This window comes from Malaclemys terrapin, chromosome 12, assembly GCF_027887155.1.
Source record: "Malaclemys terrapin pileata isolate rMalTer1 chromosome 12, rMalTer1.hap1, whole genome shotgun sequence".
NCBI classification, from domain to species: domain Eukaryota; kingdom Metazoa; phylum Chordata; order Testudines; family Emydidae; genus Malaclemys; species Malaclemys terrapin.
In genome coordinates this window covers 25,594,477-25,881,951 of record NC_071516.1, presented here as the reverse complement: position 1 = coordinate 25,881,951, position 287,475 = coordinate 25,594,477, and the positions used below count along the sequence as shown (strand labels likewise).

The 287,475-nt window shown below is 51.0% G+C and overlaps 2 protein-coding genes across 13 annotated transcripts; both read right to left on the bottom strand.

The window, feature by feature from the left end:
• Positions 1–88,241: 88,241 nt before the first annotated feature.
• Positions 88,242–99,284, bottom strand: AAR2 (AAR2 splicing factor). The gene is made up of 3 exons (XM_054046409.1): positions 98,462–99,284; positions 94,840–95,069; positions 88,242–89,569 (listed from the first exon to the last, which is right to left on the bottom strand). Exons 1-3 carry the CDS (start codon positions 99,282–99,284, stop codon positions 89,402–89,404), a joined length of 1,221 nt encoding a protein of 406 aa, XP_053902384.1. The 3' UTR covers positions 88,242–89,401.
• On the bottom strand, positions 99,192–256,277 carry EPB41L1 (erythrocyte membrane protein band 4.1 like 1). 12 transcript variants are annotated; one of them, XR_008446834.1, is made up of 26 exons: positions 256,067–256,277; positions 242,782–242,838; positions 164,530–164,738; positions 159,506–159,670; positions 150,295–150,399; positions 150,130–150,172; positions 148,405–148,480; positions 147,574–147,792; positions 147,238–147,325; positions 144,681–144,833; positions 143,952–144,049; positions 140,700–140,875; positions 138,380–138,534; positions 136,640–136,675; positions 134,276–134,467; positions 131,791–131,889; positions 119,945–120,052; positions 118,218–118,616; positions 116,244–116,354; positions 115,124–115,204; positions 114,744–114,806; positions 114,001–114,096; positions 112,950–113,030; positions 109,773–109,889; positions 107,633–107,825; positions 103,279–106,944 (listed from the first exon to the last, which is right to left on the bottom strand). XR_008446834.1 is itself a non-coding variant. In XM_054046406.1 (25 exons), the coding sequence occupies exons 3-25, from the start codon at positions 164,716–164,718 to the stop codon at positions 99,244–99,246; spliced, it is 2,871 nt and encodes a 956-aa protein (XP_053902381.1). In that variant the 5' UTR covers positions 164,719–164,738; positions 242,782–242,838; positions 256,067–256,277; the 3' UTR covers positions 99,192–99,243. The 12 variants fall into 12 exon arrangements, 3 of the variants coding, with proteins under 3 accessions (XP_053902381.1, XP_053902382.1, XP_053902380.1); XM_054046406.1 differs by lacking the exons at positions 103,279–106,944; positions 107,633–107,825 and adding an exon at positions 99,192–99,264; XR_008446835.1 differs by lacking the exon at positions 119,945–120,052 and having other exon boundaries at positions 256,067–256,276.
• Positions 256,278–287,475: the final 31,198 nt, after the last annotated feature.

The following is a 287,475-nucleotide window of genomic DNA, read 5'->3' as shown; positions in this document are numbered from 1 at the left end:
GGATCAGCAGTAAGAGTTTAGTCATGCTAATTTCTCCAGATTCGAGGTGGAGGGGTGGGGGGGGATGTGGAAAGAAGGATGGTCCAGTGGTTAGGACACTAGCCTAGAACTTGGGAGACCTGGGTCAAGTTCTGCTCTACCACAGACATCCTCTGTGACCTTGTACAAGTCCTTTAGCCTCTCTGTGCTTCCGTTCACCTCATGGGGTGTTGCACGAATAAATACATCGGTGATTGTGAGGTGCTCAGATGCTATAGTCATGGGGGCAAGGTAAGTACCTAAGACACATAGATCCCCAATGTATCCCAGAGCATTTATGGAAAATGGTAATTTAACTTAATTTAATATAATTTAAACAAACAACAAGGAGGAAATAGAGGCCTCCTCTATTTGTATAGAGGCCTCCTCCCTAAAGTTATTATAACCATATCCTAGTTTATGTTGGAGTTTAGTACCAGACATTCATTTGCCTTTTAAAAATAAACACACCACTAGCACATGGAAGTTTCTAGTATATTTAGTGGGTGGCGCTGGAGCGTGTGTGTGGGGGAAGAGGGGATGTTTCTGGCTGAGGAATGCAGTGTACATCTGGCTGGGGCCTGTGTGCGCTAATTACTAGATTCATAGCGTGGTCCTGTACAGCACATCAGTATTTTCCCAACTCCACGAACAGCCTAGACTTCTGGCATAATCCCTTGAAAACAACAGAGGGAAATGGATTGCTATCCAGCCGAGGTAAGATGAATGGGTTACGTATCCCAGCCAGAGACTACCTGCTTAGCATATATATGAAAAAAAGCCAGCTGCATAGAAAATGGCCTGCTGCCCTCTGCCCGTCTCCGCTGTGCAGTTGGGCTCCTGTGCTGAGAGTGCTGCTCTCTGTGGGGAGTCCAACACAAAGCCCCACAGCAACACCTTTGTCTCGGTGGCGCTGCAGGTCTTTGGACGGCACCTGGTCACCCTAGCATCACTTGGAGTGTAGAGAACAATAGACTAGCTGTTCTGAGACAGAAGGAAATAATTGCATTGGGGGTTCTGTGACATCATAAACAGTTTTTTATGATACCACCAGAGCACTTGAGATTCAATTAATGCCACGTGTCTCATTCTGGCTCATTTGTTGTTTCTTCACGCAGTGTGCGGGCTGAAGAATGTTTATTTTAATTAATGCAATAACTATGCTAGCAATGATTGAATGCTGGGTCCGATTCTACTCTCATTCAGATTGGTGTAGACCCAGATTAATTCCCTGACTGCAATGGAGCTATCCCTGCATAGAAGACAGCAGAAGCTGGCCCACTTACTGTAAGATAGAAGGTTTAAGGATTTTAGTTACTTTCAAAGGTGGACAAAACTATAACAATACCCTACATTTGTAGAGGATCCCAAAGCACTTTACAAATGATACATAAATCACTGCACCTACCTCTGGGGTGGGAGACAGCCGCTGTTGGACTGCAAACAGTTTAAGATAGAAAATGGAGAAGATAGTTCCAGACAGCAATGCAGCAAGAACTCGAGAAGGCAGAACGCAGATACTCAAGTTGACATTTGATCAGGACACTGGGACCAGGGTTAGTGCTCCCAATTCTTGCACAAAGTGCCATTCAGTCTCAAGTGGGCAAAGCCTCCAGTTCCCACCTGCTCTTTAAGTGTGCAAGAAGTGACAAGTGAGATGTCTTCGGGTCTGGCTGAAGTGACGTGTGCTTATGTAACTGACAGGCCTGAACTCTGTTCAGGAGAAATCTCAATTCTTTGAGCTGGTGTCTGAGCAGGGAGCTTCTCAGTCAGACAGACTCATGAAAGGAGCAATAGCACAGAACGAGGTTCCTGAGGTAACTGCCTCTCTTCAGGGCCCATGGCAGGTGCATTCAGCCATCAGTCTAGGGCCAATTTCCTGTAACAAATATTTTCTGACTAGCCACTTGAGACAAAAATATAATGGTTTCAATGGAGCAGTCTGTCTAAAATGGCAGCATTTACCTCAGGATTTGAGCCACACTGTTTATCACTCAAGGCTCAGTCCACTGCCCAGGCATCTCCCATCAGCAATGGTGCCACCCTGGTTGCCCAAGTCAACTCCTCCCAGCTGGCAGCAGTGGTCATGCTTTCAAAGTTTGGAGGAAGGCCTCAGGGTCATCTGGGCCCAGCTTCACCAACCCAGTAGCCGGCCTGAGCTCCCCTCCTCAGGACCAGCAGGAACCGCTCCTGCTGTTGAGCGCCAAACTGCCTCCTGCTTCTGTCGGCTCTCCAGGAGTGGCAGGAGAGTTGCCTGGGTCTGCTTCTGTCTGCTCCCATTGCTGCTGTGCCACCGCCATCGGGTGTAGCATGTCCTCCGCTTTTCCCATTTGTACAAAACGCCCCATGGGGTGGCCCACCAGACAATCCCTACCTGCTATCACTTTGGCCCCTGCTGCCTCAATTTCCCCTCAGCTCTAGGGGACAATCACTGCTACATTCTCCACCATGTGGAGGCCTGCTGGCCTCTCTCCCTGCAGTCCAGGAAGGTCTAAAACCACAGCCAAGTCTCTTTCAGGCCCTTCCCTCAGGGCCTGAGTTATTAATTCAAACAAACACAGAACAAAGCTATTCCCTGACCCACATAGGCTGCAGGGGTCAGAGGCCTTTGACTCCGCACCCAGGCCAGTCCCAGGAGCCAACCCTCCTCTTGTAGCTCTCCTCCAACTGAGCAATCTCTGCCCTTTATAGGGATCACCTGACACCTTCCCAGCTGGGTCTGACGATGGGCCTAGGCCCAAACACCCTGTTAGCATCCGGCTGTAAAAATCACCGTCCTTTTTGGCTCCTAACAAGCTACTGCTGTGGCATCTGCTAGCCTGCAGGCATTCACGGGCAGCAGAAGGTACAGCGGGTTGAATGGTCTGGTGCCTGTGCTCGTAACACTATGGAAACAATACAATTGTGCAGCACTGCATGCCAAATGCTGCCTGGCAGTGCGACAAGACCTTGAGCAAACACTGTGTGCTGCTACCCGCACCAACAGGGGCACTAGGACCTAATGGGCTGGATAAGCTGCTAAGCGTGCTATAATGCCACCCTACTGCTGGCCGCACTGCACTGCACCAGTGGATACGACTCCACTGGTGGCCATTACTGTGGCCCAGGGCACAGCACTGAGAACAGAGCTTACCAGGAGCCCCTCTTACCTATGAGATCAGAGCAGCACTAAGACGGTTAGGAGAAAAGCCATGGTGGAAAATCAGCACTTCGGTTACAAGTGCCATGTACACTTAGACTGGAAGAGGCCTCCTGGGTCATCAAGTCCAGGCTCCTGCTACTGCAGGACACCCAGTCATATAATCCTGTTAATAAATTTATCAAGCTCCATCCTAAAACGAGTCAGGTTGTTTGCCCCCGCTCCTGCTATCCGGAGTCTGTGCCCGAGCCTCCCTCCTCGATGATTAGAAACCTGCTTCACATTCCCAACCTATTATTCCTGGCCAGTTTATCCCCATTTGTTCTTCTGCCAACATCATGCTTCAGCTTCAATAGCTCTTCTCCCTCCCTGAGGTGTACCCCGAGTGAGAGGCTGCATTTTGCTGTGCCTTGTCTCCTCTCATAAGCTAGGCTGTTAGGATGGGCAGGGGAACTCAGAGCCTTCCCCTGCACCTGTTCCGGTTGGAATTAGTCGTTCTCGAACATAGGTGACTAGAATTGTCCACAGAAATAGAACATTGCAGAAGAGTGACTCTGCAGCCAGCGTGCCCCTTTGTGGCTGGGCATGGCGGAGCAGGCTGTCCTCTGGCTCCTCGCTGCCAAGAGCAGCTCCAACTCTGCGTTGGGCCACTGCTTCTCCTGATTCAGGCCTCCAGCCAGGTCATGATCTTCTATCGTAAAAGAGAGTCCCACAAAACAATAGTACAATGACCTTACACCAGCTCTTACTCTGGACTCAGCAGTCCTTACACCCCTTATATCAGGGGCTTTCACGCCCCCTTCTTTGGTGGGTGTTAAGGGAACCCAGGCCCTCTTTCTACTCTGGGATCCACCCAGGGACCCTATAACAAGCAGCTAAGGTCTGCTCCCTCACACTCCTTGCTTGCTGTTCTCCTGGGGTATTTTGTACCTCAGCCTGTCTCTAGGGCCTTTTCACCAGGGATCACTGTCCCCCTCACCCCCCAGCCTCTTCACCCCTTCCCTGGCTCTACAGTGTTGGTCCTGCTCTGGCACAGAGCACCACCTCCCAAAGGCCTGGCTTCTTGTCTGCCTCCCACAGATTCGCGCTCTCCTGAAACCCTGCCCTCCTGGTGTCTAGCCCCCTTACCAAGGCTCACAACAGGAACTTGCTGTACTCCTGTCCTTTCCCAGTCTCTCTCCTGGCCCTTTGCCGGAGCTCCCTTCTCAGGAGAGGATTAGGGTTTCCAGCATCCGGTTTTCGACCGGAACGCCTGGTCGAAAAGGGTTCCTGATGACTCCGGTCAGCACTGTTGACCGGGCCGTTAAAAGTCAGGTCAGCAGTGCAGCAGGGCTACGGCAGGTTCCCTACCTGCCCTGGCTCTATGCAGCTCCTGGAACAGTCCGGCATGTCCCCGCGGCCTCTAGGCATGCTCCCTACCTGCCCGTCCACATGCTACCACGGCCAATGGGAGCTGCAGGGGCGGAGCCTGTGGGCAGCGCACACCACACAGAGCCGCCTGGCTGCGCCTCCTCCTAAGGGCCAGATGTGCCAGCTGCTTCTGGGAGCTGTGTGGAGCCAGGGCAGGCAGGGACCCCCGCTGTGTCACTGACCAGGAGCCACGTGAGGTAAGCGCCGCCCGGCCGGAGCGCACACCCCAACCCCCCTGCCCCAGGTCGGAACCCCCTCCCACACCCTAACTCCCTCCCAGACCCCGCACCTCCACCCGCACCCCAACCACCTCCCACACTCTAAATCCCTCAGCCCCAGTCCAGAGCCGCCACCTGCACCCCAAACCCCTCATCCCCGGCCCCACCCCAGAGCCTGCACCCCCAGCCGGAGCTCTCACCCCCTCCTGCACCTCAGCCCCCTGCCTGGAGCCCCCTCCCACACCTTGAACCCCTCATCCCCAGCCCCACCCCAGAGCCTGCACCCCCAGCCGGAGCTCTCACCCACTCCCGCACCCCAACCCCCTGCCCAGTGAAAGTGAGCGAGGGTGGGGGAAAGCAAGCGACAGAGAGGGGGGGATGGAGTGAGTGGGGGCCGGGCCTCTGAGAAGGGGCAGGGCAAGGGTGTTCAGTTTTGTGCGATTAGAAAGTTGGCAACCCTAGAGAGGATCCTGAGGCGTACTCTCCCCATGGCCTTCTATTTCCCTTCTACTGCCCTGACGTCCTTCCTTTATTAGTCCCCTGCTCCTCCCTAACTCAGACACCCAGCTCTTCCATAGCTGGGCCTAATCCTGAATTGGGCCTGGCCCACCCTCCAAGGGCAACCAGTTGCACTATCTGCCCTTGGGTTCCAGTTAACTCTCTCTCTGCCAGCGTGAGGTACGCACCCCATCACAAGCACTATCCTGGCTGCTCAGCGACAACTGGCCCAAATAGGGCAAGTTGTCCATTACAGCCTCAGATTGCAAGACACACTAAGTATGGGCCTCTGCCCCACTTGTTTGCCATGGTGATGTGACTTCAGAGGGCATGTGTGCAGCAAATTACAGCCTGGCCACACCTCTTTTCTTTCAGACCACACCCCCTTTCTGTTGTCTCTGTGCATCACGTGTGTGCTGCGTTCCATATAGTGCCAGGCACACGGGAAGGATTACAAAGCTCGGTGCTCTCCAGGCTACCTTTTGCTAGCACCGATGCCTGTGACTATTTTTCCTCCACTGCTTGGTGCACCTGAAATGGAATGAACAGACCACTTTCCAAACAAATCCATTAGCAACCCTACCCTACAGGAGGGCAAACGCAGCCTTTCCGTTGTGTACTGGCACGTAGCACACTATGGTTAAGCCAAAAGAGGGTGGGTGGCATCAAACCTAGTCCACTGTCAGTCCCAAGACTGGCCCAATGTTCCTCCATGGAGATTTGTCATTTTGCAGAATCTAAAGCAATTTCAATCAGGGTTTGATGATTCTGGCTAGAAATGCCAGCTTTGAGGAACATGGTATCACCCTGTCTCCCACTCTCAGAAACAAGGCCTCTTTCTCTTGCTGTGGGGCAGTCAAGGGACATTACGTGATATGGAGCCAGGTTTTCAAAAGAGCTTGGGTCAGATTGTCAAGTGCTCCGCACCCACAGTAGGGGCAGATTTTCAAAAGGGCTCCGCACCTGGCACCTCCCACTGTGACACTTCTGGGGTGTAAGTCGGAGCTGAGACCCTTCCACAATGACAATGCCCCAGCATTTTTCTTGTTTACATATCTCCTTAAAACCCATCTATGCCGGGAGCCCTACACATCATCAGCCTGACAGCGGCCAGGCAGCCAGCGTGTTGTGATTGCTGCTTATTCCGCTGGTCGTAACTGTCTCACTGTTTCTTTGTACCCAACACCTATTTGTCATATCAGGGCAGGTCTACACTACCACTTAAATCGATGTGACTTATGTCACTCGAGGGTGTGAAAAAGCCACCCCCTGAGCAACGCAAGTTACAGGGACCTAAGCACTGTCCACACTGGCGCTATGTCAGTGGGAAACACTCACCTGCCAACATAGCTTCCGCCTCTCACGGAGGTGGAGTAATTACGCCGATGGGAGAGAGCTCTCCCGTTGACACAGAGCGTCTTCACCAGATGTGCTCCAGCGGCACAGCTGTGCCAATTAGTGCTTCTCATGTAGACTAGTCCTCAAACTTCAATTGTAAGGTCTTTTGAGCAGGGACCATCTCTTTGTTAGGTGTTTGCACAATGCCTAGCATGATGGGGCTGAGTCCTCCAGGCATGTGTGCAATACAAATATTAATAAAATAATACCAAAATTCTGGCCCCTAGACACCTCTATGGCCTTTGACCCCAGCATCCCTGACTTCTAATTCTGTGCAAAATCCAGGCAGGCAGTGTGATGTAGGAGCCTGAAAACAAGGCTGGAGTTCTAACTCCAGATTCGCCACTGACCTGTGGTGTAACTTTGGGCAAGTCATTTAAATTCTCTTGGCCAAATTCTACTATGTGGCTTAATCTATGGATTGTATATTAATTATATTGATTACTTAAAAATTCCCAATTATGACTTTGAGGTTTGACAGGGTCTTGTCCTATATCAGGCCCAGTATTATTAAAATGACTGTTTGATTGGGAATCCCAATGTGCATGGTTGCAGCATTCACACTTTAGGAACTTTTCTGTATTTGTAATAGTTTTATTCATACATTTAGCAAAGTCACAAATACTCTAACCCAGCAAGGTAGAGAGAGATAATACTGAATGTGCATCTATGTGATGGGGTGTTCACCCCACACTGGCAAGGAAGGGGTTAAAAGCAGCCTAGGGAGGTTGCACAGGGGGTAGCCAATCAGAGAGAGGCTGCATGGAGCAACCAATCAGGGCCCAGTGGGCTCACATAAAAGGGATCTGCAGGGCAGAGAAGGGTCAATGGCTGCCGGGTACTCAGGGAGTGAGGACTGTGGCCTTGGCTACACTTGGGACTTCCAAGCGCTGCGGTCTCGCAGCACTGTATGTACTCCACCTCGCCGAGGGGAATAGCTTGCAGTGCTGTGAGCGAGTGTGCAGTGCTGCAGGCTCTGATTACACTGGCGCTTTACTGCGCTGCACTCACTGCACTCACGGGGGGGCGTTTTCACACCCCTGAGCACAGCAAGTTGCAGAGCTGTACAGCGCCAGTGTAGCCAAGGCCTGAGTCCCTGAAAAGCTGAGAGAATAGGAGTACCTTGTCAGGGCAGCTGCCACCAGGGAACAGATGAGCAGGAGGGAGCTCCTGGTTGGCTGCTGGACTTGCAGGCTCAAGGCCCTGAGAAGATGGAGAAGATGGTACTGGGGCCACAGGGAAGTGGCCCAAGGAACTTAAGCAGCAGCGAAGGAAGTCTGAGAGTTGCAGCAAGAGGCTGTTATCCACAGGGTCTCTGGGCTAGGACCTGCAGTAGTGGGCAGGCCCGGGTTCCCTCCACTCGTCACCGGGGAAGTGGCTAGACTATAGAACTGAGATACTCCCACCAGAAGGGGGAAAACACGGCTCAAGGGCTGAGTGATGAAGAGGACACTGCAGGATTTGGACTTAGGCAGGTCTGCAGGTGGAGATGACGACAGGAGAGGCACCACCAGGAGAGGTTGCACCAGCTGAGAGAGCTAATCTCCATAATGGCCAGCCAGAGACACCACCCTGGTGAGTGAACTCCATGACAATCTGAACATCCACGTACTCACACCATCCCCAGCAGAACAACCTAACAGGTTGTTATCTTCCTCATCACCTTCTTCACCATCACCAGTGGTCATCATCCTGGTGCCTCCCAAGGGTGACACCTCTCTCTCCTCCAATACACAGGCTGGGATACAACTCTTATGATATGTTTTGCTGACGACACTATGCCTAATGCATATTCAGTAGGGATTTTTCCCCCTTTCCTTATTTGTATTTCCTCCCCATACTAATGTTTGGGTGCCCTTCTCCTATAAGTTAGTATATTAATTATCTCAACTTATTATCATGTGTATCAATTCGTTGCCATGGCAGTCTTGTGGGCAGACATCTGCAGATGTTCCTATCCTAAAATATCCAAAAACTGGTGTTAGTTCATATTCCTGTGGCTGCCTGGTGTCATTATGTATAAACTTCCCCCTCAAACATTCTATTCCTAGTTTCCCCAAGACTCAGGGGTGACTGTTGGGCCATTTATCTGTGCCAAAGTTCAAAGGCCTTGCGCCTTATGCTAACTGCTGAAGCCAACGTTTTACAGGATACCGGCCTGTAGGTTCCTTGTGATACTGCTAAGTAAAATAAATGACAAACCTAGCTCTATAGGCTACAGCTATAAGTTTCATCAGTTGGGATGTTAATCCCAAGAAACTCGTCATGTCCACGGAGCCAACTGCAGTTTAATTGTGTAACTAGGGTTGCCAATTTTGTAATGTATAAAAACCGGACACTCTAGCTGGAGTGCCGGAACCTCCCATGCCTTGTCCTTTCCCCCAGGCCTCACCCCTGTCCTCCCTCTTCCCCTAAGGCCCTGCCCCTACCCCACCCCTTCCTCCGGAGGCCCCACCCCCCCGTTCACTCCTCTTCCCCTCTCTCCCTCTCCGGGTCAGGAGGGACTCGCATGCAGAGCTGGGGCTGGGAGCTGCAGCTGCCAGATGCAGGGCGGAGGTGGCCCTGGCTAAGTAGGGGCTGGCAAGGGTGATGACTCGGTGCCTCCCCGCCTCCTCCACCTGCAGTAACTGGACTTTGGGTGTCCAGTAACTAGATCTGACTGGACACCGTCATGTCCCCTTTTCAACCAGACTTTCTGGTTGAAAACCAGACACCTGGTCACCTTATGTGTAACAGAGCAGAATGTGTCCATCTGGGTGTCAGTTCCCCCATCTGGAAAATGAGGTCATGTCCAAGGTTGTGGGTGCAGCCCACTTTCGCCAAACTGTCTCTCCTCCATTCAACTCACATTAAGCCAGTCCATCAACTTAACATAAAACGAATCAATCAGTCCTTAAGCTCCAGGCATTGTAGTGTTCCTACCATTCCCTGGAGGCAGGCTGGCAGGGGGCTGTTGCTCCTCTATAGCCCCAGGCCCTTCTGCCTCCCCTTCTCTCTTAGGAACCTAATTCTGCTGACCTGCTGTACCTGGATCAGACTATGCAGAACTACAATGGCTCTGCTCATTCACTTCAGTAGGGACCCATAGAGTGGTGAGGCACGATGTTCTTCTTTCTCAAAGACCCTGTAGAGTCCCACAATGCTCCCCCATCCCCGCTCTTCCACATACATATGAGAGCACAGAGAGATGGGGAGATGCCAACAATACACTGACTCTGAGCCATATATCCTATTAAAAGAGCATCTCAAGGACATTGCAGTGCCTAGGTACCGATTAACACCTGCAGTAAGAGCGACTGGATCAAACCTTGTAATGAACCGATTCAAAAGCTGCTGAGAGATTGAAGATGGCCGAGATGTTCACTGATATGTTGCAGGCCTTACAGTAACAATAGCACGTTACAAGAAAAAGCAGCAAATTATAAGACAAATACAATATACAGAGACAAGACAAATCAAAGAAGAAAAGAAATCGCAATCAACCTGGGCCATCAGACCACTTCCCCCTCGGTCCCAAGCATGAGAATTGCAGAACGCCCTCCCAAGGTACTTTCCTTAGGGTAATGAATGAATCCAGCCGTATGATCTTCCGCCCCATCAGTTATAAATGAGATGTTCTGCATCTGAGGCAATCTCAACTCCTCTCCACTTTACCAAGCCTTCCTTACAGGAGTTCAAAGAGTCCCCCTTCCCCTCCCCCCCTCGCGCACACACCTTTCTCCTAATTAGCTTTTTGGCAGCAGAATGAGCTCTAGAAAGCCATTTCTTGAACATATCGGCTCCTGTGCGTCATGGGGAAATCATTCAGTAAACAGGAGTGCAGCAGAAGTTGCTTTTTTCCTGCCATTTGTTATTTGTGGCTGGAAGCGTCTTTGATGAAGGGATTTGTCATTCATGAAATGCGGCGATTGCACTTAGAGTATACAGACCTTCACTGAAACTCCCAGACCAGTTTTCATTTCCACTGCTCTCCCTTGACTCCTTCTGCCAGGGAATGGTCTTTAAACTGTGCAGGAAATTAAAGCCCTGATTCCTGACCTGATCCAATCAGATGGTACTGGTGATGTGGATCCCATACAATCAGTATCTAGAAGAACAGACAGGATGGAAGGGGAAATCTATACCCTATGCTTGACAAAAAAGTCTTAGTTCATCATCCCTCATATTCCTCTGTCCCTGCTCACCATCTCTACTCTACACCCTGTCTCTATCTCTCAGACTACCCTGTAGCATGCGCTTTCCTATGTCTACCCATCCACGTTTTTCTACAGATCACTGTCCATCTCTTCTTCTCTCCTCTCCTCCTCTCCCCTGTATTTCTGTAGATCTCTCCTTTCCACTTGAAAAGTGAGAAATGTTTAGAATGAAATGGAAAAATGCTCTCGATCTGAGTTTTTTCCAGTCTTCATTATGAATGCAAGTATCGTCCTGTTTTCATGATAGAGTTGCCAAATGTTGCAAATATTTGTGCTCAGAAATGGCCCTGTTTTCCCATTTACCAGAAAAAGGTAAAAATGTATGTTTTCAGAGGTTCTCAGTGTGGAAATATCCATTTTGCAGAACTTTGTGGAACAGCCCAAATTTAAAGAATGAAAATCCCTGAAATGGCAAAAATGTTTGCATGAAATTTCACAATTAAAAATTATTCCACTTCTGCAGATCCCAATACCCACCTCTTTGGATCTTCTCTCTCCCTTTACTACGGTCAGGTTCAGGCATTCAGGAGAGAAAAGACATTGACTTTATTAATCTGGGACCTCACCAGCCCTCCAAACCGATCCTACCAAAGATGTATCACTCACATTCCGGCTGCCCACAGAGAGATGCGCTCTTCCCCCTCCTGGTGAGATTCTTATTTATTGCACCACAAATGAACCATGAAAGCATCTTTAATATGTTTCCACCTACTGAGCAATGACTGTACCTATTAATTCTCTGTCTAGCTAACCTTGTACCTGCCTAGCTGTTGTCTGTCTGTATCAGTATTGTATCTGCCTAGCTAATGATTCACCGTCCTGTCAGTGTAGCCAGAAATTTGTCAGCGTTACTGCCATTTAACTTGAGTTGTTGGGGGAGGGGGAGTGAGAGAGACTAATCTAATGGAGAAAAACAGCTTATTCTGTTATTCATCATTTCCTTGGCTGCTATGTTCCTGGACAAAAGGACACTATACAAAGACTTGTATTGACATTTCTGACAATCTAGGAATTAACCATTGGGGAGGGGTAGAGCAATTTCAGGATCAGTCCACGTTTGTTGTCTCAGATCTGGTTTGTTTAATTTGTGTCAATTGAGGGGTTTAGTCTAGACAGCTGCTTTACAATCCAGGGCTGGATTGCATGCATCAGAAGTGAATGCAAGTCAGAAGAAAAGCAATCAAACAACATGGACGGTAGACAGCGGACTCTCACGCATGTTACAGCTGACATGAGAACGAGCATGGCGGGGAGAAGGTCAGTTAGCTTGTGAAGAACAATACCAAGGAATGTCTGAGAAACACCCATCGAAATCCAACATGCCACAGAAACGGTCTTGCATCAGCTAAGCAAATGAACCATCCGGCCCCTATCGCCACAAATAGAAAGAGCTTTGTCCCAGAAAGCTGTGAAAGGAACCAACCTCTCTAAAGAATCGACTACCAATATGAAGCCAAATCCTGAGCCCCTTGCTCACGGGCACGCAGCGAGTTCAGGCCGAGTACGTCATGCTGGATTGGAGAGGAGCAGTAACTGGGCAGCTAGGTGCTAACCTGCAATGCTGGAACTGTGGGTTCAATTCCCGAGTGCTGCCACAGGCGGTCTCTGCATCCCTGGGAAATCTTAACTTCTCTGTGCCTCCAGCTGGTCTATTTACACCACAAGCTCTCTGCAATAGTGACCATCTCTTCCCATGGGTATGTACAGTGCCTTGTACAACGGAGCTCTGAGCTCAGCTGAGCCTGCCACTGAGTTCAAAACAATGCCCCTTGGAAATGACCCGGAGATTTCCCACATCAGCTATTCCTGGGAAAGCTGTTCAAATCCAGGCAAGGCTCTCCCCTGTAGCTCAGCCCGATCTGACCAGCAGAGCATGTCCCCTCTGCTTCAAACAGCATCACCTGCTCCAAAGTTCTTGGGAACTCTGGAGCGGAGGCAGGAGGCAGGGCAGAACTCAGTGCAGCTCTCCACCCGTCCGGCTGGCCCAGCAGTAATGCAGGATGCTGGAGCAAAGGGGACATGCAGGAAAGGGGTACGTGTAGCACCAAGGGGCTGATCTCACAGGGTCCTTTTTCTGGAGTCTCACCAAGACTCGATATAAAGCAGAGCTCAGGCCGTTTCTCTGAAAGCGTAGGGCAATTCCCTGCAGGAGACAGGAGAGCCCACATGGCTGAATTTCTCCATGCAGCTGCTGAAGCGGGGAGCTCACCTCCGCCCTTTATCACAGATTTCTCATTGGCTGGGCAAAGCAGGGTCTAATGCACAACTCTGTGAACCGAGGCTCTCAAAGCACTTTGTGAATAGTAAGAGGCAGAGGAAGCAGATAGGGATGCATGCGGGACTCAGGAAACCTAGGATCCATTCCCGGCTCTGCCACTGCTCTGCTGCACGGCCTTGGGCAGGTCACTGCCCCCCTTTGTGCCTCTGTTTCCCTTCCCACACTCTACCTATATTAGCTATTACGATTGGAAGCCCTCCAGGGCAGGGACTATCTTTCACTGTGAATTTGCACAACCCCCAGCGCAATGGACTCGGGCACTGCTGTGGTACAGTTAACCCTAATGTGTGTGCATGAGCCGCGCAGATAGGACCCTTCTCCATCTTATAGACAGGCACAATCGTAATCCCCGCATGACTATGGAGACTGCTTCATGCCAGCGGCTTGAAGGTACAAGCCTCCCTAGCACAGGTGGGCACATGCCTGTGCCTGCCCTCTGCCATCCTGCCGAGTTTATCATAGAATCATAGAAGATTAGGGCTGGAAGAGACCTCAGGAGGTCCTCTAGTCCAACCTCCTGCTCAAAGCAGGACCAACCCCAAGTAAATCATCCCAGCCAGGGCTTTGTCAAGCCTGACCTTAAAAACCTCTAAGGATGGAGATTCCACCACCTCCCTAGGTAACCCATTCCAGTGCTTCACCACCCTCCTAGTGAAATAGTTTTTCCTAATATCCAACCTAGATCTCCCCCACTGCAACTTGAGACCATTGCTCCTTGTTCTGTCATCTGCCACCACCGAGAACAGCCGAGCTCCATCCTCTTTGGAACCCCCCTTCAGGTAGTTGAAAGCAGCTATCAAATCCCCCCTCACTCTTCTCTTCTGCAGACTAAATAATCCCAGTTCCTGCAGCCTCGCCTCATAAGTCATGTGCCCCAGCCCCCTAACTCATTTTCGTTGCCCTCCGCTGGACTGTCTCCAATTTGTCCACGCCCTTTTTGTAGTGGGGGGCCCAAAACTGGATGCAATACGCCTGATGTGGCCTCACAAGTGCTGAATAGAGGGGAATAATCACTTCCCTCGATCTGTCCTCCTAGAGGGTGGGGCAGCATTTCAAGGGGACCGGTGTCACAGCAGTTTGATAGCCTTAATTGGCCCTGGAGAGCAGGGCTCAGATCTGAACAATTGTAGGCCACAAATGATCAGAGTTTGAGGCAGTGAAGCTATTCTGTAGAAAGCATATGTCTGTGTCCAGTAGAGCATCCCCCAGCCAGTGTGTATGAAAATAGCTGCTCAGGAGAGAGCTATCCTGTTCCACAGAGCTGTGCCTTGCCCCCCCCCCCCCCCAGGCCCTTCACTGGCGAAGATGAGGCAATTGTTTCATTCTGCTCTGGGGCATGTTACCAAGGCCCTAGGGAGGGATCCTGATGAGTCCCAGCTGCCGGACGAGGCCCCTCTAGTGCCAGTGGAGAGGGGGCACGTCAGGCTTTGTACTGAGCAGCTTTTAGTATTTAAAGTCTGCAGGAAGGGGTTGGCAGCAGAGGCCAAGGTAGATGGATGCTTCATCCGGGGCCTGTCAATCTCCCTCTGTCGAATGGCCCTAAGGCATTTCACAAGAGGCAAACAGGCATTTACTCCATTTCCAGCCTGTCTTCATCCCCCGGTCTGCATTTAACAGAGGAAGGGAAGCTGGACTCCCCGACTCACATTCCCCCTCGGCTGGAGGAGGATGTAGGCCCAAGTCTCCCCATGGATTGCTGTGCAGTTAAGGGAGCAATGCCCCACAAACAGCTGGCTCCCTCAGACGCGAGCTAGGGCAGATCCACAGGGAGGGGGTGCTCTCCAAGCGAGGATGGAGAGGCCACAGCTCAGCCTATGGCCCATCAGGCCAATGAAACCCAAGATTTGACATAAGGAGAAGCAGCAACTTCCTTTATACTGGGGCAGGGAGTTCCGGAGAGAAGACGCCGTTTTGCAGGCTCACAGTCACAGGGCTCATCCTCGGACTCTCTGCTCCTCACTTCAGCTCTGAACGTGTCAGTGGTCCTGTGCTCTTCTGGACCAGGACTTGGGTGGACAGACCTAGAAATGCTGCCCTTGCAGAGTCCAAGCCAGGTTTTACACAGCGCCCTGTGCATGCTCAGGCAGGAGGAGTGTTGGAGAGAGGGCTGTGCTGGGTCAGACCTCCAGCCCGGTTGGCCTCCTTCAATAAACCTTGTAGTTTTTTTATCTTAATACCAGGGTTTAGTGCATTAACTATGGGCTCCCACTCACCTCGGACACACAGTACACACCAGAGCATGCGCTGTTTGGAGGGAAGTGGGACTGCTCAGGAGAATGAGATTTGGAGACTTTTGCCTGCTTGGTTCAAATGCAGCCAAACTTTGCAGTGGCCCAAAGCTGTCCCTGTGGTGTAAGAGGAGTTGGGAATCTCAGCCCAGTAGGCAGGTGAACACATTGCGTTTAGCACTGATTGGCAGCCTGGTGAGCAACCTCAGCAGAGAGACCAAAGATTGAATGGACCGTGGAGACTCAGCTGCATTAGTATCCTTAGAGCAGGGCCTCCAGTTCCGGGGTAGGACCAGCTGGCAGGACACTCCGCTGCCCTGTCGATCAATAGAGAAGTCCTAGGAGCTGACGGCATGCCCGACACTATCCACTTGTCTAGCACTATCCACTTGTCACGACTCACGAGCATGGAATCCAGTGAAACCAGAAGGCAGAGTGGGTAGGTACTGAGTCCTGAACTGGCTCTGGGGTGGTCATGAGCCTTCTGGTGGTAGGGGGTGTTTACGGCAGATCTCTGAAACCCTCTGGCCCAGATTTACTAGACTAGGATCCTTACCTTTTAACTCACAGGCTAGAGAGAAGCCCCTGCTGGCTCATTTCAAGCCATTGGTGTCAGGACTTAGTGGCTTAGTACTGTTAAAACTCTACTCATATTGAGCCTTCTTTCTTACCACTAGCTGATAGAAGATATGGCATTCTCATCAGCCCACCGCATGCTACCCTCCTAAGATGTGCTCTACACCCATAAGTCCAGGTGACATCACAGTGTCAAGCTTCTACCTCTGAATCCTCTTATGGGAGAAGATGTGGGCATGAAGGAGGGAGGGAGGGGGGGAAAGGGGTGAGGAGGGTGCTGAATTGCCCAGCTCAAAGCTTGCTATTAAAAATCAATGAGAGAGTGGGATCCAACCATTAACTGGTTATTGCAGTAGCTCTTAGAAGCCCCAAGTAAGATCAGGGCCTCCATTGCGCTAGGTGCTGTACATGCACACAGTGTAATTTCCAGCTCAGGGAGATGGACACGCACGAGCTTCTATTGAACTGGTGTGCTAAAAATAGCAGTGTGGCTGCGACGGAACAGGCAGCTGCTGTCCAAGTACAATCCCATCCTCAGTCTGTACTCGGGGGTTAGCCTGAGCCACCGCTGTGGCTACACCACTGTTTTTAGTGCGTGAGCTCCAGCTGCAGTGTAGATATACCACAGTGACCGTGGGACAAGAGAAAGGCACTGAAACCTGGAACGAGTGAAAGGGTCTTGGCTGGTCACATGGCTGTTCCCAACAGAGTATACCAGAAAGGGAAGGGGGCACTTTTCCCCCCTCCTGGCTGGCTAAAGAGGAGGGATCCTCTGGGATGCAGTGTTGTCAATTGATTTGCTTTTTGTGTTTGTGACTCTTTAAGAAACCCGCAGGATAGGGCCTTAAAAGGAGTGAGGCTTGGAGCTGTATTTCCATTCCCTGGCTGGCAAGCCCACCCACCAGTTGACCTGAAGGGCTTACAATCCAAACAAGCAAGATGGACAAAAGATTCAGATTCCAAAGCCAGAAGGGACCATTGTGATCATCTACTCTGACCTCCTGTATAAACACAGCCCGGAGACCTGCCCGCCCCCAAATAATTCCCAGAGCAGCTGTTAGAAAAACAACCGGTCTTGATTTAAAAGTGCCCAGTGTTGGAGAATCCACCCCGAGCCTGGGTAAATTGTTCCAGTGGTTTATCACTCTCACTATTAAAAATTAACACCTGAATTTGTCTAGCTTCAACTTCCAGCCATTGGATCGCGTTACACCTTTCTCTGCTAGAGTGAAGAGCCCATTATTAAATATTTGTTCCCCGCATAGATAATTACAGGCTGTAATCAAGTCATCCCTTTATCTTCTTTTTGATAAGCTAAAGAGATTGAGCTCCTTGAGTCTATCACTAGAAGGCAGGTTTTCCAATCCTTGAATCATTCGTGTGGTTCTTTGCCAAACCCTCTTATTTATCAACTTCCTTCTTGCATAAAGGCATGTCTCCCTTTTACAGAAGGGGAGCGGAGGTCCAGAGGGAGATTAAGTGTCTTGCCCAAGGTCACACAAGGAATTGGGAGCACAGCTAGAAACTGAACCCCAATCTTGTGAGCCCCAGTCTACTGCCTTAACCACCAGACCAGCCTTCCTCTTTCTGCTTTAGCGTTGCCTGGGTGGGAACCGAGTGTTACCTCACCCCACGTTCCTGTACATTACTGATCTCGAGCTCAATCTTCAAGTGGGAGCTCTGGGACTGCCAGCTGGAGCTGGCTGAATGGCTCTGTGTTGTATCTCTCTTTAAAGAGGCATGTCTCACATGTGAGTCTTGGTAAGAGGAGAGTTCTGGGTGGTAGGGAAGGGTGAAGGGTCACCGCTGACCTCCCCAGCATCCTCCCAATCAGAATAAACTGATGCTGATCCAAACTGAAGCCAGGATGAGTAGAACAGCCTTTAACGTGTCTCTAAAATCTGTATTAAAAGCTGGATTTCTAGAGCACATCTCTGACCTCATTTAGTTGTGAAAGGCAGTTTGCTCTTGCTTAGCATAGCATCTTGGGAAATGAAAAAGCCCGTGACAGCCACAGACAAGAATTGATAGGAACAAGCCCTGTCGTAATCAGAGTCCAGGAAGCCAGGAACCTCTCAGCCTGGACCCTTGGGGCCAGGTGCAACTCTGCTGTAATGGTGTTCCAGCAGGGATGTGTCTGTCCTAATAGCCAGTTCTCTAAAGAAGTGCTGTGTGGGACGCAAGGCAGTCTAGGGGTGGGGGGAGCTGGCAGGGGGAAGAATGATCAGTTCTCATATTCACTATCAAATCCTCTCCCCCACCCCACTATGAGATTAGCAGAGGGGGGAGGATGCCTCCTATTCCCATTTTGCCCGGGAACCCTACTCCCCCAGACCTGGCAGAAAGGTGAGATGAGATACTGTGGGCCATGTTTGCTTCTTAAAATACAGGTGAGTTTTATGTCACAAGAAGCCAAATAATTTGTTGCCTTTCCCTGTGGCTCTCTCACAATTTCTAAGCTTCCCAACGTCCTTCTGAGGAAGGTAGAAGTATTATTATCCCTGAATACAGATGGAGAAACTGAGACACATGAGTAGGCGTGGGGGGATGACTCACCCATGGTCATGAAGCAAGGCAGTGACAGAGGCAAGAATTAGAACCCAGATCTCCTCCTTCTGGGCATTAATAACTCCAGGCTGCCTGGCTCTCCTGTGTACATAATATGGTATTGCTTATATGAGCGGAGCATGAAGGCTAGCAGCAGTAAAGTGGAACAGGAAAAGAGGCCCTCACTGATTGCCCCTGGCAAGGGAAGCAGAAACAGGACAAAAACATCACCCAGAAAAAACCATGCAATTAGCAGCTGCAGCAGCTTGTGGAGAGAGGGATGGTAGAGTAACGTGCACTTCCAGCACTGGGAGCTGCTCTGTGAACACCAGCAACGGAAGGTAATGAACAAATACAGACGCAGGGCACCAGGGCTGTGCGTGTCCAGGATTAGGGCTGTGTGGGATTACAGCACCTCCTTTCAATCAGCACCCCCTTTCCATAGCCATGCACATGGTGTCATCACTGGGCTTGTAGTGATGCTCCCGACTGGGTCCAATCCCGGGGTCACAATGGCCTGAGCTAATAGGCCAGCTGTCACAGTGCTAGAGATGGTCCCGCCACTAGAGGGGGACACAGAGCAGACGGTGTTAGTGCCAATTCCATACCGTTGGACCAAGCTGAGAAATGTTTGTAAGTACGTAGAGAGCTGGGGTTTGGTAGCATGCAAGCGCTCACTGTGCCTGGATGGGATTGGCTCCCCAAGGGACAGGGGCAGGGGAATGTCAAGCCCAGGCCATCTCAGTAAAGGATCAGAGACTGTAATGCTGGTAAAAGGGGCCAGACTGACAACCCGCTAGACCTACGTTCCTTGATTAATCTCAGAAGAGGCAGCAGTCATGCCACCCCCCTACCAACATGCCTCTCTCTTGCACTGCAAGGCCTGTGCCTAGGGATGGGAGAGTTCAGCTCCTGCACACATTGAGTCCTGGGCCTCACTCCTGAGCCTGCCCACAAGGGAGCCAATCAGTGCCAACAACGGTGGTGGGGCTGTTTGTGGACATGGCCACTGGGGATTGGTCCAAGAGTCCCGAATCCTTTCTCACCCCCCTGAAGGCCACTGACCCCAGTCCTGAGCTGGATGAGGCTCAGTGACCACAAGCTCCATAAGCTGCAGTTTTTAGCCTCTTCCCACAGGGATGAATCCCCACAGCACAGCTGGAAAGGAGCCCAGAGGGTGGAGTGACCTTGGCCCAGCCACATGCAAGGAGCCAGGCTCCAAATGCCAAACACCTTCCTAACACCTTCCTACTTCCATAACGTGCAAGGGCCACATGTTGTGCTCCTGTTCTTCATGCAAGGGGAAAAAGTGGTGAGGGAATATGGCTGTGAAGGCAGGAATCCCAAACTAGCCTGAGGAGGGAGGGATGCAGGGAAGGCAGGCTGGACCCTGGGAGTCATTTTGACTTCACTGGCTGCTCATCAGCCTTGTCCTTCCCTGGCAGCCACAAGGTACACAAGCGGCACTGGCCCCAGGACTACCCCGTCCTTGCACAGATCGAGGCTGGAGCCTGGGACCACGGAGTTCCGCTCTGGAAAGAGCGTGGCCCGTCATTTAGCATCAGGGCCTATGGAGAGACTAGGTGAGAGATCATGTGTGCAGCTCACCCTGAACCGTGGCAACCTATGATCATTTTATTCACGTCAATGAGCAATCACCGGATGATAGTAACTTTTTGTCACTGCTGGATTCACACAGCATCCCAGAGGTGAAAGAGTCAATTGCCCACCGTTATATCCCCCAAACTATCCAGCCTTTTAAAGCACAAATATTCATCTAGGATCTTGGGTTTGTTACACCCACAGACACACAAAAACCAATGACAATGTTTTCTATTTAAAGGCCATGTCTCTTTGTTCCTTACAAGAGGATTCTCACATCATCAAATTGCACCAGAAGCAAGAAAGGATCCGAGTCACTTGAAAATTGAATGTGGATTTCAAACATTACACTCTTCTGGGGTATTTTGTTTCACTGCATTGCAGAGTAAGCAGTCATGGGATAAGAGGGAAGGGCCTCTCCTGGATCAGTAACTGGTTAAATGATAGGATAAAAAGGGTTTTCAGAATGGAGAGAGGTAAATAATGGTGTCCCTAAGGGGGCTGTAACGGGAACCTGTGCTGTTCAACATACTCATAAATGATCTCGAAAAAGGGTAAACAGTGAGGTGGCAAAGTCTGCAGACAATACAAAATTACTCAAGATAGTTAGGTCCAAAGCAGACAAGTGAGGAGTTACAAAGGGATCTCACATAACAGGGTATCAAAATGGCAGATGGAATTCAATGTTGATAAGTGCAAAGTAATATATATTGAAAAACGTAATCCCAACTATACATACAAAACGATGAGGTCTAAATTAGCTGTTACCACTCAAGAAAGATCTTGGAGTCACGGTGGATAGTTCTCTGAAAAATCCACTCAATGTGCAGTGGCAGTCAAAAAAGCTAACAATATTAGGAACCATTAGGAAAGGCATAGGTAAGACAGAAAAAATCACAATGTCTCTATGTAAATCCATGGTACGCCCACACCTTGAATACTGTGTGCAGTTCTGGTCTCCCCAACTCAAAAATATATATATTAGAATTGGAAAAGCTAAAGCAAAGGGCAACAAAAATGATTAGGGGAATGGAACAGCTCCCATATGAGGAGAGATTAAAAAGACTGGGAACTTTCACCTTGTAAAAGAAACAACTAAGGGGGAGATGTGGAGAAAGTTAATAAGGAAGTGTTATTTACTCCTTCTCATAACACAAGAACTAGGGTCACCCAATGAAATTAATAGGCAGCAGGTTTAAAACAAACAAAAGGAAGTATTTTTTCACATAATGTCAATCTGTGGAACAAATTGTCAGGGGATGTTGTGAAGGCCAAAACTATAACAGAGTTCAAAAAAGAACTAGACAAGTTGATGGAGGATAGGCCCATCAATGGCTATTAGCCAGAATGGGCAGGGATGCATCCCATGCTCTGGCTATCCCCAAACCTCCGACTGCCAGAAGCTAGGAGTGGATGGCAGGGAATGGATCACTCAATGATTACCTGTTCTGTTCACTCCCTCTGAAGCACCAGGCATTGGCCACTGTCAGAAGACAGGATACTGGGCTAGATGGACCATTGGTCTGACCCAGTATGGGCGTTCTTATGTTCTTAGATAAGGGATGGCTGCAATAGCTCAGATGCAGGTTTTGATTTTATCCCCAGAGTGATCAGCTATGGGGTTTGCAGTGGCAGAGTTGAGAACAGAACCCAGGAGTCCTGACTCCCATTACTGGAAGGGGAAGGGCTGGGAGGGAGTCTCTTCCCAGAAAACCTGCAGCCCAATCAATGGTGCAACCCAAGAAGTTTGATGCCTCTGAAGAAGCTTCAGAGAAGCTTCCACATTTGCAGGTGTTTGAGCCTGCACTTAACCATGAGCGATCCCCTCATCGCTCAGTTCCAGCTTCACTGACTGATGGAAGAGGGGACAGAATGCCCTTTGGGGAAGCTCCTTGGAATCAGAGATGGGCTCAAGTTGCAAAAATTCAGATCCATGGTCTTGATTTCAACTCCTCCCGCCCCCCCACTCACAAAAAAAACCCTCCAGGCTGCTTGGGTCTGGGGTTTGCTCCAACCCCATCTCTGCTCACAATAAGGTTCCCTCCAAGGTTCTCTGTTTGCTTCCTTAGCCCCACCCCAAGGGGCAAAGGGGAGATTATTGCATTTCCAGCCTCATTTCATCCCACTCAAGTGTACCGGCTGCTACTCCCATGACAAACCCTGTGGAAAGGCTTTGCTGCTGGGGCTTCCCCTCCTGTGCCCTGAACCACGTTATCCATTTACTCCCCCCTCCACTCCTTGTACTTTTATCTGATAGGAGCCCAGCCTAGCAACAAAGCAGCTGGAGGAGCTCCTGGAATGTTTAGAGACAGAAAACTGTCCCCGTGCCTCCTCCCAGCCACTTCCATCTTTGTTCTGTTGCAGGAAAGACATGCCCACTAGGTGCTCATGTTGCTGCTGAAGATCACAGAGACCTACACCCCTGTGCAACTCTGTGGGCTGAAGCGGCAGTGCCTAGGCCTTATGCTGGTCCTCTGCACAGGGTCAATTTCACCCATGGAGAAGCAACCGGAAAGGCAGGTGCAGGAAGATTTACAACTCTGTAAAGGCCGCTGGGTTTATGCACTCCCACAGCTTACCAGGTGAATACCAGGTTACTTACTTGCCTCATGGATCACCCAGTCAATTTCCAATGCACTGTGCAGGAGCTGGCTAGCCCTGGGGTGGCTACAACCCTATCATCTTTGCCCAGCACTCAGATGGGCTCCAGGATGGACTCTGGCACAGTGCAACGGAGAAAGCCTAGGCAAGGGTTAGATCTAGGTCAGATGTTTGACAATGCAGCGGGGGGCAGGAAAGTCCACTGGGTGGTTTTGTTTAGCTGCATTGTGTGCATTTGCAGGCAACCATGAATTTCTGCTTCATCTGACTATAGGCACTTGGCACTGATGCGAAGGCCACATTTGAAATCGCTTAGTCCCTTGTGTAAATGCAACAGTGGAATTCCTGACAACTGCAGAGCCATCTTCATTGTGCATTTCTGGATAGATCAGCTGGTGCACTTGGGCAGGTGGATGGAGTAACTGAGCACCCACTTACCCAATCCACAGACACGATCGGGGGTTTTGTGCGCACAATCGGATCTTTGATACTAAGGAGACCTGTTGAAAATTTGGCCTCTAATTTTTTCCCAGTCTACCCATTTCTGCAGCAGTCTAGTAGATGAAATGTCACCACAGTTTTTTGTGGGACCTAAAACCCAACTTTGATTGTATGCCCTGCTGGCTCTTCAACTCCCAGGTTATGGCCTCACTCATGGAACTCTTTCCAAACCTCATTCTTTACAGACTAGGTGGCTCTCTTTACTGCAGGTGAGGAAACTGTTGTACGCAGCAGTGCAGGGACTTGCTCAAGGTCACACAGCAGGTCAGCATCAAGACTGAGATGCTGGTCTCCCAGTAGGCAGCCCAATGCCTAACCCATCCTCTCTGGGTATTCATCCGTAAAATGGGGATAACGCTGACTGTGGATGTCTTCAATACAGTATATCTTCAGATTTTGCCTGTGGTAAATACCATTCCTGCCTCTTACAAATGAGAAAATTGAAATGTCTGGCTTTTAAAGTAATTTACCTGGGATGCACGGACATCTAGTGGATTACCCATCATGCCAGGAGCCATCAGACCTGGATTCTGCTCCTGGATCTAAGTAGGACTGGTTGTGTGCCCCTGGTTAAGTCACATCCCCACTCTGAGTTTCATTTCTAGTACGTAGGGGAGCAATATGCTGTATGGATGGGCTCACATTGGTGGCACGGCAGTGGGAATGTAACTGTGTAATGTAGGATCTCCTGCCTCTGAGCCTTACACTGCAGTCACTAGACCTGGCGGGTTTTGTGCATCTTGGTTGTTTTCAAAAGTTGGCTGTGACATTTGCTTTTTGTGGTTTTATGCAAATATCCAGCAAGTATTTTGCACCTTTTTTTCTGGAACAGGAAATTTTAAATTTGTGTAAAATTGCTCCTGATTCAAAAAGGCCAAAAGGAGGCAGATTCGGCATGGGGAAAAAGAAATCCCTTTTGTTGCACATATTTCACTGTGACCAAATGCACCCTGTGTTCACGCCCAATGCACTACTGTAATAATCTTCGTATAAACTATGCCTTGTGAGGTATCATTTGAAAACTAATGCCTCACTGGTCAATACTATCATGGTGAAATGAATTTAGCAGCATTATAAAGTTATGAACATAAGCTGAAATTATGACAAATGTGGCTACTAGACAAGTCTGGGGAGTGGTTAGTCCTTTATCTTTGAGAAACAGGTTAAGCTGAAGCCTCTAGCAAGGTGTCATCAAAATTGAAGAGCAATTACCTCTTAAGTGGCGATTCTTTGGCAAGGAAGGGAGTAAAAACAGAATGCATTTTAGCAAACATCAGCATGGAACCGCTTTCGCCACGAGACTCCATGAGTCCAACCTCACAGCAGGAATGAACTTTATCTAGGGGTGACTTTGGGAAATGCATTTCAAGGGGGACTGGGCCAGAGGTGAAAGTAACTTACAGGATTTACCGGTACTGCCGGAGTCCTGAGGGGGCGTGGCCTCATCTGGAAGAGGCGTGGCCTCAACCAGAAGAGGCGGGGCCTCTCAAGATTTAAAGGCCCTGGGGCACCGGCTGTGGCTGGGAGCCCCAGGGCCTTTAAATCAACCTGGGGCTCCCAGCTGCAGAGGCGGCTGGGAGCCCCCGGGGCGCAGGGCCAAATTAAAGGGCCCGGGGCTCTGGCCACCGCGGAGCTCCGGGCCCTTTAAATCCCCACCGCAGCTCCGGCTGCTGGGCTGGGGCCGGGATTTAAAGGACTTGGAGCTCCCGTGGCTGCAGTAAGCCCCAAGCCTTGCCAGGCTGGGGCCAGGATTTAAAGGGCCTTGAGCTCCCGTCACTGCGGGGAGCTCCAAGCCCTTTAAATCCCGGTCCCAGCCTGGCTGCCAGAGCTGCGGGCGGGATTTAAAGGGCTCTGGGCTCTGTGGCGGGGAGCCCAGAGCCCTTTAAATCCCCGCCGTGGAAGCCGATGTGGTCCAGCATGGCGTACTGGCTCTTGCCGGTATGCCGGACCGGACCGGCTTACTTTCACCTCTGGACTGGGCTATAAGTGAGGGGCAAAACCACCCAAGTTCTCTCTCCTGATCTCTCTCTCTTTCACCTAAGACAACAAAAGAAGCAACCATGGGACTTTGGAATAGATCCTGACCTGAAATTTGGTTACTGGGAGTTTGTGGTAACAATTTTACCTTGAACCAAGTTTAGTTTGTTAAGTTTTATTTATTAGAAAGCATTTTAACTTGATTTCTCTTGTAACCATTTCTGACTTGAATGGTTTATACTTGTACTCACTTAAAACTTCTCTTTTTGTAATTAAACTTGATTTATTCTTTAGTCAAAACTAATCCAGTGTTGTCTTACAGGGGCAATATCTGGACTGTCCAGGAGAGGGCTGGGCAGTGCATAACCCATGTTTTGGGGAGGAAATCCAGGACTGGGGGTGTGTAGGGGTTACCCTGCAAGTGGTAACCCAGGCTGGTGGAAGGCAGAGTGACTGGAGTGTGCTGGCAGGCTGCAGCTACATACAGACACTCAGGGTAGAACCTGTAAGCGGCCCAGGTGGGAGCTACAGCAGCAAAGCATTGTGATGCATCCCCAGCTACAGGGCAGAAAGTGACACAGCCCCTCACCGGTCTGGATTGCACCTCGGAATGTGACATTCACCCAACGCAAATAAAACCTTTTCTGAAACCTTGAAAAAGTCACTTTCAAGGTCGTGCATCTTTTCATTGCACTTCATTGTTTGCAACACCTTATTTGTAGCCTAAAAACAAAAAATATTTCTGTTTTCAGACCAGATTTGCCCTTATCCTTTGATACCGCTTCCCACCCCCCATCCCAGCATAGTCAGAAGAGAATAACAGCAACAGTGTTAAGTGCAAGTGCAAATCTTATGTTTTCTATACACAAACAGCAACCATTTACTTTCAATCTGAATGACCAATCCTAAATTAAGGAAAATAGCAATAAAGAACAACCGAGAGCATGGTGTGTGGTCTTCCTCTCTAACAGCCGGTGACAACTCTGAGAACAAAATGGCTGCTGTCCCAGCCCCCAGGCAGAGTTCTTAGAAATGGAAAGGGACAGCATGCACCAAGCAAGGGTACTACAGCTTCATAGCTGTCTGCACCAAGTACATGCAAAAAAGGGTTTTGGATGCTTCCCTAACAAGGATCTATTGTGTTTCAAAATGTGTGTGTGTGTGTAAGACCTCACACAACCAAAACTTGCATTAATTGTTAACTATTATTATTATTAACAAACAACAACAACAACAACAACTTGTATTGCAGCAGCACCTAGAGATGCCAGCTGAGATCAGGGCCCCATTGGGCTGGGCACTGAATGGGCACAGACTAAGAGCTGGTCCCTGCCCCAAAGTGGTTGCAGTCTAAACAGACCAGGCAGACAGAGAGTGGGAGAAAGGAATACAGCCTTCTTTAGATTGTCAGCTTCACAGCAGGGGTTGTGTCTTACCTGTGTTTGCACAATGGGGTAACAGTACCGATTGGGAACTACTATAATAGTAATTAAGAGCATACAATGAATTTTAGCAAGAAAATGGTCACAAATTTCTCCCAGTTCTGGGTTGCAGGCATTTCTCTTGCATTTACTCTTGTTGCAGTGGCGCATGTGCAGTGGGATGGGGATAGACACATGGCGGGTGGGAGCAAATAAGGAGCCGTTTGGGGAGTGAATAAATCGGGTGTGTGCACACACGCATTTTGTGCACAAGGCTGGGGATGTGCAAATCAACACCCGGAAATGTCCGTGCTTAGCTTTAATTCCCTGGCCCTAGAGTTTGTTCCAGCCAACCTCTAAAGCCCCTGCGGTTGCAGCTGGATAGAGTATCCTTCGCTCTTTAACTGGAGCCTGAGCCAAAGCCCACTGAAGCCAAAACTTCTGTTGACTTCAGCGAGCTTTGGCTCAGGCCCCTATTGTGTGGCATTGGTTGTGTGTGATTAGAAAGATGTGACATTTCACCCCAGAGATGGCTGCATTTCACCCATTGGTCAGACAATCCCTGTATACAGGACAATGCTTGCAAAGACTGCCAGACAGGCGGGTAGCACAACTTGATCCTTGGCAGAGGCTGTGCACAGAACACAGGTGGATTCTGGGAGTAGTATTTTCCACTTTTGCAGGTTACGATATGACGCACGGTAACACCTCCCTGAGCACTGAATGTACAGTCTCCACACGCCCCCTTCCCTCGTGGAGGGTTGAGCTGACAGTGATGAGTTTGAAGCAGGAGATGCTTCCAATGAATGAATGAGACAGCTAATGAATATTCAAAATTGGCAAAGCAGATCGCTTTCAGCTAAATTTGATCACAATACAGGGTAAATTAAGCCGCAGGAGGAGCGCGTTAGAAATAAAGATGAAAAGAACACACTGTACAGAGTCAGAAAAGTAGGATTAGCCAAAATCTGACAATGTACACAAACAGACTAAAATAAAGTTCCTTTCACCCAGGAAATAATGCGGAGAATTGGATCGACGATCACAGCGGGTTCCTATGGAAACATGATCTTTTTTATTTAAAAAAGGGAAGGATGGGGAGAGAGTACCCGGGAGAGATGAGATACGCAGACGGTCTAAACATAGAGGGCATGCGCTCAGAAAGGGTTATATTTAACAAGACACCCTCATGTGGAGGGAAGGACCAAGAGGGAAAGGAGGGATCCACTGAGAGTTTCTCAGGCAAAAGCCGCTCCGTGATGGAAATGTGATGGACCTGGGAGCTGCTGGGGTTCTCCAGCACCAAGGCTGACTGAACGGCCGTGCAAGGATCCCAGCCCGGGGCCTGGTGGGTGGAGGGGTAAGCAACGTCTCGGACCTCGACAGCGAAGGCACTGGACCCTGCTGCATGCATCAGCTGCTGCTAGGATGACAATGCTTCCCCCTCGCTAGAGCCTTTAGGTGAAGATCTCAAAACACTTTGCAAATATTAGGGCTTAAAGGGGGCCTAAGCCCCATGCTGGTCCTCTGCACAAGGGTGAATTTCACCCATTATGCTGCACACCTGAGAGGAAGGTAAGTGTTCATTAGACCTATTTAAGAGGTCAGGTTAAGAGGTCAGGTTAAGTTACAAGTCATCCAGTTATCAAGAATCAAATTATGACAACAAAACAATGGCAGAACCCAGGAGTGCTGGCTCCTAGACATCTGCTAACCGCTGGGCAACATGCAGGCCATCTCTAGCTTAGGTTTGGAGAATCAGGCTCTTGCAACCTAAGGGACTAGGAGATTTGGGTGTTTTCTAGAGCACTCGTGTAGCTCTTATCTGGGAGTGGGTGACAGGAGAGCTGGGTTCTTGTGCCAACTCCACCATGGACTCACTGTGGGCACTCAGGCAAATCACTCATCTATCTCAGGGTCCCAGTCTGTGAAATGGGTATGAGGCGTTGTCAGGGAAATGTGTTGTTGGTAGGCTGTGAAGCATGATGCGAGTATATAGGATGTTGTTGGGCTTGTCGTGGGAGCAATGGGCTCGTCCATTGCAAAGAGGGGAGGTTGGGAAGTTCAAACCGTGTAAGATCCCAAATGTTTGCTCCTTCCTCTGAATTATCCAGACCCTTTGGGTCTGCAAAATCAGGCTGGTGATCTCATCAGAAAAGGGTTCCTCAGGGGACGATAGTAGATCTGCCTCTGGTCTGGGCAGATCCAGAGAAGCCAGATGCAAGGCAAACTTGAAAGAATGTCTTCAGAACTGTGAGCAGGAACTTCTCCCTGAGTCAGAGAGATCTCAGTGGAGACGTGGAGAAGGTTCAGGTCAGTTCTAATTGTGTCCTGCAGAGGTTGCCACTGAGGAGGAGGAGGTTGATCTTGCAGTAGCACCAAGAGGCCCCAACCAGGATCAGGGACCTTTATGCTAGATGCTGTTCAGAGAGGGTCAGAGATAGCTCCTTTTCCAAACAGCTTCCAGTCTAACTAAGCGAGCCAGGCAAGGGAGGGGAGAGAAGTATTCTTCCCCCCAGTTTACAGATGGCAAGCTCAGACCCAGAAAAATTAAAGGCCAGATTTTTAAAAGAGCCCCAGGCCCACAACTGGGGCCATGAGTTCCCAAAAAGCTCAGGGCACATAGAGGAGCAAGGGAAAACCTGCCCCTAAGTGACTTAGAATCATAGAATATCAGGGATGGAAGGGACCTCATCTAGTCTAGTCCAACCCCCTGCTTAAAGCAGGACCAATCCCCAGACAGATTTTTGCCCCAGACCCCTAAATGGCCCCCTCAAGGATTGAACTCACAACCCTGGGTTTAGCAGGCCAATGCTCAAACCACTGAGCTATCCCTTGTCCCTTGCCCAAGGTTGCCCAGACAATCTGGGGCAGACCCCAATCCTCCTGAGGCCCAGTCCGGTGCCTTTACTGCAAGACTTTCCTTGCTCAACTTCTGCTCAGAGAAAGGGGTGGCCACCTCCCATGGAGAATGTAAAGGTATTTGGACAGATGTGGGCTGACAGCTGGATGCCTGTGTGCCCTGGATCCGCTCCGAGCACCGAGGTCTGACTGCAGCACGTGCAGACCTGCCTGCCCTAGCCTGGAGCAAGTTCACTCCAATAACAAGAGCGGTGAAGCTGCAGCAGCATGGGCTAGCAGCTCGAGGGAATACCCAGGGTCCTAGGCAAGGCCCCTGTGTGGCTGTGACTATGGTCACTCAAGCTAATTAGATCAAAGCTAGCTTGGGCTCATCTACACTGCTGCAGTCACACCTCTGAATTCAGCATAGACAGAGCCAGAGACCTGCTGGGGACAGAGGGGAAGCCAGGAGCCAAGGCAGCACTTACACCTGGGCAGAGCGGGACACATGGCGCTGCTGGAAAGAGATGGCCCTTTATTCCCTTGCCTCCATTACCGAACGTGCAACAGGGGAACAAAAGATTAATACCCCAAGGCCATGGTAGGGCTCATGAGCTCCTGTTTACAGCTCTTCTAGCTGGACTTGTCTGGGTGGCAAGGAGGCACTCGCCCAGGAGGCGTTCAGTGCCACACAGAACTGCCAGCCGCATGGGGAAAGGAGAGTGAGCCTGAGTGCGGGCAGCAGCGGGATGTGGGCAAGCATGCCCGTGCTCAGGAAGCCCATCCGAGTTAGAGATGGGCCCACTCCTCCCAGAATTTAACTTAGTGCTTCTCTGAATCCCTCCTTGCACTTTCAAATGGAGGTGGGATCCTTCTTTGGTTCCTGTCCTAAACTGTTGCATAGTGTAAGCAGCTGCCATGATCTACCTCAGAGGTGGCTGCATGTCAGTGGTGGGTGAAGCGACCCTTCTAGACTCTATCGCCTCCCTACCCCTCACATGGGGTGCCATGAGACTTAATTAGCGACTGCCTCTGTGCTGAGTCATTCAAAGTATTGTTAGCACTACATTGATCTCATTATGAAAGCACTAGAATCCCAGGATCCTTCCATAAAGCCAGGAACTCGACTGAGGAGGTGGGAGTGAGATTCCTTTCATGACAGGGGTGGATCTGAAAAGCTTTAGGGGAACAGGTCTCTTGAGCTGACCCACTTTCCCCTTGGTTTATAGAGAAACCTTCAGGTCACTGGAAAAATCTTTTCCAATCGGGGCCATCTTCCCACCTAAGGAAGTGGAGTGAACAGGGGAGGACAGTAAGACTGGGAGGTGGGGAGCTACCTTCACTCCCCTATGTGACAGAGCTAGAGTGACACTGAATGGGTCTTGGGGCATCTCGGCCGGGCCCTGCCTCCCCCTCTGCTTTGGAACCATGGGACTCACCCAAAGCCACAACTCCCGCTTGCCACCTCCTCCTCATCTGTGCGGATTCCAAGGGCCCTGAGCCCTGGGGTGGCTAATGCTGGGAGCAGCGAGGAGAAGAGAAAGCTACATGCAACTTACTGCTCCAAGTCCCAACAGCAGCAACAGCGCTGGGCCACTGATTTCCATTGTAGCCACTTACAGTAGTGCCCAGTGAGCATGAGGCATTACTAGGCTGCTTGGGGCGCGTTTCACCCCCACTTGGCACTGGTGTGCCCAGCTAAATGAGGCACAGGCTGGTGGGGAATCAGGTGCACAGCAGCTACAGAATACAGTGCCACAAAGCGCCTCCCAAACACGGCCTAGCGCCTCCCCCGAGCCAGGCCCAGCACTGCCACTGTGAAGAGGGGAACCCGAGGCATGGCAAGGTGAAGCAAGTCACCTAGCGCGGCCGTAGAGAGGGAGTCAGCATCTGTCAGGAGTCCTAGCTCCCAGGCTTGTGTTTAGGCCGCTGCCTGTACCTTCCTGGAATAGGAAGGTGGCTGGTAATGCTGGCCCCCATTTCTCCACTGTTCCTTCAGCATCCTGCCCCAAAGGGCAAACTTCTCCCCACCCACCTCTCCGTCACCTCACAAGGCATGTCATTTCCACAGGGGACTTTGCCCCCTAACCTGTAGGTCTGCGGGGAAGGCCAGCTGCAGGTTGGGAGGGGAGACAAGTGCTCAAGGAGAATGGAAAAGAAACCAGACTGTGGGGAGAGAAGGGGACCCCCCCCCCCCAAAAAAAGGGAGTCGGGGGAGGGAGGCTTCTTGGGCCACTGGGTGGGAGAGGAAATAGCCCAGTCCAGTCCCAGCTGATCCATCCTTCGGGCTTGAATGGCACGGGGAGCAGGGGAGTGAGCCAGGCAACCCCCTGGAGACAGCATGAGGGAGGCGTGCCACTGGCCCTCCTGAGCTGAGCAGTGTGCTCATGACTCAGCTCCTGGTGGGGGTGGGAGGTGTCCCAGCACAGGGACATGGGGCTGGATTCCCAGGCGCTGGGCCCAAGGCAGCAGACTCTCTTCCAATGCCTAGCCAGAGCAGGATTCTCAGAGTAGTGCAGGGTGATGGGGCAAGCTCCGTGGAGCCCAGTGTCTCGCTCCAGGACCACCGATTCTAACACCTCTGTTCCAGAAATGCATACATTTCCTTACACACCGACCTTACGTACATCTCACAATACTTACAATGATCAGTGCAATACAAGCGTCCGTTTGATACCTCACTTGGCAGTCTTTATAGCTAAATAAATACAGCAGCAATGTGTTAGGAGTTGCTGACAGAGCAGTGAATCCTTGGCTAGCTGGCACCAAGGGGCCTCTGTGTCACACCCATCAGCCCAGACCTCCTCACTGCTTCAGGGAGGGGAGAGGAGGGGTTAACTAGATCAGATCTGTGCAGCATTTTGGAGAGAGAACCTGTGACATCATTGCCAAGTGTCACTTACTCCCTAGGAAGGTTAACATTGCCCCTGCACTCAGTTACTATCACCTGTATTCCAGTTTCATCTGCAGGCTGGACACAAACACTGTACCAGGCCCTGCCTGCGCACAGAAGTTGTACTGCTTTAACTATACCGCAACAGTTAAAACTTGTACAACCCACCTAGGAAAGGGAATAAGCTGCACTGATACAAGGCAGCTTTATACTGGTATAACTGTGTCTGCACTAGGGGTTGTACTAGCATCACTAGATAAGACCGTGATGGTTTTACCAAAGCCACGTGGTTAAACTGATACAAAGGTGTGTGTAGACCAGACATAACCAGATAAAGTTTGGGAGGGGAAACTGAGGCATAGAGCCATCAGGTCACCCAGCAGACTAGAGGCAGAACTGGGATTAGAATCCAAGTTTCCTGAGCCGCAGGCCAGTTCACTAGCCACTGCACCACGCTGCCTCTTTTGGCAGACTGCCTCAGTCTCCCAGCGTGTTTGCAGGAAGAGGAAAATTAGAGGCCAGGCCATCAGCCTGACATGAACAAGTCTAGGAGCAGCCTCTGCCAGGTGAGAAGTTTCAGCTGATGGAACTGGAGGAGGTTGGCTGGGACTCCATTGTGACTGTGCAGAGAGGTGAAACCAAAGAGATTACAAATAAATCCCACACCCACTTTATTTTTTCTATCTAACAGTTCTGCAAAGCTTTGACAGGTTCAGGAATTCTGAGTGGGTTCATAGCAGCTGCAGCCAGGCTGGGAAGGCCGTTGAGATGACAGAAGAACAGAAAGGGTGAGGGAGCGGGGACAGGACTACAGGGAAGGGGAACATCTTGTGGAAAGAGAGAAAATGCAATAAAACGGCAAGCTCTGACTGAAGGGGAAATGACCAGGACTCTGGCATGCTTTAAATTAGCCTGCGTCAGGAGAGAGGGGGAGTCCCATCCCGTCTCGTGCCTCTGGGCAGGGGGCTGTTTTCAGGCACGACAGGCTTTGATCAGTTACTAGAAAGAGGACAAATTAATAGCTTTGTATAGCATGGTCAGTGACAGAGCACTGACCTGGGAGTCAGGACAGCTGGGCTTTGACTGGGCCCTGGGGTAAGTTACTTCCCCTCTCACCCTTTCTCTTGCCTGCTTGGACCGTAAGCTCTTCAGGCACGTGTAGAGCGCCTAGCACAATGGGGGCCTGGCCTCAGCTGTGGCCTCCTGGGGCTGCTGTTATACGAAAAGCAATCAACATGTAAACCATTTCCATGTTTGTTAAACTATGGAGCCGAAAATGGTGACCCCCTCCACCCTGCCCTGGGGAAACATTTTCTTGCCCAGCTTCTCTAAGAGCTGCTTGAAAGATGTGGCAAACACACAGCCTGTGGCCGAGAAGAACCAGAATCTGGTGTAAGAATCACAGCTGCCATGAGACTGGAATCGGGGACAGCTGCTCCATTCACCCTGCTAAAACTGGGGTCATGGCTGACGCAGAGGGGCTGTGAGGGAACTTGATGCCCCTTCACCTGTGCTTTCCCAACCAGGAACGGGTTCCAATAGCAATGGAAAAAAGGTAAGAAAAGTCACTGAATAGGATGATGCTTCAGCCTTCCACCTCCACCCCCCCACACCCGACCCCACTACAGCATCTCACCATTGGTACCCTTAACCAACATGCACTGGTCCCACCTGACGCAGCCGGCTCCAGTCCATCAGAGCGCTCAGGCACGCAGGGGGCTGGCAGCCCGCGTGACGCCCCCTTGGTGTCAATGGGACTATTCGTGTGTTTCAGGCTGTGCACATGAGCAGTGAGTGGTTGAGCTGGGGCCCCAGTGCAAACGTAAAGGTGCAAAAAGGTGCAACAGCCCCCCCCAGGTCAGTTCTCAGAGGGAGTTTGTGTGGGATGCAATGAGGCTGAGTGCGTCTAACAGGACAGGGGAGTCCCAGGTACAGTGGTAGATGGGCAAGCCAGGATCTAAGGACTGGATTATCCTCCTATTTACTCTGGTTTTACACCAGCATAACTCACTGAATTCACTGCCGTTACTCCTGACTGACACCAAGATCAAAGAGATCAGCCCCTCAAAGCTTTGCACAACCTGGCTTGCCGAGAAGGGGAAAGCTGCTCCATGGTACAGACTCCACTAAAGCCATTCTCACAGCTGCTCTGGCCCCTGCACAGAGGAAGCCCATAGGAGTCGCCATATTGGAGCCGCACTGCAGGACCCAGGTGCGAGAGAGCCAAAGGGGCAGCACCTGTTTTCACCAATGGTGAATTTGGCCTTCCTCCACCTAACCACCACCGAACCTATCCCCCATCCCATATCCGAGGGTATGTACTGCTGCTACAATGCCCTGCAGATACCTTCCTTCACTGGGCTGGTGCAGTGGGCTGTCAGTCAAATGGAGTGATAGCCTTTTAGATCAGGTGTGGGCTGTCCTTTACTGGCCTGCACTCATTGATCTAGGGCAGTTAGGGATTTGAGAAAACAAGGCTCCTGGTTTGCTAGAACAAATGCAGCTCTGTCCATCTCACGGTGGCTATTCACCAACTGGACCTTCTTGCCCAGAGCAAGTGCGAATGTAGTTGCATGGATTTGACTGCTCTGGGTGTACTGTGTATCAGCCTTTCCCGTGGGTGTGGATTTATTTTAAACTCACTGCCTGCGTTAACGTTTTTGGTGATCAGAGTTGTTAAATGAATCTTTTGAAAAAAGCCGTGGCTCTGTAGCCAATGCGAGCCGCACTGTATAATTAGCACCAAGCCAGCCCTGTGGAGCTACAGCAATCAACTGCAGGAGGGGGTGGGTTTGTTGTTTTAGAGTCAGACGCCGGCATTCCAGTTAGATTATGCGCGCCACAGTATGAAGCAGTGACCAGGTAACTAACGCAAGCATCCACATGCAGTGCAGCTGGGATTTAGGCACCTAAAGGAGTTCAGTGTCTGAATCTGGAGTCTAGCTCCTTAAAAAAATTCCAGCCTAAAATACTGATCAGCAATAGACACTGCTCAGCCCTACAGTTATATCACAGCAGACGCCTGCAACACCCAGATGAAAACTGTATGCGTAGTGTTATATACGCACGCGGGCACTGTTCCCAGCACAGAACATATTTCCCCAGCCATACAAACACAAGTAATTGTGTATGCACGTGCGCTTGGATGAACACACTAGTGTGTGCATACAGTGCACACCTGTATGGCTGTCTATGACCTTCAGGAGAGCATGCCTAGGAATGTTTGCAGTACATGTGAGAGATGGGTTGCATGAGTAGGCGTGTGTTTGTGGTCATGCTCCGAGGGTGTGCTGACATCCCTGGGTATTAGTTTGCAGCAGATGGGTGTAGCATAGATGTGTGGATTTGCTGGTGGTGGTGGTTGTATTTGTAGGGTGATCTTGCCGAGGATGGGGGGTAGTTTTTCACTTCACTTATAAGCCAGATGCTGGTGTGAATCAGAGTAGCTCTGTTCAAGTCAATGGAGCTATGCCAATTTGCACTAGTTGAAGATCTGGCTCATACAGCATAATTCCAGAGTAATTCAACCAACTCCAACACAGTTACTCCTGATTTATTACATCAGTGTAACAGAGAGCAGAACCTGGCTCAGTGTGTCTGAACTGGTGTTGGCGGAGAGTTCTCTGCATAAGTGAATATACAGTATAGGCCAAATACTGCTCTCAATTACACTGGTGTAAATTCAGTGTAAGGGCCAAATCCTCATCCCACTGAAGATGCTCGTATAAACTCCCATTGATTTCAATGGAAGGAGGATATGGAACCTGACCTCATTAGAATAGTCCAGGTTTATTCTGATGTAACTGAGCAGTGTTTAGCCCTGTATGATTGGTAAGTATGCAAGTTTGCTGCACCAATTCTAGGTACATACGTACATGCATGAGTATCTTTGTGCAAGTGCGTTAATGGCTATCTACATATGCATGTGATCATTATAGTGTGTTTTGGTGGGTTTTTGCATGAGGGGACATGCAGGATTGTGCACAAACAGTTACAGCAGAGCTAGCCATGTTTCCCAACACTGGTGCCTAAGCTGCACTGCCCAATATGCATGTGGATATATACAGCCATGGCAGGTCTGCATATGGAGTTACTTGTATGTGCAGGAGTGCAAATAGATTTGTGAGTACATTCAGCTGCCAGTGTCAAGATATTTGTCCTGTATATTCATTGGTTGAACCCCAGGTGGCACTCAGATGCCCGGCCCAGATTCCAGGTTAGTCCCAGAGACAGTCACACGACACAAATGGTCTCCATTCATCTCCCCCCGCCCCTTCCCCTGGCTCAACTCCACTCTCAGTTACACTGCCATCAATCTGGAGTGACTCCAGCACTGACTTCAACAGCTCAGAATCTGTTCTTGTAGAAGAACTCCACAAGGTCCTTTCTTCCTTCTGTACATTTCCTCGAGAGACACCTGGGACCTTCTCTGAAAAGCACCACTGCACCATAAATATTTATCAATCTATTCTTTATTTTAAGTAGAGGTTGGAAAAACAAAAGGTGCTAATTATGCCTTTTCAGGAGCTCTCTGCAGTCAGGGGAAGGAAAGAAGTTCAAAGCAATTTAATGGAAGAATTGGCTGCAAGAGACACTCCTTTTCTAACTCAGCCTCATTTCCATTTATCTCTGCTTAGCAGCTCCTTGCTCAATCAACACCTCTGAACGCAAGAAATGCTCAGAGGGTCTCATCTCTCAGCTTCCTCGATATGCTTTCCTTCCCTTCGTCCTCCTGGGTTTGTGCGCCATTCTAATCTAAGACCGACTTTCTCTCCTCTCCTCTCCCTGGGATTTAGCATTTCACCACCGCTGAGCCAGGGTGATAAAGTGCAGAGATTAAAAATGACGACAGATTATATCTGTTTGAGTCGAACAAGGAGTTTATGGGCCGCTACCGCGCTTCACACCCCAAGAGAGTCCTTGAGATCTCAGCCTGTGTACGGCTTGTATTTATTAGCCTGTTCCCGGAAGTGCTCACTGAGGCAAAGCTGCCCCTGGAGTCACTGGGAGTTCGCCTGAGTAAGTACGGAGTAAACACTAAGGATCTCACACTGCTCCCCTTACTGAGGCTGGGTAGCACTTCCTGCCGTGAATAGGGCCAGCACTTGAACCTCCCACCCCAGGGCCGCTTTGTGTGGGGAGGATTTCAATGGGCTAGCTCACAGAGCTAGGTGTTACTCCACGTCAGTAAGGGTGGCAGAGTCAGGATCCAAACAAGGAAGTCAGGATCTGGCCTATTCGTTGTTCACAGACAGTTTAGACTTTGGATTCTCAGGTTGGTAAAATATCAAGCGGTTACTCTGGGGCTGCTGTGGCTCCAACCGCAGCAGAGTTTTTAAGGCCAGAAAAAATCATATTATGGATGAGCCTGGCCACAGGCCACATTGTAGAGCGAGGAGCAGAAACCAGGAGTCCTGACTCCCCCGCCCTCAGGCCTAGGGTTACCATACGTCCGGATTTTCCCGGACATGTCCGGCTTTTGGGGGCTCAAATCCCCGTCCGGGGGGAAATCCCCAAAAGCCGGGCATGTCCGGGAAAATCAGGAGGGAGGGAGGGCTCGGCCGGGGCCTCTTTGGCCGGGCTGGTGCGGGGCCGGGCCGGGGTCGCGGGGCCGGGCGGGGAGCAGGGGGCGCGGTGCCGGGGGCCGGGCCGCCGGGGGGTGCGCTGGGCCGCGGAGCTGGTCCGGGGTCGCGCCGGGCCGCGGAGCCGGGCCGCTGGGGGGTGCGCCGGGCCGGGCCGCGGGGGTGCGCCGGGCCGCGGAGCCGGTCCAGGGTCGCGCCGGGCCGCGGAGCTGGGCCGCTGGGGGGTGCGCCGGGCCGGGCCGCTGGGGGGTGCGCCGGGCCGGGCCGCTGGGGGGTGCGCCGGGCCGGGCCGCGGGGGGGTGCGCCGGGCCGGGAGCCGCGGGGTGCGCCGGGCCGGGGGGCCGGTCCGGGAGCCGGTCCGGGGTCGCGGGGCCTGGGGGTGCGCCGGGCCGCGGAGCCGCGGGGTGCGCTGAGCCGGGGGGCCGGTCCGGGGCCGCGGGGGTGCGCCGAGCCGCGGGGTGCGCTGAGCTGGGGGGCCGGTCCGGGAGCCGGTCCGGGGTCGCCGGGCTGCGGGGGTGCGCCGAGCCGCGGAGCTGCGGGGGTGCGCCGAGCCGCAGGGGTGCGCTGAGCCTGGGGGCCGGTTCGGGAGCCGGTCCGGGGTTGCGGGGCCGGGGGGTGCGCCGGGCTGCAGGGGTGCGCCGAGCCGCGGAGCCGCGGGGGTGCGCCGAGCCGGGGGGCCGGTTCGGGAGCCGGTCCGGGGTCGCGGGGCCGGGGGGTGCGCCGGGCCGCCAGGGGCCGGCCGGCAGTGCTGGGCGGGCCGGGTGTGGTCGGCCGGGGCCGGCCGGCACCCCAGGGCCCGAGCCGACCCAGGCTGGAGCCGCGGGGGGGCCAGCCTAGGCCACACCTCCTCCCCCCCCCTTTACCTGCTTCAGGCTTCCCGCGAATTAAATGTTCGCGGGAAGCAAGGGAGGGGGCGGAGACTTTGGGGAGGGGGCGGAGTTGGGGCGGGGGCATGGGCGGGGCTGGGGGCGGGGCCGGGGTCCCCTGGAGTGTCCTCCATTTGGAGGCACAAAATATGGTAACCCTACTCAGGCCCATCACTAAACCTCATTCCCTATTCATCCAAAAAGTCACAGACTCATCCTCAGCTGGAGAGTCAGAGTGACCTGCAACTGCTGATTTCTCTGTTTCCCGGTTAGTGACAGCCATTGAAGTGCTACATTAATTATTGCAGGGCTGCTATTTGCCCTTCAGGTTCGTCGTGTCAGAACGCTGACTTGAGCTGACATCTGCTTCTTGGACCTCTTCTGAACGCCCCCATTTCATTTTGAAACCCACGGAGGCAACTGGTGCACGCCCTAGCCACTCTGCTCTCTCAGGAGCCAGAGGGAGTGGGAGAAAGGGAGGTATGTTTCACACTGCAGCACAAAGGTACTTAGACCCAGATCCTCAAAGGGATTCAGGCACCAATCAGACACAGATTTCCCTGGAAGTTCAAAGAATAAATGACTCGCAGGGTCTGGGCCTGAGTGGCTAGAGACCGCGGCTATCCAACGCCGGGGAAACGGCTGATGTCAACACCATCCTCTCTAGTCTGGCCATTCGAGGAGGTGGCATTCGGGTGGTTTCTGCTTCTCCTCCAGCAGATGGGTGGCTGTCCCATCCTGCCCCTGCTTGGTGCGGTACTGGAGGAGGTGCTGAGATGTGCTGAGCTCTCTCCACTAGGATACAAGCACTTGGACTCCGCTGCCGGTCAAATAAACCCACCCTTCCAGGACAGATAGGAACTTCAAGTCCGATAGACTCAAATTTCCAGAGGGAACCCCAGCTATAGGCTCTTCAGCCCTGCCCCCTCTTCTAGAGCCAGCCCTATGCCTGTACCCACTAGGAGAGAGGGCTCCCAGTCAGTGGAGAAGAGGGGACTGGTGGGAGAAGCGTTCACCCCAGCTTTCAGGCCCCTTGATGCTGCCAGAATGAAGAAGATATAGCTGCCCTGCTTTCTAACTGGAACAACAGTGTCTCAGTTGGCATTAAATTGATATACTTTCCATATCCGGTAACATAGCCCGCCCATTGCTATCCCACGCTATCTGCATTCTGCTGCTGGGGGTCAGCATGCCATGAAGTCACCACAGGTATCAAGAGCTCTTGTAAACCAAGGCAGGCCCCCTTCACAAGCCATCAGCGTGAAGAAAAAACAGCTGCTAATGCTTGCTCTACACTAAAGACATACAGCCGTGCACTGTATGTTAGTATAGGGTGTGAAAAACGTCATGCTCCTGCCCAGCATAGCTGTGCCAAACTAACCCCTGTTGAGCTAATTCCCCAGTCAGGCACTTTGACTACAGAAGGTGGGGGCCCGCAAGGATTCTAAAAATTAATACTGGCCACTCCAAGCTTGTATTAAACTCCCATGGTTACAGCTTCTCTCTGACCTCGGATGGGTAACTGCTGCCACCACCCAAGTGCAAAAAAACCCTTTTAACCCAGGAAGGCACACTTGGGAATTCCTCCCTGTGGGGTACCCTCAAGCCCTTTTGTCCCCCCCCCACCCGCCAGGGAAGAGCGGAGAAAGAAAACAAAGGAAATCAGCTGTTGCCACTAGCTAATTAAACAACATATGCACAAACCTCTTAGGACACAAAAACCCAATCTTGTTCTTTAAAAGGATAACTTTTATTTTAAAAAATACATCTGGAATGTAGGCTATTGCTAGATTTAAAAAAGAGCAAATATAATAATTAAAGCATCAAGAATGGTTAACATCCAGCTTAAAGGTTACAAGCAGAACAAAAACACCTGGGGTTAGTACAGAGGAGTCCACAAGCCATAAAGAAATAAAAGAGATAAACCTAATCACATCTTCCTAGACATTCCCTGCTCTACTTACATATCTGGGGTTTTAGATAAGTAGTTTCAATGTATGATTTGATGATTTTTCATACCTGATTTAAAGCTTCTGACAGCATTGCTGCTCTGTGTCTCCTCTCTCCAGAGAACAACAGACAGACTGACCAAGGGAAAGTCAATTTAAAAAAGTTCTAGCCTTCCCATTGGCTCTTTTGGTCAGATGCCCACTCCCTTCCTTTTACCTATGGGCTTTTTTAACCCTTTACAGGTAAAGCAAGTAGAGAACAGCTACTAACAGGGATTTTGTAGCTAACAGGCTGGCTGGGTGTCCATTAAAGGGAGCTACCTCCCTCTTCATTTCTCACACCCCCAGTGTAGATGCAGCTATGGTGAAGGAAGAGGGCCCTCAGCAATGTAGCTAATTTCATATGGCGAGGTGATGTTCTCACACCAATGGGAAATACCGTTCTGGCTGCGTCTGCACTACCACACTATGCCTCTATGGTCTCTACACTGTCACTTATGCTGGCAAAACATCTGTCGCTCAGGGGTGTGAATAGCACACACACACACACACACACACACACCGAGCAATATAAATTTTGCTGGCCTAAGCCCTCGTGTGAACAGTGCCATGCTGGCGGGAGAGCTTCACCTGCCGCTACCACTACTGCCGCGCATTTAGGTAGTTTTATGTCGTCAATGGTAGAGCTCTCTCTCAGTCTCTCATCGGTATGGAGCAGCTACACGAGCGATCTTACAGTGGCACAGCTGTGCTGCTGTAAGTTTGCCAGTGTAGACATGGCCATTGTGTAGACATACCCTAAATGTCAATAAGAATTAGCGCTGGAGCGTTTGCAGGCTCAGGCCCTCACAGAATTAGGGCTAGATTGCCATTCCCTTACTCTCACTACTCAGCAGCAAAATCCTGGGACCACACACACAAGTGATGGCTCCTGAATGGGGTTCACCATACGTCCTGTAGGGTTTGTCTACACGTGAAAGTCCCACTGGAATGAGGTGCAGACCACAGTTTGTGAGCTGCATGTAGCTTTTTTACAGTTCAAGTGTGGCTCGCAGAGCTCCCCATGGCCCCCCCCTTCTCTATCTACCAGACTGGGGGCGGGGGCCACGCTCAGGGCTTCTGCCCTGCTGTGGGGTGCTGGGGGATAGGGACTTCTGCCCTGCAAGGAGGGGGGTCTCAGGGCTTCAGCCCCACACCCAGGCAGGCGCCGCCCTGTGGGGCAGGTTGTGTTTGTCTTGTGGCTCTGGCACTTCTGAAGATTATTGTATGCGGCTGGGAAGATCAGTAAATTTGGCCACTAATCTAGTGTAGTAGTTAGGCCACTAATGTAGCACCCAGAGACCTAGATTCACTACCCTGCTTTGCCACAGATTCCGGTGCGACCTTGGGCAAGTCACTTAGCCTTGCAGTGCTTTAGCTCCCTGTCCGTAGGATGGGGACAGTAGCGCTTCCTCAACGCTCCAGGGTGTTGTGAGAATAAATACATTAGCGATTGTGAGGTGCTCAGGTACTGTAGTGATGGGGTCAGATAAGTAGTGTACACAGTGGTGAGCGGGAACCGGTTGTTAAATTTAGAAGCCCTTTTCGAACCGGTCATCCCGGTTCTAAAAGGGCTTTTAAATTTAACAAAAGCTCCAGCAGCTCCCTGCCCTGCCCCCGGCCCCAGCTCACCTGGCTCCGCCTCCGCCTCCTCCTGGCTTCCCGCGAATCAGCTGTTAGCGCGGGAAGCCTGGGAGGGCTCAGAAGGAAGCAGTAGCTTCCTGCAGGTGAGCTGGGCCAGGGGGCGCGAGGAGGGCTCTAGGCGCTGCGCAGCTCTGGGCGGCCCCGGCCCTGACTCTGACTGGCGCAGCTCCGGGCTGGCCCCCGGCCCCAATTTCAGGCCGGCCAGCGGCTCCGGACTGGGCGGCACAGCCCCCATCTCCAGGCAGTGCGGTAAGGGGAGCAGGGAGGGGGGTGGATTAGGGTTGGGACTCGGGGCGGTCAGAGGGCAGGGAACAGGGGGATTGAATGGGGGCAAGGGTCCTGGGGGGGCAGTCAGGAAGGAGCAGGGGTGTTGGATGAGGCGGTGGGGGGAAGTCAGGGGCAGGGGTTCCAGGGGCAGTCAGGACAGAGAGAAGGGGTGGTTGGATGGGGCAGGGGTCCCGGGGGGCCATCAGGAATGAGAGGAGTGGTTGGATGGGGTGGCAGGGGGCAGTTAGGGGACAAGGAAGGGGGGTGGATGGGGCAGGGGTTCTGGGGGTGGGGTGTTAAGGAACGTGGGGGGTTGGATGGGGCTGGGGTCCCGGGAGGTGGGGGAGGAGCACGACTCCCTCATGGGGTGAGGAGGAGGGAACCAGTTGTTAATATTTTGGCAGCTCATCACTGAGTTTACAGGGGGGGGGGGAGGGAGAAAAAGCACAGCCCTGAGAGCTAGGATACATGATAAATCTGTCACTCAGCAATTGGAAAGGGAAGGGAGAAAACGCCAGCGAAGCTTTCATGAAATCCACTTAGCGAGTGTCCAGTCTGAAAAGAAATGACAAGGAAGCACCAAGGTCAGTGCAGGCAGATTAAAGCAAGAAGTTCAAGTGCTGTCATTGCTGAAAGGTGTGAAATCCCACTGGGATTTCCATTCAGGGCAAGGCCAGAGGAAGAAAGCTCCAGCGGCTGCCAGTTTGGTAGGGCTGGTTTTTCTTCTGTGTCTGAGAGATTGTGCACCACCACAATAGGACCTTCCAGACCAGTGCTCCATCTAATCCACCCCCAGCCAGGGCCAGCTGCTTCACAAGAAGGTGCAGAAGCCTTGTAGTGGATACTTTGTCAAATAACCTGCCAAGAGGGAAATTTCCCTACAGCCCTTGGCTTCTGCCCCGAGGCATAGCCTTTTTCACCAACACGTGGGCTTGTCTCCCATTGAAATGCTACAAACGGCCATTGTAGTGCTTCAGCGTAGACCAGGGGTCGGCAACCTTTCAGAAGTGGTGTGCTGAGTCTTCATTTATTCACTCTAATTTAAGGTTTTGCGTGCCAGTCATACATTTTAACATTTTTAGAAGGTCTCTTTCTATAAGTCTATAATATATAACTAAAACTATTGTTGTATGTAAAGTAAATAAGGTTTTTAAAATGTTTAAGAAGCTTCATTTAAAATTAAATTAAAATGCAGAGCCCCCCGGACCGGTGGACAGGACCAGGGCAGTGTGAATGTCACTGAAAATCAGCTTGCGTGCCGCCTTTGGCACGCGTGCCATAGGTTGCCTACCCCTGGCGTAGACACTACCTTCGCTGATGGGAGGGGTTCTTCTGTCGGTGTGGGTAATCTGCCTTCCCGAGAGGTAGGGTGATGGAAGAATTCTTCCATCGATTTAGTGCTGCCTACGGTGGGGGTTAGATTGACTTAACTACATTGACCTAACTTTTTAGTGTAGCCCTGGTCACAACATTATCCATGTGTTTGCCCTAGGGCTAGCAGGCTTGTACGACTGGAAGCTCTTTGGCTCCCTCTATAGGTACATAGGGAGATTTAAGAGTGTGTTCCAACCCGGGTTAATTTGCATACACAACTCTCTGGCTCCCCCCACCATAGGTAAAAGGGAAAAACTAAGAGGCTTCCTACTTACTCACAGCTGTACTTTGCACGTGTTCTAGGAAGTGCCCAAAACTTTACCAGTTGGAGTTTCCCCACCTTCCACACTCATTAACTGTGTTCTATGGACTATGGGCAAGACTTTCAAACACCTAGGCCTAACACCCATTGGAAGCACAGGTGGTAGGCACTTAAACACCTTTGAAAATCTCATTAGGTACCTTTAGAAATCTGGCCCTGCCGCTGTATGAAAGGGGGTGCAAGTGTGAGAATTCCTGGGGGTTACTTACTGGGGAAAGTGGGTCACCTTGATCTGAAAGTCTAGATTGGGTAGTCAGGCCCAGACGGACAGGAAGGCAGGAGAGAACACAAGCAGGGATTCATATCTTACCTTAGGGGAGGGAGAAGCTAGTTAAGTGCCTTGGACTCAGTGGGGGAAGCAGATACAAGGTGGCCTGGTGGAGGGGTAGAAGCCAACCAGATGGGCATTAATAGCCCTGTATCCAGGCTGACTCGGTACAGTGATGGTAGTGAAGTAGATAGGAGCTAACAAGTGAGGATAAGAGACAACCACACTGGCTCCACCCACTCTACCCCTGCCAATGTCAGGAGGCTGGGGCACATCCTATGCCCAGGTGAGTGAGGAGGGGTTGGACTTTGGCTGGGAGCCAGGTATTCTAGTGTGTATGGGGGGGGGGGTTAATTAGTTTGTGTTCTCAAGGCTTCTGCCTGCACTCACATGAGGGGAAGAAAAACAGCAACAGGGAGCAGTGTGTTTAGATTTTAGTTCCTAGAACTGAAAATATGAGTAGGGGGCAAGGTAACCATTGTGTTCCTTACAGAAAGGGACCTCTAGACCCGACCGAGAGCCTGGCCCTTGTTACTGTGATTGACACCTGGCAGAAGCACATACATGTTTAACCCTTTTTTGAACCCTACTAACTTTTGTCCTCTTGCGGTAATGAGTTCCACAGATTAATTGTGTGCTGCATTAAAAAGCATTTCCTTTGTATTAGTTGTAACGTTTCTGCCAGTCAGTTTCATTGAACTGATGCCTATGGAGATGGATCAGGATGGAAGGGTGTCCAGGGACAGATTGGTGTTCTAGTTGTTGCCCATAGCAACCAAGCTGTAGACAGTCAGGTATTGTTTATGGTGGTCTTTTCTCTCCCTAATTCCCCACCATTGCCAGCAGCAGCTCAGCTCAGCTAGTCCCGTTGTGGCAGTGCTTTTGTGAACAGAGCAGTGGCATATTCAGCACTGTGCCACAGGACCCTGCTTTAAGTGCAGTTCCCAGCAGGCCTTCCAGATTCTGTGATGGATCCTCTGAGCCTGGGACAGCATCAGTCTGGCTTCAAAACACTTTTGCTTCCTGATCGCTCAGTGGGGCATGGACCAGATTTCTCTCTCCCCCGCTCCTGGGAAATAAACCTTTTGAAGAGATTCTCCCAGCCTCACTAAAAGACAATAGGCACATGCAATTTTCATATTCCCAGCATGCTTGGGCTAGCCTCAGCGATTTAGTAAAAGCTGATTGCTTCTTCCAGCAGCAAGTTTAGGGGCAGAGTCATTGGGAACATTCTCTACTGGAAATGCAGCAAACCCATCCCCACAGGGACTTCTTCATGTGCCTCTTCAAAACCAGACACGCCATTGTTAGCCCTGTAACACTCTTGATTACATCAATCGGCAGGGACACACTGCAGGCTTGGATTCATCCATGTTTTACTTTATGCTAGTACAGACGGGCCCCAAGATAGATATTCCTCTAGGGAGGAGATTGCAGCGATGCAAAAGTGGCCTCATGCTCACTTGTGCAAGAGAAGCCAGGAAGGATGGACTAGGACAACTCCAGAGTGGGCGAGGCCAGCCAGAAAGCAGGTGTGGGCAAGACAGTCAGGTGAGGTATTGGATTCAACACATCTCAGCCGCCTCCTATGGAAACCTAGGCATAAACTAGAGCTGCCGGTCCCAGAGACTCCAGAGGGACGGTGGCAAGCACCAATACCTGCCAGCCCTCCTGGAGCATGGGGAAGTGTAATCTGTCTCACTCTCACAGACTTTGATCTTGCAACTCTAGTTAAAACAAGCTCAGCTTGGGAGCTTCTGTCACTGAACGAAAAGGACCCTGGCTTGAACCGCCTCTGGGGTTACATGCAAGAATCGCACGCCGTGAGTCCATGCTAGAGCCAGAGAACTCTGCTAGCTGGTTAAACCCCATGGAAACAGTACCCCTTAGACCCAGCTTTAAATTAGGTACCAATTAAATGTAAGTCACAGACCTCCGTGGACACGCACCCCTCCTGCTTTCTACGAAGCACGTGGACGCTGTTACATTACAGAAATAAACAGACTCGTAGCCAGAGGTGAAAGTAAGCTGGTTTGGTCCAGCCGCTGTGGGGAGCCCCAGGCCCTTTAAAGCGCCGCCCGAGCCCCGCTGCCAGAGCTCCAGCAGTGCTTTAAAGGGCCCAGGTCTCCCCTCAGCGGCCGGAGCCCTAGGCCCTTTAAATCACTGCCGGAGCCCTGCCGCCCCAGGATAGCGGCAGCCAGGCTCCCGCGGTGATTTAAAGGGCCCGGAGCTCCACGGCAGCCAGATCCCCAGGCCCTTTAAATTCACCCCTAAGCCCTGGGGCTCCCAACCACCTCTGCAGCTGGGAGCTCCAGGGTGATTTAAAGGCCCTGGGGCTTCCAGCCACAGCCGGAGCCCCAGAGCCTTTAAATCATGAAAGGCCCCACCTCTTCCAGTTGAGGCCACACCCCCGCTCAGGACTCCGGCATACCAGTAAATCCTTTAAGTTACTTTCACCCCTGCTTGTAGCTCAACTCAAACATCCCATTTAAAAGGGCAGACAGGAACTTGGGCAGGCTCCCCATGGAATATGCGCTAATGAAACAGTCCTTCAAGGAACGTGCACCAATCCATTGGCAACACTCTTTAGAGGCCGAGAACCATGTGGGACCTGACACCTTAGTAATGCAGGGGCTGTGAAGGGTTTTCACTTGTTTTAAGCTCTGAATGCCTTGCTTTCCTAACTCGGGTCAGCCTGCCGGCACCAGCGCAGAGTGCGGATGTGAGGTGGTCTCGGTGACACTTCCTAGGGGTGCCTCTCCACCACCTGCCCTTAGTACGAGGAAGTCTCGTCTGTACCTGCTGCAGATCAGCTCCCTGAAGCCACCAGCCTCTGGCACTGCCTTCCAGAACTCTCTGTAGGCCTTGCTCTCTCTCTACAGGTTAGTGACAGGCACATACCAACCCCTGAGTCCTCCAGGTGTTCTCTGTAGCATCCAGCCCTTTATCCACTGGACCATCACTGAATTACCAGGTCTGCCACTCCCAAAGGAACAGCACACGCCGGTTTAGCATTTATCCCTTAAAACACAGCTTTGCCAAACACACAGCACTGTGATCTATTTATAGTGAAAACAAGAATAAGTTGATCATCAAAGAACAGAAATTCAAGTGACAGTGAGTAAGGATATGGGAAACAAATGGTTACCTATAAAACAAAATCATAACGTGCTTTCTAGAGACTAAGCTTAACTAACAAGGTATTCCCCTACCCCTCAGTTCTTTCCCCAACATTTGGCTGAGACCCCTTCTCCTAAGATCAAGCCCACTGACAGCTTGTCCTCCCAGGCTGAAGGAATAACTCTGTGTTCATCTGCACCTCCTAGAAATATTCCCCCAAACCAGTTTTAGTTTGCAAACTGCATAACCCCCCTGTTGTCTTGTTTATTCTGGTGTGCTGCTTTCATATTGATTTCACATCCCTGCATTAGCATTTGACTTAGTATGGAAATGGGCCTGCATTGGAAAGTGTACAGTACTTCATTTGCATGTAGCCAGAGAGAAATATTTTGTACTTCCTGTCTGGTGGAACTCTAAGGCATGTCATCTTACATGCTTTAAGAACATAGTTAAGGATTTATGCATCTGTGCAAAAATCACCACCCATACATACATCTTGCAATGATTCAGAGGACCAACATGTAACAAGCTTTTATTAGAGACCTCACATGACCCCTTTTGATGAACCCATGGGATCCCTGTACTCTCTGCCAGTTAGCATCAAGAGGTCTTCAGGTAACACACTCCAACCAACTCACCCCATTCAGAAAGTTGGTAGCTTCATTCTGCACAAGCTGGGGCTTCACAGTGGCTTTCATCATCAATCCCAGGTAGACCTAATTGCTATAGTCAAGACAAAGGTAATGAAGGTGTGACTGGACGAAGTGAGGAAGGGGGCATGAATTTGGTGCAGGAACACTGATAAAGTGGACTGCTGGCTACCTAGGCCATTTGGGAGTCAATGCTAGAGTCTAGCGAGAACCTGGACTTGTCTACTTTTAAATCCAGACACATCAAGCAAGAGAAAACAGGAAGATAGTAAAGGCTCCAGCCCAACGATTTCCCATTCTCTCACCACTGGACTCACAGCCCACACTGGGACAAACCCAAGCCCACGAACGGTGTTTAGCGTGTCAATGCTTATGGAGTCGGGAATTAATGAGGTCTGTCTCTATGCATTGTCAAGGGAGCTAATGGGTCCATTAATTCCGGGAACACGCTTTAACAAGTTTCTCTCTCCAGAGGGAAAAGGTGCGCGGCTTGTCACAGCTGGGTATAATTTGGTAAGCAAAAAACCCCCACACATGCAACAAATGGAGCTATAAATCTCAGAGCCAGAGCCACTGGCTCTGAAACAGAATAATATAGAGCAACTCTAGGCTGTGAGAATAAAAGCATCAAGTTCGCTCATGAAAATGCATGGAGCTAGAGAACAGCTGGAAGGGCAGCATGTCCTGGAAAGCTCTCCTCCATGTTCCGGACCTGGACTTTGCCATAACAACTGCAGTAGAGACTTCACTGGAGGGATCTATCCCAGTTCAATTCAAACTCCACCTGCAAAAGGACTATTGACCCATTGAAAGTTTAGTCGGGCGGATGCTCAGCTGACCTAGCCCCAGAAGTGGGAATGCACCTGATTGGTATGTGCAAAGCCAGTGCTTTGGGGTCCAATGACCAATTTTGCACGTGCAAATGAGTTTGTCCACCCAATATGGGTGTGCACTGTACTCCACCCAGCCCACTGCTGTAGATGGAATTAGTACTGTGTGCAAGAGTGAGAGAATCTCTAGCCCTCAGGGGTCTGGTATAAAAGGACTGTCCTGGGAAGGCCTGGAGGCTGCGTTCAGCTCTGTAGACATGGTTTTATTTTCCCCAAGTCAATTATGAAATTACCTGAGTGAATCTCTGAAGTCTGGCCTGAAATAAGCATCATCATTAGCCTGGTTGTGCAACTCTGAGTCACTGAGCCAAACTCATCCCTTCTGGACCTCCACTCAATTCCAAGGTGTTACACCCTCCACCCTCCGCAAATTTCAGTCCATTAGGTTTTCAGAGAATCATGTGAGACTCATCAACTGTAGTGGATTAACAACCCCTTGGAGTAAGACTTCTTAGCACGAATCCGAATCCGGCAGTTGTATTCTGGCACTTGAGCCCTTTGGGGGCTCTACATTCTCCCAGCCCTACCTTTTAGGGCACCATCAGCTGCTGACTTCCTGCAGTGGTCTGCTTTGCTAGCAGCCCATAGGAAGCCTGCTGTGAGTAGAAGGCATCAGTCAACAGCAGCTTTGATGAAAGCGCTGAGAGCCTGACTAGTTACTTCCTTCCCTTGTTCTTTGGGTTGATCAGCTCTGCCTGCCTGCTGCAGTTCTTCAGCATTTCTCCACAAGCAGCACTTTTGCTGCGTTGTACACAGAGCTAAGCAGCTTTTGAGGGTGATGTGGCACCGCTCACCCCCCAGGTGTATCCGAGCACTTCAAAACAATGGATATTGGCAATGCAGCAAGACTGTAAGCAAGAGGAAAAGACATTATGTGCCCACCAGCAGCTTGGACAGCCCTGCGCACCATTGAGAGACAGGCGAGGTTGGCCAGGATATAAAGGATTACCTTCTACCATTAACCAAAAGCACCATGGGATCTTTAACATCCATCTGGAAAGCCATCGGGGTAGGCATAAAGGCCCTTCTCATCAAGATGGACTGTTGTTCCTCATCTCTCTCCTCTATAAGGCTTTGCTTTAGACCCTTCATCCTGCATCCTCCTGGGATGACAATCCCATTTATGTTAAATACCTTTATTCTTTCAGGAGGAGGATGACATTCAAACCTGGACTTCTCCCAAGGAAATTCATTTGCACGTTCCAGCCTGGCTCCGAGATGCTGGAGTGCTGACAAGTCACAGGACAAGGAAGGCTTTGAACATGAAAGGCAATATTTAATAGATCTGGAACGAGAGGGAAGGTGTCAGAGGTGAGGCAAAGCACCCTCAGGCCGGTTTGAGGCTGATGAGCCCTTAAAAAATTGCTTCATCTGAGCCGATTCTTCCCAGTTACAAGCACGGCTGTAAAGCTTGGAGTCAGCCATTCATTACATTTCAGCACCCATAAGCCAATGGCTATCTGCAAATACCTGACTGTTGATGTCTGAATGAACCGATCGATATATGGAACCTATTTCCCCACTGATGCAAGAAGAATCCAATTCCCACTCGCAGCACTGGGAGTCAGATGCAGTGGCACTGTGAGTGAGCAATGTCCAATTTCACTTTGGGCTTTCACCTGTGGAGACCCAAGTTCAAATCTTATCCTAGGCTGTGAGTGAAAATGGGTTTGATGATTGTTTTGTCCCAGTCCCCATTTCTCCATCATTACAGAGATATCACCCCAGTTTGGTACAATTCAGCAGGGCAGTTCTTTTTCAGAGGCCCATAGGTTAGAAGTGGGGGGGGGGGGGAAGAAATTGGGGACAGGGGATGTCTGTGGTATGTAACCTATCATTTAAATCAGCTTCTCTACCAGCTGACTGGTGGATAGCTAATGTGATGCCAAAATTTTAAAAGGGTTCCAGAGGTGATCCCAGCAATTACAGGCTGGTAAACCTAACTTCAGTACTGGGCAAATTGGTTGAAACTATAGAAAAGAACAGAATTATCAGAATCATTAGGAAAGGGATAGATAAGAAGACAGAAAATAGCATATTGCCTCTATATAAATCCATGGTATGCCCATATCTTGAACACTGCGCGCAGATCTGGTCACCTCATCTCAAAAAATATATTGGAATTGGAAAAGCTACAGAGAAGGGCAACAAAAATGATTAGGGGTATGGAACAGCTTCCATCTGAGGAGAAATTAAAAAGACTGTTTTTTTCAGCTTGGAAAAGAGACGACTACGAGGGGATATGATAGAGGTCTATAAAATCATGACTGGTGTGGAGAAAGTAAATAAGGAAGTGTTATTTACTCCTTCACATAACACAAGAATTAGGGGTCACGCAATGAAATGAATAGGCAGCAGGTTTAACACAAACAAAAGGAAATATTTCTTCACACAACGCACAGTCAACCTGTGGAACTCTTTGCCAGAGGATGTTGTGAAGGCCAAAACTATAACAGGGTTCAAAAAAGAACTAGATAAATTCATGGAGGACAGGTGCATCAATGGCTATTAGCCAAGATGGGCAGGGATGGGGTCTCTAGCCTCTGTTTGCCAGAGGCTAGGAATGGAGATATCCCATCTCCTAGAACTGGAAGGGACCTTGAAAGGTCATCGAGTCCAGCCCCCTGCCTTCACTAGCAGGACCAAGTACTGATTTTGCCCCAGATCCCCAAGTGGCCCCCTCAAGGATTGAACTCACAACCCTGGGTTTAGCAGGCCAATGCTCAAACCACTGAGCTATCCCTCCCCCCCTATGAGCGACAGGACATGATCACTTGATTACCCATTCTGTTCATTCCCTCTGGGGCACCTGGCATTGGCTACTGTCAGAAGACAGGATACTGGGTTAGATGGACTTTTGGTAAGATGGACTTTTGGCGGGGCTTGGCTGATCAAGGGGCCCATAAAAGCGGCCGCCCAGCCAGGCAGCGGTACAGCTGCGAGCAGCGGCAGCCAACAGGGCGGCTAACAGGGGAGTTTGAGAGGGAGTTCTCATTGGAGGAGAAGGTACCTGTATTTGCATCTGTCCTGTGTGTTCTTGGGTGCTCTTGTGTGTTTGTTTGTAGGGGCCGGCAGGGGCTGGGTGCTGGGACGGACGCCGAGCCCTGAGCAGGGGGCGGGGCTTGGCTGATCAAGGGGCCCATAAAAGCGGCCGCCCAGCCAGGCAGCGGTACAGCTGCGAGCAGCGGCAGCCAACAGGGCGGCTGACAGGGGAGTTTGAGAGGGAGTTTGCAGGAGGGCGGGGCGTGTCGTGTGCCCTGTGTCCCCAGGTGCTGTGGGCAGAGACTGCAGCAGCCATGAGCCAGGCAGCAGCAGCAGACAGAATGCAGATGGCTGCATGTGGAAGCTGTGGTATGTATATAGTCCTAGCAGGAGACCCGGAACAAAGGTATGTGTGTATGAAGTGTCGCCTTATAGTGTTACTGGAGGAAAAGATTAAGGGGCTGGAGATGCAGGTAGAGACCCTGGTGGAGTTTAGGCGGGGGTTTGAGCAGCTGATGGAGGATGGGCAAGGCGGGGCTGAAGGGGAAGGCTCTAGGGTGCAGGAGGAGGCAGTAGTAGATGACAGCGAGAGGGGAATGGAAGGAGGAGATCCAGGGAAGTGGAAGCATGTGACTGTGAGAAGTAGGCCAAGGAAAAGGAGGGCCAGTGAGGGGGGAATAGAACTCAGGAATAGGTTTGAGTGTTTGGATAACGAGGTAGAGGGGCAGCAGGTGGTGACTGAAGGTGGGAGGGTGAGGAAGAAGAGAAGAGCTGCTAGTCCGAGAGAGAGGGGGGAGGAGTTGATGGAGACAGCACCAATTATGGGCCACCAGAGGATACAGGAAGGCATAAGGGGGAGCATAAGGGAAGATAGGAGCAGACACAGGTCAGGACTAGAGGGATCGGAGACTAGATTACTAGATCGCACTGTTGCCAGGCGACGGCAGGTGTATGTAATTGGAGACTCTTTACTGAGGAGATTGGACAGGCCTGTGACCAGGGCGGACCCGGAGAACAGAAGGGTGTGCTGTCTACCGGGTGCAAAGATACGCGATGTGGACCTGCGGTTGAAAAGGATCCTAAAAGGAGCAGGTAAGAACCCCTTGATAATCCTTCATGTAGGAACGAATGACACGGCTAGGTTCTCGTTAGAGAGAATCAAGGGAGATTATGCCAGGCTGGGGAAGACTCTCAAGGAGATAGAGGCTCAGGTTATCTTTAGTGGGATTCTGCCTGTTCCGAGGGAAGGGCAGCAAAGGGCTGATAGGATTGTGAGGATAAATAGTTGGCTAAGGGAGTGGTGCTATAAGGAGGGCTTTGGGATGTATGGCCACTGGGAGGCTTTCGGGGACAGACACCTGTTCTCGCGGGATGGGCTTCACCTGAGTAGGGAAGGAAATAGACTTCTGGGAGGGAGGCTGGCTCATCTTATCAAAAGAGCTTTAAACTAGGAAGTTTGGGGAGATGGTTGGGAGATGCACAGTTAATCTCCACGCCAGTTTCCGGTATTGAAAAGCTGAGTGTAATAAGAGGAGACATAGCCGGGGAGATGAGATTGGACATAGGAGGGACAGGGGGGACGAACACAGAGGCCCGCAACATACAGTGCTAGTAATGGGAGACAGGCTAAACGACATACATTAGGCTGTTTGTACACCAATGCGAGAAGCCTAGGTAATAAAATGGAGGAATTGGAGCTCTTGGTCCAAGAATTGAAACCGGATATCGTAGGAATAACTGAAACGTGGTGGAATGGCGGTCACGACTGGAACGCAGGTATGGAGGGGTATGCGCTGTTTAGGAAAGACCGGGATAAAGGTAAAGGTGGGGGGGTGGCATTGTATGTCAATAGTGAAATAAGCTGTAAAGAAATAATAGTGGATGGAATAGATAACACAGAGTCCGTCTGGGCGATACTCAAGCTGGGTAAAAGTACTACTAGAGCCTCTCCGGGGATAGTGCTTGGGGTGTGCTATAGACCGCCGGGATCGACCCAGGATATGGATAAGGAATTGTTTAATGTATTAAGGGAGGTAAATACTAATAGAAACTGTGTAATTATGGGGGACTTTAACTTCCCGGATATAGATTGGGGAACAAACGCTAGTAGCAATAATAGGGCTCAGATGTTCCTAGATGTGCTTGCGGATCAATTCCTTTATCAAGTGGTAGCTGAGCCGACGAGGGGGGAGGCCATTTTAGATTTGATTCTGGTAAGTAGTGAGGACCTTGTTGAGGAAGTGGTAGTGGGGGACAACTTGGGCTCCAGTGATCATGAGCTAATTCGTTTTAAACTAAATGGAAAGAGTACCAGAATTAAGTCAAAGACTAGGGTTTATAATTTTGAAAAGGCCAATTTTAACAAATTAAGGGGACTGGTAAGGGAAGTGGATTGGGCAAACGTATTAAGGGACCTAAAGGCAGAAGAAGCCTGGGATTACTTTAAGTTAAAGATGCAAGAGCTGTCAGAGGCCTGTATCCCCAAAAAGGGAAAAAGATTACTAAGCAAGAGACTTAGACCGAGCTGGATGAGCGACCGGCTGAAAGGGGCGATTAGGAAAAAACAGAAAGCGTACAAAGAGTGGAAGAGGGGAGGGATCAGTAAGGAAACTTACCTTAGTGAAGTCAGAGAATGTAGAGATAGAGTGAGAAAGGCCAAAGGCCGGGAAGAGTTGGACTTAGCGAGGGGAATTAAAAGTAATAGTAAGAGGTTTTACAGCCATATAAATAGGAAGAAAGCAAAGAAAGAAGAAGTGGGACCGCTGAAGACTATAGCCGGAGAGGAGATTAAAGATAATCTAGGCATGGCGCAATATCTCAATGAATATTTTGCATCGGTGTTTAATGAGGCCAATGAAGGTATTAGGGATACTAGCACCGTTACAGAGGGGCATACGGGATGGGGGATTACCGCATCCGAGGTAGAAACAAAACTAGAACGCCTTAATGGGACTAAGTCGGGTGGACCGGACGATCTTCATCCGAGAATATTGAAGGAATTGGCGCGGGAAATAGCAGGCCCATTAGCGACTATATTTAATGAATCTGTAAACTCGGGGGTAGTCCCGTTAGACTGGAGAATAGCCAATGTGGTTCCTATTTTCAAGAAAGGGAAAAAAAGTGACCCGGGTAACTATAGGCCTGTTAGTTTAACATCAGTAGTGTGCAAGGTGCTGGAGAAGATTCTGAAAGAGAAACTAGTTGAGGACCTTGAAGTTAATGGCAAATGCGATAAATTACAGCATGGTTTTACGAAGGGCAGATCGTGCCAAACGAATCTGATCTTCTTTGAGAAAGTAACGGACTTATTAGATAAGGGAAATGCGGTGGACCTAATATACCTGGATTTCAGTAAAGCGTTTGATACAGTACCCCATGAGGAACTATTGGTTAAAATGAAAAACATGGGGATCGATATGAAAATCCAGAGGTGGATAGGGAATTGGTTAATGGGGAGAATGCAGCGGGTCGTATTAAAGGGTGAATTGTCGGGTTGGAGGGAGGTTACTAGTGGAGTGCCTCAAGGTTCGGTTTTGGGACCCATCTTATTTAATCTATTTATAACTGACCTCGGGACCGATTGCAAGAGTGGGCTGATAAAGTTTGCGGATGATACGAAGGTGGGAGGAGTTGCAAACTCGGAGGAGGATAGGGATACTCTGCAGGGAGACTTGAATGAGCTTGTGAATTGGAGTATCAGAAATAGGATGAAATTTAATAGTAAAAAGTGTAAGGTGATGCACTTGGGGACGAATAATAACAATTTTAGTTACAAGATGGGGACGCATTGGTTAGAAGTAACGGAAGAGGAGAAGGACCTAGGGGTCCTTGTGGACCGCAGGATGACTATGAGTCAGCAATGTGACGTGGCGGTGAAAAAAGCCAATGCGGTCTTGGGATGTATTAGGCGAGGTATATCTAGTAGAGATAGGGAGGTCCTGCTTCCGTTGTATAAGGCGCTGGTGAGACCTCATTTGGAGTACTGTGTGCAGTTCTGGTCTCCAATGTTTAAAAAAGACGAACTCAAACTGGAACGGGTGCAGAGAAGGGCGACTAAGATGATCAGAGGAATGGAAAACCTGTCGTATGAAAAGAGATTAGAGGAGCTTGGGTTGTTTAGTCTGACAAAGCGAAGGCTGAGGGGGGATATGATTGCTATCGTTAAATATATCAGAGGGGTTAATACAAGGGAGGGAGAGGAATTATTCCAGTTTAGTACTAATGTGGACACGAGAACGAATGGATACAAACTGGCCGGGGGGAAGTTTAGGCTTGAAATTAGACGAAGGTTTCTGACCATCAGAGGGGTGAAATATTGGAACGGCCTTCCGAGGGAAACGGTGGGGGCGACGGACCTGTCTGGTTTTAAGATTAAGTTGGATAAGTTTATGGAGGGAATGGTTTAATGATAAAACATAGTAGCCAAGGAAAACCAAGCAATGGTACATGAACAGCATAATGGCCAACAAGGGTCAGCCTAGAGACTCTTGCCTATATGCTCGGGGTATTACTGATCGCCATATTTGGGGTCGGGAAGGAATTTTCCTCCAGGGTAGATTGGCTGAGCCTCTGGAGGTTTTTCGCCTTCCTCCGCAGCATGGGGCAGGGATCACTAGCAGGAGGGTCTCAGCCGATTGAAGTCACTAAAACACAGGATTGGGGACTTCAACGGTAGAGTCCAGGGAAGGGTCTTGTGGCCTGCAGCATGCAGGGGGTCAGACCAGATGATCATAATGGTCCCTTCTGACCTTAATGTCTGAGTCTATGAGTCTATGAGCCATACTGGTTCAGATGTTCTTAGGGTACAATCCACATCAATGAGTAGCTGTGTCAACCCCTGTCCTTTCAGCCGGGGAGCCTTTTACAATGCCTTGCTGCTGTAGCCTCCAACTTGGACTGCTCACCAACAGCCTCCAGCATGTCAGTCACACCCAGCCATGTCGATGTGTACTGCACCCAGGCAGCCAGCCACACCCTGGCTCCTACCAGCCTTAAAGATTACCCCAGCACACCCCCAGCCCCAGATTTTCCCTCAGACACATACGTCCTGTACTGCCCAGCACTGGCCTGGACAGTACTAATATACTGAGTCTGTTATTCCTTTAAGGGAATAACACGTACACAACCCTTGTTACCCCAAATGGAGTTACACAGACACTCCAACTTGAACACACTGGATTAGATAAAACAGGTCTACTAACTACATACAGATTTTGAGTACAAGTCATGAGGCATAAAAGTCAGAAATGGCTGCAAGAAAGATAAAACTATATCATATTCAAAGCAAAATTCTCTCACCACATGCTTTCAGCAGTCTTACTGACTAACCTCTTTAGCTTAGGACCCCTCCTCGAGAGACCAACAACTGCTTCCTCTGTCTCTTCAGGTGCAGTAAATGTGATGGGCGGGGCAGCGGGGTGCCCCTCTTTTTTATAGTCCTGTCCCCCGTTTGAGAAGCATTTCCAGCTGGGAGCAAGGTGACAGGTAGTCTCCATGGAAGGAAACTTGATGCTGTTTCTTTGCTAAAAGGTAGATTTTTGCCCCTGCCCCTTTTCTTGCCAAAGAATGGCCACTTAGCAGGTCCATGAGTCTTGTTTACCCTGACTGAGGCATCATCTTGCCCTTTGTCTCTGAGGAACTGGTTTAGCCACTCCCCAGACTGATCTGGAAAACATACTTTTGGTCAGGATTTCAGTATATGTTTAGAATTTCACTTATAATGCTGCTACCTGCATTTTGCCATGATATTACTGATCAGCAAAATGATGATTTTTAAGTGATACCTCACATGACATATCTTGTACAAACATTATTACAATCGTGTGTAGGGTGTGAACACAGGGGTATATTCTATCCTAATGTCATAGGATAGGCCAGTCATGCATTGGCAGAGCAGCGTGAGGCCCAAGATTACACCAGCAGGGAGCACTGCAGTTGGGATTATTATTAGGTAACATTGCTATTATGGTAGGACCTAGATATCGCAACTGAGATTAGGGCCCTATTGTGTTAGGTGCTGTACACACACGACTGCTCCTGCCCTGAAGAGCGAGAGGGGAAACAGGCACAGAAAGGTGAAGTGAGCCACCCAGGGTGCCGCAGCAAGTCAGTGGCAGACAACCTGCCTCAGAGACCCAATCTGATGCTGCAGCCATTGCACCATGCTGCCTTCCTTTGGAAGTGTGGCAAAAGGGAAGAGTTGTGGGGGGGAAGGCTGATCAGTGCCGGAGGCACTGCTCCCTCTCCTTCCCTGGTACGACCAGCCCCAGACAGCATGCTCCCTGGGTCACTATCTCCCCAGCAGGACGGGCCCCATGGTGCCTGCGTGAACAGCCTCTGGAAGGCCGTTATTATGTGCTGCGGCACAACCGTGGTGCTGCAATTGCTTTGGAGAGTGAAATATAGGACAAGGTCACATTTCTCTGAGGCTACTTTCATCTACAAGAGCATCCCAATGAGGACGGCGGCAGCAGGGAGAAGGGGAAAGAATTAATTGAGTAAGGAACAACACTAACACTTGGCAGGTAGGCTGCTGCGCCTTTCGGCTCAGAACCAGCCACCAGCGGGCCCCCACAGCTGTGGGTGTGCACAGCTGCACCCCCTGCTGGCTGGCACTGTGCACTGCCCTGCAATGGAGTTCCTCCATCAGCTGGTGTCTGCCTCTGGCCAGGTCAAGGGGGCTCTGGACTCCCCTTTTATCTGTGGCTGCAGGAAGGGGAAAGGGAGAGAACAGAGGGGCTACCCTTCCCCCGTCTCACCTTCCCCCATAGGAGGAGAGAAAGTGCAGGGCCAGAGCAATAGTGAAGAGGCAGTGCTAATGAACAAGGAGAGAGAGTTGATGGAGACGGAGTGATGAGGTAGAAGGGATGCTCGAGGCATCAGGAAAAGCTACACTCAGAGGGGTTACGCTTGAACGTGGGCAGCCATTTCTTCTCTCTTCATCCCCCTGAAGAGGAATGTAGCCCACTTCAAAGACTGTCTGAGTGGGGAACAGAACCCAGAACACGTAGCTCCCCACCTCTTGCTGTAGACACTAGACCCCACTTCCTTCCTTAGAGGAAGAGTCCCAGTATCTCAGCTGGGGGACCCTCCCCAGCTAATTCAGAGCTCTGGACCAGTGGGAACACAAAACACATGATCTTCTTCCCGTCTTACTGTGGCTATTGTGTCCCAGGTTTTTGGGAATCTTACATAAATCAGCTGTGCACGCTCATTGCAGGATATTCAGTGCTGCCAACACCCACCAGATTTAGTGCGTTTCTGAAAGCCCCAGCTCCTGGAGTCATGTGATGAATATCTCATTTTTTGTTTGAATTAGAGTTAAGTTTCTAGCCCTCAGAATTGCCAAGAAAAGCCTGCAAAGGAAACCCAAGACCATCCTGAAGGCTCAAAAATCAGAATGCAAAGAACCAAACATATGCAATTAAAATAAACAAACAAACAAATAAATAAATAAAATCTCAGGGTTGTTAAGCCAGTCTCAGGATTTTTTAAAACACCTGGCATTGTTATACCAAGAGCAAGCAGATTTACCAACTGCATCGTTTTATATGAGTTTTGCCCAGACGATGCTCCCAGACTGTCCCTTCCCAGTGTGCACTTATGCAAGTCCTGGGGTGGCTCCTTTGGGACAGGACTTTATTGGGTTGCTCTGAAATGCTGGTCAGGGACTCCAAAACATCCGCTTGCTCACGAGAACAGAGCCAGCAGGGAGAGTCTCTAAGATATTTGTCAATGCTCCACATGATACAGTTGGGGATTTAACTCCAGATTCAGGAAAGCACTTAAGCACGTGCTTAAACTTTAAATGCATATTGAAGTGCTTTCCTATATTGGGGGCTTAATGATGCTGCATCCCTTGTATAGTTGATCTGAGAGGATTTTTCTCTACCACTGTCAACTAAACATTTAAGAAGAAAGAAAATTAAGTCCCTGGAGGGAGGCGGTGCTCTGGAGTGGATATGTTTGATTGTCTCTGACTTTCTAGCAGGTCAGGTTTAAGTGCAGGTCATTTAAGGGCAGAAGGAAAAGCGTCTCTTCTCTTTTTCCCCTAGGGAAACAGAAAACTCAGCATCTCTGCAGATTTGTATAATTCAAAGTTTCTTGAGAACCAAGGACAAGCCGCACTCATCTCTCAGCTGCTTGCCAAGGAGAACAAAGATGGAAGACAAGAGCAGAAGGGAATTAAAGGGAGTTGAAGCATCAAGGTCTTCTGAATGATTCTGAAAGACCTTTATAACTCACCCTGGAGATGGAGGCAGCCTGTGGGGCAGATTGTCCCAACCACATTGTGGGTCAAGAAAACTACAGGCAAAGATAGTTCGGCAAACCCAGACTGGTTTTGGATTTATAAACGCAAAGCCAGGGCTGGATCAGATCTGGGTTCCCCTTCATTGGAACCATCCTAAGGTTACAGTTTTAGCCCTTCTCTAGTCTCGGTGGCCTAGCTTCATCCCTGCCAGAACTTCAGTGAAAACTGGAAAGACAGTTACACTGGAGACAGCAGGGAGATTACACCAGGGATGAATTGAACTCAACATGTGCAAACCTGAGTACTAGATCAAAGAGGCACAAAGCAGCTTTTCCAAGCAACTGCCCCTGAGAAAGACGGTGTCAGCCATGAAAGGGTTGTGGGATAGACGGGTCCGTGCAAAGATGAGTGAGGCACTGCTGGCCACAGCAGAGAAGCACCACCACACATGGTGATGTAAGACACTGGGGAAGCACGTCACAGTTGTTCCAGCCCCCAGAAACAGACCCTTAGCTCAAGCTGTAGCAGCTCACGCTTTTAACGCTGGTCCCCCCCAGTTCAATCCCCCATGTATCAAGATGGCAGCCACCACAGCAGCAGACAAATCTCTCCCCCCATGGCCAAAACCAGTCTGCTTCTTCCCCAGGGGGCTCAGTCATGCCAGGGAGAGCCAGTGGGCAGGAAGATCACTGCCCTACCAACAGCAGGCAGGGGAGAGTCACGGCCAGAGAATTGGGATGGGCTTGCAGCACCAGCAGCCTACGTCGGTGCAGCCTGTGGCTCACTGCAACACAGCAGCAGAACAGTTGCCGTGCAGAACTCCATTGTTGCTAGTATCCACTGACCCAGCACCCCTGGCAAGAGCCAATGACACTCAGGTCCTCCAAAGCAATGCACACAGATACCCTAGGCCTGATTCCCCACTGCCCTGCACCCAGGGCTGCAAAGGGGGAGTACCAAGTACCCCGCTCAGTCCAAGAGTGCCTGGCACCCACTGTGCACAGGTGTGATTGGCCACATTAGGGGTAAGGCAGGCCCCATGGGTTTGGGGAACAGGGCCACAGACTCAGCAAGACGGTGCCACAATAAGAGCCAGGCCCCTAGCAGCTTTCCCAAGGGTGGTTTTTCTGCTGCTCAGATCTCGAGGGACATCCTTGGTCCTGCTCCAGCAACCAGGGTGGGCAGGACTCAGTAAGATCACGCCCAGGGGTCCCTAGACATGCGGATTCCCGGTTTGGACAGGACTTGCTAGCCATGCTGTGCATGGGCACAAACTATGTTTGGAGCCAAGTGGGCCAAAATCAGGGGACAACTGCAGGTGAAGTGACACAGCCCAATTCTCCACTGCATCAAGGCCTCTGTAAACTGCCCAGGTGGCACAAACATCTTGAGAATACTCCCTGAGCTCCCAGACCTACTGTAAAATCTCTATCTCAACACCACTGCCAGCCCCGCAGCACAGGGCTATGTTGGAGCATGGCTGGTACAAGGTGTCCCAGCTGGACTCTGCTTTGCAGGGCCCATGGGAAACAGAGCGCAAACTAAAGCAGCCCTGAAAGTCTGTCCTCCCCAGCTCACTTCAATTATCAAATCCCACTCCCTTTGCAGAGCCAGGAATAGAACCCAGGAGTCCTGATTTTCAGCCCTCTTGCTCTAGCCACTAGACCCATTCTCCCTTGCAGGGCTGGAAAGATCGGGAGTCCTGATTCCCAGGGGGCTGTACAGCCCCCATATACAGAGAGCAGAATGGGGTCTTAGATATGTACCTTCCCTTGTCTATGCCCCAAATGTAGGACGAGAGGGACTGAAAATCAGGGCTACAGCACCGAGACAGGGAGCGGAGAGAGCTCCAATATTTCCCTGGGAACAAAGAGAGGCGTCTAAGTGGATCCAGAAGCAGTTTTGTTGCTAATTATTTTACAAGGGGTTAGGCTAGGTTCGTCATTAATATTGATGCTTTGTAAATTATGCATGTGGGTGTGTAAGCATCCCCCAGCGCTGCGCGTCTGAGGCCGCAGCTCCCTGTATTGTTATCCTCGTTCCCTTCTTGTTGTTCTCTATTCTCCTCATCAGCCTCCTTCCTTTCTCACAAAATCAATGGCCATATGTCTAAACGCTCCATCCTGTTAAGAAAACAAACCCAAAGCAAAAATAAAACCATATTGCGGGCAGGGGAAGATCCTCTCCTGTTCGCGGAAAGTGGAGTGGAAAGAGTGGGAAGGAAATTAACCTTTCACCTCTCAACTCAGCTCTGGGATTTTGGGAGCTGGCCTCAGAAGCAGACTGCTGGGTGGATAGAGCCGAGCCACTGCACAAGATGAGGGGACGTGACATTACAGGTCTGAGTGGGCTCCTGCATTAGGACACAGTATTCTATGAGCTCTGGGCCCTGCTGCCCCACACAGGGACGGGCTGTCTCTGCACCTCTCCCCTCCCGCAGCGGGGGTCTGCCTGTTAAGTGGAAAAATCCCAGGGGCCACACCTTCCCCCTCTGATGCTTCGCTCCTTGGATTCTGCTCCCATCTCTCCTTACCAAAGCCATAACCTCCCATCACTATCAAGCCCTGCCCCTGACTGGCTGGTACACTGGGCCCTCATCAAGAAGCAGCAACTCTGAGCTTAGCACTTGATTTGTTACAACTTAAGACACCTTTTTGGGCCCTGTCTGTAGTCCGAGCGCTGCTTGCAGACATGCTCCATGTTGGTGCATTCACAGGTGCCTGGCCTCAGAGCCACTGCCCGGGACCTGTGTGCCCAGTTCAGGGAATTGTGGGTTGGGTCCTGCTCAGGATGGCTGAGTGCCGGGAAGTGCTTGTGCCACGTTCACAGAGTTCTCATCCGAGGCCCATTGCAGGGGGGGGCAGCTGGGTGCCACGACAGATCACTCTGTGTGGAGCGCAGACGTGGTGAAACCCCACATAGTCCAACTGGGAAGTGCTAAGTGCTGACGGGATGGGCTTGGAGAACAACCCCTTGCTTTCCACCAGGCCATGGCAAGCAGGTGGAGAGAAGAAAACAGACCATGCCAGAGAGTCCAATCCTGATCTTGGCTGCGTATGCAGAGACACAGGCGATCAAAAGGAAGGGACGGCTGGGTGAGAAGCCACCTAACCACAGGCTGCCTAGGGGAGGACAAGCACGTGCCTGGGGCTAGCTAGCTGGATCAAATGGATTACCCACAATTCCTTGCTTCCAACAGTCATCTGAATTAAAAAGCATCAACATTTTCACTTCTGCAACCTGCATTCGATGCATCTCACAGGCAATGTGAGCAACAGTCCCTGCTGTAGGGAGACCCCGGACTGCAAGAGCAGGGGGTACTGCAGGGCCACGCTGAGCTGCACTGACACAGCCATGTGAGGTGCCTAGCGCTGGAACAAAAGGGGGCCCGGCAACGAGGATGAAGGTGCACTGGCAAAGCTGTGCGGGTGAAGCCCCTTCTCATGTGATCCCTCAGCTCTGGGCAGCATGATCCCTTTCTCACATCCCTAAGCACTGAAGTCACTCGAAGGAAAATAAAACCCCTTTAAAAAAAAAAAAAGGGGGGGGGGGCACAGATACTGGAGCAAGATGCGTTCTCTGCAAGCCAGCTGCTGCTCCCAGACTTCAGTGGGAGGTGCAACCGGGTAACACAGGACACAGTTTGGCCCAATAGAGAAAAAACAATTTTTGTCACAGCTATGGAGCAGATCCACCCGTGGATGGATTATGCTGCCCAGGCACTAAGTGGGAATCAGGGAGGTACATGAAGTGGAGAGCTGGGCTGGGGAGGTCACAGGCACTGTGAAATGAAAGAGGCGAGGGAGATGGGAGACTGATGAGCGAGCCAATTGCAGTCACCCAGAAAGGTGCATGCCCTGCCCTGGGGCATTGCCGTAGGTGAAAGGCTGTCAGAGGGAAGCCATTGTTTGCTTTAGCTTGTTCATCCGCTGAATCCCTCAGATCCACTTGTAGGGCTGCACGTCCATCCGTTTATATAGACAGTCCTTGCTGACGGCCAGTGGAAGGAGGGGGATTAGTCAGCGCTCCAAGAAGGCTATTTCTGTAAGACGTAGGTGGAACAGCGTAGCAATTTTTTCCCAGGAGATTGTGTTCTTTGCAGAAGTATTTATTTTGTTAAATAAAAAAATTAACATCCTAGCAATCCCTCCACATCCGCTGTTTTGTGGAAGGGGTGGTCCCACTCAGATGAGCCCTCAGCATACTTATCCACCAGCACAGGTGAGCTGGGTGTGGCTGCTACCCCTGGACCTCAGGACAACTTTGTCTGGCTAGGGCCACCACACTCAGGCCCTGAGAGCTGCCACTCCCACCCCAATTTTGTCCCAGCGTTGACAGGGTCAACGACCCAACACATGCAAATGTCTTGGCCAGATTCAGTGGTTATGCAAACAGCGGTGCGAGTGGCAAATCCAGATAACTGGTACTGAAGATGGTAACAGGAGGATCTCAGAGAACCCAATGGGGAGGGAGCCTTCTCTGTCTCATACCCTCCTGGACAGTGCTGTCCCTTGTGCCTCCTCAACATGGAAGTTACACTCATTTGCACGTGCCCCAGTGCCAAGTCATTGATGGTTACAGTTCTCCACCATTCATACCCACTTCCAGAGCCAAGCACACCCACTGGGTGCACCCCTGTGCAGCTTAGCCCAGGGGTTTCCACAGGAGTTGCACCTATTTACACCAGGTCTGAATCCGACCCAGCGTTATGCTGCCTTACAGCTGGGAGAGTCTTGGCATCAGTCCTTGAAGGGGGCACGTCCCAGGAAGAGCTTTCTTCTAGCACTGAACGAGGAACTTTGTTAGAATCAAGCCAAGTGGTAGGAGCCCTGGGGCTGCTTTATCTCATCCTAAAGCTTCTGCCTAGGCCCTTCTGCAGCCTCTGGGCTTCCTGCTCTGGAGTTAAAGAAACAGTCCACACGTCCTCACGGAGGACAATCCCTAAGCCAGGGACTGTCATTTTTTGTCAAAGTCCAAATTTCTTGATCGAAGGTGTAGTCAAGGTCCAGCCTCCAGAGAAAATAATAAAAAAAAAACCCTCAAAGATGACGATGGTAAGTAAATGAAGAGATTTTGGGGTCCATTCCAAAGTGGATTCTGGTGGTCTGGATTTGGCCCACAGTCCGGATATTGACTACCCCTGCTTAAGCTCAGCACTAGAGGAGATGGACAAGGACAGGGCGAAGGGGTACGTCTCCCACTGCACCCCCTGGAACTAGCCTGAGAAGCACATGAGGAAGCTGCTCCTTGCGGGAGCTGTACCTTAGCACTCTGTGTGGCAGCTTGATTCACACTCTGCATTTGCCTCTCAGCTACATGAGCCCAGGACTTCCTTGCTGAGCATCCCTCCTCCTGTACCATTAACCCCTTCTGTGCACATGTAGCCGATTCACAGCATGGGGCATTAGTGGGACTTGTCCATAGGCCCTTCAGCCCCAAAAGCACAGACTTCTCGAGCCCATGGAGTTACTCCCTGAGCCAGTAGCAGTAGTAGACTGTTCTCTGTTATATGGATTAGCCATTAAGAGGAGACAACACACACTGTGCAAATGTGTTACTCTGGCACGTAGTGACCACCCTGCAGCCACAATAGTGTCAGGCAGCCTAATACATTTCAAACACCCGGTGCTCATGGACCTTGCAGGCAAGCCAGGGAACGGGAGTAGGCAAATGAATGCTGTGTATGGGGCTAAAATGGAAATGCGCAGGGAGGGTCAGACCTTCAGCTGGTGCCAGTCTGATCTGGCCTCTGCTCTTGGTACTTTGTCTCTGTAGAGTTTGTGTGTTTTATTTTTTCACCAGACTTATTAAAGATACTGCTCGAACTCTCTAGCCACACGCACCTGCTACGGCAGTACCCAGAGATAGGAGGACACTTCTTCCTTGGGAGATCATGGACAACACAGGCAGAGGGAAGGCAATGGATCGTTCGGCACATACTCCCCTTGCAAACCACAATCGTGTACATCCATAGGACCAGCCACACTCAGTACCGAAGGGGTGCGAGACAGAACTTCCTCCGTGACGCACAGCTCAGATCTAGATTTGAATAGCTTGGAACGGCAGTGGTGCCTGTGGGAGTAAAGTACAGGCTTCATGCTGCTGCAAGCCCCAGCAGACTGCTCCTCCCTTGCGGAGCTCCAGCACCAGACTGCCTTCCAGCAATGCAGGGAGGAGGGGATTCACATCCCATAAACTCCTCTGTGTTGTAGCCCAAGAGCAAAAGGCGGAAAGGTGCACACTCCACATTCAGAACTGGGCGAGATCAGGCCACCCCGAGCAGGCGCTGCTAGCGTGTGGTCCTGCTGTCATCAATGCTGACTTCAGTAGGAGCAGCCCAGCCCTGTCCAGTCAGCCTGGACCTCACCCCAGAGCTACCTCCCCGCTAGCCAATCATTGGTTTGAGATCTCACTTCCATGCCACTGAACATGCTCGTCCCTTCCCAGGAGGAAGGGCTGCCCTTTTACCCCAAAGGAAGGCTACCACTTCACAGAGAGAGCATGGAAGGGTAGGATGGACCAGATCAGATTCACACCAGCTGAGGACCTGTCCCCCTCAGTGCATTTCCATTTTGCCTCCCACCTAAAGCCCTGAACTGATCCATGTGGTGTTTGTTGCTAATTCTGCCTGTACATTGCAGGACAATAATGTTACCTGGTTTTGCACAGGCTCCCAGATCACTTGGCCCACCACTTCTGGGATGGAAGTGCTGCTGCATTCCACCCCAGAGATGGCTGCATCTCAGTCCTGGGATGTCAATCAGTAGTGAATGACACATCCATTCACTCAGCCATCATTTGTCAAGTCACAGTGAAGGGTAACAGAGAAGCTTGGAAAGGTCCCTATCATGGTATCAAGGTCCCTAGCCTCCTAGTTGCAGATAGATGCCGGGCAGATTTGTACCCCCAATGATACATCTTTTCCTCTTGCCGACAGAGCCCCCGGTCTAGCCTCCCTTGTAAAAGTCAAACCAGCAGGAAAATGTCATGCGTGTCTTTTTTGCAGAAAACTGTCTGAAATTAAGTTGCAGAACATATTTTAACTGCAAGGTGGGAGTGGGCAGCTCAGAAGCCTTTACCAGAGAAAAACAGGAGACTTACAGTGATGGGAGAAACTATTTTGAAAACCGAGACTCCCATCCACGCCCTGACACACACTTCCCGCAGAACATGAATGGTGTCTCATACAGTTTGGAGCCAGAGTCCTTCAACAGCAAGCCAAACCAAGCTCCCAAATCATGCGCTATGCAAACACAGCAGGGCACCCGCTACTTCTCCAGTTCTTTTACTCTTGATTTAACAGACAACAACAGCTAAGAGCGGCAGGAGAGCCACATGGACACTTCCCTTTCCTACCACGGAAACAGCCAATCTCCTTTAAAGAGAGGACCTGCTGGCAAGCAGCCCTGCTTAAGATCCTATGGTAAGTAAGTAGCTAAATGGGCCTATTAGATGGTTTGGTGGCTAGGGCTCCAGACTGGGACCCAGGAGAACTTGGGTCTGCTTTCAGCTGTGCCATCTACTCACAGCTCAGTTTTGTCCAGTTTGTCGTGCCTCAGTTTCCCAATCTGTACAATGCAGAGGGTGACGCTTAGCCCACCTTTGCACGGGGCTTTGCGATCCACAGGTGAAGACCGTGACGCAAACATAGCTATTCACAGCAAACCCATCTCCCCAGAAACCAGGCAGAATCCCAAGAACAAAACAGATCGAAGTTGACGATGCGGTTTGCTAATCTGCCAAGTACCACGCTCAGGATTCCCCTGTCAGAGCCGACAATGAAGCAGATACACCAAAACCAGAAGAAAAAAGTTCCTTCCTCTGCTTTAGGCTTTGGAGTTCTCATCAGTGACAGGGAGAGATCCACAGGATGTTAGTCCTAGCAAGTTCTCCTCTCTGGGAAGCTCTGACTAGGGTTAGAAATGACCATCATAGGTCATGGGTGCCCCAAGAGCAGCCAAACCTTCCATCTCTTCCCCTGGTGACAAAGTCTGTCGGCTCACAGAGAGCACGCGTTAGACCTCACGTGCTCATGTGCTTGCACAACATGTTGCCAACTGAGTTTCCTCAACTGATCACAGCGGGTTCTGAGCATCCACTCCCCCCTCCACTCCCACAGCCAGCATGGACTCAATGCAAGCTGCAGGCACTCAGCAACATCCGGACCAGGCCCCTAATCAGCCCAGTACCCATGCAACGCACATGCAGCGATGGTGCTTGGACACTAGCTGCCATGAAGGTAAAATGAAGATGTTCGCCTAGGCCCTGCAAAGCAATAAACCTCCCCCACAGCACAAAGCGAACGGCAGAGCGATTGGCCCCGGGAGCGTGCAGGCAGCACCATCCGCTGGCCCGAAACAGCCAGCTCATTACAGGGGTGCGATGACACCTTTACAGACTCAGTCCATGGCTAAAAACACACACATCCTGTCTTTTCACAGTTCCCTAGGTGGACCTGGGGAAAGGCCCAGCCATGCTGTCCGAAGCAGGCACAGCTCCCACTGAAGTCAGGGGGCATTCGCCTGCGTGTAGAATGCATGGTAAGGGCCTAGCATGGGCCTGTATGTAGCAATCTAGGAGGATCCTCAGGTTTACTCAGACTGTAAAACGAGCAGGGAGCATGAGGGCCATTTAGTCTGATGACCTGTGTAACACAGGCCAGAGAACCCCCCTGTAGAGATTTGAGGTCCTTCAGCTGTGAGCTCTTTGGGGCAGGGACCCTCTGTGTTTGTGCAGCACCTAGCACAGTGGGGCCTTGATCCAGGACTGGGGCTCTTAGGCTCTTGGTAATGTTACTACTACGAATAGGGATTGAACTGAAGGGTTGGGGTGGCGGGGGGAAAAGAGGACTCCATGTATGACTATCATCACTGCCCCCTACCAAGGCAATGCTGGACACAAGCAAATGAAGGAACTGCCCTGAGCTGCAGCAGGGACTGGGTGGGTGATGTCTACGTGGTGGAGTTAAGCTCTGCCATCACTCAAATGAGATGGATGCAATCTCTCCTAGGCCTGACCTTGCTAGGAGCAGCCCATCACTTGCCGTCTGTCTGTCCAGTAAAGGGGGAAAAAAAATCTGCTGAAATAGAAACAGGGGAGAGGAGGGAAGAGCTGGGGTGTGAGAGCAGCTTGGGATGCATCAGCCCCTGTTCCAGGTACTCGCCTGGTTCAGCTGCTGAGAAGGAAGGCAGGATTGGTCCATGCTACCAACTCAGTGGGATTGGAGAGTGAGACGGGGGAGCGGGATATGTGTGCGCGCGAGAGAAAGATCACGATAACTAGAGCAGGTTACATCTCATGCCGCTTTTTGCATTCCTTCCTTCCTGCCATCTCTGCTAAATCCCTGCACTCAGTATGCCATCTAAGGCCTGCTGTGCCTTCCTCAGGAAACGGAGATCATTAAATTCCAATACTAGGAAAGCCGACACTCAGCAGACCTGACAAGCCCCAGCCATGCGAGCAGAGAGCACCTTCTCCAGAAGGAGTCATTCATCATTTGCAGAAGAGTGTGAATTTAACCCCCTCTCTGCTGTGGCATCAGCTGGCTGGGAGGCTGTTATCAAGGCAGGTGCTTGCCCTGGCACTTCTCGTGGGAGAGGCTGAATCTAATAACAGCGCTGTAAAAATGCCCAGCCATCTGTGAGCATCACCATTTGCATGTGCAAAGCCCCAGTCTGAAAAGGAGAGTGATGATTTGCTTTTATAGAGCACCTTCCATCCAAGGGTCCTAAAGCACTGGGAGAGGTGGGGTCCTTGGAAGCGAACAGTGGGGCACGCAGGTGCAGAGCGCTTAGGAGGCTGGCCCAAGGTCACACAGTGAGTCCCTGGCACAGAGCTGAGGTTTCCCAACTTGCAGACCACGGCCCTTTCTATCAGTCCTCACCCAACTTTGCAAGAGGGCGTTAAGGTCTACAATGGTAAGTGCTACTGTCTGTTACTCAGGCTGTTCCAAAGTGCTTTACAGACAGATTGTGGTTGCGATCATGCTGTCAAACACAGCAGCTATAGGACCCCGGGATTCTATTTCTGGCCTTTAAGGGGCACCAATCCATATTGAGCTTACTCCCCACTGCTCGGGACCTTGGCTAGGCAGGTGAGAGCCTGAGGGCGTGTGTCTACACTGCAGTAAAAGCCCCAGGGCTGGCCTACTCAGTCTTGTGGGACTGCAGGGCTACAAAATTGCAGTGTAGACATTCCAGCTCGGGAGGAGGGGGAAGAGTTGTTTTCTTCCTTTCTCCACACAGGACTGTGCACGCTCCCAGCTGATGATGTCCGGGGACTCTGCACTACAAGGTGCTTATTTATCCAGTGTTCAAACAGTTTAAAGACGGGACAAATTAACCCGGTGTGATGTCCTGGCAAAGGCAGAAGGAAAAACAGCCAAGTGCAGGAGAATAGATCAGGCACAGTACCCAAGTTGGACATGGGCCCAAAGGCTGCTCTAAAATTAGATCCAACTCTGATCTGCCCTAAAATACAGGGAAGTTTGGACCTTGTGTTCCAGTTTGGGTGCCATCTTGAGTCTGAGAGAGAAGAGAAGCAGCTAGCAGGTCCTCAGACACTTGAGCCAAGTCTAATCAACACGAAAGCAGAACAGTTCTTGGGAAAGCCATCTCTCTCTCTCTCCCCTTTTCCTCTCTCTTTCAAGTGCTAGATCTCATTGCTGGATCCCATGCTTGCCTGGGCCGAGACTCAGTACCTCACCACTGCTCAGTGACACGCTAACTGGCTGTGGAACAACAGTCCAGAGGCTAGGGTTACCATATTTTAAGTGTCCAAAAAGAGGACACGCCACGGGGCCCCGGCCCCACCCCAACTCCGCCCCCTCCCCTGAACGCTTCGGCCCCCTGCTCCTCCCCCTCCCCTGCTTCCCGCGAACATTTGATTCGCGGGAAGGCTGAAGCAGGCAGGCAGCAGGTAAGCTGGGGCTGGGGTGAGGAGGGGGCGCGAGGAGGTACGGCCCAGTCCGGCCCCCCCAGCCGAGTGGCTCCCTCTGGCGGCCGGCCCCGGCCAAGAGGCTCTGGCCCCAGCGTCTCCGGCCCGGCCTGGCTCGGCTTGGGCCCTGGAGTCCCGGCCGGAGGCCAAGCAGCCCCAGTCCCAGCAGCTCCGGACGGCTCGGCTCGGGCCCCGGTTCTGGCCGAGCGGCTCCGGCCCGGCCCATGCCCTGGCAGAGCGAGCGGCGCCGGCCGGCAGCCGAGCACCTGGCGGCCCCTCCGGGGCCGGCCCCAGCCTCGGCGGCTCTGGGGCCGGACCCAAGCCCCATGACCCCTCCCTCCCTATTTTCCCTGGACATGTCCGACTTTTTGGCAATTCCCCCCGGATGGAGATTTGAGGACCAAAAAGCCGGACATGTCTGGGAAAATCCAGACGTATGGTAACCCTACCAGAGGCCAGTGAGAAAAAGCCACCACAAGTTACATTTACTGAAGGGAAAGTTTTTGGAGCTTCTACAGAAATTCCACTCACAGCACTCTCACCCAGCAAAACACCATGTTAGAGCATTGCCACCATCTGAACAAGCTGCCATGGACATTTCCAGTGCCTTTGGAAAGCTGCCCTGGATAGCTCTGGCACGGGCATTGCATGTTCCAGTCTGCAGGGAGGAGGCTATTTTGCTGCCCCGCCTATGGTGGTGATGCTATGAGACCTTACGAGTGCCGCCAGGCTTCCAGGAAGGCAGTTAGAGGTGGATTGCAGTTACTTGAACATGTACGAATGTACAGGTCCTTTTACAGGGATGGCTGCTCCTGGGCATAGTGGCTACATATTGGGCAGATACAGCTAGTGAAGCAGGTTAATGCACTGGTGTGAGTTTGCTGAGCTCTAGCGCTCAAATGAGCTCACAAGTGCAAGTGAGTAAATTGGATTTCAGTCCATTTATCCATGAAAAATGACTCTCATGCAATTAGTCACCCTCTGCTCAGTGTGCGATTGCTGATCTTTGCCCAGTGCTGCAGCGTCATGGCACCGCGAGGTCCCAGTAGACCACCATCCCCTTCCCGTTCTTCTGTGTATTTATTATGAGAAGCTATTTCCCCTCCAGTGCGTTCACAGCCCATCCCAGCTGGGAAAGGCCAGAAGCTAGTTGGGACACGCAGCGTGAAAATGGAACCTGACAGAAGTCAAATCACTTCCAACAAGCTCTTTGGTATTTATTTCTCACAGCTGAATTTCAGACACACTGTTACCCTCCTCCTCAGCCCCCCTCCAGGGGGTTATAACAAGGCCCCATTGTTAGTTAGGGTAAATAACAAGGTGTTGTGTAGCCGGGATACAGGATGCAACAACTTTCTACCAAAGAGAACAGAGCCTTACAGAGATGGGAAGCGGGGTTTTCAAAAGCACGCTAACGGGCGCCCAGATTACAGGCTTCCAGGAACACGTGTAGTAGATCAAGTTCCACAATCAGAGGGATCTGCTGCCACCTGGCTATCCTTCCTGGTCACTTCATGGGGCTTGGGCATGCAGACAGAACTTTGCGCTGTCCTCTCCTGCATGGGGAGCGCAGGGTTGAAGGACTCAGTGGGCTGCAGGCGAAGAACCCAGACCCTGCCGCATAACCCACAAGAGCAGGGAGAAGCTATTAGTATCCCAGGCTCTATTAACCCTGGGAAAGGCCAATACGGTGCCACGGAGAGACACAAGGACCATGCCTTGTCCTCCCAGCAAAACAAAGACCAACATGGAGGTGGACAGCACAGCTCTTAGCTGGGTTGGCTTACAACGTAGCTGCTGCATGCACTGTTTGGGTTAGGCACCCCCTCCTGCACCCCACATACTGGGGCAGTGGTTTGTGGGACAGGGACTGCAGGTTGGATAGAAGGAGACTCTTCAGCTTCAAACTCCCTTCCCACAACCATGGCACAGACCTGCTTCCCTTTCACGTGCCACTAGTGATACCCACCTTTACACCTCACATCTCACATGAACACCCCCACGTTCATGGGAAGCACTGTGGCCTACTGAATAGTGCTGGACTGGGACTCAGGAGAACGGGATTCTATTCCTGGCTCAGCCACTGGCCTGCTAGTGTCCTTGGGCAAGTCCCTGCCCTCTCAATGCCTCAGTTTCCCTATCTGTAAAATGGGGATAATGCCACTCACCTCCTTTGTAGCATGCTTTGCGATCTACCGCTGCAGAGTGCTAGATGAGCACTAGGTATTGTTATTCTGTGCTGCCCGTATGCATGGGATGACCTTCCAACTTCTCAGTGCTCCTCCACTCTCACCTCATTCCATTTACTTCTAAAACCACCATCCCACAGCACCCCCTCCCAAACAGCGTACTTTTGGCTGTACAGAAGCATCAGCCTACATAGACGTCCCTTAACAGGACATACACACAGACTCAGCTATTAGAAGAAAAGAGCCATTTTCAAAACTCTCTGCTGACCTAACGTTGCCCCTTACAAAGGTCAATGGGAGTTTGGGAGCTATGACACTGCAGTAGCTTTCGAAAACCCCACCCTAGGTTTGTTTCAAACCATCAAGACTATCATACGGCTCTGAGGAACCACATAATCCTGTAATAAGCGTCCTTCCTTGTCCATCCTCCTTGTTGTAATGTACATCCTCCCCTACCACTCACCCCCTTTACTTCGCTTGTCAGCTCGTCTTCTTCTTTGTATTACTGTAGCAATAATTGGTTCTGGCCATGACCAGGACCCTGTTGTGTTCAGCGGTGGGTAGACACCTAGTGAGAGAGCCCCTGCCCTGAAGAGCTTATACTGCAGTTCTGCCAGATACACAAAGAGTAGCGGGGGTGGGGTGGGGTGGGGGCACACATCTGTGAAGTAACTTATCTAGGGTCACCCAGCAGGTGACTGGCAGAGCCAGGAATAGAAACCAGATGTCCAGAGTCCCAGTCCATTGGACCATGCCACCTCTCGTATGCATTAGCCTGAAGCGCCTAGTACACTTACGGACATGATAAAATAATAAGAGTTTATCAGTTCCCTCTGAGGTTGGAAGGGTATGTCGCTAAGCTGCAAGACAGCATCCAAACCAAGACAGTGTCCAAAAATCTGCCTTGATGTTCACTTAACAGAACGTGTATTGGCTGGTCAGAATGTAGCAGTCAAAGCACGGTCCTTAAACGGAGGGTGAGGAGGGACAGCTGCTCATGAAAGCCTAATGCTTTGATAACTGAGCCACTGGCCAGGGGACTCCTGACTGCCTGGGAAAGCAGAGTGATAAATGGAAGGAGCCCCAGGCACTCATCCATCCATTCTCAGTCATTGATTAGGGGGACAGATTGGTGCAGGGGAAGGGGGAATAAACCATGAAGACCCATCATTTCCTTGGGGCTGGAGACCAGTCAATAGGAGTCAGACAGCTCCACACAAACAATGGAGGAGGAAAAACTCAACGGGTTAGGGCTTGCACAGCCGGGGCTAGGCATGGCCAAACGGTGCCTTGAGCATAATACTTGGATGCTAATATCTAACCTGTAGTCACCTAAATTTGGGTTATTGCTGGTTCTGTACTATATGACTTTTAAAAACAAACTTTGTATTTGTGGATAATCCAAGCACTATACCCAGATGTAGTACAGACACTTTCCCTCAACCTGTGTATTATATAAATGTTAACATTAGACTCCTGGGTTCTGTTCCCAGTTGGTCCATTAACTCACTGGGCGATCTAAGGACTGATCTACATGTGCTGTGTTTTGCACCAGTGTAACTCAGCAGATTTAGTTTCACTGATGCAACCCCCTGACACAGATGTGCATAAATCAGTTTAACAGTCACACTGAAGCTGGTGATTTACCACGTTAGCTACACCAGGAGAGGAGCAGGTCTGTGTTAGGGGTCCCTGTGTGACTAACTAGATCAAATTCAAATCACTTGAGGTCTGGTGCAAGTTTTCTAATATAGACAAAGCTTGGGCATGCTGGGCCTGAGTCACTATTGCCCTTGACCTCGTGCAGCATTAAACACCAGTGCAAAGAGCGTATAAACCACTGCTAAGCACAGGGTGCAGCCCGACATCTCTACAACATCTGCAAACTGGCAGGATTGGTTTCCCACCCCACAGCCCTTTTCTCTAAGTGCTCACCCTGCAGCTCCTTGAGAATCTCTTCTCTCTACACTGGGCTGCCCTTGAAATGAATTAAAACCACTGGGATTATTAGCCCCCCTCTCAACATTGCTTCTCCTCCCTAGCCAGTTGCCTCACAATCAGTCCAGCTGTGTTAGGACTGTGGGACCACAAGCATCACACCACTTGGAAATGTCAGAATGTCTCCCTTAGTCCACGCATTTGGCCACCTGCCTCACACCTGGCAACGTACCCTCTCGGGGTACATATGTGGGCACTGCTGTGGTCTGTGGGATGGAACGTCAGATCCGCTCCAGTGTTTGAGACCGACTTGAGCTCTAGAGTGGGATTTTCACAAATGTTCAGTGTTGGTTCAACTTTGCTTTCATTGAAGAACACTTCAAAATCCTGCCTCTAGTGGCTGGAGAGAGTAAATGCTCTAATATGTAATTACATGGAAATTCTCCAGTACGTCAAAGAGTAAATGACCTGACTATCTAAAGCTGAAAGTCATAAATCTCTACTCCATAAGTTGTCAATTTAACACCCCTCACCCCCCAGTATCTGGGCATGTAGGTGACTGCAGAGCATTACAACTTCACTCTACACATAAAGGTGGCCAATTACCACACAGGAAACATGTCCTGACGCACGTTCAAGTCCCCGTTAAAACCAGGTGAAAGGATGTTGTTTACTGTGTGGCAACCAGAGCAGTGTATGAAAAGAAACTATTAAAAATTTACAAGGGAAAACATTGGTGTGAAAATACCAATGTCAAATCTTTGATGACTCATAAGGGGATAAACATTAAAGGACATTTGGAGGATGCCCAAGGTTTGACCTGTTTTGAGACTCATGTCACTTTGGTGGGGAAGATCCTCCAGATTTTAAAGTATTTTTAATTCCATTCAAAGAACCCACAACACTATTGAAGTAGGACCTACAAGGCCCAGTACTTTGTTATTGTGCCAAGTCAGCTGAGGGGATGCAAGTTCCCTAAAAAACCTCGTTCCTCAACTTGTGTTGGCAGATAATGCTGGTGCATATACAGGGCCAGATACTCCGCTGGTGAAATGTCATGCCTATTTATCCCAGATGATCAATCATCTGGCCCATCATTTCTTACTTCTTGTAAGGATCTCTGGGTTATCAACTGCACAGAGAATGTACAGGAATACTTCCACCACCACGGATGCGCATCAATTGTTAAACAGAGTGCTGCAACACACAACAATTTAGAGCTAAAAGTGAAGAAGAATTCAACAGGCAAGGGAAATAGTAGCACTAGGGAGACAGGATGTAACTAGCCACATTAAGATTTGGGTATGGGACAGACACACAAAAAGCAGGTCAGTTTCATCTCTGTTGAAAGTCACACAGAGAAGGAAGCAATATTTTGCCAAATGAAAAGAACTGACAAAGATCAATAAAGAAAGGCAATTATTTTAAGTTTAGAAGGATGTCTTGCAAAGAACAGCAGAGAATAAGGAAGGCAGAACATGTAATACAGGAGCTATTGACCTGCCTACTTCTGTCAAGGAGTAAAGTGAATAAAACCCCCCTAAGGAACATTACATCATAATGGTTATTAGCCTTGTTAAGAGAATAAGCCTGTTAAACGAACACATCTAGTCAGCGTGAACGTCTATCAATATGATGTATGCTGAGCGCCTCTCCCAAGAAGATGCCCGCTAATGAAAGAAACCTATTAAAGGCCCCAAATGAGCCTGCACCACGGCTGGGTAATATGTTTAACAGATCCCTGCTGGATTGCAAATTGAAAGTCTTTTAAAGGTTTGTAAGGCTCACACTGATGCTCCACAGCAGAGTTAAAAAAAATCATAACTTCAGATAGAATGTCAAGTCAATACATCTGTTAGTGTTAAAGGTGCCACAGGACTCTCCGTTGCTTTTTTCAGATAGAATGGCTGTTCAAAAAATACCACAGAAACAGATTTTGCTTAGTCCACAAGCAGGAGAAGTTGCACAGAGACACCTTTTCCTCCTGAAGCAGTCATCCTTGTTGGCTGGCAACCCTGTCAAATCCTACCCAGAGACCAAAGCCACCTGAGAAGTCGCACCTTTGGGGATACGTACAGAACACTTGAATGCCCTGAACTTGCAAAGACTTATTATGTGCCTGAGTAGTCCCTGGGCCACACACTCTATTACTGAGAGTTGGTGCTGAAGTCATCACCAGGTAAGGATCTGGCCCGTTGACTTCAAAGATTGTGATCTGGTGCTTAACTTTATGCCCTATGAGTAGTATCTTTTAAGAATTAGGGCCTGAGGCTGCTTCTAGGCTAACCTACTAGAGAATGACTGGATGGCATGGTACGGCCACACTGTCTCCCAGGTCCACTCCCCTCTGGAATCTCACAGAACATATCTTGGTCCATAGCCATGAGGAGTACTTTGCCAGCCATGCATGCACATCTCTAAGTGCAATCTCAGCTGTCCTTGCACCTTTAGGCATCAATCAGTTTAATAATAATAAAAAAAGGATGTCTTACAATTCTGGCCTGTCCTTTCACTAAGGCCTGGTCTACACTGGGGGAGCGGGGGAAAATCGATCTAAGTTACGCAACTTCAGCTATGTGAATAATGTAGCTGAAGTCGATGTACTTAGATTGACTTACCGTGGTGTCTTCACCGCGGTGAGTCGACTGCTGCCGGTCCCCCGTCGACTCCGCCTGCACCTCTCACGGTGGTGGAGTACAGGAGAATGTTCGGGGGTTGATTTATCGCGACTAGACTAGACATGATAAATTGACCCCCACTGGATTGATCGCTGCCCACCGGTCCGGCGGGTAGTGTAGACATACCCTAAGATAAAGCTTGCCACTAAACCCATAAATAAGCAGTTCACATTAAGTATGTTATTAATGGAATTAATTGCACACAGTGCAAGGTTACACAAATAAATTTAACTATTTGATTGCTTAACTGTGCAACCTGCTCTTGACGTTTTTAAAATGGCATTTCCTAGGGTTAATAAAAGAATTCTTATCTGGACCTACAAGGCTAGACAAGAGTAGGGTTACCATACGTCCTCTTTTTCCCGGACATGTCCGGCTTTTCGGCAGTCAAACCCCCGTCCGGGGGGAATTGCCAAAAAGCGGAACATGTCCGGGAAAATGGCGGCTCTGTTTAAGAGCCCGGCTGCCTGAACGCTACCGGCTTCGGGCAGCCCCGTACCTGGAGACCCTGCGCCGCCGGAGCCCGGGAGGGGAAGTGCCCGGCTGGGGGCGCAGGGTCTGGAGGCACGGGGCTGCCCGAAGCCGGTAGCGCTCCGGCAGCCCGGCTCTTAAATAGAGTCAGTTACACAGAGCCCCAGCCGCTGGAGGCTCCAGTCCCCGCGTCTCTATTTAAGAGCCGGGCTGCCCGAGCGCTACCGGCTTCGGGCAGCCCCGTGCCTGGAGACCCTGCGCCGCCGGAGCCCGGGAGGGGAAGTGCCCGGCTGGGGGCGCAGGGTCTGGAGGCACGGGGCTGCCCGAAGCCGGTAGCGCTTGGGCAGCCCAGCTCTTAAACAGAGCGGGGGCGGCTGGAGCCTCCAGCCCCCGGGGCTCTGTGTAACTGACCCAGTGTCAGTTACACAGAGCCAAAGAGGAGAAAAGCCTCCAGCCCCCCGGGCTGTGTGTAACTGACACAGGGTCAGTTACACAGAGCCCCAGCTGCTGGAGGCTCTGTTTAAGAACCGGGCTGCCCGAGAGCTACCGGCTTCGGGCAGCCCCCTTGCCTCCGGACCCTGCGCCCCCAGCCGGGCACTTCCCCTCCCGGGCACCAGCTGCGCTGGGGAAGCGCTGGCTGGGGGCGCAGGGTCTGGGGGCTGCCCGGGAAACCGTGATGCTGGTAGCACTGGGGCAGCCCTTTCCCCCTGGCTGGGAGTGGGAGGGAGGAGGGGGCGGAGTTAGGGTGGGGGAAGGGGCGGAGTTGGGGCAGGGCTAGGGGTGGGGAAATGGGCGGGGCCATGGCCCGTGGAGGGTCCTCTTTTTTTATTTATGAGATATGGTAACCCTAGACAAGAGCAAGACGTCTAAGGGCTCTGCCTCATTCATTGTGCACAGAAAAACTCTTATAAATACAGGTTTATACTAGTGTAGATGGTGGATTCTCTGTAACTTGACATCTTTAAATCATGATTTGAGGACTTCAGTTACTCAGCCAGAGGTTATGGGTCTATTACTGCGGTGGGTAGGTGAGGTTCTGTGGCTTGCAATGCACAGGAAGATAGACTAGATGATCATGATGGTCCCTTCTGGCTTTAAAGTCTAGGAGATTGAAAAGCATGGGATTGTTTCCCTTACAGGGCCATGATTCAAGTGTTCAAAATAACAAACAGTGCAGAGAAGGCAGATCAGGCTCTTCTATTGATCCTCTCCCAGAACACCAGAGTAACAGCCAATGGAATAGAAAGAGAGCAAATTCCTAACTGATAAAAATACACACAACACACCGTGGAACACACTGCCACAAGACATCACTGAGGCCAAGAACCAAGCAGGATTCAAGCCTGTATTTATGTAGCACATGCACATGAATTGCAATATTCAAATCAAAGCCAGTTTTCATCAGAGCACTCAACGGCATTTCTCCCTCAGTGAGAGCTACTTTCTAGCCCCAAACATTTTGGTGCAAGGCTGGTTATCATTAAATAAAATTTGATTAAACAGAAATTGGAAGTTTGTAAAGTTCTGAGTGACTGAAAAAACCCAAGAGGGTTTTAATAGAAACACTCAGGCAACCCTTGCTGTTCCTAGCCCTCCAACTATAGTGTTAGCTTTGTATACCCAGCAAACATTCCTACAAAATAATAAAGAACAATGCCTAGCAGAGCCCCACAGAGCCCATCAGAAGAAGTACATGCTCTTTCAAGGATGAAAACCTGCAACCAGCTCACTTACCGGTTCCCAGAGGAGCTCTGTGCTACTGGGAGATCAGTTCCAACCCAGACACAGCTTCTTTCTTCTGGTCAGGAGCTTATTAAATCATTACTGAAGAACTCATCCCTATTTCCAATCAGAAGAAATGACTGTTTTACAGGATTTCACACTGCAGCTGACACATGCATACAAGAGCAGGAGGGCTCTTCCCTTCTAACTGACACGGGATCTCTGTTCCAGACCAAGTTTTCCATTAATAATGTATTTATTTTCTTAGTAAGACCCACCTGCTCCCAGTCAATACACATAGAACCCTCCCACCAGCTGGGGCCATGTCTAATCAGTGAACTAAATATGCAAGGGTTTTCCCATACAACTTACTTACACTGCTAAGTAGGTCTAGAGTGATTAAAACTGATTTTAAAAATAAATAAATTGGTTTTCCTTAAATTTAAAGCAGCTTTTTATTTAAATACATTTTATTTTTTAAAATTAAATTTTAAACTAACAATGTATGTTAAGGCCTAAACCTCCTGTACTCTATTGAAATAAAAAAATATGGTGCACCAACAAGCTCTCCTCAAATTTTAATTATATATAGAATCAGGGGAAAGCATTCAACTTCTGAGGTCAACTCAAGATTTATAAATATGTCCCAATGTTACTGCATTAAGTATATTACTTTGGAGCAAATACTGGTATTTACATGTTTCCAAATGGAAGTTATTTCAGTGTTTGCTGCTCCTGCAGAAAAGTTTTTGCCTTTAATTATTTTGGGTTTCAGTTTAGCTACTAGGTGCAAAAATAGCATTAGCTTCATTTGGATTCGTTCATTCAAAGTTAAACTGACTGGGAATTGAAAAAGCAGGAAAGCTCATTTTCCTCTCAGCTGGTTGCCATTCATAGATTGAAAGAGAAGATCTGATCTACCAATTCTAAAAACTTAAAGGACATGAGGCCAGATTTGCAAAGGTATTTAGGCTCCTAAAGATGCGGATAGGTGCCTAGTCGGGTTTTCAAAAGTGCCTAACTCCCATAGGTTTCAATAGGAGTGAGGCACCTAGCCTGCTCAAGCACTTTTGAAAATTCCACCAGGTGCCTAACTGCATCTAAGTTCCTTTGACATTCTGGCCTAGGCTGACCAGAAACAATCCATCCATTTACTAGCTACAGTTAATACTTCCTTTGTTTAATAAATCAGTTTTAAATGCAAAACATGTTTTTTAAACTTAACTTTCTTATGTATCCAGCACATTTACTGTAGTTTTATCTAATAAAATTTAAAATGCTGGTTTTGCACATTTGGAGTTCTAATTTCCATCTAAAGGCAGCTTGACATAAATCCTGAGTAAAAAAAATCATCTAGTAAATGAAGATTGAGTTTTTCACCATTTTCTAACATAACAAAAAATGTCAACTTTAAGAATCTCAGTAAGGAATGTGAACCTATAAAATTGGTTAAATAGACAGGGTATCCTCCTGGTTAGCAAAAAGAATTACCAGATATACTGTAAAGGCTATATTTAGCTGCAAATCAAATGGTTATATCAACCATTGAGAATGAACATTTCTTTAGGAAAACAACTAAAAAGTACAAATGCAAAACAAAATTAAAATCAATTATTTAACTCAAAGTTTCCTACTTACTGACTGAAATCAAATCATCTTAACTCGTTCTAATTCAAAACTGGCCCACCCATTCCCCTACTCAAGTAATCTCCCTTCACATCATGCTGTTTTAGAGAAAGCTGGTCATCAGACTCCCTGTTTGGGAATTGGAAGGAGTTGTGGACAGTAATATTCCCTAATTTCTTTCTTTAACCCCTACCTTTTCTTGTATGGGAATGTAAGGGGCATTACCCAGAGGCAGCAAACTTCACGAGGTGCAAAGGGCGGGGGGGGACAATGTGAGTCCCTAATAGAGCTCCCCCCCCCAATTCCACCAATTAGCATATTGCATGGTTCTTAGACCAGCAAAGAGCCTTCACGGGTGAGGGGGAAGGAGAGGTCCAGGGAGACAGTGTTGTGGAGATAACTGCTGCCCCCCATTCTATACAAGACTGGGGAGAGCCACACATGGAGCACCCTCTCCATATGAAGATCCGTGGGCCCAGTACTGATCTCCACCTCCTACAAAACTCAAGCATTTAAAAACAAGATGACTTCACCACTCTCAGTGACACATTTTAATCAAGCTGAAAGATTGTCTAGTGGTTAGGGCTCTGACCTTAGACATGGAAGACCCAAGTTCAATTCTTGGGTTGGTTTTTCTGACCTTGGGCAAGTCACTTAGCATCTAGTACTTTAGTTTCCTAACTGTACAACGGAGACACCACCACTGCCCTGCTTCTGAGGATAAGTATATTAAAGGTTGTGAAGCGCTTTGAGATCTACTGTTGAAAGGTGCTGTATAAGAAATAAGCATTATTATTAACTGGTTTTTTAAATTACTCTTTTGTGGGCCAATTTATTCAGGATGGGCACACCATGGCCCAGAGGCCCAGCTCCTCAAAGATATTTAGGCACATAACTCCATTAAAATCAATGGGCGTTAGACACCTAAATTCCTTTAAAAACCTAGCCCTCAGAGACTAAGTTACTATCCAAGTCAGAGGCAGAGCTGCAAATGGAACTTAGGAGTCCTGGCCTAAACCTATGCTCCTACCACCAAACAATCATTCCACGTCACCGTTCAATGGAGCAAAGCCCTGACTCCCCATCACTGGGTTGAAATACCAACCCCACAGCCATGCAAGCATGTGGCGTACAAAAACCCTCCAGCCGTTCCAGCTTTGGATTTGCAATCTTGGAAACTTTTAAGTATTTGAGAAAAATGTAACTCTGAACTCAGTTTGTATGTGAGGGGTTGTTTATAGACCCCGGCACGGGAATTACTATCTTTAAATAGGGCTATTGAAAAGGCTGCCAGGATTGCAGAGAGAGGTTTTCTTGGATGTTACCCCTCTGTCAGACTCGCCTTCCCCCCCAACCTGCTTCCTGGCTCCACAAATTTGAGAGCTGTCAGCAGCCAATTCAACTTGCAAAGATGCTGTGACAAATGCGAGCCCAGCTCTTTGTTTCAAATCCCTGGAGGATCACAAAGCCCTTCAAGCTGAAGTTGATGAACACCACTGCAAACCGGAGATAAGCTCCGCTGGGAAGCAAGCAATGCTCAGCCCTGGCACCTGATTGGCAAAGCTTCAGCAGCGTGACCTATTTCTGCAACTGCAGAGCTTTGGTGGCGGCTTTTTTTCCCCTCACGTAAATGCAAAACCCTCCAAGCAAGTTACCATAGAGGTAGGTGACAGCAAGCTAAATTGATGGATTCAAAGCATCAGCTTGGGATTGATTATCGATAGATAGATAGGTCATATTGATTACTTTAACCCATTTGGATCGTTTGGTAAGGTTGCCTTGCGGCTTAGTTACTGTCTTTTAATGAGGCCCCTAAGGTGACAGGAGTCAATGTGACTCATACATTAATTACATGCTACAGAATGATCATGCTGTATTTAACCTTCCCCCAAACATGCTCCACTTCCACTGTATCGTCTTTTACAATACATACCTCAGCGGGCCAGAGCAGTGACGGCCAGGCTACTGCACAGAGTCAAAGGCCAGTATTGTAATGTCAGAGGCAGAATGCAGTGAGAGAGCCTTGTAGGGAGGGGATATGTATAGGGCACCAAGCATTGCTCAAGAGGGAGGAAAACTAGCTTTGAAATTCCAGCAGTTCACCTCACATTGGAACATCCCTCCACAGCACATATGCTTTAAAGCAAGTCAAGGGGGTAGCTTCCACAGTGTAGGGGGCAGTTGAATAAGTTGGTCCATGACAAAACTTGGAAAGTTTCTTTTCTTTCCTCCTTTGGAGGAAGGGACAAGACACGGATCTCCACTTTCCTAAGACTCTATGCTAGCCATCCCTCAAAAGAATCAGATGCGGGCTTTGTTCAGTGCTACTCCAAGTATTAGCCATAACAGGAGAAAGAATTTACTCTAGAAAGGTATGTGGATATAAATATGTTATTTTTTCTTGCCATCAGCTAAGCCATTGAGAAAGACTAAGGAGGGGATTGTCAAAGGCACAAATGGTAGTGAGGTGCTTAACTGCCATGTGTGCTTCTGAAAACTTCTCCCTAAGACTAAATATTTTTTAAAATTACGTAAAAGAGACAAAGCTTAAAAATATTTAAGGAAATAGAAAAGACTAATTGGCAAACATAACAAAAAACTGCAGGACAGGCTAAGGTTATATTTAATAACCAAAGAGAATATGGTTAAACTGAAAAGGCTAAAGTTAATTATTAAGAAAATAGAAAGGCTACCATTAAATAAGCAGGCAAAAGACAAGGATTAAAAGATTTCTGAAGTTTAAAGAGAGAGGTTAAGTATTCATACAGAATTGTAAAAATATGGATCTTCCCTCTGACTTCTTTGCTTGTGTTTTACAACTAGTCCCCCTCCCCTCATCCCAGTTTAGATTACAAACGCTTTTGGACAGGAGCAGTCTCTTTTTGTGTGTTTGTACAGTACCCAGCGCAATGGGATCACAATGGTGTTCAGCTCTTTGGGCACTGCTGTAGTACAAATACTAATGCTGCTCAGAAAGGAAGCTGCCTTATAAAACAGCTTGGACAGGCTAAATGGATGGATCACTGGCATAAATCTACCTGAAAACACAGAGACAAATGGACTTTGCTTTTCCGGCAGATGGAGAGGAGATGGAAATCACAAAGGAAGCCTCATGCACGCAGATAGGATGAGATGTGCAATTTTTGTCACTGTTCAATTACACCTGTCTAAGGAAACCAATTGACTTGAAGAGTGACAGGCAAAATGAAAATTAAGTGTTTTTCTCCTTTCTCCCATCGACAAGATGCCACATCATCATGACAAAGCGGCTCTCACATTGTTTTCCCCAACCCAAATGAGTTTGACTTTTTCTTTAAATTTGCAGGGTCAGGGGGCAGAAAGATGCTTTTTATGATTTCAGATGCAGGAGTATGGATGGGGTTTTAGCATCAAGGGGGAAACACAGAGTATAAATGCTTTTGGTTCGGCAAACTACAATAGAAATAGAGTGAAATGGAAGCTGGGGCAGCACCTGTCACCACGGGCAGTAGGGGGCTTGTGGAATCCTCCAGGACGCTGACAGGTCAGCAGGAGTCACTGCAGAGGATGAGGTGGCTCACCTTTCATTCAGGAATGAGTGCAACCCCAACTGCCCTGATTAGCAGCAGTCACAATACCACTCAAGGGACACGAGTGCCATCACCTCTTCTCACTCAATCACCTTTGGCAGAACGGTATTCCACGAAGCAGGAACCCAGCACACCCGCTGCTGCACTGATAGTTCATGACACATGAAAAGCTGCTGTCCGGATCCTAATTGGTTACTGTATCACGGTTGCAAACTCATCATCTACTATGCTTCATTAGTTTCCCATAATGTACATACATAATGATCATCTAAGAGAGCAAGACTGCTACCAATCAAGTTTAGCTGTAGCAGAAAAGACTACAAAAAAGTGGGTGGCAGTTACAGTTTCTTTTCTCAATTACGGGCAGAAAAATTATGTTAATCTGATTTCTAAGATGTAAAAAAAATCGTTTTTAAAGTTATTACCAGCCTGTAGAATAAAATAACATTAAAACTAACACATCAAGCATAGAAAGTATAAGTTTTGACAGGATCCACAGAAACAGAATATTGTGCAGCCTTAGATTGTTCTGTATCCCTCGGGAAGGAGTCCCTCCAGAGAACTCTCCTTCCCCACCCCGCAAACGGCACCATATTGGGCCTGCCTTCCAGATGAGAAGGAACTGGAGCTCAATGCTGCGCTGGATGAGGCATAGCAGTCACTGCAGAGCAATGGAAGATGGCTCTTTAGCACTGAGCCAAGCAGGCTGTTTCTGCAGCACTCCCAGGTCAGTGCGGATGGAGAAATCAGCTATGGTTCTTTTGCTTGGTACTGCAGAGCGCTATCGGATCAGCGAAAACGAAAATAAAGTTATCTATGATGAAAGCATTGAAACACCAATTATGGGTAATTTGATGGAACAACAGCTGCCAGGAGAGTATCCCTTGCAAATACAAGTACCTGAAGGGTATAAATATGCAAAAGGGGGGGCGGAGGGGAAGGCGCACTACTGTGTGGTATAAGACATTGCACTTGCATTAACTAGATGAAATTGAGCAAAGGAAAATCTAGGCAGTAAAACTTTGCTAATGATGTTACCTGTTAGACTGAAATGGTCTCCCGAGGACCCTTATTACTCAATTCATTTAAACTAGACAGAACAAAAACACTAGATAAATACACACTAGAGAACAATCCTACAATGGCGGAGGATAGTGGATGAGACTGCACGTAACCAGGGTGGATTGATTTAAATCACCCAGTGGAAAGCCTCGATTTAAATCTGTTTTAATCAACTTTTCCATTTGTACTTCCACTATTTTCTAAAGAAAGGTGCATTCTCATTGGTGATATAACCTATAGTTATATAGGAGGGTGCACTATTACTATATACATTTATTTAAGCAATTATATAGCTTAATATTTTCAGATTCTTAACTGTACATTCTTAGTATATTAGAAAATGCTTATTTACTAGGTAATAACTTTTTTGCATGATTTGTGTCAAGCTGCATTAGGATAATAACTGGAATTTAATTAAACTCACAAAATAGCATATAATTTAAAAAAAACAAATGCTTTAGATGCATAACTTCTCTTATCAAAACATGATTCACATTTATAACTAAATGATTTATTAAACAGAGGGATTAACTGTAGTCAGTGAATTAAACTGATTATTTCAGGTCAGCCTGGGAAAATTTTCAAATATGTCTAAGTGAAAGTAACTGCAGCTTAAGTTCCTACTCGCCTAAGTCTCTTGAAAATGACAGTGTCTCATAAGGGTACGTCTATACTACCCGCCGGATCAGCGGGTAGCGTTCAATGCATCGGGGACAGATTTATCGCGTCTCGTCTAGACACGATAAATCGATCCCCGAATCGACGCCCGTACTACACCTTGGCAGAAGTAAGCGGAGTCAACGGGGGAGCCGCGGCGGTCGACTTGCCGCTGTGAGGACAGCCAGGTAAGTCGAACTAAGATACTTGGACTTCAGTTACGCGAATAGTGTAGCTGAAGTTGCGTATCTTAGGTCGAACCCCCCCACCCGCTAGTGTAGCCCAGGCCTAAGTTACTTAGGCTACTTTGCCATATTTATAAAACTTGACTTCAAAAGTTAGAATCAGGGGGAAAACATCTTTCTTTATGCAGAAAAGCAGCCTTTAAATCAAAGGCTTTGATAGAGGCTCATGGATTCAGCATATTTATTTATTATTTAAATTACTTAAGAAATTATAATAAGTTTACTCCTTAACATATTTTGTATTACATTGATTTCATTTTAAACAAGTTTATTTTAAAAAAAGAAAAATTATAAACAAAAAAGCCATTGATTTTTATTCACCCTGCACTTAACAGATCTTTTCCTATCTTATTTCTGTGACTGGTACGTGGTTATTCAAAGGCACAGTATCACGTCTCCTCTCACAGACGAGCACAGTATCTTGCATTAGACTATGCTAGTTTACCTCCTCAGTCTGAGCGGTCCTTGGATGAGAGAAAAATCATTGATACCTGACTTCAAGGTGACGAGTACAATAACATTGACGCTGCGGTGGTAAGGCTGAAACAGTAACAGACTAACTTATAACTTGGCTAAAATAATTCACACACAAAAGACTGGAGGGATATTTCTGTAGGAAAGTAACATAGGAAGATTTATTTTGAACTACTGTTGTGAAAGACTAATAAGTAGGTTACCATGTTGGGCACGTATACAATACATTCCTTAAGGAGTCAATCTAGAAAGAAAGAAGCAAGTTGAACACAGCCTAATCCCTACACCAGTAGGGATTCTTGTTTAAAAAACAAACAAACAAAAACCCCCTCTGTCTTACACAGAGTGAGAATTACAGGATAACTACTACAGGAATTCAGCTCTGAATGAACACCAGTCTCCTCACATGATTATTAATGAGAGATGATCAGTGAGAAGCAAAAAATAATTACAGGAAGAGTTCCAGAGATCTCAAACAACAAGGACAGTCTGTGAAAAATCTGACCTTGTATCTCATGGCTGGCTTTTTGTTTCGAATACCAGGTGACTACTTCCCAAAAATTCAATTTCTGGTTACCAAACTGTTCAGATTCTCTTACACCAGGCTAAGCAGATTCAGTCTCTCTGCCACTGCAATTATAGCGTTGTCAGTGCTTATGTAAAGGTGTTACTCCTCAGATCTGGTTATTTTAGTGTCAGAGCTATGGAATAGGAGGATTTAGTAAAGGATATTTTTTTCCATCGCAGCATGCTATTGCAGAAGTACAGTCAACATGGGTTGGGGCTGGAGAAGGATGTAGTGATCACAAGGTAGTTCAACCTACCTCCTAATTCTAAAGGCATCAAGCTAGAGTACAGGCTCCAGACTCTAGAAGGCAAATGGCTTCACGTAGGGCTTCTTCAATAGAAGATGGCTACGGCCATCCAACAGGTGGTTATGTCCATGAACTAGCACTTGCAGAAGAGCTAAGGAAATACAAATTGCCCGAGTACTCAGTGACCCTGGATGCATTGCATCATGTGGGTATACTCTGTCCCAATGGCTTGTAGAACAATGCCCGAGCCCACAACGAAAGAGCTCTGGCTTGGAGACCGAATATGCAATGTTTCTGGGCTTCCCAGATCTGCTTCTATAGTAGGAGCAGGAATCGTCTCAGGATCACCAAGTTCATTTCACAGGATGTGATACAGAATTAAGAAAGCTGGCGAATTCGGGAAGAGGGGAAGAAAAATAAGCTAAAAAAACAACCCCCCCCCCCCCCGTGTTTGGTTCCAAAACAGCATTTCATTTAGTCCAATAGCACTCCTTCTGGCAGCTCCACTACCACAGGTGCACAGTCATCTGGCTCAGCTTCAAAGTCCCATTTGAATTTCTTAGTTAGGTGGGCTTTAAATTTTTCTGCCTTTTTCCTCAGCGTCCTGTCAACGGTGGTGCTGCAGGTGTAGGAAAAAAACACCTAAAAGAATACATTAGAAGTCAGTAAGATAATCACAGAGGTGGCATAAATGCACGTTTTCCCTGACTTGACGGGGGCCAAAGAGCCTTTCTATGGGGTGGGCAGATTTCAGTTTCAGGTTAGTCTGGCTTGAGAGGAACTTTAGTTGCAGGGTTTCAGAAGTGGCCATGGGGATATAAGCAGCTCCTTAACAAGGCACTGCAGTCTCTATCTTCACTCAGTAGCCAAGATAAACACGGCCTTCATTCCACAAATTCAGCAAGGGTCAGGGTTATTTTAATCTTTGAAAACAGAGGAATGAGGGGAGTCTTGTTTCAAGTAGGGATATGCATAGAGTTAAACATATATGGTGGGGCTTCCAAAAGAGTGCAAGTGATGCCATTGAAAGTGAATTAAACTTTTGCTCTTAAGTCACTTATTTCGGGGCTTCTGTCCCACCCCCAAAAGAGAACAGCAGTGGAAGAAAAGGCCAGCTCAATGACTAGAGGTTGAAACCCAGTCTCTGAAGCCAAAGGGCAGCCACAAGACATTTTGTTTGAATGCACTTGGTGCAGCTTTAAACAGCAATGATACAGGCACTACTGCAGAGTTCTAGGTAGGCATTAGAAGTTGGGACTGTGAACCTTGGAGACTTGAAACTTTGTTTTGTTTTAATTTTAAGGGCAAAAACAAGACCAAGTCTTTGACTATTCTCTTGAGACCAAGTTTCCCACATGTAATGGTTTATAACTGCTAAACAGATGGAGGCGGACAGCGAAGAGGCTTAAAAGTACCCATCTCCTTCCCTCTAGAGAATGGGATTCAAAGAAGATGGCCACCTATGAAAACAACATGCCCATCGCAGCAGTTGCCCATACCATACAATCTCTGAGCAGCTGACAGTGCCAGCTGAGGGGAGACCTAGGCCCAGACTGAGGTGCATTGATGAGGCTTTTTTCTGAGGGGAGGAAGGCGTGTGCCGCAGTAATGTCCCCTTTGGACCAGCAGTTTTAGTTTCTGACCGTAACAAATGCTTAAAAACAAAGCTCAAATATTTTAGGCAGATTAAACCAAATCCAAATTAGAACTAGCTATTGCATGACTGAGATCTCATAGCATGAATCAGAAGCAGGCGTCCTGACCTGGGGGCAGAACCAGGGGGGTCTGACCACCCTCCCTTTCTTTATGGCTAGATATGGAGCTGATCCCCACAGTTTTGTCTGCTGTAACATGTGACCACAATATGGGTCTCCACCATTTCCAATGTCTTAGAGGCAGAAGAAACTGCCTTGGAGACTGGAGAAATGGAGGAGGTCCCCTACAATTCAAATTTCTAATCTCATGCACATTACAGACATCCCTGAAGATCCTTGAACACAGGTAGCTGCAACCTGAACAGACCCTAAAGGCGGGATTTTCTAATGTCTCACTTACACATAAATCCATTAACTTTTCACACATTCACAGTTTTTCTGTGGCACTTCAGACAGTTATTGCAGATGTGTCTGACTAAACAGGATTTTCAGCCTCAGAGCCCATCTCGCCTCCTGCTTGAATTTGTGACACAGAACTCATTTCCACAGCAAATTGATGCTCTAAGCTAAAGAATTTCATTGCAGGATCAAGCTGAAGGTAAAGCCCCTTTGGGAAGAATGCTGTTATTCAAAAGAGATCTATAGACAACAGGAGAAAACACCGAAAATGAATGGCAAAGTTCATTGCTTTGTGTATAACTGTTTGCTTTTTCCTTGTTCATCCTACTGTGAAACTGCCTCTTCACACAGAAACATTAACAAAACTCTCCTATGAAATGAGGCCAGTGTTAAAAAAGGGACTAACAGTGAGATCATGGAGTTCTACATTTATCCCGCTCAATAAGTTACACATCAAATTTATTCTTATAGAAGCCAAAAAAATATATTTTTTTAAAACTTCAAGTGCTGCAAAACCTCACTCTAGGCCTAGGGTATGAAAATCAAGCTGTGTTCTTTCTGCCTCTTCAACTACCACCAGGAATAAGGATTCTGCAATTGAAGCTTAGGGGAAGGTTCCATGCAAGAGGTGGAATAGAATCCAGCTCCCATTCCCATGGATTCAATGATTCTAAAGTGCTAGCAGGAATAAAATTGATCAGTGAAATGAGCAGACAGGTTCGGTAAGAAGCAGACAATTTTACCATGTCACTTTTCTGATTACAATTACACTTTAAGATTGTTCTCTGCTGCCAGCGGTACTGTGCGTTTTACCCAGGTACGTGTGGTAAGAGGTGAGTTCACTATGTATTATTTCCTTCTGTTCCCCAGTCTGTCTGTTGTATATTCATCTTATTCTTAGAATGTAAGCTCTTTTTGTTCTGTCTTTGTACAGCACCTAGCGCAATGGGGTCCTGATCCATGACTGGGGCACCTAGGCACTCCCAGAATACAAATAATTAATCATAGTACTCCCACCGGCGCCAAGAGCCAGAGAGCAGTAATGTCAGTAGAGAACCTTTAGTGACAAAAAGCTGGCTTTCACCCAAAGCATTTTTCTTTTGTGCAGTTATGAGTGCAATGACCACCATCAGACATCAGTGAGCACTGCACCCTAGACTTCTCACAGAATAGCATCAGTTCTTTAGCTTCAGCAGTATAGGCTAAAGCTGGGCTTTCAAAAAGGCCTAAAGGAGGTACATCTCTACCTCGATATAACGCTGTCCTCGGGAGCCAAAAAAATCTTACCGCGTTATAGGTTAAACCGCGTTATATCAAACTTGCTTTGATCCACCAGAGTGTGCTGCCTGGACCCCCCGGAGCGCTGCTTTACTGTGTTATATCGGGTCGCGTTATATCGGGGTAGAGGTGTAGGTACCCAAATCTCATTGACAGTCAACAGGATTTGGCTTCAAGCCACTCCTCTGAAAATCCCACTCCAAGTCCACTAGCTGAAAGCAGTAGCAAGCTGATATTTTCTTACATGGTCCACCACTAGTGGGGAAAAAAACATACTTTGCCAATGGGTTACATGAAGAGCTGGGCAGGAAAACGGTTTTCCTGTCACAAAAGAATGTGAGATTTCAGAAAGTTTTCCCTCACAAATTGGAACAAAAAGCTGAAATCTAAAATTTTTTTGTGAACTGAAAATCCAAAAAAAGTTTCAGATCAGATCAGCAGAAATGTTTTGTTTCGATAATTTCAAAATGTTTCATTTGTTTTGACCCTTTAAGATTTTAATTTTTTTCACATTTTTGCTGTATATTAACTTTCATTTCTAAATGAAAACAGTTCTGAAATGGAAAAATTGAACTTTTCATTTCAAAAATGTCAAAACGGAATGTTTCAATTTCAAAACAAAATTTAATTTTTTTTTTCAAAAACAAAAAATTTATCAAAACTTTCCTACTAAGTTTCAGTTCTGATGAATCAGCATTTTCTGATAAACAACACTTCATAAAACAATTCCCAGCCAGCTCTAGTTACATGAACATTTCTTACAGTTGGCAAATGTTGAAGACTTATCCTTAAATCAAAGCTTTTGCTCATTAAAAGTACATCCACATTGCAAAGAACCCAGAGGCAGCGAGTCTGAAAGCCCAGGTCAAACAAAATAGGAGTGTAGATGTTCCGCGTGGGCTGGAGCCCAGGTTCTGATGCCCAGTGAAGGAATGTCTACACTGATATTTTTAGCCCCATAGCAAGAGCCTGAGTCAGCTGACCTCTGAGACTTGCTGCCACAGGATTTTTGTTTTTTTAAAGCAACGTAGACATGCCTCAACAGTCTAAAACAGCTAAGCAATGCTCAGCCCATCAGACCACAGAGTTAATTCCATACGTTGAACTTGAGAAGCTGGCATGGAAGGACATGTTGCAGTTTGGCTAATTTTCATTTTATTGCTTTATGGAGTGTAAAAATGTTCATTTTAATAAACCTGATTATGTTAATTACCGGCTTCGTAACGTTTTTATAGCAGTGGAAGGAAGCTTTTAGGAAGTCTCGCTTTCGGTTTGTGGGGAACGGGCCTATCCTGCATTGTGACACTGTTCACAAGTGAGAGTCATTAGGGGCCGATGGAGGAACTCTCTACACTGAAAACAGCACCGCTTAGTTTCTAGCCAATTAAGATATTGAAATATTCTATAGCAGCAGCAAATAGTCACAAATACAGAAATGTGACCGATCTATCTGACGAGGGAGGAGGTGGTACTCAAGGCCTACAAATCATCTACAGCACATTTGGAACAATTACTGCCAAGAATAAAAATCTTCCCTGCTAAACACGCATGTATGTGTCTTTGGGTTGTTGTTTTTTTAAAGAGGAAAACTTAAAGAGGCAGAAAATTGAATTTCGTTTAGCTATTAAATCTTTATGAATATTTAAAAAGCTGTTAGAGTGATTAAATAAAGGGGAGGTATTTTATAAGCACATCCTTCAGATCTTGCTGTGCGGGATTATAAAGCTTTGCTGTGGCTGCCTTAGCATCAGTACAGACTTTTCTGCACTCTGGGCAATCATCTCTAAATTCCCACTGGATAACAGCCTGATTCAAGGCAAACAAGTGAGCATGATACAAAGCCCAAGACAAGGGGGATGGGGAAGGGTCCTCTTTGATACTGCCAGTGCTCTAAGTTCATAACGGGCTTCACTCCAGAACAGAATCCTGACAATTTAAACTGATCTAAATCAGTATCAGTGGACTTTTAATCTGCTACAAAGGAAAGTTTCCATTACGATGTGTCAAATTCAGAAAATCAGATCCCCTTGCACTCACTCAAACCCCCTTACTAATGTTTTAGTGTAAGGGAGTCTAAGGCCTTGTCTACATTAAGAAAATGCGTATTGCTGCAACTAAATTGATTCACTCACACAGGCAGATACCCCTAATATAGATAAACTCCAGTCCATTCTGATGCAGTATAACTCTCACTTAAGATACATAAGGCCAGTGTTAATTGCCTAGAAGGCACAAAAGATTTAGTCTCTCCCCCCCACCCTTACCTCCTCCTGTTAGCTGCTTTTCTTGTTACACTGCTCTACTGGAGCTGCTGCTATATGTCGGTTAACTCCATTTACACTGTCTAAGACTCCCATACACAGTCTCAATGGGTCAAATTCAGAGGTGAGGTGTAAGTGGGTTGTGTGTGTAAGCAACGTACAACATACACATGGGGGAGGGGGGTGTATCTTACACAAGGTTATGTTCCCCTAGACTCCCCTCTGAATTTGGTTGAGTCTGGCTTTGTATGCCCACTCATTTCTCATGAGAATCCCCCTATGTCTGTTTCCCAAACCACCTGCACAGCTGGTAACTTACCTGTAAGGTGCTGGTTAAAAAGTTGTCCTGGGAGACTATGTCCACAAAGAAGTCAGCTGGAATTTCACTGAGCTGGTGGTACAAGACAGAAATGAGGTTGGTGTAGAGGGCCTGATGCTTTCCTATGGCATCCTCTGATCTGCACAAAACATTCAGAAGTTTTTTCCAGTGCTCAAATGCATCATAGACATTCCCAATCAGGAAGCAGATGAAAGCAAACTGCAGCTCGGCTGGAAACACCCAGTCAAGGGAGGGCATGGAAAAAAGACAGGGAAGAACTTTAGTCATTCAACCATAAGTGGAACCGAGGATTATATTACTTTTGTGGACAATGCCAATTTTTGCATACATTCGCTGAGTTTGTCTTGCTGACACACAAACAGCACCCTGTACTCCTGATGACTATATTAATAGTTGTCAGTCCTCCAAGCACTGACCACTCTCCACCCCCTTGACTATATGACTGAGAAGCAAGCCTAGCACAATCAAAGAGGACATGTTATAGCAATGACCATTAACCTTCTCATCATGAGCATTCATAAGCGAAGTCTAGGGTGACCAGATGTCCCGATTTTATAGGGACAGTCCTGATTTTGGGATCTTTTTCCTATATAGGCGCCTATTACCCCCTACCGTCTGTCCTGATTTTTCACATTTGCTGTCTGGTCACCCTAGCGGAGTCTGAGAACAACGTCACTACCAAGTGATTTCCAGAGATTGTGCTGTGGTGCTTGGGTTGTCACAAAACATTATTTCTACCTATTACTGAAATACTACAACACAAAGCCAAGACATTACATCAAGATTGTGTGGTCTCCTGTGACCCCATTTAACACAATCTTGCCTCATAGCTGCTAGGAGGGAATAGTGATCTCTCTATGTCTCTTCTTGCCTTTCCTGAGCCTACATGTCCAAAAAAGGGGAGCTAGGAAATTGCTGCTGCCACCATAACTAGACAGTGACATGGGTACCACAGCATGGACACATGCAGGCGGACAACAAGAGCAATCTATGATATTATGTGTGCAAAAGACAATGTGCTATTGCTGTTACAGCAGCTTTGCTCACCTAGGCCTGGTCCATGCTTAAAAGTTAGGTTGACATAGCTATGGTGCACAATCCACACCCCGAGACTGTAAATATGCCATCCTAACCCCAGATTAGGCTAAACTGATGGAAGAATTCCACTATTGATGCTCAAAGAGGTGGATTACCAACAGCAATGGAAAAAAACCTTCCAACACTGTAGGTAGCATCTACACTACGGCACTACAGTGCCCTAGTCCTTAGTATAGATGTGGCCTTATTTTGCCACGCAGGGCTCAGAATTACCAGATGTTTAGACACTCACTTTGCCACTAGTGTCCCCTCATGCTTCTCACAGAGCACTGGGAAATGGTAGCTAGCTGGGAAGGACATTCGCTGTTTTTACCTCCTAGAACATTTCACAATACAGTTCTGCTGTTTTAGAAGCTAGAGAGTTAACAGATAAAACAACGAGGACATGAGAAGAATTTCTAGTAAATACCAAGCATCCAGAGTTTATCTTGAGGGTAACAGTGTCATCTCAGCTTGGTTTCAGAGTCCTCAATAGAGCTGGCATTAACTTGTAGCAGACGTTGCCATTGTTTCCAATGGAGTTAGCAGCTAATTACAGCAATTCTATTGAGGGCCACCAGCTGGTAATTTCTGATATGTTAGTAAATAATGCATGTCACATTCTTCCGTACAATGCATACAGTCTTTGTTCAAAGCTTTTCCTCACAACGATCCCCAAATCCTACCAGAAGGCGTCACCAGTGGTGCACAAGAGAAGGTTTCAACTTCCTAAACTTGCTTCTTCCCCGTCTTTCAGCCATGGCTACTCTAACATGGGAGGAGTGGGGGAGAGAAAAGCTTACCATGTTCACCATTCCCTGCTGTTTAGTTATTTTAATGAAAACTGGAAGTTAACAATAAATGGCTATAGGTAAAGTGCTGTAGCAGTCAAAACCAACTGACCAATTTCGGCATGTCACAGTGATGTCCCATTTGTAGCACTTTCCTACTTCTAGGATAACCCATTTTCTCTATTCCTAAATTGAATAATTATGTTGACAGCCATCATGTTGCAATTAAGGATTTCAATGCACTGTAACTGCACCATCCAGCCTGCTCCCAGTGATCACCTTTTTCAATGAAAATATGTATAGATAAACATAAGGGTGGAGGTTTAAAAAGTGGCTTTTTTTTTTTTTTTTTTTTTTTTTAGTTAATTGACAGGTTGCCAGGAGAGGCAGAACCAAACAACGTACTATGGAGGAGAAGACCCCAGAGACCGATGTGAAAGGAACATTAGGGGAAAGAGAGACTCCCGTAGCAATACGGAGAGAGTTCCATAGCTAACATTCCACACACTGCTCTGAAAATTCATGCATAGTAAGTTGCAGTGAAAACAGGGCCGGCTCTAACTTTTTTGCTGCCCCAAGCAGCAAAAAAAAGTGCCGCGCCGCCGGAGCCCGCCCCCCGCCGAGCACTGTGCCACCGGAGCCCGCCCTCTGCTGAGCGCCGCCGGAACCCGCCCCCTGCCGAGCGCTGTGCCGCCCCAAGATTGGCCGCCCCTTACCAGGTGCCGCCCCAAGCATGTACTTGGTTGCCTGGTGCCTGGAGCCGGCCCCGACTGAAAAGCACTTTTCATTTAAGGATCTCAAAATGCTTTACAAACATTAAGCCCCAAAACACCCTGTGAGATAGGGAATGTATTATCCTTGTTAACTGGAGGCACAGAGAGACTAAGAGACTTGCCAAAAATCCAAATGCTAATTTACTGGCAAGAGTGGAACTAGAACAGGGGTGGGTAAACTACGGCCCATGGGCTGGATCTGGCCCATCAGGGCTTTGGATTTGGCCCATGGGATTGCCATTCCTATGGTGCCGTGGGCCCCGCACCACTGCTGGAAGCAGCCGGCACCACATCTGTGTCCCTGGGGGCTCCGTTCGCTGCCCTCACCTCCAGGTACTGTCCTCCGCAGCTCCCATTGGCTGGGAACAGGGAACCGCAGTGAATGGGAGCTTCGGGGGAGGTACCCGCATGTGAAGGAAGCACGCAACGGAGCCCTCTCTCCCCCATCCCCCCACCCGGGGCCGCAGGGACATGGTCCCGGCCACTTCTGGGAGCGGCGCGGGGCCAGGGCAGGCAGGGAGCCTGCCTTAGCCCCGCTGACACCCCGGAGCAGCTCCATGTAAGCAGCGTCGGGCCGGAGCCTGTACTCCAAAACCCTCCTGCACCCCAAACCTCTCCCGCACCCTGTCTGCATCCCAACCCCCTGCTCTGAGCCCCCTTGTACACTCCACACCGCTCTTGTGCCACAACCCCCTGCCCTGAGCCCCTTCCTGCACACCACACCCCCTCCCACATCCCTCACCCCAACCCCCAGCCCTACATTCATGGCCCTGCATGCAATTTCCCCACCCAGATGTGGCCCTCAGGCCAAAAAGTGTGCCCACCCCTGAACTAGAACCTAAGTGTTCCGATTCTCAGTTTCATACTATAGACTATAATGATTGCTGGACACCATTCTTGCTGTTAAGCATTCAAGGCTGTTTGCCATGACTCTGTTTCTGGGGCAGCCTTTATACTCACCGAGCACATCCTGAGGCTGGCTGGAGTACTGCTTGTTAATCACTGTTTCCAGAGCATAGCTAAGGTCCATGCTGTGCCTGGTTATTTCCTCAGGAGTGGCACCATCAGGGTACATCTGCTTTGGCATCTCTGTGAACCGGATCTCAGTGCCAGCTTTCAGCTTCATTTTGGGCAGTCGGGCCAGGCCTTCTGCGTAGCTCTTACATTCTGTGTCATATCGGGGCAGGTTCTGTTCAGCTCTGTCTTTGGTGTGCTTCCCAGCCAGAACTGGAAGAACCTCTGAAAAGGCACAGATCTGTCCACTCTCTGGCTGCAGCTTCTTCATCACTGGTTCACTGATGAAGTTAGTGAGGGAGATCCATTTCTTGAGGGTCTCATATGGGTATGGCCCAAGAAACTTGTCCATCTCCTGGAGGTTTGACCTCATTATTTCAATCTCTTCTTCAGATGCTGGGGTGAGGTCCACTTCCTCATTCAATGAGTTCCAGTGCAGAATCTGCAAGTCTCGCTGCTGCAGGCTTAAGAAGAAGCCAGTACGGGGACCTGTCTCTTTGGTATTACACCTGTTGACAGAGCTATAGTGGAAGAAATGGATGCCTGGAGGGATCATCTTGACTCCCCGGAATCTGGGGCCCACATGCCAAGTGTTGTAATCAATGCCAAACTCTGTCCCCTCAGGCATGTTCAAAATGACAACTGTAGCACCCTCAAAAAAGAGTCTCTTGGCCAGGTCTGGATCTATCTGCATCTCTGCCATCTTGTCTGCTGGTCCTTCTGTTATGTCAGGCCTCTCCACCAGGAATCTAGGATAGGGCAAGCACATTGAACTTGTATTACATAAATACACAGATGCTTCCATCCAGCATATTTTATTAAAACCATGGCAAGTTAACATAGCCTGATGTTGTACTTCTGGTCTGCACACTCCCTGAGACAGGGCTGTTTTGATATCTCTGCCTTACACAGTAAAGAGAACAGTTAGTGCTTAATAAATAATACATAGGTGCCTAGGCATCCAGACATGCAGCCTTCTGACCCCAGCCCCTGAGCTCAGAGCAGCAATTCACTGCACTAGCCAAGGGAGAGGAGGGAAAGCTATAGCAATACAATGATATTTAGCAGCTAGACAAAGTCAGTCCTAAAAACATACCAACGAAAGCACAATATCTACTCACAGCCCTTCCAGTGAGGATCATGAGAAACATCACAGATTATAGCCCCGCAATACACACCTCACAGTAGTATGTCAGTAAATGAGAGAAGATTTTACAAGGTGTATTTATAAAAATAGTCAGCAGATAACCCCCCTCAGGCTTCCACCTCCCCGTCTAATCTCCCAGACCCCGGTCTGCCCCCTGGCCCCTGTGAACCCTCCTTTCCCAGGTACAACCCCGCGGCACCCGTAACCCCTCCCCCCTCGGGTACAAGCTCCCCCCCCCAGAACCCCTCCCGGGTACAATCCTCCCCCCCCCCGCACACCTAGAGCCCCTCCCGGGTACAACCCTCCCCCTCCAGCACCCAGAAACCTTTCCCCTCCGGGTACAAGCCCCCCCCTTCCCGGAACCCCTCCGGGGACAAGCTCCTCCCCCGGCACCCGGAACCCCCCCGCTCCCGGGTACAACCCCCCCCCGGCACCCCTTCTCCTCCCGGGTACAACCCCCCCCCCCCGGCACCCCTTCCCCTCCCGGGTACAACCCCCCCCCCCGGGTACAACCCCCCCCCCCGGCACCCCTTCCCCTCCCGGGTACAACCCCCCCCCCCGGCACCCCTTCCCCTCCCGGGTACAACCCCCTCCCCCGGCACCCCTTCCCCTCCCGGCACCCCTTCCCCTCCCGGGTACAACCCCCCCCCCGGCACCCCTTCCCCTCCCGGGTACAACCCCCCCCCCCGGCACCCCTTCCCCTCCCGGGTACAACCCCCCCCCCCCGGCACCCCTTCCCCTCCCGGGTACAACCCCCCCCCCCGGCACCCCTTCCCCTCCCGGGTATAACCCCCCCCCCCCGGCACCCCTTCCCCTCCCGGGTACAACCCCCCCCCCGGCACCCCTTCCCCTCCCGGGTATAACCCCCCCCCCCGGCACCCCTTCCCCTCCCGGGTATAACCCCCCCCCCGGCACCCCTTCCCCTCCCGGGTACAACCCCCCCCCCCGGCACCCCTTCCCCTCCCGGGTACAACCCCCCCCCCCGGCACCCCTTCCCCTCCCGGGTACAACCCCCCCCCCCGGCACCCCTTCCCCTCCCGGGTACAACCCCCCCCCCCGGCACCCCTTCCCCTCCCGGGTACAACCCCCCCCCCCGGCACCCCTTCCCCTCCCGGGTACAACCCCCCCCCCCGGCACCCCTTCCCCTCCCGGGTACAACCCCCCCCCCCGGCACCCCTTCCCCTCCCGGGTATAACCCCCCCCCCCCGGCACCCCTTCCCCTCCCGGGTACAACCCCCCCCCCGGCACCCCTTCCCCTCCCGGGTATAACCCCCCCCCCCGGCACCCCTTCCCCTCCCGGGTACAACCCCCCCCCGGCACCCCTTCCCCTCCCGGGTACAACCCCCCCCCGGCACCCAGAAACCTTTCCCCTCCGGGTACAAGCCCCCCCCTTCCCGGAACCCCTCCGGGGACAAGCTCCTCCCCCGGCACCCGTTCCCCTCCCGGCACCACTCCCAGGTACAACCCTCCGTTGCTCAGTCAGGGGGTTAAATCCCCCACCCCGGGCGCTGGGGGCGTTTCAGCTCCGCTGCTCACCTGGGCCCCGCTCCCCGCCTCAGTCAGTGCGCGAGCGCCGGGACCGGAAGCGCAGCTACTTCCGCCAGCCCAGCGGGTCCCACCGGGAAAGCGGCCCGGGCAGCCCCATTGCCCCCGCAGAAAGGGCCCCACCCCGCTGCGCAGAAAGGGCCCTGGCCCCCTCCAGCCCCGAGAGCCAGGGAACACCCCCAGGAGGGCATTAGCAAAGTGACAGAGATCCTGACTCCATCAGCCATGTTCTTAGCTCAGGTGGAGGGTAACTAGCTCATGACCTGGCCACTGGCCTCATATGTTTCCACAGCAATGAAATCCACATCTGGTCCAGGGCCACTGACCTGGGCTGTAGCTGGAGCCTGGGCCCCTCCCCGCTCTCAGAGACTTCTACCTGAAGGAGAGAATGAACCCCTGGCGGCCGTGCTCCTTGTGAGAGTGGTCCCTGGGGAGGGATGGGGGAAATACATTTCCACAGCGCTTAGTACCCAGTGGTCTGAGGAGATCCGGGCCAAGCTCTGAGGAAGTGGGAAAGGTGGTTTGCAAATATGGGGAAAGTGGAATCTGGCATCCCGGGAACCCATCAAAAGGCCTGGTTAGCAGCCCTAGGTGTCTAGATGGAGCAGGCATTGATACAGAGGCAGGAGAAGGAGAAGCTCTCTGTAATCCCTACTCCTCTTTCTCTGCAGGTTCTGCTAAGGAGCCAGGGCAGAGTAACAGTGGGTCTGCTGTGGGCAGAAGTGCTTTCTGGATAGGGCTGGAGTGTACAACCCAGAGGACTTTAGAGTTGTCCTAGAGATCTTCAAAGCAATAGAGCTTGGAGTCAATTTGCTCCAAAACTAGCAAAGACCCTTCAAAGAGCTGGTCTTGTAAAGTCTATTGTAGCCACCCCAACAGGTACCACTGAGGGAAAAATTTCCAACTGTGCACGGGGTGCATCCCATGCACACCAAGGGTGGAATCAACATGTACACTCACTTGAAGAACTACCTTGAACAAAGACCGTAGCTTGTAAAGTTAGATCTGAGCCATTAAAAAGAAAATTTTAACTTTGGTTTGCTTGTTAGCCTTGTACTGGTCTGGGTTGGACTCCAAAACCTCACATCCCCACAGCAGTAAAAATACAACCTGACCATGGAACAACTCCAAAATAATGTTTAAACATAAATAGTGTTAATAATTGCATATCATTGATTTGACTAGTAGAAATCCGATTGTGGCTTTCCATCATGCCCTCCATCTTGTCCAGGGAAGAAATGAAGACAAAATTTGCCCTTCTCTTACAAAGAAACCCTTCAGGGACAGGATTTGCCTTCCAGCCCACTCCTAATTCCCAAATGGATGGCAAGTTTACCCACCTTGCTCTAAGTTTCAATCTACCTACTACACCCATCCAACCTCTTGGTCCCAGCTTGTCCCCATCTCCAGGCTTGGATTCAGTTGGTACACAATGGTTCGGTGTACTGGCATCTCTCTCAAACTGCTACCTCATTCTCCAGAATCTCAGCTTTCAGAAAACTGTTTTATTCCTCATGTAAGAAAGGAGGTTCACAGATCTACACAATTTACTGTATTCTCTCATTTTGGTGCCACAAATGGCTGGTATTTGTTATTATAACCCCCATAGGCCCCTCTTCCTACCCAATCAAGTAGGAGCCTGACCCAAGAAGCCAACAAACCCCATGGACATATTCAAGCCCCACCAAGGGGGAACCATCAGCCCAATGGAGCTCAGAGAGCACGCACCTTCATATTTTGAACATCATAGAATGTAGTGAGCAGGATCTCATTCTGGTGACTTGTGTGGATGGAGCTTATTTTGTGGGTGAAACTTGGAAGAAAATTAGGAAACCCATTCCCCCCCCCCCCCCCCCGCATTTAACCTCTGCATTAAATAGACCCCTGAATTGTCCCCATTCTGCCCAGTCCTGTATCAAGGCTAACTAGGGAAGGTCCAATCTCTTTCCTGCTCTCACTCAATGCTGCCTCCAGGCATACTTTCAACCTGTAAAGCACCTGGGTCTAAAGCTCCTCCTCTAATTCTCTACTGTCCAGATCAGAGAAAAGTCAGTTTCAGGCCACAAGCTGGTTGAGCATCAAACACATTTATTTCACTTTTATTGAATACAAGAACAGTGAGCACACACGCATACACCACCAAGCACTGAAAAAGAATATGATTGAAAGGGGCGAGGGGGAGAAGAGGAACAGGGGAAGAGGAAAGGGGAGTTAGTGAAGGAACGACAGAGCATTGCAGTTGGTTGGTAAGGTGCTTTTCAAATAAAAATCCTGTTTATTATTATTATCACTCATGCAATTGCAGGCCAGTTTTGAAATGAACTTGCAGATTTAGGGACAAACAGGCACTCGTGTCTCCCACCCACTTCAACGGAAAGGCCCCCAGAAAAAAGAAAAATAGTGAAAAGAAAAATCTGAAATGTCAGCGACAGTGACGAAGAAGGTGGGAGGAAGCCAAGGCCTTAGAGTGATGCACGGCTTCAACACCATCACAAACAATATATATAAAAAATATATAAAGAAAAAGCTTGTGTCTATTGCTCACCTGGCAAGGCGTGGATTATATCTATTTCTATATCTATAAAACCCACATCTTGCCAGGTGAGCAAAAGACTCATGCTCCCTCCCCACCCCCCCATTGTCACTCACTGTGAGGAATCCAGAGAAATAGGTCCACTGTTTTTTAGCTCTGAACATACAAGATCTGTTTCTAATCTCACTTCCACCGATTTTGCAGCAGTGCAACTCCACTGTTTTTAATGGAGTGACTCCAGATTTTACACTAGCATGAGCGAGATCAGAATCAGGCTCCTGGAGTTTCAAAGTAGCCTCTAATTCAATTTCAATAGCATCAAGTTTCTACCAGCTTTTTTTTTTGGTTTGTTTGAAATTCAAAATGTGTCAAACAGCCAGTGTGATGCATGGGGGAATGTACCCCCTCTGATAGCAGAACAGACAGGCTTAATGCCTTGCACAGCTCTTGGGAACAGGTCCTCTGAGTTGGGCTTCTCTTCCTGAAAGCACGTGTTTTTACAGCTGACTTGGGTGTTTTTAAAAAAAAGTCTTTGTGTAATTGCTGTCACTCCTTTTGGTTCTGGTGAGTGTTGTCCCTAAAGCAGCAGCAGGTTATTGGTGGCTGTGAACTTTCAGGGAGAATCTAGGGAGAACACCACACATTTGGATTCATCAGAAGCCTGAAATGACCCTCACTGACACTAGCACATGAATCAGTGCTATTGTGAGGGAGCCAGTGCTCATCCCTTTAATGCTTACAGGAGAAACCCATGTGCCAAAAGGAGAACAGACTTCATGGAGACACAGTCTCATAGAATATCAGGGTTGGAAGGGACCTCAGGAGGTCATCTAGTCCAACCCCCTGCTCAAAGCAGGATCAATCCCCAGACAGATTTTTGCCCCAGATCCCTAAATGGCCCCCTAAAGGATTGAACTTACAACCCTGGGTTTAGCAGGCCAATGCTCAAACCACTGAGCTATCCCTCCCCCCCAGAAGCCAACTGGAAAGACCGAGGCCCACCAGAGACTCAGGAATCCCTGCTATGGTAGGAAATTGATCATATGAGGTATGCCCACCTGATTCTAAATATTCAAGTTGTCCATTTTCAATAGGATTCCCAGATCCTATCATGGGGACTAGCTAGATGTGCTTCCTCTCCAGGCATTAAGTGTGGGGTGGGGAAATAAAGACAAAGATAGTGCAATGTTTGTGGACCCTTCTGTAGTTTCAGGAGCTTGTGACAATTCCATTTGGAAATCAGTTCATTTCCTTTTCTTTTTTTGGTTCTAAGTCTGCCCTAACTGCCTGTCTCACACAGTGCCTCAGGTCCTAGACTGGGCCCAAAATCTCCACTCCATAGGTAGCAGCAGAGGAAAACTTTATCTAAGTGCCAAGTTCTGACCAGTCGTGGGGAAAGCAGCCTCTCTGCCTTCCCACTGCCTCATCAGCATCTGCCCTCTAAGTTCTGGATGACTGGGCAATTCTATCCAGCCCTGTAAACCTGCTATTCCCTGCACGTTTGTCACATGGTATCTTCCTCATCCACTGTCGATGAACAGGAGTCAACCCTAAGCCAGAGTATCGGTAGACAGTACCATGCGGGAGCTGCCATTCGCCTGTTCCTGCCAGGGCAGCTGTCGCACAGCCTACAGCCACCCTGGCAAAATGCAAACATACAGCTTGCTATGGAGAGGTACTTGCTCTCAAGCTGTGGCTGAGGTCAGAAATGAAGCTAGAAACAAGTGTCTAGACCAGTGGGTTACGGGGGGATCACTGTATGCATCCCTAACTCAGCCCAGGTGCCTGGTTTTCAAGAACCTGCTGACAAGTATGATATGATACCTCTACTGCTGCTAGGGCTCCAGACCTGAGGAGTCAAAGACTCCTAGAGGCGGGAAGCATGGGAATCAAACAGTCTAACCTCGAGTCTCCAAACAACCTCAACATCTTTGGATTGGGGGCATGGGGAGACATTTCTGTCTGGCACATTTTGGTAATGGTAAATGGATGCAGTCCATTCCTTCTTTCCCAGTCCCCCACCCCTCCATGTTGCTGAGCCCTCCCTTATCACCAACCAACCAATTACAAACACCATACACTGTGTCACTACACCAACCCCTCCTGCCACAGTGCATCAACTCAGTGGCAAACGTCCCATCCCACCCCCCCAAAGAGCAGCAGCTAATGAAATGTTCCCTGTTCTCTTCTTGTGGGATATCAGTGTGAGCTAAGATTCTCATAGTATATCAACCACAGTCAACCAAACAATTATAATTTAAAAATGTCATCAGCAAACTTACCAGCACTGTTTAATTATTTTAATATTGTTTCCCACCCCCCACTCCACACCCCCAGTTATATATAATATACATAACTTAAAAGCACATTCATATGAAACCCCTACAGACTGCATTTTTATAAATGAGAAACCATATACATATAGGTTTTGTTTTGTTTTAAATGAGATCTGTTCTTATTACCTTCAGCAGAACAAGAGACCGGACAAGGGGACAGAGGAAAGAGAAGGAAGGACAAGTGTGGGGAGTAAGAACAGAACCAAAAAATGATGAAACAGAACTAGCATGGAATGGGAAGAGGGATGATCACCACACATCCTGAAGCAGAAAATAATTGCAAAGTAATCAAACAATTCAATGGTTCTCTCTCTTCTTTCCTTAGGTGGGGAATAGTTTTGCATCTGCTTGTGGGTTGTTGGAGTTTTTTTGTTTGCTGCTTTGTTGCAAAGCACGTTTCCTTTCCATTCAGTGTGCAACAAATGAACCCATGAGTTGTGTGTCCTTTAAATGTAACATGCAAAATGGCGGTTTATTGTATGTTAATAATATTATTGTTATTATCATGATTTTTTGTTTGTTTTTCTGATGAATCCAGTCAATTCTTCAATTTGTTTGCAAAGGCTAAAGTAGGTGGTTGGTTTTGTGTGTTATTGTTGATGTTGCTGTTTGCAATTCACCTCCAGCATATAGCAGCAGTGCAAGGATGCATTTTGTTTCCTGTGTATATATATATATAATATATATATATATATATATATTATATTTGCTATTCCTTTTTTAAAAAATTTTGTCTCTCGCCATTAACGTTGCAGCCAGGACGTCTAGGTCTCATTGAGGAATCCAGCAGGAAGGCCCCTTCTTCATTGTTCTCCGAGTTGGGTTTGAATAGAGATGCCAACTTCTGTGAACACGGCGGTCAAGATTCCTGCACAGGGCAGACGGAAATGATTGATCATGGAGCATTTCCTTTCTCATTTGGTTATTATTATTTATTGGTTTATAAAGAGCTTTTTTCTTGTATTAAGGCACCAGACAATCAAGCTGCAATCACAAGGGGATATATTCTACTCTCATGACGCTGGTGCAGTGCAACTGATTTAAATGTGGTTGCTCTATTGTAAGGGTCCAATCCTGCGAGGTCTCATTGAAGTCATTGGTAGAGTCCCCATTACTTGAAGTCATTACATAAAGACTGGATATCTTTCTAAAAGATGTACAAATTACCAGGTGATTCTCTGGTATTGTCTGTTATGCAGGATCAAATAATCACAGTCTCCTAGTTTTCAGCCTTATAATCTATGAAAGTAATTGGAATTGATGGCAAACAGTACCTTGCAGGATTGGGCCATGACTAAGGCTACGTTTTAGTCACGGGTATTTTTAGTAAAAGTCATGGAGAGGACATGGGCAGTAAACAAAAATTCATGGCCCGTGACCTATCCATGAGTTGTACTATATACCCCTGACTAAATCGGGGGGGGGCGGGAGCATGACCTGGGGGCACCGCAGGTGCTCAAGGGGGAAAGGGCACCCCAGGGGGCACCGCCAGTGCAGCCCGGGACCCTCGCTGGTGCTGGGGGAGGGGAGGTTGGGGGGGCTGGCAGGCTCCCTACCTGGCTCTGCGCCTCCCTGGAAGTGGCAACATCCCTCAGCTCCTGGGCAGAGGTGTGGCCAGACATCTCTGCATGCTGCCTCCACCCCAAGCGCCGGCTCCGCAGCCAGGAACCGTGGCCAATGGAGGCTGCGAGGGTTGTGCCTGCAGGCGGAGGCAGGGCTTAGAGTCCCCTAGCCATGCCACGCTTCCACCTAGGAGCAGAGGGATGTCGCCGTTTCCAGGGTACCCCCGAGGTAAATGCCGCCCAGATCCTTCACCCCCTCCCGCGCCCCAACCCCCTCCCACACCCAAACTCCTGCTGCTGCTGGGGAAGGGAGGCGCAGTGGCCTGAGACTGCCTCAGCAGCAGGCAGTGCAACTGGCCCAGGGGCTGCTTGAGCTGCTCAGGTGGCCCCCAGGCCAGGCGCATCGGCCGCTGCAGAAGTCACGGAGGTCATGGAAAGTCACTGCGACTCCCATGCCCTCCATGACAAACTCGTAGCCTTAGCCATGACTGAGATTTTAGCCCCATATTTTACTGCAGTGACCAAGCTTTCACAGTCTTCCTTTATTTTAGACTCCCTTTTGCCTTGCTTTGTTGTCGATATAATGGTGATGCAGCCCCTTGCTCTTTTTTCCCCTTGTTTGAGGTCCTTGTGCTGCCTTATTAGCTCATTGTTGCCTTTTCCTTACTATTTCTATTGTGATGAAAGCTTACGAGCTGCTTAGGTGCAAAAACAAACAAAACCCAAACATTTTAAACTTGACAGCTCTTGGTTCCAGCTATCTCTGGTATCTGTGCCAATGTCTCTGGACATCTGGCCAAAGTCAACTCAGATACATGTCCTCTGAAGCTGACAGGGTCACATCAGGGTTGCATTTGGCCCATTGCGTCTATACACGATAGCGTCTGTCTGTTTCATTTATGAGCTCAGGATGCCTGTTTAACGGATGACTAACACGTGAAATGGGATACTACGAACATCCATTTTTCAAAATTCCAACCTCCAGCCCTGAAATTTAAAGCAAGATTATTTAGATCAATCAGAAATAGAAAAACAAAAAACAGAGCCATGTTTTCAAGAGGGCTCCGGAAATGCCTGGAGTTTGTGAAAGTGCACCGGCCTGTGCATGCAAAATACATGCTTTAACACTGGCATATGGACATTTAGAAGGAGGCAACTTGGGGAACTGGGCAGGTTTTAAAAAAAGCAATTAAAAACAATTATTCCTGATGAACGTAGTGCTGGTGAGTGGTAGCTGGCTGGCAGAACCTGAAGACTAAAGTCCTCACTTTACCCACAGAACGGGCACTTGCAATACCGCGCTCAGTCAGTCCATGCTGAGCCCGATAACAAGGAGGACAATGGTAGTGGTGGGTTTGGTGATGTGGTCACGGGTCTTCTCACAGCAATCAGATGGTAAAAGCTCTCTGGGCCATTCCCAGGCCTCTGGATAGGACAGTCCAGTCTCCTGGAGCATACACAGATATCCCTCTCCAGTTGCAAATGTGGGTTCTTAGAATATGCAAATGGGCTGGGTCACAAACATGGCCATTTTTGGAAGCCCTTTGCAAACCTATCCCATAGTGTCTAAGACAGAAGATGAGTGAAACACCACACACTGGGGAAACGATTAAGAGAACTGACAGAAGGTTCCTAGGAAGGAAATCTGAGGGTATTTGGAAGTAAGGAGGGGCTGTGCAAGAAGAAATGGGATAAACACTGGGCCCCAAGATAAGGCCTTTGGAACAGTCATTGTGACAACCCTAGATAAAGAACACTGAACACATGGTGCTGCTCACAGAACTGCTTTGCAAGTAGCCAGGATAATTGGACAGCAAAGCAGTCCCCGTAGCCTGTCTCAGAGGCTGCTCTAGGAGCAGCCTTTTAAAAAGTTGTTCATGGCTCTGATCTGCACTATTTCCTACTGTAACTACAATATGAGAGAGGCTCTGCCTGTATCATCACTTACGCATCATAGCTGTGAGGGGTTCCCTGCCTGTATTGTTGTCAATGAATTACATCTGTGAAGGACTTCCTGCTTGTACCATTTATCAATTCTAGCATATTGCACCTATGGAGGATGCCCTGCCTGCACAGTAACCTATATATATATTGTACCCGTGAGAGAGGCTCTATTTGTAACTTCTATACATACCTGAGGTTTCTTGTCCCTTTCCTCTGGAGATGGTTCTGTTTCTCTATATACCACAGCTTTGGTTACCAGCATGTCAGGGTGCTGTAGTTTTGCCTCTTTGATTGCCAAAGCTAATGCCTGTAAACCAGAACAATGTCAGAGTATTTACCACGTCAGTTACATCTTTTGTTAATAGCCAAGATTAGCATTACTTCTGGAGCAAGCCACAAGCATGTCAGAAAATGGGCCCAGGGCATGTGAAACTACTCATGGCTAAGGTTGGGCACGTAAGGAACTGGGTTTGGATTGAATTCTCGAGAAGCTTAACCATCCCTGCGAACCCAAAGACAGAGATTCAAAGCTGAATCTGTGGGTAATGACCTGCTAGCACAACTTGCCTACTAGCTGACCAAGGATTTGTAAAACCCTAGGATGTCCTATTCATCATTCTTTGCTGGACTTATTTTCTGTAGAATCATAGTGATAGAAGGGACCAAGGGTCATCTAGTCTAACTCTCTGCCAAGATGCAGGATTTGTTGTGTCTAAATCATCCAAGACAGATGGCTCTCCAGCCTCCTTTTGAAAACCTCCAGTGAAAGAGTTTCCACAACCTCCCTAGACAGTCTGTTCCACTGTCCCACTGTTCTTACGGTTAGGAAGGTTTTCCTGAAATTTAATCTAAGTCTACTACGCTGTTGCGTCTTGTCCTGCTCTCTGTGGTAAGAAAAAACAACTTTTCTCCATCTTTTTTATGGCAGCCTTTCAAGTATTTGAAGACCGATACCATGTCCCCCCTTAATCTCCTCTTTTCCAAACTAAACATACCCAGTTCCTTCAGCCTTTGCTCATATAGTAGGCATTCCATCCCTTTGATCATCTTTGTTGCTCACCTCTGGATCCTTCCCAGTTTCTCTACATCCTTTTTATACATTGATGAACAAAACTGAACACAGTACTCCAGCTGAGGCCTAATCAGCACTGAGCAAAGTGGTACCATCACCTCCCCTGACTTGCATGCTATGCCTCAGTTAATACAACCTACAACAGCATCACATTGCTGACTCACGTTGAGGTTGTGATCCACCACAACTCCCAGATCCTTCTCAGCAGTGCTGCTGCCCAGCCAGTTATCCCCTATTCTGTATTTGTGCATTTGGTTTTTCTTCCCTAAGTGTAGCACCTTACATTTGTCTTTGTTGGATCATTTTGTTGTCTATAGCTCAGTTCTCCAATTTATCAAGATCACTCTGAATTTTAGCCCAATCCTCTAAAGTGCTGACAACCCCTCTAGCTTTGTGTAATCTGCAAATTTCATCAGGATGTTCTCTAGTCCTACATCCAGGTCATTAATAAAGATGTTAAACCAAACCAGACCCAGAAGAGATACCTGTGGAACTCCACTTGAGATTTCCCTTCAATCTGACATGTTTCCATTAATAGTTACTCTTTGCTTGCAGTTGTTTAACTAATTATGTATCCGTTTAATGTTAGTTCTGCCAAGCCTGCATTTCTCCAGAATGTCATGTGGGACTGTGTCAAAAGCCTTGCTGAAGTCCAGGTATATTATGTCCACCGCATTCCCCTTATCCACCAAACCAGTTACCCTGTTAAAGAAGGCAATCAAACTGGTTTGGCATGATTTGTTCTTGGTAAATCCATGCCGGCTGCTAGTAATCACCACTTCATCCTCCAGGTATTCACAAATTGAATGTTTTATACATTACTCTAGTAGCTTCCAAGGTATTGAGGTCAGGCTGACTGGTCTATAAGTTTCCCAGCTCCTCTTTTCCCTTTCCATGGGCACTATGTTAGCCATTCTCCAGTCTTCCAGGACCTCTTCTATCATCCATGAGTTTGCAAATATTATTGCCAGATTTCTTCAGCTAGAGATGCAGAACATCTGAGTCTTCATCACTGAACTCCTAGCAGAGGACCTTCGGCAATTCTTTGTGTTAAGCTAATATTTTAGATTCTGTTCCTTTTAAGAGAACTTTGTTTTTACGTTTAGTTTTTTGTGTACTTTGTATTGTTGAGATTTTCTTAACGGTATTATAAAATAAAGTAAGGAAGCGTGTCCTGGACCAGTGCCTGGAACCCGGCTCTTCTGTCCAAGAGACTTGTGTCACCCTCTGCTACTCATTCACAAAGAGAGCGCTTCAACACTATGAATACATTCACTGGAAGCACTTGGAGTGTGATGGGCTACAGCGAAACTCCATAGAGAAGGAGATGGAAGGTCCAGTTTGCTCTAGAGAGTGTTGCAATACGCAAATGACAACTCCAGCTATAAGAACGCTCTGCTTGTAAAAAAAAAAAAAAAAAAAAGAAATCAAACCTATTTGACTCTAAGAGTGTCTACAGTGCAGCCGCAGGTATGCTTTATAGCTTGTGTAGACATACCCCTGCTAGCTGTACTATAGCTAGCTTGCTAAACATAGCAGTGAGGATGCTGAGACGCGGGCTTCAGACTGGGCTGCACAAGCCCAACTGATCCCCCTGGGTACGCACTGAAGCCCATGCAGTCACATCCTCACTGCTATATTCAGTGAGCTAGCTAGAGTACAGCTAGGGCACGTACCATTCGCACCCGCGGCTGCAGTGTGGACGTACCCTTCGAGAATTCCACAGTCTGGTTCCTTGTTTGAATTTAATCCTTGTTTTGGATTTCTTTTTTATTGTGCTTGGCTTATGTGTTCAATCCACTCCCTCCTTTGGTGGTTAGAGTATAATCTCAATTACAGCTATGCCACCCCAGCGGCCAGCCTGTGTTCACTGTCCAAACAGTTTGCTACACCCGAGAAGAGCAAGCATGTGCTGTTTCCTCGTTACTTAAAGCAACACTGGTGGGAGACTCTACACTGGAAGATGCTACTGGCCAGCATAAATCAAACGACCATGTTGTTTTGACTGTAGGCCCAAATGGGGTAGCACCTTTCACGTCACTTGCTCAGGGCACAGATAGGCTTTGCTGTGAGTGCAGAGCTTGCTGTACCCCCTATATCACCTCCACCCCAGTTGATCCCCTCCTCCACACCCTGGTGCGAATGATCCATTCAGGGAAGCAAGCACTTCCCAGTGATAGCTGGGCTGTGGACGGACTTTGCTTTCCCAGCAGAGTAGGAAACGAGTGCAGGAAAGAGTCACCATTGAAGGTCCCCTAACAGTACTGAATGGCCTCCCACAGGTTTCCCTCCTACCTGGTCTTGATCCACATCTTCATCTCCCGTAATAATGATCCGCTTCTCTATTCTGGTCTCTGCAAACCCTCCTTTCACAGTCTGAAATGGAAAAGGGGGCAGGATGAGTCCACAGACTGGATGATTCTCACGCACTAGACAGGTGGCTGCCTTGGAGGCTGCTCAAGCTTCAGCTAGTGGAGAACAGAGCAGTCTGATTGCTTGGTGGGTAGGGCCAAAGGGAACATATTGCGCCAGTGCTCCACAGACTGCACTGGCCTCCGGTTCACTTGGGGATGCAGTTCAAGGCATTGAAGTTGATCCTTAAAGCCTTCCATGGTTTGCGTCCTACGTTAGCTGCTGAATTTGAGATCCCACGTTCCCTGTGTGATCTCAGCTCTTGGGGTGACAGTGTTTTTGCCCCAGTATCGGGCACCTGTGTGGGTGGTTTTCCCTGGAGGGCTCTTGGGTTTGGAAATGGCTCTCTTCATTGGTTTGGCGTTAGGTGTGGTAGGTGAGATTTTCAAAAGTGCTCAGCACCAACCTAACTCTACTCCCAATTAAATCAGGGGGAGCTGGGGCAATGCCGAGCAATTTAGAAATCCAACCCAACTCAGAACATTTCTCTCTGCCTCACTGGTAAAATCCCCCACTTTCCTAGTAGATCGGATTTTTCCCTGGTGTGTATAAATATATGACATGCACACTGCGAACTGCCTTCCTTCCTGAAATGTAGGACACAGCCACAAATGGCAGAAACACATTGGCCCAAATTCACCCCGATGCTACTGGCCCCAATGAAGTGGAACCCACTTATACCAATGCTGAAAGTGCCCCATTTACTTTAAATGGTAAAGGACTCTTGCACGTTCAGTTGCTATGTAAATGGCATCAGTCATGGGCCACTATGGGATGATGCGTTTGCTGTTTCCAATTGGTGTACATTACAATCTGGTGTACAAGTCCTTCCTCTCCCAACAGAAGCTGTTTCTTAAGGAACCCACAGCCTGCCCACAAGGTATTATGTTTTGGTGATGTCCCACTCCTGACTTTGTGCCTTCATCATTCTTACCTTGGTAACGTGGGTAGTGGTGGAGGTGGAGAGGGTTTCTGCAGTGGCACCAAATATGCTGGTGAGAACTTCCTTCCCAGCAGAGCTGCTGGTGATCTACAGAACACGCAAGGAACATCCGTCAACAGGACCAAGGGCAATGGAGCCCTTGTCAGTAATGCCACTTCCCCTAATGCTATCAGTGTGGGGCTTGGGAGGATGCCAGAAAGCTTACAACTTCACGGTTCTCAGGACAGATCATTCAAACTCCCTTTCTTCATTCCTTTTCTCTCTTTCACTGTCTTCCAGGCCTGCTCCTAGGTTGGCTCTGTGCTGTGCTGTGGAGGTTGGGAGTTAGGGCTTGGATCACCCACCACCATGGCCTTTGTGCTTCTCATAGTCCTTCCACAAGGAGAGAGTGCAACCAGAGGACAATAGAGAGTCACCAGGTGGAAGATTCCAGGCCCTCCTTGCCCTGCATTCCTTAGGCAAGTGGGATGGCCAGCCTGTCCTCCCCTCCTGCTCCACAGAAATCTCTCAGCAAGGAGATGGTGCACTCCGGCCCCATGCTGGAGGAAGGTGTCTGCGCCCAGGAAAAGATAATGCAGCAGGTGCGTGAGCTACCAACTGAGGACAGCCTAAACCCTGAGCCAAGGGCCAGCTCCAAGGGGTGGCATTTCACAGCCAGACAGCATCCCTGCAGCACCCCCAGGGCCTCTGTCCAGCACAGAAACCTGGGAAGTGGAAGCACCTTCTCAACTCACCGGAGATATGGAGCGAAGTTCGGTAGCGGGGCTCATTCCCTTCCCAGGCTTGGTACTGTGATCCTGGAGGAACAACATTACATTGGAGCTTTGGCATGGACACAAGCAGGACAAAGAGCTGGGAGGGGAACATCAGAAACACGGGAGGTCTGTAGGCCTCTCCCTTCGTTTGCTGGCATCTTCAAATGGCCAGGGACAGAGCGCCCTTCCGTCCCTGTCCCCAGTGGAACAGCGCCCTCTGCCAAGCCCCCCACCCAGCTCAGGGCCACTCCCTCTCACTCAGCACCCAGGAATCAATCAATGAGGGAGGACGCAATTAGACACCGCCACCTGGAGACCCCAGGAGAAGATGGCCTGGCTCCGCAGAGGCACATGCTTACTGAGGTCACTGATATGCTTTCTGTGGTGACGATGTGGGACGTGGCTGTTGTCTCTTTTCCGCCCATGGTGCCTCTGTCGACCTGCCAAGGGAAGGGGAGACGTGGTGAGTCCGCGCGGATACAGCCGGGGAGTTAGCCAGCTGGAAAGGAGCGCTTGGTCTGCTTTGTCTGCACTTGCTGACAAAACGTTAGTGCCCTGGAGCAGTGACGCACTGGGGGTAGGGAAGCCGTAGACAGGTCTTGAAGCTGCAGATGGGCAGTAACTAGCCTGGTGCGATGTGTTTAATGAACAGGAATGCAAACACAGGTCTCTGTTATTTGCCCCCCACCAAGGTAGCCTCCTGTGGGAGGGGCACAACAGCCAGAGAGCAATGCACAGCAATGCTGCACACCAATCCCGTATTCAAGTGACGCGTGCGGAGGGGGGCGGTATGTGAGAGAGAAGTGCTGTGAGAAAAGTGTGAGAGAAAAGTTCTTTAAGAGCCAGGAGTGGGATGGGGCCTTGATTTGACGTCTCTAGATAAGAAGAGGGCTCGTCAGTCTTTGCTCCGTCTAGTCTGTGGTCTCTGCTGAGGAAGGCCTACCATTTTAAAGGATTAAAAAGAAACCCCACAAAACTGACCAGCACATTTTAAAAACCTCCTGATCTAATGGTATGTCTACACTACCATGGCTAAGCTATGGCGCTGTAGCTGGGCCTGTAGCATTGTAGTGTAGATGCTACATCACCAGAAGAGGTTTTTCCATTAATGTAGTGAATCCACCTCTCTGAAAGGTGGTAGCAAGGTCTAGCCATGTCTGTACCAGTGGTTAGGTTGAACTACGTCCCACAGGGCATGACATTTTTCACAGCCCTGAGCAATGTCTCTAGGGTTTTAGGTGTAGACCAGGCCCCAGAAATGAATCCTATGTGTGTGGCCAGGGGTCTCCAACCCCCGAGGGGTGAGAGGAAGAACCTGTTTGGTTTGCTTTTATTTCCCCTGCAGTCTGGGGATTTTGTTAACTCCAGAATGAGGCTCCATAGAAAGCATGGCGGTGCAAAGCTGCTGGCTCTCGCACTTTTTGAATGGCAGTGCCATGCTGCGGAGTAAAACTCAGCAAGTGCAAAGGAGCAAGTCACCTGTGTTGTTTCCGCCGTGGTGACTCTGTGGTGCACGGAGACCTCTGGTTCTGCCTTCTTTGTGCCAGTCACCGAGCTGACAGTCACAGCCTCTGTTTTCAGAACGGATGACTGCAGAGGGAACACAGCAAGTCAGCAACAGATTGCGCGAAACTGCGTTGGTTCCTGGGCTTCGGTTAAAAATGCAACAGCATCTTAGTGTGTACTGAATTGCACCTCTTTCCCTAAGCTGCACATGTTAGTACCCGCCTCCTGCAGTCCATGGACCAAGTAACACTGCTGGGAAGAGCTGTGGGTGCTAGGAGGCCCGGGCTGCATTTGCAAGGTCACTGTCTTGAGTAACTGTAGGCCTCTTTACACTGAGAAAAAAACAGCACAGACCAGCGTCGCCCATAATACACACAGGCACTGTGCAGGCTTCCCCAGACAATTAGCCAGTGCACCCCAATCCCGAGCTGACGCTCCTTCAGCAGGCCTTCTCCTGAGCATGCTGCAAAGCGTCTCCTGGTTTGTGACAAACAGCCACTCGAGATTGGAATGAGACCCACCAAACTCATTGCACTGGTGGCCTAGGGAAGCTTTGTAATGATGGATTAGGTTCACCCATGTTGGTGCGTGGAGCCAGCCTGACCCTCAGGGATGCAGGGCAGAGGAGGACTAACTATGAGGGGCAGAAACATGTGACCAGCACCTGTCCATCCAGTTGGAACCCAGCTGGTGAAGGTTGCTCAGGGGATGTGCTGATCCAGCACTCACCCAGTTGCCCTGGCCATGCCCATGCCTTCATTTTATGGGCTGTGCTGGTCTCTGCAGGCCATCCTGGCAGAGGGGAGGATGCAGTCACTTCCCCACCTCTGCCAGGCTGTATCCCGGTGCGGTCCTGGGGTGAATTTGAGGCCCAGGTCTCTGGGATGTATTCTCTGAGCACAGGCTTCAACTCAAACACCCTGAGGATGCCTGTGGGGATGTTGGTTTAATTTCTTGGCCTTGACCCTGCTTGAGTTTGGTCCTAACATTTGGCTCTGCAGGGACCTGGTGTGAATTTCCTCATGGGGAAGGGCTTGAGGGGGGCGCCACATGTCAGTTACACCAAATTGGAGCCTGGGCCCAGGGGGTGAAAAACAGCAACTCTATCAGGGTGCTATTCTAGGGGGACAGGGGCATTGGCCGAGGGGGCAGATCTCCCCTGATTTGAAAGGCAGGGAGTTTGGTTCTCTGGATAGCAGTGCCAATCTGCACAGAGTAAAATGTCCAACCTGCGGAAGACAGGAGGGACTTGGGAACACTGAAGGCTGGAAGACACAATCCATGGTAAGGAATTGAGGACTTGGACCCAGTTTCAGAATTGCAGAGAGCACAATGCTTCATTCACAGGGGTTCTGGCTCTGCCCTGTTCTCTTTGGAATTTGGACACCTTTAGTTTCTCCAGCAACTCCATGTGCAATTTGTTTAGCCTGATCATATTATAACTACTCCCCTCACAGGAATCATCACAGACCTTTTTGCCATGTCCCACCAGCCCTTATGTAAGGTGCTTATCCCCCTTTATGACCACAGTACACGTTACTTCAACACACATGCTATTTGTTAAATTCATGCAACACACAGGAACAGAGATTTGGGTTAAGAGAAACACACCACTCACCCGTGCATGCTGCTACAGTACAGGCATGGGGTAGCCAGCCAAACACAATGAGTTAAGATGACGACGGCTTTTTCAGCTAGATGCATGGACACACTTACACAATATAATCATGCACCTGGAGGAGTCGAAAACAGCATGCAAAACAGAGACAACATTCATTTGGGGAAAACAAACACTCCAGAGGATCTCTGGATTGTCTGAAAGCTGGCATGCTCTTCCAAACAGATGCAAGGGACATGCTGGTCAAGCAATGCCAGATGCCAAGACAGATAACACTGTGCGATGACGACACTGAAACACAAGTCTTGTGGCATGGCTCCCCATAGTACCTCAAAGTGGGACACTTCTGGGATATGGTGGGAGCCCTGCTCCCCTTCCTTGGCATCTTCTTCTTGGCCAGGAGTTGCTTTGTCAGTATCCTGGGAGGAAATCGCACCTTCAGCTTCCCTCTCACTCATGTCTTTATCGAGCTCAGGCAGACTTCTGGAGAAGTCTTCAAAGGCTGTGCTGTGGAAGTCGCCGATCATAGTGAAGTCTACCTCGGCTTCCAGGCTGGAGGTCGAGCTGACCGTGATGCTCGAGCACTTTCGCTCGATGGCCAGATGGTTGTCCTTCAGAAAGACCGAATCCCTCTCCTGGTCTTGCTCCTCATCCCCAGTGTCGCTCTCAGGAGCCCTGTGCCGAGGTGGCTTCGCTTTCTCCTCTGCGCCCTCCCTCGCTCCCGCTCTCTGAATGAGACACAATGGCGAAGAGAGGCTAAGACTGTAAATTCCAAAGGGCAGGCTAGGGCCAGCTAAGCCAACAGGAGAGAGGGAGGAGGCGGCTGGGAAAATGTCACAGAGGGCGATTCAAACACAACTCAAGCATGAAAACTGAAACTTTTGACAGCAGCAACTTTGCAGGGGAAATTTATTTGGTCTGATTTGCAGAGAGGAATTAGAAAAGAAATAATAATAATAATAATAAAGAAAAACAGTTCCAAAGAAATTCTCAGGCATGTCGTTGAACCTGATGGAAGCAGACGTTTGCAAAACAACAGGTATGTTAAGAGACATTTATAAACAGCTCAGACTGCAATTATGTGTCAGTAAGTTTGGCACCAAAACAAACAAGGAAGGGAAAGGGGGAGAGGATAGGATTTTGAATGAAAGAAAAGAAAAAAGCTCCATCAGCTGCATGTATTCAAGGAGAAGTGAAGGAGCTTGTCAATTTCACTGAGATCACCCTATAAGAGTTTTACACTCACTGTGTTGGGGCATCACTCTAGGTTTTTATGTGTTCATTTTAATCAGATGTACGGGAGGAATGGTCAATGTTCACCCATGGAGGCCCCGTGAATGGGACAGGGCAGGGCATCACCCTGCAGGGGATCCTGCTGGAAGCTGAACAGAGCGCTTGTGTGAGAACGAGCCCGGACTCTGTAATGCTTCCCAAAAGCTTGCTGAACAACCGGAGCGGACCCAGTCAAGTTTAAACAGCTGCGTTTTTAATCAGTGTAATTGACAACAGGATCAGAGCAAAGAGATAGCCTTCCTCTGCTGGCTCCTCTCGAACGACGTACATACCTCTCAACTGTCCCAGCACGGGGTAAATTTCACCCCACCTTGCTTGCCACCTGGTTGCTGCTCAGGAATCAGAAATCGGGAATTATTCATTATTTTTGTTTTAAGATTTGATTTTTGTTCAAGGAACGGTTTCACTCCTCTCTAAAGGCTGAACCAAAGCCCACTGATGTCAATGGAAAGCCTTCCAGTGACCTTGACGTGCTCAGGATCAGGCCGTCACGAAGTCAGAGATATCCCCCACTTTGGTTGGACCGTTCCAACTCGGCTGCCTTTTGTTCAGATGACTGGTGGGTTGAGAGGTATGAGACATAGGGGTCTCCAACAAACTCGAGAGGAGCATATACATATACACACACACACACACACGTATGTGTATATATATATATAGCAGCTCTGCAATAGGGGAAGGAGTCAAAAGCATACAGTCCTCAGCTGGTTAAGGGGAGCTTTCATACTACAGTAAGAAGCAGTTAGTAAAACAGCACTGAGACCTGGGAGACCACTGGAATAGCAGTCCTTAAACCCTCTTCTTTCGGGGCGGCTTTTATTGATGGGTCAGGTAAATCCTTTTCTTCCCAAATTGGTTCCTGAGATTTGCTCTGGATTAGAGAAACGGGTTAGTCTTTAGCAATGAACTCCAAAAGGAACTGAGCCAGTGCCTTACAAGAGCAGCAGAAAGCTATTTCACCCTCCAGGCACCAGCTTGCCAAAGGGGGTGGGGAGGAGGTGAGAGGGACTCACAAGCCAAGCAAGAGGGGACAACAAATTAAGAAGTGCAAGGAACAAGCTGGAAGCGTGGGAATTTTGCTGCTAGATGTGCATGTGTGTGTGGGAATATAAAAGCTCTCTGATCCGCACCCCCACGCCCCCTTCTTGCTCCTGGGATTGAAGCTCGTGTGCCCAGTTGACATTCTCCAGGTAGCCAAACCGTCAGGAGTTCACAAAACAAAAGCTGATGGACCGACTGGCCAGCGGGTCTGCATTCAGCTTAGGAGCCAGGCCACATACACATACATAAAGGACAGGGAATGCAAAGCGGCCGTTCTCAGTCAATGGATGTGTGAGGTGCCATTGAACATGATCATAAATAAAAGAGCCACGCAACATGCTTATGAACTTTCCATTGGGACAGTTCATGGGAGGAGTTACCACAGCTTCTGTCACGGTGATTTCACAGCCGGAATCAGGGGAAGCAAGCCCGGTGCCTTCTCCTCTGTGCTCTGAATCGGTGGAAACACCTTCCTTCAAAGACGGAGGCTGGGAAGACTCTCTTGTGGCTGCCCGTTGCACAGTGGTTAGGCATCCAACACCAGACACTTCCCCAACATGCCTTGCTCTGTCATCTGAGGTGACCGAGGGTGTGGGAGACATGGCTAGACCCGCGGCCCGTGGCGGCTCTATCTGCACCTCTGTTGGTTTAGATGGTCTCTTGGTTTCACTCTCTCGGGGCCGCTCTTGGGCTGCTCTTTTTCGCTCATCAGAGACTGGGCCACAAGCACCACCTTGTTCAAACAGCTTAATTTTAGAAGCCACAGAGGTTTTTTCATACATCTCGCAGTCATGCCCCAGTGAGCCCTGCCAGCCAGTGGTGAGGGAGGGTGAAGCCAGCTCCACAGGTGCCTCCTCAGGCTCCTGAGACGTGACTTCCACCCCACCTGCAATGGACTTCAAAGGCCCAGACTGTGGCTTTTGTTTCCTATTGGTAGGTTTCCTGCCTTCAGCCGTGGCAACAACAGGCCGAGACAATTCCTTGTCCCCATGAGGTGATCCTCTTACAGGAGAGCCTGTAGAGATGGCTTCAGTTTCTTCTCCTGGAGAAGGTTTATCCTGCAGTTGCTTGCCCGTGGCAGGGCCTTTGTCCTGGGGCAGCTCATCTGCCTTGAAGCTTATGTCCTGGGAAGGCTCGCCCAAGGTGGGGCCGGTGCTCTGGAGCGGCTCGCCCGCCTTGGGGCCTGTGTCCTGGGGCGGCTCGCCCGCCTTGGGGCCTGTGTCCTGGGGCGGCTCGCCCTTGGCGGGGCCTGTGTTCCGGGGCGGTTCGTCTGCCTTGGGGCCTGTGTCCTGGGGCGGCTCGCCCGCCTTGGGGCCTGTGTCATGGGGCGGCTCGCCCTTGGCGGGGCCTGTGTTCCGGGGCGGTTCGTCTGCCTTGGGGCCTGTGTCCTGGGGCGGCTCGCCCGCCTTGGGGCCTGTGTCCTGGGGCGGCTCGTCCTCGGCGGGGCATGTGTCCTGGGGCGGCTCGCCCTCGGCGGGGCCTGTGTCCTGGGGCGGCTCGCCCTTGGCGGGGCCTGTGTCCTGGGGCGGCTCGCCTTTGGCGGGGCCTATGTTCCGGGGCGGCTCGCCTGCCTTGAGGCCTGTGTCCTGGGGCGGCTCGCCCTTGGCGGGGCCTGTGTCCTGGGGCGGCTCGCCTGCCTTGGGGCCTGTGTCCTGGGGCGGCTCGCCCTTGGCGGGGCCTGTGTCCTGGGGCGGCTCGCCCTTGGCGGGGCCTGTGTCCTGGGGCGGCTCGCCCTTGGCGGGGCCTGTGTCCTGGGGCGGCTCGCCTTTGGCGGGGCCTATGTTCCGGGGCGGCTCGCCTGCCTTGAGGCCTGTGTCCTGGGGCGGCTCGCCCTTGGCGGGGCCTGTGTCCTGGGGCGGCTCGCCTGCCTTGGGGCCTGTGTCCTGGGGCGGCTCGCCCTTGGCGGGGCCTGTGTCCTGGGGCGGCTCGCCTTTGGCGGGGCCTGTGTTCCGGGGCGGCTCGCCTGCCTTGAGGCCTGTGTCCTGGGGCGGCTCGCCTGCCTTGAGGCCTGTGTCCTGGGGCGGCTCGCCCTTGGCGGGGCCTGTGTCCTGGGGCGGCTCGCCCGCCTTGGGGCCTGTGTCCTGGGGCGGCTCGCCCGCCTTGGGGCCTGTGTCCTGGGGCGGCTCGCCCGCCTTGGGGCCTGTGTCCTGGGGCGAGACACCCTCAGCGGGGCCTGTGTCCTGGGGCGAGACACCCTCAGCGGGGCCTGTGTCCTGGGGCGAGACACCCTCAGCGGGGCCTGTGTCCTGGGGCGAGACACCCACGGTGGGGCCTGTGTCCTGGGGCGGCTGGCCCATGGCGGGGCCTGTGTCCTGGGGCGGCTGGCCCATGGCGGGGCCTGTGTCCTGGGGTGGCTCGCCCATGGTGGGCTGGCTTAGTTTCTCTTCCTCTGGACTTTCTGTTGTGCTGGGAGGATGCTGCCATGGGTGGCTCATGGGGGTTGATTTAATCTCTATGGCTTCCATCTGAAGAACCATTTTTGACATTTCTCTTTCTCCCAGGTCAGTTGTTTTTCTTCCAGTCCCTGACACGTTGGAAGTTGCTTCCCCTTTCCACATGTCCTGTTTTTCTGACCCTTTCAGGCCTTCTGCCAGGATGGAGCTTTGTGCTGCATTGTACCTCTTGCCCCCCTGTTGAGAGAGCTCAGTCTCTCCACCTTCACTGGGGAGGGGACCAAGCTTCAATTCTGCCATCGGTTCTTGTGGGTCCTTGTCCCTCGATTCCTTTGTTGCAGAGCGTGACTCGGATTCAGTTCCACCTTTCGATTCACTGCCTATTGACTCAGCAGATTCCTCTTCCTCTGGTGCATATGCCCCCTTCTCTGCAGTACAATGTCCTAGGGGACGTGTCTTTTTGCTAAGCTCTAGAACCTTCTCAGCTTGGTCTGATTCTATAACTGGTTCATCCAGCTCTGACTTTCCTTGGCCACCTGCTGAGGAAGTGGGTTGGAACTTGTCCTTTCCCTTTATAGCTGTTGGGTCAGATGCTGGTTCAAGCTCAGGGCTCTTCCCTTTTTCATCTGAAAGGTCTGTTTTGGGCTCCAGGCCCTCTTTTTCAGCAGAACAAGGCTTTTCTTCCTCTTCGAGTCTGAGATGGATTTTACTCTCCTTTTTGTCTCCTTCTGTAGCTCCTAAGTAGAAGATCCTCTCTGCAGCAGAAGACATTGTCTCGTCATCACTAGACTCCACATTAGCTTTAACACCCTCAGAGGTTGGGCTAGGTATTATGGACTCTTCCTTATCTGAAGCTGGTGAGACAGACCCAGGCTCTTGCACGATAGCCTTTCTTTCTTTCTTTGGAGGTTCTGGCCCAGAAGGCTCAGACGTTGGTCTTTCATCTGCTTGGGAATCTTCAGGTTGTTGATTTTGCTCGGCTTGGCCTTCCAAAGAGCCAGCTGGTTGCTCAAGTTCATTAGTTATCACCTCTTCTTTTCCCTCCTTGGACTTCTGCTCTTTGCCATTCTCAGATGGCTGGCTTTCTGCCTCCAAAAGGGGGTCTTCTCTGATTTCGCTCTCAGACACTTCATCCTCCCACACAGACTCAAAATCCTCTGGACTAGCAATCATTTTGTCTCTTGCATGGGTATCCAATTTCACACTTGCTGGTTCCTCTTGTGCTACTGCTTTTTTGGCTTTCCCTACTGCAATGTCCACTTTTGATAAGCTCACACTTATTTGCTCCTCTGAAGTACCTGCCCATACGTCTTCTTTCTTGGTTCCAATAGCTTTCTCTAGAGCAAGCTCTTCCAGCCTAGAAGTTTCTCGCTCTACAAATACCCAATGCTCTGAACCCTGTATTGCAATTTGAGCAAGAAGAGTTAGCATCAAACATACTTTACCTAAATAGCTGATCACTGTTTAGTTAAGTAACAGAAGGCTGTATTGACTAAACCATTATTACTCATGCAACAACTGATTCAGATGTGTGTATAAAGGAGCTGGCAAGTAACCAACTAATAGCAGGTATTGAAATCTAGGGGCCTGATCCTGTGTAATTGGTGCTGTAGTCAATGGAAGAGAAGGTGCTTAGCTTTTCACTGAGTTGGACCCCTAGCCCTTTTCGAATGCTCGGGACCAAATTCTACTCTCAGCTACAGCCGATCAATTTTTTTTTTTTTTTCCAAAATTCGCAATTTCACTGGGGGGAGGGGAGAAAATGGGTCTAACTTATCCGCTAATATATTAGTGAAACTATCAGCATGTTTTTCAAACATGTTTTTGTAGAACAGAACTGGTTGAAAGATGCTGAAATTTAGAATTTTTCACTGACATTTTGAATGAAAAACAGGATTAAATTTTCTAGAAAATGTCCATGAAAATTTGGCCCCATTTTTCAAGCAGCTGACCTACGCCCACGCACTCTGACTGCAACGAAGCCATGTCATATTGACACAGGGGTAAGCAAGGAGAGAATCTGACCCATACTCAACTCTATCAGCAATCTACAGCTCAGACTGGTTCCAAAGTCAATCAAAGCTTCGTAGAACCTCACAGGAGATTTTCAAAGGAGAATTAGGTACAGTTCTTTATGTATAGTGAGAATGTTTTTAACAATTCTAGAAATCTCTGATTTTGCCACAGCTGTTTGCTAGAAAGCATCACATCTATTCAAGAGCATTTGTGTCTCTGCTAATTAATCTGTCTATAGAGCCCCTTCTCCTTTGAGATAGAGCCCACCACCCAGTTAGCACAGGTCTGCGACCCCGAGTCAGTTCCCAAATGGGTGGTCCCATGATATCACCACTTCCTAGACATCTTTGACGCCCGTGGAGAGTTTGGCATTGGCACACCAAGTCACATGAGCATGGACTGCAGTTAGATGTTCCCCTAATTTCCCAGCTCTCCAGACAAACCTGATCAGAGGCAACAATCTGAGTTTCCAGCAATTCAGAACGGGGCCCATCACAAAATACAATCTAGAAAAACAAGGATTCAGGTCACAACGGCTGTTATAGCCACAAACACTGTAGTAAGGACCAAGAAAAGCAGTACAACAAGCTACAGTATACTGCAAAAAGGCAGCATCCTGCAGCCGGAACGTGGAAAGATATTTGCTATTCAACACCGAGCATCTAGGCTGCAGAGATCTGTTGCTACACAGTGGAGTGGGCTGCCAGATCATTATTAATTATTAATATCATTAGCATACAGGCACCACGTTTTACACTTTTCATGTCACAGGACAGCTAAAAACTTTACAAGCTGTATACACACAGCATTGTTGGAGTTTAGCCATTGCTGGGGTGGAAGATGGGAAATCATAGGATCATAGAATCGTAGAACTGGAAGTAGGGTGACCAGATGTCCCGATTTTATAGGGACAGTCCCGATTTTTGGAGCTTTTTCTTACATAGGCACCTATTACCTCCCACTCCCTGTGCAGATTTTTCACACTTGCTGTCTGGTCACCCTAACTGGAAGGGACCTTGAGAGGTCATCTAGTACAGTGCCCTGCACTCATGGCAGGACTAAGTATTATCTAGACCATCCCTGACAGGTGTTTGTCTAACCTGCTCTTAAAAATAACCCACTGGAATGCAACAGCAAGAGGATGGGAATTTTCTTCAACAGGAAAGTCAAGCTAACGGTCTATTCCAGGGGTAGGCAACCTATGGCACGCGTTCCAAAGGCGGCACACGAACTGATTTTCAGTGGCACTCACACTGCCCGGGTCCTGGCCACCGGTCCGGGGGGCTCTGCATTTTAACTTAATTTTAAATGAAGCTTCTTAAATATTTTAACAACCTTATTTACTTTACATACAACAATAGTTTAATGATATATTATAGAATTCTAGAAAGAGACCTTCTAAAAACACTCAAATGTATGACTGGCACGCGAAACCTTAAATCAGAGTGAATAAATGAAGACTGGTCACATCACTTCTGAAAGGTTGCCGACCCCTGGTCTACTCCAACGTCATGGGATTTGTACCATTCACACAGAGCAGCCAGGACTTCAGGGTTTTAAAGCTCTCACTTGGTATGTAGTCTCTAATGACACTGCTTTGCTGGAGCACATCAGAACAGAGAGTGGATTGAGTTGCAACTGAATCAAAACTGCAGCATCTTCATGCAGCAACAGGTTTGTTATGCTCAGCGTAGTATGCTGCAGGGAGCCCGTGCTGGGATATGGATTGTACTGCAGTAGATTCCCAGCACAGTGTCGCATGGGGCAGAGAGACGGCATACCCTAGTGTGGCCTGCTGTAGAAGACGGTGTCTCCTGAAGCGGACCATGCTGATTTTCTGCAGCGCAAAACAGCAGATTTCAGCACCAAAGGATTTGCAGTTGGCTGCACTGCTCCTCTTCCAATAGAGAAAAGAGTGAGTTGGAAAGAGACCTGAGCTAAAATGAGCAGGAACTTCTGTATCCACCAAGGGCCTGGGTACCGGCGGGCACGGATGGAGGCGGGGGAATTAGCACTGTGTGTTCGTGTTGAACTGTGTACAGCTTAGTCACGTTGTGTCATTCAGAGCAGAAGGTGGAAACCTAAGTCCCAAATACTAACTGCAGAGAGAGTGAAAGAGAGAGTGGAAGAAAGAGAGAAGAAAACTGGCAAAGGGGAGAGAAAACGAAAAAGGGGAGAGAAAAAAAAAGGCAGGAGAAAGGAAGAAAATGCTATAGAATGAAAAAGCTGCCATGGGGTGGGGCGTGAGGGAGGAAAGATAAGAGAGGACTTTTTAAATCAGGGATAATTGAAATGACCAGTGAAAACCCTCAATCCAATGTCCCAGCCCTCTCCCCCAACCTATAAATATAAATGGCAGCACCCCCGCAAAAAAAGGCCATGGGGATTTGGGCAGACAGAGAGAGCTCATTTCTCCCCCTTCATTTGCAACAGCTGGGGCAGTTACACCCTTAGAGAGCTGCCCCCGGAAGTGGGGAATGGTTTGTGCACTAGCACTCTCCCTCGGGTGTTCTGTCAGAGGCCAGCTTTAAACAGTGGCCGGCCCTCGCTAGGAGAACTGCCTACCTGGAGGATGCCCTGACTCAGCGTGTCTCCTGGGCACACCCTCCTCTGCCCTGGCTGGTGTTGGGACTTTCAGAAAGCTCCTCCTGCTGGCAGTTCACGGCAGAGAAGTCAGGCTCGATTGGGCCACGTAGCAGGAGGCAGCTGGGGCCAGACGTGGACTAGCTAGAAGGTCACTCAACTGGCGCATTAGGAGAGAAGTGCATGATGTTAGAGGAGACACTAGCAGCCAGGGGAGAGAGAACTGGAGCTGGCAAGTCCAAAGTGGCTTTAACAATGGATCTTCTTTCAGTGGCAGGTGCTGACACTCTTGGCATGAGTGGTGGAAGGATTTTGCAGCTGTGCTTTGGTCACCATGAATTTCTCAATGAAGACAGATCTGGCCAGAAAGGAGGTAAAACAACAACCCCAGGGGAGAGCCCTGGGTCCCATGAGCCAACCTGTGTGAAGACGATCAATGACTCCTCTCTGGCTACAGATAAGGGTGTCAGATACCTCCGTGCCCCCCTTGTGTGGTGACTGGGAGGGTGGCATGAGAAGTGGAGGGATCTGGTCAGACCAGGTTGCACGACCTCACCAACTCAGTGCACAAAAGGACCCGCTTGTTCTTTTCCCCTCAGTCCTCTCGAGTGTGTCTGCCATCTGCCTAGGCCCAACTGGACTGAGAAAAAAAAACTAGGCTGCCTGGAGCTCTGGAAAACTGAGGGGAGAACAAGTCGCTCGTTCTCATTCCTGAGACAACCTGCAGTGTTGCTCTGCTGGCCCACTGGCATCCCCATTTAGCTGGAGATGGAGCCTTGCCAGTCAGACCATGTTTAGTTGCCTGGCTGTTGCCTCAGACCCCAGCACCACAGAGGAAGTGGCATCTGGGCCCCGAAGTGTTCCTTACAAACAGCATGAACCCCAAGAATCACATCCTGTAAAAGGGAACTGGGGAATGGGGGAGGGGGGGAATTGTGGGAGGAAGAGAATCTAGTTTCAACTGGCCTTAAAAACGAAGGCTCCAAATGATTTCCCTGCATACAAGGTGGACTTGGACATTTGACTCCATGGAGGGAAGGAGAGGGGGGCAGTATGCAGCGCCATGCAGGGGCAAGCGGGGGCCTCCATCCATTTCTTAAACACACTCCAAACTAAAGAACTCGGTGTTATCCATTAAGAGCCCGGGTTGCACAAGGACAAAGCTACAGCAGCCATACATCAAACCCTCAACTCACAGCCATAAACACTTGGAATTAAATAGAAAACAAAACCTGAAATCAATCCAGCTCTGCACTGGAGTGTTTTGAATCACCAAATGCCTCCAACAATCAGAGGGAAAGATGCCAGTGCTAAATGCACTCCATGCTTCTATGGCCCTCCAGTGGTGTTGGGTTTTTTATTTTTTTCAAAATAAACTCTATGACGGAGGGTTTTTGTCCAAGCTCCATTTTCTAGGAGTGCACAGAGCTAGCAAGAGCAGACACATTTAATAAAAAATCATCCCACAACATCGGGATGCAGAGGGTCACACCACAGATGGGGGAAAGCTCTGCGCAGCCTGTATCATACCGATCGTACCAGCCTCTCCTGGGGTGATCAGACCATTTCACTGCAAACCTGCTTGAACGATAACGATTCTGGGCCTGATTCCCCGTGGTGCAACTCCACTGTTATGCTGGTAACGCCGCTGAAATCAAAGGTGCCAAACTGGAGTAAGGCAGTGGCGGATCAGGTCCTTTTGCTAATAAAAGCCACTGGCCCACTGCATTCCAACAGCAATCTATTAGCTAGCTATTGTTCGAACAGCCACCAAATCCAGACGTGAGGCCCACGTTTTCAAAGGACTGTGCTTGCCTCTTTGCCAGTGCATCCTTTTGGCAGATGCAAGCCCTTGCATTTGCATGGATGGAGCTACCTGCTTTGCACCAATTCAGCATGTACAGTTAGCAGAGTCTTTGGAAGGCATTGCCCCTGTCGTTTACTGGACAGCTATTGCCAGGATTTTAAGGAGCTGTTTCCACTGGGCAGTTGTGATGAGTCCTATACACAGACCTCTGCCTTGGTGTGCTGTTCTGAGTGAGCAGGGATGGGGGAAACTCTTGGCTTAAATGCTTTTGCTGGATACAGACACAATTATGTGCACGTTTGGGGAGCAGGGTGGGGGAAAATCCAGAGCATTGTTCGGATAATCAGATGCAGAACTAACTGGAGTGAGGCATCCGACTGTCCTATCAAAGAGCTCCCAGGGCTCCTGAGAGCACCAGAAACTCAGCCCCTTTCCTCTCCAAAACAGGACGGTTTAATTGCAGCATCTTCCATACTGCCCTTCTGGGCACCTCTGCAACTGCACTTTGTTACATCAGACTCTGCTTTAGGCTCTGTGCTCGCTATGGCTCGAACTGCGCTAGAAACAATCCAATTTAGAAAGAGCTGGCAAGCACTGGGCTCCCAACATATTCTTCCAACACAGTTGTTCGCAGAGGATAGGGCGTTTTACCAGCCGTGCTGCCCACGAGGGGGCTAACCTAGGGTGCACTTTCTCAGCAGGGCGATTGGTAACCACGTTGGGGGTGGATGCAAAGCAGGCTGCAACTGTGCTAGGTTGTAGTAGGGTTTGGAAACAATCCCCAAAGCGGGTACAAGCTACCAGGTCCGCCAGGAGATAACTGAGTTGAGGGATAGCGTCCCAAGGCTCACCATCGCACAGCCATATCTTAACAGGGTGCAAAGGCCCCATACGCCCCTCTCCCTCTCCTGGCTCCAAACTCTGACAGCCTCACATCTTCCCCCCTCATTGAGGTAGGTTAATCAGAACATGTCTCTCAGGTCCCCTTGGGACCTGTCTAGGTGGCAGAAATCACCACGTTCAAGCACGGATCTGTCCCGACCAAGCTAGAATCTGATTCACTCTCCCCTGTGTGGGCAGAGCAAACTCACATTAGAGGAACCATGTTGTAGCCTAGTTTTCTTCTGCCTAGTGGAAAGTTCCATGGTAATATTCCCCTCACGCACACCCCACCTCACCATACCAAGAAATCGATACCACATGAGAAACAAAGAGCAATGACACCGACAGTCTCATTTCCCTTCCAGAAGGGCAAACAACAGAGAGTGAGGGCATACTGGATTCCACAGGAGCGCTCACTCCACTGCGTGTGTGTGTGTGTGTGGGGGGGCTCTTTTATGAGGGTTTAATATGGGTATAAACCAAATTTTCAGAAGCATCCACTGATTTGGGGGTGCCTGACTTGAAAGGCCAATGGCTTGATTGTGCGCCGGGCTGAGAGGCAGCAGCTCCATTTAAGGTGAAGAGGCAGGAGCTCTGCTCTTCTGGAAATCAGGCCCCAACATGGGGTAGTAGCAGTGCTCTACCTCGCAAGGGTGTTGTGAGGGTAACTACGTTAAAGATGGTGAGGTGCTCACGCACTGTGCTGATGGGGGCCATCTAACTACCTAAGACAGATAGTAATTGCTCCGAGTTGTACTCTGTTCTATACCACGCCCATCACCATGGTATCTGAGTTTCTAAAATGTGAGACACTCCAAATTAATGGACTCTTGGAGAATGATGGGCATGGCCCCATATGTTTCTATAGCGCCCTTCATCCAGAAGGGTCCCACTGTGCTTCACAAATGGTGGGCCAAACCCTAGGGTCCTTGCTCATATTTTACTCAGGCAAACCCCCTTTTCTGGAACAGAAGCTTTGCTTGAGTGAGGACTGCGAAAAAACAGAGTCTGCAGGTGTCAGCCCAATATACATCACTTCCCTCATCAGCCAACTGGACCCATCTCCAGGGAGCAGGGCAGCAGCTGGTTAAAAACAATAACACTACCCAACCATTTAGGATAGGAGGTGAAGAAAGTCACCACAACCAAATGCAGGGGAGCTTTAAGTGGGTAGAATGTCCCATAATTACCCAAAATGGACTTTGGCCAGCACACCAGGGTTAGCACCTCCTCTACTGAGAAAAACACTCAGGGATCATCAGGGAATAGTGGGCTGCACCTCAGATTTCCATCTCTGAGGAGACAGAGCAGCTCCAGCACAGCACCTAGCTCTATTCTGAGTCACTGACTTAAAGAGAACCATCTCCTGACTGAATTACAAGCACTACCTCCTGCTGCACCTTGGTTTTCCTTGGAGGGCTCGGCTCCCATCCAAGAACTGACTAGACCCAACCCTGCTTAGATTACCAGCTTCAACACCATAGCTCTAGGTGGTATGATGGAAGAAGTGCTCAGCCTCGATGCTTGGTTTCTCTCACCAACACTGCAGCCAAGCCAGTATTCTCTAAGACAACGTAAAGAGGCTGCCAGGTCAGTATTGATTACTAACCCTGCTCCAGAGATCAGTGCAGGACTTGTCTATGCCTCCACACACACACCCTTATCACTGGGTTATGATGGGACAACCAGCTCAGAATATGCCTCGTTAGCAGCTGACTGGCTGCCCACGCGTGGCTGGTGCATTGGCAGGAAATCTTCCCAGGGGCTCTGAGGTGGATTACACAAGGGGCTACAAACAGAGACAGCCTGGCAATGGCTGTCCAGTAAACAAACGGAGACAAAGAGGGGGTGGGGGAAAGAGAGAGAAATGGAAAGGCTGATGATAACCTCAGGAGAAGAGGCAAGGCTTTTCTGGGTGAAAGACTCCATGGATAAGGCAGCTCCGTGCTCGGCTGAAAACTCCTCTAGGGAATCCTCTTCAATCCTCTGTTTCAGCAAGGGAAGCCCGAGCACCCACAGCCGGAGGAGGGGGGGGAAGAGAGAGAGAGAGAGAGAACGAGAACGAATGAATAAATGAACGAATGAATGAATGAATGAGGGTCATGAATATTCCAGCTCCCCAGCTGGGGCTTCGTGCTTTATCCATTTGTTTAAAAATCCCATCCCCGCCCACTGTCAGTGACTGCAGACCAATGGCCCACTGCCAGTGACTGCAGACCTGCTGAGCTGTGCACTCCTTTCTGCTGACCTCAGCTGCCCCGCGGCCTGCTCGCCAGCATGAGCCCGGGCACAGAGCCATCTAGCCCAGCACCCACCGGGCAGTGTCAAGGCTGAGCGCCAGAGGGGCCGATCTGCAGGTAGTTACTCGCCCACCAGTCACAAGCACCCCCACCCAGAACCCTTTCCCCAACAGGTACAATGGGCCAGGGTGCCTGCCCCTCTGAGGGCCAGAAGCCTGAGGCTAGGCAGTCCTCCTCACTCCTCCGATCCAGCTGAGAAGGGGATGGGGTTTCCCTTAAAGAGCTGCAGGAAACTGCTGGGAGAAGGGGGCTGTAGGAGAAGCCAGGCTTCTGCGGTACCCCCAAGGAAGGGAGATACCAGGTAGAAGCTGTGGGTAGAAGGCCCCACTTGGAAGTTTTGCTTTCTGTTAGTGGTGATTTGGAGGCAAGGGCTAACGACTGGGTATGGCTGATAGTTCCCCAGGCTATTGCCCCCATCCTCTCAGCCACCCTCATTGCTGAGCCACCCCCACTAGGTACCAAAACCTGCCCCCACACACCCCAGTGCCAGGATCAGCCAGAGATCAGCACTCGGTACGAGGAGCCCACGTCAGAGGGATCTCAGGCCATAAAACCTCCTTAGCCTCGGTTAAACGCCTGTGTCCCTTACCCCACTGCTGCTCTACAACCTCAAATCAGCTGAGAGACAGCAATGGGCCTGCCTCATGGTCCTGGCAACTGCAGTATGAGGCTTGCCCAGGCTACTTGCTCAGAGAACCCTTCCCCGTCTCCAGGTCAAAGGGCTGGGGACCACCAGCCCCATTATGGCTACGAGCAGTACTGATACAGCTCCACAGGTGTGCACGGCACTGTACAGACAAAGCACAAAGCTGGCAGCCAATCCAAGATAAAGCTGGCCCTGCAGCTGGGGCAGGGAGGGGGGACAGAGAGAGGGCCTTGTCATTTAGATGCTGCTCAGGTCTTCTGTCCTCAGCCAGGAATTGAGGGAGTCAATGCTCGAAGCTAACAGCAGGTGGCGCCCTTTACCAGCAAAGCCCAGACGCCTGCTGCGGCTTGAAGAAGTGAGGTTTATACTCACGAAAGCTTATGCCCAAATAAATCTGTTAGTCTTTAAGGTGCCACCAGACTCTTTGTTGTTTTAATTGAAACAGCCAGTCTCCCGCTCTCAAACCACCTCAAGCTGCTTCTCCACAGGTCAATGTCGAAGCCATTGCCTAGCAGAGCACAGTGCTTGCTGATTTCACCTGCCCTTCCTCATTTCTGGGTCACAGCCCCAGTGAGGGTTAGCTCAACATGCCGCGGTATCTGCTGCCCCGTTCCCCTTACGCCGCAAAGGGCTGCGTACAAGATCCCAGCACTACAGAGCCATCTGCCGAGCTACCCTGCAGACAGAACGGAGCATCAGCTGCAAGCACAGCACCTGTGTGGCCTACCACACCCTTCTCCCAGCACTTCTGGGGCAGTGAGGGCTGGAAACCCTCAACATCAGCCAGAAACAGGCAGCCTCTCCCCCGCCTACCCCAGCGAGCCCAGTGGACCCGCTTCTCAGCTCCATGTCATGCATGGAGGACATATGCAGAATCTAGCACAGAGCTGCGCGCTGGCACCAGAGACAGCTCAGCCGGGATTATGCGCTCACTTCCCTCCATACTGCAAGCACGGGGAGATCGGCCATGGAGAGTCCTCAGGCCTGACTCCTCCGTAGGCATCCCCGAAGCAAGCAGAGAAGCCATCACGATAGGAAAGAAGAGGCAAGACACCCAATGGGGGTTCCAGATAGGAGCACTGGCTCCAGCCACAGGGTGGGCTACACAACCTGCTCCCCTGGCTAGAGCAATGGAGCCATGTTGGCTAATCCCTGCATGAGCTGGAGGTTGGGCTTAGTCCTCACTCAGATGCCTGGGTGTGGCACTTCCTGTGGTGTCTGGGGGTAAGCAATGCCAAAGGCTAGGGAAGAGGTCAAATCAGGAGGCCAACCCCGGACTGCTGCCATATGCACACCCTTTACTCAAGTTCCACTCAACTCTTTCCTGGGTAGCGCAGAGCACAGGGCACCAACTATACTCGCCTCCCACCAAACCACAGACACAAATCAACAGAAAACCCCCTTCACAAGACAGGACAAAACGAACCTCACTGGCCTTCTCCGGGGTCCCCTTTGGCGTCTCATCCTCATTCTTGGGTGAGGAAGAGGCTGGTGATGAAGGCAGCCTCCTGTCCCGGTCCCTGTGAACCAGCTTGCTGTTGGGCTCCTTCAGCGTCCTCTTCAGCTCATTGATGCTGGCCTGGTGCTTTAGCAAAACGTCTTCTGGTTTGTCTAAAAACTTTGGGAGGGAGACGGGAAGGTAACTAGCGAGGCAGAGATCGGATCGCTGCGGGGAAGGGAGGGCCTGCTTCATGCTGAGCCTGAATTTGGGATCTCAAGAGCCAAATGTGCCAGGAATCACTCTGCAGACTAGGACAGCTCCAGGGAACAGCTGAAAGTGACCAGCATAACTTACATGTACTTCCTGGTACTGATCAATGTGCCCCTTTCCCATCCTAAAGCCCAGCTCCCTGGGATCCAAATGTCAGTCCAGGGTGAGGCCGATCCTAGCCGATTCTCAGTAATAGTAGAACGGTGGGACTCAAAGGGGAGTCACCTCCATTCCACTCATCACTAGTCTCTACTAGGTTCCACTGGCCTCTGTTAATTTCTGCTGGAGGGTCATCATGCCCCAACACCCCTGAAGCCAGTAGGCCAGATCTGTTCCAATCGATTGTTCGGAGTTGCCAGCTGGAACCAGTTGAAAATGTTCTACTGGACTTTCCATAAGGATTCCCTGGAACTGGATTCTGGCGATTGGTCCAAACTTGGATATGGGCCTCCCCCGAGTGCTACGGTGTCTAGAGGTTTGGGTTTGGCCCGTTATAAAGATAACGATTCAGGGGTGTTCAGGTCCATGCACTGATTCAGGCCCTATCTCTATAGCAGACCCAATCCTTTCCATAACATTGTGAGGGTTGTGAGACCCCCTATTTCTGCACTAGGGATGAGCAAACCCATTCAAAAAGAAGCGCCAACCCCAATTTTTGCCCCGAATCAAACCTGTTTGGAGGTTCAAAAAGGTTCAGATAAACTTCTTCCCTGCCCTTATTTTGAGTTCCTGTAGCAGCCTGTCCATTTCTGGGTCCTGTGCAGGACTGTAGGAGCCAAGAGGCCTGAGAAAGGCCCTTCTCATGAGAAGTCCAGCCAACTTTGCAGACCCAAGAGGCTCAGAGAAGTTTAGGATAAGAATCCAAAATGTTATCTGCATCCTAGAACCGGCCGTTCGGAGGTTCGCCGATCACTAGCACAAGGTGTTACTAGGGTGCACATGACAAGCGATGGAGAATGGCACATGCAGAAAGGAATGAGGGATGAGACACACTATGGAGGGAACAGGACCGGGCCCCTACAGGAGCTGCGAAAATAACCCAACCAGCTGGGGCTGAACAGCAGATCGCTCACTGAAGGCGCTTGCCCTTGTGCTGGATGCAACGGCAGGGATTTTAGCTAGAGCATCTCTTTGGGAAAGACTCCCCATCTTGATTTAAAGACCGCCAAATCCCCATGTAAATTGTGCCAAGGGTTAATTACCCTCACAGACCTCTAGCGAAGACTAGGCAATAGCAGCCTGGTTCTGAGCTGAAACTGAACCATGCAATAACCCTCCCTAACAAGACCCATCTTCCAAGAGCATTATGCACTAGCTCTCATGCTCCCTATTAACCGATAGGTGAAACAGACAAAGGAAGAGCTTAAGTGACTTCCCCAAGGCCAGTGCTGGAGCTGGTCCTGGAACTCAGCAGGCCAGGCCACCTGGCCAAAGCTCTCGCTAGGAGAGGAACCCTAGGAACGGTTCAGTTGGCACGAGGGTTTGTATCTGAAATAACACCTAACTGTGGGGCAGCATCTCTCCATGCCGCCCCACGCCTCGCCAACGGAATTACCGAGCCTAGGTAGGAGCCGCCATGTGGAGTTCTGAGCCAGGCTGGCATGGAGATAACGCTGCGAACTGGAAGACATGGGGCTGGGGGATGCGAGTCTTGTTCTGCTCCGTTAGAGGGAGCCGGAGCCCGCAGGAGAGGGTTGGACACAGAAGAGACAAGAGGAGAAGACGTAGAGGAGTCAGTAAAGAGCGCAGTAGCCAGGACATCCCAATGGCACGGTGACCCGGCTGTAGCGCCATGGGAGGGCTCTTGCTCACACACATGAGGCGAGGAGAGCTGCCTTACTTAGTGGGATAGAAGATGCTGCTTGTGCTTCGGGGAAAGCGTCCGTGTGCTTGGCTACTACGTTTATCTGACAGTTCTCCAGAGCGGGAGGCTCCCCCGAGACGCTTGGGTGCATCTTGTATTCCAGTAAATAGGGTGACACATAGTATGGGGGGGAAGGGATGGGGTGTTTGTTGTTTTAAAGGAGATGGACAATACAATGCACCAATGGGCAGTAAGATGCTCCAGCGACAGAATACCTCCTGCTTGTGCCTGGGGGTGGTTTCCTGCTCCGGCTGGCAGCAAAGAGAGGGTGAAAGGAACCGACACAGTCAGTCAAGGGAAGTTATCACATACATCACAGTTCAGTTTAACACAGGACCCTGGGCAATGCCAGGGGCAAAATCAGCAACATGAGCTTCCCCACAGCAGTGCCCTAGCACTTCCAGTCGGGACTCCTGCAGTGTGAGCTTCCCCACAGCGGTGCCCTAGCAGTGCCAGCTGGGACTCCTGCAGTGTGAGCTTCCCCACAGCGGTGCCCTAGCAGTGCCAGCCGGGACTCCTGCAGTGTGAGCTTCCCCACAGCAGTGCCCTAGCAGTGCCAGCCGGGACTCCTGCAGTGTGAGCTTCCCCACAGCGGTGCCCTAGCAGTGCCAGTCGGGACTCCTGCAGCGTGAGCTTCCCCACAGCAGTGCCCTTCTGATGCCACTAGATTTCTAGTCACAAACTGATGCGAAACTTCAGAAAACCCACCTCCCTCTTCGGGACCCTGAGGGCCTGGCCCCTGAGAAGTGGAGATAGAAAGGAGAGGCCACAGGCCTGGATGCCTCCCCTAAGTTTCAACTGACATCACTAGGATAGCGTATTCCAGTGTGTGTGTGTGTCTGTGACAGCAGGTGTATTTGTAGGTGAGTATCTGGTGTCAATAGCCATCTGTGAGGATGTCTGTGTGTGCAGTGTGAGTGTCTGCATGTGCCTGTGTGTGCAGAGCGAGTGCCGGCGTGTGCAGTGAGCATGCCTGGGTATGCAGTGTGAGTGTCTGCGTGTGTGGTGAGAGTGCCTGCGTGTACAGTGAGAGTATTTGTGTGTGCCGGCATGTGCGGTGAGAGTGCCGGCGTGTGCAGTGAGTGTGCCTGCATGTGCCGGCATCTGCAGTGAGAGTGCCTGCGTGTGCAGTGCGTGTGGCTGCGTATGCAGCATGAGTGCCTGTGTGTCCAGTGCGAGTGTCTGTGTGGGGAGGGGAGGAGGACTGGGAGAGCGGACAGTGCTCTGTTCCTTGGTCAGGGCTACATGCCGCTCCCGCATGGGCCAGGCGGGGAGCTCAGAGTGTAGCTGCCGTTCCCTGACCCAGACAGTCCTCTGCTCAGACAGTGGCCAACTCCGAAATGCTCTGCCTCTCCCCAAAGGCAGCTGCAAGGTGCGCCGCGCTCTCCAGCTACATCCGAATAGGAGCTGCTCCCTGGCCCAGCCATGAGGCCAGCAGAACTGCTATGGAGATACCTAGGGATGGGTCTCCTTCCCTGCTGCCACCAAGGACTCAAGCAGTGCTGGCCCTGGCAGATTCCCTGCAAGACCCCCTGGGAATCCCGCTGGGAAAGCCCTCCCTGGCCAGCTGTATGGGAAACATCTCAGGGGTGAGCCCAAGGTGGATTAACAAAGGCATGAGGCTCCCCGTGCCACTGGGCAAGGAAAGGAGGAGAGTCTCCCTCTCTGACAAAGACGGGCAAGCCCGTACCTTGGAGTGCAGAGGATCGGGAGCAGGTATCTCAGGCCAGTGCCAGCACCAGAGCCTTGCAGGGAGGTCTTGGCATCTCCCAGCAGGGAAGGGCACCGCTGTGTGGCAGACACAGATTGTGGGAGGCAGCCCCTCCCCTCTAGCATCCTGGGCTCCTTCTCTCTCCAGGTGCAGGCTGGGGGTTGCCCTGGCCAATCCATATAGAGGGCACCTCTCCAAGCCAGCTCCCGACACCCTCATGGTCTCCGCCCAGCGGGTCCTGTACCTTCAGCTCCTTGATTTTCGTCGGGGTCGTCACTTCCTCAACCTCATCCTCCGCCTCGGAGCGTCGCCACCCGCCGTACTCGCTGTCCTCGTCCCGCCTCTCGGACTCCACCCCTCCGTCGTGGTTCTCGCTGACGGAGGCTGGGCGTGAGAACTCTACAGGGTGTAGAGGGGAATACACCGATCCCAGGGGTTAGAGGTGGAAGAGGATGAGACGGGCCCAGCTAGCCCCACTCCTCCCTCAGTCACAGCCAGTGCAGGCCTGGTCCTTACAGATTTTCTCCTAGGGTTACGACCAGTCTCGCCTTAAACGTCCCAGGCAAGGCTTCCACCCTTCCCTTGGGAGACAATTCCACAGCCCTCCATGGCAGGGATACTGCCCTGATGTCCAGCTTACATTTCCCCTCCCATTCCTCTCCCTCCTTGAGATACAGACTCTTCACTGGTGCCCATTCTCACACCTCTCCGCAGGCCTTGCCTAGACTGTAATGGGGCTAGCTTAACTCATCAAGTGAGGTGTGCAAGTGAGGGGAGCACGCTCAGCTGAAAAAAACACCTTTCCCCCGTGTCGAGGCAAGGCTGTAGGGCCCGCTTTGGAAAGCTACTTTGGCACTGCTCCGCTCGATGCCGCCACGCCTAGCTGACTTCGCCTAGGGCTCACTGAAAGTCAGCCGAATGAGGCACCTGAATGAGTTCGGCGTAGCAACACTGAGCAGAGCAATGCCTAAATACTATTCAAAATCTGAGCCCGAGCAGAGTCAGGCAAATTGGACGTGGGTCTGCTACACTTGCACCTCATGTCGTCACTTACACCCCTGTGAAATGAGTACAAGGTGCGTGCTCCCAAATCAGAGCAGGAGGGTTTTACATCCACCCTGCACTGGAGTAACTGACCAAGGGGCAGGACAGAGGTTAATCCGGCCCATTTATCTCATTTATTCTTCCCTCTGAGTCCAGTCCCTCCAGCTCCCCGATCATCCTGCTTGTTCTTCCCTGATCTCTTTCCAGTGTGTCAGTATCTCGCCGGGAGCAGCGTGCCCGGCCTGGATGCAATCACTCAGGTGTGGTCAACCCAGAGCCTGCTCCATGTTACGACGCCTCTCCACACGCTGCCTAAAAGCGCATCAGCTTTTGCAAGCTCAGGTCTGTGCCTATCATCCCTGGAAGAAGCGATGTCCACTGGAAACAGCTCCGTGGATAAATCCCTGGTCAGCAGGTTCCCCTGCAAAGAGGGCTTTCCCCACTGCTTGTTGGCAGGTCACCTTCTGCAGGCTGGGAGGGGAACCTTTCCAAGACCCACAGGGGCCATTCCCCAAGCATGCAATACCCCCCGCCAGCTGAACACTGGCAGGGGTGCTAAGGAATCAGACTAGTCTGAGGAGGAAAAGGCCTTTTTCAGACCTGGAGTCCATTCTCCAGCCATGAGCTTTAGCTAAGGAATTCCTGGTGCCCTCTGTTGACAGGCACTAAACAGCCTCTGGGACTTGCCTGGCTGGGGACATGGGCTGGAATAATAGGGGGGGGGGGGGGTTGGCGTGCACAGGCAGAGCTGGGGGAGGGGCAGCGGCTCAGAATTGGAGAGAACTGGCAGAGCTGGGGGAGGGGCCATGGGTCAGGACTGGGAAGAACTGGCAGAGCTGGGGGAGGGTGTGTATGTGAGTCAGGACTGGGAGAACTGGCAGAGAAGGGGGAGGGAGCGTGGGGCAGGACTGGGAGAACTGGCAGAGCTGGGGTCAGGACTGGGAGAACTGGCAGAGCTGGGGGAGGGCATATGTGTGTCAGGACTGGGAGAACTGGCAGAGAAGGGGGAGGGAGCGTGGGGCAGGACTGGGAGAACTGGCAGAGCTGGGGTAGGGGCCATAGGTCAGGACTGGGAGAACTGGCAGAGCTGGGGGAGGGGCCGTGGGTCAGGACTGGGAGAACTGGCAGAGCTGGGGGAGGGGCCGTGGGTCAGGACTGGGAGAACTGGCAGAGCTGGGGGAGGGGCTGTGGGTCAGGACTGGGAGAACTGGCAGAGCTGGGGTCAGGACTGGGAGAACCGGCAGAGCTGGGGCAGGGGCCGTGGGTCAGGACTGGGAGAACTGGCAGATCGGTGGGGGTTACATTTGCATGCTGTGCCTGGCCAGTACCAATCTCCCAGCTTCCTGAGAGTTAACCCCCCCGACGCCCAAGAGTCGAGGACAGCAGCGGTAAGAAGCTGTGAGCTTGCCGTGCCAGAGCCCAACCGCCCCTTGCCCACACGGCTCCTTAGTGTCTAATCCTGTCCTCCCGGCTCCCACCAGTGAACCAATCTCCCTCCCCCTCCCCAATTTGGGGCGTACCTCCATCGAGGCTGCGAGACATGGTGTACCGTTTGCTGGAGGAGCGCTCGAAGAAGGGCGCAGGCCGGTCGATCAGGGCACTGGCCTGGCGGGTCTGGGCCTGTGTCCGCCCGCTGTAGCGGAACTTAGAGCCCATCACCAGGAAGCCCTTTGGGGGCGGCTCTGGGGACACCAGCCTGCAGGTGGAGGGGGGAGGAAAGCAGAGTGTCACTGGCAGGCCAGCTCCATTCACACACGGGGCAGGGACCGATCAACATAGAGACTGGCGGTCAGTGGGGGGCACAACCAGGAAAAGGCCAAGAGGCATCACCAAACATTGTCATTGTGGGGAGGTTGTTCACTCTGAATACTAACGATGGTAATTTCATTGTTCCACTGCAGATCATTTCAGCAGAAACATCCAGCTACCCTGGAGGCATGGATGGAAACTAAGGTTGTGGGTGGAGCTCAAATAAAGAGCCACTTTTCCCCCAACACCTGGGCTCTTAACCCTGGTTCCAGGAACAGCGCTATCCTGTTAGCAGAACTCTCCAGCCCTCTCCCTCCTCGCTGGTCTCTTTGCCTCCATCTCATTGGCTGTTCCCGTCCACTCTACGTCTCCTGAATGGTGAAGGTGCGAATTGCCTCACCCCACATCTCAGTGACTTCAGGATCACAGACTCATAGACTCATAGACATTAAAGGTCAGAAGGGACCATTATGATCTTCTAGTCTGACCTCCTGCACAACTCAGGCCACAGAATCTCACCCACCCACTCCTGTAACAAACCCCTGACCTATGTCTGAGCTATTGAAGTCCTCAACTTGTGGTTTAAAGACTTCAAGGTGCAGAGAATCCTCCAGATGTAGAAGGTGAGGGATTGGATGGCGCGGGGAGTGAGAGCCAAAAAGGCATGTGCCTAAATCAGATGACAACGCGGGAGGCAGGTGCGTATAAATGAGGGATACTACTCTGTGTATGGGTGGGGGCAGCAGTGTGTAGGGGAGATACAGGGACTACAGTCAGGGGACATCTTTTCGGTGACACAAACATTTTGCGAATTGGTGTCGCTTTCGTTAGGTCCTTCACGTCGAAACAAAAACAAAGAAAAATTCTGGAAAAAAAAAAATCAAAACATTTCCATAATTTTCTTGCAAGCAACTTTTTGTTTAGAAATTTCCTTTCATATTATTTAGGAATTTTTTTTTTAAATGTTAAAAAATGCTCAAAACTGAACCAAACATTTCACTGCAGGGGGAGCAGAATGGTTCCTTCGCCTCAAACTGATTTTTTTTTTTCCAATTAGCCAAAAATTTTGGAAAAATTCATTTTCAGTTTGACCCCAAACTAATCTTTTTCCTCCCAGAACTGCCAGTGAACAGAACTGTTTCTACTAGAAGCAATCCAGAGCAGTGCAGAGACCATGTGCTGTGTGTGGGCATTTTTTTTGGTCCATCTAAATAAGCAAAGCTCTAAAGCTGCTGTGCTGGCCTCTTGAGGGCTGGCACGGGGAATGTAGCAGGGCGAAGGATGGTGCCGTGTGTCTTGATGTATTAAACGCTGGCTTGTCAGCTCTCAAAGCGTGTCAGATGGAGATAAAAGCAGAGATCTGTGCAGCATGAGACCTGAGAAATCCAGCACTGGGATCTCAAGACGGGGGCTCTCTTCCCCAATCCACGAGCCATCCTGCAAGCGAACTCCTCCCTGCACTGTCTGTGCAAGTATCAGAGGTCAAAAGTGGCCATGAATTCTGGGAGCCCAACTTGAGACCTCTGGGGCCAGGTTTGCGCTTTCTCTGCCAACACCTGATTTGCAAGCACAATCAGGCACGGGCATGCCCAAGTGACATTGATTGGGGTCCACAGTTTTTGTACTCACAACCTCAGGCGCAAACGCAGTGAAGAGCTGTAAATCTGGCCCCTGGAGCCTGGTTATTAGAGGTGCCGAGAGTCACTGACCCCAGCTTGATCTGTAGCTGCTCTGAAAATCAGGCCCCAAGGGTCTCAAGTTGGGCCTTCAAAATTGGTGTCCTGTTGAAAATCAAGACCTCAGTCTTCAGTGCAGCCACCTGCAGGGATCCTGCAGTTACTAGTCTGGAGCTAGAAGGCTTGTGGGGGGCAGAGGGTGAGGAATCCTGGCCCCATTGAAGCCAATGGCAACACTCCTGCAATGAGGCCTGGACCTTACGCGCGATGGTTGCAAAGAACAGTCTGTAGGATGCGTTGTCTCTGTTTAGAATTCGAGCTCTGGAAACCATGCGGAGCACCAGCCAGGCACAGGCTGGCATGTACAAAATCAGAAGACTCCAGAGTGAGCGAAAGCATTGCCATGGCAGAGCAGAGCAAACAGCAAATACCTGGCCTGGAGGCAGCCGTCCCAACCAGCACAGGATCCAACTTACTGCCACGGAGAAACTGAGCCCATTGGCAGATTCTTTTATATATTAGACCCGGGAAAACTCTCCATTAACGCAAGGGAAAGATGGCCTTGTGGGCGGGGCACCAGACTGCAATTCAGGACATCAGGGTTCTATTCCTGCCGCTATTACAGACTCAGTGCGTGACCTTGGTCAAGTCACTTAACCTCCGTGTGTGCCCTGGTTTCCCCATCTATGAACTAGAGATGCTGATGCTTCCCAACTGCATAGAGTTTCTGTGGTGATAGAATATAGGTAGCTAAACAAGACCACCACACATCAGGCAATGCAGAAGGTCAGGTCCCCACAGAGTTGGAATGGAGATACTCATCTCCAGGCGGCTTTTCTCTCTCCAAAACCCTTAGTGATGGCAGCGTTACGGTCACAGTGTGGTCCTCATGAGAGTCTGTTTGGATTCCCCTTGTACGAAGCAGGGCAATTGGGACCCTGCTCTGCAGGGCACAGGGCTCTCCCTGATTGGGTTCAGCTGGAATATGCCACGGTTTGGTTGGGCAAAGCCCAGCCAGAGTGCAGTTTGTGGGGCAGCTCCCAGGGATATCAGGTAGGGAAGGCCATGGAAGCAGGCCAGGGAGAGAGTGTTGGGAGGCCCAGAGACAACCCCTCCCCACATGGGGCAGAGAGGAGAGAGGTATCAATAGGGCAAAGGCAGCTGAGGGGGAGCACTAAGGAGACAGACCCCTGCCCTCCCTCCATGTGGATCCCCCGGGGGCATTAATGAAGAACGTCTCCCCCAGTGAAAAGCACAAGGAGGGCAGGGACAAGCAGCACACCCAGCCTCCTCTCTGCGAGCCCTGCCCTGTCCTTGGCGGTTCTTTACAGGGACCTTCCTCCTCACCTGAAGAAGGTGTGATGCTCAATGCAGACCTTCCAGAGCCTCTTGGCAGAGCGGTGGTTGGGCAGCTTGAAGCCAATGGTGCTCTCGAACTGCTCGTACTGGAAGTACAGGAGACAGACTCATGTTATAGCCGGGATTCTTGCTTGGGAGCCGCCTCAGCCCGCGGCCCTGTGGGATGGCTTGGGATGGCAACAGCCTCCTAGCCAAGGTCCCAACAGGAGAATGACAGAGCAGGTGTCTCTATAAACCCTTCCCAGCATGCTCTGGGGCCCAGGCTACAATGGCTATTCTGTCAGGACTCGTCTGGCAGCAGGGCAGGGTCAGGGCTCACATGGCAGCAGGATGGCCTTGGTGGGTGATCACATTTTCGTTGACACTAACCGGCTTTTGGGTGGGAGGAGAATTCTCTCGCGTAAGGAAAAGAAATTTCAAAATGTTCCATTTCCTTTGGAGGGGGGGGAATAATCCCACTTTTGCTCCCTTTTTCGGACCCTTTCCGCCTCACTGGAAATAACAGATGAGACAGTGGGTTTGGTTTGTTCCCCGCTGAAATGAATTTGGGGGCCTCCCGGTCCTGGTGCAATGCAACAACGATGGACCTTTCCAGCACACAAGCACCCTTGGGAGAGAACAGACTTCCTGACATCTGCCCGGGAGGTAAGAATGGACTCTCCCCCATGCCCCCCCCACCCCACTCCCAAGGGACGGGCTCTCGTAAGAGACACCCACCTCGCCGGGGCGGATTTTGATGTAGAAGTTGCTCCTCTTGTAGGAAATCTTGAGGATCTTGGGCCAGGCAAAGCGGTTTATCCTCAGCCTGTCCCTGTAGATCAGCAGGCCGTTGGCACAGACACCCAGCATGATGTCGATACCTTCTGAGTCCTGATGGAAGCCAGAGGAGAGGGTTAAGGACAAGGTAGGAGGGTTAGTGTTTGGCCAGCAAATAGCCCTCCAGCTACTGCCTGGCAGTGGGGTCTAGCAGGGTGTTCAGAGCCAGCACCATGCCAGGGGCCATAGCCTGGCTGGTAATTTGTATCTGCAGCCAACTGTAAAATGCTGCAACTGCATTCCCTCCAGAGCAGACAGTGCCACTGGGCTGCTCCCACACATCCCGTGGTACCCAGGTCCCCTGCTGGAGATGCCAATGGGGAGAGGCTGGTGGGAGGGGGACATTCCCACACAGGATGGGGCAGGAGGTTTGGAGAAACACTGTGGCTGCCGTTCACAGCTGCGAGACACCAGTGCTCTTTTGTGGGGGGTTCCTGCCCTTAAAAGGGCAATTCCATCTTCTCGTGGCTTTGAGCTCCGGGGCAGCCTCTGGGGTGGAGAGACAGGACCACGCCCCTAGCAGCTCAGCCAGCACAATGGGGCCCTATCTACAACATACTGACCGGGTGAGGTTTTCAGAAGCACCTAAATCACTAAGGAGCCCAAGGCCTTATCTATGTGAGGTGTTCACTGTCACTCTCAGGGTGGAGGTGGGATCCTGGCTCAGATGGCATCAAGCGGCCACAATAGGCGCAGGTCTTAGGGGCAGCTCTAGGCTGGAGGTTGCGCTCCTTCGTCTTCTGGTATGCCTGCCACAGCTCCTTCCCCTTTGCCTGGCATCGGCCCTTGACCCTGCTGAGCCTTAGGTTCTCCATGGCCTTTGCAAGGGCAGAGTACGTATCTGTAATCCTGTGGGAAAGCCACAGCTGTGCTCTGCATTCCTCCCCCCACAGGCCAAGGAAACCTTTGGACCTGGCTCCTGGACCATACAGCAACTGGAGCTGGAGCCAGGCTTGTCCAGGTGAGCTTGCAGAGATGGCAGGGAAAGAGGCCTTTCTAAAACACGCTGGGGATTTTAAATGGGGGTCAGGCTTCCCTGCATTGTGAGCCTCTCCCAGTGCAGAGCGGTCACTGCTGCAGCACCAGGTACATTGTAGGCTTGTTGCTGGAGGACTGTTTATACCGGCTCAGGCACTTCGGTGTCCACACACGCCTTGCGCCGGTAGAACCGTACTTGGTGGCGGGAGCGAACGTTGCCCGGGGAGCTGGTTTCATTTTGCCGGCAGGAGCAGAGAGTGTGGTCAGCAGGACTTGCGGCTGAGTGCGCACGGAGGCAAGGCCGTGCCCACAGAGGGACAGTGGTAACGCTGGCCAGCGGCTGTCTGTCTAGTCAGACAGCACAGGGTGAGCTCCCCACGCCGCTCTGCCTTGGACCTCCCACCTGCTCTGCAGGGGTCCAAGAGGAGCTAGTTCAGTCAGCGAGGCCTTATCAGCCCTTGGCACCTCTGCTGAGGTACCTAACGAGAGGGTGTAATTAGCCCCAGTTGTGATGTGGGCACTTGTCAACTGTGAACTGGGCTGAGACCCACCCACTCCATTTATAGGCTGGTAACCACTATCAGCCATTACCAGCCTGGGCTGGATACAAACACGTTACCCTGGGTGAAAACGACCATGCTGCTCCTTGTCTGGTGTGTTCTTGTGAGCAAGGCAGACGCTTCCCTGCCTCGCTCTCGGACAGGCCTAGCAGCTTGACGTGGGGCTGGCCTGCCAGCTGCTGCCTGTAGCATACGCTGCAATAAACAGCTAAGGGCATCCCCAAACTGGCCAGCTTGCTCTGCACAGAGCTGTGCTGCTGGCTCAGAGGATCAGGGCGGGCAGGGAATGAGCGCAGGCCCTGGCGGATGGGTCACATTTCGGGACTGACAGTGTCTCCTAGATGCGCTCCAGTCCCGGATGACAGGGCAGAGAGGCCCCACGCGAGTGCACCAGGGACTTGGATGTCCCGGCTTGGATGAGATGAACGGCAAACTTCTCAGTGCCGTCACCGCCTGAGAATGGAAAGCCACTGGGATTCTTGGTACTGGGGGCACAGGGACATCATGTTGTCCAGAGACATCCGCAAGGGACAGTGGGGGAGAGACGGAGAGAGGAAATGAGGGACAGAGGGATGTTCCCATTGCAATCAGGAGTGGGACTGCCACACATCTAGGCATACCCCACGCTAGCGCTGATCTAGCTAGATCAAAGCTAGCTCCAGTAACAACAGCAGTGAAGTCCTGGCAGCACGGGGTAGCTGCTCAGGTGTGTATGGAGATTCCTGGGCGGGCGGGGCTAACTAGACCAGAGCTAGCTTGGGTCTGTCTGCATGTGCAGCAATCGCATCTCCTGACTGCAGCATAGATACACCCAGAGAGTGTGCGTGAGACGGGGGAGAAAAGGAGCGAGGCAGAGGCGTGAGGAGCTCTGAGGAGAAGCTCAGAGAGGGCTCCTGTGCTTTGATTCCGGGGTTCAGTACCTTGGCGTGGTGCAGGTCGACTCCATACATGGAGAGCTTCTTGGCATTCTCCAGGAAGTGGATCTCCGCTTCGCCCGGCGTCATGCCCCTGGGAAGGAGACGGGGAGCAAAGAGAGGCTGATTAGAACCACCCCACTGCTGGCAGCTGCACCCTGCGGGCGTGGGGAGGTTCGGGGGTCTTGTGAGGGGGAATTGCTCAGGAGATGAGCACCGGGATGCTATTAGCAGGGAACCCAGGCCAGCACCAGGGCTCCCTCGCAGCACCTGGCGGGGCACAGCCGTTTGGATCCCTGCCCACAAGAAGGGAGGAATGGCCGATCTGGAGGGGAGCCTAACCTGTAGGTCTTGTGCAGCTCCATGATGCGCTCCTCCAGCTCTCTGGTCTGGTTGGGTGCAAAGTGCAGCTCGCTGACGTAGTTGCCGACGTGCTCCTCAGCATCGTAGTCTCCCAGCTCGGCCTGCACGGCGTAGGAGCCCAGCAGGGCGTGCGTGACGAAGGAGCACGGCAAGCGGCCCGTGATGATGTCAGCCCGCAGCTGCAGACACAGGTAGTATCTGGGGGGGAAAGGAGGGGCCGCTGGTGAGATGGGGGTGAGGACAAAGGGAAACGCCTTGGTGAGCTCTCCGGGGGGCCAGGCAGATTCTAAATGGCCCAGGGGTCCGCCCATCGCAGGGAGATGGTCACTGGGGTGGGGTACACGGACATGGGGTGCACAGCCAACAACAGTTAAAGCCGTCACTGTGCCCCCGTGACCAGGAGCAACCCTCCCCCCCCATCTAGTGCCCCTGCACTCAGGACGGATTCCCTCGCCCTCTGCCAGGGATGGACCCTCCGCCCCATGCCCAGGATGGACCCCATTGCCCATGGCCCCAGACCTGGGTCAGACCCTCCCACCCAGTCCCCCCCACAACACACCCAGCGGAACACAGTCACACCCTGCGCACGCACGCACACCTCCTGCACTCTGCCACACTACACACTGGGCCAGTCCCCTCCCTGACCCACCCAACACACACAGGTGGCCACGTCCTACACATAGGTGGCCGTTAACGCACACACGGTCCCACCCATCGTGCCGCTGGCTCTCTGGACAGATGCTGTCTGTCAGGGAGGGGAGGAAGAGCCCTGGGGCGTGGCAGCGTACCGAGTGCCCCATGGCCCCTCACCTTGTGATGTCCTCTGTGAGCTGGGCAGGGTCGGGTGGGTAGAATTTAACAGTGAAGGCAAAGTTCCAGGGGCCACCTAGGGAGAGGAAGAGCGAGAGAATAAGGGGGAGCATGTTCCCCATGTGCCTAGGACATGTCCTCCCCGAGGGAACCCACCCCCCAGCCTGGGCTCAGTGTAGGGAGCCCATGCCTGTGTCCCACCCCTTCCCAACGCCCAGGGCCCCTGGGGCAGGCAGAAGGATGAGGCAATTCCCCTGGGGTTGCTACCAGAGTGCCCAGAGAGATTAACCCGCTGACCATGGGTTGCTCAGGGGATCTGCAGACTGTGCTTCCTGCAGACCTTACCACCGTCTGTCCAGCCGAGAGCATCACTGGCTCAGCCGAGATCTGCCCAGCCTCCGCCATGCAGGGGCGCTACCTCTTCCTGTCGCCACAGCAACAAGCCCTGCATTTCCCAGCAAGGTTCCCTGAGGTCCACCATTGGTGAGGGCCCCCCACACCCCACAACGTCTCTGCAAGCCACTGCCCGGCCCAGCTAACCAGCCTGCTGGCCTGCTTTGCCCCCCCTCAGCCAGTCCAGGATCTCCTGCTCCTCCTACAGCTGGCCAGCCCCAACCCTGCTCCGTCAGCCCAGGAACCCACTCCCGGCCAGCCCGGGTTCTCCTGATTGCCCAGTGGGGCAGAACCGGAGCTCCCTCTGGGCGTCACGTCAATCCAGCCCCTCCCCACCCATTTTCCGAGGGAGCAGGGACTGTCACAAGGACGTCTGTTAGCAGCTGGGTGGATCCTAAGGCACCTGCGTTGGATGCTGGGCAGGGTCACTGCTGTGGATAAGGATGGGGATCCCCACCAGCTACAGAGGCTCTGCAGCCCCCAACTGTGGGTAAATCTAATGACTCGTGGGCATTTGATGGTAGCTGGGAATCCCGCCGCCAAGGAGCCCCAGGGCCTGCACACCTCAGCAGCAGAAGGCAGCCACACGCCCTCAGCAGAGGGAGCAGACATCACCCCCTTCATTCACTGCACCCTCTCCCAAGCCAAGGGGCATCGCCCCGACACAGCCGCAAGAGACGCAGACACGAGGTCTGATTCCCCATTTCACTACAGCTTCACGCCAGGACCACTCAGTGACTTCAGGGGAGTGGCTCCTGATGGACAACAGTGTGAGTGAGAGGAGAACGCGGCCTGCCGAGCTCCACAGAGATGCCCAGCTGTGTGTTCACTGCAGGGAGAAGGAGCAGCAAAGCCATCCAGCCAGTTGCCATAAGAAAGGTCCTTCACAGGAAAGGTGGCACGTGTGGTCCATCGGCTACCGGAGCCCTGCTCTGGATGCCAGCCTGCCCCTTCTGCCAATGGTGCACACAGCACCAGCCATGCATTCCCCAGCTGTCCCTGACCGGATGCCAGTGGCCCGGTTTTCAGAGGAGCTGAGCAGCATCTGCAGCTCGCGTCCGCCTCCAGGGGAACTCCAGGCGCTTGGCATCTCTGCGAATCAGGCTCTTATTCCACCTTTCCCCTTGCTTCTCTTGCCCCCCTTGGGCTGCACCAAGGGGACGGAGTTCCCACCGGGGCAAGCAGAATGGGGAGGTAACAACTCAGAGCAGTGGCAGCTGCTGAATTCCTTTGAACGCCTGGCCAGCACTGGGGGCAGCTCTGAGGAGGGCACTGCCCAGGCCTACCACATGGTGGGGATGGCACCCCCAGCACACATACTGGGCGACTTACTGCGGATCTGCTTTTTGATTTCCTTGGAAGGGTCCAGCCAGTTCTGAAACAACAAGAAATAGCACAACCAGGGGTCACGGCTGTGGTCTGGCAGGCAGGATGGGGTGGGGCTGGGGAGGGGGGCATCAAACAGGCCCAGCAAAGGGCTGGGTGCCCCAGCCTTACCTTCTGGCTGTCGGAGTCGCAGAACGTCAGGCCGAAGTAATCCTTCTCCAGGAGGTTGAGGTGCTCACACACCATGTCGAAGAGCACCTGGCCCCGGGCGTGTTTCTGCAGGAGACACAGCCGGGCAGGGGAGTTGGAGCCAGGATCCCCCTCCCCCTTTCCAAGGCCAGTCATGCTGCAGCTGCCCATCAGAACACAGGCAAAAGCAGGACCCGGGGGACGCAGGAAGTCTCTGCCCCTTGCTTCCCGCTCCCAGAGACCAAGCGTAATCACAGCCAGTGCTCGCCTGGGCTCGGCACTCTGGGTGTGCCCCTGTGGGCACAAGTGTCACCCCAAAGGGGACAGGGAGGGCTGGGGAGAAGGAGAAGGCAATGGCTCCATCGAGGGTGTGGCTCCCCCTGGCCCAGAAGGACAATGTGCCTTCCAGACTGTCCCCTGGGATACCCCGAGTCAGTGTCCAATTCCCAATTCTCCACTCTTCCTGGGCTTTGGCTTTACTGGGGACTCTGAAACAATAACACAGCACAAAACTCAGCCTGAGCTCCCTCCCTGCGCTCGGCTGCCCCTAGGGTTTCCCTCCGGGACATTCCTGTCCCAGCTCCCTAATCCCCTATTCCCAGAGAGCCAACACCACCTCCTATAGATTCATGGGACAGATTCATTCAATGAACTGATCCTGCAACAACCAGTTTCGGCAGCTTGGTGCAGAGTTTTAACACCGGCAAATAGAGCGGGTGCACAGAAGAGCCCTAGCACCACATTATAGGGCAGTGTACGTGTTTACCGCTCTAATGTGGGATGTAGCCAGGATCTGGGTGATGGAGACCTACCCAGCTGCTGGCACACCTCCCACTTTAAAGCAACACAGGTGCAGAGTAGCTGCTATACTAGATCTGAGCAGTGATCCAGCCAGCCCAGGAGCCTGTCTTTGCCCAATACCAGATACCTGAGAGGAATGTGCAGGAAACATCACAGTGGGCAATTCTGCAATAGCCTGCTTGCAAGGGTAGTTCCTTCCTGACCCAGACAGTTAGTGGCTGGTTAATGCCCTGAAGCAGGAAGGTTTATACCATTTCTATTCCTATATTTATCCTGTCTAATTAATAGTGGGTGTTCTCATTATCCAGTTAAATGTTCCATCCTCATCTGAATCCTACCAAGCATTTGGCCTCTGGCTATCTTGTGGCAGTGAGTTCCACAGGCTAATTATGTGGCTAGAAGAATAATTTCTGTTGATCAGCTTTACATGAGTCACCCTCCAATTTCACTGAGTGGTTCTTTGTCCCTGTAATATGAGACTGGATAATTGGGGCACCTGATCTCTCTTCTCTAGACCGTCCATTCTTTTATATACCTTTATCATATCCCCTCTTTTTTACCTTGATTCTAAATTAAAGTTCCAATCTTTTCAATCTCTCCTGATAAAGAAATCTTTTTATGCCTCTAATAGGTTTAGTCTCCCATCTCTGGACCCCTTCTGTTTCTTCCTATATCTTTTTTGATATAGGAGTACTGCAGAGCAGAATTTGTTTAGGAAAGGGTATTGGATTTATGTGTTTGATCCCTGCTTGTTTTTAAGGGATATAAGTATTGTCTAGAATGCTCAACTAAGGCAAAAATATACATACGGGGGGAGAGGGGGAAGGGAGGGAGGGATGAAAACGGGAGAGAAAGAAACCATAAATACAGCACAAGCCCCCTTTTAATAAAGCAATTTCTTTTTTCCCCAAAGGACTTTTCTCTGAGCAGAGGTTCCTCACTAGCCAAAATTACCATTTGCACAGCACAAAAGATTGCAACAATCTAGGACTTTAACTTGACTCCACTGTAAATGGAATCTCATAAGATCAGAGTTCACCACCGACAGCTTCTACTACAAACAAAACAGTAGCGGAAACAAAGGGCAATAAGATACCAGGAGATTACTGTTTCCTAAGCTACATACAGGAGTAGTATTCTGATAAGGAAACAGCAAGATATGGCTTATGTATCCGGTATGATGCAGATATTTATGGGCGCAAGCTTGCGTCTGTTGTTGGGTAAATATTAATCAGAGTCACCCGGGAAGGGTGACGAAATCCATGTGCTGTGTCAGGGCTTGGAAAAGCTCCTCTCTCCTGCTTTAAGAGATCATTTCAGTTGCTATAATGATCCAGTTTATTTATTGCTTTGTGACAATCAGTGTTTCTGCAGTAAATAAAAATGCAGTTATTAAAAATGACAGTTAAAGCATGGGGCTGCTGGAGGGTTGAGATCAATGGAGCAAAGCTGACTCGGATTCCTTCACCCAGTCAGTCTCAGCCACAGGCTTTAATATTCCCATTCATCTATGGAAAACTCAAGGCCGCCGTTCTGACATTGACCTAAACACAGACTGATGTCTTCTCTGTCTGCTGAGCTTCTAGACCACCAGCACCAGGGCTCAAAATATTCAGTCACAGCCTTCCAGATGAGCGTGGGGCACTGAGGATACAATTTCTGCAGAACCTCAGTTTTTCTATTGTTAAAAATACATTTCCAGCCCTCATGGCTCTTAGACAGTGTTTCTCAAACTGGGGTCACCGCTTGTGTAGGGAAAGCCCCTGGCGGCCCGGGCCAGTTTGTTTATCTGCCCCGTCTGCAGGTCTGGCCAATTGCGGCTCCCACTGGCCGCGGTTCGCCGCTGCAGGCCAATGGGAGCTGCTGGAAGCGGCGGCCAGTAAGTCCCTCGACCCGCGCTGCTTCCAGCAGCTCTCATTGGCCTGGAGCAGCAAACTGCGACCAGTGGGAGCCACGATTGGCCGGACCTGCGGATGGGGCAGGTAAACAAACCGGCCCGGCCCGCCAGGGGCTTTCCCTACACAAGCGGCAACCCCAGTTTGAGAAACACTGCTCTTAGACAACCTTCCAGACACAAACCGAGTGTAACTCAATTAAGTGCCATCTTCCTGAGTTTGCAGACAGGCAGCTCAAGTGCCTCTGCTGCTGCTCAGAACCTTGCGGAGCAGCAGCTGAATGACATTAACAAGAAGGGTCAATTTCATGACTGCTGTCCCAAACAGGTGAGGAGCAAGGAGGGCAGCAAAAAAACACTCAGTTTTATGCCACAATTTATGTTGCTTGGGACAGCTCCCAACAGCAGTAGACGCTGTTTTGATTTGATATAAAATGAAAAAAAAAAAAAATCACTGTACAGATTTGGCGATTTTCCCCCTCTCCTTTTTTTCTTATTATCCCCTTTTTCCACAGGATGGGGGAAATGCAGAGGGTGGGGGACAAAAATAAAAAATTTGAAAATTTGTCATTTCAATTCAAATCAAAATGATGATTTTTTTTCCTAACTGACATTTTTCGTTTTGTTTCATAAACTTCAGTGACAAATTTTCATTTCTTTCAAAAGGGCCCGGAGCAGAGTAGGGGTTGACCACCCTCCAGCATCTAAGAAAGATGGCACTTACGGCTTTGTCCCAGGGGTGAAAGTAACTTAAAGAACTTACCGGTACGCTGGAGTCCTGAGCAGGGGCGTGGCCTCAACCGGAAGAGGCGTGGCCTCAACCGGAAGAGGTGGGGCCTTTCATGGTTTAAAGGCCCTGGGGCTCCAGCTGTGACTGGGAGCCCCAGGGCCTTTAAATCACCCCGGAGCTACCAGTTGCAGAGGTGGCTGGGAGCCCCGGGGCTCAGGGGCAAATTAAAGGGCCCGGGGCTCCGGTCGCTGCGGAGCTCTGGGCCCCCCCAGGGGAGCCCTGCTGCCATCCCACAGCGGCTGGAGCCCTGGGCCCTTTAAATCACTGCCGGGGAAGCCAGTCCAGTATGGCACGGCGTATCGGCTCTTGCTGGTACGCCGTACCAGACCGTACCGGCTTACTTTCACCTCTGCTTTGTCACACCTTCTTCCCTCCCATCGGCTAATCCCACTCTGCAGCAGTTATACTCAGCCCTCAATGGTTCAGGAGCCAAATCAGTGGCCAACATTACCCAAAAGAGCCACAGTAGTGAGAATTCATTGCTTCATTTACTATTTTGACGTATCTATCTACGGTATTATCCTCACAGCAAAATTACTGACCAGGTATTCTCCAATTGGTTAATAACAGAGTAAACGCATCCTGACTGGTTAATAACTTAGACTGGCTAATAATGAAATCACACTGTTTTAATTTCATGTGCTGCAAAGAGCTGCAGGGGACACGTTAAAGAGCCACTTGCAGCTCGCAAGTCTCAGTCTGATCATCACTGCTCTGCCTGCTGCAAGAACTCCCTCACTCTCTAGCGAGGCCAGTCGCTATCCCAGTGACACAGGCTCACTCTCTCACTCATTCTCTCTCTCTCTCACACACACACACACACCCCTACGCTTCATTTTTGCCACGCTACACAAATAGCAGGCAGCCCCCGTGCAGAAATGCATGAGTCAGACTTGCATTCTCGCTCCATTCTTGTGCGTGCGTATGTGTGGACGTGCGCACTTGGGGATTCGTCTGTGTCTACATGAATGTGTATTTCTGTTATTGACCCAGACAGCTCACAGCGCCCTCGGTGCCTTACTGAGCTAAAAAGCAGAAATGGCTTCCGGCAAGGGAGAGCTCTGTTCTGAAGGTGGGAACTCAGAGGATGGGGGATGAGACATGGAGCTACGCCGCTGGCTTGTTCCCAAACCCGTGTGCTCATATCTGTGCATGCAGGTGTGCAAATATGTCCCTTGGCATGCCTGTCTGTGCACTCATGTCTCTGAAAGTGTGGGTCTGTGTGTGTCTATCTGTGCCTACGTACACACATCTCTCTGGTTACACATGCACATGTGTCTGCCCGTCTCTGGGTGTAGGAGTGTGAACGTGCACATGTGAAAACGTGTGTCTCTATGTGTGTCTGTAAATGGGGGTGGAGGGAACACTGTGATTAGACAAGGAGCTTGGGGAGGGAGGCTGGGACTAGGAGTCAGTGAGGATGGGAAATGTGGGCGGGGAGGGTGTGTGACTGGAGGCAAGGAGGAAGGATAGAGACATATCCCATGAGGCACTGGGAAGAGGGAAACTGGAGCTGGCTGGGCAAGGAGATTGGGGCTGGAATGAGAAACCTGAGGTGTGGGGAATAAGAGTGGCTAGGTGAGGAGAATGTGACCAGGACGAGGAGCCAGGGGTAGAGAAGAGACAAGACTGAGACAGGGACAGGGACAGGTTGGAGGGGATGGGGCGGATGGGTCAAGCTTAGAGGGGTAGGGGAATGGGCAAAAGAGTATGTGCCCACCAGAGCACGTTTCCCACCAGAGCCTGGAATGGAACCCAAGATTCCTGAGTCTCACCATTCCTCTGCTCTTAGCAAATACGAGAGAAACCCACTGGCAAAGTGTGTGTCTCATTCCCCTCTAATGCTGGCCCACGTACAGGATAACAACCTACCACTGCTATCACTTACTCAAGTGGCTGAGGTCTCTGAGATGGATCTAAAGGTTCTATCCCTGCTGATGGACCCATGTGGGAGTCAATTCGATACCACATGAAGGAATTTCTGTTTTTTCCAATTTGCCTTTTGTAAAACCTAGGAAATCTACATCCAAAAGAACTATGTTCAAGGAACATTCTTAAGGTTGCAAAGTCAAGTGCTCAGAAGTTAGGAAATGGCAGAATTAAGGTGTCCTGTGACATTGTGAGCATGCACTGTGATAGTCCTCAGTTACACAATCATATATTTTGGCCCAGCATCCCTGCTCCATTCCATGGACCTGAATCAAGGTTATTAGTGAAGGCGATTGTCTGTAGGATCCATTTCGTTTGCTGCAGAAGTTGGAAGGTATGTAGTGAACAAGATAGGAGATTGTAGGAAGTGAAAGGATGGTCTCATAATTAAGGCAGTTGAATGCTTCCCTGGAGAACTGGATTCTATTACTGCCTCTGCCACAGAGTTCCCGGGTGATGCTGGCCAAGTCACTTAAACCAAACTTTTCACGGGTGAGCACTAATTGCATGTTCTTCATTTTCTGGATGCCTGATTGAGAGCCTGCAGTCTGATCTGCAGCAGTGTTGAGCATTCACAACTGTCACGAGTTGATGGGAGCTGTGCTCTGAACACATGAAGTGCTTTATAAGCGAAAGTTCCTTATCTTACAATAACCGGCTACTACGACAGAGAACACCTTAGTGAAGGCCCTGCGGGTGGGAGCAATGCTGAAAGGGAACACTCTGTACTGAAAGTGGATGGAGCGGACTAGGAATCTGAGAAAGTGTTGATGAGCAGGGTGAATGTCTGCGTGAAAGTAGACGTCCTTCATGTCAAGAGCTGTAAACCACAGGCCTTTTTCCAGGGGTAGAATTACCGATGCCAACGTGACTTTACAAAACTTGGAGTTTGTGCACAAAGCGGTTGAGGTGGCGGAGGGCGAGAATGGGTCTCCAACCGCCTTTCTTTTTGGGGACTAGGAAATAGGTTGAGTAAACACCCCTCCGTTGGCACTGAAGAGAACCCGCTCTCTCGCTCCTCGCTGTAAGAGAGATTCTGCTTCTTGTTTGCGAATGTTCTCATGAGAGCGGCCCCCAAGGGAGGGTGGGCGAGGGGGTTTTGGAGAGGGTAGGGATGCAAACTCTATCATACAGCCGGAATGGATAATGCAGAGCACCCATCCGTCCATTGTTATTGTACTCCAGGTGTTGATAAAGAGTGCTAGACAACCACCACAGGGTGCGTAGTAGTCAGGAGGTGTTGGACTCAGTGGTTTGCAGTTCTCAAGCTCCTATCAAAAATGACATTTAGCCAAGGGCTGGGAACATACTGCAGAGGTGTGAGGAAGGGGATCTTTTCAGCTCTCTGCCTCTTGTGGGATGGCTTATAAGGTCTCTGGTGGAAGAACTGTTGAGCCACCCATCTAGGCTTGTATTATCGCTGGTGGAATTTTCTCTTTGGGGCAGGTGTATATTCCCAGGGAGCGGATGGTGGCCCTGGAGTCCTTTAAAGTGCGTAAGGACTCATCCATCTTTGGACTGAACAGATGAATTTCATCAAAGGGCAGGTCCACACTGGGGTTGTGAATCTCCCAGGGAAACCCCAAAGCATGGAGCCACGAGTCCCTGCAGATCATGATGACAGTAGCCGTTGCCCTGCAAGTTGTATCAGCTGTTGTTAGGGCAGATATGTGGACCAACGGACTCTGCTTTCAAAACACTCCATCTCCAGGGGCACGAAGCGCATGCATCCCCACAGAGAAATACAGCTAGGGACCAGCTCTAGAAGAAGAATGCTAAATACTCTGAAAAATCAGGTCCCAGGTGTCTCAAATTGGACACCCAAATTGAGTGGATACCTTTGACTTTAATCTCTTCATGCCTCCGTTTCCCATCCATAAAACGGGGATAATCCCCCCCCCCCCCCATCTTAAAGGGGAGTTGTGAAGATACATTCATTAATGTTTGTGAAGCACTCAGATACTGTAGTAATGAGCAGCATAAAAAAGCCCATGTGCAAACTTAATTCTGGCTTCCGAGCAGGGTTGGAACAGCAGCAGTCAGTGAGGTGTGTGGCCCCACACTGAAGAATGAGGAGAAAACAAAACATGAAAGAGCTGCTCACTAAGGCTACGTCTACCCTTTGGGCTCATCAAACTAGCATGAGCCTAAACAGCAGTGTAGCCGCAGTAGCACAGGTAACAGCAGTGGAGGCATGGCTGCCGTGCTGTGTACATACCCACCAGTTTTAGGCAGGTTTATATGTGGCTAAGCCATGCCTTGACTGCTGCTACCGATGCTACTGCAGGTACTGTTATTTATTCTCCCGCTAGCTTGATGAGAGGTAGCGCAACTCCGTGTACATGTGCAGGGAATCACACCCCTGGCTTGTAGTGCAGATGGTACCTAAGTGAGCATCATCCATTCTGTGCACTGGATGAGGCAGGGGTCCTGTGGATGTGATCACGTCATTAAAGACTGTATCAGAATTCATCTGCGTGAAGGAGACAAATTAAGGCTGCACAGGTAACCTTAATTCTGGCATTTCCTAACTTCTGAATGTTTGACTCTGTAGGGTGTGTGTGTGTGTGTGTGTGTACACATATAGGCATGTCCGTCTACCAATGTGAGTGACTGTGAGCATGTGTCTGCGTTCACCTGCCTGTCACACGTTTCTCTTTCCCTCTCTCCCTCCTTAGTCCAGTCCGTTTCTATTTTATACCAATCCTGACAGCCACATGAGCGCCATTAATTTGTGCATCTGACATTGCAGTGTTGTGAGAGGAAGGAGGCCCCTTTACTGTGCTGCAGCTCAGCAGTCACCTTCTTCCCAGACCACGAAGGCTACCATGCTGCAGTGCAAGGCCTGGCCCTGTTACACAGCCTGAGGAGTGGCTCCAAGCCAGGGCCTGTCTAGACCTCTCGCCCTGAGAACTGCTGCCATGTCGGAGATGCAGGGCCCTGCATTCAGCCAGCTGCTGGCCGAAAGCGGGGAGCAGCCTCCCCGTCCCGCGCAGCCTCTGGTCTCCTCTCACACAGCTATGGGGCAGGGATGTCCACACCTGATTCCCGCTGGGCTGCCAGACCCACTTCTCCAAAGCAGGTTGGCCTCCCGCTATAAAACCAAGGGAGTCACAGATTACAAAGCCAAGAAGACCTGCTGGGATCGGCTAGCCCAGGGGTGGCCAAACTTACTGATCCACCGAGGTGCATCCAACGATCTTCAGACGTTTGAGAGACGAGGAGCACCTGTCGGGATTCAGCCCCTTGGGAGGCACCTGCCAGGGCTTGGGATTTCAGCCCTGCTCCTGCTGAAGCCCTGAGCCCCAGCAGGCACACCCTGTAGGGCTGAAGCCCTGAGACCCACCTCCCCACTGGGTAGAAGCCCCTACCTCACCACCCTACTGCAAGGCAGAGGTCCTGAGCTGCCTCCCACCCAGTCTGGTAGGTGGAGAATGGAGGAGGGGCGTGGGGGCATCCAAGAGCCGCACTTTAACTGTAAAAGAGCCGCATGTGGCTCCCGAGGTTTAGCCTGAGCTCCTGTGTGACGCAGGCCCTAGGACTTCCCTGAATTCAATCCTGTGTGAACTAGTGCATCTCTTTGAGAAAAATGTCCAATCTTTGTTTAAAACTTGCCAGAGACAGAGAATCCCCCAGAGCCCCAGGTAAGCTGGTCCAGTGGTTGGTTACCTCACTGTTAAGAGTGTGAAAGGGCACCATGGCCAAGCAGAGCCAGGCAGGCGAGATGGGGTGACACAGACAGACACATGGGGTTAAGGTGACACACCCCAGTCACTCACCTCCACTTCACACTCATACTCAGAGGCGTCGAGTAGGGTCACCCTGCAGATGGCGCTCTTGAGCTTCTTGGCAATTTTCTGGGGGGATTTCTGGGTCTTGCTGGGTGTGGTTTTCTCAGACAGCCCGTCTGTTTCACTGTAGTCCTTCTCCTCCAAATCCATGCCCTGGAGGATGAGAAACATGTGTTACCTTCCTGCACCCACGTGGGGGTCCAGCCGGTGTACCCTGCACTGCCACAAGGGGTTTGGGCCCCGGCAGGGATGACTAAAAAAAAAACCACGTAAAAAAACCCCTTTCATTTCTTCCATGTATTATTTACTTTCCATAACTATATAAATAATAACAAAATTATATATTACGTACATTGCTGGCTGGAGGCAGGGCAGAGGCAGGGGCTGACTGGAGGTAGGGTCTGGCTGGAGGCAGGGCGGCGGGTGCAGGTCTGGCTGGAGACAGGCTGGCTGCAGGCAGGGGGTGTGGGGCTCGCTGCAGACAGGGGCTGGTGCAGGCAGGGCAGGGTGTGCGGGGCTGGAGGCAGGGCAGGGGGTGCAGCAGGGGCTGGCTGCGGGCAGGGCAGGGGCTCCCCTGCTTCTACCGCCCCGGTCCTTTAAATAGCTGCCGGAGCGCTGGGGAAGCAGCGGGGTTTCCGCGGCTATTTAAAGGGCCCGGGGCTCCCCTGCTTCTACCACCCCGGCCCTTTAAATAGCCGAGGGAGCCCTGGGGAAGTGGCGGGGCTCCGGCGCCTATTTAAAGGACCGGGGCAGCAGTGGCAGCTGGATCCCCAGCCCTTTAAATAGCCGCCGGAGCCACCCACTTTCCCAGGGCTCCTTCAGCTATTTAAAGGGCCGGGGCGGTAGAAGTCGGGGAGTCCCGGGCCCTTTAAATAGCCGAGGGAGCCCTGGGGAAGCGGCGGGGCTCCAGCGGCTATTTAAAGGGCAGGGGCGGTAGAAGCAACGGGAGCCCCGGACTTTTTAAATAGCCTGGGCGGCAAGGGCGCGGGGCCCGATTCAGGGGAATCGGCTGAATCGGCCTAAAGCCGGCCCTGCCTCACGGTGCTGGGCTGCGGCTCTCATTGGCACATTCCAGAGAAGAGGCATTTTCAAAGCCCAACCTATTCACCACCACAGCATGTGCATCTCCCACCCCCGTGCACGGCCCGGCCCTCTTTCACCAGACTGCCAGTCGCTGAACTCTCTGCAGTATAGCACCACCTAGCTCCAGACCCGGGCCCTGTGCTGACTGGAGGGCTGTAAAGAGGCAGGCGCTGAGTGCCATCCAGATCTGCAGACCACCTGCCCTCACAGGAGATCAGGATCGCCCAGAGGATTCAGGGGGCCTGGGGCAAAGCGGGTCAGCAGGGTCACTGTGCATTGACACGGGTGTAGCTCAGATCAGAATGCAGCCCTCAGCCCACTGGCACTCGATACACAATCATGCCTGCCAGCAAATCAGTGCTTCCTGGGGCTTGGGCCACAGCTGCTGGATACTCCCCCAAAGTGATGCACAGAGAGACCCACAGACCCCTCTGCTGAGAGGATAGGATCTGTCTGCCCCACAGCAGCTGAAAAGACACAACCCTCATGCTGCTGGGACTCTGGGTACCAAGCTCAGGCTCCACGGCCCGGCACACCCAGAACTCCCTATAAGGGCAGCATGCAGGAACGGGTTCTCCAAGCAGCTGCACAGCAGGTGACCCTGGGAGGTGAATGGTGCAGTGGCATCGCGAGCTCCCATTTCTCCTCCCAAGATGGGGATTCAGGCCCCAATCAAGTCCTTGCTGCCCACGTCACGAGACATGGGAGGGAGCTGACCGGAATTCAAGCCCTGATCTAGGGCAGGTTTCAAATGGAAGCAAGCCTGGTGGGTTTCTCAGCCTACTCTCTCCTTGTCCACGTGGGCCTGGGAGCTTTCCTCTCACCGCCCAGTCTGGGCAAGGCAGACTGATAGGGCAGGGGTGGGGGCGCTTTTATTACCACTGCCCATGCTGTGCCCGTGTTGCTAAGGGGGTCAGGCACCCTTCTCAGGCACAACTCTCACAACACCCCTTCCTCCCCTGTGTTTTCCTCCCTTGTGTTTTCCTCCCCTTCTTGGCCTTAAGCAGCTTCCAAGGCCTGGCCAACCAACCCAGGGTAAGCAGTGAGGGCCTCGCCATGTGGCCGCAGAAAGTGAGGACTCTCATGGAGATGGTAAGGGACCACCTAAGCTCTGACTGCCCTTGCACCAGCTGCCTCTGCTCACCAGCGACCAACGGCTCTTCGCAATCACTGGCATTAGATGTTTTCTGAGCCGACAGTCAAACCCTTTTGCTGTTTATCTCTGTCATTCTAGCACAGAGAGGCTCTTGGTCACAAGTCTGGGATAGGCTGGGGTGGGCCCAGGATGACACCAGTGTGACTGAGAGCAGAATGTGGCCTGTGGCCAATCACAGGAGATAAGATTGTGGGGACTGATTCTCCTATGGGGTTAAATGGCTTTTTCTTGGCAGCTGGTGCCTAGCATGCACTGTGCATCCCCTCCACCTGCTGCAATTAGCAGCTATCCTGGATTTGCTTCAATTATTTATCAGCTTGGAAATACTGTTGGCAATTTTCCCCTGGGCAGGATATGGACTGTCCCTTTCCACTGCAGCAGGAAAGGCCCTACCTCCTCTGGCGACACAACTGCCCTGGCCAGGATAACTCTGATTCATCGGCCTGGTTTGATGTTGCCTTTGAGAAGCCAAGACTCCCCATCCTAGGTCATAGATTCCAAGTCTCCTTATCAGGTCATCACAGCTCCCCCTGGTCCTTTCCCCCAAGAAGCGACCCAGGGTATGTCTATACTGCAATGCAAAGTGGGACTGCAGCTTGGCAGAGATACCCCCACTAGCTTTACCCACACTAGCACAGCTCAGCCTAGCAGGGCAGATGCTGTGGCACAGGCTTCAGCAACACAAATAGGTCCCTAGGGTTCCGGGAGGGCTTGTATAGCGTTTCTGGGCACCGGTGGTGTGAAATCTCACTCCTATCTCTTTGTGCATTGGCTGAGGCATGGGGCTTTGGGAGTTATTTTCCAGAGGCAATGGAAAGGTGCACGGTCTGGGGACTAGAGAAGGGATGGCAGCTCAACCTGCTGAGTTACAGTCAGCGGAGCTCTCTGTTGGCAGGTTAACGCGCGCGGAAGGATGCTATACAGCACTTTTGGGCGCGAGGCAAAGATGAATCCTGCAGCCAAATGAAACTGCAAGATTATTTCAGTCTCTGACGAGCCAGGCTCAATTCTTCCATCCTGTGTCTTTGTCTGGCAGACAAACAGGGTCAGAAAAGTGACCCTGGGAAATGACACCTGTGAGCTCCACGTTGATTCTCCATCACAGGCTTCCTCACTGAGTTGTCTCGCTCTGCGTGCAGGGACATGATGGTATTGCCGGCAGTTCAGCCATGTGTGATAGAAACAGAGCTCTGCCCCGCCTGCTTCAGTCACCAGCCTGGCACTGCTGATCCTGGCTTAGGGAGTTGGCTGGGAGCAGGGCTGGTGGTAGGAGAGGTGGGATCGCATGGAACTCCCTCCTCCACAGCTGAACAGGCTTCACCAAGGGGTCTGAGAAATTGTTCTCAGTAAACCTCTCCCAGAGAAGAATGGGCTTGTGTGAGGAGACACAGGGTCAGCTCCCATTTCTGGCGCCGCTCCGCTCCGGCAGCTCAGAGCAGCAAGAGGGAATCCCCCAAGGACAGGCAGTGAAATAGCTGCTCCACCCCACTCCCTCCTTTCCACGCTAGTAGAGAGGTGTCTGGGGCGGGGCTGGAGAACACAGGACTTCTACAGCAGCACAGGTTACAGCAGCCCTTCGGCAGTTTGAGCTCTGCCAGGGATTGCATCAGTTCATCGAGGCACGTGCCTACTTGCCTCCCTCAATCCCTGACCCTTCGGTTGGGTACGGGGACCTTGGCAGCTGCTCAGCAGCACTCTGTTTCCTGCATTGTCATGTTCCTTTCGGCTCCCAGCACTGCTCCTCACTCTCTGCCTGGGGCTCCCAAAGCCACGACCCAGCGCTGGGCAAGACCGGGCCCTGGGGGGGGTCCCTCCTGTTCTGCCCAGGGGGTAGATAGCGATAGCTCTGCTACTCTAATGGGGAAGAGCAAGCTGAGTTTGTAAAGTGATGCTGATCGTGCAGAGCCCTGTAGCGCTAGCCCCTTGTGGGGTGGGCTGGGTGGGCCTAGGGTGGGTCCCCCACCCACTCAACAGGCCCCAGCCACTCCAGCCTGGATCTACCCCGTTATAGAGCTTGGAGAGCCAAAGCAAAGGCAGCTGCTGTGGGCAGGGGCACAGACCGACTTGGCACACATCAGCTTCTGCACCACTCTCCAAACCCCTGTGCAGGGCAGATGAGCAAGAGGGTGTATGGGCCATACACGCAGGGGGACCCAGCGCCATCAGCCTGCCCTGATGTGTGGGTGTCTCCTAGACTTGCACTTCCTGGGGTGGGTCTGAGCCCCAGAACAATATGGCAGACAGCAGGCAGAGGCTGCTGAGTGGAGATCCTGGGGGCCAGCTCCAGGCAGCGTGGTATCTGTGTGTGCAATGGCTGGATGGATCCACTGGGCACTGCCCAATGGCAAATGGAGCAGCTGGCTTGTGTGAAGTTAATAATACCGCTGCTCACATCCTCAGTGTCATCCTGGTGGCTCAGGTGCGGAGGGGCTTGGGGAGACCGAAAGCCCATCCATGCCCAGTGGGTCTATCGCACTCTGCAAGGGAACTGCCTTTATTGGCAAGAGGGAAGGGACCAGATGATGCCAGCCGTGGAGACCAAAGGCCTCCACAGAACAGGTGCAGTGTGGGCAGGCTTTTCCCTGCCTGCCCTGAGAGCTCCCTCTATTGGAGAGCTCAGACTCCATCTCCATCCTCTCCCTCTGCTGAGAGTGGCCACCGACAGAGTGGCCACCTGCCCGCTGGGACCAGGCAGCGTCCCACCCAATACCGAGCGCTCAGGCCCACGGGTCCGAGCACCTCACTGGCACTCCTCAGCCCGCCACCCACTCACCGGCTCCGCACTTCTGGAGTCGGCCTGGGCTCTCGGCTTCTCGTTGGCCTCAGCTTCCCGGTTGTTGGCCGTCGGGCCAGGGCCGGTGGTCACCGTGGTTGGACTGGTTGCCGCTGCCTCCAGCTGCTGCTGTGGGGGCTCCTCCTGGGCATTCTTCACCTCTGAGTCTGGGCCTGTCTCTGTCGTCATGGTGACTAATTATTCTGCAGCTGCATAGGTAAGGAGGAGGAGGAGAGAGAGAGAGGGAATTAAATGCCATCCTGGCCTTTGAAGCAATCTCCCCAGAGTCTGTGGGGAGGCACACGCCCGGCAGTGTTCCAGGCACTAATGATCGCTTGGTAACAGCCACACCAAGGGCTTCCAGACTCGATGACACTTTGCATGCTGACTGAGCCTGCTGTCCGGGCACCCCAACAGCAGCCCCACAAGCCCCCATCCCAATGGGCCCTGCCAGGCTCAGCCTCTCCATGGAGCTGCATCCCATGGTTGGGCAATCACAGCCATGCCCTTGATCGGTTACCAGCCCGCGGTGCGGCCAGACGATCACACTCACCAGCGCACTCCCTCCTTCCTTTAGCAGCTGATTCTGGAGGTCAGTTCTGCAAGGAAGGACGGGGACAGGGGGGAGACCCTCAGCCAGCATGCAAAGTGCAAGGGTGGGGTACATCTGACCAGTGCAGGGCCCTGCTGACTTGTTAGTCACTTGGAACAGGAAGAAGAACCTGAGCTGGAAGGGACTCTGGGTGCAGCCCCTGGGCACGGGGACAACCTGCGCTGGGTTCCTGTGCCCTCCCACAATGGGCTCTGGGACCAGCCCCTGGGCTCGGGGAGAACCTGCGCTGGATTCCTGTGCCCTCTCGCAATGGGCACTGGGACCAGCCCCTGGCTCAGGGAGAACCCCTGTGCTGGGTTCCTGTGCCCTCCCACAATGGGCTCTGGGTGCAGCCCCTGGGCACGGGGAGAACCTGCGCTGGATTCCTGTGCCCTCCCGCAATGGGCTCTGGGTGCAGCCCCTGGGCACGGGGAGAACCTGTGCCGGGTTCCTGTGCCCTCCCGCAATGGGCTCTGGGTGCAGCCCCTGGGCACGGGGAGAACCTGTGCTGGGTTCCTGTGCCCTCCTGCAATGGACACTCCCTGGCCCGTCCACAATCAGGTTTCCATGACATTTTCCCGCGTTGCTGTAGCGCCGGTGCAGCCAGTGGCGAGCCCCTGGGGGAAGCACTAGCAGAGGCTGCTGTCAGCAGGGTCATTGCTGGGTGTCCTGTCCAGGTGCTAGAGCAGTGGTGGGAGAATGTCACAGAGCCCTTGGAGCAGACGCAGCCAGCGGGCCCTCAGGCGGCTGAGGGAGGGGCATGAGGCACAGCCTGTATGGGACCCCCACCTGGCCAGGAATAGGAGGACTTGGCCATGTGACACACAAGTTTTCCGCTCCCCTGAGCTGGAGACAGAGAAGCCACGTGGCAATTAGCTTTCAAAAGCAGGCACTGCCTGTCCCTGAGCCCCGAATTTACAGCGTCAGGTCTAATGCAGCCTGTCCATTGTCAGGCAGGCTTAGCGAGATGGCAAACGCAGCTGCACACAGTGATGGGGATTAACATCCTGGAGCGTAACGCCAGCAGCAGCCACCCAAATGACCAGCTTCGCTAACAAGTCCTCCACACTAGGGCCCTCGTCTCCAATACAGCCAGCACTGCGGGGGTCACCGCTCCCGGGGCCATTAGATCCAGCTGCTCTGCTGAGAGATGCTCCCACTCGCAGTGCCTCAGATGGATCCACCACAATACAAGGCCCTCCCAAATGGAACCACTTCCCCAGCCCACCCCAACGTATTCTTCTCTCCCTCCATCCCAAGCAACGCAGCTCATCCCAGCAGGCGGGAGATGGGCAGAAATCTGCCTATGCCCTGCCACAGATTCACCCTCACGTTCTCTTCTACCCCCAGACATGGATCCCAAGGATCAAAGGATCCAGTGTTAATCTGCCCTGGGGCAACACGGGCCTTTTCATTTAGTGAAATCAGGGGACCAGCTGCAGGCATTTCCTGAGAACGATCCCTGCAAACGGAGCCAAACCAAGGCCAGTGGGCATTGGGCCCAAATCCTGGATCACCCCAGGTGGCAGGCTGCCGGTGACGGGGAGCATTTTAACTAGTGGGATTGCCTAAAAACGCCCAGAACGCCTGGACCACATTTCTAAATGGGGGTGGCTGCAGCCCCTTCCCAAAGGGGGATCTGACACCCTGGGAACTAAAAGGGGAAGTCACCAGCCTGGAAGGATCAGAGGGGAGGGTGGGAATTCAAACTCAAAGCTAATAATCCAACAGCTTCAGTAGAAAGCAACTTCAGCCCCACGGCTATTCGGGGCACTGACCTGGTATAGGGCCCGGGCAGCACCCTGGCCCAGGCGGTGCTGTCTTCCAACTGAGCCAACACAGGGTATCTTCCATAGCAAATTCATGTTCCCCCCAACATGCAGTAAAGAAAAGCCCCCAGGGCTGCAGTCAGCCCGACCCTGATGCATAACCACAGCGCACCTTGCGCTCCCTGCTGTCTGACCCCCACCGCGGGATAGTCCCCTTGAAGCACCGGGCTCTGTGAGATGACGTGAATGGGGGCACAGGGCCAGTCTATACAAGAGGCAGCTGTGTGTGCCCGTGGTCCCTCCTACCCTGGCAACAATATAAATCTCTCTGGGAGGAGGGAGAAGGCAGACACCCAGGAATGGGGCGCCTACGCTGACCATGCTTTGGCTTTGTGTTCAGGCCTCTAATCCCAGTGACAGGGAGCAGCAAGTCTCCCAGCCCCTTGGCTTTCGTTTCGCTGGTCTCCCTAAGGCACTCCTAGCTCCGCAGCGGAGCTGAGCAGCAAAGTGCTCTACAGGAGTCTCCCTAAGGCAGCAGCGAGAGGGCCCATCCGGGCTGGCCCCTATCCAGCCTAAGGCCAGCGCTCCTCAGTGCAGCTGAGGGAGACAGAAGCGGAGCGCTCCCATACCTCACCCAAGAGGCTGTGCAATGAAGCAATGCGCTAGCAAGCCCCACCTAAGCAATCAGCTCATGCCCTAAAGCACGAGATTTGAATAACCAAATCGGTATCTTCGTGCAATTACTTACAGGGATCAGGAAACCATCCAGCTTTGCTCTGAAATCCAGCCCCCGCCCTACTCCTTAACAAGCTCCTGCAGGGCTGACTTCCACAGGCTGGCTACACCCTGCAGGGAAACCTGCTGCTTTTTAGCCGGCTGCCCTTTAAAGGGGACCGGAAGAGGGTGGAAAAACGAGGCCTGACCCGTTTTCATGAAGAGGTTTTTGATTTGGGTTGGCTTTTAATTTTGGAAAGCTCAGCTCTTGTCTTGCTCCTTTTCGCTGGAGGTCTCCTTGGAAAACCGGAGAACGAGTGGGATTCTGACTTGGCCAGAGAGTGACCTTATGAGCCAATGGGAGGGAAGGGGGGGAATTTTTAGTCAGACTGTTTAAAACTCACTTTGCTGACACCTATTTAATTCAAACCCCTGACACACAGCTGGGAAAAGGCTCTTTGGGAGAGAATCGCCAGCCCCCAGCTCCTTCATCAGAGCCCGAGGAACCTGCCACTGCTCCAGCAACAGAGAAGGAAGGCAGCACCAGGTAGTTTGATCTTTCCAAGTAAAACGGGGGCAGGGGAAAGAATCTTTAAAAGCCTCTTTCCATGGCATGAAGAAGTGAAACACAAAACCAGCATGTGCATTTGAAACAGTTGTTCCCCTTTTTCTGCAATCCTCTTATGTGCTGGAGCAATGTGCCCTTTGCGACATTATCCCACGCAGCCCCTCCCCTGCCCTGGCTGGCGAAGCGGCTCAGCGATGGGCAGTGCTAATCGCTTACATCACGCCTTCCTAAGCGTGCATTTTAGGCCCAAGACTCAGGTCCAGATTTGGTGCTGCCCCAGCTCCGTTCAGCCCATCGGGGAACTGGGAGATGCTCTAACCTACGGTGGAGGGCAACAGCCCCCAAGGGACCATCTGCCAACTGGGGATCGCAGGAGCTCAGTTGGCCCTAGCCATGCCTCTGCCACATCTCTCCTTGCCCCAGCACACCCTGCGCTAGGAGCTGGCGAGACCGGCCCCGCTCCGCTTCAGGCTTCCAGGTCTTCTCCCTCCTGGACGCTGTGCTGCTCCACCTCCTCCCCAGTGTGACATGTCCCTGTGCTAGCTCCCCAGCAAGTCCACAGAGTCCCACCACAGCCAACCCTCCCTGCCCACCGCCATGCCTGGGCAACCACCCAGGCTCAGAGGCACATGTTAACTGGACGTATTCGGACTGAAACCCTGTCCCCAGGCCCAAGCGTAGGCTCTGGGCTTCCACACTGAGCTTCCAAAAAAGGAGCCCAGTCTACAGCAAGCAGGAGCCTTTCTGTGCTCCGTTCCAGGGGGCTTTTCAAAGGTACAGGCCACGCCCTTCCGAGCAGCACCTAGCAGGCGTGAGGGGAGGCAGGGGGGTGGGGAAGGGGTCATGACCGTGGTCAACTACATGTTGCGTTCAGCAGCCCGAGAGGCCAGAAATTCTTTCTGCTGTATGCCAGGTTGCACTGAGTGAAGGCAACTGCCCTGCCCAGGCTGGGAAGCTACAAATAGGGACAGAGGAAAAGCCAGGGACCTATCTTCAAATGCACTGCGGCCAAGGAGGGGAAAGGGCAACCATGCTGCTAAAAACATGAGGCCAGAGCCAGGGCCGGCTTTGGGTTTTTGACCGCCCCAAGCAAACAAAAAACAAAAAAACGAGGCGGCCAGAATGGCAAAGCAAAAAAACAAAAACAAAAAGGGTGCAGGGGGACCCCCTGCACTGCAGATGTGTCCCGGCTAGCGGGGGGAGAGAGAGGGAGAAAGAGAGAAGGGGGGCGGCTCTGCGGCCCCGCCGCCTGCCGGGAGGGCTCTGCGCTGTTCCGGTCAGCTGGGAGGGAAGGACATGGACTGCCCTGCCGGGCTTGCTGCAGGGCGCTCCCGTCCTCCGCGCCGCTGCCCCCTAGAGGGCAGCCGGAGCAGACCACCACAAAAAAAAAAAAAAAAAAAGCGGCCGTGCCGCCCTAGGATTGGGCGGAATGCCGCCTCCTACAAGTTGCCGCCCCAAGCACCAGCTTGCTTGGCAGGTGCCTGGAGCCGGCCCTGGCCAGAGCTCAGCTCCTGTAGGCTGGTCGTTAGGATTGGCAACTTTCTAATCACACAGCGACAAAACAGAACGCCCCTGCCCCGCCCCAGCTCGCTTTCTCCCTCCCTCCTTAACTCTTCCCCACCCTCACTCACTTTCACCGGGCTGGGGCAGGGGGTTGGGGTGCAGGAGGGGGTATGGGCTCTGGGCTTCCAGGAGCCACGCGGAGCTAGGGCAGGCAGGGAGCCTGCCTTATCCCCGGGCCTCCCGCTGCGCCGCTGTCCTGGGGTTTTACTGGAAAGTGCCAAAGGCAGCCATATGTAGGGGGCACTGCCTCACCGTCCAGCACCATTCCGAACTCCTCATCTGTCACTCTGAAGCAATTGCCAGTGTCTCCCAGGCTGAAGATAGGAAGATGCCACGGTTACGGCAGGGACAAGGGAAGGGAAGGTTGCATTTTAACAGTGCCTGAACCTGGAAACATTCCTTCTAGATTCCAGCTCTTCTGCAGGTTCCTAAACCCTTGCTCAGCTCGGGTGCAGGAAGCAGCGTTAGATTCAAATAGAGGCTAAGTGCATGGCAAGGCAGAGCAGTATGACCTGCTGCAGACAGCGTGAGCCAAGGGGAATGGAGGGCCCTCGGAGAGGATATGGGATTTATCACTAGGGCACATGGTGGGAGATCTCCCTTAGCTCGAGTGAGAGGCTTATGTTTTTTGAGCTGAAGGCCCAGACTGCTAGTCCGAGCTCCATGTGTGTATTATCTGCATGCAGGGGTGCATATCCCTATTCCCTTAAAGGGGGCTCTCTGAGCCAGTCCGTGGCTCACCCTGGACTGCTTTGCACTGCCATAGCAGTAGCTTCTGCAGACATACTGGGGCTCTAACGGACCATTCCCATGGGGGAGCTGAGTCAAAAGCCCTCAATAATTAAAAACCAAAGCAGTGCTCTGAGAGCATCAGGCCAGGCCTGTGATGTAAGTGGCAGAGACCAAGCCATGGAACACTGATGAAACATCTGCAGGCACCACAGGTGAAATGCACTCAGCTCCACCAGCAATGGTACATGGATTTCTAAGCACCCATTAGCCTCCCGCCAGGGGGCTGGGGGTATCCAGAGCAGTGCCCTGATCCTCATTCTCTGAGGGGGAGCGGGACACCTTGAAGCAGCTACCATGGTAAATCAGAGATACATTCCCCCTCCTCCCCCAGCTGTTTGGGCAAGAAACCTCCTTACATATTCCCCACTTTGACCCGGTCTCCCCACCCCCTTCTCAGGGATGGGCGGTTAACTGGCACGGTGACATGGGCCATCTGCCAGCAAACCCAGCTTCTTAGCCCCAGCCAGTCCTGGACACATCCCTGCACTGTATCAGGGCCAGGGGGTAGCCGACTCAGGCTGAGCCCCATTGGGCCGTGCCCTAAGGGACAAGCAGTGCCTCACACCTTTTGGAATACACCTTCCCAACACCACTCAGACCTTGTCTACAGTGGAGCTTTGGTCCCTGGCGTAGCGGCAGTGGAGAAATCATGTCCACACTAGGTGCTAGCAATGGTGCACCTAAGCCAGCGGCTGCTGCCATGGCCTACAGCAGAGGCAGCAAGAGGGTCAGGTTAAGGCAAGGACTCAACTCCCAAGAAGTTCAGGCAGCAGCAGAATTGCTTCTTATCCACCATGGCTCCATTTCTACTCAAGCCTCAAATACGGCCCAACCCATGAAAGCAGATCAACACCACACCCGTTCCTTTCACCATCGGAGATTGGTGACATGAGTAAAATGAACTGTGTGGTCTGGACCCTCCTTCCAACCCATCAGTGGGTGCCACCACGGGCCATGATTAGCTGTTTCTGCTCAGGAGAGATCCAGGACTGGAACAGCAGGGGGCTGAATGGGCAGAGTTGGGTGCATCAGCAGAGCTGAGTAGAGGCCCAGCTCTGGGGATGGTTAGTAATGACATGCATCAGCAGAGCTCCATGTGTGCTTGAGGGGTACCCAGGGCTAGAAGAGCAGGGGAGGTGGACGGAGGGCTGGCCGAGCTGAGTGGGAAGGATTTGGTCCCCACAGCATGATAGCCGGCACAGGCCTGAGCGTGCTGTGCTGCCACCCCATCTTCAAACCACCTTTCGCCCAAAGGCAAGATCTGTGAGACTTTAAACCACCCTCTCCCATTAGGGAGGGAACCGGAGAGAGAGAAAGGCCAGGACAAAAAGACAGAGTGACTTGATCAACGCCTTCTGGCTGCCACCCCAACCAGCTGAGCTAAACTAGCCAACAACTTCTCCCTGCCACACTGAAGCCCCACTCCAGCACCCCCAGCTCTGTGTGCTTTGGCTGTCTCTGCCCAGGGAGATGACATTGCTGCTGCTGGCAAGCTCCCTGCTGTGTAAAGGGGGTTCTGGAACGTAGTGCGCCGCGCCCCCCACTCCCTCCATGCTCTCTCACCTTCTCCCTCGATCCCTCCTTCCAGCCCTTCACTCTCGCTCCCTCGCTCTCCCTGGCTTTTCTTCTCCTCGCTCCCTGGGCTTCTGCCTTTCCCTGGCTCTCCTCTCCCCCCTGTCCTTCCGCCCTCCCCCTTCCCACTGTCTCTTCCCCTGCCCACAGTCCGTGTGGCTCACAGGCAAGCAGGGCTGTGTGGAGCTTTAATCACCAAAGTTCAAATGAAAGAAAATCCTTTTAACAGCGTTGTCACAGCTCATCTTCCGGGCAGCCCACGGGGCAGGCCCTGCCAGCAGGAGACACCGACCATTTTCTGTCTGCTGCAAAGCTGAGTCACTGGGTTTCACCCCCTCACCGTCCAGCACATACACACACACACACACACACACACTCATAACAACCCTCACTGGGTAGGAAAGACTGTTTATTTTTACTAAAACATTTACCATGCTCCCATCTCTGCCTCTCCAAGCTCTCCCCCGCCCCAAGGATTTCTCATGCGCTCCAAGGCCTGTCCCGATTTCCCTCTCTAAAATGTCCCTATGCATCCATGTCAAATGCTGACAGGCGTGAGAACATGTCTGGCCTCTAAGGGTATGTCTGCACTGCAATGAAACACCCAGGGCAGGCCCATAGCAGCTGGCTCAGGCTGTGGGGCTGTAAAATTGTGGTGCAGCCCAAGCCTGAGCTCTGGGACCCCAGAAGCGGGGAGGGTCTCAGAGCCCAGACTCCAGCGCAAGCCCGAACGTCTACACTGCAATTGTACAGCCCCGCGGCCCAAGTCAGCTTACATGGGCTGACCCAGGGTGTTTAATTGCAGTGTGGACATACCCGAAGAGTACAGCCTTGAAAACGGTGACCCTTTTATGTCCAGGAAAGCTATTTTGGGTTGGGGTTGTTCTTTTGAAAACAATGATTAGTTCTATTTCATGGTGTCCCTTGCCTGTCTGGGCAGTCGATAACATTGCCCCTGGGCCTTATCTCTGGAGCGATATGAAATACAGTCCCAAACTCCCCAAGCCCTTTCTGAAATTGCTGTTCTGTAATGTATGCGGCACCCAGAGGACACAGGACAGGGGACATCATAGGTTAGTATCAGTAATTGTTCGTATTCTGGTAGCACCTAGAGAACACAGGATGGGGCAAGGGGCGTGTGAAGGAGAGCTTGGAGAGAAATGGTTTTCCTGTTGCAGGGAAATTTTCAAGGTTTCGAACATTTTTCCCATCCCAAAGCAGGACAAAACAATCGAAATCTCAAACATTTTTGCAAACCGAAAATCTGAAAAAAAAATTCTGTTCAAGTCAATGGAAACTTAGTTAATTTCAAAATGTTTCTGTCAAAGATTTTAAATAATAAATTAACAAATTCCAAAACAAAGTCATTTCAAACCAAAAAAACCTTAACTTTCGGTTTCAAAACAATGTCACAATGTCCTATTTTAACAATTTCCAACCTTTTTTTGGAGACAGGAAAAATGGCCCTATGCATCTGCATTGTTCGATAAAACAGCCTTTTGTCAAAACATTTTTGACCGGCTGGGGAATGAAGGGTTAACTTGGACTTGCGTAGGAAACCTGGCATAAGTCACTTGCCTCTTCACTACTCCTGACCCAGGCAACCATCCCAAACAAGTGCTAACAAACCTTTTAGATCACACTACAGCTGTCCACCTCTACAGTATTCCCTACTGTCCTCCTCCTACCCCCGCTGAGTCTGGAGCAGGTGTGACCACCTCTGTGGCTGGTGTTCCTGCCTCATGCCCCATGCACACCACTACGCCATTCCCGCTAAGGCTGGCACATGCCGCGAGAGAGCTGAATTCTTACTCTACATTGAGCCACGTCCTGTGTGCTGTTCATGCTATGGATTCGAATTCCGCACTGACAGCTGACAGACAGCAGAGTTTATTTCTGGCCGTCAGAACTCCTGAAGCCGAGCTGCAGAACAGAGTGTGCACCTGGCCTGCTCCCCACCTGGCTGCAGGGCTGTGAGCACATTCACGTGTTTCCCACCTCCAAAGGGAACTCATTTCCTTTAGAGGCCAGTGCTGCTGCAGAGGGGATCTTCGCAGGGCACAAAAGCCTGCCAAGAGAGAATCGCCCAGGGCTGGCGCGTCAGACCTTCAGATATGGCAAACATCACAGCTATTCCTGCAAAGTAAACTCTGAGCGCTCCTCTGCCTGCATTCCCCCCTCCCTCCTCCTCTCCCCCCCCAACCCTGCCTCCTCTCCATCCTGCCTAACCGCTCCCCTCACAACCTCCAAAAAATAAAGGCCGGCTGGATTGTCTGATGAGTTTCTCTCTGTCAACGTCTGGGGCAGAGAAGCTGTGAGACAAAGCACAGTTATACAGGGAGTCAGTTGACAGCTCCCCGAAACCTGGCACCTCCTGGCTTGTGGCTCTGGTGGGGGGCGTCACGAAGGAACAATAGCTATGGGGCAGCCCCCAGCTACTCCAGTCCCTGCCTCTCACAGCAGGAGTCACTGAAGCAAGCTCAAGGTAGAATCCTCCGAAAGGGCTACTGTGGAAACCAGCTCCACAAGCTACATGGATGTGTTGCTAATAATCTAACAAGGAGCTCCCACTAAGAATCTGTCTGCTATGGTCTATGGAATGGGGAGCACATGCCTACAGAGAAGAGAGATACTGAATCTGTTTATTTGTTTTCCCATTTAAGTAAATGCACTCTCTCATACCCACAAATCAAAGAAAGACCCAACACTCAGAGACTTAACACAAAGGTTTTCGTGGAAATCACTATACTTTGAACTTGCACATATACTCAGGGTTAGATAAATGTCTATCAGGGATGGTCTAGACAGTATTTGGTCCTGCCATGAGGGCAGGGGACTGGACTCGATGACCTCTCAAGGTCCCTTCCAGTCCTAGAGTCTATGAATATATGAAAATATCAAAGCACCTATTCAAGGCAAAATCCTCTCCTGCTACCTCCATTCTGCAGCCCAGGCTGCCTGCCCCCTAGAGTCCCCCTTGGCACCTGCTCCCAGCCTCGCCCCCTTGCCTCGATCTGTCTGACCAGACCAGTTAAATATTGATGTGACAAGGGGGGTGGCAGAGGATGTAGTGGTCTGTGCCACGCAGGCTGGGCACCATTGGCAAACATGCCGCAAAGAGCAGGGCTGCCCCTCCCAGCCAGCACACAACCAACCGGGGTGCCCAGAGCCAGGCTCCCAGCATGGGAAGGCAGGAGTGGAAAGAAAAAGAGTGCTCATCTCCTTGCAAGGGGGGAATCTCCTCCCTACAGTCCACACAGTGACTCTGAGCCCCCTCCCTCCTTCCACACATGTCCCACAAGACAGCCCCTCCTTTCCCCCCACTTTTCCCTGCCAGAGCCATGCCCCTCCCTTTCAGCGCTACCCATCCTGTGCCCCCAGCACTGTGCCCAGCCTCCTTTGCGGGCTGCAAACACTGGCGCTGCCTCCCCACCTCACAGCCATGTTGTTCATAAATAATGAGTGTCTGGCTTTTATCAGCTCCCTTCGCTCCAGGCTCAGCCATAAAACACCGAGAGCCCCTGTGATGGAGACGCCAATGGCTGGCAGAATCCGGCAAGCTACAACCCTGGGCTCAGGCGCACCCCACCCAGCACAGCTCAGCACGCTCAGGTGGCGGGGTGTCGCAGATAACAGGGGGACGAATCTGCACAGAGCTAGCATTATCATCTGTATTCCAGCCATGGCATGTTGCCCCGACTGCAATCACGGTCCCGGGGTTCTAGGCCCTCTGTGCACACATGGTAAAGAGACAACTCCGGCCCCAGAGAGCTTGCAACTAAATAGATAAGACAGAGAGGGGAGGTGACTTACCCAAGATCATACAGCAAATCTGGGAACAGAATCCAGCTTTTCTGCCTCTCAGGCCTGTGCCCTGCCCACTGGACCCCACTGCCACTCAGAATAGATGGCCCCCTGCATGTTGTGCATGAGGCTGGACAGAGCCAGACTTACCACATCTTAATGGGTACAGTAATGCCAGGCAATAATCCCCACCACAGTTCCAAGCACTGAACAGCATTAGGATAAGGGCTGAGGTTAGGATTAGACTGTTTCCTGGGTCCCTTCCTATGGCACCTCATGGCTTAGGGTTACCATACATCCGGATTTTCCCGGACATGTCCGGCTTTTTGGGCCTCAAATCCCTGTCCGGGGGGAAATCCCAAAAAGCTGGACATGTCTGGGAAAATAGGGAGGGAAGGCCTGGCAGTGTTTGGCCGGGGCCGCTGGGGCTGGGGCCGGCGGTGCGGGGCCGGGCCGGGGCCAGCGGTGCTCGGCAGGGGCCGGGGCCGGGGGTGCGGGGCCGGCGCGGTGCTCAGCTGGGGCCGGGCCCGGGGCCGGCGTGGGCACTTGGCCGGGGGCTGGAGCCGCGGGCACTTGGCCGGGGGCGCAGGCACTTGGCCGGGGGCGCGGTGCTCGGCCGGAGCCAGGGCTGTGGGCACTTGGCCGGGGGCCGGCGCGGTGCTCAGCCAGGGGCCGGGAGCCGGGGCGGTGCTCAGCCGGGGGCGCGGGCACTTGGCCGGGGCCGGCGCAGTGCTCGGCCGGGGGCCAGCGCCCCAGGGCCCGAGCCGAGCCGGAGACGCCGGGGCCAGAGCCTCTTGGCCTGGGCTGGCCGGCCGCCAGAGGGAGCCGCTCGGCCAGGGGGGCCAGACTGGGCCGCGTCGCACCCCGCCCCAACCCCAGCTTACCTGCTGCCTCCCTGTTTCAGGCTTCCCGCGAACATTTGATTCGCGGGAAGCAAGGGAGGGGGAGGAGCAGGGGGTGGAGCGTTCAGGGGAGGGAGCAGAGTTGGGGCGGGGCTGGGGACGGGGCGGAGTTGGGGCAGGGCTGGAGCCCCATGGAGTGTCCTCCTTTTTAAAAATTAAAATATGGTAACCCTATCATGGCTACGTAGTTGCATCCTCTCCTCCACTGCTCTGCAAAGCTCTGCTAGCATCAGGCACCACATGGCAGGGACACGGTGCGGCATTCAACATGAGGGCTTCTCTAGTCATAGCTGTATCGACACACAAACAAGACCCAATCCTGACCTAGGGTTGCATGGCAGGTGCCACTGCTTGGCAGCTGAGCGAGGTTATTGTGGGGTTTGGCAACATGCTCCCCATGGGCATCCTCAGTAACATGTCACACTGGCATGACCCTTGTGTCCTCTAAATACTGACATGGCCCCACCACCGTCGGATCAGAGCACCAGGGCAGCACATTCGGTTGGTGAGGAGAGGTCATGGTTGGGATCCCCCTGCCGGTGCAAACACTGCACAGGTATAAGCCAAAGCAGCCAGAGGCATCTTTAAAGTACACGCTCAGTGGTAGTGCAAATCAATAGGCAAGCATGGGTTACATGGACCCTCTGTACCCGACCCAGCTGTTTCAGGCCTCCCGCCTTGCTCTTTGGCTCAATTCGTGTTTTTAGCTTTGGAGGTGCCCGGTTCACTCCCTGGCAGGGGCTGATATGGCAACAGCCAGCAACTCGCCTTCTGCTGCACGTGACACTCATATGCCATCCAGATGCTGGGAAGGGGGGAATGCCTTCGCTGGGGTTCTTGTCCTTATCAGCTCTCACTCTGGATCGTCAGAGCCCAGCTTGAACAGTCGCATTTCTCTCACGACAGCATTGTGTGTCTGCCAGGTAGCCAGGGTACATGTGCAGGGGCCGTTACTCCATGGCTGGTGTCATCTGTGCTAACTCAGCTACAGCGGAGCGGGCTGGGTTCCAGTCTAGCGTGGGAGTCACGAACAGACATCTTGGCTAATTTCGCAGGGCAGAGTCCTTGGTGGTGGTGATGCATGAGCCAGAGGGAATCCTGCTTGACTCTCAGACGCCAGGCTCGGTTTGCAGAGCTTGGAAGCTTAGGGGAAAGCCCCAACCTTTCACTTGTGAAAATCAAGCAGATGTGATGTGGAGTCCCTGGGAGAGGATACAGATGAAAGCCATGCTGCCATTTTACAGAGCAGGGCAGTGCTGTGCAGCGTTTGGCTGGTCGCATGAGCTTATTCACAGAGTTCACCTTCCTGCTTCTCCCCCCCCTCCCCCTCCCGGATCATCCTCCTACTCCAGCTAGAGCTTTCTTCCTCCCCCTGCCCCCCCAGCTCCCTCTGCCCGACTTCCTGCATTGTCCTCTCCCCACAGAGGGCCCCTTGGGTGATGCTCAGTGTTGACGTCACACAGCGTGTTTCCAAACAATCCAATAGGCAGGAATGTCCCAGTTGGAAACGATCCCAGCTTGGGTTTGGCATGTCCAAGCAATCCTACTAATATTGACACATCCTGGCCTAACAGCAGCGACACGGTGCGCCATGGCATGCCACCCTCAATGGTGCCTGCTGGGCTGCGGGAATCCTCAGAAACATAAATGCCCTCGGCGTGTTGTTCCCAAAGGGGAGGAGCTGCAGCCACCTACCTGCAAGGCCCTGAACTGAACGTGTCTATCTCTGGGGTGAGCCTTCACTGTACCCCTCTAGCACCCTCGTCCTTGAGTGATAGTGGAGCCCCCATGCGCTGGAGTGACAGCTGAGCCCTCCTTCTTCTCCCACTCACTCCCTGCCCTGGCAGAGTTACCCCCACCATCTCGCCTGTCCCTTTTGGGCCCTGCTATTCCTTTTCCTTGTCAACTTTTTTCTTTCCTGGATGGTTTGGGGATCTTTTTAATCCTGGTTTCTTTCCCGTCTGCTGGCTCCTTCGCCCCCAGACCCGGGCACAGATCTGCAGTGTAGGCAAACTAGATCCTGGCTCATGGAGCTTCCTTCATCTTCAGGCCCTTCTCCTCTGCCAGGACCCCTCAGCTCTGCTATGCCCCAGGCAGGGTAGCACAGCTCTAGTACAATGCACACCTTGCTGTAGGTGGCCGCGCCTGGCCACGGTTCCCCTGAGCAGCCAGTGTGGAGGTTGCACCATCTACGTACATTTCTAGCTTAGCCAAACGCTTATATGAGGCCCATCAGGATGACTCTCGGCACCCCCAGCTGGCCCCAGTTTGACCTGTCAGAGCAGGAAGAAGGCGGGAGCCAGGCCGACTTCCCACAGCTGTGGACCCGGCCCCAGGTACGTGTCTGAAAGCTCTCGGCACAGGGCGGGCAGAGACAGGGCAGCACAAGTAAAGACACTCCTTCTCTAACCATATTGAATCCTCCTGGACCACCCTTCCACTAGATCCGACACTGCTCCCCTCTCCCGGCATGGGTGCAGGGCCCCCTGACTGCAGCGCTGCTCCCCCGTCCTGCAGGGGCAGGGTGCCGGGAGGCCATGCTGATGGGCAAACACTTCTCTGTCTGCCGTAAAGCAGAGATCCAGGAGGGTGCTGTTGTGAGTGAGTCAAAGTGGGGTGTGGGAGACACAGGCAGATTGATCAGACCCCCTCTCCTCTAGTCGCTTCCCCCCAGAGTGGGGGGGCGGGCACCCCAGGGTCTGTCCTGCAGAGGAAAGAATTTCTTTCCCTCAGATGCCCGAATCCTGACCTTACTTCACCCTGCTTTACTACCCTTAGGATCAGACACTGACCCTGCCCAAAAGACCCAGCACCCTAGCAGACCTGAGCTGGCAGGAGCCAGTGAGGGTGTGGAGAGATGGCTAGAGGTGGGGGACGCCAGTGTGGGAGGGCTACATGGGAGGCCCACCTCTGTTCTCAGTTACATCACTGTTTGGGGGTCAGAGTGAATAATCAGGTGAATATGAGGCTCCCATTGTGATGCTGTCGTCAAAAGAGCTATAGCATCCTTGGATGCATAAATGGGAATCTCGAGTAGAAGCAGAGGGGTTATTTGACCTCTGTATTTGGCCTCTGGTGCGACCGCTGCTGGCATACTGTGTCCAGTTCTGCAGTCCACAAGTCAAGAAGGATGTTGATAAATTGGAGAGGATTCCGAGAAGAGCCACGAGAATGCTTAAAGGATTGGAAAACCTGCCTTCTAGTGGTAAACTCAAGGAGTTCAATCTATTTAGTTTAACAAAGAGAAGATTAACGGGCGACGTGATTAGTTTTCAAGTACCTACATGGGGGACAAATATTTAATAAAGGGCTCTTCAGTCTAGCAGAAGACACATAGCATGAGCCAGTGGATGGAAGTTGAAGCTGGACAAATTCAGATTGGAAAGGAGATGTACATTTTTAATGGTGAGAGTAATTAACCATTGAACACTTTACCAAGGGTCGTGGTGGATTCTCCAGCCCTGAAAATGTTTCAATCACGATTTGCTGTTTTGTGAAAAGATTTGCTGTAGGAATTACTTTGGGGCAGGTCTCTGGCCTGTGTCATACAGGTGGTCAGACTAGACGATCCAGGTCCCTTCTGGCCTTGGAATCTATGAAAATCTGCAGTAATGAGAGGAAGGATGCTCCAGTGATCGGCACAATGGTCTAAGAATGGGGAAACCTGGGTTCAATTCCCTCCTCTGCCACAGACATCTGGTGTGACCTTGGCTTAGCCACTTAGCCTCCCTAGGCCCCAGTTCCCCATCGTACAATGGGGTAATAGCACTGCCCTGCTTCTCAGGGGTGCTGGGAGAAGAGAGACATTACAAATTGCGAGATGCTCAGCTAGGACAGTGACGGGGTTGCAGAAATACCACAGATTCACACCACATTGAGGTAACCCTCATGACTTCAGTGGAGTTAATGAGACAGATTCCAGCCCCAGGGAAGCAGTGGGTTTGAAGGAGAAGGGAATGCGCCCTCAGCAAACAGAAAGAGGAAGCCTGCTATGAACACTAGGGCAGAGCAGTATATGCATCCCCATACATCGCACCAGTGATCGAGCTGGGATAGTCCCAGCCAAGGGCCCACGGAACAAAGCTCTTGGAGCTGCGTATAGCGGAAAAATGATCACGGAGACCACAGAGCAGAAGGCACCAGGACATCCTCATCGTGTGCTTAGAACCAGGCAAGAGAGTTTGGGGAAGGGGACCATCTCTCTGGCTCCCACCAAAGAACAAACATGGCTATATCCTCCCAGGAGCTTTGTTACCATAGGCACCAATTCCCCAGGTGGCACACGTACACGGCCTGCACACACGATCCCGTTATGCCAAGAGGAAATCACTCCATGACCAGCTCTACCAGCCTCCCATCCCCGCTCCCTGAGGGCCACCTGTGCTGTTGAAGGCATGTCACAGGGACAAGAGGAGATGCAAAGTAGAGACACAGTGTTGGACTCTGAAAGCCTCTACAGCCACTAGCCCACACAGGAGGAATCTAACCAATGTCCCACTCAGGTTACTGGGTTTGGTTTGGTTTTTCCTTTGCAAAAAGCCATGAACAAGGGCAGCCGCTGTGCTGGAGGGTAAGGCCCTGCTCCCCACCTGAGTGCCCCACATGCTGCCTAGGGTGACCAGATGTCCCGATTTTATAGGGACAGTCCCAATATTTGGGGATTTTTCTTATATAGGTGCCTATTACCTTCCCCCCCCCCATCCCAATTTTTCATACTTGCTATCTGGTCACCCTAATGCTGCCACTCCTCCTCTTATCGGTGCCATAGCTGCCCTATATGCATGTCAGAAGTTGGGCATCTACCCATCTCACTTGGTAATACCCCACCATGAACAGATACTGCCCCAGCTCATCCATTCTCTGCTGGGTCTGTCAGAACCAGGCCCCACTTCTTTCCTCATCTGAAGCCTTGGGTTTCTCTCGCTCCAGTTTGGCCACACTTCCACTCCCCTGGCTGTGCTGAAGTGTCTCCTGATTTACAGCGGAGAGAGTGAGAGGGGAATCGTGCAGCGACTCGAGCCGGCCCCCCTCCTTGTTCCCATGCAATAAGTTACATCTGGCTGTAAACGTTGTGAAAGCCACAGTCTCCCGGGATGGGATGAGACTCGCCGGATATAGGCTGGGGAGACAGCAAGGCTGTGGCAGGCTGGGAGTGAGACGTGTCCCAGGGAAAGGGTCACCACTGGTAAGTCTGTAACCGTGACTCTTAGCTAATGATTTCCCAAGCCTCCAGGGGCATCTCCAGCAGCTGTTGCATGCCCAGTCCCACCTCCTGTCCCTCGCTCCGGCCCCTGTGCCCAGCCCCGGGAAGGCCTGACTCTGCCCTGCACTGCACCAGTGTGCAGCAGGAAGTGAGTTAGAGGTGGGTCATCCCTGCCTGGTCACTGAGCCTAACACCTCCCTGGATCCTTGTGCTGCTAGTTGAGCCCCAGCACGTCTGAGCAGCCCTGAGGCTGCCCTAACTTGCCCTGGCAGGGGCATTGCGCTGTGGGAATGCTCCATCATGCCCCTAACACAAGGCCACATAGAGGGCTCCTGCGAGGCACAGAGCCAGCTCCTAACTGACTGAAGTGGAAGGATTCAGTTAGAGGCAAAAGCATCAGGTTAGACCCCCTGGAACCTCAGGGTCCTTCCCAGGCAGCTAGGACGAGGGGCAGCGAGCTGTCAGGACTGATAAAGTGCTAACAGCACACCAGGGGCCTATACTCAGGTGCATGGTGAGGGCAGCTCACTCAGAGGGGGCGCTAAGCCCCATCCTGCCTGCTTGGCCAGGTCATTAAAGATCCCAAGGAGTCTGCTGGGAAGCGCAGGGCTTTGTCCCACAATCCTTAGCCAGCCCGTCCCTGCGCCCTGTGCAAACGGGGCGGGACTGCCACAAATGCCTGAGGGAGCTAGTGCCCAGAGCCCATTGGCTTTTGAGAGAGCTGGGTGCCCAACTCCCATTGGCTTTTCAACTGCCCCTTGTGCCTTGGCAAGTCTGCCCCAGAGGAGGCTGCATTGCAGAGGTGGCAGGTGCACAGGGAGAGAGTTGGAAGAGAGCCTCTCTCACTCAGCGCAAAGGCTGGGCAGCCAGTGCTGGCTGCCACACCAAGAACAGCAGCCATTTGCCACCTGTGGCAGCCTCCCACCTCCCTCTCCCACACTGCACACGCATTGGGCATGGCAGCCATCGGCCCCACTCCCCCCCCTCCCCCCGCAGCCTGAGCGCTGTGCCAGACAGCACCAGGGAACCCCCACCACTGTGCTGGCCAGCCCCAGGGCACCTCCTGCAGCCTCTGTCTCAGGAGTGGGTGCTGGAAAGGGACCTGCACGACTTCCCAGCCCCCAGCAGTACCAAAGGGTGATATTGTGAGACAGGCCAGAAACCTACAGCAGGAAAGGTGAAGCCAGGGCGCAGTTGCTGGACTATCTGAGAGTCACTCACCCCAGTGCTAGCAGAGGGACCCGCAGCCACCGTCAGCCCCTGCTGTGCAGAGCATCTTCCAGCTGAGCCCTGCAGATGCGTGCAGGGCTATTAGCTGACCCTGCAATGAAACAGCGCATCGTGGCAAGCACTGTCTGGGACCCACGTTGGCACATCCACATTCCAGGGCCCAGCGACAAGGGCTGCATTCAGGCCTAAGCATACTGCTGGCTGCCAGCCCCAGGCAGCCAGCGATCCTGCTGCAGGCAATCAAGGGCTCACTGTCCCTCCTCCTCCTCCTGCTCCTCCCGTGACCCCTGTGCTGAATGAGAACTGCCGTCCCAAAGGCAGAGAGCACAAAGAGACTCCTGCAGACCAAGCCACCTGCCTGGCCTCAGCCCATCACTAAATAAAAGCCAAATGGGCCCATAGAAGGAGTCCGACAGCACAACATGGGCACGGCTCCTGCGCAAGCACCAGGGACCAGTCTGATCTCATTCCCATCCCGGTCAATCCAGTGCAGGGACCGCCCTTTGCTCTGTCTTTGTACAGCACCTAACACAATGGGAGGCCAGTCCATGGCTAGGGCTCCTGGGCCCACCAGACAAGTAACAGAGATAATACTGACTTCAGCGGCTTTGCATGGGCGTGAGGCTGACTCAGCTAGATAGGTGCATTTTTCTCTTTCTGAAACAACCCGGAGGAACTGTCCCCTTCTCTCCAGCCATCGTCAGCTACGGCTAGCTGGCAAACCCACCCAGACCATGAAGGAAGGTCTCCAAGCCAAGCTGTAATTCAATGTATGGGAATTCACCATACAGGCCCCATGCCCACACTCCAGGAGCGAGGACAGGTTCACTGCACTGAGGACAAGGGTGCCAGCACCACACATTGGGGTTACAGACACAACCCCTATCACACCACAGACACCCCACGCCTGCCCCTTTGGAACCACAGCCCCCCACTAACGACCCATGTCCCAGGACTGGCTCTTCAGGCTCTGGGGACGACAGCTCAAGGCTTCTCTTCCCTGCCCACTCCTTCCTGGGCACTCTGCCTTCAGCCGGATCCAGCGCCGGCGGCACAGAGACACAGCACCAGCTTCAACCAGCACCGTCTATGGAGCTACACTAGCTGGGGACGTGGCCCTTGAAGTTAACTTGCCTCCCCTAGAGAGCTCAGACCTCTCCATGCCCCTGTTCGCACCATTCCTTCCCCGGCTCACCCCCTCTCTGCTTCCTTTATATTATGCCAATTAACCCCCATTACCCCACAGACCAGCAACCATTCAGCCTAGGAACTCCGGATGTGCATTTAGCCCCCTTCACTCCAGCCTGTCTTTTCCCAGGGAGCTTGGGCCCCTTGATCACATTAGTCTTTTGGCAGCGCCTGCAGCTCTCCCGGTGGCATCACTATTTATTGGCTCGGTCCAGTTCATCTCTAATGGCCGGGAACGGGGGAAATCCTTCACGCCTTGATGGAGGAACGATGGAGGGGAACCAAGCACATCCACAGTGGGTTATTTCTGCTATGGTTAGTGCACCGAATCCCTGGGGAAAGCGTGAAGAAATAACCGGGGACACGAATGCAGTACCACCAACACCGGGCCGTCTGAAAGTATGAGTCAGGCCCCCAAAGTAATGTGATTCGCTTAAAAATCATGAGGTTTTTAAAAAAAATAAAATAAACTGGGGTTCTTTTATTGTTTCTGGTTCCGAGCCTTTGGGGTGCCCTTGGGTCGTGTTTTCTGGCTTTTCTCTGCAGCCACAAGGGCTAGAAACTCACTTATTTTTAAACTGAAAGCTGAGGTTTCACATGACTCCAGGAGCTGAGGTTTAAAAGAACACCACCTTGTGATAAAGTCATGAGTGGTGGCCACACTGGGTCTAGTACAGGGCAGGATCAAGGGGTATGTGGGACCCTGGAGAAGGGGGGCTGGAACAATTTGTATAGAAATCTGAAAGCCATTGAACCAAATTGTAAATCCTGTATATGATGGAAACCACTTCAAGCCAGAGGGTGCTGAAGCACCCCCAGCACCCTTAGTTCCAGCACCTATGGCCTGGAGGGAGCCAGCTGGTTCCATGATGTATTCGGTCTATGCAGACCACGCCCAGCTCCGTGTTTGGTGGGGGGCACTGGGCCAGTTAGGCTGTCAGTTCAGCAGGCAGGGATGGTGTCTATGGATCAGCAGTTTTCACTGTGCACCAGGACACAGACACTTCCGGTGTCTCCACGGAGTCCTGATTATCACTAGAGCCCTGCAAATCTGCAGATATTCGCGTACCATGTTTGCGGATCAGATGTGGATGGCTCTAATTATAACTAATAATAAACATGAAGCCTCCTCCAACCCAAACATCACAGGTTGGAGGTTTTTGCATCTGGGCTGGTTAGGAGGTAGGGGGCAAAGGTTTGAATTGCAGGAGCGAAAGCGGAATTAAGGCCCGGGGCCCCGACAGTGACCACCACCAATTCCATAACTTGGGAACGTGCAGGGATATTTTCCCAGGCTGCGTCTAAGTACTACGCATAACATTTGGAGACAAATCCATCTGCAAAATGAAACATCTGGGCCAGATCCACCATCAGAGTCCTCTGGTTCAGTCAATTACAATTCAGTCGAAGCCAATGGCGCTATCCCCATTCACACTCACTCAGGATCTGGCCATATATATTACATCCAAACAACGACATCAGAAGAACATTTAAGTTGCAAAGTCAAGCACTTCAAAGTCAGGAAATGCCAGAGTTAAGGTTGATGATGCAGCCTTGATTTTGGCCCCCTTATCCATGAGACAGCCTTTAGTTACATGATCGTAAACAGGGAGACAACATGACCTAGAGGCCAGAGCTCAGCACTGGGTCTTAGGCCTGGTCCCCACTAAGCCCCCACTTCGGACTAAGGTACGCAAATTCAGCTACGTTAATAACGTAGCTGAATTCGAAGTACCTTAGTCCGAACTTACCGCGGGTCCAGACGCGGCAGGAAGGCTCCCCCGTCGATGCTGCGTACTCCTCTCGGCGAGCTGGAGTACCGGCGTCGACGGCGAGCACTTCCGGGATCGATTTATCGCGTCTTAACCAGACACGATAAATCGATCCCAGAACATCGATTGCCTGCCGCCGGACCCTCCGGTAAGTGAAGACGTACCCTTAGAGACCTTAGTTCTGTTCTTGGCTCAGCTGCTGGGTGACCTTGGGGGAGTTACATCGCCTCTCTGTACCTCAGTTTCCTCATCTGTAGGACGGGAGTGATTGTAAAGCAATTTGAGGTCTGCTCACGACATAGAAGAGCTAGGTATTAGCACAGGACCCCTGCCTCAATCAGTGCACAGGAAAGATGATGCTTACTGAATGAGCAGCACTTCAACATTCGGTTTTCTCCTCTTTGCTCAAGGTGTGGCCCCAGGCCTTATTTATTCAAACCCTGATTGCAAGACAGACTGATTCACTTCCTCTTGGGCTTTTCCATGGCGCTCATGACAACAATATCCAAATGCTTTGCAAATATTCATGAATTTATTTCTGCAGCACCCTGGTGAGACGGGGGCTGTTAGTCCCATTTTACAGAGGGGGAACTCAGGCACAGAGAGATGAAGGTCAAAAGCATTCACTAATTTTGGGTGCCCAATTTGGGACACCTAGGAGGTTTTTCAGAGTACATTATACCTCACTTTATATGTTCAAAGCCCAGCACCCATTGACTTCAGTTACAGCTGTGAGCACTCAGCACTTCTACAAATCAAACCCCAGGGTCTCAAGTCGGGCTCCCAGAAAATGAGGAACGCACAATCAGTGACTACCTGCAAAATGTTTGGTTCAAGTGACTCTCCCAGCATCATACAGGAACTCTGAGGGCAGGGACACAAGCCAGTTCTCCAAGGCAGCATTCGACTGCCTTACATGGAACCATCCTTTCTCTTCCAGCCATCCCCTGCCTCATTCACTACATACCTTCCAACTTCTGCAACAGATGGCATAGGGGTCCTACAGACAATAGCCTCCTTCATTAAACAACCCTGACAGACCTCCACAGCACAGTCAGTCCTGTGCACTGAACGTAAACAAAAATAGCGTAATTACGTAACTACACACTGTATCCTCCTAATGCATATTCACAATGGCACTCGCATCCTTACTTCTGGCATCTTCCAACTTTTGAGTGCTTGACTTTGCAACCTTAAGAATGTTCCTTTCACATAGCTTTGGGGGTTTTGTTTTTTTCAATCTACTTTCCTAGGTTTTTAAAAAAAGCCAACTGAAAACACAGAAATTCCATCACTTGCCAACATACTGACACCCACATGGGTTATCAGCAGGGTTGGAACCTTTAGATCCATCGCACAGACCTCGGCCATTTGAGCTAACAGGGTAAATGAAAGCAGTAGTATGTTGTCATCCTGTATGTAGACCACCCCTAGAGGGGGATGAGACACACACTTTGCCAGTAGGTTACACCGATATTTGCTGAGAGCAGAGGAATGGTGAGACTCAGAAACCACAGAATCATAGGAGTGTAGGACTGGAAGGGAACTCAAGAGGTCACCTAGAATCTTGAGTTCTATTCCAGACTCTAGAGGGGAGTGTTCTCTAGTGGTCACAAACGATTCTGCCTCTGCCCTCCTATGCCCAGCTCCTTGCCCCAATCCCAGGCTCCCCCCAGGCTCCTTATCCAGCTAGTTCCAGTCCCTCCCCACCCTTACTCCCCAGCTCCCATCCTATCTGTCTTCCCTCCCTCCACAACCCCCAGTCCCAGTCTGCCCTCTTCAGGCTCCTTGCCCCAAGAGGTCCAGCTCTTGTCCCTTCTGCATCTGAGTCAGGCTGCTTCTTACTTCATGCTACCTCAGTGCCTACAGGGACAGCACCTCCCACCCTCAGTTCCTGTGCCCAGCCCCAGAGCCCTGCAACAGCTGGGGCAACAACTGCGGGGAAAGTCCTGCCGAGCCCATGCATCCCTGAGTTGGAGCATGCTCATTGCAAACAGAATCATCGGAGAATTTAGCTGCCAAACTCTAACAAGGCTCTACTGAGCCTGTGCACACAGATTTTTCTCAAAGGCTTATAATTTGGCCAGATCTGGGCAGTTGTTCACAGGACTGTCAAAGGGGACATCCCTGCCACAAAGGTCATCTCCACGCTAAATTTAAATTCCCTACTCCACAGCATAGGGCTTCTCAACCAAATGATTGTAGTTTCTTTTTTTAAATATGCCAAAACAATGGGGGTTTCCCTTATCTCTTTCTTGGAAACAGCTGAACACATTTTGCAGAAAATTCAGCCTGAGTCAGATACCAGGCATGGAAAATTTCAGCCCAAAGGATTCAAGTCTGGCAAAGTTATAAGCAAATGAAAACAGGGTCTTATAATGGAAAGTGTCAGGTAACCTCAATGACGTGCAATGCTAGGGACTCCACTTATAACCTATTACTACTGTCTGCCTTCTTCGTTTGTTTTCTCTTCCTCTCTCCTTTGCTTACTTTCAGTCCCTTTTCTCTCCACATTTCCCAGAGTCTCTGTGCTTCCCCAGACAGATCTCACACCATCTCTGACAAATTTTAAATTGTCTACTGTATCTATTTCCCTCCAAAACCCTTTCCTTCTCCTCTTCCTTTAAGACACAGTTTCTGATCCAGCCTTTCTATTTTTACCTTTCCTATCTCACTCCCTCACTCTCATCTGGGTTATTTTTGAATCCGTCTCTCTCTTCTCTGTGCTAAATTTCTTCCTTCTCTGCTCAGCCCCCCCCAACACACACACACACCCCACACACACACACCCATTCATGTCTGATTTAGCCTGCTTCTAGCCTCTCTCTCTCTCTCTCCCCCCATCTCCCTTTTCTCCAGCCATCTTTCCATTCTCTTCTCTAATGTAGCTTACCCACCTCTTATCTGCATCTCCTTCTCGTGTGCCCATCTGTGGGACATCTGGGCACCAGAGCGCAGTGTAAAGCCAGAGTCACAGGCAGGACTGTGCTCTCCATACCTCTCTTGTTATACAATTAAGGGGTTTGAGGAAGTGTCAGAGTTCCTCTCTCTTCTCTTTTGGACCCTCAAGTGTTCTCCCCTTCCCCCGATCTCTCTCCCCCAGTCTCTCTGGTCTCTGAATTTCCCTCTCCCAGGCATCTGCTCCTCCTGCTAGAAGTCTGAGCACAGGACTTTTCTGGCCAGCTAACCCTAGACACAGGATTTGGGGATCCCCTCCTTAAACTTGGCGTCTTCTGTGGCTGCGCATTCTGCACATTCCTAGTGCATGGTCCTGAACAACATCATTACAATAACAAACCTGTGCCCCTTCTCCTTGCTACCTCTTAGAACCACTTGACTGCTGCCAAAAGTTCCAGCTACCGTCTGGGCAAAGCACCTCTGCCGTGGCGCCGTCTGCACTGGCTGTGTCTATGCGGGGTACCTGTGCCGTACTGATGTCTGGACTGGGTACATCCAAGGCACAGTGCATCTACCATGATGCCAACACACCCAGAGCACGTCAGCTGTGTGCCCCTGCAGTGAACATGCCGGCACCTCCTGATGTCCCCCTGGAATACTGACGGACGGCAGCAGCACGGCAGGGACAGTGGGGGAGCCAGCAGTGAAAGGGTTTAGTCCCTTTTAGTCCCTCGGGCCTGATCTACACTTAAAGTTTAGGTCAACATAGCTACCTCGTTTCGGGGTGTGAGGAGATTCACGCCCCTGAGTGCCGTAGTTAAGCCAGCCTAGGCCCAGGTGTAGACAGAAGAATTGTTCCATCGACGTAGCAACTGCTGCTTGGGGAGGGGGACAGTGATGGAAACACCCCTTCCGTCAACATAGCAAGTGTCTACACTACGACACCCCAGCTTCAGAAACGACCGCTTCCCGCAGCAGCAGGCTGGCCCTTTAAGAAGCAACAGTGAGTTTGCAAGGTTACTGCTCACTGCCCTGGCAGCAGGGAATATCCCAGTCGGTCCACAGCTGGGCGGCTGTGCTCACGACCCGAGCCGAGCTGGGGAGAGGAGGGCGAGGCAGCTTAGTATGTCACCCTGCAACCACCCCGTGAGCTCCAGAGGGAGCCCCCTCTTCCTGTGCTACCAGCCGGGCAGGGCTGGTGTGAGCGTGATGTTCCAGCCCAAGGCCTTGCAGGGAGTGCGAAGAGGAGCCCCTCACCATGTGAGGCAGCTCCGAGGAATGCAAGGAAAGCTCCTTGCTCGTCCAGCCGAAGGGTCTGAAACCCCCATCCCTGGAAGGTGCTAAGGAAAGGCGCCCAAACCCTGCACCATGGGAGAGCCCCTGGAATAACTGATGCTGCGCTCCCAGCACAAAAATCACACAGCTCGGTGGCAGTCAGGGGAAGCTTTCTAAAGTCCCCAGCAAACACTGAGCCTTCCCCAGCGCGAAGGCAGCCTGAGAGAGGTGCTTTGCACTGGGCAGGACAATCTCTCTTGAGCCACATCGGCTCTGCGGCGGGTCCCACAGCAAAACAAAGCCATGAATGTGCTCCCAGCTCCTGGACAACGACTGCAGCTACTCCTGCCCAGGGACCAGCAGGAGCCAGTGAGCTGAACAGAACTCCAGTGGGAAAACTGCCTCTTCCCCCTCTGCAGCGGAGGCTCGGGGGCTGGGTTGCACTCAAGGACATAACTGGGTATCATTTGGCAGCTCCTGGCTAACCCCAGCCCCTGCATGTGTCTGTCTGTTGGGCATGGTCTGGGGAGGACAGAGCTGGTACTGCCCCAATGCAAAGCAGCGACCGGCCGGAGAGTTTGTGCTGCCTAGAAGTCGTCCAGCATTTGCCTTTCCTCTCCCTCCCCCTCGCTCCTGTTTGCTGGGCAGCTCCTACCTTGGCAAGCGCTGTCTGTCCCCATGCCTGCAGCGCTGCTCCTCTCCCCCGGACTGGTGCTGCGTATACACCGCACTGCTTTCTGCGGAGCAGCCTCTTCTCTAACTTTAACACCCCCATGCATTGATTGATGCCTACTGCAGTCGCAGCAGACCTCACCGCACAGAGCAGGGAACTGGGCTCCCTTCCCACACTGCCAGGCCAGCTTCCTCACACAAAAACCCTCAGCGTCATCCCTCCTGGGGACCGCCCTCCTCAGACAAACCAGCAGGCAAGCAGAAAGCTTCGCACCCAGACCAGGTACGCCTGCTTTGCACTGCGCTGGGTATCAGCCCACTGCCCTTCCGCCTGTCTCGCCTGCAAACGTCTGACTCATTTCAGGTCAGTCCCCAGGGAAGGAAGGAGTGCTGATCGGATCCTAGGAGAGCATCCTCACCACACACACTGGCGGGGAAGGGAAAAGAGGGCTTTCATTGTACAGCACCAGCCCGGATGTTTCAGCCACCAAGGGGCTGGTGGGCAGATCCTTCCGTAACAGGCTATTTAAGCTGGGAGTTCGCCACATTACCCACGATCTTTCCACATGTTCTAAGGGATAAACAAATACCTCCAACCGAAAAAAGCACATTTCATCCAGGGCCAGAGGACAGGAAGGGCCCGCGTCATCAAATCCAATCTCTGCTACCACAGGCAACCTGGTCACATCAGCTCGTTCATAAATCTACCAAGCTGCATCTTAGAATTGAGTTGTTTTGCCCCCACTCCTCTCAGTGGGAGCCTGTTCCAGAGCCTCCCGCCTCGGATGGTCAGAAACCTTCTTCTCATTTCCAGCCTATATTCCTTCTGGGCCAGTTTATCCCCATTTGGTCTCATGCCAGCATTGGCCTTTAGCTTCAATAGCTCTTCATCCTCCCTGGTGTCTACGCCCTTGAAGGATCCCTAAGCATTTTACGTTCCGTGTTACACAGGCTTGGAAGGATTCGATTTTGATCAGTAAATGTCAGTAAATGTCGATTCCACTGTACACAGAAAATATTTCCATTGACGACAATCGAAATTTACACATAGGCAAAGTAAGAAAAATGCTGCTCGAGAACTTTGTTTGATTTAGGGATATTTGTTTTGCATATTTTGACGTGTAACGTTGACAATTTGTGTTTTAATGATTATAAAGCTTCAACTTTTTGAATCTCAATCTCTAGTGACATTAAATAATTGTCTTACAACGCACACACTCCCGGTTTTTTGACACCCCCCTCCCCCGGTTGTCTGATTCCCCCCAATAATTTCCCACAACTTTGAAAATTTAAATTGATAAACACTGAAAAAAGGCTTAAATAAACCTTGACAGCCATTGAAATGATAAAAAAATAAAACTTGAATTCTGCCAAGCCTGTGTAGACAGCATATACCAGAAAGATTTAATCTGCTTTGAGATCTATCGATGAAAAGTGCTATTTTAGAGCTAAGTATTTCTATTATCCTCCACTGAAATGCGGCCAGCTCTAGGGTGGGGCATAGCAGGCATTATGCACCAGATTACAGTACAAATCATTCCTTAGTGTATCCTTTGCTGGGGGTAATAATGTAAATCATAATTAATGGGAGTGGTGTGGCTAATTCCCCAGGGCAGCTGAAAATCTCAAGCAACAGCACTTAGCCCCTACAGGACACCTTTAAACGAGGATTTCAGAATGCTTTCCAAAGTTAATAACGTTGTAAGAAATGGGGAAATCGAGTGCGGTGAAGGGCCTGATTTCCAGAGGTGCTGAGGGTGCTAAGCAGCTCTGATTATCACACCTTAAGGGCTAGAATCTGACCCCCTTTGCTCATGCTGGGTAGAGCCTTCCTCCACAAATACTTACCCTGGAATCAACAGGGTACAAATCAACGTACGGCTGGCAGGATCCGGCCCTAAGTGACTTGCCCGTGAGTCAGTGACAGGGCTAGACAGAAAACCCAGGAGTCCCCTGCACTAACCCTGAGGCCTGCAGGCTACACTCCAGTGCCCCTGCAGGTTAACAGGAGCAGCAGGAATGCACCTCTATACCCGAGTTTTTCCCGGTCCCTGAGCACTTGGGTCCCTAGCACATTCTGAAGCAGCAGGACAGGTGGCTGGCCCTTTCACAGTCCCCTCCTGTAGCAAGCCGGCTCCATCCCTGCGAACACACTGCCTGTAAGTAACTTCATAAATATGACAATGAGGTTATTTCCCAGTCACTCCCTAATTACAGTATAAATAATGGCCCTTGTAATACAGCAGCACAGAAGGTTCCCAGGCAGGCGCTGGGAACTCGATGCAAACAACACCGGACCCCCGAACGACAAGGGTTGAATCCAGAGTTATAGGGTTGGATCCAGAGTTATAGGGTTGGATCCAGTCCTTAGTTACCTGAGGGCAAATGTGGAGTAACTACGCTGTTGCTGGCGGAGTTCCTGCCGTGTGAATGGCGGGGGGGTCTAGCCCCCGGCCTTTCCACGAAGGCCCAAGGGATGGCAAGTCAATCAGCTCAGAGAAATAGCAGAACACTCGTTCACTCTGCAGTTCTACATCCCGCACGTGCCTCGCTGCGGAATACCGGGCTAAGCTTGCTCCCTATCGGAGCAGCTGGGCTGGAATTTCACAGTCTCCTGGAAGGACGGTAAACCTCATTTTCAGAACAACTTTCAGATCTGGGTCCTAGCTCCTCTTGGTCACCAAAACAGAGCTCCCTCCATTCACTAGAGCAGGGGTGTTAACCCCTGATCCCGAACATTATTCCAATTCGACAATGACAAGTTGCTACCCTGGATTCCCTCTGGTGTTCCTCACTTTCTGTTCTAAACTGTTGCTGTGCAGCACTAAACAGCTGCTGTGTGATCCACCCCAGCAGTGATTGCATTTCCGCTGCTGGTGAAATGTTTCTGTGTTTCTATACCCCACAAGTATTTACGAGACACTTTGTTGTGTAACAAAAAGAACTGCCTTCAAGCCACTGAATTAAGCATCACCCTTTTATTTTTGCAGCCGTATGAAGGCGGGGTCAGCTGCGATGTGGTGTAGCAACCATGACATAGGTACAGAGTAGACAGAACACATGATAGTGCATTTGAATGTAAAGGTTTCACCAGCAATCGTGTGAGATGGCCACATGACCCCCAAGCAGCACATGAGTTATGCAGGTCAGCTCACACAAGAGCCAATGAAAGCTTCAAACCATTTCATGCCATTGGGAGTCCTGCAAAAACCACATGTTGTATAGGAAAGCTAGTTTTGCAATGTTCTTGAATGTGTGAAGGATTGTTACTGGGACTATTGTGTGTGTCCTGCAGCCCGTCAAACTACCCGATCCTGGCACTGCAGACACCCAGGCAGAACCGGCTGAAGCTAAAAGGCTCCTGATAGCACAAAGGTCACCCATGTGGATCTGATTGCAAGACTGGGACCTTAAGTTACTAGCAATCCAACCAGGCAGGCCTCTAGAGAGAGCATGTCACTGACCAGACTTCTCAGACACAACAGTGCCACGGCCGTAAAGATCCCATAGTTCACAATGCACCAGGGCCAGACCCACTGAGAATCTCCCCTTCACTCTGATTTCCAGCCCTCCAGTAGCAGAAATAAGAGCTTGTCTACACTTGAAATGCTGCAGTTGCACCGGTGTAGCACATCAACATAGATATTACCTATTCCAATAAGAAGGATTCTCCCATTGGCGTAAGTTACCCACCTCCCCGAGAGGCAGTAGATACGTTGACAGAAGAATCCTGCTGACCTAACACTGTCTACACCAGGGGTTAGGTCAGTATAACTGTGTCGCTCAGGGATGTGGATTTTTCACACCCCGGAGTGATGCATCTGGAACAACCTAACTTGTTTGAAGCAGGCTGAGGGTTTGGAGGGTTAGAAATGATCTCCTTGGGGACGGGGCAGAGTGCAAGGAGCATGCACAATGCTATATATCACATGGCTCTGCAATGTATCTGTTTATCACATGGGTATCACCCCCACTCATGCAGGCTGTGTACAAGGCAGATATGCAACCTGAACTATGGTGTTGCAGTTGGCTCCAGCATAATGTAGAGTCTACAGAGATCTGTGCCCCTCTATATCACACACACACACACACACACACTCTTGCAATATACGCGCCATCTGCCTCTCCCATTTAAAAGGTGGCAGCTGGAATTCATTCCTCATCAATTCCTCTCGGTCTCTGGCTCATCTCCGCAGTGGAGTTTGCCTCTGCACTTCCTCCTCGGTTTAGCAACGTGGCTCCACAGCCTGCATTGATTTCCCTGTCTTTCCCTGTAGGATTTCCATGACCTCCGGCTGGCTCACAACGGCATGGCTCTGTTCTGCCGTACAACTAACACATCTGTATGGCAAACGCACCCCTCGGAGCCTTGCTTCGTCGTCAGGAATTGCAATGCACCCAGGAGCACTGCAGTCCCAGGCACAGCAAGTGCCATTTCATGTACTGTCAGCAAAGCTCTGGGCCTCGTTATCCCTCTCTGGCTAGTATTGTGCTGAACTGAGACACTGTTCATCCCAGCCTGGCATACGCGGTGCTGACAGGAGTCAATTGCATTCTTGCGGAGGGAATACTGCACATTGCCAGCATCATGAGGCGATGATAATGACTTGACATGATATAAATGTGATTCACCCCCAGAGGATTTAACAGCCAGTATATATAGGGATTGCCTGACTGAAATGCAGCCACCTCTGGGGTGGAACGTGGTTGCTGCCTACCAGCCACACCGCAGCATTGCCACACAGAGTTCAGGGTGGGAAGTGAAGGAAAACGCTGTATCCAACTGCAACCCAAGGAAGAATTTTAGGTGCGTAGACCCGCACAGGGGCTACGGTTCTTGCAAAAGAGTCCTGGGATTTGTAATGGCCAGGAACTGGTGTCACCCAACCGTAAATTGATGGAATGACTCAGCAGAAAAAAGGTCTGCCAGATGTTCTCCTCAAAGCCTTGTAACAAGAGAGCAGAAGGAGGTTAACATCAGAAAGTAAACAGGAAAAATCCCCAAGAAAAAAGTCTAGAGTTGGCCCCAGTGCTGTGATCCCTGGGAAGGCAGGCTCCCACCTTCCCAAAGGCTTCTCACCCCACTCTTAGAGCCGGCCCCAAAGCCCACTGCTCAATGGGAGCCTTCCGGTTAGTTAACTGGCTTTGAATCTGACCCAGAGTCTCTCCCCTGAGCAGGACAGGAGAAGCTGAGCTGAAGTTAACACTGGGGGATCAGGTAGCACATGTGGCATTTACAGGCCAAGCCATCCCAGAGAGACAATGGGCCAGAAAAGACAAGTCAGCATCCTCACACTTGAAAGCCACTGTGTTATTTTAATCCCCATGGCCTGTGTCTCAGCTGGTGGAACTCGGGAGCCCATCTCAGGCAGCAGCAGGACGTCAGTGTAGCTGGGGGGGTGCCCTGGTCTGTCCAAAACACCCTGCTCACTTTGGAACCAAACTTTCCAAAGCTGTTCTACCACCTCTTCGGGTCAGCCTGGTGGCACGCCAGAGGCACTGGTTTAATTTCTAGGTAGGTTAGATGTGCGTGTGGAGGGAAGAAATGTAGAATGAGCAGGGCCGGCTCCAGGCACCAGCCGAGCAAGCTCGTGCTTGGGGCGGCAGATTCTACGGGGCGGCATTTCGCCCAATCCTAGGGTGGCACGGCCGCCTTTATTATAGGGGGCGGTGGCGGGGAGGAGGGGAGTGCCCTGCTGGGAGCGGGCTGCGCGCTCCGTCTGCCCCAGCCGGTGCCAGGTCTGTAGCAAGCCCAGCAGGGCAGCCTGCGTCCTTCCCTGCCTGCCGACCGGTACAGCGCGGAACCCTCCCGGCAGGCAGCGCGGTGATCAGGGCCGCGTGGCGAGTGCCCCGATGAAGCCCTGGCTGCCCCCATTCTCTCTCTCCCCCCGCTCCCTCCTCCTCCCCCCCGCTAGCCGGGGCACATCTGCAGCGCAGGGTGTCCCCCTGCACCCTGGCTCCGGCCTCCCCGCAGGTTCCCCCCCCCCCCCCCCGGATTTGCTGCTCTGGCTGCACCGGAGGTTTTTTGTTTTTTTTTTGCTCTGCCGTTCTGGCCGCCCCTTTTTTTTTTTTTTTTTTGCTTGGGGCGGCAAAAAAGCCAGAGCTAGCCATGAGAATGAGACTCAATAACATGGGGCTAGTCACAACTTTAATGAGAGAGACTGATATCTCTGTCAATGACGTCCCCTCCAGAAGAGGACACGTGCCCTAATTCCATGTCAGGGTACTGGGTCAGCAGGAAATGTGCCACCTACTGAATCGCCAACCCCATGACATGTGTAGGAGGTTTCCCATCCGGTGACACACTTTCAGATGGTAAGAACTGACACAATCAGAAAGCCCGTGTGACTGCAAAATTGCTTGAGGTTGAACAAACCCTTGCCACTGTGGCCCAGGCGAGCTGTACACCATGGGATCCCCCACCCAGTGTTCCAGGGTAGAACCTACCCCCGTCTCCTATATGGAAGCCTGCATGGAATAAAATGGGAAGTCTGATGAAATAAATAGTCAACAACGTGAGCGGAAAGGAGGAATTAACCCCTGCATGCCAGAAGCAGTGCTTTCTTACAGCTAGGGCTTAAAGAGTCATCCCATGCCTCTGATCCAAGGGAATATCGGAGAAACAGATGGAGTCAAAAAGGAAGAGTGAGAGATGGGTTGGGAGAGAGAAAGATGCACAGAAAGAAGAGAAACGGGGAAAGCAGAGAGGATGCACAAACAGAAGAGGACTGAGAGACCAGACAGAGAGGAGGTAGGAGGCAAAACAAACAGAAAAAGTGAGAAAGAAACAAGGGAGGAAAGAGATGTAACCAGAGACCCCACGTCTATTGCACTGGCTAGAATTGGTCTGACACCTGATGGGAGAGATGTAATTAACTATGTTGTTAATATCATCCCCCTGGCTGAGTTCAGCCCTGCTGGGTTTCTTCTGGGATTGATGCTCTAGGGGAGATCTAGCGTTTGTTATTTCTACCCAATAGTAGGAGGCAAGGCGCACCACATGCAGGGGCATCATGTCCCATTAGCGCTGCCTCCGCGGGGCAGGTCCTCTGGGAATGAGACCTTCACACTGCAAGCCAGCCTCGGCCAGGGGCTAGGAGCAGCAGACGGATCAATAATCTCCACAATGTGCCCCATGACTTGACCTTTCCCTTTAATCAAATGAAACATCTCCAGTTTCCCTGTCTTGTGCGGCTGCCATTTCTCTGGAGCAGCACGGGAAAGAGGTCTGTGAACTGCCCTGGGACTAAGGGCGATTCGGTTCCCATGTGCAAATACTCATCTTCTTAACTGGGGGGAAGTTTCATTCATGATTGAAAGTGCTGGGCCTCCCCCAAACTCATTCCTCGTTGCTAGGGAACACTGCCGAGAGCTGAGACAGTAGGTGGGGTGGGGCCAGCCTGGGACAGTCATTTGTACAGGGCTTGATCTTGCTTGGTACTTAGCATCCTCAACTGACAATGATTTCTAGAGGCTTCCAACCTCTTGCAGGACTGGAGCGCTGTTGCTTTAAAGGTGAGCAGGAGGAACAGCAGCATAGTGGGGGGAGGGGAAGCCGGGGAGCAGGAGAGCTGTTCTGCCTACTGCAGCGCTGTGCCTGGTGAACTCAGCTGGGTGAGAATCAGTCACCAACTGCGCCTGGGGATGCTGCTGTCACCACAGCCCGGGATGAGGAGGGCACCGGGGCAGGGGCAGGGATTTGTCCAGGCCATCGCCGGGGGTTAGGGCTGGAAGAGTCGTGTTTTTCAGTGAGAAGACGGGGACCTTATTCTGTCCCAAGTCTGGTGTTTAAGCTTTCCTCTCCCCTCCAGAAAGGATAGGGCAATGGACGGCTTGAGTGCAGCGAGGGTGTGCAAAGTCATGCAGCTTTGGGGGACAAACCTGAGATGACACAGAGGAGGGTTTCCTGCCCTTGGCTGGGCTGGCTAATTAATGGGGGATATTCGTCCATTTCAGCTCAAAGATCTAAGTCACTACAGCAAAGTTCTGGGCGGGAGCAGAGGCAGGGGTTGGGGTGATACACTCAAAAGGAGAATATGGGAAACAGGGCAGATGAGAAATGGTGACGGCAAGGGGGACTGGGGTTTTGTTCGGATTGTTTTAATTACAAGATTGGCATCCAAGGAGGACAAAGGCATGGGGAGCGCTTGAGTCGGCCTGCTTCCCAGTGACTCAGCAATCGGTCTGACCCATCACACACCAGCTGTTTGGCAAGGAACAGGCCCTGAGAAATGCAACTTTTTCCCCCCAGGTCAGAGCTGCCTGACCTCTCTGCGGCTGTTTGCAATCAGGATGCTGGGGGAGGGGAGGGGGGGACCTGCAGGGGAATAAGACTTTTCCAAATATAAAGCAGCAGAAACAGTAGTGTCTGGTGTTGGTGCGTTAGCCTTTGGCCGGTGCGGTGTGAGTGTTGCAGAAGCATTCAAGGTTGGACTCCCAGGCTGCAGTATTCAGGCTGCATTCCCCAAACCCAGACCTGCTGAGAAGCTGGGACTGGCTCGGGTCTGAATCATCTGCATCATTTGTTGTAGTGACTCCTGCTGGGAGAGGCTGGCACCAGAGCAGCTGTGAGCTCTGCCGCAGCCCCTGCTCCTGCACTGCCCCTCCAGCACCATCTGCTGGCAGAGTGTGGTACTTAAACATTACGTAACCAGCATTACATATCTGTGGCAAACCGGGCTAAGAGAATGTTACAGAACTGTCTGCTGAATGGCCAAAAGAGATGTATACAGCTGAATGAAACACCCTGTATTCATGCAAAGGGGGCAGGAGCAGGTTCCAGATCGTAGGGGCATGCGTTGCTTGACAAGTACCAAAGAATCACCTGGCTAGTTAGGAGGCAGAACAGACCTAATCTATAGTGTGTCTGGCAGATCGCACCAGCTCGACCCTAGCGTGCTGAAGCCTGGCAGCAGGTAGGGTGTGCCCCGATGACTGAAAACAATGCTCCTTCCTGCCCAGTGGCACCATCTGCTCTCTCCTTTCTCCCACCCCCCAGCACCTCACTGGGCTGTCAGATGACAATGGTGACATCCAGACAGTGAAGTACAGAACCTCCAAGGACGTGTTCTTGGTCTCCGAACCAAAGCCACAAGACCGGGGTTGGGCATGAGGGATAAAACCTCCCCTCGCACTGAGATCCAGCTCAAGCCTTTCTTGGGTGAAGAGATGACTGGGGTAACCTAGAGATCTGATCATAGCAAGAATGGGAGAAGTTCCATCCCACACAGAGCACAGGCCGGGGAAGCGTCTTCTCCCTACCACTGGAAATGAGCTGGCTAGCTAGCGCGGCTGCCCTAGCTGTTCCCTGGCTCTGCTGATATGGCTGAACTGCAGCATAATTTTCTTGTGTCCTTGCAATCATAACCTATGCAGGAGTCCATCATTTGTATTCTCCATTGCAACCAGAAATGCTTGTCGATGAGTCAGACTCTCTGAAACGGAGCCAGTTTCCTCCAGCCTACGTGGGATGCAACTTAAGCTCTCAGTTTTTATGGAGGGTCTTAGCTGAAATTGGGTTTCGGGTTGTGTTTAACTCCAACAACACAGCAGGGGCAGATCAAGCACACCAGCTTTGATGGCAGAGTGTTCAGCCTCCGGGAAGTATTGCAGGCTACCTGGTCATTGCAGAAGACCGGATCGGAGCGGGGAGGTGAAGGGGGAGCCATGTGCTCTCTGTCAGTGGTTGGAGACCAACAGTTCTGGGGACCTCACAATAAGAGGAAGCATCTGGCAGCTTCTGCATAACAGGGTCTTTTAACCTGCAAGCTGGACTCACAAGGTTGCATCATCATCAAAATGGCTTCCTGGGGAGGGTTGGCAGAAAATTTTCCCTTCAAACTTTTTTTCAGTGGAAAACAGCTTTCCTGGCCAGACGAATTTTATACAAAAAAAATGTCCATTTTCACACAAGGTTTTTTGGGTTATTGGTAAAATGAATTGTTGGGGGAGGGGTTGGATGAAACCCTCAAAATGTCAGCAATTTTGATGCAAATGAGAACTGTCATTGCAGCACCAGTGCAGCAGCGCCCATAGTGAGATGGCTGGAGAAAAGATACGGAGGAGAAGACAGCCCCACAGCAAGAACTGGCTGCAGCCTGTGTGCAAGAGAGAGATGTTGATGGGAGGAGCAGACAAGGTCACAGCTAACTGATCCATCCTGTACCAAGCCCCACAGCCATGCTCATTTCAGAAAGCAGCTGCCTGCTCTCTGGCTTCGTCCAGGCTCATGAGAGCTTCTAACTCTACATCCATTACAGAAACGGTCCTGTTTAAGCAAAGAGGTTCCTGCCCAAGAAGTCATGATGTGCTGCCCTGCCACACTGCCTCTGCTTCCCAGCTCCTCGTACACGGCTTATGGATTTTGGAGAACCACCAACTTCACTGAGCAACTGTCACGTGATTGGAAACCTGGGAGGTTAAAGGCGGCTCCTCAGCAGTGCCTGAGGGGAAACTGAGGCATGCAGCGGAAAAGTGGTTTGCCCAGAAGAGTGAATTTGTGGCAGAGCACAAATAGCGGCCCAGGTCTCCTGAATCCCTGCCCAGTTGTCTGTCTGTAAAGGAAAGAAATGTCATCCTCCTAGTGATGTTTTCACCCCCCTGGCAGCTCTCTGGCTCATAATCTGTCTGACGATCGAGGACATGCCATAGGAGATCAGACTGTTAGTCCATCAAGGCTGGTATCTTGCCTCCAGCACTGACCCATCCTTGACACGCCAGAGAGAGACGAAAACCCTCCGCGACACACACAGCCACCTGTGCCATGCGTAGGTGGGAAGGGGAAATTTCTCCTCTTCTCATGCTGAAGTCTGAGCTGGGAGCCAGACGCCTGCATTCTGGGAAACGTCATTTCACCCCAGCTTGTAGCTTTCCTAACGCAACAATCAGGACAATGATCCACACCCGCTTTCTAGATCTTGGCAAGAGAGAAGCTCCTCTACACAAGAGGAAACAGGGACAGTACGTGGGCAGAGTGGCCTAGCACAGTGATTATAAACAACTCCCAACATCAGCCAGGCTCTTTCTTCCAGAAAGCCCATCAGCATATTATAGAGGCAGCGACGTCTAGTGATTAGAGCAAAGGCCTGGGAGACAGGACACCTGGCTTCCATTACCAGCTCTCCCACTGAATGGCTGCATGACCGTGGACAAGCCACCGAACCACTCTTTGCCTCAGTTTCCCCTTAGGTAAAATAGGGATAATACCTACCTCTCAGAGAGGTATATACTGGGGGGAAGGGGCATGTGAGACAGAGAGAAAGAAGTTTAAGAAATGGATGCTAGTAAAATGCTTTGAAATCCTGAGGTGAAAGGTGCTAAGCATTACGTCTTATGGTTTGTCACCTGTAATGGTCACTGCTGACCCCCACCAGGGATTTTAAGCCCAGAAGGGATCATCCAGCCCAATACAGGCCATAGAATTTCACCCAGAGATCTCTACATCCAGCCCATAGCTGCGGACTGAGATTGGGCTTCTCTCTGACAGATAACCAACCTGGATTTAAAAGTCACGGCAAGTAAGTGAGCCATTAATTTGGGGTCGGTGAGAGCATGGGTGAGGACCGAAAAATCAATTTCTCTCTGGCCTAACCCTTTTTCTGTTCATTCCAAGTTTAAAGCTGTCCATTCTGCAACGGAAAGGCACAGGGAGGAAGGGGAACTGGGAGCCCTGCACTGAATTACTGCCACGGCAGCGACAAAAATAAAAAGAGCCCTGCCTCTTTAAAGTCTGGCCTGGAGCCAGCTTGAATATATAACCACAGTAGCTATGATTCAGTGGGTTTTTCCCAGCATTCTCCTATTTGGGCTGCCCGGAGCAAAATGATTGAAAAATGCTTGAGAAAACAGCCAGAGCTATACAAACCTACGGGAGGAAAACAAAACATACAGTCGGAATGTCTCACATACACAGAATGTGCACACTCAGGTACACACTCACCCAACTGTTGCACAGAGAGAGAGAGAGAGAGAGAGAATGGTACACAAGCAGGTATACACACACTGTTACACACACACACACACACAGAGAACGGTACACATACACACACAGAATGATACACACACAGAGGACGGTACACACTCAGATATACATCCACCCACTGACTGTTACACACAGAGAATGGCACAAGCAGGTGTACACACATGACTTTTACACATACAGACACCAAATGGCATACATACAGGTGTTTGTTCCTGGTTGCACTGTTTGGGGATTTTTTTTAAACCAGCTCACAACTTTGTCGGTCCATCCGCCTTCTCTAGACGGGTTTAGTGTCATCACTAGCGTTCCCAACAGTGTCAGACTGCGGTGGCTCCCGTCTCCATGTACACGCTGCCAAACAGTGATGCTCAGCTTCAAAAAGCTGTCAGCACGCAAAGGAAAGATATGGACGAGCGAGAGACAGCTCGTCTCAAAGGCTGTAGAGGTGATGCTGCAGACAACAGCACATCCAACCTGCATGATTTTACCTCAAGGATCATAATATTTGGTAGTTTTTGTAAAGCTCCAGGTCCAGGAGTCCTGTTACTACATCGGAACCATTAAAAAAAAAAAAAAGTAAGTAGCCCTTGTGGTGCAGAGAAATTCCTGAAAATCCGACAGGCTCACAGAATGGAAGGTGAACAAAAGGAACCTAGCATTTATTTCTTGTGGGTGAGGGAGCGGGGCCACTGTCTCCTGCTTTTGAATGTTTGGGCCTAGCCCTATGGGTGGAGTTTCCAGCTCATAGGCTTGTTCTTTTCCGTTGGACCTTTTTAGTTTGGCTTTTGACTGCAAGGAACTTGCGTTCTGAAGATGGAAACAATAAAATCACTGTGGTAGAGCCAGCCTCCCCTGTGGTGAGCTCTCTGTGCTGCTATGCAGCAGATCTAGGCTCCGTTCCCATGGCCCAAGCGCTCACTTTCCCAGCTAGGAATGATGTGGGGTCCTGCTTGCTGCTGGCTAGCATCTGCCTACTCAGAGGTGAGGAAGCTGGCTTTGATGCCCTGTTCCCAGGGCCAGAGTCTGTTCACACAGCAGCTTTGTGACTCCTCTGGGGCTACTCCGGATTGGTACTGTGCAAGCTTTAGCACAGCACAGCTCCAGTAGTGCTAGCGAGGAGGTAGAGGAAGAACAATGAAAAGGGAGAAGCAGAGCAAGACACACCTGGCTGTGCCTGGTGCAGGCGACTGGTGCTTTCCAGCTGTCACATTAACAAGAGCTGGATCCAGAGAGGGTGAAAGGGGACTGTCAAGGAATTGTCCCACGGCCCCCAGTGAGGAAGGACAGCAGTGCTGAGCAAGGGGGCTGGAAGGAGGAGCTTGGGAAGAAGGTCAACCCCTGTCCACCTATCAGCAATCACAGCCCTCTAGATATGTCCCATTTTAGGGAATCAACTGCTGTAGAAGTGGAGGTGTGGATGGACCAGGGTATATGTGTGAGGCTGAGAGGTCTAGTGGTTAAAGCCAGAGACTGGAAATCACATGCTCTGTCCTTGACGCTGCCCCCTCACCTATAAGTGCACTTGATAATGTTTGTCCACCTTTGTGGAGAGCTTGGAGATCACTGGCCAAGAGGTACTAAACGCAAGATGTCATTGGTGGAGGCTCCAGGCTGGCTTAGGGTGACCAGCCAGCCAAAAAGGAGGAAAAATGGTCCCCCATCAAATGAAACTAAGTCCTTCCAAAGCCTCAATGCAGATGCAGAAGAGCTCCCTCCTCGTGGCAAGTGGCTGCTCGCTGGGCAGATCCCCGTCGGTTCCTTTGAACGTGCCCTTCCAGGGTCGCGCTTGGAGCGTGCATGGGGGAGTCTCTCCTCTTCCATTCTAACTGGAGAGTTAACAAAGCAATGGCAGCCCCAGGGCCCAGCTGAGGTCTGGCCAGGTGGGCACTGAAAGCAGAGAGACAGGAAAAGGAAAGAGGAGGAAAAGGGCAGAGAGGGAGCAGAAGACAAGAGAGTGGTAAAGAAGAAGCCAAAAGAGAAGGGAAGAGGGAGAGGAAGAGAAGAAAGTTACAGGGTGTGGGCTTTTTGGGGAAGGGACCATCTTTACTCTTAGTTTGTACAGCACCAAGCACAGGTCCCGGTCCATGTCTGGGGAACCCCGTAACACACACAACACGTAACGTAAAAAAGAGGAGAAAAACGGGAAACAAGTTCCTGCAGCTAAGCCCTGCTCCTCCCCTACATGGCAGCAGCTTTTAGCAGTGGGGGAGCCTGCAGCTGATCGGCTGCGACCTTCTCTCTGGGGGTCACAGCCGTCAGTGGGAAATCCTACACAGGGACTCTGGGCATGTGAGCAGATCTGGGTCAGGCCGCGATGCTAATGATTAAAACAAAGGCCTGGCTTTTCAGCGGCAGTGAATGGGAATGTGCCTGAACTCTGTAGTGCATGGTGCCTACACTGACTCTTCCAGGCAGGAATTAGCAGAGGTGGAGATGGGAATCTGCTTTTGGTACAGTCCCGGGAAATTAAAGGCTGACACGGCTTCCTCAGCTCCATTGTGCCTGCACCCAAATGGTGCTTGGGATATTTTTGGGGGTTAACCGAGGTGTCTGGGGTGAATCGCCATCCCCTGTTTACAGCATGAGGGAGCCTGGTCTGTGCCCCTGGGGAAAACTCTACCAAAGCTACCAGCAAAACAAGCACTGCACACTGAGCAACCGCAAGTCCAGCTCCTTCCCACCGCACACTGGAGATTTACACACCACACTGTGGTACACTCGACTGCCCAGTCTCTTGTACACCGACCCGCTGCCTACGCACGCCCCGTTTACTGGTTCCCCTCAGTTCAGCACGCTCTTCAGCCCAAGGCACTTAGCTGAGTTTATTGTAAAACCAAATTGCAGATTATTTAACAAAGGCCGGGTTAAAGAGTCGAACAAAAGCAAGTAAAAGGATTTGGAATCGTAAGGTTACCGGTAAAAGAAAAACATCAGCCTCTACTTAGTGACCAGTCACTGTCCTGTGCAATATGGTATTTCTCACCCCATGGCCAGGCCTGAGAGCTGGGATCCACTTTTCATGAGACACTCGGGCTGGCAGTGTCACCTCCGTGATGGATGACATCTTGTGTCCTTTCTTCTCCTCCTGTACACTCCCAGACTTTTTGTCTCCTTTCATAATCAGGGTGTTTCAATAGCTTCAGCTCAGCACGGACAGTCCCCTATTCAGAGTCTTTTCTTGGGGTTCTTTTGCCTTATTACATGCGCAGGCCTGCACCTGGTCCAGACTGGAAACAGGGCTGGACCGGGCTGAAAGGCGTTGATTATTCTCTCTGGACTGAGTTAGCCGAGACCTGCCCCATATCTCCAGCAGTTTTGAAACATACTATTCTACATTTTACACATTTCCCATACAGACATCTCACAATAACCAGGCCGATCAGCTAGTCCGTAGCTTTCGGCAGAGACCCCACACGACCCCCTTTGGCTGGGCACACGGGTAACATACCTGCCTGGGTGTGTCTGTGTCACAGTGCTGCTTTGGCCTCTGCTAACAAATAGACGGCAATGCATCGCTATCCTAATGCCACCAGCGGAACAGCAGGGATGCTCAAAGGGAAGGGGCATGGTGTACCCAACAGCAACCTCCAGCCACACTTCTCTTGCAGCCTGAGGTCTGCAGCAGTGGGCACTACGATTATTTCAATCGTAACAGTGACCTCCATGGAAAGACCACCTTTCTGGCAGAAGGATCCCACAGTGACCTGTCACTCGCTGTCCCCCCAGCAGCAGGCAGCTGTTTCCCAGGGCATCACAATGGTACACGCTGTTATGCCGTCCTATGGAGCCGCACGTGCACTAGCTCAGTATGGAAGCAGAGGGCAAAGCGCCCCTTGCTGAATCACCAAATATTCAACCCTCCCTTCCTCTAGCACTGCAGGCCTCAGACTCCCACTGCCCAGCCTCAGCTCCGTGCTGCAGGGCGGTCTCCCCTTCCCCTGATTTGTACAGTGTTCCTGGAAAGTCTCCCAGGGCTTCCCAAGGGGGCCAAGCTGCCAAGTCTCACATTCCTCATCGTTCCCAGTTTTGGTTGGATGCTCAGGGGAGCGAACGGGAGCCTTGCCATCAATGGAATCAGGCCCGAGGTGCACATTCATCCGAGGGCCGATTCACTGGAACGAGCCAGCCAGGACGTTACCGGCCCCTCCCCCAGCCTAGCAGGGGCATCTCCCAGCACAATGCTGGGTTGAGAGCCAGCTTGCTCCCGGACTTGGGGTTAAACCAAGAGCGTCACTATCCCTAGCCCAGGCTGTCATTTAGCCAGACCTCTCAACGACCAGGCTACAGAACACCGGGCAGCCCCTGGGCAATGTGGCGATAGCAAGGAATACCCTCAGGGCCTGGTCTGCAGGGGAAGGAGAGAGCTCTGGTAGAGAGGCCCTGGTAGAGAGCATTCACTTGAGTGATTCCTTCTGGACACATATGGGAAGTTGCCTCTGACAGGGCAAATCTTCTTGCAGCTCTTCTCCTGGGGGTGGGCGTCTCTATGTGGTGGGCCCAAAAGTGGGATTGGAGGGGAGCAAGAAGGGGGCATCTCTCCCGCAAAATACACCCCCATTAGAACATAAATGCACGCAGCCTGGGGTTCCACTGGCCCATGTGTCATACCAAGCATTCTTCACTCTGATCCTCAGCCTGTTTCCTTCGCCTGCAGGGGTTTGTTTCCTCCTTCCCCCCACGCTGTGCTTCCCAGGAGGATCTGGGATCCAATTTGGTTTTTCCCCTGAGGCCCCAGCATTCTCCAGGCTCCTGGGACATACATTCCCCACCCACATTTTTAGAGAGTTGTTTGTCTCAGGGCTGTTTTGTATTGTGTGTGTGTCTCTCTCTCTCTTTGTGGCAGCCCAGCTCACGGGTGTATTTAAACCAGGATCCCTGAGGGAGCGAAGGCGGACTGGTCCATCCAGTCCCTTGCCCAGCAGGAAGTGGCAGAATGCAAATGAAAGGTCTGGCTCCCTTGAACAAGGTTTGGTGTTTCTCACTCCTCTCTAGCTGGGATTGTAGCTGGCCCACGGCGCATGCAATGGAGCTGTTGGAGATTTTGGGAGGGGGACATCCCCCATACACTGGTTTCACTGTAGCACAGGCAGCAGAAGGAATCTTTCCTGCATAATATGATTTTTTAAGAATTTTGGCCTTACTTTTCCAAAGCCTGAAATCATACGTGCTTAGGAGCCAGGGGACTGGCAGTCACGCCTAGCCCCGGCTGTGTTACCCATGTGGTCTGATGGGGTCAGGGTGTGGGGGCATTGACTGATCCCTGATCGACAGTGGGTTAACTTCAGCTCAGTTTCCCCGAGAGATCGCAGACTCACAAAAGTTGTTTTAAATCGAGCTGGGTCACTGGAGGGCAAACTTTAAACACCGTCTCATCAAAGCTGCCGCTCCCAGATTATAAGAGATGCCACCACCACTTTTCTCTGGCCATTTTAAGCACTGACTAAGCTCAATCCTTACCTAGAAAGGTTTCTGCTTTGTTGGCTTGGGACTGTTTGTTGGTTTCTGCTGAGTCATTTGACCAGCTTACAGTGATGCTGAGCAGATCACTTAACTTCCCCGCCACACCTCAGTTTCTCCATCAGCAAAATGAAGGCTAACAGAACGGAACTACACAGGAATGCAACTGACCCATACCAGAAAACACTTGGATCCTCTGGTATAAGGATGCCATAGGAGTGAGAAGAATTCTCACACCTAACCTCACTCTGTCTAAGCACAGGCACTGGCTTCTACCCCTAGCAATCAGGTCCCAGGTTACTTGGGGCTTGTCTATACACAAAAGTTGCATGGCTTTAATTATACTGGCATAGTTAAAGTGGTACAGCCCCGCTAGTGTGGATAGAGTTATACTAGCATAAATGAGCTTGCACTGGTATAATTGATTCCCATACAAGATTAGGCATAACACTATGCTGGTATAAGACACCTTTATACTAGTATAACTGTGTCCTCACTAGTGGTTATACTGGTATATCAGTTAAAAAGACCACATCCCTAACTGACACAGTTCTACTGGTGCAAAATCACGGTCTTCAGTTTTTCTGCGGTACAGTTTTCTTATAGTTTCCTCTCTCTCTATTGGTCCCCTTTGCCTGTCCCCTGGTTGTCTTTCAAGAACAATTAGCACTGCCTGTGTTGTTCTCTGCCTTTCTCTAACTACTGTATGTGCGTATTTTATACTCAAGGCAAAAATAAAGCCACATTAATGTAGCGCTCTGACTGAACAGTCAAGTGCGCCTCAAGCAGCAAAGATGGCTCCCAAAGTCGCTGCAACACTGCTCCCCCCACCCCCATGAGACTGCAGAGAACTGGATTGCGGTATATGCCGTTAAATCGATGCTCTGATATATGTGTACCATGCGGCTGAGTTATAGCTACCGTGGGAAGAACAATAACTTGGAAATTTCCATGCTCTGAAGTGTTCAACTGTTGGCATCCTGCACAATACACAAGCTTGGGCAAACTGAATGCACGCGCGGGGCTGTGTCACGTATCTAGTACAGCTTGATAGCAGCCGCTTCAGAGAATGTTCCTGCCACGCAGGAGTTAGAGTGGCACGGAAGGGGTTAAATTCACACAGCACTGGCCTATTGCATTTATTTGCATTGGATTTCCTGGGGAGGGGAGGGGAGGGCAAGGAGCGATGGGTAGGGTCCTACCAAATTCACGGCCCCAAAAAATGCATCACAGTCCGTGACATCTTGTCTCCCCTCGTGAAATCTGGTCTTTTGTGTACTTTTACCCTATACTATACAGATTTCACAGGGGAGACCAGCATTGCTGTTGTAATTGTAGGGGTCCTGACCAAAAAGGGATTTGCATTGGGGTGACAAGGCTATTTTATGGGGGGTCATAGCATTGACACGCTTACTTCTGCGCTGTCTTCAGAGCTGGGTGGCCGGAGAGCAGCGGCTGTTGGCCGGACACCCAGCTTTGAAGGCAGCACCCCGCCAGCAGCAGGGCTGAAGTAAGGGGGTGGTCTTTCCTCATGCTTGAGTAACACACACACACACACACACAGAGTTTATCTTTGTGCTGAGGACAAGCATGGGAATTTTTTGTAAAGTTATGAGTGCCTGAAACCAGGGGATTAGAGTGAGAGTGACTCAGCCATAACAACAAATGGCACTATAACTAGGGCCATGTGTAAATCTGTGTGTGTGTGTGTGTGTGTGTGTGTGTGTGTGTGTGTGTGTGTGTGTGTGTGTTTTATTTATATATATAAAATTAGAAAATTCAGGACCGTGTACAAGGCAAAGGATTGAATTTCATGGAGTTCGCATGGAATGAATTTAACCAGCAAATGCAATTTCAGTTGCTCATGCAGACACGGTTTTGTTTTCCTAGACAACACAGCCATTCGGTTATTTTTTCCCTGCACCGTGCTCCATCCTGCCACACAGACATGCGCGTTGCACTGGAAGCTAAGGTAGGGTGACCAGACTTCCTGATAAAATCAGGATCGTCCCGATATTTCGGGGTGTGTCCCGCCTCCCGACCGATCTTTGGGCAGGACGCAAATTGTCCCGCTATCCGCCGGCAGCGCTTTTTTTTTTTTGCGCTCCGCCGGCAGGGACTGACTCGGCTTTTTTTTTGCTCCCCCCCAAGTTCTCGATTTTTTTTTTTCCCCTCATCTGGTCACCCTAAGCTAAGGTAATGTTTAAAAGATCACATTTGGGGGCATTTTCACAATGTCCATGGCCTCTGTGAAATCGGGATTTGCACAGGGCCCTAATTAGAATTCATCAATGCATGAATCCGTCTACTGCAATCACCCCTCCATCCAATCAGCAGCCCTCTCCATCTCTTCAGCGCTTTAACCACCACTGCCTGAGCTACACGGCAGCACAATGCATCATCACCTCTCTCAACCTGCCTTTGTGTTTGTATCTCAGCTTTCCTTTTTAAAAATATATAAAAAAAAAAATCTATGGATTCATCCAGCCTCGTTCCTGTAGTGTCCAAGCACCTGACAACCTTTAACTTACTTACCCTCACAACTCACCAGTGGGGTAGGGAATTGCTACTATACCCCTTCTACTGGGGCAGATGGGGCGGATAACAGCAATTGAGGCAGAGAGAAATTTAGCCTTGTCGACATGGGGTTTAATTTTTTAGCACTAAGTGGCACGTATTAGATGGAACGCAATCATTACAGACACATTCTCAACTGTTTTTGGATTCAACACGGATCGTTGTGTTTACACAGCAGGGACGTTGTGCAGAGTAAGCACATACCATTCTGGGCTTGCTCGAGGTCACACGTGAAACCTGTAGCTGGGCAGGGAACTGAACCTGGCTCCCTGAGGTCCCTAAGCATTGGGCCATTCTTCCTCTCTAACCCTTATGGTTGGGAAGAAAACCTTCACGTCATGAAACAAGCAAACTGACAGAGCAGCGTGCGCAGAGCCTGTGACAATAGTTCTGAGAGGACGCAAACAGCCCTCATTCATCCAAGCTTCATCAAGGAAGAGCTAAATTCCAATAGCCCCGCAGATCATGCATCACCATATTTGAAACATCTGCATAATCTATGGGTCAAGTCTCAAGTGAGTGGGACTTATTTTGTGGGCGGAGCTTAGAAGAATATAGCTACCTTTGTTTCCCCCCACCCACTTCAACCCCGATTGTTGCTATGCATCTGGCCAACGCTTTGGAAAGGCAGATAGGATAAGGAGAAGTTAGACTGCCCCTCTCAGTGAAGAACTGCCCTCATTCCAGAGGGAAATTTATTTCAGTTCCATTCCCATCCTGTGCTGTCTCACTCTTATCGCTGTGAATCATCAGCCTCTGAAATGCTGAATCAGGGAGCTATGGTTGTTGACAACGCTGCAGCTTCTAAATACATCTTTCCCACAACTTCTTGCATGCTCGTGTCTCACGCCCCTCGTTTTGTCTTTGCCCCACATTGCAACTTAGGCAGGCCAAGGAGTACGGCCACTGCATCCATTCAGCCATCAGTAGCAGCACCTCCCAACCCTGTTCTTACAGACCAGGGAAACTCTGCTTTGAACGGCTGGAAGAGCCGCTTCATCAGAGGCAGTCACAAAAAGAACAGCACCAAGCGCGGTGTAACCGTGTCCGCACTGGAATCAAGCTTGGCATCCACATAGACTGACAGGTTACAGCCAGAAAGGTCCCAGCTCTAAGTCACATCACGGCACTGCGAGGAGGGCCCCATTCTTAGAGGATCAGGCTCAGGGGGTTCGGGTGGATCCCAGTGACAACTGTCACTTTGCTCAGCACACTCCCCCAGTGCCTGGTTTCAGGAAAGCGATGAGGAGTCCCAAAGAGATTCCTGACCTTCCTAAAGGGCCATTCCTGGGGCCCCAAAGAGATGTACATGCGGCTAGAGAGCCCCAGAGCCAGTAACACTGCACAGGGCCAGTCATTAGACAGTCATCAGTGTGTCCATTTAGAGTGTAATGAGTGGGCTAATCTGTGTGCACAGTACTGCCCTCTGCTGGGCAGAACCAGAACAACTCAGCTGTGGGTCATAGGCCCTATTTGGCTAGCAGCTAATGCAGGTTCTCTTTTAGCTCAAGTGGCTGGGGTCTCTTGCTTTGGAGCAGTTGGATGCAGGTCTAGCTGCTCGGTCTCTGCAGAACTCCAGTTGCAGCACAGCAATGCTAAGTAGCAGCTATGGGTGTGGTGCGGTTATGCTCTCTGTAACTATGTATGCACCTCTCTGTCTAACTATCCAGCTCCCGTTACCTTTAGTCCATCTCATCAGTAGCCATCCTTTGAGTCTAGGGTCAGTCTGCAGTAGCCATTCACCTATCAGTCTATTCACCCCACCATCCATTGTCTAGCTTGTATTCCATAAAGAGGTTAGCATTTCTCCATTCCTCCTCTCCTCTACAAACACCTCCACATTTCAGAGCCCTCTCCAGGCCTGCATCTCTGCTGCCCTGTGGTCATTCCCACCTGTTCAAGGGAAGTGTAAAACATTCCCATTTGCGCTTGGTAGGGTCAGCAAGGGATTCCCTCCCCCAAGTATTCTGGGAAGTATATTTTATCTACTTCCTCTGAACATCAAGAATGGCCACGGCTGGAGATGGGCCATAGGCAGGGAGGGACAGGGCTATGAGTTGGGCCCCAGCATTCTCCCTCTCTGGTGCTTGGCTGGCTGGTTCTTGCTCGCATGCTCAGGGTTTGTCTAACTGATCACCACAGATGAGTCAGGCATGAGTTTTCCCCTAGGTCAGACTAGCAGGTGCAGGTCACTTGCCAGAATTATCTGGCCTTATTTCACGTAATCATTCCCCTGCCACTGCATGGGGCTTAGGCGCTCGTGCACCTCGGTTCCTTCTATTCTCTGCCTGTGACACACAGTCTTGTCTCCTGTGGGCTGTAATACTTTGGTCTCACCGAAGCTGTTGGGTTAGTGTGCGGGTGCTGGTGGCCTGTGATATACAAGAGGGCAGACTGGATGGTCCGGTGGTCCCTTCTGGCCTCAGACTTGGTGGTAACATTTTATATCCACTCTGCACACATGTGAATGATGACAAGCAGCAGAGCAGCAGGTAATCAGGCCCACCAATGTATTCATCAGCCTTAATCCTCTCTCCATCCTTCCATACACTTTTCCCTTTATGTACTAGAACTATGAGAGTGCCTAATGTAACCACCTCTGCAGGGCCGTCCTTACCCATACGCAATGTACACAGCTGCGTAGGGCACCAGGAAATTTGAGGCACCAAATTGCCTGGTGCCCTGCTCAACTGCGTGCTGCTCCAGTCCCTGCCCCGCCTCTTCCCGTCTCTGCTCCACCCCAGCCCCGCCCCCACACTACCCCTTCCCCAAAGTCCCTGCCCCTGCTCTGCCCCACCCCACCCCCACTCCTCTGAGGACTCCAGAAGCAGTCAGGCCTGCACTCACCGGTAAGTAGAGTGCCCAGCCCCAGCCTGCTCCGCTCCCCTGGCTCCCAAACTGCAACGCCAGCGATTGCTGTGGGGCGCTTCCTCCCCCCAAGCCTGGGAGCCAGGGGAGCAGAGCAGGCTGGGGCTGGGCACTCCACTTCCCGCAGGAAGTGGCCAGCCCTCCCCCCCCTCCAATCCCCCACAGAGGCCTGGAGCCAGCCTCCCCCTCCCTCACGGAGGCCTGGGGCGGGGCCCCACACAGCTACCCCCCTCCCCCCGGCGTGGGGACTGTGTAGGGCACCAAAATAGTTAGGGATGGCCCTGCACCTCTCCATCCATCCATTGGCTGAGCCCTTACATTAGCTATAACCATCTAGCTACCTATTTGACCATGCAGTCATCAGGGTGGATTGCTTTAAACATAAGTGATTTAAATCAACATTTTAATCGTTGATTTTAAGAAGCAAGTAGGAAAGCTTGCTTTAAATCACTGATTTTAATCATGTTTTGCATTTGTACTTTACTTATTTTCCTAAAGAAACACTGATTCTCACTGGTTGACAGCCATTAAAACATATTGCTATGCAACTAAATATAGCCGTTACACTAAACTTGGTGCTTCTTTTCACTAACCAGGAAGATAAATAAATGTGTATAAATATAGTGTAAGCAATTATAGAGCTTAATTTACATTTATTCAGATAGTTAACATTACATTTTTCATTATGTTAGAAAATGGTGAGTGATGCATTTCTTATTTACTTAAATTATGATTAATTTTTTACTTGCGATTTATGTCAAGCTCTATTTGCATGGAAATTCAAATCCAATTAAAAATGCATAAAACCTTTTTTCATTAAATAAAGCTGCCTTAAACCTTTTTTCTGATGTATCCAGCACATTTATCAAAATTTTTATCAAACATGTTTTTCATTTAAAACTAAATGATTTATTAAACAAGGAAAGTATTATCTGCAGTTAATGAACTGAACAGATTGTTTCTGGTCACGATGTCCTTCAAGATTTTAGAACTAGTAGACCTCACTCTCTCATACGAAGGTTTTATTCATTGAGTGGAAGAGGAAAACAAGCTTTCCTGCTTTTCAACTCCCAACTGGATTCTTAATTCTGAATGATCCTGTCACTGAACTAAACTAGCTGAATAAGCTGAAAGAAAGAAAACATTCTCTTTGTAACTGCAGAAAAGACTACTTCTGTCAAAAAATGGTTATAGCACTTCAACAAACACCTAGTTTCCAGATGCCTAGCCAGTGACCTCCACCAGTTCCATAGTTTGACTCTCTTTAAAGCTTGGCAGCAAACATGGGGGGGGGTTGTATTTAAGTTATTTTAATACAGTACAGTAAATGTAGACCTTAACATAGGTTGCCATTTTCAAAATTAATTTTAACTTAAAAATCTGATGAATTTTTTTTTTAATCTGGGTTTTTTTTAAGTCACTGATTTTTATCCACCCTGGCACTCATCCCTACACAACTCTATCCACCGTAATCAGCTCTCTTCCTAACCATCTCTGAATATACTTTAAGCTCATTTCTCTTTGTCTACTTTTTAATGGGCCTTACAGGGAGTCAGCTCTTTGCAAAAGGCAATTATCTTCATGAGTAAGACATTAGACAGTTTGGTTTCTCTTTTCCTTCCGGACAATGAAACAGTGTGAACCAAAATTGGTCAGGACAGAGAGCCATACATTGCACAGACACTGCCCTCTTTATTAATAGGTAAAAGGTTGCTATAAAAAGCAGGCGGTGATCAATTGTCCTGCATGCCCACCAAGGGTAGGATGAGAGGCAATCAGCTCAATTTGCAGCAAGGGAGATTTCCGTTGGATATTAGGAAAAACTCTCCAACTCTCAGGATAATTAAGTGCTGAAACGGGTTCCCTAGGTTCAAGGCTGTGGAATCCCATCACTGGAGCTTTATAAGAACAGGTTAATCATGCCTCAGCATTGGAGGGGGTGAAGGAAGCGGATTAGATGGGTTCTTCGAGGCCCCTTCCAGCCCTATATTTCTATGTTTCTATCCTCTCTTTGTCCTTCCACCAGACTACTTTCCTCCCGCCTACCAGCAGATGTGGGGCTGTAGGATCATGCATGGAGCTGTTCTGTTGACTTGCCATACCAGTCAAGAGCAGGAGGGTCTTGTCACCACCACTGAGGAATATAACAGGCAGAATGACAGCAGGGCTGCCCAATCTCCTGCCATGGCAGGAAGGAATTTTAGGTCAGTCCCTTGCTCCTGTGACAACAGGGAGGTAGGAGCACTGTGAGAAGAGCATCACGCTCAGCCCCTGGGGAGAAGGAAAGCCCCCACCAGCATGTCACTCGGAAGCAACTACCAAGACAAACCCAGGAGAGCAGCTGACAGGCTTCATGGGGAAGAGGAAGAATGGGTCAGCTTGTTTCCACCTATCCCTGGCATAAGGGATGGAGGCTGGGGTGAGGAAGGTGTGCCCAGAGCGTGCTGTTTGGCAATCCCTGGCCAGAGGAACAGCCCTTAGAGGACCTGACCAGAGGGCCATTCCTGAGGTTTAGCTTAGAGCAACCCTTAAGGAGCTCTAAATTAACCTGGCCCCAGTCAGCTCCAGGATTAGGGTAGAAGGCAGAGAAGTGGCTTATTCGAGCCACCCTCTCCCTGAGACCCTGCACTGAGCACAGCTACGTCTGGCCTGGGGATGTGGCCCCAGATCTTGAAGGACAAATAAAGAAGAAATATCAGGATCCCAATAAAGGGGAAAAAATAATGCTCGGAGGGGAAGAATGCTGGGCCAAGATCTCCAAACCTGCCTCATCCCCACAAGGGCCACGGCCAACAGCAGCAATGTCATGTGGTCGACTGCTTCACAACTTTGAAATCCACCCTGGCTTGTTGCTTGGGCCATGCTGGGACAACCTACGCTTCTCTCATCAGGGGTGCTCCTGGGAGATCACACTGAATGCCACCCTTTGTGCAGCTCAGGGAGGGGAGGGGATGGGATGGCGAGTGTGTGCTGGGACCACGGGCTTTTCAACCTCTCAGAATAGACTTGGCAAGGCGGCACCAATGTAATGAGATCAGAATTAATTGACACGTGTTGCCTTTGTGTTTGGGCAATTATGTATTTATATTATGTCAGCAGTTGCCAAGAGCCTGGACATCTGCTTACTCAACATGCATGAGCAATGCAGCTAGCAGACATTTGACCCTGGAGCGTGAAGCTATTTATCTGCACCACGTCTGAGGGAATGAAAGGAAAACCTCTTTCCCCACGCACCCAGCAAGCCAGACCCTGCAGGCTACTGTACTGTGTTGGGACTTTGTAGCCCTGGAACATTTGACCTTCCTGTGTCCAACCCTGGCAGCCATTGCTGTACCTGTTCCAGAGGACAGACTGCAACCTAGCTGTACTCATGGCCTGCTAGATTCCCCTCTCTACCTCCCTTGGAAGGCAGAGGTAATTCCTTCAGGTAGCACAAGCCAGTCCATCAGACATAAAACAGTCCGTGCAAATTCTGCTGAGATGAAATGAAAGGAGCCAAAGTCCATCCCCCGCCCAACTCCATCAAAGTCACTGGAGCAATAGCAAAAACGGATTTGGCCCAACAATTAGTCACAGAAAACCCAGAGAAGGAAAAGGGAAAGTAAAAAGGTTGCTGCATTTAAACAGCTGAGATGGAAAAGTTGGTGCATCTCCTCAAGCAAGCCTGGCACTTCGAAGGGACACCGTCGTGTTGAAAATCCCATTTCTCCCTGAAGATACCTGCCCTGCTATAGTTACAAGCTGACCCCTCCAGTTAGAGTCAGAGAACAAGAAGTTAACAGGAGAAAAACATTCCATTTTTCAGTTTGTTTCTTTTGTGCATTTGACAGCACTTTGTGTCTAATCAGTCTCGCTGTCTCCCTGTATAGTCAATTAATCACTTTCTTCTTTGCTTAAAAAGATAAAATAAAATAAAGACCCTTATAAACATCAGCAAGGGAAGCAGAAATGCCACTTATCTGGGTGCCTAAACATGGACTGAGAATAAGGAGCCAAACTTTGGGCATCCATTTTTTAAAATCTTGGCCATTAGCATTTAATTACAACATTCGCCTCTTTCAAATCAGTCAGTATGCAAAAGTATCATTTCTTTCTTCCTGATATGGGACACAGAGCAACACATGATTACAGCAATCAATCATCTCCAAGGCCCAAGTAGTTTAGAGCCATTTTAAACAAATTATTTAGCTACCAACGCTTTTATCCTTTTGGGTGACATCTTCCAGCTGAATAAATAAATCGTCATGAATAAATTGCAATTCCCTTTCCTTGTAGTTCACTGGAGAGCCCAAGTAGCACCTTCCACTGAACTTCATTAACATGTAAATGAAGAGTCCCTTAACTGGTAAGCCATAGGTACAGAGCACAATTTAGCTGTGTAATAAATGAACAGTTCTCAGGAGAGAAGAGGAGGAAAAAGCAGGTTGGACCAGTTCTGTTCTTGGCTCTGCCAACAACCTGCTGCAGCAGCTCGAGCACAAGTCACTTTACGTCTTTGTGCTTTGTTTCTCGACTGTCTGTTTGGATTGTAAGCTCTTCAGGGCATGCATTCTCTTTCTGTGGGTTTGGACAGTGCCTGGCACACTGGGATCCCAATCTCATTGGAGGTTTCTGGGTGCTACTGTAATACACACAACTATCATACTGTTGGGGCAGACGCGGGGGAGCCTGGATTGCATGGCCCATGCTTTGCCCATTCTGTGGCTAGATACAGGATTGGTCTCTAAGGCTGTTCTCCCATCTGCTCCTTTTCTCCCTGCACAAGATATACTTTGCTGGCTTGGGGTTTTTTAACGTTAATGTGGCTTTAATGCAATCTGCAGCCCTAGAGAATGAAGGCCTCTCTGTAAAACAGGCACAGCAAGAGCAGTGACCAGGCCTGCCTCCCCGCACACATGCCAACATGTTTCAGGCCCAACATCAATGAGCTACTATTAAGGGCATGAAGGTTGTTCAGTCTCTGCGTTTGCTCTGTCCCAACAAGTCTGCCAATCAGGGCCAGCAATGGTGGCAGTCTTCACGGCTTGGACACTGGCATTGGTCGAGTTCCCAGGGGCTAAAGCCAAATTATTTCTCAGCTGCCACGGAACTGCTGTCAGATGCCAGCATCTGGGTACTACTGACCCATGCTGGATTGAAGCTGACCAGCCCAGAAATTAAAGGCTCTATGCTCCACCAAGGAATTGCCGAGCAGAACACAGGAAAGGGACGCAGCTATGCCATGTTCTTTGCAGGGCACCAAGAAACCCTATTTGACGTATCTGAGCTTGTATTTTTATACCCTGTGTCTTTCCATTCCTTTGCCTTACGAAGCAGCTGCCCAGTGCAGCACTGAGCAATTTCCACTGAGAGGGTTGGTTATTATTCCAAAGCACTCTAATTTAAACCTGACTTCTTCATGCTTCATCTCCCCCTCCTCCTCACCCTGACTAAAGTCAGCTCCTTATCAGGGAGTGGAAATGCCTACCTGTCAGCAATCTGGGGAAAAACAACCACTTAAAGCCACAGGCATAGCTCCCCTCCCTGTTTAACTGATGCTTTGAGCAAGAAGCATCCCTGTGTCCTATGCACGTCTATGCATCAGCTCCAAAGCATTTTGATAGGGCTGAAGAGGTGTCCCCATGTAGCCCTCCAAACATCCTTCTTCACAGCCCCGTGGCTGCCCTTGTTTACATATCTGGCAACCCAGTGCCTCTGGGAAAAAAAGAGACTCAGGGCTTGTCTACCCGAGGAAGTTGTACCACTGAACTCTCAGGAAATGTGAGAGCAGAAGAACTCCCTCTTTTGCCCCCAGTGCCTGGTCTATACATAACTACGTGGGTTATGGGTGTCAATTTCACTGAAATAGTTATCCTTGAAAACGCCCTAGCGTGGCTGCAGTTATATTGGTACCAGTGTGCTTAATGTCGGTACTTCCCTTCCTGTACAGGAGCAGCTATCTCCATACCAGCATAAGGCACCTTTGTAATGGTATAACCTGTGTCCACTTTCCAGGCTGTGCAGCTGCAGATTCAGGGAGGCAGCGCAGTACCAGCTGCTCTCGGAAAATCTGCTTTTGCAGCATTTGCTTATTTAAAATTCTGCAGAAGCTGAAGAGCAAGGCTCTCAAACCCCCCCCCCCCCCCCCCCCGGAAAGCATCCTACCCACCCTACGGGCAAGGGGATTGGTTGAGCCCCAGAGGCACCATTATCCTCATGCTACAGATGGGGAACACTGAGACACAGAGAGGACTGTGTCTTGCCCACGGTCTATGGCAGAGGCAGGAACAGAACACAGGCCTTCTATGACGGGACCCTGTGCTTTCACCACAAGATCCTCACTCCCAAGGCATACCTTTAACTGGATTTTCTCTCCTCTGGCTGCCTGTTTTCTATAGCAGAGAGGGAAGGACAACACATGGTGCTTGAAGGTTTACTAAGGCTTCTTCTTGCCGAGAGAAACGTTGTACAGCTCACCTCCTCTGTCATGACAGGCAGCCCTGAGCAGCCAGGAATGTGCCAGTTTGAAGCAAACACATGCTTTTAAAAGGCATGTTTTCATCCATAGTGGAGTTCAGAGAGGGCTAGGAGCCAGGGGATGGGAGTCCTTCCGCCACTGAGTGTGACAGCCAGTGCCTTCAACATAGCCAACAGAAGTCAGTGCACGTATTCCAGACAAGCAGCGCTGGTTCCAGGCAGTGACCCCAGGAACATCATGGGGGTTGCTTAATATTCAGCATGCAGCTTCCCAAGGAGTCACAGTGCAGTCCCAGCTGCTTCACTACACAGATGTGCTTCACTGATGGATTTGGATATTTTCAGCCCCGGGTTAATGCTAATGGTGCCACCACCCAGGAGCACTGCCCTCTTGGTACAATCCTGGGCATTTCTACCAGTGCTTGGCCCAGTTCCTTGAAGCAGTAACTCCACTCCTTCTATTATACTCTCTGCTTCTAATCACAAGATCTTCAAGCCCTGTACAAATGCCAATCTGGATGGGTGCTGAAGGGATTATACTCATTTCCCAGAGGGAAAACAGAGGCACAGAGAAGTGAAGTCATTTACCCAAGTTTTCATAGCAAACCAGTGGCGGAGCTGGGAAGCCAGGAGTTCAGCCATACCATACCGGGCTGTAACTACAAAACAATCCTTACTGCCCAACCTTTTCTTCACTAAGATCCACCTGCCCCCTCCCCATCCAGTCCCCAGCAGCAGATGACCTGCCAGGAGTGGGGGAGGTTGGAGCGATGCAGCTCCACTCTGCCAAGGGGACATAGACAGATGCCAGGGATTTAGAGGCCTTGAAGCAAGGTATTTACCAGGGACAGAGAAGGAATGTCACCCATCTGTTCGCGATCCCAAGATGGACCCGCTGACCTGCTCTCTTCCCCCTCAGCACCCTCTGGAAAGAGGCAGCAGGCCAGTCAGCCAGCCTCCTAAGGGATGAGCTGGCGAGGGGCTGGGGTTTAGGATCCACCCCCAGCTACAAGCAGGAGTTTTGGCTCCATCTCTGAGCTGCTAAGAGCAGAGGGTGGCGCTTTTACTCCTTCCACCAGCACACAAAAGCAGCCGCACCCACCCACTCCAGCGCAAATATCAACAGAATTCAGGTCATTCTCTAAGCAGGCAGACATGCCACTGGGGCATCGCACAGCTCTGGAGAGGCTGCTGCCTTTGACAACAAGCAATCTCTACCTTCCCCAGTTGCCTGGCAACCAGCCTCCTCACATGATATTAATGCAACCTCTGCACCCTCCCCAGCTCTGGTCCCCTGGTGGGAGCCGCATCCTCTGGCTAGAGCCAGCCCACTCCTCTCCCAGCCAGCACCAGGCTGAACCAGCCAGGGGGGCAAACGAATCTGAATGGACACGGACAAGCCTTGTCCGGGGAGATTACAGGCTGAGTGCCGTCTTGTGAGCATTGCACTGCTGTTTGCCAGGTCCCTTGCATGGCGTCTGGATACGCTCAGTAAAACACATGCCACGGGAGGCTGCTGACTCTGCAGGCAGAGATGGCTCAGCCATTCTTAGGCTGGGCTTGCTGGCCTTCCCATCTCCTCTCCTTTTCCAAAGGAGGACACCATCCTTTTGCTTGGCTTAGGGGCACTGGAAACGCTCTGCTGGCACCAGCGTCATACTTTACAAGCCCAAATACCATGGTGACGGGCACGAGATATTCAGACCGACAGGAGGCCCGCTCTGGTTCCAGTGATCCTCTCCAGTAGCAGACGAATGCCACAGGGGGAACCAGATGGAAGGCTGACTCCAAACCGTTCCATCATAGTGGAGTATCACTCTGCCTGCCCAGCTGAGAGCCCATCAACCTGTGCATTCAGGTGCTGATATTACTCCCATCACACAGTACTGAGCCACTTTCACAAAGCCACACTCAGGTTCACAGCCGGATCCGAATCCCTCCATCTCCCCATCCAGGGGCAGGTGGCTATTATCTAACCCCCCAGGCTATGGCACAGAAAGCAACTAGCTCCACAGGAAAGCCCCAATAAATCCAGCCATTTGCTGGCTTCCTGCTTTCGAGAGCAAGCTTGCTCTTTATCCAGCACCAAAGTCTAGCACCTGCTAAGCCCTCCTTTCCTCTCAGCTCTGACCACCACCCTCTTACCCTCCGCGTGTTTTCCTTTTCTCCACTGGGCAGCATTCACACTTTCTGCTTTCTTTCCAGTTTGACAAGTTCCTCCACACCTCCCCTTTTTTCCAGGGTCCCTGTCAACTTTTAATTGGCAGTGCCCAGAGAAGTAGCAAAACCTCGTTTAATTTGTGATGAAAGAGGTGCCAGGGCTCAAACAATTTTTTTAACATTCATAACTGATGCAGCAATCCCAGAGGTGCCGGGGCTACGAACTGCCGGGCCCAGAGGTGCCAGCGATCAGCCCTGGCACAAATTAAGCACTAGTCCATACTCTCCATGAAAATCCTTCCCACGAAAGTCGTGCACCTGTTCCATGGAGAAAAGCCAGGACATTTTTTGCTAAAAGAGTAAATTACAGGTCTCCACCTTATTTTTCAATTGATAAAGGAACAGGGCTTGGGGTGATCCCTCTAACTTACTGCAGACTCCTCCGTGCGGGGGAGGTTGGCAGAGGGGAGGACAGATTGTAGTAACAACCACAAAAAAAGCAAAAGAACAATACATTAAATAGGAGAAGGTTGAGTTAGGTTTGCAAAAGGATTTAGCTTCTCTTCCCTCTTTTGCATGGTGGCTGCAATCTGTGCTGCATTTCAGCCCATCTTAGGGCTAAGACTGATTAGCTGGCTGGAAAGGGTGAAGCAGATTGCTATGCTAATCATGACAAATGAAGCCTGGATATGAAACTCATTGGCTCTCCAAGTTTGCTCCTGCCATGGAAGGATAAACCAGAGGGTATGATAAGTCTATCATTCGTCCACTGGGACGGCTCCAGGCACCAGCAGGTGGCACATGCTAAGGGGCGCCATTCTGTCCATTCTTGGGGCGGCACAGTCGGAGTGGCTTTTTATTTTCGTTTTAGTTTTTGCTTGGGGTGGCAAAAATGGTAGAGAAAGTGTTTTTCCATTTGACAGAAAGAAAGAAAGAAAGAAAGTCCCTCTTGTGAAAAATCGGTGTGATCACAAGTAATTTGGGATGGGCTCTTTTTAAACAGGGTCAGGGGATTCAGCACTTTCCTAGTTTTAAATTAAAAACATTTTCTCATCATAAATTCAATCTGTGAATGGAACAGAGGAAGCAAGGTCCCAGAGAAACTAAAGGGAGCTTGGGCTGGCATGTAAGCCTTCCCCCACAGCTGTCCCAACCTACCCTGGGGGCTGACTTGCATCACCTGTGCTAGGCCAGTGCTGGGCTGCTAGCGCAGTTCTGTCAACGTCCAGTCTGGATCCCCAGCACCGCTGTTATTCCAGTCTTGTGCCACTGTCTAGAGCTGTTTGAAAAACTGGTTCATTTTCCTCTGGAAAATTTCAAAGAAAAGGGGGAGGGGGGTCATTTTTCTCTATATTTTCTAAGGAATACCAAAAAACTCTGTCCAAAACCCCAAATCTCTGTTTTCAGAAAAAATATTTCAGTTTTTCAAAGAAAAAAAAAAAATCTGTGAAAATCAGATACTAGTATTGCTGAAAATCCAATTTTCCATCAAGAGACAGTTTTCAAGGGAAAGTTTTCAGTCACAGAACTGCTACCACAATTCTATCAATGGACAATATGATTCCACTGCACCCGTTAGTCCAACCCTGGGAGGTTTCTCTATTGGTAACTTCTATAATGCAGCTATGCATTCTTAGGGGGACATTGGTGGCTTCGGGCAGCTGGATAGACTACACCCAGGAAACCACGAGAGATGCCTGGGGTTGTGGAATAAGCACCTGAGCTGGATGGTTCTTCTCAATTTATCAGTAGCAAAGCAGTCAAGAGTGTTGACATTTGGGCCGTCGTTGTTAGGCTTCAGAGTTAACATGCCACTGATATGAACAGGGCAGTTCACACCTCTCAGAGCTATGCAGTCTCAGGAAGATGCCACTACACTGGCTTACATTCCATTCATTTTTTGAAATATTTTCTTTCAACCATGAGGGTTAGAAATGTTTTCTTTAAGTGAAAACAGATAGATTTGAAATCAGCTCGGCAATCTTTCATTCACTACCAACTGGAGCTGGATTTGAACCAGCAATCTAGAGGTGAAAAGGGAATGCCAATGCCATACCCCAATGCCAATCTCCTGGGCCATCAAGTGCTCTGCTCTAATAGCACTGACCGCCACCTTACTCTAGAGGTGCACTTGAAATCTTAGCAGTGTGCGACAGGGGCATGTTAAACCCTTGCATGAGTCTGGAGATCCCTGAAATAGATTCAAGCCACCACACAGACGTGCATGCAGATAGAGATTCAGATACTGAATCTGGTACTGAAATCAGGAGTAACCCCATTTACGTCAGTGGGTTTACACAGGTGTAAGAACAGTGAGAGGAGAATCAGAGCTGCCGAGCAGAAATAGCACACAAGCTTCCTTTTCAGCATCACTTGAGAATGAATCATCATCGGCAGGGCCAACTCACTTTGAAGAACAACATTTACCTCTTTATTATTCCGAGAAAAATGCTGAGGCTGTTGTTGTCAAGGAAAAACATCTGCGGTGGAAGGAACAATAATTACCATTTTCTATACATCCAGAATCCCGTTGCAGGGTCTAGTGATAACATAAAGAACTGAAGCCAGAACTCAAATCCCCAGAACCCTGCATGGAAATCAGTGATGGAAGGGACCCATCGAGTTCCCAAATCCTTCCCCTGGTCACATGGCAGGACCGTTCCAGATGGTCTGTTCCCCAGGGTCTGTCTCAGTCTAGTTTCAAACATGCCAGTTAACGAAGCTCCCCCATTTCCCTTGGGAGACTACCCACCATGCTCTGGAAGGCCTTCCTGGGCGGAGCAGAGGGGGTGGGTATTTTTGGATATTCAGAGTGGATTAGCCTTTGCTCACTTTCATCCCCTTACTCCTAAATTACAGCCCCTTTGACCAATCTAACAATTCCCCCCATTGCTGTTTTCACCACCACCCCCAAGCTTAGGGTGACCAGATAGTAAGTGTGAAAAATCGGGACAGGGGGTGGGGCTAATTGGCACCTATATAAGAAAAGCCCCAAATATCAGGACTGTCCCTATAAAATCGGGACATCTGGTCACCCTACCCAAGCTCCCCTGTAGGTGCTGTTAGGCCAAAGCACAGACGTTTAGCGCTGTCAGACAGCCACCCTGCAATCCTCATTGTTGCTCCTCTGAATTCCCCTCCAGGGCAGAGGGCAGGAATTCAGGAGGCTCAGGCAGCAGAGACTGAGGATCAGCTTGCAGGAAGCATGTGACTAAACCCCCTCTCCTTCCCTCCCCACCTCCCATCCAAGAGCAGACAGGCCAGAGAGGCCCAGTCCTGTACTGGAGCGATGACTGATATTCTCTCTCCTTCCAGCCAAGAGGTGATTGGTTTTTAAGTGATATGATAAAAATGCCAATGTCCCCGTCTATACTACAGCAACAGCCACATCATAACAAAGTGGCAGGGGCTAGGCCCCAACAGAGGATCCAGAGCTCTTCTGCAGAGAAGTCCCAAACTCAGGGAGGGGCTAGGATCCTGCACAAAAAGAGAAGCAACTTCTGCTGACTCATGCTGGCAGGTGGCTCTTGTTAGCTCCATCCAGGACATCAGCACGCTGAAAGTGGCTCTCTATGGCAGAGAGAATTAGGGGCTGGTACAGAGGAAGTGCTGTGGGGCAGCCCTGGGAACAGGCAGACAGGAGGGAGACAATATAAACCTCAATCTAAGCTATCAGTAAAGCAGAACTCCAAGAAGGGGATAAGTTCGGACTATCTAGGGCGTGAATGTCACCTGCTCACACACTTAAACACGACTATATCCATGTGATAATATATGGGTTTTTTCTTGACCTTATAGGCAAGACAACACACACATTATAAGCATTGATGAAGATCCTTGTTTTAGCCAAGGCATCTGTCTCTGAGGGTCAAAGCATGGTTCTCTGACATAAGAGGTCTGGTTGGCTTTAGCAACACCAGAACGGAAAAAAAAACAAAAAAAAACACCCAAGACGCACACATCATAGGGTGGGTTAGTTACAATCATGTTTTTGGGGTGCAGATGGGACCGGAGAGAAGCCCCACCTACTCTACCGTCTTACCTGAAGCTATTTTATGCCCAGTTTGGAAATCCTTCGTACTAACTTGATCCAGACACAGGTTTGGTCCAGATGAGGCTGGCACAAAGCAAGTCTGAACCCAATTTAGAGGAGGTGATCTAGCCCGGGTAAAGCTCGAACCTCAATTCTCATTCATCTGAACGTTCAGTCCTGAGAAAACTTCCCCCTTTCAGGCCTTGTCTCCAATGGGGGTGGGGGAATGAAAAAGGTGTTTCTTAGCTCAAATCAGCGAACAGGAGGTAAAAGCCTAGTGACAGTGAGACAGTTTCTAGTGATCTCACAAGTTAGCAAGTCCAAGTACAGACTGTGACAGAGCCTAAGGTTATTTCAATCTAACACACCTTCTTCCGAGTGCAGACGCACGCCTCGACTCTGCGCTACTCAAACTAAGTTCGGCTACATCTACACCACAATCAGAGGTGTCACTGCAGCGTGTGTAGAACAACCCCACCCAGGATCCTGGGTAATTTCTTAAGCAGTTAGCCTGCACTGCAACCCAGATGTCACGGCTATTGGCATCCCATCTAGCTAAGTCAGAACTAGCTCGGTTATGTCTACATGTGGTGCAATCGCCCCTCTGATTGCAGTGCAGACATATCCTTGGTTCAAACCAACCTCAAGCCAGGTGAAAAGCCAGTCTGGCTGCTATAGACCCATGCACCTGAGGCTAGAGTGGCAAGAGAAAAGATTCCAGGCAGATACATACATACATACACACACACACACACACCCCCCAAGGAATTCTGATGCCATCGTGGTAACCATGAGAACAATGCTTGAGTGCTTCCATCAGGGCCGCGAGACAGTCGCGGCTCAGAGTGCAGCAGACCAACCAGACGCCTCTTATAAATGACAGTGATTGCTGATGGGTCACAAAAGGACATTGCCTTTACAAAACAAACCTTCCAAGATCTTTAGAAAGGCCATCAATCTCTTGCAGGTGTGAGGAAGCTGCATTCAAATGAGAAACAGCAGCAGCAGCATCCAAACTAAGGTCCCTAGCCCGAGAGATCTGCAGGGCTGAGGGGAACCCACCGACGAGATAAAGCACTCCAATCCAGTGTAGATGTTTGACACATATGTTCAGCCACGTGTCTAGCAGACATCTCCTATGTCCCAGAGACAGCGTGCATAAACTAAGCCCAGCCTGTTTGTGTCCAAAGGACTTGGGTGACCATCACAGCTGTGACATCATAACTGGAGTGGTTGCTAGCGGTCACCAGAACTCAGATTGACAATACAGCCTTCAAACAGGTATCGGCCCAGATCTTCCAAGGGTGCGGTGGCGCATTATAGATTTTACAGATGGTGAAACTGAGGCACAGAGAGGTAAAGTACCTCGCATGAGCTCACGCAGCAGGTCAGAAGCAGAGCCAGAAGTGGGACCCAGAAGACCTGTCCCGTAATCACAGAACTATCCTTCCTGCCTGGTCAGATTCCTTAGTGGCGCACAAACCTTGAGAGCATGAGCATGGGGGGCAGCACACACGCAGGTCGGGTGCTTTTCAAAAACCTAGATCATGGGAGCTCCAAGGAAACTTTAAAACTATTGACTCAAGAGCTGTCTTTCTTAACATGTTCATATTCATTTAGTTTCCAGTCCGTTTTCCTTTCTCTTGAACCTGGGGGCCTTTTGAAAGCAATTGGACAATGTATGAATAATGTACATTCTCTCGAAAGCTTGAGGGGCTAGCTAAGTGAACGAGACCTAGCGCGCAGGGATGTCAATCATTAATGTATATATGAAAGTGTTTGGAGATCCTCGGCTGGAAGATGCCAGAGCCACGCTGAGCCTTACCCCAGCGCTGTGTGCCTGGCATCATCCTTTGACAACAAGAGCTGGGATTGGTGTATTTCTTGACATCATGCTGCAAAAGACAAAGAGGCGGGGCTTTAATTCATAAAAAGAATGGCTGCAGAGCCAATCAAGTGTCTCCTAATGGTCTGAAAGCCCTGGTTACCTTGGCAAAGCAGGCAAGGTACCTTCTTGCAGGCAGCCAAGTGGTCTTGTGCAGAATAAGCCGCGCTGCATCCATAATAGGATTACAATAGCCCCCCCTTCCTTCCACTCTCTCCTCACGTCCTTTTCATCTGCAATTGGCTATTAATAGAAAATCCTCTGCTGAGGAAAAGGAATTATTTTGGGGGAATGCTGCATTCCCCCGGCCCCAGACCCGGAGCTAAGCAGCGGGTGGAGGTGGTTTCCCTCTCCTCAGCAAAGGGCTATGGAGAATTTAGACCAGGGGAAGGTTTGTACATGAAAGGCAAAGAGAAGTTGGGTGTGTGGGTGGGTAGGGGGGTTAACATGACTCTTCTCTAGGTACATCTACACTGCACCTGTCTTTAGGCTGCATCCAGAGAACATACCCACATAGGCCCCCTGGCCCAGGTATAAAATAGCAGTGTATCCGGTGAGGCACTGCTCCATTGATTAAAGACCCACCTGAAGGGTACACTAGTACCAAGTGGTGGCTTCAAACTATTTGCTTTTAGTCCCCCTTTCTGCGAGAGCCCCCACCCCCCGCAGCTCAGATGGCTCCTCCCATGGAAGCTGCACTCCAAGTAGCATCCGTTCACAGGTCTTCCCCCTGCTAGGTCCGGATTGCTGGGCCCTGGCACCAGTGGCTGTTTTCAGATGGTGAAGGATCCAGGACAAGAAGCCAATATGGCAATTGCACAGCAAGGTCCTGGTCCATGCCTGGGGATGTTATGTGCTATTACAATACAGGTCATAACTAACAGCAGGGATTAAAAGAGGCCTCCCTTAATGAACTGGTATTTGACTGCATGCGGCACCATGCCATACTCCGGCACTGGCCAGTGACACCAAACATTAACCCATTTGGTATTCTGACTCAGCCACCATCAGTCCCCACTCTAAGGTTGCCAACTGTCTAATCACACAAACCAAAACATCCTTGCCCCAAGGCCCTGCCACTGCTCCGAGGCCCTACTCCGCTCACTCCATCCCCCCCTCCATCACTCACTCTCCCCCACCCTCACTCACTTTTACCAGGTTGGGGCAGGAGGTTGGGGTGTGGGCTCTGAGCTGGGGCCAAGGAGTTCGGTGTGTGGGAGGAGGCTCCTGGGGCAGGAGGTTGGAGTGCAGGAGGCGGTGCGGGGTGCAAGCTCGGGGGGGAAGGGGGAGTTTGGATGCTGGAGGGGGCTGGGGCAGGGGATTGGGGTGCAGGAGGGGGTGAGGGGTTCAGGCTCCAGGAGGGAGTTTGCATGCAGGAAGGGGCTCCGGGCTGGGGTAGGGGAGCTGCTGAGTCAGTGTTGGGGCAGGGTCAGCGCACGGAAACCCCCTGGTTCGCCGCAGAGACGGGACGAACGCTTCCAGGAGTGACACAGGGCCAGGGCAGGCAGGGAACCTGCCTTAGCCCCGCTTGACCTTTAGAGCCTAAAATCTCCCAGTTTGCTTCAGTAGCCTCCAGGAGACAGGGCCTGATTTCAGGAGACTCCCGGTGAAACCGGGAGGGATGGCAACCCTACCTAACTCTGGGCACCATGGGACTAGTAGGCAGGAAAGAGCTACCTGTCTTAATGATAGGAGTACTTGTGGCACCTTAGAGACTAACAAATTTATTAGAGCATAAGCTTTCGTGGACTACAGCCCACTTCTTCGGATGCATAACGATGTAGTCCACGAAAGCTTATGCTCTAATAAATTTGTTAGTCTCTAAGGTGCCACAAGTACTCCTGTTCTTCTTTTTGCGGATACAGACTAACACGGCTGCTACTCTGAAACCTGTCTTAATGATGCAAAACAAGCTCTCGGCAGGGGCCGGCGCACCACAGGGAGACTGAGGCAGCCAGGCCCCAGCCTCACGGGATCTTCCCCCACAGCTCTTTAGCTGGAGGCAGATGAGCCCAGTGCAGCCTCAGGCCCCTGAGCTCCAGCACCCGATGAATGTCGCCAGCTTGCAGAGAACATGAATACCAGTGCAGCCTGCCCCGCTTCATGCTGTGAGGTGTTTATCAGCCAGGCCTTTCATCAATGGAGGATGGGAAGTGGCCCAAATTCTCCATTAACCTCAGCAGTGGAGGAGGGGAGAGAAGAGACGAGAGTAAAAACCTCCAGGCAAGGCGAGAGGAAGCAGAGAGGGGTGTGCAGGGTCAGGGGGTGCAGCAAGAATAGCCCCAGCCCGATTCCCTGCCTCAGTTTCCAGCTGGTGAACACCTGTTGGCAGGTGTCATAGTTCTGCCCACGTCAAGGGCGCTAAGAGACTGACAGTCTGCCCCCGGGTGCATCCCCCACTCCCAGGCCAATGCAGGTGGCCTCCAGTGCCTTGTCCAGGCTCAGTGTCAATGACTCAAGTGATGGGGCTTCAGTAAATCACTGCCCCTAGGAGACAACCCTGCAGCCCTGGAGATCTCAATCCCAACCTGTTTTTCCCTGATACTCGGCTTACGGTTTTTCATTCCTTAGGGCCGGCTACGTAAATGCAGCCACTGGACACCAGCCTGATGGGGGCAGAGAGCAGGTGGGCCTCACATCACACATGGTGCTCCACAGGGAATTTAAAAGGACAGAGCTTTTCCATCCCAGGCTCCTTCATGCCCTATGGGAAACAGCTCACTGCAGCCCTTGCTCTCACTGCCAATTGCGATGGAGTGTTACTGTGACGCAGGCAACTCTCTACTGGGCTGAGACCGGCCAAACTCATGTCACACAGGCAAAGCCCGAGACTGGACAAGATGAAGGCGGTTATTTGTTTCATAAATACGGGAGCGTATAATACGCATGCATAGGGTCAGAGAGGGATGTACACTGTGGGCCAAAACTTGTAAGTGGGACAACAGGTCAGGGGCTCAGTCATTTCCCAAAATGAGGGCTGGTGGTTTCTGATCTTAGTCCTTAGCAGACAAGTATCCACAACCCAAAATTTGCACAAATTGCTCAGGAGAAGGCAAAAATAGCAGAGGGGCTTGCAGGTGAGGAGAGAGGTGCATTGACAGGAGCTGTAGGTCACCTCGGGGCTAGAGCAGCAGGAGGGGCTGCGAGTCAGGACTGAGGTGCACTGGCAGCGCTGAGCCAGGTGGGGATGGAAGCATGTACAGCATCTGCCTTTAGCACCTGGGCCCAGCCAGTGCAATCAGTCTCTCTGTTCTTTATACAATAAGAGAAATCAAATGCGCGTTTGCAGCCATAGCACCTTGTACTGTAGTCCTGCCAGGTCTCACAAGCTAAGCAGGGTCAGGCCAGGTTGGTACTTAGACCAGAGACCTCCCAGGAGCAGGTAGGTGCTGCAAAAGCAATGGAGGCAGTTCAATAGGTGGCACTTCTTATGCCGAGTCAGCACTGAACTTGCATCCCAGCGTGGTGTGTAGGGATGAGGGGGGAACTGTTCTTTCAGAGGAGATGTAAAAGCAAGTTCACAAGCTCCTCCCAGTGAAAGTGGTTAGCACAATGTGCTGGGTCAATTCCAGGCTTGTTCCTAAAAGGAAAAGGAACACTAAGCCAGCAAGCGCAGGAGGGCCAGGGTGAGAGGCCTGAGCTGCTCCTCCCTAAGGCTGGGGTGCTTTTACTGTACGATAGTTAATGCCGATTAGCCCTCTCAGGGTACACGTACACAGCAACAAACCATCCCGAGCCCAGGCTTCAGAGCCCGAGCACGAACATCTACACGCCTCCTTTTAGCACCGTACCATGAGCCCCAGGCCGTAGACCCAGGCTCTGAGATTCACTGCCACGGGGTTTGCGTTTTGCTGTGCAGATATCCCCTCATGGTACAATCCCAGTGGAGAGGAGGCACAGACAGTCTTTACCTCAATGTAGCCAGGCAAGGTCCACCTCCTGTCATTTGCCTTCCCCCACTGCACGGAGGCAAAAACTAGAGAGCCTTGTCTCCACTAGGCGTTTACAGCGAGAGCATGAACGAACGGGGGAGAGGGGGGGAAACATTTATCTCGCTACAGACGTGTACCTTTCCGATAGCTGACACAGCCTAACAGATAAACCACGCCCAGAGGTTCTACATTCTTCAGCCCAGCCCAGGGTCAGTGTCTACAGGAAGAGAACAGGAGAAAGAGAGACGACAAATCACAGAACAGGATGCACACATTTTTGTGGCTTTTTTATTCCCCCTCCCTTGGGATAGTCCTGTGGACGAGACACTGGACTGGGACTCAGTAGATCTGGGTTATGATGATGCTAGGCACTATACAAACAAAAGATGACAAGGCCCCAACCATAGAAACTTACAAGCTGGAAGAGGAAGCAGACTGAGATAGAAGGTAGGAGAAAGAGAAACAAACAAGGAAGGCACGATGGAGCTGAATGGCCAGTCTCATAATGCAAAGTTTTCAAAAGGAACAACGTTGTACCACTGAAATAAACACCGTCTCCCACACTAAGTTGTCCTGACAACCCCAGATGACCCTACTGACGTGCCACCACAGGGAGCGATCAGCTGTGACAATTAGAGCTGCTTGAAATTTTTCATTTGACATTTTTTCCCCATGAAAAATGTTTTTCCCCACCAAATGGCCATGTTCAGTCTTTTGCGACTCGGTTGGGGCAAGTTTTCACTAAAACTAAACTTTCTGCTTGACCACTTGTAGTTTTTCAGTTTTCGGCTGCTGTTTGCGAGGCCCCAGGTGGAGATTTCAGCAGCCCAGGCCCCAGAGAGGCGGAGCAGGGAGGAGTGGAGTTCACACCTGCAGAAGCCACCCTGCATAGGGCCTAGCCGACGCCACTGTAGCACTCGTCCGCACCTGTCGGCGCCTTCTGAGCTTCTGCTGGTGCAAGCAGAAAGCAGGCAGCTTTGAGAACTCCCTGCCTATTCCAGCGGGATAGGCCCTTCCCATTTGCTGTCCCAAAGGTGGCACTGCTGCGTAGCAGGGACTGCATCAGGGCTGGGTCCGAAGGAGAAAGATCTAAGGCAGGGCCTATCAGGAGCTCACTGGGCTTTTATTTGGGTCGATTCAAATCCTTGGGTGGGAACACCCGGTCGAAAGGGGACCCTGGTGGCTCCGGTCAGTGTTGCTGACCGGGCCTTTAAAAGTCCGGTCGGCAGCGCAGCGGGGCTAAGGCAGGCTCCATGCCTGCCCTGGCTCCACGCGGCTCCCGAAGCAGCGGCATGTCCCCCCTCCGGCTCCTAGGCGTAGGGGCAGTCAGGGGGCTACACACGCTGCCCTGACCCAAGCGCTGCCCCCACATTAGGGCAAGGCCTCAGAGAGAAGAGCTTATGAAAAAAAAAAATGTTGTAGACAGCACCCCTCATCCAAAAGCCCTTTCTGAATCACACATAGGAACCATTCTAATCCCCAGCGGAATGCAGTCACCTCTGGGGTGGGAACAGCAGCTGTTTGACAGGACACAGCAACACCATGTAATAGTTTAGAGTGAAGAATACTGGATCCAATGGGAATTTTAGGGATGCAGAATATAAGATGTGCTGTAATTTGGCCAGGACATCAGGGTGACCCCCTCCTACTCCACTCCTATGATATCTCTGAAGACCACAACAAGTGGACAAACATTTGAAAGACTGATTTCCTGTGAATGAATAAAATAGACTTATCTGGCCCTCATTCCCATAGCATGTAAGCATCTCAATCTTTAACACCTCTGTGAGATAGGGAAACTGAGGAACAGAGCAACTAAGTGACTGGCCCAAGGCCACACAGGAAGTTTGTGGCAGAGCAGGGAATTGAACCCAGGTCTCCCAAGTTCCAGATAAGTACCTTTGTCACTGGACAATTCTTCCCACCCCTCGTCTATGGCACTATCAAGTACTGTTCACTTTAGTTGCTGAGTTGCTTCTGGGAAACTTGACCAGCAAAGCAACAGCCTTAGAAGGCTCAGGACAAAGTCTCTCAGGAGTAGGCTGAGCCAGACGGCAGGGAATACAGCTGCTGGGAATACAGTTGCTGGGTATGATTAGACCTCTCTAAGGACCAAGGGAATGTCTGACGAGCAGGGTGGCTGGGATTGGGGAGAAGTGGGGGGAAGGCATGGAAAAGGGGTGCTTCAAACAATCTGGACCACAAAACATTATTGAGTTTTCTCCCTCCCCTTGGCAACTGCCCAGGCCAGCTCCTCTCCCTGTTTCAGGTCACGTGTCACCACTGTGACAATCCCAACAGTCTCTCACATGGAAAAGATTAGGAAAGTATGTAATGTGGTTGTAGCTGTCTTGCAAAGGGAATAGCAGCTGGAGAGGAGGAGGAAAGCTAGCATGGGGCACCAGTGTGAAAAGGTGATATCCATTTAAAAGCAAAGCAGGCTGGGAGCCATCTCCATGATATAAACATCAGAGTGTTAGAGGAATGCCAGTGGAACAGGCAGTAGTGGAGGAAACATCTACAGGAACTGCAGTAAAGGGGGCGTGGGAACCCAGTTTAGAAGAATGAGTTGTGCCTGGTTTTCCCCTGTCTTTTATTTGATTTTTATTTTGTTGTTGTGGTTATTTTTTCCACTATCATAAAGGAATCTGCTTTGCATCCCTGAGTTTATGGGATGTGGACAGTCCCATGTTCCAGCCAGCGAGTGACCCACAGCCAACGGCGGTCTGCAGGCCACAGCCTGAGTACCGCTGTGTTACGAGATCTGCTGTGCTACGTACACAGGTACCTCCCAGGCTAAACTAACGTCCCGTGTAACCTCACAGGCAGCATCCTCAATGGAACACAACCATCACCTTAGAGAAACACAAGGAGACACAGTCCTTCCCTTTCTCTCTCTGCCTTGTGATATACGGATGCAACAGGAAGCCCTACTTGATATTCATGCGATGATAGGATATTATATTGGCTGTGCACGAGCTGTAGAACAAACTCAGAGACAGATAACCAGCTCATCCGCATGCTGATAAACCTGCCAAGATAGGAAGGTTGCTCTGCTCCTTATACAAAGGCACTGAGATGCTTTCTTAAACATGATTACAACTTCCCCAGATCGTTAGCACGTGCACACCCACCCACCTCACCATGACAGAGAAACCCCACCCAGTGAAAGGTGAATGAAAAAGCACTCAACGTGCCCAGACCTGAGCGCAGGCCCTCAGGGCTCTGTGCTTCTCCCACAGCTGCAATCCCAGAACACCTATGGGGCAGTGCGTGTTGTGGCGGTTTTCTCAGTGCTCCCTTGAGTTGACGGGTGTCAAATTAGGTCTGTTTTAACATGTGTATTCTCTTAAAACCATCACCGCGTTCATGTCTCGAGGTGCCGATGAGAACATCTTACTAATTGGAGAACAAAACGGACAGCACCCGGGCGCCACCCTGTTTGCACTGCTGTGGGGTTCACCAAGAACATCAGCTGGAGATGGGATGGGAGAGCAAGCGGAGTCTAACAGGTCTAAGACAGGGTCATGGGAGTCATCCTGTTGAACTCTGTGTGGTGATTCACGTGAGTAAAGCTCCTCAGGTATTTGCAGCAGGGTTACCACCTGGATGGTATTTGACCAGCCTGGCTGGGTTTTTTATGGATTTGCCAGAAAAATAATTTAATCTGCCAGGTTTGGGGGTTTTTTACATGAGTGTAAAGATTTGCATTATTCTCACAATACACTGGGATATCTAATGTTAAAAATGTCTGTGTCCAGCTAAAGATGCTGCAGTGTTCCCACTTCTGCACTTTAAGCGATAACAGATCAAAACTGTTGAAAATGCAGCAGCTGTCTGCCCACCAACACGCAAACACACCGCACGCGTGTGAGAGAGAGAGGGTTCGAGTCACACAGGAACCGCGGTGGCTCTGCCCTTGTGCAAGGGGAGGGAAGAGCCTAGAGGTGGCCCTCAGAGTATTCCCACTGGTAGCACAATGATGGTGGAATAGATAGAAGCCATCAGGAGTTTTAGTCAGTTATTTACTTGCATATATGACTGTAGTTTAGCTTGAAAGCTGAAAGGCAGCGGTGGATAGAAATGCCACGTACTGGAAGAGACCCATTGGCACGGACGCCGTACACCCACCAAGAACCCTTTGAGTGTCACGATGATGATGTGAAACAAGAGCACTAGAATAAGCCAAACAAGAACAGTGGGCCAGAGGCCTCCCATGCGGCAGGGTACCTGTGCTACTGCTGCCCATGATATAAAAGCAGGGCTGAATCCAGCCCATGATCTCACATGTGCACTGTGTGTTCCATCCCCAAGGATCTCAGAAGGCTCTGCCCAAGGAATTGCTTCCCCCTCCCCTGAGGCACATAGCAGCCCTTTAGCCTCTTCCAGCAATGGAAGGGAGGAGTTTGGGACCGGATGTGAAGAGGAATGCTCCATCCAGCTGAAATTGCAGGTGGAGCTTTAGGCAAATGGACTGGTCCATGATGCCTCCATCACCCACATATTAAATTTTCAAACAAGCAAATTCCTGCTTTCTCACACCTGAGAGGAGCTCTGGGTAAACATCAGCAAAACTAATTCCTTATCCTGCTTCAAACCCCTCCTCTGAACTCCCCTGCACCATGGATGCCTATAAAAACCTTGGCAACAGCGAGGCTGCTGCTGAACTGTGACCACCGCCCATCACGGTGACCAACACTGTCTCACTGTTTCCTTGTGCTCCCTGTCAGTCAGTCTGTACCCATCTGTAGTCTCTTGTCATCAAGAGTGGCTGTTTTTCTAAAAGCTCTGCTCTGGGAATTATTTAGGGGCAGGTCTCTGGCCTGTGTTATACAGGAGGTCAGACTAGATGATCACAGTGGTCTCTTCCGGCTTTGGAATCTATGATTGGATGTTTCGAACTTATACTTCGATTGTAAGTTCCTTGGCAGGGACCCTCTTTTTGTCCGGTGTTTGTACATTGCCTAGCACCTGAGGCCCTGTCCTGTTACAGTAACAAATCAAATAAGCCACAAGTGATGGGGGTATCATGCTTCAGCATGGTTTTATAACTCAGGAGTAAGGGCAGTACTGACAGGGCCAAACACGACCACCCAGGAGCCACCCCACTAGCTCCTACACCCCAGGCCTCCTTCTGCCCCATCTCTCTTCTCAAACACCCTGCCACGGGGTCACTGCACCTCAGGGTCCTCCACACTCCATGCAGGGAGGGGGCTGCTTCTCCACTGTTTCCACTGAGAGATTCATTTGGGGAGGTGCTTGTGGTTAGCACATACTTTTGTAAACATGTGAGAGAGCCACCCTGAGCAGGATTTGGACCACATGGGGACTCCTACTTCAATCACAGAATTGTAGGGCTGGAAGGGAGCTCCAGAGATCATCTAGTCCAGACCCCTGGGCTGAGGCAGGGCCAAGTAAACTTAGACCATCCCTGACAGGTGTTTGTCCAACCTGCCCTCAAAACCCTCCATGAGGAGCATTCCACAACCTCCTGTGAAAGCCTATTCCAGAGCTTAACTACCCTTAGAGTTAGCCAGCTTTTCCTAATATCTGACCTACATCTCCCTCGCTACAGATTAAAAGGTAGGACAATAAGTAATGGGCTTAGTGGACATGGAGAACAATTGATCCCCGTCCTCTTTATAACAGCCCTTACTGTACTTACAGACTGTTATCAGGTCCCCCCTCAGTCGTCTTCTCTCAACATGCCCAATTTTTTTTAAACCTTTCCTCACAGGTCACGTTTTCTAACCCTTTTATCATTTTGGTTGCTTTCCTCTGGACTCTCTCCAGTTTGTCCATATCTTTCCTAAAGTGTAACGCCCAGAACTGGATACAGTACTTCAGCTGAGGAGTCACCAACATTGAGTATAATGGGACAATTGCCTCTTGTATCTTACATACAACATTCCTGTTAATACACCCCAGAATGGTATTAACCTTCTTCACTACTGCTTCAAACTGTTGACTCGTATTCAATTTGTGATCCACTATAACCCCCACCTAGATCTTTTTCAGCAGCACTACTGCCAGCCAGTTATTCCCCATTTTTTACATGTGCGTTTGATTTTTCCTTCTTAAGTGAAGTACTTTTCCCTCATCTTTATTGAATTTAATCTTGTTGAATTCAGACCAATTCTCCAATTTGCCCAGGTCATTTTGAATTCTAATCCTGTCCTCTGAAGTGCTTGCAACCCCTTCCCACCTTCATGTCATCCACAAATTATATAAATGTACTCTCCAATCCATTATTCAAGTTGTTAATGAAACTATTGACTAGAACTGGACCCAGGACTGGCCCCTGTGGGACCCCATTAGATACACCCTCCCAGTTGTGCAACCACCTTATACTAATTTAATTTAGACCACACCTCGCTAATTTGCTTATGAAAATCTCATGTGGGACTGTGTCAAAACCCTTAGTAAAAATCAAGCTATATCATGTCTATTGCTTCCTCCCTATCCACTAGGCCAGGGGTCGGCAACCTTTCAGAAGTGGTGTGCTGAGTCTTCATTTATTCACTCTAATTTAAGGTTTTGTGTGCCAGTCATACATTTTAACATTTTTAGAAGGTCTCTCTCTAGAAGTCTATAATATATAACTAAACTATTGTTGTATGTAAAGTAAATAAGGTTTTTAAAATGTTAAAGAAGCTTCATTTAAAATTCAATTAAAATGCAGAGCCCCCTGGACCCGGGCAGTGTGAGTGCCACTGAAAATCAGCTTCCGTGCCACCTTCGATACATGTGCCATAGGTTGCCTACCCCTGCACTAGACCATTAACCCTGTCAAAAAAGGAAATTGGGTTTGTTTGACACGATTTGTTCCTGACAAATCCATGCTGGCTATTCCTTATAACCCTAGTATCCTCTAGGTGCTCACAAACTGAGTGCTTAATCATTTGTCCCAGTGTCTTTCCAGGTATTGAAGTTAGACTGACTGGTCTATAAATCCCCAGGTCCTCTCTGTTCCCCTTTTGAAAGATAGGGGAACATACCTTTCTCCAGTCCTCTGGGACCTTACCCATCCACCAAGAGTTCTCAAAGATAATCATTAACACTTCCAAGGTTTCTTCAGCTAGTTCCTTAGGTACCCTAGGATGCCTTTCATCAAGTCCTGTCAAATTGAACACATCTAACTTATCTCAATATTCTTTAATCTGTTCTCCCCCTATTTTGGCTTGTGTTACTTCCCCCTTGTTGTTAATATTTATTGTGTTAAGGGTCTGGTCACAATTCACTATTTTAGTGAAGACTGAAGCAAAAGAGGCATAGAATATGTATCACATTTCCACTTACAGCCAGGAGCGCCGCCAGCTTTTTTGCCCCCCTAGGCAGTGGAAGGTCCCGCCCCTGAAATGCCGCCCCCCGACAGAGGCGGCGGAAGGTCCCACCCCTGACAGAGGCGGCAGAAGGTCCGGCCGCCGTGGTCGCCGCCCCCCAAATGTTAGTGCCCTAGGCGACCGCCTAGGTCACCTAATGGGTTGCGCCGGCCCTGCTTACAGCAGTCCCTGGGGAAATTAAGCAGGCTGTATACAGCCCTGGACAGTTTCCTAAGTCTACTGGGAAAGACAGGGTTAAGAATCAGAGTCTCACAGCAATCTTTTGTCAGCCAGAAAGCTGATCAAAGTCTCTCTTCATTCCAGCTGATTTTTACTACTCTTCTACTGGGGGCAACTCCCCTGTAACCTTCCCAAAGCTCAGAGATGCTCAGCTATGCAGTGTGTGAGGGGGGAAGGAGGAAAGAGAAAGAGTGCAGTGCATTCTGGGACTTGCCACGGGGATGTATGAATATGCACCAAAAGAAATGACACAGAATTGCAGAACAGGTATGAGACAACACGGGAGCAGAAAGGTAGACAGACGCGGGAGAGAGAAAAAAAAGACGCATACACACAGGGGCTGGGGAAAAAAGTCACACACATGAATGGGGGAGGGGGCTTACAACTCCTGTATGTTATAAGCAAGTCTCATGGGCTTGTCATACCTGGTGTATGGGAAAGAAGTGGATTAAAGGAAGCCGGAGAGAGCACTAGAGAGACAGCTACACTAGGGAAATGTCCCTCTCTTGCCCGCAATGGTTCAGCTTCCCCGGTGTTAGCACTTTCAAGAGCCTGGTGCAGATGGGCCAATGGCTCTGGAAGCCCCACATGGCCTAACCCCACTCAGAGCAAACCTGACCCACACAATGTTGGCAGCAGAAAACCCATCTACACATGGGATCGATCCCCGTGGTGCCAAATCAGTGAGTGAGAGCGCGAATTGGTGGTCCAGGTCCTAGTGTACATCTGTTCTCTCTCCCCACCACGTCCGTCCATCTGGGTCTCTCTTTCTATACCCAGCTCCCCCTTCCGAGTACCTTTCCAGAGAATTCACTCAGGACAGACGAGGCACATCACCTATTGCTGGCAACCACACAGATCTCCCCATTCACAGGTTCCAAAGCCAGAAGGGTCCATTGTGATCATCAGGTCTGACCTCCTGTATCACACACCACTTGTCCCTTGTCAGCTGTAACCTGCGCAAGTTCAAAGCATGGCCTTTCAGCATAGGCCTCTTTCTCTGGAGACCTGAGAGCCGAGGTGAGCAGGCACGATCCACATCAACAGAAAAGGAAACTGAGGCACATACAGGCCATATAGCAAATCCGTGTCAGAGCTGGGAATAGAACCTAGAGCTTCTGATTCCCAGGCACTGAGCCATGCTGCCTCCCTAACACACAGAAGGACTGAATGAGACTCAGCACATCTCTTTCTAGTCTCTCCCATTCTCCACCTCTTCGGTATATCCTCCACGTATCCCGGTCACAGGTGCCTGCTGCACAGGCCAGACAGACATACTGCACCCCATGTGGCAGACAGAGCTGCCAAACAGTACTGAACTCTTACACATGCACACGCAGCCCTCCTGAAGGATGAGCGGCTTGGAATTACTGAGCAGAAATTGCTCATAAAACTTTACAGGCTGCCTTGGCTCAGAGAGAGAGAAATCCATAGCCCTGAGGGGCATGCTTGCTTTACACTTCAATCAATAACAGTGACCCACTTATAGCTCTCCTCAAAGACATGGATTCTCCGGCCTGGGTCATGTTCTGGTAGGAATTTGCTCTGACAACGCTGCGTCTATGGCCCCATGTGCAGCGAACCAGTCCTGCACCTCGGGAGCACACAGTTCAAACCCTGCCTTCAGGCTCCAGAGAGAGGGAGCTGCACCCCGCAGAGTCCCACTGCCTCAGCTCAATAGAGGCCGGGCTGGATTGGCAGGGAAAGCTGTAAGCTGGCATTGGATTGGTGCACTGGACTGGTGGGGGACCCACCAAAGGCTGCATGTTGTCCAAAGACTTGAAGGGATGAGTATTCTGAAGAGTTTTCTCTCTAGAGGGTTGAACAGAGGCGTTCAAAGCCCCTAATTTAATCACAGGCTGAGAATGGCACATGACTGAGTACATACCATCCCCTCTCCATCTCACCTCACCTGTATCTCCCCAGGATCTCATCACATGGGGTTGCAATAGCATCCTCATCATGTTCCACTAGCATAGAAAGCCCTCCCAAAATGATCACTGTGTGTAAATTCACTCTCTGAGTCCCTGGGTGATGCTAGGATTTCTCCTCCGAACAATACATTCATTGCACTTGAACAGACAGGGGAGCTGCGCAGCTATCCACAAAGAGGTATAATAACCCAACAACCTGCCTCAAGCACCTCATCACCAACCGGATAAACATTTCAGGCACCCCTGTGATTTAACAGAGCGGGTTTCTACATTTGTCCCCTCGCTCCGTTCCCAATCCCAGAGCACAATCAGCATTCCTAGAATAAACATAAAACTAGAGGTCGAGCTAAACCATGCTTACACAGCCTGACCTGAAATCAGGAAATCCACATTCCAAGCAGCTCAACAATCAAAGACAAGGTTTCATTTCACAGAATTTAATGCCACGTTCTTGCTGATCTGCATCGAATTTGCCTTCCTAAATTTCACTTTGTGCAAAATTTCGCACTGAAAACACAGAAAAAGAGTTTGAATTTCTGTGTGTTTTTAAATGCAGAGCCTCAAAATAACCTCATCCACAGGAATCAGCCCATTTTCAAGTTCATAGCCAAATGTGAATAAAAGCACACACACAACCCTAAAAAGCCCCCATTTCTGAGCTTTGCATTTGACTCGTAGCATTCTGCACCTCTATTTCCAGTACTCCCTCCCTGTGGGTTTTGGAGATCTAGTCATTTATCATCAGGGCCTATTATTATTCTTCACACTGCAGTAGCACCCATACGGCACCAATCAGGATTGGGATCCCTTCGCACTACGGAAAACCTGCTTGCTTCTAAAAGTGTGAATGTACAAAAGAGACTAAAGGGTCACTAACAACAAGGACAGACTCACCCTGTCTCCGAGGGCAGCTCTTGGCTCTTTAACTTCTGTTCAGGCACCGTTCAGAACCTGGGAGAGAGAGAGATAGAGAGAGAGAGTAAAAGAACTCATCCAAAGTGTCTTCTCAAAAATGATCAAAATCACGTATGCTGCAGAGCGACACGAAATGAGCATCGCTCATTTCATCGAGAGCTCACTGGTGTCTTAGTGGCTTGAGCACTGTATTCAATTCTATAAGAATTCGTTCATTTATGTGCCCTCTACTCTGAAACAGGTCTAGATGAAACAGCACCTTCTAACTGAGCAGGTCTGCTCCCTGTGTATTCAGAGGCTGAACTGCTAATCTGAGTGATAAAAGCCTGTCTTTACTGAACCAACACTGCTGGGAGAAAGTGAACTGGATACTTTTCTGGCTTGCACAGTGAATCATTAACCAAGTTCTAATTTCATGGCCATCTGTGCAGTGCCATTGTATTATACCCCTCAGTTTCACCTGTACAGCCCCACTGAAGACAACAGAGTTGCCCAGGTGTTGCTGAGGCCAACATTTGGTCTGCAGTTTTTATTCTAGGTGATGATGCATGAGCCACAAAGAACCCAGCTGGACTCGCAAATGTCAAAGGGAGGTTTGCAGGACTGGTACTTTACTGGAGAACTGAGCGTGTTTGATATGAAATGCACTCGGAAAACAAACAAGTTCTACAACAGCATTTTTTAGAGAGTCACTTTTTGGAGAAGAACTACATTTTATGGAAGACAAAGATCTGCAAGGTCTGAAGAGCACTTGCATCCATGTAACTATACTACACACCAGAACAAAATCAGGATGTACATATTACAGGCTCTGAGTAAGACTAGAGAGAAGCTTATGCGGCCCATCTTGGGAATGCTACGGAAGACCTGGGATAGCTCCTACTTTTGCACAAGAAAGGTCTTTTACACTAAAGGGTTAATTTTCCAATGGGCCTCCAACATATGCACAGGTAAAATCTGTGAGTAGACTCACATGCAATTGCACATTCAGTAAAGGGGATGAACCCTTCCTCCCCCCACGTCAATGACCCGTCAGAAGAGGCAGGACTTTACGGGTGTTGGGACACAACTGAGCGTGGATATGGGGCTCTATACAGAACAAAAAAAACGCAAAAAAGCTGTGCTGGTTTTACTCAAGCTTCCAAGGAGAGAAATTCACTGATGGGCTAAGGAGAAGCCTGGAAAGTCTCAATTCCCCAATGTCTGAGCGAATGGGAGTGAGAACTATAGAACTCAGGCAATAGTGACCCAAGCCTTTCTCCGCTTCTGTGTCAATGCAACTCCTGTGCAATCAGGAGCCCAGCAGAATTACACCAGTGTCCATCTAGAGTAAGGTGGGGGCTGGGTCAGAGGGGGGTGGGGGGAAATCAGGACTGTTTTATACTCTAGGATTTTTTCAAACCCATAATTCCCATGACCAGTAGCCAGAGCATGGAGAAGGCTCAGGCGTTTACACTGCTCTGTCGTCTAGCTGTGCTCTGAGCAGAGTTGGGCCATATGGTGGTAACTGAGAACCACCACCACCCCTCCCCCAAGGCTTATGCTACGTTATCACCAGTGCAGCTGCAGTTTTGGGGAGTGAGTGGTCTGAAGAAGCCTGATGGTAGCTCGGCCAGCGCACCCACTGTACTAGCCATCCAGTCCCTTCAGCCTCCTGAGGGCATGAATGATTCTGAGAGGCAGTTCGGTACCTTGGATAACCACTGGCTCAGGATGCCCGGGCAGTTACACCAGCTCCTTCAGGAGCCAGTCCGATCCCCCGCCTTCATTTGGAATCCCAGGGAAGATGCAGGCGTTTAATGCCACAAAGCTGTGGAGCGAACACCACTGACTTCATCCAGCCAGCACGCGATGCTCCCAGTGGGGCTCTGCCGACACAGTGACAGCCTGACCCCCAGCAAGCCCAGCTATTCCGGTTTTAGACCTGTGCAAGCACACGCCGCCCTCTGCACTCAGCTGCTCAGGCGTTAGTGATGTGAACAACAGGGACGAGACTCAGAGCTCATCAACATCATTATCAGCTGTGACCTGAACAGGGATTTGAACTCCTGGTTCCAGTGAAAAGATCAATGCGTTACTCCCCGGCCAGCAAGCACCATCCCCCAACCCCACTCTTTTTTTAAAAAAAAATAAATAATTCCCCGATTGCTTCTCTGCTGCTGGGTGCAGATGATCCTCACTGATTTAAGACAGGCAGCGTTTGCATCTAGCAGCAAAAGGGTTAACATGCAACAACAGCCTCACTGCATCTAACGGGACCTCTGGCTCCTGTCTGTGCTTGGCTGAGGTGCCCGCTATTGGAAACGCAGGACAACACTGGATTTCTAAGGGGCTCTCTTCAAAACTGAACCCTGGATCCCACCTCCCTGCTGGGCAGTTTTGTGCCATCCCGTTCCTCCTACCCCCGAGAGCCTGCCACCCCACACTCCCAATATCTTGAGAGGGCCCAACCCTGGGTTTCTTGCTTGAGAGGTCAGGAGAGTTAAGACATGGTGACCCAAATTCTTCATCAATCAGACTGCTAAGGACCAGCCATTCGGGGCTACCCCCAGCCTCCTGGGGTTAGTGGTTAGACACTGAAATTGAAGGTCACCTGGATTGTTTCCAGCTTCAACACGGACATGCTGCGTGGCTTTGGGGAGTGATCAAGGCCTATACTGGCAAGAGCTACACACTGTAGTTCTGGATGGCAAAGAACCTACACATTAGCGCCTCTCCACTTTCCCGTAAGCGTCAGGGTCAATGGCCTTGCAGCCAGAGAGTTCACCACCACCCCCAACTCCATTCTTTTTTTAGAAGTCACTGTGTCCTATTCCCTGTCCAGCTTTTCATTGATCCCAACTCCAATGCCAGTCTCGAGTGCCCACATCTCTCTCTCTCCCTCCCACACACACACACACCCTTTGAAACACAAATACAGACACCAGGAAAGGCCTCTGCCCTCCCAAGACAACTGCCTGGACCAAGGGACAGGCGCGCAGCTGCTAGATCAGTTACTGGTCCCTCCCAAGAGAAGGGTCCCAGCAGGAACGCTACACACGGGAGACTGTTCGGCCATGTCTCCAGCAGCGAGAGAACATGGATGCCCCACAGGGCCGTGCAAAGTCAGGGAACTAGCCTTTCTAGAGGAGCCCTGCATGCGAGCAGTTCCTGCATTCAGTGCAGAGGTCAAGAAGATCTATTGGACAGGCACACGGCTTTCAATGGGGTTCCTTTCTAGAGGGGTCCTCTCCGTACCTGCGCTCCCTGGTGTTTTCATTAGTGCAAGCAGACAACGCACAGATCCTGATTTAGCAAGGCAAATGCATCCAGAAGGATCATTGTGTCAGCAGCTCAGGATCAGATGTTTCAAGGGGCTGCTGTTCACCCCAAAGAGGTGCGGGGACTGGTGGAGAGAAGGCAGGCTCCGAGACAGCCACCCTGGCTGAGACATGACCTGAGAGGGGCAGGCAGTTTGTTCAGACTCAGCAGAGATAGAGCAAAGTGCATCACGGTGCACTTTGATACCAGAGTGAAGGGTGCGATAGAAAAACTTAGAGTAGATTCTTCTAGATCCCTTTGCAAGGCTGTGGGGTGAGCCTGAGAGAGACGGACAACACATGGGGATAGCACTGACCCTTCGGACGTGGCACAACATTGCAGTCATGCCAGATCCTTTGACTTCTTTCCCTACAGGAGATGGGGCAGTCACAGCCCTGTCGAAATTATAACACAGGTCATTGCATTCTGCTAGCCAAAGCTCCCCCGTGCCTTCAATTAGACACAGAAATTTCCCTCCCTTCCTGCCTTATGCAGCTGTGTCAAGTTGTTATCCTGAAGGCTGGCTGAGCTAAGAGATCCCTGTGCATGACAGCTTGGGAAGTGCTTTGGGTGAGCATCACTGTATCAGTTAAGATCACATCATTACCTGCCCTAGGACTTTAGCCACCTGGGGAACAAGACCCCCTGCTGGCTGCTCGCTATCTTTGCTGCCAAGCAGCTCCCTGGACCACTGCTGCTAGCGGTGCTAGGGAGACCCACGCCTGCAGCCACTCAGCTCTTGCCCTCCACCATGCTGTCTCAGCCAGAGGCAAGACTGGCTCCAACTTTTCTGCCGCCCCAAGCGGCAAAAAAAAAGACGAGCGGAGGCAACTCAAACGCACCGCTTCTTCGGCGGGAATTCGGCGGCGGGTCATTCACTCCCTCTCCTCCTCTTCAGCAGCACTTTGACGGCAGCTCAAAGAGGAAGAGAGGGAATGAGGGACCCGCTGCCGAATTCCCGAAGACCCGGACGTGCCGCCCCGATACCGAACGGAGTGCCGCCCCTTTGAATTGCCCACTCCAAGCACCAGCTTCTTTAGCTGGTTCCTGGAGCCGGCCCTGGCCAGAGGCGAGGGTTCGCAGGCCTGCCGAGAACATCCGAGTGTGTCAGATACTGCCACGGCACCTTAGCAAATAACCAGCCTCAGCTGCAGACAAGGGGGCTGGAACAATTTGTATAGTGGGGGTGCTGAGTTCCAATGAACCAAACTGTAAATTCTGTATATAATGGAAACCACTTCAAGCCAAGGGGTGCAGCACCCCTAGTTCCAGCACCTCTAGCTGAAGGAGGTGTACAAGCTGAGGGTGGATCAGCCGTTTAAATCCTGGCCATAGGTCACTGCTGGATGGAGAACAATTGAAGCAGGGCTCTGCGTGGCATGGCAAATGCTAGGCGCCATACAACGGACATGAGCAGGCCCAGGGACTCACAGATCTTGGCCAGTGCAATGTGGAGTAGATGTTTATCAGCTTAACGAAGCACAGGCAGGAGGACAGGGATTTACGCCACCTCCCCTTCTATCAGCCATGGAAGTGGACAACGCAAATGAGAGAGAGCAGCACCTCCGCCCCGAGGGCAGATTGCCCAAGCATTAACCGCTCAACTGGGTCTGGAAGAGGGTCACCATTGCAACCACCCCACGTCAGGTGTGACTACATCAGCTCTCACCAGCCCAGAGGGAACAGCCCCAGACAGTGCTCAGACAGGCAGAGTCAATGCTGAGGCAGAGCTGGCACTGTAAGAGAGAGCATCTCGCAGATAAAAGCAAAACGGAGGTCCAGACCACCAAATGGGCATTAAGGATGCAGCTTTCACAAAAGTAAGGGTGCTAATTGTGGTGTCCTGGCCAAACTGTAACTTGGGCAGTTACATGTGGCCTACCCACAACACGCTTGGCAGTTTCAACTGGACATATTCCTCACTGCTCCTCCTACATAAACCTGCTGTTTAACATTGCTGCCTTGACAATGAGTTCCACCCCAGAGTCAGCTGCATTTCACCAGCAAGTGACAGATATTACTGAAAATATGCCTAGACAAAGAAGATATACAGACATATTATATGCTGTGCCAAATTAATTCCTGACCTCAGCGACACTACACCAGGGATGAACTCGGGCCATGGTATTTGACAGTGCTTTTTGGCTTTGGGATGAAAGACACTATACAACACAGACTTTAGACATGGAAAGATGTAGCAAGTCCTGTCTCATCCAGGTAACACCCACCCACATTCAGGGCAGGATTGCACCTGATAGCAAGTTTTCTTTTGTTCTGTCCAGTCTAAGTTTAAGAGTCCCAAGAAATGAGGCTGCCACATCATCCCTTGAAAGATGATTCCACAGCTAGATCCATCTGAAAGGCTGGAAATTTCCTCCGTCCCAATATTCACCCTAAATTTTGCCTGTCTCAATTCCATCCCTTACTGCCAGCAATGTACCTAGTAATGCTGCTGTTTATTATAATCAAACGCCAACCCTTCCACTTGGAGACCCAGCTGCTAACTAGCACCCCTCCATTGTCTGGGAAAAAGAAAAAGCAAAACAAACCACCACAAACATTCACAAAAAAACCCACAACTGCTCAGCAACTTCCCATGCTATCCAATATCGACAAAAGCTCCTGCCAGCAGAAACAGTGCCAGATCAATAGTGCTTCTAATTAGAACATTTAATTACTTCCATTGTTCATTCGTTCATTGCTTCCCCAACCAGATCACTAGAAAAACCAGCAACGCCCCCCTCAGTATTCCAGCCCCTTCATACTCCACCTGGATAGCGGCTCCAAGACCCCCCAGGATATGCATGATTAGTAAACAGTCTGTGTTCCCCCTTCCCAGCTCCAGCCTCCCTCCTGGTCTTGACATACGCTCCTTGCTTTAGACACTTCTCCATGGGCGCACACCTGACTGCCTCTGTCTAAGCCAGAAATGCTTTCCACAAGCACTAACTGCAACAAACAAGATTAGTCAATTACAAAGGGATGTGTCATTAAAAATGCACCCTCAGCTTTCCGGCCTTTGGGCATGTAATGAAATGGCTTGCTCTCTCCCTGTCAATATGCAGCTCCTCTCTAGACCCTGGACACAAAAAGAATCAAAGCTAAAAATACCCTCTGATTGTCGCTACCATGGCACCTGGCACATAGTGAAATGGGGGGAGGGGAGAAGTGGGGGGTTACGAATGTGTTTTAAACCCCTACTGAAGCTTCAAAATGCTGTTTGAGCACTCCTTATTTTCCTAAAATTTCAAAAGGAGAAAAAAACCAAACAAACATTCCCTTTGTGCAGCAGAGACAGACAACTCCACCCTGTGTATTTTCCTTCCTGTCTGATGCTCACTGAGATCCCAGCACATGCCTCCTAGATCCCCCTGCTAGACAGCATACAGGGGAGGGGGAGGAGATAGGGAGAGAAGTGAGTTAAAAGAGGGCGTTGGTTTACTTTTGCAAAAGATTAAGATCACAATTGGTTCAGATCTGGAATTCATTTTGTGCAAGACCTCCCTACACGCTGTGTGGTCCAAGGTTTTACCCGGTCTCCCATACCATACTCAAGCGTGTTCGTCTCTCCTACAAATTTGGGGGAACAGACTGTGAAACAGGAGCAGAGCAGCAAGAAATGGCAAAGACCTGCTGGATCATGGTAGAGTCTACTGACATCCAAGGGCAGGATACTTGCCCCGAAAATGGATGGATCGGATATTTAAAATCCAATTTAAACTGCCATCACATCTCATCGTAGCCGAAAGGCCAAGAGCCCTAGTAAAGCTGCTGACCTGATGAGATTTGTGGAGCTGACACTTTACATTCATTTGTCTTGTGTTTTTAACACATGGTGCCCTTTATCTAGGGCTCTGGATTGCCACACGGGGGACCTGGGGGTCAGTCCTGGTCCCTCATTCCCAAAGCAGGTCTAGGGACAAGAAGAGCTGCAGATGCAGCCCCAGGCATGGATAAGCCCCAGACAGAATCCAGTCTTGTCCTTCATGGTCAGAAGGCTGGTGGCCTCGAAGGGATGGGCTGTGCATTGGTGGGGGCTCAAATGGGGCAAGTGAAATAGTAGCATGAAACAGCAAAGCTAGAAGTGAGCTCTCCGGAGCTCACAATTGCACTTGATCTGCCCTGGTTACAAGGCTCTGCCCACCATATCCCATCCTCTCTGGCATTAATCCAGATCACCCCATAACGTTTGCCACACTGCAGTTAATCCTCACTAGCATGTATTATCCCCACTTTATATCAAGGTGAAACTGAGGCACCAGGCGTTTACAACGAGTCAGCGTCAGAGCTAGGATTAGAGTTACTGGCTCTCAGAGCTGTGTTCAACCCACTGGCCCACATTCCCTGTCTGCTAAAGGCAAGTGTGCCTTGGCTCCTGTCCCAGCTGTACTTCAGCTCAGCCTAGCGCTCGTCATAGTGCGTTCCCAGGTGCCTGGGAATGCTTCACTCCCACAGATGGGACCAGAACAACAGATGCTGGTATCATGCTCCACCCTTGCAGACGAGACACCTGCTGCCAGACACTTGGAGGTATAGCTCCCTGGCATCCCGCTCCGCTCCCAAGGGGATGCTGTGCCAAAGCAAGGAGAGGTGCAGTAGCCCAGGTGGAAGAGCCGGCTGCCGATCTCTTTTATTGTGTGTTCTCGTGTGTGCACGCTCAGGTCTCAGGCAACGCAACAGTTCCCAGCTCAGGATTTAAAGGGGCGGGTGAGTGGGGTTTTACACCATGACTGTGAAACATTGTAATGATCCCCTGCAATCACTCCCCATCACCTATAATCTGGATATAGCTACCAGCCTCCCCTGGAGTCAGCCCCAGCCCTGCCCAGCAAGGCACAGCCCTGAACAACACGGGCTGCCCAGCCATTTCCTTCCAGCGCTGAAAATGCTGTTCAGGTTTCCCCCGAAAAGTCTTACACTTCTTTTTTTCCCTCCGTGACTACAATGAAAACCCGCTGACTCAGAGACATCTGACTGCTCCGACGAGAACAATAGGCCACTCAGCCGAAGCTGTCACGTTCTCTGGGCGAGCGCATTTTTAGACGTTGTATTAGAGTAGCATATTGATAACTGTGTATGTGTGTGTTTGCATAGATGAGCATGGGGAGGCTTCCCATACGATGGGGTTGAGGAATCTTCTCTGACCCATGTCTCCTTGACTGGGGAAAGGGCTTAGATTGTACAGTGACAGGCACTGTATAAAACCTAATATAGAGAGATAGGCCAGCTCAATTCCCATCTTGGATTTGCTATGAAACCAAAAGCCATATTACAAGTGACAGCATTTCCATCTAAGCTCTGCCCACTCCCCACACCCCAATCACTGTAGCATCCGAGACCCTCACGAGCAATGAGATATTACCACTGTACAGATGGAGAAACAGAGACACCACCTTCCAGGGAGCCTGTGGGGGAACTTGGAACTGAACCCAGCTCTCGTCCAATACCTTACCCTCAAAGCCATCCTTACTAATGTCCTAACAATTCATATTCTAGCTTGAGGAGGAGATTTCCCAAGGCACAAATGGGAGTTCAGTGTCCCAGTACCCTGGGTGCATTTGAAAACCTCCTAATTGGCCAGCACACTGCAGCAATGCTAATGCAAGTCACAGCGCTTGGGAATAATAGTAGGGTGACCAGATGTCCTGATTTTATAGGGACGGTCCCAATATTTGGGGCTTTTTCTTATATAGGCACCTATTACCCCCCCATCCCCGTCTCGATTTTTCACACTTGCTATCTGGTCACCCTAAATACTAGTGTAGTATTATTTTAATCCACAGAGGAGTAGAAAATGTTTGTTATTGCTACTCCGCTCACCCCGGGATATTACGGCTATTATCTCAATCAGAGAGAAATTTGAGAGGTTCAGAAGAGAGAGATTTTCCTCTCCCTGGCCTGAAGGCCAGCAGAGTGGATCTGCAATGTCACCACACAATCAAGAATGGCACTCACAGGGAGGATCACACCTCAGCCACGACTGCCAATGGATGGCAGATTCACAGACAAGCAGCACAATCCACCAGCCTCTTGAGCCACGGTGTCAAACCACAGCTTCCCCCAAGACAGATGTGCTCCTGCCACACTCCCAAGGAGTAGGAGCGCTGCTTTGCTATTTATGGTAATGGCTGATTCCGTGCTTCCATTACCACCTGAAGTTGCTGTTAAAGCACTAAACACAACACACTGGTTGTAAACAGAAAAGACAAATGCCCCCACTACCAGCAACTGCTCCAGTGGCAAGGGACACAGGGGAGGCCTGTGCTAGGTGCAAAGATAAGAGGCCTCGCTGGGGGGACATAGGGGAGGTGGCATTTGTAATGCTACACACAGCTTGCATTCCGATGGGGGCTAGCATGAGAGCCAGGGCATGCATGAGAGCTTCTGCAAGTTGTGTGTGTGTGTGTGTGTGTGAGTGAGAGAGAGAGAGATCTTCTGCAAGTGCGTGTGTGTGTGTGCGCGCGCGTGTAAGGAGGGGAGAGGGAAGGGTAGCTTTGGGCGTAAGAATGTCAACAGCGAATTTGGCACCTGACATTACAATCAAGAGCTGGCACTGAGAGCCTGCAGCAGTCCCTGTTCTTGCTGCCGGGGGCCAAAGTCGGCATCGGACAGAGTCTACAAAGCATTGGTCTCATTTGAGAGCATGGGCACTAGCACCAGGAAGTTACCTATGTAAACAAACAGGCTCCAGTCCAGTGACCACATGAGATCAAGGCCTTCCTATTCAGAGAAAGTTCCCTAGTGCTAGCTCTTTCCCATAAGCCTGCCCCGTCTCTCCTCAGCACACATTGATCAACCTTATCTAGTTTGAAAAAGACAAAGAAACACCACAGCGAGTGACTAAAACAACTCCCTGCATGCACAGTCACTCTACAGCACGCATACAGCCCAGGTAGCGAGAGGGAATGGGATCTGACAGGTACAGAGCTCTCCAGTGGGTTGCAGTGAGGCAAAACACAAAGAAATAGGTTTACGTGTTCAATCCGGCATAGAAGCATCATTTGTGTGTATGTATGTATATTATATATATATATATATATATACACACACACATACACATATATACATACACACGTGCACACACACACACAAAACCGTGGATATGGATATTAACACATGCATAACCCGGGGGCCACTCTGGACTAGAGCTCCCTTAGATAGCTGAGAAGGGTAAAGCCACCAGAGAGAAAGAGCAATCATTTAGGGCAGCCCAATGGGGCATAACTCAGACTAATACATCTCTACCCCGATATAACACGACCCGATATAACACAAATTCGGATACAACGTGGTAAAGCAGCACTCCGGGGGGAAGAGGGGGGAGAGGGCCTGCATGCTCCGGCGGCTCTAAGCAAGTTCCATATAATGTGGTTTCATCTAGAACACAGTAAGATTTTTTGGCTCCTGAGGACAGCGTTATATCAGGGTAGAGGTGTAATATACTTAACGCATCTCTAGCTCTTTATAGTTTTGAAGCTGAAAAAACATCAAGCAAATCTAATGTGAGAAAATTGAGGAAAAGGAATATTTATGCTGAAGATCACGGAAAAGCATCTTGATGGCAAGATTGATTAGAGCATGGAACAATCTCTCCAAGGAAGTGGGGAAAGCCGCTCCTCTGGGGAGGTTTGAAACTAGACTGGTAAAAGGTCCAGAGAATGGACCATAAGGAGCTAGCTCCCACCAACCACTAGATGATCTAATAAAGCTTTTCCATCTCTAACTTCCATGATATATTGTATTAATTAAAGGGCACACTCAATCTGTTCTTTGCTCAGGAAAAAGCCCATAATTTCAAATATTGAGGGAAGCATTAGAAACGCAAGAGGGGAGCAATGCCGTGGTGGAAATAATCCATCTTGTAAATGCACCAATGGTAAAGGAAGGGGACTCGCAAGGTCCCATACCTTTGCCCAATCTCCCATAGAATCAGACAATTAAGAAAGTGTGAAGCTTTATTATACCTCCAGAGCCTACCTCTTGCCATCTGACGATATTCCAAAAATAACCGTGGAAATATGCAGGGACCCATTCCAAGTTGTTCCTGGATCCCTGCATACTCTCCTCTAATGTGTATTATCCTCCTGACATCAACACTCCTGCAATCAAACATTATTAAGGGCAAAACAGCAGCTCCAATTTCAGAGGAATTCCTGTGGTCAGATTTCCCCCCTAGAATTCCCTAATCTGAGTCTGATCCTAAATTCCTTAGGCACCCTGGCTTGTACTTTTCAGTGGGGCTCCAGAATCATACACATTTTTCACCCCCATTTGCAGTTTATTGTTTGGCTGGGGGATTTATTTAACCCCTCAGCTGCCAGAGACTGGGAAAAGTAGCCTTAACTGTTGTGGACATCCACATCAAAAAGAGCACTGGCTTCTCCAGAGTTTAGTGTAGAAGAATTGGTGCGGGTGCCTAGGGAACTCTTCTTACAAATCAATAACTGTGATCATAACAAAGCCTTAGAGAGATCAAACCCTTGAGGCCCAAATCTGCCCCCATCTAAGAAGGCAAAACATACCCAACTGTTTCATTGCTGCAAGATCAAACCCCCAGCGTTTCAATTGCAAATGCACTGGGGGAGGGGAGATCATGTCTTGCTATCCCCCGATATGTGTACATACTCCCACCCCTGTACAAAGCAGTGGGAAAATAAACAGTGTTTAAAGCTCTTTGTGCACATTACAGGAAACCAATTCAGAGGCATCTAAAAAAACTACAGGTGGTGGCAGAGAGAATATTCATATCACAGCCACTGGAGGAGCAGAGATCTGGGCGTGATGGCCCAGTCTTGCTCAAGACTGGCAGATCTGCTAGTATTTCAGTGCCTTCCAGCTCTCTGAAGGGGAAGAGAGGTCAAAGTCATCTGACCTTGGCAGAGGGGAGGGGCCCTGACAGATCACCTGCTTAGTATATTAGTATATACCCAAAAAAAGCCACTCCCCATGAAAGGTCTCTCTGCCTTCCTGGCTGGCTCACCGCTCCCCTTTCCTCCCTGCTCCACTGGGTGTGTCACTAAGGAAACCAAATCAGGTAGGTTTGAGCTGGCCATGCCCAGAAACTTTCAGCACCAACAAGTCTTCTATGGACTGTGGTTTAGCCCACCCCAGATGGGATTATCCCTGATGCTTGTTCCTTCCCCAGTGTAGGTTCTCTCCAGCTCCTCCCTCCTAGGACAGCGCCAAACATGCACACACACCAGCCTGCAGTTTGATCTCCGCTCTGACACAGAGCAAAATGTGAGTGTGTGTGTGCGCATATGAGAGGCTCAGCGGCTACCAGAACAAACTGCGTCTCCCCTTCATTTTGTTCTCTCCCAAGTGACTTGCCCGCCACCTCCAAGCCCAGACCTGAGCGGATCCGCTCCCGGTTAGAGAATTCCCCGCGATCTGGGGGAGGGAGACGGTAGCTCTGAGAAATATGTCAGTCACCATTTCGGGGGTGGGGGAAGACAGGGAGTCTGAGGGGACCTGAGCCTTCAACCCAGGAGATCAGGAGGGAACGCGCCGGATCTGTGCCCCCAGAAATGGACGCCCCTCAAAACCGAGATTTAGCGTGCAACAGCGAGCGGCAGGCTGGAGGGGGAAGAAAGGAACACACCCCTCTCCAGCGGCCTCTCGGAGGGGAAAAGATGGGGAATTTTGCACAGGCAACGTGCAAGGGGGGTGTAAATCCGATGGCGAAATCACAAGCAGGCCACCTGGACGCGGCTGCACCTAGGACATGGGGGGGGGGCACCGAGCAGACATTGCAAGGAGAGGAGTATCGGGGGTTGCCGTGTTAGTCTGCATCTACAAAAGCCACCAGACTCCTTGTTATTTTTGCAAGGAGAGGGGATACTCGGAGGCAGACGCACGGCCCCCACACCCACCCCTTGGGTTTGCAAGCCAGGCCACCGAGGGGTCGCGGATCGGAACGGCTGGGGCGGCGGCTGCGATCCCAGGCGTGCAGGGCCCCGCTCACCTGGCTGGCGGATCCGGAGTCAGGCTGTGCAGGGAGCGGCTCAGCAGCGGCATCCCAGGCTCTCCGCCGGGCTACAGCGACGCAGCCGCTTCCCCGCCCTGCAGCGGGACAAATCGCTCGGCAAGCGGCAGCGGGGCGGGGAGGAATGGGAGGGCCGGGAGCGCGGGAGGGGCGGGGCGGACCCGGCCCCCGCGCGGAGGGGGGACACCGCCGGCTGGGAAAGGGAAGAGGCTCCGGCAGCCCACCTAGAGCCAGGGCAGGTGTACCTCGCCCCGCCCTTCCCGCAGCCAGGTGGGGGCGGCGCTGCTTGGCTAAAGCAAGCGGGGCTGGCGGAGCCTGGGAACCCGGGCAGCTCTCCGCAGGCACCAGCGCCCCCAGGCCGCACCCGACGCCAGTCATTGGCCTGCTCCCTGGCCGCAGGCAGCCGCTAGACCTGCCCCCTCCCCATTCCAGCGCCTCTCCCGGGAGCTGTTAGGGAGGAGGGGGCTGAGCTGTCCTGGGGTAGCACCTGGGGGCCCCAGGCCGGCGGACACGTGCAGCCGACATGGAAAGACAAGACAGCAAGACAGCACCTGTGCAACAGAACCAGCGGCCACCCCCCCATCGGGCGTTGGGGTTTAATCCTCAGTAAATGGAGCCGCTGTCCATGGGACCTGCAATCCGCAGGCCTGTCCCCAGCGCGGCTACAGCTGGGCAAGCAGCAAAGACAAGGACAAAGGGGGGGGGGGAATCCGGCTTCCACATTTTGGGTTGGGGCATTTTCACACACCTCCAGTTTTCTTCGCTTCTTGCAACCCTTCGCTGTAGTGTCTTCCCCCCGTAGGGTTTCCCGGGCAGGGAATTTCAGGCCCCTAGCCCACATCTGTGGAAAAAACGAAATGTACATGCAGGGTGAACTGAAAAGCATTTGGGTAGTTTGTGAAGATTACATCACCCAGTGAGGGAATGGAAACTTTCCATGTGCCCTCAGCACCCAATCGCCAGACTCCAACTGCATTGTCCCCCTGGATCCTCGCTACAAACAATCCATGTGGGGGGGGGGGACATTGCCCTGCGTTTGTCCAGCGCTGGGCACAATGGGGTCCTGAGCCATGACTAGGGACACCTATATGCTGCCACAGGGCAATAACAACAGTATCGAAGTGTTGCAATGTGCTCATAGACCACTGGCAAATGGGGGGAGAGGGGGAAGGCTAACCCCACACAACAAATTCAGCCAGCCTTGTCCAACACCTGCTGTCAAGAGAGGGACATGAGATCACCTGCACCACACACAAGCTACCTTTCATTTAGGATTTGGTTCCCCGCCCCCTCCCCCGTCTTTGTTTCTGTCAATAATCCTTTCTGGGCTTAGTTCTGCATTTCTATCCAGGACTGACTTTAAGGGCCTATTGTTCTCAGTAATCAGTTCTATCAGGATCACGTTGGATTCCAGGGAGAGCATGTTAAGTTACTGGAATTCCTTATATGGCTCTCAATGCTGTGTTTTATTATCTAGTATTGTGCCTGCCATATCTTGCTGTATTGATCCTTAGAAGATTTAAAAAGAAAACAAATGCATCTATGTAATGAGCATCTGGTAAGATGAGCTACAGGAAGGGGGAGTATCTCCAACCAGGGATAGACCTTAGCATGAAAGTGTAGCTGCCTTCCCTGTCTAACTTCAGAGTAAAGTTAGTAGGTAGCAGCTATTTTATTGCTGGTGAACACAGAGACGAATGGTCTAGCGATGGATGAAGGGAGGTAGAGGATCAGACAAAGATTAGACCCAATTGCATGTGATTTTTAAATGTACGTCCGTTTATATACAAATCCGATGTTGGCCTCAGACTCCTGACAAGTTGCCAGTGTAGCACTAGGTGTCACCAAAGGAGTGGGGCCTCATCTACACTCTATTATGAATAATAGCTACTGGGAACAGACACAGCCAGTAAGGCCCTAGCTACGTTACTGGAGTAAGCTGCACTAGCGTAAGCCCTGCTGTGGTCTCATGCAGTGTGTTTACACTAGGGCTTTGCACTGGTGTGACTTGCCTTAATGTGGACAGGGCCTACATCTGTTCCACACAGGACTATGCAGCTTGCCCCCCTGGAGCAAACATGTGCAAACCCAGAGGGAATCTGCCATTTAGTCTAACATAGTAAACAGCCATAGAACCAGCCCCTGACTTCACATTCATGGAGCCACCAGCACACGCTTGAATGAAGCAGGCTTATTTTATTGCTGTATAAAATGCCTCTCTTTATTAGTCACACTGAGGCTTTTTCTTTACAAACCACACTCCAGCAGGCAGTACCGGGAACAAAACTAAGCCACATGGTCTAGTGGTTAGAGCCAAGTTCTAGGAGCCAAGGGTCTAATTAGACAAGGGTCTAATCCCCTACTGAGCTGTTGACTCACTGTGCAAACTTGGGCAAGTCTTTGCCTCTTTGTGCCTTGGTCAACCCCAGCTGTGGAGCTGGGTAAATAGCAGAAACTTCATGGAAAGTTCAGATGCTGCATCAGAGCCAGGCTTGCGAGAGCTTTCATCTACAAATACATTTCAACTTGCTACTCAAAATTCCCCCTGCAGTCCCCATTGGATATGTCCTTCATTTCCAGCCCTAACCACTCTGGTGTAGTGTTGGTGTGCACCATTAAATAGCTGCTGTGTTTCACCCCAGGGGTGGCTGCAATTCAACAGTGAGTGAAGTGATTTGTATGTCACACTTTGCTAAGTTTGCATGAAAGAAGATACAGATTATTATTGTTGTAAGTATATGATACTGCAGCTGCATTCACTTATACTGTATTCTCATGAGCTATTATTATCCTTAAATAGAATTTTTATCTGTCAGGCTCTCCAATGGGGAAAAAATATTTTTTATGGAACTGATGTATATATGCCACACACCAGTGAAAGCTCAGGACCGGTACATGTTAGAAATGACTTTGGGATTTCAAATCAGTCAACGAGTAACCTGTCGTGTTACCCGTGTTTGGAGGAAGGTTTGGTCACTGAGCTCCTGCCAATTCCTCTTCAGGGCCACCATGTTCTTTACATTCCAAGAGGTCCTTCCTTTGCTGTTTGGCTATGTCGTGGCACTGATACTGACTCCCAGAGGTATAATGCAAGGAAGGCCAGCTACTGCTTCCACCAGTAGCAACCCCTGGGTGCATCTCCACATGGAAACCTGCCTGGTGCCAGAAGGCAAATGCTGCAGAGAGTGGCTTTTCTGTGGCTCCGCCCTCTCTCACCTCTGGTCTGGCCCAGTACTGAAGCCGTGGAGCCCCAGCCATCCATGCACTGTTAGAACAGAGGCTTCTGTAGGATCTAGGTTAAGGTGGCAGCATGCCATGAAGCAGTTTCCCTTCCCCATTGTCTTTCCCTGGTTTGTGCCCAGGGGAGGTAAGCAGGTGGACTTGTCATGACACTGTTGCATTGGCTCATTGGTATCAGCACGGGCTCCTTGCATTAGCCAGGGCAAATCTGCACGTAGGTGTTTAAAACAGCACCCTGTGTGGCTGATTCACCTCCACTGAATTCAGTGTAACCCCCTTGCCTCCAGTGGAGTTACTCCTGATTTACACCAGCGTGAGAGGGGAATTGGGTTGGGGTTCTGTGAACATCCTTGTTTTCCTGACACTAGTGGTACTGTAATTATTTCCCTTTTCTCATTAAGTAGCTGTAGTCCCTGGGTGTGGACAGGTCCTGGGTTAGCAGACATCAAAGATAACTGCTTCTCTGCACAGCTGCACTGACTTTCACTCAGTTCCTTCTGACTTCTTATCATTCCTAATTTCCCCCATTAAAAACAATGACCCCTGACGTTTACCAACAAACATTTATTAATTAGTTCTCCTGATCCCCATGTTGAGGAGGCACAGCCCAGGTGTGTAATTATTGTTATGAAGCATTCTTCAACCGAACCTAAAAAACCTCAAGGATGGGGCAGAAGTTGAACTGTGCTTTCCTTCCACTCGTTTCCAGTGTGAACGTGTGCACAGGGCAGGAGCAAGATCCTCAGCTGCTGTAAATCAGCATTGTTCCATTGAAGTGAATTCACATCGACACCAGCTGAGAATCCAACCCCATATTTCTGTCATCATCTGTGACAATATCGGTGGGAACAATACATGCTGTGGGACTCACGCTAACTGCCTCGCTGTATTGCAGTGGGGGTGAGGGATGCTTGATACCCAGCTGAATTTGGGCCCTGAGCAGGTTGCCTCTTTTCCACCTATCTGACCAGCAGTTTCTATGCTGCAGTCCATCACCGCGGTAGACATTGATAGTACCGCCCAGAAAGACCACAGATCCGGTTCAGTGGAGAAGGCGCTTGGCCAGGTTTGTCGCGGAGGTGCGGTACTAGTGTCCAATAGATTCTACAGGTACCCTAATGCATGTATGCCCGTGACAACGGACTCAGCTCAGTCAGCGGCAGGTCTTTCCGCTGTCCTCTTGGCTGGACAAAGACGCCCCTTTTGTGACCCTCTTCACACACTGATACCCTTCTGACATGGTTAGTTACCACCCTACCCCTTGTATCTGTTGGTTCAAACAAAACATCTCCATCCATTATCCTGTTATCCCGACCTTATCTTTAGGAGGGGTCAGTGTGTCCCTCTACCATCTTCGGGGAATGTGTTTACATACAACTTTGCATCAGGGTGTTCTTGTACTACTCTTCTGGAATACCTAGTGCCTAGTACTTCTTAGGAGTGCCTGTGTTTTAACAACACCAGCAGCACTGTTGCCAAGTTCATGTACCAGACAGTCAACTTGTAAGCATCTCCTTTGACACAGGGCCTGACTGGTTCACAGCATAGCCTGACTTTGGTTCAGGACACGGCCTAACTTTGCAGTCCATGGTTCAGGCCTCAGACCCTACACCAGGCTCAGAGCTCCAGGCTCTCTCTCCTACACATGTAATAGTGCTGGTTGCGGGGGAAACTCACAGCTACCCCATTCCAACCTCTCCCAGCTGGAGGCACTGTAGGGAAAGGTGTGGGAGCACTAGCTGTGGGAGAGCTCACAGCTACTGCAGTCCCAGCCCCTCCCAGCAGGAGGCGCTGTAGGGAATGGCATTATGTTGCTGGCTGTGAGGCCTCTCCCAGTTTATAGAAACCACCCAGAAAATCCAAGTGCGCCCCAATCCTTTATTCCCCAACAGCTCCCTGCCAGCAAACCCGGGTTTCTCAGAAAGGGACTCACAGAAGCTACCTATTCCCACTCCTTGCTGTGGATCAGACCAGACAGCGGCCGATAAAGCTCAGGCTTTGAGGTTTCACGTCTGTGTGTTTGCGGCAGGCGGCTATTTTGGGAACCTGAGCCTGAGCTGCCGCTAGCATCGATGCTTTGCGATAACAGCCTTTCATGCCTCTCGCTTGTTTATGCAGGGCATGAAAAGCCTTTTTGTGCAGCTCGGTGAGCCTGCAGCCAGCTGGGAGCTGCAAGGCACAGATCCCCTTCACCGTTGGCGTGCTCCCTCCCTGGCAGTTGGGTGCTAGGCTCAGAAGCCAGGTGGCTGAGAGCTGGGAAAGATCTTTCCAGAGACATTCAGCTCGGAGAAGGAGAAACTTGGACTCTTACTCCAGGCCTGCTATTAAAGGGACATTGTTGGGTTAAAAGTCGTCGTGGCCAGGCGCTACTTTCTTACATGACAGTAAATCAGGAGAAACTCCATGAACCTCAGTGTGCCAAATGGGAGATATGGGCTGTTTCTGAAAACCAGCCACCCATGTCAGTGTTTCTGACACCATTTTAGACAATTAAAATGGCAGGAAAAAATCAAAATTGAAATTTTTTTCCAACACCCCCCCTCCCCCCACTACATTCTTCCTTTGCTTTGCCCATTTCCCTCTCTTTGGAGAATGCGAACAGACTGGTCAGTGTTTGTTTCTAGTCAGTTTCACCTTCCAGATGTCAATGTCTGGTTTGCAGACAGGTAGGGAATTCTTTACATCCAAACAAAACAGCTTCCATGGGAACTTCAAACTGCTTGTAATAAATACGTTGCAGTGGGGTAGGTCTAGGTTGGACATTAGGAAACACTTTTTCACTAGGAGGGTGGTGAAGCACTGCAATGGGTTACCTAGGGAGGTGGTGGAATCTCCATTCTTACAGGTTTTTAAGGCCCGGTGCAACCACTAGGTGAACTAGGCAGTCAACTAGGGTGCCAAGATTTGGGGGCGCCAAAAAGCGGTGCCCCCCCAAAAATTTTTACAGCATTTCAGCCTGCCCTCCCCCCCGCCACGCTTCCCCCGAGTGTCCCCCGGCCCCCAGAAGCATCCCTGCCTCTCTCCTGCTCCCGGCATCAACTGCTGCCGCAGGGTCCTAGTGCCCCTCATCCACTAGTGGCAGGACAGGCTGCCCTGACCCTGCCCTTCCCCCCTCAGACCCTTCCCTTTTCCGGCAGGACCCTCCACCAGCACAGGCCCCTCCCCCACCCGCAGTTACCACTCCTGCCCCACACTGGGCAAGGGTCACCCCCAGTGAGGCTACAGTGAGGGGCAGCAGCAGGGGGGAGGCACACATGTGACGGTAGCCCCCCCCCCGGCACCCACCACCGGGAAGCGAGGGGGCTTCCTGGCCTTGAGAGAGGTGCTAGGAGCACGTGCAGTGACAGTGGTGCGAGGTGAGTGTACTACCGTGGTGAGGGAGATGTGGGGGGCTACTTCTCCCAGAACTCACTGCTGCTGGCAGAGAGAGGGCTGGGGGGAGTCCTCCTCTCTGGCCCCATCCCTGGGGCACCCTGCCTGCACCCCAAACTCATCCCCAGCTCTGCCCCACCTGAGAGCCCACACCCCAGCCAGAGCTCTCACCCCCCACACCCCAAACCTCTCATCCCCAGCCCCAGCCAGAGCCCTCATCCCCCTGCACCCTAATCCTCTGCCCAGCCCTGAGCCTCCTCCCACACCCTAAACCCCTCATCCCCAGCCCCACCCCACAGTCCTCACCCCTCCACCACCGCCCCCTTCCCACACACCCTCTCTGCCCCCAAACTTCCTTCCAGAGCCAGCACCCCAGCCCCCCGCATGCCCTCTCAGAGCATGCACCCCTCACCCCCTCACCCCTTGTCCCAGCCCAGAGCCTACACCCAAACTCCATCCCAGGGCCTGCACCCCAGACTTCCTCCCCCCACCCAAACTCCCTCCCAGAGCCTTAGGCAGGTGGGGGGCAGAGTTGGGGGGGGCGGGATATAGGCACCACCAAAATTTCTACAAACCTGCCACCTCTGCCAGTATCTGGGTTTTAAGCCCTGTTATGCCTGCAACAGGCTTAAGCCTGTGAGTGACCCCCATAGCAGCTGCCTGAAGTGCTTGGGGGAATCACACATGAAAAACAAGTGTCGGATTTGTAAAAACTTTCATCTGAGAATGCAGAAGGAGCGTGATATTTGTTTGAGGGCTCTCCTCACGGAGGCTGCGCTCCGCCCGGCGCAGGACTCTAGGCCCAGCACCTTGGCCTCGGTTTATAGTATACCCCTGGCACCGGGCTCAGTCTGGCACTGCTACCCCTCGCCAGTGCCCAAGAAGCAGTCAAAAAAGTGGGACTCCCTGGCACCAAGCAAAAAGGGTCAAGGGACATCGGACAAAGGACCTAGTTCCGGCCAACTGCCCACCCCAGAGCCGCATGGGGGTTTCTCTCCGATTGGATCCACTAGTCTCCCCAGGGATCCACCGCTGACTCCCGGGAGTGGCACGTGATCCAAACTCACTATTGTGCGAATATGCATGTGTAGGTTGTTGAAATTTGTCATATTGATATTGTCAGTTGTTGTTGTATGACGGAGTATCCACCATTCTAATTTTATACATTTTATTAATAACAATTACTGGATATTCTAAATGGTTCGACAGTGATGGTAGCAGAGTGTATTCTCCAGCAGGTCTAACCATGCTATCAAGGTGTCGGACTGTCAGCCCAAGAGGGTTGCTTCCTCTGTGGAGGGGCGTATAATCCCTCTTTCTGAGGCTGTAAGCTAGCTAAGTAGAGGAGGTAAACGCGCCACTGACAGCCCAGCCAGCGGGTGGCTTAAAATAATGGCTAAAACAACATGGAAAACCAAGTCTCAGTTCTCTGCACGTCCCTTGATCCCCATTCAGTGATGCATTCAATTGACAAGAGGCTAAAAAGAATCTCAGGTGCCAAGTTGCCAAAAGGAAACCAGACAACTCTCTCAGTATGCAATTATAAGTGCAGAACACTGACAAGGGAGGAATCGATAAACACATCTCACGGAGGAAAAGGCAAAAACAGCCTGCAATGTGCTGGGTGTTTGCGAAACACAACAAAAGACAGAGATGGAGGTCAGTTGGAGGGATGGAAGCACGGTCATTCTAGGGAAAGGAGAAGGCACGAGGAGAGTTGGAGGAGTTGGATTCATCATAAACAAGGAATGGTCTTCGAAAATCGTCTCAGGCCATTTGAAGTCATCACATATCAGGGTGCTTTACCTCTGACTGAACCGAAACAGCACCCTCAAAATCATCCAGATCTACGCTCCCACAAGTGCATGTGAAGATGATGATATGGAAGAATTCTATCAGGAGCTGGAGGAAACCCTCATTCAGAGTTCCACATATACGATTGCAATGGGAGATTTTAACGCCAAGGTTGGAAGAGGGAGAGAAGGCGAAAAGTTCATACGAAGGTACGGTATCAGAGAAGGAAACGCACGAGGAGAACAACTAGCTATATTGGCAGAGACGAGGAGACTGTTCATTGGTAACACCTGGTTCCGAAAGAAGGCCAACAGGAGATGGACTTGGATCGCACCAAACATGAAAGACAAAGAATGAAATCGATTACTTTCTGATCGATAGACGATGCATTGTGCAGGATATTTCAGTAGTGCCGTCATTTAACATCGGTAGTGATCATCGCCTACCAAGAGCCAGACTCACGTTCACTGTGAAGGTGGAGAAAAAGGCGCTGTGTATGGTGAACAGAAGGCACCAACCAATAGCTTTCGACGAGGAAATCCTGAAGAAAAACATTTCCAGGGAAGACTGGAGCCTCCTGGATGACTGCGACGACGATTATGAGAACTTCAGCAAGAGACTGGAACGGTGCGTGAAATCAGCTGAGCGTGAAAGACCAAAAAGAGCTAGTGGAAGAATCTTGGAGAATACAAAGACCTTATTGGAGAAGAGGAGGAAAATGAAAAGAAATGGCAGTGACAGGCTTGAGTACTCGCTTCTCTGCAAGCTCATACGAATGAAGCTGAAGGAAGACTTCGAGAATTTTCGAACCGAAAAGCTCCTAAAGGCTGCTGAAGATCGTAAAAGTCTCAAAAAATGCAAACGGGAACTGGCATTATTTGGTCATCATTATCGACTTTGAAGAACAAGGATGGAGAATCAGTAACTGATCGAACAGAGATGGAGGCAATCTGCAGAGATTTCTATACCCAGCTCTTTGCATCTCGTATAGACGTCCCAATGCCATCACTGCAACAAACCGATGAACACATACTCCCAGTTCTCATCAGCGAAGTCCGTCACGCAGTCCATCAAATGAAAGAGGGTAAGGCTCCAGGTAAGGACAGTCTGACAGCAGAAGTGCTTAAGGCGGGAGGTCAGGAACTCTGGAAAGCTCTCGCCCAAAGGTTCAGCCGTTACCTGGAAATCCAGAAGATACCGTCCAGTTGGAAAGAGTCCAATACTATCTTGCTGCATAAGAAAGGTGATCGAGAAAATCTAAAGAACTATCGCCCGATCTGCCTGCTTTTGCATGTCTATAAGTTGTTCACCAAAATAATAACAAATCGACTGTCGCGAAACCTGGATGAACAGCAACCTAGAGAGCAGGCCGGTTTTCGAAGAAATTACAGCACGATAGACCACCTCTTCACTCTAAACCAACTACTAGAGCGTTCGAGGGAATACAAGTTCCCTTTGTGCATTGCCTTCGTGGACTACGAGAAGGCATTTGATAGCGTGGAGACGAACGCCGTTCTTGAAGCCCTTTCAGAACAGGGCATCAGCGCAAAATATATCACATTATTAAAAGAAGCGAACTCTGGCTGCAGCACGGATATATCGGTGTTCGATACTCCCCTCCGAATCCCCATCGAGAAAGGTGTGAAACAAGGAGATACAGTTTCACCAAAATTATTCACAGCATGTCTTGAATTGGTCTTTCGACGAGCAGACCTGAAAGGCGGGATTAATATCAACGGTGAGTGGCTAAACCATCTCAGGTTTGCAGATGATATAGTGCTGATAGCTGAAAATACAGTCCAGCTTGAGAGAATGCTTAAAGAACTGAACGCGAAAAGTAGTCAAGTCAGATTAAAAATGAACCAGTCGAAAACGAAATATATGAGATCGGATGTTCTGCCAAGAACCCAAATAACTCTTGGAGGAGAGCAGATCCAAGAGGTCGACAAATACGTTTATTTGGGCCAGGAAGTCAACATGCGCCACGATCAGAAAGGCGAACTATCGCGCAGAAAAAAAGCTGGATGGTGCACATTCAACGACATCAGGGACATCCTCCAAGGAAAGATCAGCAAAACAACTCGTGCGAATCTTTTTAACTCGACCGTGCTTCCAGCGATGCTATATGGCAGTGAAACATGGTCGCTGACGAAGACTGAAGAACATCAACTGTCTGTCACACAGAGGGCGATGGAACGAACATTTTGGGGCATTTCGCTCCACGATCGCATCCCCAATGAAATAATTAGGCAGCAGTCTGGCGTGCGAGATGTTGTTGTTGTCGAAAGCAGGCTCAGCAAAATGCGGTGGTGGGACACGTGGCCCGACTCAGTGACAACAGATGGACTGCAGCTATATCGGAGTGGTATCCGCGAGAACTGAAACGGCCACGTGGTCGGCCTCCAAAGAGGTGGGATGATTTCTTAACAAGGAGATATGGACAAACATGGCGAAGGATGGCCAGAGCGAGAGAAGATTGGAAGACGTGTTGTGATCGGCTCAGTCTTAACTGATGAAGGACGGACATTCTACGCAGTCTACGCAGAATAAAATGTAGTAGATTCTGATATGAAAGAATGAAGGAAGGAAATATACGTGACTAAAAAGGTGTATTTTTTAAAGTGTTTTGAAAGTTTATAATGAGTGATGGTCTGGGGGGAGGGGAGGAAGAAGGGGGGCGCAAGGTGGAAGTTTCGCCTAGGGCGCAAAATATCCTTGCACCGCCCTGCCTGGCTGGGATATTTTAGTTGGTGTTGGTCCTGCTTTGAGCAGGGGGTTGGACTAGATGACCTCCTGAGGTCTCTTCCAACCCTGATATTCTATGATTCTATGAAACACATGAATATTGCTTGTAGACTCTGCACAACCTTGCTGCACAAAGGTTACAAAGCAAAATTTGGTTGCTAAAACCAATTAGACAGGAACTCTCTGGGCATTTGGAGTCTGATTCAAAGCCCATTGGAGTCAAAGAGCTTTGGATCAGGCCCTTCTCTTCCTGCAACTTGAGTACCTAGTGGCACTTTTGGGACAGCCAGAAGGCAGTTGCTTTCCTCACACACAGTTCACCCTGTCATTCACCACTCCCAAATGCTCCCAGCCCCTCATCATCCTGCTGTGATCTCACTGGTGTCACTACAGGTAAGTCTACATGGCAAGCAGAAACCCACAGCAGTGTGGGTCTACAGACTTGGGCTTGAGCTATGGCACTTTAAATAGCCATGTAGATGGGTTGGGTTTGGGCTGGTGCTCATGCTCTGGAGGCCACCCCCCCCCCCTATAGACTTCAGAGCCTGAGCTCCAGCCCAAACCTGAAGGTCTACGCACTATTTTTAGCACCAGACCCAGGCTCTGAGGCTCCCTGCCGTAGACGTACCTGAGTGAGTCACATCACCAATGGAGAATTAGGTACACAGAGGTTTTACTTTGTTTTTTTAACTTAACCTTAAGAAAAGAATCAGCCACATCCACATCTTCGCAGAGACTGGAGAGCCAGGCAGGGGGAAAGGGGATCAGCCTCCCAGAGCAATGTCCTGAAGCCCTAAGAGAAGAGGAAGGTTAAAGAACAACACTTAGCGCTTTCCCTCTTCAAAGCCCTTATCAGCATTGCAGCCTCACCACATCCTTGTGAGATAGGGAGGGATTCATATCCCCATTTTGCAGATGGGGAAACGGAGGCACAAAGAAGTGACGTGACTTGCCCGAGGTCATGCACTGAGTCAGCAGTGGGATTAGAACTTTGGACTGATCCTGTTTCTTCCTATGGGAGATGGTCTCCATGTTGGGAAAGTGGGAGCTGCTTTAGGAGAACCTCTCAGGGAGGCAGGAACCTCTGACGGGTGACTAGTTGGGAGGGATCAAAGACCCATATGGAGAGTTATAAACAAAGCAACAGGCCAGAGGAAACTCTTCTCTTTATTTCCTTCTCCGCTGATTCCAAAGGCAGCAAAAAAGGGACCATCAGTGTCAGAGCCCAACCACAGCTGACATACCAGTGCCCTCTCCCTGCTCCCCTGGCCCTCACATAGCACCAGGGGACCACACTGCACAGATCCTGCCCAGCCGCTGGGCGGAAAGGTGTGGAATGGCTTGGCTCGTTCCTCTTGCTCCTAAAACGGAGTGAGTGGACCCCACCCTGGGGCTGGAGACCCTTGGCAGCTTAGTCCTTCCCCAAGCCCTAAGCTGTAATGGTGGGTCTGTGGGGGCATTAGGGCCAAGGATGGGAGCGATCCAGTGGGGTAGCTGTGGGTCTGCCCCCCTCGCCATAGGAGAAAGAGTTCCCTGAGTGCCATGGGACAAGGCCCCTGGCTTGGTTCTAACACACGCTGATTAAAGGTCATGATCTGACAGCTCAATTAAACACCAGTCTGAGAATGCCATGCACTGAATTAAATCAGAGTCTGACAACACCCCTGCCCCACACAGAGTGACAGCCGATAGCCACCCCACATTGATCTCCCCGGCCCCAAAGGACAGAGGAAGCAGGAGAGATTAGATGCGATGCATAAATCAGGAGCAGAAAGATTTCCCACTTGCCTCGTTGCCATCAAGCACCATGCAGCTAAAATCAGCCAAGTCCACTGCACACCTTGACCCAAGTCCCAGTCCCCACTCAAAAGAATCCCCCTTTGAAATGGCTGCCACGCTCCTCCGCTGTCTCGTTATGAAAGACATTCTTTAATTGAGATCCATATTTAATTCTGTCCTAAACAGGTTTGGTTTGGGACATGGGAAAGGAGTATGTTCTATTAATTACTGTATTACAGCAGAGCTGGTGACTCATGGGACTGCCATGCTAGAAAACACTATTTCTGCTCAAGAAATTGACCTTGTGCTATTTTATGCTACCTGGGCTATTAATTATCAGTGCAAACATTCTGAGACCATAAGAACTTTTCTAGCCAGAATTATAGGGGTGAAGGGGACAGCACAAGAGGGGCTTAAATGCAGCACTGCCAAGTCTTCCGAAAAGCATGATTAATGGTTATTGTCTTTAAAGACCCAGCTCCTGGAGTCAGGTGGTTATGTGAGAACCTCGGCTTTCATTTTAAAAAAAGAGTACGTTTCTAGCCCTTGTGGCTGCAGAGAAAAGTTTCAGAAATGTGGAGGCAAATAAAATGAAGCCATCAATTCATAGACATCAAGGGCAGATGAGATCATGGTGATCATCTACTGTAACTTCCTGCTTAATTAAGTGACTCCTGCATCAAGCCCGTAACTTCTGTTGAGCAAGAGTATCTCTCAGTTTTCCACAGAGTGAGCCTCCTTTTCTTCTGATCAAGGCAGGAATAAAATTAAGCCAGACACATCAGCCAAGAGAGTGAAAGAAACAACCTTGAGTGGGGCACGTTCCAGACAGTGTTCTGAGCTGTTGGACAATGGGTTACTGTATAGAGTACAGAGAGAGACGGTGAAGGGCTCTCCAAGGTGAGCAGCAGAGTGATCCAAGTTTACCACCAGCAGCTGGATGGCCAAGTGAACCACACCAGCAGAGCATCGTGGTTCTCTTTATTCAGTCCCCAAAGGGGAACCCAAAGAATCATCCTCTCTTATAGGATATTACTAAGCCGATTACACCCCTGAGAGCTGAGCAGGTCATGGGGATGAGTGTGGGATAGGCAGATTAGATAGATAGGATTAGATCAGATAGAGCCAGAGAGCACTGCTATGGGTACCTGCAGGGCCGGCTCTGGCTTTTTTGCCGCCCTAGGCAAAAAAGGCACCCGCCGCCCCCCCCCACCCCCCAGCACGGCAGGGGAGGGCGCCGAGCCCGGCCGCAGGCTGCAATCCCCGACCGGCCGGAGCGCCGGGGGGAGGGCAGTGAGCCCGCCGCAGCAACGCTCTCCCCGGCGGCCAGAGTGCCGGGGGGAGGGCGGCGAGCCCGCCGCGGCTCCGCTCTCCCCGGCGGCCAGAGCGCTGGGAGGAGGGCGGAGAGCCTGGCCGGGGCTCTCCGCTCTCCCCGGTGGCCAGAGTGCCGGGGGGAGGGCAGCGAGCCCGCCATGGCTCCGCTCTCCCTGGCGGCCAGAGCGCCGGGAGCAGGGCGGCGAGCCCGGCCGGGGCTCTCCACTCTCCCTGGCAGCCAGAGTGCCGGGGGGATGGTGGAGAGCCCCCTGCGGCCAGAGTGCCGGGGGAGAGGGCGGCGAGCCCGCCGCAGCTCTCTGCTCTCCCCGACCGGCCGGAGCGCCGGGGGGAAGGCGGCGAGCCCGCTGCGGCTCCGCTCTCCCCGGCGGCTGGAGCGCTGCGGGGAGGGCGGCGAGCCCAGTCGCGGCCCCGCTCTCAGGCCGGAACGCCCCGCCGCGCCGCCCCTTCTCCAGGCGCCACCCCAAGCACATGCTTGGTGGGCTGGTGCCTGGAGCCGGCCCTGGGTACCCGCATGGCCCCACAGTATGCAACATTTTTATGGCTGACTTAGAACAACGCTTCCTCAGCTCTCAGCCCCTAACACCCCTACTCTACTTCTGCTACATTGATGACATCTTTGTCATCTGGACCCATGGGAAGGAGACCCTTGAGGAATTCTACCAGGATTTCAACAATTTCCATCCCACCATCAACCTCAGCCTGGACTAGTGCACACAAGAGATCCACTTCCTGTACACTACAGTACAAATAAGTGATGGTCACATAAACACCACCCTATACCAGAAACCTACTGACTGCTATACTTACCTACATGCCTCCAGCTTTCATCCAGACCACATCACACGATCCAATGTCTAAAGCCAAGCTCTAAGATACAACCGCATTTGCTCCAATCCCTCAGACAGAGACAAACACGTACAGGATCTCTATAAAGCGTTCTTAAAACTACAATACCCACCTACTGAAGTGAAGTGAAGAAACAGATTGACAGAGCCAGAAGGGTACCCAGAAATCACCTACTACAGGACAGGCCCAACAAAGAAAGTAACAGAACGCCACCAGCCATCACTGTCAGCCCCCAACTAAAACCTCTCCAGCGCATCATCAAGGATCTACAACCTATCCTGAAGGATGATCCCTCACTCTCACAGACCTTGGGAGACAGGCCAGTCCTCGCTTACAGACAGCCCCCCAACCTGAAGCAAATACTCACCAGCAACTACACACCACACAACAAAAACACTAATCCAGGAACCTATCCTTGCAACAAACCCTGTTGCCAACTCTGTCTACATATCTATTCAAGGGACATCATCATAGGACCCAACCACATCAGCCACACCATCAGGGGCTCGTTCACCTGCACATCTACCAATGTGATATGTGCCATCATGTGCCAGCAATGCCCCTCTGCCATGTACATTGGCCAAACCGGACAGTCTCTACACAAGGGAATACATGGACACGAATCAGACGTCAAGAATTATACCATTCAAAAACACTCAATAACAGACTTAAAAGTGGCAATTCTTCAGTAAAAAAACTTCAAAAACAGACTCCAATGAGAAACTGCAGAACTGAAATTAATTTGCAAATTGAACATCAAATTAGGCCTGAACAAAGACTGGGAGTGGATGGGTCATTACAAGAACTAAAAACTAATTTCCCCATACTAATTTTCCCCTACTGTTACTCCCACCTTCTTGTCAACTGTTCGAAATGGGCCACCCTGATTACCACTACAAAAGTGATTCTTCCTCTGTTGATAATAGCCCACTTTAATTGAATTGTCTCGTTAGAATTGGTAAGGCAACCCCCATCTTTTCATGTACTATGTATATATATCTTCTTCCTGTATTTTCCACTCCACGCATCTGATGAAGTGGGTTCTAGCCCACAAAAGCTTATGCCCAAATAAATTGGTTAGTCTCTAAGGTGCCACAAGGACTCCTTGTTCTTTTTGCTGATAACTCTGATTTCGGAGTCAGCCAACAGCCTTTCTAGGGCACATTTGCACCGCTTAAATAACCTGGGGCTCTCTCCAGATATACACCAGTTAGCAAGACAGGGGAGAGGAGGCAAGAAACAGTCATAACGGCGAGGAAGGCACTTTGTTTGGGGCAGCAATGCGTGGGGGTCAGCATGGTGGGCACAGGGAGCAGCGGGCTCAGGGGATGTCGACAGCATACGTACTCTTTGGCCACTTGGCAGCTATGAACAGTCTGAGGCAAACTCCTCCCAGACTGCTGGGGTACAGGTCAGCCCATGTGGCACAGGCAAGGGGATTTCCCCATAACTGCTCTCCAATGGCCTTGATGGCACAAACACTGAATGACTCCACTCGCTGTGCTCAGTGTACCGAGTACACCATAGGCATGGTCTGTCTGCATGCTGCCCAGTGTGCCATGGCAGTACGTGCCTTCTATGCCACCCAATGCACCCAGAGCTGCTGAGCCGATCAAGCCCATTGTGCCTCCCAGCATGCCCCGTGTGCATCCGCCCCCTCTCCACAAGCCCAGGCCTGCCAGATGGAACACACCCATCACCTCACCATGGGACCGCCCAGCGGAGTATACCCCCTGCCACCAGCAGAACGTACCCACCACCTCGCCCCGCCAGCCCCGGGTCGCCCAGCAGAGCATACCCACCACCTCGCCCCGCCGGCCCGGGGTCGCTCAGCAGAGCGTACCCACCGCCTCGCCCCGCCAGCCCGGGGTAGTCCAGCAGAGCGTACCGACTGCCTCGCCCCGCCAGCCCAGGATCGCCCAGCAGAGCGTACCCACCGCCTCGCCCTGCCGGCCCAGGGTCGCCCAGCAGAGCGTACCCACCGCCTCGCCCTGCCGGCCCGGGGTCGCCCAGCAGAGCGTACCCACCGCCTCGCCCTGCCGGCCCGGGGTCGCCCAGCAGAGCGTACCCACCGCCTCGCCCCGCCGGCCCAGGATCGCCCAGCAGAGCGTACCCACCGCCTCGCCCCGCCGGCCTAGGGTCGCCCAGCAGAGCGTACCCACCATCTCTCCCCACCGGCCCGGGGTCACCCAGCAGAGCGTACCCACCGCCTCGCCCTGTTGTCCCAGGGCTGCCTACCAGACTATGCCTGCCCAGTACATCTTTAACGTGCCCCTGATTCTAAGGGCTGTCAATGGACAAAAGCAGCACAGGGGGATGCTGGCTAAATTAAATTAAATAAAATATCCCATCTCCTAGAAGTGGAAGAGACTTTGAAAGGTCATTGAGTCCAGCCCCCTGCCTTACACTACCAGGACCAAGTACTGATTTTTCCCCAGATCCCTAAATGGCCCCCTCAAGAATTGAACTCACAATCCTGGGTTTAGCAGGCTAATGCTCAAACCACTGAGCTATCCCTCCCCCGCAATAACAGAAAAGGCCTAATCTTTCTATTCCCCTTGGAAGGACTTCTGTTGCAGCAGCTCCAGGGCTCCCCACACTAGATCAGATACTAGGGTTTCTCCCTTCAGGGCCAGCACATTTAACTAGGCTGTGCTGATGTTAGTGATGTAATTACAGGAGCACACCCAGAACCCATGTACCCACTGGGGTGGGAAACCTGCACGTGACTCTAAGCTACTGCTTCAAATCCAGCCTGGCAGGTGGGGAGTATCCCGCACTGATCCTGTTGTCTAACATCAGGGCAGTGCCCCTGGGCTCTCAGCCCAGCTGCAAGCAGACAAGTGTCCATGTCCCAGATGGCAGAAAAGGGGGCCGGGATTGGGGCCTTGTATCATCCCCTCATAACTGAGAAGGAACGAAATTTGGTGGCAATGAATGAACAGGGGATTCTGCATTGAGGCTGCTGGACATAGACAGACCCGGTGGTTCTCTCTGACTCACTAGTTCCCAGCCTGCACCATCTATTGTCACCACACAGGGCCTGCCTCAGTCCTGGCCTAAGCTGAACAGTCAGGAAAGGGACTGCTGTTTGCCTCGCAGGCCAAAGTTTGGACCTGGATCGAACTTCCCCATGCATAGTGACCTGAATGGGGCCCATCTCTCACCAGGACTGAGGGATGCAGCCCCATTCACCAGTACAGGGGAACGCTGTACCACAGAGGGGCTATGTGCCAACCAGGGAAGGCGAAAGGTTGTGTTTCCATGGTTCACCCCAAGTGCTCCACAATATTCCTCCATTAAGTGGGTGAAATGGCAGCTGCAGTGTTATTGGGCCAGGCGAGCCTCCCTGCCTGGAAGAATCAGGGAGTGAAAGCCAACAGGGGCACAGAGGTGGCTGGATAAGGAGGTGACAGGCCCTGCCTATGAACTGAAGTGACAAGCGGGGGGTGGGTGGGGGAATAGTTGGTTAGATCACACACATGGCTGCAGCTGCCAGCTGTGAAATTGCATCCCAGTGGAAACAAGTGTCCCCCACCTGCCCCCCGCAATTGTAAAACAATGGGTGGGAATGTGGGAGGCATTGCGAATAAAAAAGCTGACGGAGGTAAGACAAATCCCTCTGGGGGACGATCCTATTGTGTGGCGCTGTTTGCTGAGTACTGAATGTAGCAGGTCAGGGAGGGCTCTGCGCAGACAAGGGTCAGGGCAAGCAAATCCCAAACCAGCCCCAGGAGAGCATGGGGAAGAGGAGAGAATGGATGGCAGCCAGTCCATAAGGCACGCTTTGCAGCCCCGTAGCATGGGGACCCATGCCGAGTGTCTCTGCCTGCATGACCAGAACAAGCAGGGCTAGAGGACGGCTCAGCGTGGGTGTTTATACGGCAATGTAAACAAAGAGCCACGTTGTCATAACTCAAGGGACTTCACTGTATCCATAAGCCAGACAGCCGTGTCCATGGCGGGGGACAGCCCCTGAATATGGGAGTGCACAAGTGATCATGCAGGTAAAGATTAATACCGAGCACTGAGGTCCTACAGAGTGATACAATATATGTGGCCATAGAGAGAGGGGCTGCATGGTGATAGACCTGTAAGTACCAGTTTAGCAACAGAGGAATTGCCAGCCTGGATCAGATCCAAGCTCTAGCTCACCCAGGATCCTGTCTCTGACAGCAGCTAGCGCCAGCGGCTTCAGAGCAAGGCATAAGGACCCCACAGAAGGCAGATATGGGCAATCTGCCCCCCAGAGGTCTCATTCTGATCTCTATAGCTAAAATAGGCATAAGCCCTGCTGCACGAGGTGTAACTAGCAGATGCTGTAGCCAGCTTGCTCTCACAACTGCACACAGGTGCATGCACCTATCGTGCAGATCCAATCCAGACCCTTCATTCTGAATTTTTTACCCTATTTTTTTAAAATTAGCCCATCTCCTTCCTGCTTGGCCCTCCAACTCCTCTGCTGTAGGCAGGCAAGTACCACAGGGGTCACCACCTCCCCAACTCAAAGAATGTCAGCGCTACCCACCCATCAGGATGGATTCTCCTTCCCTCCTCCTCCAAAACTCCTCTTCCTCCCACTCCCAGTCCTGAGTCCTGACCCAGCTGGGGCCTGATATTCTTACTGTTGTGCCTGGGCCTCATCTGAACACAGGGCCTGAAAGATCCCGACTGTGGATCCAGCCTAGCTGGGTTCCCCAGAGCTCCCCTCTCAGCAGCCTTTGGCACCAGACGCCCTGGCTGGCATGAAACCCAACGGGCACGCCGACCCAGCACCGGAGTGGCCACATGCTGCTTGGAAAAGGAAGCCCCTTGCCATCGATGTGCTGCTCGCTCACCTCTGCCAGCAGCCCGGAGATGTTAATAAGAAAAGCTCTAGCCAGTAAGGCTAGAGTCTAGTTGGCTCACCCGCTGGGCCCGACTGCAATACCCAGTGACAGGCCTGTTAACTGCCAGCCCGAACAACGCTGGAACCCGGGGCCAGGAGCCCAGCCCAACTCCATTTCAAACAGCCACCACAGGGCAGTGAGGGATTCTCTCCTGAGCCCAAGTGAATGAGGCGAGTCCGCTCCCTGGCTGACACTAGAGCAGGCGCCCATCTGTGCTTAGTCATGCACCAGCCTTCCAGCCCTACTGTCCCCCACCACCAAGTGACTTGCCTTTACCTTACAGGGGAGACTTCCCTGGGATCTGCCTTCCCCCTACGTTTTGGAGTCCTGCAGGCAGAAGCATGCTCTCCTCCATGTGGTGTCAGTGCTCTCTGACCTCTCCGGCTGATGCCAGAATCAGATTCAATCCAAGGTCCTGGCCACGAGCGGGCTGGGGCCTGGCTGTCGCCATCTTCCCATACGTGTCCCAATGCTGGCGATGCTGACGTGCTGGCGGCAAAGTGTGAAACTCTCCAGGAACTGCAGCAGAGGGCCCTGCCCTATGTGCTCACTGCCAGAAGGGAGACTAGCTCATGTTTGGGGCTTGGAAGGATGGTGGTGCATCTGGCAAAGGCTCCTTTCAAGCTGAGTTTGAGAAGCAAACAGCTTCTCACAGCCAGAGCCCTGGGTGGGCCTGGGTCCCAGATCTATCCAAAGCCCTTGGGGCAAGTGACTCAACAGCATTCTCTTGTGATGAACTCCTCCAGCTGGAACAAATTCTCTGCCCAGGAGGGATGCCAGCTGCAGTGTAACATCTATGCACCTTCCCTCTGTGACAGAATGTATCCGTGTCCCCATAGCCTACCCACTATTTAATAATCTTTGTATCAAGTATGCCTTGTGAGATATCATTTGAAAACCCATAATTTACTCATCATTATTGTCCTGATAAAATGTGTGTGGTAACATTGTATGTGAAGTTATCGTATGCCACTGTGTGGTGTTACGAACACATGTTCCAAGCTGAGATTGACAAACAGGTCCGTCTCAAACAAAGGAAAGTGTGCTCTGCTTAATTTGCATTTGAGTGGTAAACAGAGTCATCAAGCATGAAGTGAAACAAAAGAAGTTCCAGTAGATGAGGAAAAAACAGCAGGGAACATCCTTCCCTAGAGACTTTTTGTCTCCTGGTACCCAGCTAGAAATGCTTTTAAAGAGGGGGACTGAAACTATGAAAAGGAGGGACAAACACCCAAGAAACCCCTCCACCCCGCCCGTCGCATTCACGGCACCTGAAATGACAAGACAAAGGAAGCATTCGCTGAATTCTGGGGAGAAGGGGTTTTGACCTAAGAGGTTTGGTCAATAAGATTGCTGAGAACATATGGTGAGAAACGTTGCCTGAATCTGATGTAGTTTGTTAAGTTAGACACCAGTAGCATTTTAATTTTATTTTCTTGTATCCATTTCTGACTTTCATGCCTCATTACTTGCACTCACTTAAAAGCTCTCTCTCTCTCTCTCTCTCTCTGTAGTTAATAAACTTGTTTTATTGTTTTATCTAATCCAGAGCGTTTAAATTGAAGTGTCTGGGAAACTCCATTTGGGTTGGCAAGTTGTGTGCATATTATTTCTAGTAAAGTAATAATGGACTTTATATAAACTTTTATTGTCCAGGAGCGGGCTGGGCAGTACAAGACACACATTTCTGGGGGACAATCTGGGACTCGGAGTGTGTTGGGCTCACCCTGGGGTAATCTTTAAGGCGCCACGGTTTGGCTGGCTGGCTGCAGCACACAGAGACATTGGCTGGGAGTGAATTGCCTGCTGGAGGCTATTTGTGAGCAGTCCAGGCTGGAAGCTACAGCAGCAAGGCATTGTAAAGGGCTCCCCAGATTACAGGGCAGAGGTGACGCAGCTACTTATTAGTCTAGATCAGTGGCTCTCAAACTTTTTTACTGGTGACCCTTTTCACCTAGCAAGCCTCTGAGTGCGAGCCCCCCTTATAAATGAAGAACACTTTTTTATATATTTAACACCATTATAAATGCTGGAGGCAAAGCGGGGTTTGGGGTGGAGGGTGGCAGCTCACAACCCCCCCCCCCCCCATGTAATAACCTCGTGACCCCCTGAGGGATCCCGACCCCCGGTTTGAGAACCTCTGGTCTAGACTGTACCCTGGTATGTCACCCCCTCCCACCCTCACCTTCACTGAGGCAGCTGGAGAATTCTGTAATGCTCTTTCCTGAGGGGGAACATTCCTTCCCCGGGATGTAGGCCCTGGAGCTCAGGGACTGGGTCTCTGAGCAAATACCAACACAAGTGAAAAGAGGCAGGGTTGTGCAAGCAAATCCTATTTTGTCCTTAATTCTGCGCCACCCCCTCCCCCAATGGCTTACTATGCCCTTCGCAGCAACATCTCACATGACCTCTCCCCAGGGCAAGCAGCCACAGCAGCAGGAAATGCCCAGTGCAGAGTCTTGATCTGCGTGCAGGAGGGGCTGTTGGGGAGGTTTATATTTTCTACTGTCGAATAACTTAAAAGAAGACGTCAGCCAATTTGCTCAGCCCAGGGGTGCTGGCGGCTCCACAAGGGAGCATCCCCTGTCATTATTTCTCATCCTGTGCAGAAGAGTTATTGGAAAACAGAGGCCCCGATCCAGCCACGTGCTGTGCACCTTCACTTCCACTGAGTCCTGCAGGAGCCAAGGGTGCTCAGCGCCCAGCAGATGCTTCCCAGAGCTCTTTAGGATTGGGCCCAGCGTTTGTAGTGGAAACAAAGCATTTCTGAGCAGTGCCCTCCAGCTGGGGTTACCAGCCTGCTGGAAAGGTGCCTCATTGATGGCAAGCTAATTAAAAGTCACAATGTGCCCCATCCCCGCAGCTGGCTTGTAACTCCAGAGACCTAGTCAGGAGCACAGGGAAGGCATTATAATGGGACAGCCTTGTGATTAAGGCCCTGGGATTCTCAGCTTTGCCACGGACTCCCAGTGTCATTTGGGGTGACACGCATGGAGCCAGGTTGTCAAAAAATGAAGCCTTCAGAGTCTGAGCATCTTATGCAGCTCTGGTCCCTTGTTTTGGGGCCTACATGGGCGCTGAGCTCTTGAAACTCTAGCCCCAGTGGTGGGTGCGGAGCTGTTTGGAAAACCACGCGCCTCATTTCAGCACTTCAGGGCTCAGTTTGTAAAACGGGGATGGCGCTTCCCTCGGTCAAAGGGGTACTGTGACCTGCTCAGATACCACGGTGATGGGCATCATGTATGAACCTGACCAGAACAGAATGGAAGTCTGGGAGAGGTCGTGGAGCTAGGGACCATGTAATGAATGGGGTGGCTAGCATTACATGTGGTGCCAGTGAGAGCTCTAGCCAGCAGGCAGGCCCCAGATTCCTTTGCATCCAAATAGTCAGGGTATTTGGCTGCAAAGACAGACCTGTCTGAGGCACCCCCTTTAGCACAGGTGCTGGCCAGGTGCAGAACCTGGCTCCTCACTCTGCAAAGTTCCCCAGCGCTGCACCGAGCCCACCAGAGGCCACTTGCAATCACGGACCAGCTCCCCAAAGAATTCCCTGCCTCTCAGCCGCCTCTGAGTGACACGTTACAGGGGACTGAGGCACAGAGACTTAAGCCCACGTCATCACAGGTGTTAAGGCTCTTAATCAATGGGAGTTAGGCACTTAAGTGCCTTTGAGGATCTGGGCTAAATGACTTGCCCAAGGTCACACAGGGAACCTGTGGCCAAGCAGGGAATTGAATCCAGGTCTGCAGCTAGTACCCTACCCACTGGACCAGCCTTCCTCTCTTCCTGGAGCAGTGTTTCACCCACAATCTCCTCTAGGAGAGCAGGGGCCTTTGCCGACAGCACAACCCCCACACAGGGACAGAGCTGACCAGGGAGGGGGTTGATTCAGTGCAGCCCCCTGGCGATCTGTCTCCATGGCCCCTGTGGAGCTGTGACCACACCAGCAGCCGCACAGACCCCAGGATGCTAAACCGCACTGTTCTTCCAGGAACGAATCCCCTTTGGGGCGCAGTTAGCCACCTGCTGGCACACTGAAGTACAGCAAGACAGGACTGCTCCGTTCCTTCCCTCTGCAGACTCTGCAGCGCAGAGCTGTTCCCACGGCACAGCCCCTTCCCTGGCAAGAGGCCTCTCCAGTTAGAGACAGGAGTATTATGAACACTGATCTGAGAGGCTGGATGCCCTGTTGTCCTGTCTAAAATCAAGGCTAGTATGTCAGTGACCCAGCCTAGGCAGGAGAACAGCAAATGCAGAAAAGAAATGATTTTCCTGTATTCAAAAACAAGGATGCAGAATACCAGAGGCACTGAAGAGACCACCCTCCCCTCCAGCTCCCCAGGATCTGGGGCTCCCCTGACATGGCATCTTGTCCTCCAAGACACATTCTCAGATCATGGATCTCTGGGAGAAGCAAACAATTCCCAGTTGGCCTAGAGACAGCAGAAACCCCAGGTGAACCCCCAGGCCCTAGTTGCTGATGGAGTTCGTGTGCCGTATGCTGTGCTTTTCATTTTCCAATCCCTCCGCAGGAGTTACAGCCTGGGCCAGGCTGCTCAACTCAAGGCTGACGTCACCCTAATGTGGCACCTGAAATCTAATCACCTTTCCCTGGGGTCTGTGCCAACTTTGTGGGCAGGTGGCAGCAAAGCTGAGGCCTTGTCAGACTTGTGACATGGGTGACACATCACCGGTGTCTAGGTGAAGAGAGAACAAATAAGGCTAATGGGCTTTTCTTGACTGTGCCCCCTGGTCCCCCAGTGTTCAGGGCCATCAGTCACCATGGCCAGGGTTTGTTCACAGCCGCTGTGGGCCCCACGGCAAATATTAATTTATTTGGGCAGAGGAGAAAGGTTAATGGCTGGTGATATGGAAAACAGCCGGCAAGTCATGTTAATGTCAAGGGCTGTGCTGTCAACAGAGCTCTGAAAGTGCTGGAACAGACTGGAAGGCTCTCCCTGACCCTCTGCAAAACATGCAGGAAACAATGACACACAAGCAATCAGTATCTCTCTCCAGCCCTCTGAAATGCAAACTCATGTACAGCAGCTACAATTACTCTGTCACTGGACCATACATGCTATTACTTTGTACTATTCATGCCATTACTTTCGACCAGACATGCTATTATTCTCTCTACTTATGCTGCCAATATCTGCTCGTAATAACCACACTCTGACTTGAGTGTCATTAGGACTCAGTTGAGTGCACTGTAGCCAGTGGTTTGACAGATATTCGGATCAAGTCCCAAGCTACTGGGGAGCCTGCCCAGGGATGACATTGGTGAGTGGGTGTGCTGGTAGGAGTCCCTGGGGGATGTGCACTGAGAACTGCTGATGAAAATCAAGACTCAATATTTCATAGATTGGATTTTTTCCCCCTAAAAGATACATTCTAGAAGTCATTTTGGGGAAGTTCTCTGGCCTGGGTTACACGGGAGGTCAGACTAGATCAGGGATGAGCAAACTATGGCCTGGGGGCCGCCTCCAGCCCTTCAGATATTTTAATCTGGCCCTTGAACTCCTGCCCGGGAGCTGAGTCTGGGGCTTGCTCCGCTCCGGCACTGCAGCCAAAGAGCAGGGTTGGGGGCTTGCCCCGCTCCATGTGTGCTATGTCTCTGTGCAGCTCCCGGAAGCAGCGGCATATCCCCCCTCTGGCTCCTACGCATAGGGGAAGCCAGGGGGCTTCGCACGTTGCCCCTCCCCCAAGCACCGTCCCCACAGCTCCCATTGGCTGTGATTCCCAGCCAATGGGAGCTGCAGGGGAGGCGCTTGCGGATGGGGCAGCACGCACAGCCACCTGGATGCACCTCCACATAGGACCCGGAAGGGAGACAAGTTGCTGCTTCTGGGATCTGCTTGAGGTAAGCGCCACCCGGAGCATGCACCCTTGATCCCTGACTTAAGATCCCCTGACTTAACCTATGAAGCCCCAATCTCCTGCCCCAGCTCTGATCCCTCTCCAACCCTCTGAACCCTTCGGTCCCAACCCGGAGCACCCTCCTGTACCCCCAACCCCTCATCCTCACCCCCACCCCAGAGCCTGACCCCCAGCCAGAGCCCTCACCCCTCCCGGTCCCCAACTCCCAATTTTGTGAGCATTCATGGCCCACCATACAATTTCCATACCCAGATGTGGCCGGGCCAAAAAAATTTTCTGCCCCTGAACTAGATGATCATAGATTCCCTTCTGGTCTTGGAATCTATGAATATGAATTGTATCAAAACAGCAAACATATAAAACAATTGCCCACTAGAACAATAGAAATCACCAGCCAGGATCAGGTCCATCTAGTCCAATATCTTGGGTCTGACAGTGCTCAGAACCAGATGCTTCAGAGAATGGGGCAAAAACTTTGCCTTAGGAAGATGTGGGATAATTGTCCCCACAGCAGGTCTCATTCTAATATCCCAACAGTTAGAGACTGACTTAACCCATGAAGCACAAGGATTAATAGCTCTTCCAAGATGTATATTAGCATTAACTCTTCTAACTCTGGAGAGTCTTGTTACAGAATCACAGAACTGTAGGGATGGAAGGGACCTTGAGAGGTCATCTAATCCAATCCCCTGCGTTGAAGCAGGACCAAGTAAACCTAGAGCATCCCTGATAGGTGTTTGTCTCCAGGGTCTAATTATCCTTATGGTGAGAAAGTTTTTCCTAATGTCTGACCTAAATCTCCCTTACGGCAGATTAAGCCAAATGTCTAGTTCCTTTTTAGCCTTAGGAGATGGACAACCTGCATCATTTGCAACTCAAATTGCTGTAAATATGAGATTATAATTTCTACTAAAGAAGAATGTTGGGCCCAAAATTATTACGATCCTTTAAAACCCACTGGAAACGTTTCCATGTATGGTTTATAAATATTCCACTGCAAACCTTTGTGTAGAGAATAGGCATCTGGCCAGGCCCCTTGTCTGCAGCCCGAACACTGCAGCTTTGCACTGAGGAAGGAGGCAGAAAATGACTATCCACCTCTGTCCAGGTTCCTCAGTAACAAGAGTGTGCAGCCCATGTTCAAACCAATGGTGCAAACACTATGCCCTCAAACTGCAAGGATCTGTCTGCAAAGTGGGCACCAGTTCTGCTTTTCACCAGGAGAAAATAATCAGAGACTGGCTGGCCTGACAAGGCACCAAGGGGTTAAAGTAAAAGTCATGTGACACCCTGTTTACCTGGCGGAAACGTCTAAACGTTAATGATTAATAGGCAGGGGGGTGGCGGGGAAAGTGCCCTGGGAGCTATTTGTGTGGGTGTTGTGCTGGGGAGATAATAAATCATAATTAGGCAGGGAGGACTGATAGATTAGACGGGGGAGATTCAGAACCATGCAAGGCTAAGCACCCAAATGAGCTTGGAAAGGGGACAGTGGCGGGTGCAAGGAGAAGCAGGCAGCTGCATTCACGCCTCCCCCACTTCCAACCTGCACACAAAGGCTCGATTCACCTCTCATTTCCACACAGAATCCACCAGAGTCTCTCTGGATTAGGGGTACCGTACGTCCGGTTTTTCCCGGACATGTCCAGCTTTTTGGTAATCAAACCCCTGTCCGGGGGGAATTTCCAAAAAGCCGAACATGTCTGGGAAAAATACTCCCTGGCTTACCTTAGAGCGGGTGCCAGGGGCTGCTGTGCTCCCCGACTCCTGGGCTCTGTAATCGCCGAGCTGCTCGAGCGCTACTGGCTTCGGGCGACCCCCATGCCTCTGGACTCTGCGCCCCCGGCCGGGCACTTCCCTCCCAGGCTCCGGGGGCGCAGGGTCGAGAGGCATGGGGGCTGCCTGAAGCCGGTAGCGCTCGGGCAGCTCGGCGCTTACAGAGCCCAGGACTTCAGGGAGCACAGCAGCCGCCGGAGCCCGGAACGGGAAGTGCCCGGCCAGGGATGCAGGGTCCGGAGGCAAGGGGGCTGCCCAAAGCCGGAGCGCTACCGGCTTCACGGTTTGCCGGGCAGCCTCCAGACCCTGCGCAACGGCTGGGCACTTCCCCTCCCGGGCTCCAGCTGCGCTGGGTAAGCGCCGGCCGGGGGCACAGGGTCTGGGGGCTGCCCGGCAAACCGTGAAGCCGGTAGCGCTTGGGCAGCCCATTTCGCATGGCTGGGAGGGAGGAGGGGGAATGCGGGGCGCTCAGGGGAGGGAGCGGAGTTAGGGCGGAGACTTTGGGGAAGGGGTGGGGAAGGGGCGGGGTTGGGGCGGGGCGGGGTGGGAAAGGGGCGGGGCCAGGGCCCTGTGGCATGTCCTCTTTTTTTATTTTTTAAATATGGTAACCCTACTCTGGATTGTTCCCAGCAGGAGGTCAGAATCAGGCCCTGGTGTCTGGTGGTCACAGACTGCTGATGGAGCCTAATGAAATCAGCTGTTTTAAAAAACGGTGGCTAGGTTTCTTCCATGAAATGGGATGATCGTTACCCCTGCCTCTTCATCGGGGGTGTGGTGGGGGTGTGAATGCAGGAGCTGAAGAACCCAGCCAGAGGATGCCACTCCTCTGTATTACAGACAGTCTCGGGGGCTAACACAATCAGCTGACTGTTCTGTGATTCCACACCGGGCCTTATAACGCTGGGGACTTAGCACAGGAGGGGGAGGAGAAGGAGAAGGAGAAGCTCCGTGGTCCCTGGATGGCCTGTTTGTCTTCAGCAATCAAACCCCAGTGCTTCCAAAAAACACGTTCACATCTGCGCCACTTGGCCTGGTGCAGGAAAATCCATTTGTAATAAGCATGATTAGTCCCCACGGCTAGGCACCATTGCGGAGAAGGGCTTCATTAGGAGAAGTGGTTCTAATTGCTGCATGTGCCGTGACACCGGGATGTCTGGCTCAGAGGGCCCCTGGGCTCATTGAGCTGAGGATGACAAGCTCCTTGGGTATTGGGCTTGGCTATGCTAGGGGAATTCACACCAATTTAGCTACAGTGAGGTAACTACGGTGCACAGCCATAATGTAGACACAAAGTGGGGGTCTCTGGATCAGGTAATTTACCCAGGTATGTGACAGAAGTGCAATCCCCATCTTACTCCAGTGCGCAGTGCATCTACACCGGGGAGCTGTCCCTAGTGTAACTACATCGGGGTAGCCACGTCAGTGCAAGAAAACCCCCCGTCTTGGCCAGGCTGCTCCAGCAGGTCCAGTATTGAAATGAATGCCCAGTTAGAGGAGCGACAGGCCCAGAGCGACACAACAGTGAACGGGAGATGGAAACTGACCTGAGGATGACATGTTTTCCTACAGCTCCGCCATGCTGCAGCCGGCACTGGGGGGCACTGTGTTTGCAGTTGCCCTAAAGCGGGGGACAAGGGCATGCGCTAGCCAGGGTTGGGTGCTGGAATGCTCACACCTGTCTAAGGAATGGGGGTGAGGCCTTCGGAGGCAGCCATAGGGGACTAGCTCAGAGTTAAAAGGCTGATGAGATTTGTTGATGAGGTCAGTAGGGAAGCACGGGTAGGAGGCAGGAGGCAGGGGAATGTGGGAAACAGGCTGTTAATTATTGTCACAATTACACACATTTATCAGGTTCCCAGCAGCAGGTTATGTGGGAGCACTTTACAGGGCTTAAATTGGGTTGTTAACACTTCCAGATAAAACCAGCAAGTACCGTCCCCCCCTCAGTCACCTGTGTGACAGTGGTGGGAGGGAGACAGAAACAGTAAGCAAGGAAGGGGGCTGAGTAGTTAGGTGTGAGTTATGGAATAGGTGGGGTCCCTACAGAGGAGAGCTTGGTTAGGTGCTGGGTAGTATGGGCAGGTGTAGTAGGCATAGGAAGCCTTATCAGCGTCTTTTTGTTCTATGTTTGTCCAGTGCCTTGCCCAATGGGGTCCTGGTCTGTGACTGGCTTGCTAGTGCTCCTGCAATACAAATAAAAGTGATATTCCACATTAAAAATATCAGCCAGAGGCTTGAGGCTTCACAGCCTGACAAGACGACACTGGGCTGAGAACCACAAAAGGGCCCAGGATGGGACGTGCTATGACAGGGTGAATGAGAACCTCCACATACAGACTCTGGGCTGCCCAAGCAGACAGGCCGCTTTAGTCGATATTTTAGTAGCCACCTGCAAGTCAGGGCAACCCATGAGGCTGCTCTAACTTGCTCTGGCCTCAGGAAGGTGTATTACCCACCCATGGCCCCACTAAAATTTTCCTGGAGGTGTTCACAAGCCAAATACTGCAGCAATGTGCTGAGATGACTAGTCCAGCCAACTTCACTGAAGTGCTAGCAGCAGGGGAGTAAACCAACATTTGAAAACTCTCGCAGTTTTACCATTCTCAGATGCCACTAGGATCCTGGCTCAAATAAGGACATTTTGTTTTAAATGTATGATTTTAAATGTATGATATTATCCCTTTCAATCTGTCCCTCCAGTGGGGCTGGATGTTAAATAGCTCAGGGCAGTTAGTGATAGGGTATGGAGCTCACTTCTAAGGTACTGGCCTCAAGCCAGGGTAGGCGGGCAGTGACTGAACGTTGTGACTATCCTGTGGCACACATGAAATGAGTTTATTTGTTGTTTTGGGCACAGTTTTGGGCTCATGTCCATCCATTTTGTTCTCAGCACATAAGAAAAAGCAGGAACTGAGCAAAAGGCAGCCAAAAAGCTCTCCCTCTCCATCCAGCCTGCAACTCAAACTCTGCCCAACCGAACCCCCAGCCTGAGAGAAGGGATAAGCCTTGCAACGTCCCCTAGGCTTAGCAAGCTAGGGCGTTCGACTGTTGTGGGATATGAATTCACCCAGGGTTCCCCATAAAGAACACCCTGTTCTGCTGTCGGCTATGGCATTGTAAATACAGGCAGGCAGTGGGTAAGTATCAGCTGGGTTTGCAACCACCGGGAATGAGCTCAGACCCTTCTCTCTAGCCCACTAACATTCAGATCTAGGGTGTGCTAGGGTTGAGCTCAGCTGCCAGGAGAGCAGGGAGGGAGGTGATTTCTAACAGAGCCAAGACCAAAAGCACATTCCAAAGACCAGTGCCCTTAACCAGCACTTATCACAAGCCACAGGCCAAATTGGCATGCTGGTTACCGGTCTCAGCAGAGAGATCAAGGGTTGAAGGGACCAAGCAGGCTGAAGTGACCTCTGCCATTAGGGATCTAGCTATCTAAGGTAGTTATATGGCCCCCATCACAATAGTATCTGAGCACCTCACCATCTTTAATGCCTTTATCCTCACACTGCCCCCAGGAGGCAGGGCAGTGCTATGATCCCCATTGTACAGAGTCACAGAGAGGCTAAGTGACTTGCCCAAGTAGAGTAGAGAATGGCAAAGCAGGGACTAGAACCCCGTCTCCCAAGTCCTTGGCTAGTGCCCTAGCCACTGGACCATCCTTCCTCTCTGAGACAGCCCTGCCAGCTCATTGGCTGGGCAGCACATGGGGCAAGGCTGAAGTATCACCAT

Excerpts from the sequence above, each read along its gene's own strand:
- AAR2 (XM_054046409.1), bottom strand. The coding sequence starts at position 99,284 with ATGTGCTTGCCCTATCCTAGATTCCTGGTGGAGAGGCCTGACATAACA. Across the intron at positions 95,070-98,461 it reads CCAGCCTCAGGATGTGCTCG|CCGAGCTGCAGTTTGCTTTC; the intron begins GTGAGTATAAAG and ends GGGTGTTTCCAG. Across the intron at positions 89,570-94,839 it reads TTTTAACCAGCACCTTACAG|GTGTTTTTTTCCTACACCTG; the intron begins GTAAGTTACCAG and ends GTATTCTTTTAG.
- EPB41L1 (XM_054046406.1), bottom strand. The coding sequence starts at position 164,718 with ATGACGACAGAGACAGGCCCAGACTCAGAGGTGAAGAATGCCCAGGAG. Across the intron at positions 116,355-118,217 it reads CAGAAGTGTCCCACTTTGAG|TCATCCGTTCTGAAAACAGA; the intron begins GTACTATGGGGA and ends TTCCCTCTGCAG. Across the intron at positions 113,031-114,000 it reads CCACTACCCACGTTACCAAG|ACTGTGAAAGGAGGGTTTGC; the intron begins GTAAGAATGATG and ends TTTCCATTTCAG.